General features: G+C 40.8%; 4 protein-coding genes across 10 annotated transcripts; 3 read left to right on the forward strand and 1 right to left on the reverse strand.

Moving 5' to 3' along the window:
• Nucleotides 1–486: 486 nt before the first annotated feature.
• On the forward strand, nt 487–110,117 carry ITSN1 (intersectin 1; the record flags this gene model as incomplete). 3 transcript variants are annotated; one of them, XM_080614392.1, is made up of 39 exons in its annotated part: nt 487–519; nt 4,278–4,370; nt 5,075–5,138; nt 19,568–19,728; nt 21,185–21,364; nt 21,998–22,091; nt 23,646–23,746; nt 24,390–24,453; nt 26,477–26,614; nt 27,567–27,682; nt 30,834–31,096; nt 31,910–32,059; nt 32,247–32,387; nt 39,331–39,418; nt 39,593–39,732; nt 50,133–50,257; nt 54,492–54,721; nt 55,984–56,105; nt 57,982–57,996; nt 62,922–63,166; nt 65,486–65,645; nt 66,510–66,715; nt 67,418–67,500; nt 69,614–69,780; nt 76,388–76,433; nt 81,111–81,232; nt 83,586–83,703; nt 87,819–88,010; nt 98,625–98,746; nt 99,635–99,741; nt 101,096–101,279; nt 101,736–101,834; nt 102,678–102,845; nt 104,502–104,714; nt 105,244–105,365; nt 108,212–108,294; nt 108,393–108,476; nt 108,835–109,008; nt 109,969–110,117. In XM_080614392.1, the coding sequence occupies exons 1-39, from the start codon at nt 492–494 to the stop codon at nt 110,115–110,117; spliced, it is 5,157 nt and encodes a 1,718-aa protein (XP_080470518.1). In that variant the 5' UTR covers nt 487–491. The 3 variants fall into 3 exon arrangements, with proteins under 3 accessions (XP_080470518.1, XP_080470516.1, XP_080470517.1); XM_080614390.1 differs by lacking the exon at nt 57,982–57,996 and having other exon boundaries at nt 104,442–104,714; XM_080614391.1 differs by lacking the exon at nt 57,982–57,996.
• Nucleotides 110,118–118,973: 8,856 nt separating this feature from the next.
• ATP5PO (ATP synthase peripheral stalk subunit OSCP) lies at nt 118,974–121,289 on the reverse strand. Of its 2 annotated transcripts, none has more exons than XM_080613107.1 (7): nt 121,212–121,289; nt 121,028–121,078; nt 120,804–120,914; nt 120,284–120,413; nt 120,055–120,167; nt 119,443–119,529; nt 118,974–119,153 (listed from the first exon to the last, which is right to left on the reverse strand). In XM_080613107.1, the coding sequence occupies exons 1-7, from the start codon at nt 121,245–121,247 to the stop codon at nt 119,040–119,042; spliced, it is 642 nt and encodes a 213-aa protein (XP_080469233.1). In that variant the 5' UTR covers nt 121,248–121,289; the 3' UTR covers nt 118,974–119,039. The 2 variants fall into 2 exon arrangements, with proteins under 2 accessions (XP_080469233.1, XP_080469234.1); XM_080613108.1 differs by having other exon boundaries at nt 121,218–121,262.
• Nucleotides 121,290–187,425: 66,136 nt separating this feature from the next.
• SLC5A3 (solute carrier family 5 member 3) lies at nt 187,426–208,637 on the forward strand. Of its 4 annotated transcripts, none has more exons than XM_080614019.1 (3): nt 187,429–187,566; nt 196,876–197,046; nt 200,851–208,637. In XM_080614019.1, the coding sequence occupies exon 3, from the start codon at nt 201,153–201,155 to the stop codon at nt 203,292–203,294; it is 2,142 nt and encodes a 713-aa protein (XP_080470145.1). In that variant the 5' UTR covers nt 187,429–187,566; nt 196,876–197,046; nt 200,851–201,152; the 3' UTR covers nt 203,295–208,637. The 4 variants fall into 4 exon arrangements, with proteins under 4 accessions (XP_080470148.1, XP_080470145.1, XP_080470147.1 ...); XM_080614021.1 differs by lacking the exon at nt 187,429–187,566 and adding an exon at nt 195,962–196,190; XM_080614022.1 differs by lacking the exon at nt 196,876–197,046 and having other exon boundaries at nt 187,426–187,566.
• Nucleotides 187,435–233,646, forward strand: MRPS6 (mitochondrial ribosomal protein S6). The gene is made up of 3 exons (XM_080614023.1): nt 187,435–187,566; nt 221,199–221,338; nt 233,017–233,646. Exons 1-3 carry the CDS (start codon nt 187,522–187,524, stop codon nt 233,192–233,194), a joined length of 363 nt encoding a protein of 120 aa, XP_080470149.1. The 5' UTR covers nt 187,435–187,521; the 3' UTR covers nt 233,195–233,646.
• Nucleotides 233,647–288,358: the final 54,712 nt, after the last annotated feature.

The following is a 288,358-nucleotide window of genomic DNA, read 5'->3' on the forward strand; positions in this document are numbered from 1 at the left end:
TTCTGTCAGGAATAAAAACCAGATCGCTGACAATGTTGTATGTTTTCAACAGTTGGAAATAGAGCCAATTTTGCTCTTAAGTACGAGCAGATCTCTAATATGCCGTAAAGTAACATAGCCTTGAGCAGTGTTGCTGAGGTCTTGTCTATTGTGGCTGACTTAACTCTGTTCTTTACTACACTACTGATAATTTGTAAGTGAAGATTGTTTTTGAGGGCATTCTTGGAACAGGACTGAAATGTAGCTGTTTGCTAGTATGAAAACTCACTCATGGATGCATAGCATGGTACAAAAAAAAAGACAGTTCTCTTGTAACAGCTCTTGCTGATAGTATTAAAATGCTCCTACTTCTTCATTGCCTTTATTTTTGCTGTATTAATTAATTATATGGTAGTACAGAAAATACATTGAAAATAGAGGATACTGTAATTGATTACCTGTTTTGGTTTTTCTCCTTAGGCATCTCTTAACAAGCTAAAACCTACAGAACCATGGCTCAGTTTCCAACACCTTTTGGGGGTAAGTTGTTTATAGTGTATTCTGAAATATTCTGATACACAAAAACTCTGCATAAATCTGCTGCTTTCTGAATATGTTCTCTATGGAAGTGTTCCTGTTTGTGGGGTACCTTTCTGAGATGATAGTTTATCTGATTTGTGTTGTTTATGCAGACCCATTAGAGAAAACATACAATTTTGTAGAGACATCTCAGAAGAGTCAAACAGAAAAGCTGTGCTGTATCCCTTTTTGTGCATTGATCCATTACAGTCCTACAGTTTGTAACTGTAGGGAAGATAGGTCCAGGCCACTCAGCCACTGGCAGTAGGACATAGCCTCATTATGCACTAGTTATGACTAAGAAGTGGAAATGCTTTTTCCTTTGAGGATTCCTGAACTTTCTAGTTACTAAAAGTACTGCAGATGTCTATGGATACTATCACTTCAAATTTCTTTTCCTTATTGTCCCTAAAAACCCATGTTTGGATTACAACAAAGGTGCTCTGGTTTTTTTTAGCTCTCCATTTATAACTGTGGAAGGTAGAGCATCTCAAACTTCAGTCTTCTGAAAAATTCAGGAAGGGCCTAGGTGTAGTGCATCAGACTGCTCTACAAAGAGGAAGCTGAAATAAGCAAGGGGCTAATGTAGTTTCTGGAGTAGCTTTAATTTGTAGTGCAGTGTGAGGGGAGTTTGTTATGATATTCATACTTGAACCAAGCCTACCAAGTAGCATCGTACCTCCTCTTAGAAGAATGACAGCAGAAGTCTAAGAATGTTGTGAGAGGAAACAAATGGTGTAAAGAAAATGCCGATTTTTATGGGGAAATTTATCATCCTTTAGAGAATGCAACATTTTCTGTTACCTGTAGTCACCAAACAAGATGGAGAGAAGATTTATGCAGTCTCCATCTTGGGAGAGCCCTCACTCCAAATGTGCAATATCTGGTATCCCTCTCCTTGTGAATACCAGTAATGATGTTTTTTGGTTTTAATTCACTTCTTTTCTTTTTAAAGAATCTTTCAAGTCAGCTTGTGTATGGAAAGAGCACAGCACCCAATTTTTGAATTGGGTGACTCATTTGTATTCCAGAACACGGCTACTTTTAAGGATGACTAATAAAATAAAAAGCGTGGTCGGATTTTTGTAATTGTTGGGAGAAATGTGCTATGCCTGACCTTCTTTTGATTTGTCCAGGAGAAGAAAGTGCTCATTTCATATGAGAGCCCACTGCTTCCCTTTTGCAGATGAGGGGATTGCTAAACCATGTAAAAGAAAAGATGGTTAGAGGCTTGCTGTTGCATGGAGAATAGCTTGCTTATGAGTCAATTTTGTGGTTTGGTGACTGCCTTCTTTGTATCCAAATGTATTGAGAAGCCAAACTTCCTCTGTATTGGCATCCAGGATCTGAAACCATGCACGATGGCTTAGTGTTGAGTAAGATCTTGCCACATGTCCTCCCATAACTCTTATTGTTTTCTCAAATAACAAAAGATAGAAATAAGGCAATGCTGGAGATGCCAGCCGTATTTTTTTGACTGAAGAGAAGCTACTAGTCTTGCTTGGTTTAAGATTGGCTCCTTTGATATTTGTTTCCCACCATAGATATCCGAAAGGAGATTTACTGTTTCAATACCAACTGAATTTCTATCTGGAAGAGTAAATATTGACAATTGTGCATGTGTTCCAGTTACAGGGACTCCAGAGAACAGATCAACAAAATTGGTTGATAAAATAGTTAATAGAATACATTTTTAGTTACCTCATGCCATAAGAGTTTTTAGTTTTGTGTTTTACTGCCTTCTTTGATAAAGGATAGGAATAGCTGAGTTTGGGGTATTTTGTTGTTTGGCAGTGGAGAGTTGGTTGGGTTTTTTGGTATTGGAGTCATGCATACCTCAAATTGAGAGAGAGCGAGCCAGTAAATCATTGCAAATTTCATGTTGGTTTCTTTGTTTGGGTTTTTTTGTCTTTCTGCTTTATATTCAAGAAATTCTCCCTCTTTGTGTAAGCTGCCACATCCGGTCTTAGGATCTTAGGCAGGAGCAGTCATTTCCAATACAAGGAGAGATGTTCATCTGCTTCTAGTTGGCTTAGTCTGCATATTGGTCATAAAGTCTTGATCAACACTATTCATTTCCTCCTGTCAAGAGTTCATGAGAAGATGGGGGAGATAATTGCTTATCTGAACTATCGTGCTTTAGGATGTTCATATCCAAAGAAGAATCCTGTTCCATCCCCACAGGGAGCACAGCCATGAAATCTGTTTACAGTGCTTCTGTGAGCTTAATCACTAACATTCTTGAAGTTTTGGACTAATCTTAATACATCCTTTCATTGAATTAGATATTATTAGCCTGTCTACTTCTAGGAATACATAGGTTACCTGAAACTGAGATGATAATTTTTTACCAAGAACATAGTTTTTTTTTTCTTTTGTTAATGAAATCTACTATTTAAAGGAAGGTTTTTCTTTCCCTTGTTGGCTTCCTTTTCTCTCCAAAGTACATTTTGCCACATGAAAGTAGATTTTAAATAGCAGTAATTCAGGAGACAGGGAATTTTCATGTTCTTCATGACTGCTGAGTCTTGTTCTGCAAGCAGTTATATTACTTATTATATTATCTTACTATATGCTTCAGGTAGTTTGAAATACTTGCTGTAAATTTTTTGTAGACCTTATTACCTGAAATTTAATCTCTGAGAATTTAATGCTGAGACAGAGTGAATGCTGGATCTCCTCTCAATTTTTCTGCAAGTCTACATTTTATCTTTTACTATTACTTCAATAAAACAGTGATTCCATTAACTGGATGCTTTCATATCACTACATTCCTATAGTGTAGGAGTTACAGGAAGATACACTGGTGCAATGTACTTGTAGAGATGTTAAAACCAGGATTTGTACTTGTTAGAAATTGTTGAGAGAAACCTGAAACACAGTGTTAGAGAGTTCATTGGAGGCCTGGAGGTCTCTAGTGGAAGTTGAAATATGTTTGCTCTGAGTACAAATAATCTGGAGGATAGAATTGAAAAGCCTGCAAGAGGAGAGAGAGGAGAGAAACTGCTGCAAAAATAGAGAAAGCATTGTGGAAGCATTGCACTGGGGAAGAGTAGTACATCTTAATGTAAACTAAATATTCACCTCTAATTTATGAGTGTGATATGAAGAATCTGGTCTGTGTAACATATTTTTACTCAGATTTCTTATTCTCAGAAGAATGAGGAGCACACTTTCCTGTGCTGTTGTTGCCCATGAGAAATGTTTACTATCTGGTTGAATCACACTTTTCCTAGACAAGTAAGGAGAATTCTTCTCTTAGAATAGTACAAAACCATGTAGTACACAACTGATTATTTGAGGCATCTTTTCAGTTAAAAGAACTTGCATTTCAGCTGTGTATGCTCTGAGAGGCAAATGATCTCCCACCCCCTAAATATCTAGTGTTAGGAACTATCTGCATTATATCCTCTGGTGTGCTGATGTTGTCTTTTAATAGCCCATCTGTAAGTTTGATTGCACTTTAAGTAGCCTGGTAGCTAAATGAGTCAGTGCTCAGCAGTCATCTTAATTTGGTAACACATAGTTCTGGAAAGTTCGTAAGTCCTAACTGGCTATTTAAGGATTCAGAGAGCTTCAACTATAGACTTTGGATGAATGGCTTCTGTGTGTATGTTATTTTCAGAGGTCCAGTATGATATAATTACACTGAGAAATACAAATAGTGTAGCTTTTAGATAATGTTTCTTGATTTTATTTCTCCATTTCTTTTGAACTAGGCAACCTGGATATCTGGGCTATTACTGTGGAGGAGAGAGCTAAACATGATCAGCAGTTCCACAGTCTGAAACCAACATCTGGATTTATCACTGGTAATGAAATAGTTTTCACTTCTAATTTCATTTAATAAAGTCTTAACTAATGAGCTTAAATATGGAGGGAGTTGCCTGGGAGACATTTGGGCATGCGAATTTATAAAATTGGGCAGATCTTGCTTTTAAAATGAATAATTGCATAAATGAAAATGTTGCCTAAATGAAAAATTAATATCCAATTTTCCCGATGCTTTGCCACATCAACCCCATCTTTTCTGATATTTTCTGGTGTTTTTCTGACACTTACCAGCTATATACCTGGTTTATGCCACTTGATTTTTCTGTAAGTAGGATTAAAATGATCTATAATTATTTATAACTCTATAACTGCTCTATAAAGCAGTTCTATTGTGTAGAGCCAGCTGATACTTACAAACTGTAGAGTTGGAATTTAGGATGTGGAATCACCCTGATGCCTGGTGATATTTATAGTGCTTTTGATGTGCTCTGTGAATTAGCTCACTGTGCTGAGTCTTCCTGAGATGGAGTTTAACTTCCCTCACAGCAGCCTGTATGGTGCTGTGTTTTGGATGTTTTGGCTATAGCTGAAGAGTGTTTGCAAAGCCTCAAGGCTTTCACAGTTCCTTACACTGCACTCAGCGAATAGGCTGGGGATGGTCAAGGAACTGACTCATTATTTCCTCTTTCTTCTTGCAAGTATTTTTAGCATATTCTAAAATGATGTCCTCTTTATTTTATAGGTGATCAAGCTAGAAACTTTTTTTTTCAATCTGGGTTACCTCAACCAGTATTAGCACAGATATGGTGAGTATATGGGAGGGGATGGGAGAATTGCAGTTGTGTCATAGAATGAAGTTTACTGGTACAGACCAGGACAGTAACTATATTTCACAGTCTGGTGTTTAAAATCACCAATTTAGTTCAGTGTGCATTTGAAAGGTCTACAAGGCAATGTTTTGTGGTATGTTTCAGCTGTGTTTTTTAGTTACTAGTTCAGTTATTGGAAGCAGGCATTCTTCTGCAAATGGCATTTTTAAAGTTGGCGATTTGCAACTGTGTTTTCAAATTACTAAATGCTTTCAACTTTATTAAAACCATACTAATACTGTCGCTACGCACAGTAATTAGTATTAAAAATCCTCTACTGGGAGACCTTGTACAAACCTTGCAAAGTTTGTTACAAAAATTAAGACTGGCATAGACTATTGCCATTGTAGTTGGAGGTACAGCTTGAAAGCTTGAAATTTCTACTGTTCTTTGGTGAGTTTAGACAGATCAGAATCTCCATTGCTATATATTACACATCACATACATTTCTACAATCTGCCAGTTTCTTTGTTCAGGATTGTAATTCTGCTCCAAATTATATGACCCTGCCAGACTTTGACATGTTAACTTGCATAGATTATTCATAATTTATATTAATTATATTACTACTAAGACTTTGGTGCTAGACAGAGTGAAATAATACTGGTCAAATTCTAGATTTGAAAAAAGCAGCAGAGGGATAGATAACTTTTTCAAAATTTGTTAACTTTTCCTCTGTTTTTAACTATTTGAAAGAGTAGTGTGTTGCAGTTATAAAAGTGTTTTAATGTAGTAAAGATTTCTAAAGGCAGAATGTTGCTCTGACTGGAGAGAGAAAAGAATTCTTTTCTTGCAAGAAAAACAATTGCTTTGGAAACATGGGGTTTACATTGCTGGATTTACATGGCTTTTAAATAAATAGCTTATTTTCTTTTAAAATTGTCTTTATCTTATAAATACCAAATCTGATCTGGTTATCTTATTTGCCTTAGATGCAGTGAAAGCTCAAATGTCCCTTTGGAACTTCTCTTGCCTTTTAATTAAACAAGGAAAAAAGTTTTGACTTAAACAAGGCATCCTTTCTTCAAAAAATGTTCCATAGGTGTTAGTGTTAAATAGGTGTTAACAAAACTGAACGATTGTAAATAGTCTGATTAAAAATCTCTTCCTCTCTGAATTATTCAGTTTTTCAGCCTCTTAAGAGGGAAGGAATCATTCCACTAGTTCCGTAGTTGTCATAGAGACAAGACCTGAACTTGCACATTTTTTAAATAAAGCTGAACTAAAATTTATTCATGCTGCCTTTATAAATCATAAAAAAGCATGTAGATGTGCCTTTCTCACTGTCTCTTTCCCTTTTTCAGTCACCTTTGAAGTAAGAAAAGTAAATATTTAAGTAAAAATCTAGATTGCTTGTATATATTCCCAGTTGGAATTAGAATAACCAAGTAGGAGAGCAATTGCATAGTGGTAGTAAGACCCCTTAAACATAAAATATAAAAAATAGAAAATAAAAAAAAGGAACCTCCCTCCTTTTATTCCCACAACTTAAATGATTTAACTCTTTTGATCTATCAGTAAATGTTTATTTGTAACCTATCACAGATTACTGCTGTACCACAGAAACATTAGAAGTCAGACTGTTTAGTGGCAAGAAGTCCTTTGCAGGCTGCAGAGGATGTCACAATATGCTCAAGACTTCATAGAAAAATGTGAATCATTGCTTGTCTTAGCTGCCAGGGGTAAGATCTCAAAGGGGCACACTTGCTTTGTGGATTAATAGCAATACTCTGATGCTGCCTATCTAAATCTCTGTTAACATGGACATAGATCCATGAGTATTTCAACGGCGGGGGAGTTCTGGAGTAAAGATCCCAAAATCTCTGAGACAGATGAGCTGCATAAAACTTCTTTCATGTCTGTGTTCTCTATTTCTTGACTAGATGAATATTTTTCTTTTTTTTTTTTTTTGAAGATAGAATATAGTTACTCGTGGGAGAGAACGGGAGGTACAACAGTCTTTAAGTAAGGAAACTTGTTTATCTGAGTTAGAGCAACTTGTGAAACTCTTCAAATTAATTTTCTGATCCTAGAAATATGTAGGTGTGTGTATGTTGTGTTTTTGAAGTGTTTTCCTATTCTTCATGAGTTATTGCGAATGCAGTTGCTAGTATTAATGGGCCTGCCACCTAAGAGCTTAGCATTTGTTTCATGAAGGATTACCTACAGCTATATGTAGACAGGCTTATGTTAATACAAAGTTTCATCTGTTTCATTGGCTATAAAAGCTCTTGTACAGAAAAACGCAACTGGAAAGGGATTGGCCCAATGAGTGATTTGCCATACTGCTTTCAGAGCTCTTCGCAGTAAAAGCAAACCTTCTAGCTCTCTGAGTTTCCAAATATATTATTTCATGAGTGACATTGTTTCATTGCATGAGCAATATAAGAATTTTCACTGTCTTTAATTTTAATTAAAATTTAATTGCCTTTTGGTATCATGAAAAAATTATTTTCACTGGAACTTCAGGAAATGCTAGCTAGGTAGCTGAAGTACCAGTTATATGTCTTCTGCCTCAAGAGCTGCTTCGAGAATATTCTGCAGTTGGTGTAATTGTTTTATAAGAGGACACACTAAGGAGTATATCTTGTAATTTCTTTCTGCTATTAATCAAAGCTTCCCCAGAATTCATGTTCCTTAAAAATCGCACCTCCATGATTTTTAGCATTGAGAATTCCTGTGTCCCTTCTACTCATCGTTCATTTAAAGAAAAAAGAAGTCTCCAGGACCTCAGTGGAGCAAATTACTGGAATTATTAAGGTCTGTCATGACAACATACTTACTGTTCTACCTTTTACAGGCTTTAGAGTCTGCCAAGATGGTAATCTATTAAGAAGGCTCTAAGTAGGCTTTGAATTGAGACTGCAGTGGCTTGGAAGATAACTGTTTTTAAGCAGGCAATAATCTGGCTTTCTTCTGAACCTGTTATGAATGGTGGCCTCAAAAAGCAACTTCTATGTAGCCTGTTTCTCTGGAATTAAATGAGAACTAAAATAATCAATGCCGTCTGGTTTTCGTGCATTTAGAGTTAACTTATTTTTTCAGGACAGACTAAAGCCATTGGTTAACTTACTCATTTCTGACGTATGCTTCTCAAACCTTCTTAAATTTGTGTCCAAGTGTGGGAGTAAAAGGTTGTACTTTCACACTTATATGAGGTGTAAGGTTATATGAGGTTATGAGTTGTAAGTCTTACTACACGTATTGATTAAATGACTGATGCTAAAGATGTAATTTCTCCTCACTAATTACATCTGCATTTTATAATGCAACATGTGATTGTATAATCTAATATGGGAATGTAAAGCTAAATAAATCCAGATTTTTTTGAACTGCAAGGAGATTTCCTTGTTTTAACACTCTGTGTTATTTTCGTGGAGGTAGGCATTTTATAGGCTGGCCATAATCATATCTGATGGAAAAAACCCCCCTGTATATGCTCAGTTTCTGTGCCTTGTAAATGCAGAATGCATTCTGCAGAAAAGAGGAGATAAAGGAAGGGGAAAAGATCTGCAGAGGAACAGTTTTGTCGACACCTGAAACCTAGTATTTTGATGAAGCCCACTGCAGCTATTCTCATTAGAAAACCCCTGTTATAATCACTAGCCTGTTGTATAAAATATGATAAATATTTAGTCAAGGTTTAATCCACTTACTGCTCTGCACTGGTTCCGGCCAGACCTTAAATGAAACAAATTTAAGAACATTACATTCTTCCAAATTTCATTAGAAGCAGAGCAGGTAGTGTGTACGGTCAGCCACTCACTGCATTTAAGGTGATGTTTATTCAAAAATAGCACTGCAATCTGACAGCATGATACTAGGCTCAGTAATTCGAAATTAAAATTTGTCTTATTCTTGCACTAAAGATTTTGTAAGACACGCTGATTTTTGTTAGCATCCTATAAGAATGTGTATAAATTCTGTAGTGTGTACATAATTTTTCTCACAAATTTGTGCTGTTAATTTAAATAACAAAGCCGTTGATGTAGAGTAAATGAGTTGAACAGGTGGTCAGACATAAAATTAAAAGCTACTGATGATTATGTGAATAGGATTTCAGTTAAAGCAAAGAAACTGGTGTACATCAAAGTTTCTTCTTACTGGACAATTAATATTTTCTTATGTAGAGTGCAAAGACTTACTGTATTCTGGCAGTACACTCTGTAAACAGTGCCTGCACAATCAAGGATGCCTACATTATGCTGTTTACTCTTACTGTATTTTCATGACCATTATTGAGGGACTCTGCCTGTGCTTTAGTAATGGAAAGGCTTAAATTTTATAAGTCAGAATATTTGCAGTTGTAGAAGTCTGTTAGGTTGAACAAATAAGACTATTATAAATACAACTTGTGTAATTACTTTGCTTAAAAGCAAAGATTTAGGGAACTTTGTGACTATTTATTTGAGCTGTTGGTGCCATTTGGTCATTATGGAGCTTACTGATTTCTCTGTATGTTGAAGAATAAGCTATCTTTGGGAAGACCACTGACTTCTTCGAGTGCAGTCCAAAATCTGCTAGAATAGCTTTATCAGGATCAATTTCTCTAGCTTTGTTCCTATGCACATCTTCAACTTGCTAGCCATACAAGCCCGTTTTTCACTCCCCATTTCCACTGGGCATTTGACAGAAGAATGGATAAGCCAATACTGAACTGAACTTTCATTGAAAACACCACACATTTTACTTGTTGAATATTTTCTATTTTTCTTTGGTTGCCTTCAAAAAGGTGCTGTCTGTTTGTAAGCATCAGTTAAATGAATCGAATTATCTACTCCTGGGTTCCAGTGTTCTTCAGTCTTAATTTTCTAATGAGGCTTTCTTACCCTCAGTATTCATTCAGTGTATGTCAGTTCAGTGTCTAGTGCAAACCCCACAAAAGACAGCACTTCAAAATATACATTTAGCCATTAAGTTTTTGACATTCTAACATTCCAAATACCTTTTGCTTCTTGAATGTTTTGGGTTTGTAAGACCTGCAGCATGTTTTTTTCCTAAGTTAGACTTCTGTCGTGGTTTAAGCCCCGGCTGTAAATTAGAACCACGCAGTCTACTTCCCCCCCCCACTCCCCAGAGGGATGGGGAGGAGAATCGAAAGAATGTAACTCCCACGGGTTGAGATAAGAACAGTCCAGTAACTCAGGTATAACACAAATCACTACTGCTGCCACCAATAATAATAATGATAAGAGAAATAACAAGGGAAGAAAATATGATACCGCTCGCCGGAAAAGAGCCCGACCGAAAAGAGGACGTGCCCTTCCGGGTAGCTCCCAGTTACATCCCCGGGCATGACGTGCTGTGGTATGGAATACCTCTTTGGCTAGTTTGGGTCAGGCGTCCTGTCCCTGCTTCCTCCCGGCCCCTCCTCCTCCCTGGCAGAGCATGAGACTCACAAAGTCTTTGGTCAGTCTAAACATCAGTTGTTATCAGCTTTGTTCCGAGGCTGAAAGTCAAAAACACAGTGCTGCAACAGCTACTAAAAAGGAGAAAAACTGACTGCTACTGCTGAACCCAGGACAGTATCCACCCCTTATTCCATACCATTCACGTCATGCTCAGATCCCACATTTTCCATATACCCTCACTCTCATTTCAGTGCACTGTTATCTTAGTGCACGGACCAATTCCTATAAAGCTACTGAGTCCGTTCGGTTCATGATGTTGGGCTCCATCTCTTGTAACAGTCTTTCAGGGCAGGAGAGGCTGTGTGCAGTGTTGGATCGTTGTCTGCTGATGCTGATCGTTCCTTCACTGTAGAACTCATCCGGTTCTATCAAAGTTCATTCTCTGTTGGGATGATGGTCGGAGGGAAGTCAGGGCCAGTCGCTGGTGCCCTGCAGACTTCTAGTTGATGGCTATAGCAGGCAACAGCGTACAATTGAGTTCATTGTCTGTTTTCCCCTAAAATCAAATCCCCTTGAGGTACGTATCGGACTTCCCCATCTTCCCGCATTACCCACCAAGTATATCCAGGTCCCTGAGCAAAAGCAATCCCACGAGTGGGTTTGCCTTTACCTGAAGCAGGAATAACCCAGACTGTCTTCCCCAGCAAATTCTTCATGTGCACCACAGGAACTTTGTCCCCCTCTACAATATGTAAAAGTTCCGACTGGGCTGGGCCAGCCCTGTTGGCAGATCCTCTGGTGTTGACCAACCAGGTGGCCTTTGGTAAGTGTGTATCCCAATGCTTGAAAGTTCCCCCACCCATTGCTCTCAGTGTAGTTTTTAACAGCCCATTGTACCGTTCGATTTTCCCAGAGGCTGGTGCATGGTAGGGGATGTGATATACCCACTCAATGCCATGCTCTTTGGCCCAAGTGTCTATAAGGTTATTCCGGAAATGAGTCCCATTGTCTGATTCAATTCTTTCTGGGGTGCCATGTCGCCACAAAATCTGGTTCTCAAGGCCCAGGATAGTGTTCCGGGCAGTGGCATGGGGCACAGCGTATGTTTCCAGCCATCCGGTGGTTGCTTCCACCATGGTAAGCACATGGCGCTTGCCGTGGCGGGTTGGTGGGAGTGTGATATAATCAATCTGCCAGGCCTCCCCATATTTGTACTTCAGCCATCGTCCTCCATACCAAAGAGGCTTTAACCGTTTGGCTTGTTTAATTGCAGCACATGTTTCACACTCATGAATAACCTGGGCAATAGTGTCCATTGTTAAGTCCACCCCTCGATCACGGGCCCATCTGTATGTTGCATCTCTGCCCTGATGGCCTGAAGTGTCATGGGCCCACCGAGCCAAAAATAATTCACCTTTATGTTGCCAATCTAAGTCCATCTGAGCCACTTCAATCTTAGCAGCTTTATCCACTTGTTGGTTGTTCTGGTGTTCCTCAGTGGCCCGACTCTTGGGTACATGGGCGTCTACATGGCGTACCTTCACCACCAGGTTCTGCACCCGGGCAGCGATATCTTGCCACAGTGCAGCAGCCCAGATGGGTTTACCTCTGCGTTGCCAGTTGCTCTGCTTCCATTGCTGCAACCACCCCCACAGGGCATTTGCCACCATCCATGAGTCAGTATAGAGATAAAGTACTGGCCACTTTTCTCGTTCAGCAATGTCCAAGGCCAGCTGGATGGCTTTCACCTCGGCAAACTGACTCGATTCACCCTCCCCTTCAGCAGTTTCTGCAACTTGTCTTTGAGGACTCCATACAGCTGCCTTCCATCTCCGATGCTTTCCCACAATACGGCAGGACCCATCAGTAAACAAGGCATACTGCTTTTCACTTTCTGACAGTTTATTATATGGTGGGGCCTCTTCAGCACGCATCACCTCCTCTTCTGGTGACATTCCAAAATCTTTGCCCTCTGGCCAGTCCATGATGACTTCTAGAATGCCTGGACGACTGGGATTTCCTATTCGAGCTCGTTGTGTAATTAGTGCAGCCCATTTACTCCATGTCGCATCGGTTGCATGATGTGTAGAGGAGACCCTGCCTTTGAACATCCAGCCCAGAACGGGCAACCGGGGTGCCAGGAGGAGCTGTGCTTCAGTGCCAATCACCTCCGAAGCAGCTCGAACCCCTTCATAGGCTGCCAGTATCTCTTTCTCAGTTGGGGTATAGCTGGCCTCAGATCCTTTGTATCCCCGACTCCAAAAGCCGAGGGGTCGACCTCGAGTCTCCCCTGGAGCTTTCTGCCAGAGGCTCCAGGTAGGACCATTCTCCCCGGCTGCGGTGTACAGTACATTTTTTACATCTGGCCCGTTCCGGACTGGTCCAAGAGCTACTGCATGAACTATCTCACGTTTAATTTGCTCAAAGGCTTGTTGTTGCTCAGGGCCCCATTTAAAATCGTTCTTCTTCCGGGTTACATGATAGAGAGGGCTTACAATCGAACTGTAATTTGGGATGTGCATTCTCCAGAACCCCACAGCACCCAAGAAAGCTTGTGTTTCTTTCTTATTAGTTGGTGGAGACATTGCTGTTATTTTGTTGATCACATCTGTAGGGATCTGGCGACGTCCATCTTGCCATTTTATTCCCAAAAACTGAATCTCCTGTGCAGGTCCCTTGACCTTACTCCGTTTTATGGCAAAACCAGCTTTCAGCAGGATTTGGATTATTTCCCTCCCTTTCTCAAAGACTTCTTCCGCTGTATCACCCCACACAATAATGTCATCAATGTATTGCAGGTGTTCTGGAGCTTGCCCCTGTTCCAGTGCATTCTGGATCAGTCCATGGCAAATGGTAGGGCTGTGTTTCCACCCCTGGGGCAGTCGGTTCCAAGTGTACTGGACGCCCCTCCAAGTAAAAGCAAACTGTGGCCTACACTCTGCTGCCAAAGGAATTGAGAAGAATGCATTGGCAATATCAATCGTGGCATACCACTTGGCTGCCTTTGACTCCAGTTCATACTGAAGGTCTAGCATGTCCGGTACGGCAGCACTCAATGGTGGTGTGACTTCATTCAGGCCACGATAGTCTACTGTTAGTCTCCACTCTCCGTTAGACTTTCGCACTGGCCATATGGGGCTATTAAAGGGTGAGCGGGTCCTGCTGATCACTCCCTGACTCTCCAGACTACGGATCAGCTTATGGATGGGAATCAGGGAGTCTCGATTGGTGCGATATTGCCGCCGGTGCACTGTTGCGGTCGCGATTGGCACTTGTTGTTCTTCGACCTTCAGCAACCCCACAACAGAAGGATCCTCTGAGAGACCAGGCAAGGTGGACAGCTGCTCATTTTCCTCAGTCTCCAAAGCAGCAATACCAAAAGCCCATCGGTACCCTTTTGGGTCTTTGAAGTACCCTCTCCTGAGGTAATCTATGCCGAGGATGCATGGAGCCTCTGGACCAGTCACAATGGGGTGCTTTTGCCATTTCCTTCCAGTCAGGCTGATCTCAGCCTCCAGTACAGTCAACTCTTGGGAACCTCCTGTCACTCCAGAGATATAGATGGGTTCCACCCCTTGACAGCTTGACGGCATCAGGGTACACTGTGCACCGGTATCTACGAGAGCTTTATACTTCTGTGGGACTGATGTGCCAGGCCATCTGACCCACACAGTCCAGTAAATCCGATTATCCCCTACCTCCACCTGGCTGGAGGCAGGGTCCCTCTAACAGTCATCACAACATTGGACACCTAAGTCGTATTGAAAGGGATTATTCTTCGTTATCATAGGAGCTGGAGTAAAATCAGCTCTTCCGCTCCATCTGGGAACCTGCTCACCAGAGACTGAAGCCGCAGCTCTCATGGGATGATTAGTCTTGACCCTTGTTCCTATTTTCAATTCATGCACCCGTTCCTCCAAAGCTGAAGTAGGTTTTCCATCCCACTTCGTCATGTCTTCTCCATGATCCCGCAGGTAAAACCATAGGGTGGCCCGTGGTGTTTGCCTTCTATATCTTCTGTCTCGAACAATAGGACGTCTTTTGTTAACAGCTGAGACGTATGTTGGTACACGTGAGGAGCTGGATAAATCAGATAGATCGTCCCTCAATTGTTTGACATCCTGGGACAGTTTTTCCACAGCTGAGATGATGGAAGGGGTGAGATTGTCTTCGAACTCTCGGAGTTTATGAATCATTTCATCCACTGTTGGTGTTACTATGTCACCCCAGGTTACTGTTGCCAATGAATGGGCATACGATGACGGTGCATTCCGTGTAAGTTTTCGCCACATGGGTCGTGTACATTCGACTTCATCTGGGTCTATGGGTATATCTCCGTTATTCGGTTTGATGTGATAAATCATCTCTACGATGGCTGATTCCCTCAGAGACTGGATGCCTTTGTCTAAAGTAGTCCACTTGGCCGAACGACTCGTAACATCGTCCTTGTATGGAAATCTTTCTTTCACAGCTGCCAAGAGCCGCCTCCAAAGACTGAGGGACTTTTTCTCTCTTGCAATTGCTTTGTCAATTCCCCCTTCTCTAGCAAGTGATCCCAGCTGCTTGGCTTCCGTACCTCCTAGTTCGTGACCATCGGCCCCATTGTCCCAGCATCGCAGCAACCAGGTGATGATGTGCTCCCCTGGTTGACGGGTAAAATCTTTTCGCATATTCCGTAGCTCGGTTGAGGTCCGAGGTCGAGAAGTCACCTCTTCTTCTTCTTCGTCATGTGATGATGACTCCTGACCAGATGCTGTCCTGAGTGGTGAATACATTGTTTCTTCATCTCGCTTCACCCTTCTTGCCTCTTTTTTGCTTTTTCTCTTGCGTAGAGGGGCAATCGATATTGGTACGAATTGGTCCTCTGGTTTAGCTGCAGTCATCACTGTGGTTTGAGTAGCAACAGTACTTGTTGCTGGGGGTGGTGTAGCTGCTGTGGTTGGAGCTGGGGTAGCTTCGCTGTCTGTTGCAGTCGAAGTTTGAGTAGTGGCTGTACTTGTCGCTGGGGGTGGTGTAGCTGCTGTGCTCGGAGCTGGAGAAGCTGCGCTGTCTGTTGCTTCGCTCTCAGATCCAGGGACATTTTTTCCCTTTTGAAGGTGCTGGATAGCGTTGAACAAGGCCCGGTAGGCATAGGCCAAGCCCCAGCACGTTGACATGATTTGTCCCTCTCTGGTATGACCAGGATGACAGCACACCTCATTTAAGTGTTTTACTAATTCTTCTGGATTTTGCAGTTGTTCGGTGGTGAAATTCCAAAACACTGGAGGGGCCCACTGACCTAGATACTTGCCCATACTATCCCACACACCTTGCCACTCATGGCTGTCCAGCCTTGGGGAAAATCTCTCGGTCCCCCTATTTTGTCGTCTAACCCCAGACAAGACCCAAACCCGACTCTGCTTAACTCTTGAGATCAGACGTAATGGTTGTGGACAAAACACACTCTGTATGCGTGCCAACATGGTGACCCCCATCACAATCAGCAAACAGGTCTCAACAATATTAAAAGGCCACTCAAAAATTTCAAAACTCTCAAACGATGCTGTAAACGGTCTGGGAGGGGCACTGGGAGGGTAAAAGAATGTCTCCTTCATAGGTTGACCACCCAGGAAGGAGAAAAAAGATGTATAGTTGCTAAGCATTTGTATTATATACCTCCCAAAGTATAAAGGTGGTGACCACACTGGGAACACAAGCCAGATCAGTTTCATGATCAATCCTTCTATTGTATTACAAGTCATTGCTACAAAATACAACGAGACAACAACCTTAGCCCAAGCCCCACACTTGAAAAACACCAACACAGCAAATACCGGCTCTAAGTAACCTACAGCATATTGAGACTGTGAGATCAAAAACAACAACTTTGAGAGCCAATAAATCAGCATTGTGACGAGTGACTATTAATCTAAAACACTGAATGCTTATCACAAATACGATTAGACACACTCCGGTCAGATCTGTCGTTATCTCAACCCTTCGCGCCCCACGTTGGGCGCCAAAAAGAACTGTCGTGGTTTAAGCCCCGGCTGTAAATTAGAACCACGCAGTCTACTTCCCCCCCCACTCCCCAGAGGGATGGGGAGGAGAATCGAAAGAATGTAACTCCCACGGGTTGAGATAAGAACAGTCCAGTAACTCAGGTATAACACAAATCACTACTGCTGCCACCAATAATAATAATGATAAGAGAAATAACAAGGGAAGAAAATATGATACCGCTCGCCGGAAAAGAGCCCGACCGAAAAGAGGACGTGCCCTTCCGGGTAGCTCCCAGTTACATCCCCGGGCATGACGTGCTGTGGTATGGAATACCTCTTTGGCTAGTTTGGGTCAGGCGTCCTGTCCCTGCTTCCTCCCGGCCCCTCCTCCTCCCTGGCAGAGCATGAGACTCACAAAGTCTTTGGTCAGTCTAAACATCAGTTGTTATCAGCTTTGTTCCGAGGCTGAAAGTCAAAAACACAGTGCTGCAACAGCTACTAAAAAGGAGAAAAAACTGACTGCTACTGCTGAACCCAGGACAACTTCTAATATTGCTGTTAGTAGGTGGTGACTAATAGATGTTACATGAACTGTTTTGATTGTAAAAAGTAAAAGGTGTATGAAGAAGAAAATTAAAATGTACTGAGTAATACTATTCCTTGTAAGCCTAAGAAGTGATTTTGGGCAGCAAAAATTCTACAGCATGTTGTGGGACACTTACTTACTGCAGTTGAAAAATAAACAGAGTGGATAGTCTTAATTGTCATAGTTAAGCTGTGAAATCCTTAAAAATTAATTTGGACTTTTTACAGGAATTTTGAGTTGATACAAACAAATTGATTGTAGAGAAAATTTTAGAGAGATAATAAACATTTTTTTGAGGTTTATACCCATTTCATTGTATAGGAAGAAAAGCACTACATACTACATACATGCAATCTTTTTGCAGGTTTATATATAGTGGCTTGTGGTACATACACCCCACTGGACAGAAGAATAAAATGGAAGCTAATAAACTCTTAGTATTTTTATGTCCAGGAAAAGCCATTGTACTTCAGAATTAATCAAATACGGACAACCTCAGTAACAAAACATGAGAATCCTGCTTTGTGTTCTTAACTATTTTCTAGAAGTAACTGTACTCTCATTTTATAACATACATTGATCATTAACAGCTATTACAGTCTATCCTTGTTGCTAACACTCAAAGGAGGAAGGCTTTTCTGCTTTCGGTAGGGTTCTCCCACTTCTCTCTGTAAGTTGTGTGAAGACAAAACCATTGCATCTTCCACTTTAACTTAGCCTGCCACTACATCAGGAAGCGCTAGTGTGTTGCTTGCTCTTCATGGAAGAGTAATCAAAAGCTGAGACTTTAAAGCAGTGGTGTCCTGCAAAGAAGAGGAGATGCCCATTCCAAATTGGTACTTCTCTTGGTCCAGGTGTGCCATGCTGGCCTTCCTTCTGCTGATTGGACTATCATATATCAAGTCTGACTGCTACAGAAGGATCATTTTTATTGATTATTTGTCAGATGAACTGCATACTAAGTGATCGTGACTGAAACTTGAATTTGAATCACATTGTGCTGTGTGAAAATTAAAATGCTCTGTGATAGGAAGCTTCAGGGAATAACACCTTGAAGTTCTCACATCCAAAACTTGTTCTGCAATGAAATATATGTAGTAATTAATCATCTTTCAGGAAGTGGTGCAATGTGTACTTTTCTTTCTAACTGTAAGCCTCAGAGTCTACAGTTTCCTTCACCAGACTTTCTCTTCTTTAGATACTGTTGCCAGGTTGTCAGTAGTACTATTTAGTCTTGTGACATTAAAATTAGTGGATTAAGACAGTTGACACTGCTGAAAATACAGTCTTTAAAGTACTGGGAAGGGTTGGAGTGTCTCTATTTTTGGGGAAATGCTACTGGTGATCTAAACCAGAGGAAACTCTTAAGATGTATGCTTGGCCTGTGGCAACGGCTGCTGGGATCTGCCACTTCATTGACTTTTCCTAGGGTTTTTTTGGCTGAGGTGGGAGGGATTTAATTTTTGTGAATGCTTTGCCATTGCATTTACCTGGCTGTCTACTTATTTATGTTTCAATTATAAATAACTGTCAATTTATTGCAGTACTTTTTTGATAACTTTTCACATACTTGCATGAAAGCTTTCCTTGACAGGGATTTGATCAGACATAAAGCTCTAGTTTAACTAGACTGCAAGGGTCCTTTATGTTGTCGTGTCCATAACATGTAATGTACTCACAAACTTTCAAATGCGTATTATTCCAATACTGCAATGGGCACTTAATTCTCCAAATGAATGCAAAGAAATAAGCATAATGTTTAAAACTAAGTTTATAACTAATCACATTACTAATGTGCGTTTACTCTGGTTTTTTTGGTTTGCAATTGCAGCAACTAACATTCTTCCTGCTTCTCTCCCGCCAACTGCCTAGCCCTGTTCCCTGCTGAGCATGGTTTTCTTAACCATCAAATGAAGAAACAAAAAGAAGACTGTATTAAGTCAGACTACTTTGCATGAAAGCCTATTCAAGGTCTAGGCTCAATGTTTTATCTTGAGTACTGTTGTTTAACTGAAAACATTTGTACACTTGCAGATGTAACAAGTGTTTAGTAAAGTGCACAGAATTAAAGAATGTTTTAAGTGCAGCTAAAGTGCAGATTTGCAGATTAAATAATTTGATTCTCTGTGGTGCTGTTTGCAGTACCATGTATTTTCATTTGTGTGATTTTGCAAGGTTTTTGTAGAACTACATTAATCCTTCTTCTTTACATGCTCCACTGTAATTCTTCTAAGAATTGAAAAGTGAATTAAACAATATTCATTAATCATGCCAAGAAGTTCTTGGTTTAAACAGTGTCCTGTTTTATGATCACTTTTAGCCTGGCATAAATATTTTTAAGGGAACTTAATTAGTCTTAAACGTACACACCTTTGTGTGCATGGTCTTAGGTCAGTTCCTGAAGTTTATAATTTAAGAATCTAAGCATGAAAATCATGTATTTTGTAGGGCTCTAGCTGACATGAACAATGATGGGAGGATGGATCAGTTGGAGTTTTCAATAGCTATGAAACTTATCAAATTAAAACTACAAGGTTATCAACTCCCATCTGCACTGCCTCCTGTCATGAAGCAGCCACCTGTTGCTCTGCCTAGTGCCCCAGGATTTGGTAAGGTCTTTGTTTTCCTTCTTGTCAGCTTGTATGGTAGCAACCTAAGTTGAATTTGATTGTTGTTTTGCAGTTTCTAAAAGAAACTTTTAGGAAAAAATACTTCTAAAAGTACGTGAATTCAAAGCCAAATGCTGCCACATGCCTGCTTGTGCTCAAGAAAACCCATCATCTTTTTATCACCCAACCATACTGAGTAGCATAAGCTGAGGTCTTGTTTGCTTCAGGTCTCCTTACACTGCTCCCTGTGTGTTCCAAACAAAAGTGTTTCTGGGCAAAAAAGATGGATCTGATATGAGGGCTAATACATTCCAAAGTGATGGAGTTTTTGTTTGAACTGCTATCACCAAGGAATCTCCATCTTTGGCAAGATTAGCTGGTTTTTTGACTTTTTACAAGTCATGGTAGTAATGCATCCCTCTGCTGTTATTTTAGAAACAGCGCTGCACTGTGATTAGCTAGAACAGCTGCTGATTCAGTTCTCATGGTTAAGCACTGCCAAAGTTGCCATCATTTCAAGGTAAAAATAGGAAAAATGGGATGATGAGAGGAAAGTAACTAAATGAAGCTGAATCTCATGTTTGACACCTTGATGTTTTGCTGTATTTTGTTCTTTACCTTTCTGTTTTAGCTGTCGCTGTGACTCAATTTGGTTGGGGCCTGAGAATCACTGCTGTCCTTAAGAAAAAAGAGCAGTGCATTTGATAAACTGTGTGCAACCATGTTGTTTGATCGGTTGTTGCTTCCGCAAGTTTTACAAACAGTTTTATTTCTGACTGTAAGAAATCAGTGAAATTGAAGAGATCAAATATTGGCTTAAGTGAGAAAAGGCATAATAAAATTGAACAAGAAAACCAGCAAAACCTGTGATTTTAATTCTCAGTCACTGTAGACTTGATCTCAGCTGTTTGCACACACCCTTATTCCTATTGGCATGACTGGAACTCTTTATCCTCCCTGTTATCCATGCAACTGTGCATACACCTAAAATACCTCATTACTGTGCTTTACCATATTAGCTTTGCACTGTTTCATCTTGACAATAGGCTGCAAGCAGTTATCTTGAATCTTGTTCTTTTCAGCTGTGGCTAAATGTAGGCTTTGGGTTCATTACTCACTGGAAGTTGGCAGTGCTGCTCTTCATTTAGTTCAACGCAAACAATTCTTTTCTTCAGCAAATGCTAATAGACTTTTTTGGTCAGTGTTGCATCCAATGTGATCTTATATGCATACATTAGAAAGTGCTATGTTGTTCCTTCTGCGTTGTTTTATGTTCCCCTGCCATGCTAATGGTGCAGTGAACTGTAAGAGTTCTTTCAAGGGTTGTGTGAAAGTTTCCATTTCAATTTGCTCTTTAATTCTGCTTTTACTGCTGGGTTGCAGGTTACAGTTCAATTGTTGTATCATATTAGGAGTCTCTAGATTAGAAAAAAATATCTCCTTCTCTTGCCCTTAGGTATTGGGGGCATTGCCAGCATGCCATCTCTTACATCAGTTGCCCCAGTGCCAATGGCATCTATTCCAGTAGTAGGAATGTCTCCACCATTAGTATCTTCTGTTCCTGCAGCAGCAGTACCTCCCTTGGCTAATGGAGCTCCTGCTGTTATACAGCCTCTGCCTGCTTTTGCTCATCCTGGTATGCTACACTGAGACTTTGTTTACTCTTTTCCTATTAACAAATTATTTTGCCATTTTCTTTGGGTCCAGAGAACAGTAGACATGGAATTAGCCATCCTAACTTACTTTAAAGAGTGACTTTGGGTAAAGACTGTACTTTGGTTTAGCCCAATGTAATTGGTTAGCAAACTTCTATAAAAGTTCAAAGAAGAAACATGGGCATACCATGCTGTAACAGTTGATCATGTTGAGCGAAATATTAACCCTGTTACAAGAGTGGTGTGATAAATCTAGATTGCCAGCAAAATGGAAAATGGGACTCTGCTATCTATTTATAACCATTGAAGTATTGCTGTTTGTTGGGATTACTTTAAAATACTGGACTATATATGACTTTTCTAACACAATCTAATTAGATTGATCCCAATCTAATTTGATATCAACAGTGTCTGCATAAACTGTGAAAGTAAAAGCATGAGGGAAGTGTGTTTTCACCTATTTTGTTAGACGTTGTTAGTGTATCTTAATATTTTAAAAGGGATACCATCAAAAGAATCATAATGCTTGTGTTTGATGTTAGAAACTAACTGAACAACACTGAAATTCTACATTTTAAAATGTTAATATAATATATGTATTCTGTTATTTACAGCCACATTGCCAAAGAGTACTTCCTTTACTAGATCTGGTCCAGGATCACAGCTAAATGCAAAACTGCAAAAGGCACAATCATTTGATGTGGCTAGGTAAGTTGGTAAGGAATGAGTGTATGTGTGTATCTGGTTTCTCAGAGTTAGAAATATGACTTCTCGTTTGCAAAGTTGTTTTCTGAAATAATATTTACTTGCAGAAATCAATTCCTGCTGAGATACTACTTCAGGATTTCATAGAATGCTGTGGTTTTACAAGGAATGCTCCATGAGTAATGAATCATTGAAATATAATAATTAACTATTACAGTATGTGTTGACACTATTTACAAACTCTTGGAAACAATTTTTAGAAAAGCGTTTGCTTCTGTAAGCATAATCTGCATTGTGTAAAACTGTTTTGTCCTCCAGCCTTTTTTCCTCTAAAACTACCATTTGAGTATCTATGAAGGAGAGTTTCATTACTTAATGTATAGTAACCTTACTTCACAGATCAAGGTACAAATATAGGTAAAGACTAAAGTAGCCTTCAAATCTGGCAAAACTTGAGAGGGAGGAATTGACATGGATAAAACTTAAGTAGTCAGGTTTTTCTTTTTTTTTTAAAGTTTCAATTCTTGTTTTCATTATCTAAGATGCAGCTTGGTTTTGCTTTGTTCCTATGATGGAGGATTATTTCAGCACAATAGTTTGGAAATAGAAAAGAGAAATAGAGGTATTAGCTGTTTCAGGTGTTGTCATGTAAAAATAGGATATGAGGTCAATTAGTAGAGTGAGAGTGTTCACATAATCCTTCTTAGCTCAACCTTGAAAGATCTTACCGTGCTATCTGCTCAGTGGAACAGGGAAAAGAGATTTGCTGGGCTTGGTTCTTTTTTTTTTTTTTTAACCTGTAATTTGGTGCTGTTACAAATGCTTATTGAATCTGGTTGCTTTTTTTTTTTTGTGTGTGTCTTTTTTCGGCCTTAACAAAAAATGACAAAGTTTAAATGTGCCTAAAGACAGAAAAACTGTGCTCATTGGTTTTCAGTATGAAGACTCGTCAGCCTTTAAACATAGGAAATCATAGCTACAAATAACAGCACTCAACAGAACCTATTATGTGAATTAATTAGAACTGAGAATATTATTTTTGTCATTTGAGCTCCATTACAAGAACATTGATTGCTTTAAAATTTAGGTTTTTTGCACTTTTAAAATGTTTTCAGTATATTTCACATTTGTTTTCCTTAATCAGTTTATAAATTATTTGGCTAACACAACCAGTTAAAGACTGGGTAAAATGAGGTATTACTTTCTGCTGACTGTTGTCAGGTGTTTCCTGTTGTATGTTTATGTAAAGGCTTTTCACTGTGAACTGTTTAGGTTATTTAATTTTCTGCTAGTAAAGAAAAAAGCAAAACTCTTAGGCCTCTCATTCAACTTTACAAAAAAACATCTTCTAAGATACTGAATTATGATAAATGTTTTCAAACAAGAAATCAAACCTTTTGTGGTTTCAGGAATAGAAGGGAATATTTGTGAAAAGAACCATATTGAGCATAAAACTTGATCTCTGTGCAGCATGTCATGTTGTTGTACTTGTTAGCTTCATGTGATTAAATTTAAAATCATCTTTCCCCCCCCTTCTTACCCTTTTTCTAATTCTAGTGTGCCTCCTGTGGCAGAGTGGGCTGTACCTCAGTCATCAAGACTGAAGTACAGACAGCTGTTCAATAGCCATGATAAAACAATGAGTGGACACTTAACAGGTATTGAAGCAGTTTCTGTCGTTTCCTTTTTTCAATCTGTAAAAAGCCAATTATAGTAGCATTTAAAATGCTGTTCCCATAGCAAAAAACTCATCTCTCTCTGTTGTTGCCATCAACATTTTTCTGTTTGACTCTCCCAACTGCTTAATGATCTTGTTTAGAAACAAATATTCATTCTAGCTGGGATAATTTTATCACCTTCTTTCCTTTATTTTCTGTAAAGTACGTTGGCGCTGGGAAATGATTCTTAGAAAGGGTACAGTGGGTTATGTGAAAACTTGTGCAGCCATTTCCAGTTTCAGCTCATCCACTGGTGAGGGTGCCTACCCAGTTTCAGAAACAAACTGAAGTGATACACTGCCTTAGTTCTACTTCCTTTGACTTTCATAGCTTTCTTTTTTTTTTTGGTGTTTTTTTTTTTTCTCCTTTTTTGCCTTTTTTTTTAATCTGTTGTTGAGAGGGGAGGGGTTATGGGGCTTTTTTTGTTTTTTTCCTTTGGTGGGGGGAGCCTAGTTAATGTTGATAACATCTTTTCAGTGTTACCTATTCAGAACTAAGCTCTGCTTGTGCATTAACTACCTGGTAATGCAAGAAAAGAGGAAAGTTGCTTATGTGTTTGTTATTCTTTGTTTCACTTTGTTAGGTCCACAAGCAAGAACTATTCTTATGCAGTCAAGTTTACCACAGGCTCAGTTGGCTACAATATGGTAAATCTATCAATTTCCAAACTGGAAACAGTACTTGAACCTCTATACTGAATACTGTGGGCTTTTTCCCCCTTTTCAGTCTCCCTCCACTGATAAATCATTACATGTTGCTTTTTTAATGTATAACTTTATGTGGTGCTTTTGGTTAAATGACACTTTATAGAACAAAACCTGCACTGATATGCTTATATTAATATTACTTAAAATTTAAAAATAGTATGTTTTACACTATGCACATAGATGTTTTGTAAGTTGGGTTTCAGTTATGAGTTTTTTAGGCAGACCAGATGTTGAGCCTCCTACGTCTTCCACATCGCTGGCAGTATGTGGTACAGCACCAGTGAAACTTACACATTTGCGCAGGTAGTACAAAAGGAAGCTTAATCCAGATCCCTGCTTTTTTTTTGGGACTTCTCTGCCTTTTAGATGAGTTTATAAGGGCTTATTTCCAAGGGGCTCAAGTTACATACACTTTAAATAATGGCTTTGAAAAAGATTTGTCTCAGCTTCTTGTTTTGCTTTCAACTTCTTGTTTGCTGAAGTTTAGTATGTTCTTATTGTTACATGGAATGTTACTTCTGATTAACTGCCGTACTTTTTACGCCATGGCTTGAAAACCATTGTCAACTCACTAACCTGTCTGACTTCTGCTTGAGGGTTTCAACTGTGTTTTCAGTTTAATGTGGCAATTAATTTGCACTTGCTTTCTTTGCTAAGCACAGATGTTTGTGTTACATCTTAAAATACACTCTTTCCTTCTGTTGCCTAACAAAGCTACTGTAAGGAAAAAGTATCAACTCAATCATCCAGCAGATGATTAACCAAAAAATACTGTGCTTGTTGCCAGTGTTCAAGCAGGCTATGTGGGCAAGGGAATGATGTCAGTGTAGTGGAGGAGTTCTAAACATAACTCTCTTTTGACATTTAAAACTGCCAAGTCTACTGAGATAAGGAATTGGTCCTACAGCTTTTGTTGCCTGGTGTATAGCTCTTTTTTCTGATACTTGCTCTCTGGTAGTGGAACCCCTGTCGCTGTTCTCTGGGGCAAGATTTGTCAGTCTGTATTGGGTTTGTATTCACTGATTCATAGACATGCAAAGTGAAGTACAGTATGCAGCCTGTCAGCTACTCTCGTAGCAGCTGTTCTTGTACTTCTGGTACAAAGATGTGGATCCAGACTGTTAAGACAGCTGATCATTTATATCTTTGCCTGCTAGATTTTCATTCTAGTGACTTGTCCTTGTGCTCCAGCCTGAGGAATTCATTAACACAAACATGGGTCAAATGAGCCTATAATTGTCTTCCAAATTTAAATCCTGTAAACAGTCCTGTACCTCAAGACATCAAAAGAATGTATTAGTTGCTTATCTGTGATTTTTCACAGTATCATCAGACATTTTCCTTTAGAGAAACAAAGCTGATGTTTAAGCTGTTAAATTTTGTCCAATGCCACCTTACCATGAGTAAAAGCATTTTGTGCATCTGATGGAGCACTGGTTTAAGGTCATCCAGAGATGTTACTCCATAATTTTTTAGTAAGTGTATAATGCTAAAACTCTTTTGTGCTTGTCAGGACTAGAACGTTAATGGCTTTGATTTTAATGCAGATGTGTGCTCTGGAATGTGAGATAGGAGCCTCCAGGGAAGAAGGATTCCAAACCAAAAAGTTCTACCAAACATCTGAGCTGATTGTTTTCTAAATGATACTGTGTAGTAGATGTTCGCAAAGTGTTCAAGAAAACTCCACTGATTAATGTTACTTACATGGTATCTACTACAGGCAGCACTCAAAAAGCAAGCAAAATAGAAGCCATGGCTATAAAGATAGTTTCAAGGCAGATGTGTGAGATATGTGGGAAATAGTGAAGCATTTGGGTTTTGCTTTTTATTTGTTTTGAAGAAACAAAGTAGTGTGGAAAAAAATAGTGAAAAATTGAATTAATTTGGAACTGAATACTATGCGTTTTAACAGTGCTTTTTAGTATTTAAGAGTTTACTTACTTTGTTCCTTCCCTTTAAAAAGGAATCTTTCCGATATTGATCAAGATGGAAAACTTACAGCTGAAGAGTTTATTCTGGCTATGCACTTAATTGATGTAGCTATGTCTGGTCAGCCGCTGCCACCTGTACTGCCTCCAGAGTATATTCCACCTTCTTTTAGGTAAAGGGTTATAATTCTGGAATCTCACTCCTAAGTTTTTATCTCATTTGGGAAAGCTGTCCTGTGACTATGAAGTAGAAGAGATTGAAAAGTGATCCCTCTCCTTTTTGTACTGCATCTATGGCACAAAGTGCTGCCTTGATGGGAAATGCTTGTCTAGCTTTTCGGTTTTGTACAGTCACTGGATGCTGGAAGTAGCAAGAATTCCTTGTAAGAATACAGTTTTGGTCAATGTTTTATGCTAGCATACCTTCCAAAACTTAGTCTAGCCATATAAAATTAAAGTGTTAAAATTCCAGCCTATATTTCTTTAGAGCAAATAGTATGTATTGGAATTCAAAACATTATATGAATTTGCACTATAGCAAATTAGACTTTTTTTGACACAGTTGTGTATGTGAATAGTAGTGACGAGTCATTACTTCTGTTTCTCTATTTCACTTTTTTGTGGAGAAATGGCTGGGAAGACAGTGACAGCAATGAAAAGAAATGTTTTCATACAATGGTAGCTTCATATTCTTTAAGTATCCTCCTGAAGATTACGATTTTGTTGTTTATTCCATGTGGGATCTTGTTTTTGGCTTGACTATCTTGAGCTCTTCCTCTGTCTTTGCAACTTTTGCTGTAGTTGAGATAGGCATTTCCCCAGCTTCAGACTGGTCACAAGCAAGAGATGTTGGGGACAGGGTTGAACACATCTGGAAGCTGCATGGTTCTGTGAACTTTGAACTGGGTTTTTCAGGTCACTGGTGTGTACTGTTGAGACTCTGGAGGGTACTGTTATCTTAATGGCAATGGCTGAGTAAAATCCTCTAGGCAACACTGAGGGAACATTAAATATCAGTAAACATTTCATCATGGCATTTAATTTGTAATTTCATCATTAAATCATAAATAAATTTGGCAGGCATAGGTTCTTTTAAACAACTTAGAATTATCACTTTATTGACAGAAGAGTACGCTCTGGTAGTGGCATATCTGCTGGAAGTTCAGTGTCTGCAGACCAAAGGTTACCAGAAGAACCAGCATTAGAAGACGAACAGCAGCAACTGGAAAAGAAATTACCCGGTGAGCAAGCAAAACCAGAGATACATTGTGTGCTCTTATCAGAGAGATGCTATCATCAGGTTATATGCCGTGGAGTTAAAAAGGCTTATTAGGAAATGTTTTCTTTTGAGATCAGTTTGTGACATGTCAGAGACGTAACCAAGACACTGCTTGGTCCAGCTAATTCCTTACTATTGCATGATCCTTTGTGTTAGTGACAATGGAGATATGAATAACATTTGGGTTGCTCATTTTATGCACTCTCAACAGAGGCAGCACTTTGCAGTCCTCCTACAGTTGTACAATGAAAACTTTTTACTAACTCCACATTCTGACTTAAGTGGAGTGTAGTTTACCTTATGTACTCTTAAAAGCACAGTATACATACAGAGGCCTGTTTCATTGCAGTCTGTGTAACAATATGTTTTTTGATACAAGCCTTAGCAGCTCTGCTTTTGGGGAAAATAAAAAAAAAAAAAAAAAGGAAAAAGAAGAGAAAGGCAGTAAAGGAGGAAAAAAAGGGACTTAGAATCATAGAATAGTTTGGGTTGGAAAGGACCTTAAGATCATCTAGTTCCAAACCCCTGCCATGGGCAGGGACACCTGGCACTAAACCATATCACCCAAGGCTCTGTACAACCCAGCCTTAAACACCGCCAAGGATGGAGCATTCACAGCTTTCTTGGGCAGCCCATTCCAGTGCCTCACCAGCCTCTCAGTAAAGAATTTCCTCCTTTTATCCAGTCTAAACTTCCCCTGTTTAAGTTTTAACCCACTACCCCTTGTCCTATCACTGCAGTCCCTAAAGAAGAGTCCCTCTCCAGCATCCTTGTAGGCCCCCTTCAGATACTGGAAGGCTGCTATGAGGTCTCCACGCAGCCTTCTCTTCTCCAGGCTGAACAGCCCCAACTTTCTCAGCCTGTCTTCATACGGGAGGTGCTCCAGGCCCCTGATCATCTCCTCATGGCCCTCCTCTGAACTTGTTCCAACAGTTCTATGTCCTTTTTATGTTGAGGACACCAGAACTGCACACAATACTCCAAGCGAGGTCTCACGAGAGCAGAGTAGAGGGGCAGGATCACCTCCTTGGACCTGCTGGTCACGCTTCTTTTGATGCAGCCCAGGATACGGTTGGCTTTGTGGGCTGCGAGCGCACACTGAAGCCGGCTCATATCCAGTTTCTCATCAACCAACACCCCCGAATCGTTCTCCCGAGGGCTGCTCTGAATACAACTGAGTCTATTAGATTTGAGAAGCAGCACTTTCCTGCATTCATTCTTCCATGGTATTGTGTTTAATCATGTATACTAACTCTCTGTCTATTGTAGCCTCTGCTACTTTGCCCAGGTACTTGTTTGTACCTTTCAGGATCATTATACTGTCATTTCTTAAAGACTGATTTTGCAATTGTCATCTTGTAGTCTTACAGCACAGACGTTGATTAAAGGATGGATTGCACAGCACAGCTCGTAGTTCATGAATTTTGTATTTGAACTATGGATTGGAATTGTCTGGGTTTGGCAACCTGTTATTCTTCATTTTTTGGTTTTATTTTTGGTTTAAAGCCATTTGTGGTTTCAGTTAAAGATGAGCTAGAGTGTATAAGCCTTTTACTGTATTTGATGTGCAGATTTTCCATTGTAAAGATAATAGCGTATGTTATCTTGCTTTTTCATTGGCTTTGCTAAATCTGGCTAGGTATTGTGGGGGTTTTTTTCTTATTTTGAGATATTTGAAAGAATTTTTATTGTTGGCTTTTATAACCTTTTAGAAGCTTTCTTTTAAGCATAATAATATAAGCCAATAGCTGTGTATTTAAGTTGCTAGAAGTTTTTCACTTCTATTTTTGTATTTTGGATATTCTTTGTTTTTGTTTTGTTTTGTAACTACCTTGATTTTCCTGAGTAGCTGTACTAGCTTGTTGGACGGTCATCTTAGAATCTGCTCTTTCTGAGCCTTGAACATGGTATCTTATTGTCAATGCTATTTGCAAGTGTTTTGTCTTTCTACCTATTTCTTTTAACTGATTTTCTTGAAATAAATTTTCTTTTTTTTTTTTCCTTTTCTTTTTTCTCCTTTCTACTTGGTTTCCTAAATCAGTGGGAGTTATAATCACATTTTCTATCAGTTTGTATCTTAATATTCTTTGAACCGAGAAACTAATTTTAAACAAACTTGACAGACATCAAAGTGATTAGATTTTTTTTAAGTTTTATGAAAACTGACAATAGGAAAGGGGGCCCAACTTAAATAAAGACAAGAGTTCAGCCGATTCAGCAGATGTTGAGTCAATGTGTCAAACAGTGCATGCACACTTTGAGGTAAATATGTGCTATCTCTTCCCTGCCAAAAATGTACATCTTGAGCATGCAGGAGGAGAAATACAGAATATGGGGTATGGGAATGGGACATACAGATTTTGAAAAGAGACAGAAGGTGAAGTGGAAAGAATAATTTGGAGGAACTGTAAGGGATGGACCTAGGAATGTGGAGCAAGGAAAGGACAATTCTTGATATTGCAGAATGTCAGGGAGCGCCTGCTGGAAATGAGGTCATTCCTTTAGGACTGTAAGTGACAAGCATGCGAATCTGCAGGAATCCAGTCTTACTGAGTTCAGCTGCTCAAGAACTTAAGCAAGCCATTTCTTTTCCTGACAGTAATGAGTAATCTTATGAGAATATCAAGTTTAAATACATTCTGGTCATTTGCATAATAGCTTTTTTGATAATATCATCAGCTGAATTCTTTCCCTTATAGTAATTGAAGTGTTGGTTCTTGTTGCTGCTACTATTCTCAAATGCAAATAGTAGCAAACCTGCTACTATTATCAAGTGTATACAGGAACTCCAGATCCTGTGTCCTCACAAAGGACTAGCTAGTGAATGGTTTATCTAAATTATACCCACTTGTAGGGTTTTGAGGAGAAACCTAGAAGCCTGAGGAATAGGGATTGAAATTCACACCTTGGTTTCCTAAGGGGATCTACAATGTAAATGCTAATGATAAAACCAAAAATCTCCTATATTGCTGTATTATCAGTAGTTTAGAGCTGAGTCTAGTACTGTTGGAAGGTTGTTTCACTTTGATTCAGCATATATAGATTTTGATTTTTTTTTTAAGTCAGTAGCAGAGTTTAATTCTCTTTTGCCCCATGTTTCCACACATTAAAAGTTACATTTGAAGATAAAAAACGGGAGAACTTTGAACGTGGCAATCTAGAACTTGAGAAACGAAGGCAGGCTCTCTTGGAGCAGCAACGCAAAGAACAAGAACGTCTAGCACAGCTGGAACGGGCAGAGCAGGAAAGGAAAGAACGTGAGCGGCAGGAGCAAGAACGCAAAAGACAACTGGAGCTAGAGAAACAGCTGGAAAAACAACGGGAATTGGAACGGCAGAGAGAAGAGGAAAGGAGGAAAGAAATAGAAAGAAGAGAGGTAACCAACTGGGTAAAAGGGAGGTGGTTATGTCACTGGCAGCTGTGCTTGATTTGAACAAAATGTAATGTGTACACTAAATATTTTGCTGTAATTTTTAGTCAGCAAACATTTAAAGAATGAACTTAAATTTCTGGGGGTTTGGAGGTAAAGAAAGAGTCAGCTATCTGCTTCTTTATTTTTCATGTGAAAGAACGAATGAGGTATTTAGGTATAAGACAATGTGCTCCTAACATCTGGCTTACTTAAAAATAGTAATTTTTTTCTTGATATAAAAAGATGCTTGAATGAATGAAGAAAAACTTATGGGCATTGGTGTCATTCATGATTCATGGTGTAGTTAATATGTGAAAGGAAACATGTACTGATTAACTTCCAAAGCTATTATTTTCTCATATTGCCAAAGGATGATCCAGTCAGTGCAGTCACATTTGACTATTTGCAAAGCTTCAGAATGTCTAATGTTGGAGGCTGGAAAAAGATTTGATGCTGTCCTGGAGAGTTCTTCCAGTCTTAATGTGAACCAACTTCTTAAATCAGAAAACTGGATCTTGAGAAAGAGATTAAAATAGAGCGATAATCTGTTTAGTCACCTATCTGCTCTACAGCAAAACCCCATTTCACCAGTGCTTTAAAGTGAACATTTAAACAATTGAGCAATTTCTGTGCTGAAAGAGGCACATATTTTAGTTCACAGCTTAGCAGTATGTTTATATTAATGTTTGGATTGCACATGAGAATCTGAATATGAGTGACTGGAATAGTTTCTTAGAATAGCTTTTCTTTTTTTTTTTCTTTCTCCAAATGGTACAGGCTGCAAAACGGGAACTTGAGAGGCAGCGGCAACTTGAGTGGGAGCGTAATCGTCGGCAAGAACTACTAAATCAAAGAAACAAAGAACAAGAGGATATAGTTGTTCTGAAGGCAAAGAAAAAGACCTTAGAATTTGAGCTGGAAGCTCTAGTAAGTGATCATGTTGCAGATAAAACACACAAGCACAATATTGGCTGTGATGTGGCTATGTTTATTTTCTATAATTTCAAGTTTTCAATGTGGAATAAAAATACTTTTTAGATTGTGACTCGCATGACAAACCATTCTGGTAGAAAAAGAGAGATATCTTTTTTTTTTTTTTTTTTTTTTTTTTAAGAATGATAAAAAAAATCAGTTGGAGGGAAAGCTTCAGGATATCAGATGTCGGCTGTCTACCCAAAGACAAGAAATCGAAAGTACAAATAAATCTAGAGAACTGAGAATTGCTGAAATCACCCATTTACAACAGCAGCTACAGGTGGGAAAACATTCTCTAGTTTTGTTTTTAGCCTTGCATTTTGACCTCCTCAACTGCATCAAGATCCTAAGCAAACTTGCCACAATATATGATGTGTTTTTCCTTTTACATAAGGAATTGTTGTAGATAATTTGTCATTTTTTTGTATGAATGTTCTTCAGATATGTCTAGGAATTGTTTCCTACACTTGAAGGTGTGTCTGTGATTATCACTTCAAACTCATGGAATCCTGTTGAGGGGAGCAGGAAATAAGCTGTTTGGCTGAAGAAGTTAAGGGTTTGGGGGGATGAGGAGGATGAAATTTTATGACTTGTATTTTTGTTGGCAGTGATTGCTCTCTGTATGTGCTGAAAGAAAGAATTGACTTCAGTGAAGTGTCTTGTTGATGATCCTTTCTTTTTTTTTTTTTTAATTATAAAATAATGAACTTTCAAAATTGAAGTTACCAGTTAAACCAGTTATTTCTTCATTTGATCCTGGCATTTGTCTTTCCTACTTCTGTATCTAAAATTCTCTGTCAAATTAAAGATGGAATTATGTAGAGGTCTGCTTTTAGTGACTGAATATTCTTTACAATTTGTAAAGGTTCCTAGAGTGGTAGTATTTGATTTGGAGATTTTTTTCTTTATTAAATATTTTATATTGCTTGAAATTAATTATTGGTCAGTAATAAGGGCTTTCAATGTTTTTTCTACTAGTCAAAACGAATCTCACACTTAGGAGTAAACCAGATCATAAAAGCTAATCCAGCTGTTCCATTCCAGCTTTCTAAGCATAATTAATATAGTACATTTATTTGAACAAGAGCAGACTTGAAAGTTCCAGGTTTTTTGTTTTATGTATCAGTATTTTTTGACTTATTTATTATTTTTTTTAAAACGTCTTACATTTCTGTTTTGTATACTCATATGCACCATTACACCTTTTAGAAGGCATCTTTCTTTTCAAACCAGATTGTTGCAAAGAGTGCGTTTGTGTCCACTTGATGCAAACAGTAGCAAACAATAAATGCTTTGACATAAACAGCTGTCATAGTTAGGCTTGAAACTACTCTTCTCTCTTTAATGAAATGCTCCTGTATTGGCAACTGAAAATGTGAAGGCAAACAGCATTGAATCAAGTGTTTAGGCAATAAGGTTATGCTTAGTGGTACTTGCTCCAAGAGACAAAAAACTTGATGCTTGATAAAATGTGTGGCAAATCCCTCATTTACCTGAATAAGACTGTTGGTCTTATGTGTACAGCCAATCTCTATGTAAAAGCAACAACCACCTGAATTTCTCTCTAACTGTTCTATTCCAAAAGCTTTCCATATAAATGGTCTGAGGTACCGTAACTCACTCCAGACGAAGCTAAGCAGCTACACAGACATTAATAGATAAATGCTATTTCAACAAATTGAATGGAATTCATATCCTGCTTTCATATGTTATTTCTGTTAACTTGGTAATTTTTGTTCAGTTAGCCTCTGTGGTCAGAAAAGGTAAAGTACCTCTTTGCTTTTGTCATAATGTAAGAAATTAAGAAGGAAAAAAATTGTATGTTACTGTAAAAAGCTGTAAGCTGTTTATGTTAAAGACCAATGTGCTACAGTTTAATTAGGGTCCCATTATAACAGACATCATTAAAAAAAAAAAAGTGAGAGAGTATCATTATTATGAAGAACTTGGAATGAGCCTCCACAGCTGGGTGTAATAAATGGAAGGTGCAGATGAAATGAAAAACCTGTAAAATCAACATTATTGGTAAACGATTAATAAGAAATCTGTTCTATCTACCATTAGGTGTGCTTAAATAGGTTATTAAAAAGTGCAAACAAAGGACAGTGTTCTCTGTAGATTTATTAACAATTTTTGAATTTTTAATCATATCCTTGGCTGATAGTAGACGTGCTTTTTCCTTACGTACAGCTTTTATGCATCAGTTTTAACTACATCACCATGAAAGAAAAAATTGAGGAGGGCAGAGGGATTCTTCACCTTCCTAACACATGATTTATGCTACCCAATCACAATGGCTGTGTCCTGGGTTCAGCAGTAGCAGTCAGTTTTTCTCCTTCTTAGTAGCTGTTGCAGCACTGTGTTTTTGACTTTTGGCCTGGGAACAAAAGCTGATAACACCGATGTTTAGACTGACCAAGGACTTTGTGAGTCTCATGCTCTGCCAGGGAGGAGGAGGGGCCGGGAGGAAGCAGGGACAGGACACCTGACCCAGACTGGCCAAGGAGGTATTCCATACCACAGCACGTCGTGCCAGGGGATGTAACTGGGAGCTACCCGGAAGGGCACGTCCCCTTTTTCTGTCGGGCTGTCTTTTCCGGTGGGCGGTATCGTATTCTCTTCCCTTGTTATTTCTCTTGTCGTTGTTATTATTGGTGGCAGCAGTAGTGATTTGTGTTATACCTTAGTTACTGGACTGTCTTTATCTCAACCCGTGGGAGCTGCATTCTTTTAATTCTCCTCCCCGTCCCTCCAGAAGCGGAGGGAAGAAAGGTGGGGGGGGGGGCAGTAGACTGCGTGGTTCTGATTTACAGCCTGGGCTTAAACCACGACAGGCTGAAAGGAGATTATTTTTTTTTTTTTTGGCTTTAGCATTTTGACAGCTCTCTGAAATTTTACTGAAACATCTGGCAAAGTACAACGAATTTTGCACAGTTGTCTACATTTTGCTCTTGTTTTGGAATCATTAATACGTTTGTAGTAATTTTTAATCATCTCTGGTCACTGTAATCGCTACTAGATGGTATGTACCCAGTAGCTTAATTAATGCCTCTTCACTGAATTACTTTGTTCATGACAACTGTAAGGGCACTTCTGTAATGAAAATCACACTTGCCTTTTTTTTTTGTTTTGCGTTTTGGTTTGGTGGTGTTTTATTGGTGGTGTTGATTTTTTGTTTGTTTGTTTTATCATAGAATCATAGAATAGTTAGGGTTGGAAAGGACCTTAAGATCATCTAGTTTGAACCCCCCTGCCGTGGGCAGGGACACCTCACACTAAACCATGCCACCCAAGGCCTCATCCAACCTGGCCTTGAACACCACCAAGGATGGAGCATTCACAACCCATTCCAGTGCCTCACCACCCTCTCAGTAAAGAATTTCCTCCTTTTATCCAGTCTAAACTTCCCCTGTTTAAGTTTTAACCCACTACCCCTTGTCCTATCACTGCAGTCCCTAAAGAAGAGTCCCTCTCCAGCATCCTTGTAGGCCCCCTTCAGATACTGGAAGGCTGCTATGAGGTCTCCACGCAGCCTTCTCTTCTCCAGGCTGAACTGTCCCAACTTTCTCAGCCTGTCTTCATACGGGAGGTGCTCCAGTCCCCTGATCATCTCCTCATGGCCCTCCTCTGAACTTGTTCCAACAGTTCTATGTCCTTTTTATGTTGAGGACACCAGAACTGCACACAATACTCCAAGCGAGGTCTCACGAGAGCAGAGTAGAGGGGCAGGATCACCTCCTTGGACCTGCTGGTCACGCTTCTTTTGATGCAGCCCAGGATACGGTTGGCTTTGTGGGCTGCGAGCGCACACTGAAGCCGGCTCATATCCAGTTTCTCATCAACCAACACCCTCAAGTCCTTCTCTGCAGGGCTGCTCTGAATCTCTTCTCTGCCCAACCTGTAGCTGTGCCTGGGATTGCTCCGACCCAGGTGTAGGACCTTGCACTTGGCATGGTTAAACTTCATAAGGTTGGCATCAACCCACCTCACAAGCGTGTCGAGGTCCCTCTGGATGGCATCCCTTCCATCCGGCATATCATCCAAACCACACGGCTTGGTGTCATCATCAAACTTGCTGACGGTGCACTCAATCCCACTGTCCATGTCACTGACAAAGATGTTGAACAAGACTGGTCCCAACACCTATCCCTGAGGGACACCACTCATTACCCATTTCCAGCCGGACATCGAGCCATTGATCACAACTCTTTGGGTTTTTTTGTTTTGTTTTTATTTTTCAAGTTGACAGCAATAGCTGTGGTTTTGTGGTTTTATCTTCTCTCAATTGATCACTGATGTCGACCACTATATTTTAGTTAGTGTTGCTTGAAGAGTTTATCACGACTGTGATAGCAGAAAGAAGTGTCACTACTTAGTAGAAAAGGCCAGATTTTACCTGGGGCGAACCTAAAAGAGCGGATAGTTTTTTCCTGAAAAAAAGATTAGTTTCTAGAATATCATATAATTTTTACTATCTGATTTGTGGAGGAAAGACTTAAAACAATAAGTGATTTTTTAAAAAGGAGATTTTGATCCTCTAAACAATAGATTAACAAGTCAATATTTTTAGTTACCTTTGTAGGATGATGCATCTGCACTTGGAAATATTTTAGTTTAATACATCTGATACTTGATATAGAAAGATGAGTTAATTCAAAGGAGTAATTATTCTTCAACCTATTAATTAGTTTCAGGATGGAGTTTGATTAAAACTGTGGAAGAAATTGTGTAACTACCTTGGGTGATGAAAATTTGTGCTAGTTAAATGAATCTGTGATGTCTGGTAGAGTGGTATCTCCAGGGATGTTTGGAAGGATTCTGCCTTTCAAACATCTCAACTGTATATGTTTCAATCACGTTTATACTGTCTACAGGGCTTCTGCTGGTTACCTGCAGGGATTATTTGCCTCCCTGATGAACACCTTGGCTCTCAAGTAATTTGGCTTTCCTCTGAAGCACTTGGAAGCAGTGTATGTGGCAGACACTTAAAATCTATAGGGATATCTCAGTTTTTCGTACGCCCTCTTGCTCAGGGTGTAGGATCAGAAGAAAACTTTCCCTCGTTAGATTTTCAGGAACTGTTTTTTGATTGCTTGGTTTGCCTTCTACTGCCGTGTGGGGCACTATTCAAGTCTTGGAAATTTCTTGTTGCGTGAAGCTTCACTGTTAGTGATGCCATTAATTTCTGTCATCTGTTTCTGCAGTACTACTAAAGGATGTGGAAAAGAAATGCTGTGGATGCTCTTAGAATAGATGCTTATTTGCATGGTTGTCTGTGATTTCAGGAAACGGAACTTGACCCTCATGATCCCTTGATATTCTCATCCTTAAATACTCTCCAAAGTATTCTGTCTATTAAGATTGAGTAGTCTGGAATTTAGACATATTCTGGCCTTTAAAAATAAACAACTAAGGTTAGGATTGCATTCCACCCTGAAATACTGTCCTATGTTACTTTTTGTGCTTGAAGAATGATAATTTTTCTTTAAATCCTCTTTTATTTTGATATCCATTCTGCTGTTTGGCTTATCTAAATGGTTCTTGAATAGTATTATTTTGATATCCTTGTGTTTTGAAAGGTGATTGCTTTTCCTCTTTCTCTTGAGGTTTATCCATTAATACTTTTAGTCTATTAAATGCCACATTTCTTGGATTATATAACTTGTAAACTTAATTTTCACAATGCCTGTGTGCTGTACTAATTTGATAATACTGTTTAAATATTTCATGCTGAACCATGGCATGGGGCATGAAGACATTTGAGTGAGAGGATGTAGTGGAAGGGGTAGTGTAAACACAAATGCCCATGTTTGGATTGTAGTTTAAGAACATTGTAACAGTGGTTGTTGGGAAGGAGCCAGGTCCCCTCAGGCAGATGATTTGGAAAATGCTGCATTATGTATTGCTGTTTCTCATTTGCTTCTAGATAGGTAGTAATAGTCTCATGATAGGAGTATCTGGCCTTCATGATACCCTTGAAGGGCTGAAAGAGATCTGCTGATACTATATGCAGTGCAGCTGAACAGCGAGGGACCCACATAACTCCTAATAGTCAAATGCATATTTTATCTTAATTTTGATACTTTGTGAAAGTCCTTGAATCTGCTGTGCTATCTAAGTATGTTTTCTGGAACACAAAGAGATTAGAGTGGTCTGCAGTCATTGCATAATCATAAGATTTGAGCTATACACTGCAGAAGCCCAGTCAAAGGTTGCCATGAGGGAACTGGGACAACTATGAAGTCATGTCAGCATGGCCATCCTTGTGTTCTTCTATGAAACCTAAAAACTTCTCATGGGACTTACTCTGGTATTAAGTGATTAGGTGACATTAATTCCTAGGATTGTATTATGTCATTTGCAGTCCTTCATGACAAATTGAAATTGTCAGATGAGAAATTGTTGATTCCTCAAAAGCCTGCAACTGCTGAAATATATCCCTTGGTTTGTCGGAAAGACGGCATGTTAACACTTAGGCAGTTTTTATAAAATAAGCTGTTTCACCTTCTGTGATATGTTTTGATAACTTAAAGTTGGAGGTCACGGCTTCTGAAAGGTGTAGGAAGTAGCACTTCATCCTGCAGAAGAGCAAGGATTATATATGATATATATATCCACCACAGGAGGAATTTGTCATCCAAAGGTGTACAGTATTAGGACCGTGTGTTGAAATCGAGAGAGATCATAATCCTCTTTCAAGAGTGCTAATCAAGAAATCTAGGACTCAAGTATTCTCATCTAACAGAATGTGTTTTGCATAGTTTTGGGCCATAATATATTCCTTTAAATTGAAAGCCTTTATTTTCTCTTATTTAAAGAAACTGTAAATATTTGTATTCCTATTCTTGGTAAAAGTTAATATTAATTTATCAAAATGAGAATTAAACAGTATGTGCTGGTGTTAATATTTCCTGGAATCTATCCATGTCTTTTTTCTCCAGAATTTCAAGTAAGTACAAGCCCAGTTACATATTCAATGAGAATCAGTTCTCAAATAATATGCTTATATTTTATATAGTCAATTTTTTGTATTGGCACAGAACTACTCCTGAGTGTTAGTAACACACAGGTAGTGTTTGGTAGCAATAACACATAATTTAGTGTGGGAAAAGTAGAATGATTTCAGAAAGAAATGCAAATGGGAGGTCATATGGCTAAAGTCATCCCTCACCTTTTGTTTCTATCTTTTCTTGTTTTCTCTCTCCTTGTTATCATCCATTCAGGAATCTCAGCAGATGCTTGGAAGGTTGATTCCAGAAAAGCAATTGCTTAATGATCAGCTGAAGCAAGTTCAACAGAACAGTTTGCACAGTACGTATATTTTTATACATGTCTAAGTCTATATAGGACATAATGCTGCATTGCAGTGTACTCTGTAATTTGGGGTTTTTCTGTGCTGCAAGATGCATGTTGAAAAATGTTGCTTTCTATGGTCTAAAATTCTCTGCCTAAGAAAATACTATTTGACGATATGTTTAAAACCAGGAGATTCTCTTCTTACTATCAAAAGAGCCTTAGAAGCCAAGGAGCTAGCACGTCAACAACTTCGAGATCAACTAGATGAAGTAGAAAAAGAAACCAGATCTAAACTTCAGGAAATTGATATTTTCAATAATCAGCTGAAGGTAATCCTGGACCTTTTTAACCATTTCTTCTAAATGTTCAGTTAATTATTTTCTAACTTGATTACGGAAAAAAATGCTGAACTAGAATGATTGATTTAGATGTCAGTTTTGTGAATGTTCTCAAATTATCTTTTTGGGAGTTTTTTTGGATATTAGGGTTTTTTTATTAATTTTAAGAAAATGCTACTTAGCAGCCATACTCAGAGTTTGAATCAATTTTATCTGCAGAATCTATGTAAGAATAAATTTGAGCTCTGATTCCAGATCCATGATTGCAAATATGAAATTGCTGGTTTCTGCCCTTTTGCATCACAGAAGTGCAAGACTGTAGTAGGTCAGCAAATCTGCTGGAATCAGTACTTCAAATTGAGATCTGTGTTCAAGAGACTTGTTTTTCTACTGGGACACAGAATTTTTATCTGCTGTTGTAAGCTCATACTTGTTCCTGAATGTAGTTGTCTGTTGTTTGTGGTTTCATGCTTTATTGATCAGTCTTCGTTAAAACTGTGTGATTTTTGTTTATTTCTGCACAAGAAAATGACAGAAATTGCAGGAGTCAGAGGAATTGTTCTTCAAAGACAAGTTATAAATCAGTCTTTAGTTACAAATTTGGACTAGCATTCTTTTTTCATTAAATATTCTAATGTTAAAGTAGTCTATCTGCTAATTCACCTGATGGTTTCTGCTGAAAACTGACTAGAAAAATACCCAATGTCCTGCAGGGAATTACTCTAAAGTATTTAGAAGGAAAAACACTATGATAGGTACACTAACCTTTCTGTAGGTATTTTGAAATTACATCAACCATGATTACATCATATGCCTTCAAATGGAAGGTGTGTTTGAAGTTAAGCAACAAATAGCTTGTTTTAACATTAAAGATGTTAGTAATTATAGGAAAAAAAACCCCTATAAACCATACCACTACTTGTTTCAATGCCAATTCAGAGATGACTTTCACAATCTTAAGCTAGGAGGTAGAAAGAAGAGAATCTCTGCGGAGTCATAAGAGACACAGACAAACAAAATGTGCACAAATTATTCTTAAAGAAAACAGAATGGCTCGCCTCCAATTTTTTTATGTATGTTTTTTTGGGCACATGTTAACATGTAATGCTTTTTGGGTGATTGTTATTTTAAATGGAATCATTTTGAAGTGTTTTGTGGATAAATATAAACAAAGGATGTTAATTCTAAGATCAGTGTCAGTATTTGGTTTGATCATAAAGGACCTAACCAGTTTATATATGGGCAGAGAGGTGAATAATTTTAGTGCTGTGACAGTAGCAAAACGCATGCCAAGACGAAACAAAATGCAGTATTTTAAGTAGTGAAGAACTTGACTTAACAAGTAACAAGCTAATGATAATTAAAAATTGAAGATGTAAATTAAAGACATTGACAGTGATTTATCAGAATGTCTGCCATCTATCCAAGAATACATTGAGTCATTGTAAACTATTTTAAAATTTAATGGGAAAATTGATTTCTGTGCTTAAATCTCAATATTTAGAGTTATTTTAAATGCTGAAAATAAGTGATGTAGACCGTTCTTTGGGAAGACTTCGGCAAGCTTTCTCTGGCTTGAGGATACTGTGTTCTTAATTTTGTAATGTGTAGAAGCAGTGTTTAATAGGAAGATCACTTTCTGATGCTGTATGTTGGTATTTTTGCCTTACTGCAGCTTTCTTTGCTTTCTTGGAAGAGATGAGTTTAAGAGAGGCAGTTGTACTATTGTCACCAAGCAGGTGGGAGCTCAATTCAGACAGTTTTATTTTCCCCCTTGATAGTTTCGCTAGATATACAAAATGTCTTTTGATTGGCCTGAAAGATTTTATTACTAGATTTAAATACCTACAAAGGCATATATACCTTTTCGCGGACCATGAGTGGTTGTAGTACTCCCAATGCCAGAGAAACTGTTTAAACAATGCTGTGTGTGCAGCAGTGATTTAGTGGCTGTTGTTCTAGAGAGAGTTCTCAGAATGCCTTGCATATGGGACTTTATGGACAAAGCTAGTGAAAGCATCTATGAGACTCATGGTTTTATTAGGGTTTTGAGAAGTGGAAAGTCTATTTGTAAACCTAGGTAGAACACACCTATCTCTTCAGTAATAATATTGCTCAAAACAAAGTAGTCTGGGAATTGCATAAATCTCAGATACTTCTACCTGTTTGTTTTTAAAATGTATTTTTATTAAATAAATTGAATCCTCATTTTTGAATCAAGGTTGCTTCTAAATTATTTTGTAGGTTTAAAACTGATAGAGCAGATCACCATAAAAAAGTACTACTTTGTGCTTCAGTATACTAACAGAGATGCACAATTGCTGGGATAGCTGTTAGGATGCAGCACCATAATTGACACTGTCGTGTGCAGCTTTTGTACTCTGACAGGTGATGGAGAGGTACTGGTGCTTGCCTTGTCTTTTATAATCCAGCTAGCTTCTGAGTGAGAAGCAGAATGGTGTGGTACTGTTTGTGAACTCCTCCTCAGAAAAGTGTATCTAAATAATCTTTAGGTATATACCACCTTACGGCATTTCACACTTATTTCCTACAGGAAGAGGGAGTAATACATGTTTTTACCTAGTCAAAATGTATAATTTAATAGAAAACAACCAAAATTGTAAATATGTAAGCTACTGCTCCCTGAGTACCAGTATATGCCAGACTAGTACGATGAAATGCTTAAGAGACAGGGTAGTTGACAGCAACGTTAAATTATAAACTTTTGTCATTGTTTTTGAGATTTATTCTTTACTGATTATGAATATTGGTTACATTTTCTCCTATGTGAATGTATCCTTAAAGTTTGCAAAACTGTTTCTGATTCATTCTCTTGAAATAGGCTATGCTTGATAGTGAATACAGAAATATGCAGTGATAGTACAAGAAAAAATGAAGTCTGTAACTAGCATCAAGTGTGCCTTTTCATTAATGAGACCATAAGGTTTACCTAATATTCCAATATATTTTAGGTTATGGGTCAAGTTTTAATACCATACTCCTATACATTGGATTGTACTGCATTTGCCTCCATATTGTAGCTTTTATATCCTGCAGTAAGTGAATTGAAATTGAAATTGAAACAAGCGTTGAATTACCTCATCTTTACTTCATGACTTAATAGCATATGTGAGTGACTAGGGAGACAAATGCAATATTTTTTTCCACTGGATCTTTGGTCATCCTTCAAAAGAACTGATTTAAAGTTCTTCTGATTAGCCCTTTGGAACTCAAGTGTTTCAGTTACTTTAGTTGCAAGTTAACATCCCAAGAGTTGGAAATGTTTATAGAATTTGGTTACTTTTTTAAAATTTTTTAGATGTTGTGGTTTAAACCCAGACGGCAACCCAGAACCATGCAGCCGCTTGCTTGCTCCCACTCTTTCCTTCCCCCCGCTCCTGTACAAAATGTTACTAATATTGTAAAACAGGTAGTTTCAAGAATCTTTGTTGACCAGGTAGAAAGAACCACATGGTTTTAGGAAACTGTTAATACTTGCTTGGCAGAGAAATAGGTACCTTAGCCTGCAGCTGGTCAACTATTCTTTTAAATCAGATTTGCTGTCTTTTATGAGCGTAGGAACTAGTCTTGTGATTGTGCTGTATGTGGTTATAGAGCAAGTGACTGAGTTTGTGGCAAGGTTGAAAGTTGGGCCATCTTTTTAATGTCCTGAATCATGGTTGAAGGAGTCTAATTTCCATTATTCTTTAAAAATCTTAGCCTAGAAACCTAAGAATTAAAATTGATACATATATTAGTAAAATGCAACTAGGCAATTGTTTATTTTCTCTGCTTTACAAAATAAACCTGTGGAATAGAAGGCTTTATACTAGGTTTCCTGTTTGTATATTTATAGCCCTACTATAAGTTACCTTTACAAATTCTTTCTACATTCAGTGAGAATTTACATTTAAATGTTACAAAGTTTGGCCATTGCACACTGTCAAATAAAGCAATAATAGTTCTTAACGTGGTCCTTGTCTCCAGAGACCAAATAATGATTTCATATAGTATAGAAGAATCAAGTATTTAAAGCTTATCGGTTTTACTGCACAGAAGAAGAAAACTAATAAATCAATATTTCTGAAATGCATTAGTCTTGCTGAGAAGCTTTTCTCAGCACCTGGAAAAAGTGAACAAGTATAATCAAGTTCTTAAAAATGTTTTACATTTTGTGTCATGTTCCAGTTGTTGTCAGTCCCTGTCTAGTCAGTGTGCACTGGACAAGTCTTGCATATGAATGCCTGTTTACATTTGAGCATTTCTTTCTTCCAGTCAGTGGCAATGGAAGATGCAATGCTGCAGTGCCTGGCAGTTCTCCTGGGCTGCGTCAACTACTTAGACTCCTTTCTAAAGGTCTCCATGCCATACTCAGGCAGTACACAGCTATCTCAATCTGAGTGATGAACTTCCTCCAGTTATGTGCTTCACTTTACCATAAACAGATGAGTGTGCAGTGTTTAACTAAGTTAGTATTTTAATAAGAGATGCTAGCACTAAAACATAACCAAAGAGAAGAGTTTGTAATTGTTATCTAATCCCTACAGCTTAGATTTGAATTGCAACTTGGGCAAGGTACTAGTTAGTTATTTTTGTCTTGCTTATCTGAAACTTCAAGATTTTAAGTTATTTGCCTATTTGGTCATGATGTTCAGAATTTTTAAAAAGAAAACACTTTTATATTAAGTATTCCTACACAGTACTGTAATTTGTGATTTCAGGTATGAGAGATGGCAATATATTCCCTTTATCGAGTCTCCCATAGCTATACTATGGGATGAAAGAAGGAACTGTTTCAGTCAAGGAGAAAGCAGGCTCTTTGGGAGCTGGGGAATGGGGTAAAAGAGTATTGCTGTGGAAAAGCCTCAGTGAGCACAGAACTGTAGGGTTCTTTCCTCTTGGATCAAATGCTCTGGTTTGTCTGAAGGGGAGAGGATTTGATAGAAACCTTGTATTGTAGTCCCTGAATTATCCTAAATTCTATTGTCTTTTGTCAAAAGGCAAAATTTGAGCTTAAACAACTATATTTCTAATGCTATGGTTTTCATAGCAATACGACTTGTCTTTATATAGTGAGTATTACTCAGCTGTATGAAACTCATATTTTAATTCATATTCAATATTATGTGGGTACTTAAATGTGGCTATCCCAAAAATTTTACTTGTTAGTCTGTTTGTGAATTAAATAGAAAGGTAACAATTTCTTTCTGTTTTTAAGGTAAGACATGCTTTGTCCTGCCCACCAGAAAAAGAGAAGCATCGTTATGTCTTTGGAGTTACAATATATGATTTGTAAATGTACAGCTTTGAAGTTGCTTGTGTCTGTAAAAGATGAGTGTAGGACTGTGCTGAATATTCAGCTGGCAAATGTTTCATTCCGTTAACTGTTGAAGTGTTATTATAATTTTGTTCAACTGGTGTCCTATAGCACTGTGGGAAATGCTGATTCTTTCTCCCCATCCTCCCACTGGTACTTGGCAAAACAACAGAACATCTATCTGTTGCATGAGATACCTATCAAATTTTTATTTCCTCCTTGCTAATGCAAAGAATCATATATATTGCATTTTTTTCTCTCCAAAAATATTCTACCCAGTGCTATTAGTATAACATAGGTTAGATTTTCTTAACTGTTACAGGTATATCACGGAAAATCTCTTTACAAAGTATTGAACCAGCATATTGGCTTAGCTGGGAGGGAATAATGTGTTAAAATATCTATGGAAAACTTAAGTAATTTATAAAAATGTCCCTTGAGATCCAAATTTAGCTGAGCATATAGGGGAAAATGATGGAATAAGCAAACAAAATAATTTCATTATTTGGACCAGAGTTGGCAGGAGCATGTAACTGCTGTCATGCAGCAGTTAATGATCCTACTACATGTACTCAGTTTGAGAAACTCCATGCTTCAGAAAGACATGGAGGCATGGCTCATAGGTACACCTTCCGCAGTTTTCTGTTCGGCAGTAAAAGTGGCATATATCGTAGGGTTAGTGGTGACATAAACATACATGTCTATACTACAATTAAAATATAAAGATTGGGCTAGCCTTGTATTTGGACATCTAGTGGAAATGAATAATGTTAGTTCATAGATGTCTTACAAATTGTAACTTGTTTTTATGTATTTGCAAATTCAGGGAGTTTTTCTGAAGGGTGGAAAATACCAGTATTCTGAATTAGCCATAGATTCCTCCTGATTCTGTGTATAAAGATGAACTGAATCATTCTTTCTAATTTAAAAATGTCTTGTTAAAAAGTAAACTAAGCTCAGATACATGCATATGGGTTGTCTCACTTAAAACTTTCGACGTTTATAGGGTTTTTTTGTTTAAACTGTGATAGCCTTCATATTCTTGAAGTGGTTATTTCTATTTAGCTGCTCAAACACCAGAGTTTGGGATAAAGATGCAAAAGGAAAGAAAAAATAAACCTGAAAACATTGTTGTCTAAATAGCTTAAAGCTTTTGCAAGTTGCAACAGATTATCTTCAGTGCTGCCTTATTAGAAATGTGTGTCTATCCCAGAACCCTCTGTTCAATAGCAAGAAGAGTTCTCATCAGCCAGGACTCTTGAGCTTGTTGGCATACAAAGTTAAGTGAAAGGAGGGAACATGATTGTGAAGGAAAGCTAGAACAAGTGAAACAACAAAGGATTTATAAATGGAAGCCTGTGTTAAGGCTGAACTAAATGTAGAAGTCAGAAACCTGTGCTTTGCACAGAAGTCTTTTTATCCAGAAAACACAAACAGCTTGTTAAAAATTGTGAGTACTGGTCAAGATACTTGATACTTCTCTGAAGTAGTATTTTGAGCTTCAAGAGCTTTGTAGAGACTTTAATGGATTTCTGCAGTCTACAAAAATTTGTAATACTGTTGGCCAGGCTTTCACCTGTGCCATTTTCTGATCTATGTCCTTTCACATGAGTGCATGTAAATCACTCTACTGCTGATGATCTTATGGTTGTATAATTTGTCCTTTGCGCTTGTACATATTTTTGATACAGATAAGGGCTCAGGTGGTCATGCAGAGAAGATGGGGACTGTCATTCTCCAGAGAATTTAATTTGAAACAAGGGCCAAATGTTTTGTACCTCGACATATTACAAGTGTAACACCATTAAAGAAGCTGAATTAGTAACATACAGTTATTGAAATGACTGTTTGCTCTAGTTAGCACTTTATAAATTTATAGTTAGCTCTGAGACCACCTCCAGCTCCAGGTGCAGTTGACCAGCGGTGTATTCACTGCAATCTCCTGATCCTTTTATTTTCTCATTGTTCATTATGGGCCAGCTACTAAAAACTCATTATGTTCAATATTGCTAATGTATTTCCTTTTTAGTAACCCTTTTCCTTAGTTCAAATGACACTATGCATGAATGTTTATAACCATGGGCATTCAGGGTTTAAAAATTTTCCCAAAAGGCAATATCCTACCTGAATAATCCTGATGAACTACTCTTATCCAAGAGTAGTTTATTTTACATTCTGTAATATCCATTCTAGACCCTAACTATCTTCTAAGCTTTAATGTGACTGTGGAAAATAATGATGCTCATAAATTATAGTATACACACAGGCATTGTGAAAATTAAGTTTACAAGTTATATAATCCAAGAAATGTGGCATTTAATAGACTAAAAGTATTGATGGATAAACCTCAAGAGAAAGAGGAAAAGCAATCACCTTTCAAAACACAAGGATATCAAAATAATACTATTCAAGAACCATTTAGATAAGCCAAACAGCAGAATGGATATCAAAATAAAAGAGGATTTAAAGAAAAATTATCATTCTTCAAGCACAAAAAGTAACATAGGACAGTATTTCAGGGTGGAATGCAATCCTAACCTTAGTTGTTTATTTTTAAAGGCCAGAATATGTCTAAATTCCAGACTACTCAATCTTAATAGACAGAATACTTTGGAGAGTATTTAAGGATGAGAATATCAAGGGATCATGAGGGTCAAGTTCCATTTCCTGAAATCACAGACAACCATGCAAATAAGCATCTATTCTAAGAGCATCCACAGCATTTCTTTTCCACATCCTTTAGTAGTACTGCAGAAACAGATGACAGAAATTAATGGCATCACTAACAGTGAAGCTTCACGCAACAAGAAATTTCCAAGACTTGAATAGTGCCCCACACGGCAGTAGAAGGCAAACCAAGCAATCAAAAAACAGTTCCTGAAAATCTAATGAGGGAAAGTTTTCTTCTGATCCTACACCCTGAGCAAGAGGGCGTACGAAAAACTGAGATATCCCTATAGATTTTAAGTGTCTGCCACATACACTGCTTCCAAGTGCTTCAGAGGAAAGCCAAATTACTTGAGAGCCAAGGTGTTCATCAGGGAGGCAAATAATCCCTGATGCTCGTAAAATATGGTATTGCCCAAGTTACCTCTGTGTTTCAGTGAGTTTCATGGCCTTTAGCAGGGTCTTAATTAAAACTTGCATTAGGACTGATTATCTTGTTAATGATTTTGAATTCAATTTGCATTGAATTTAAAGTTGAGGATCATAAATAAAATGAGACTAAGATCCAGGACATGAGGTTCAACTAAAGTTTTTTTTTTTTTTACCTTGTATCCTTACATCCGAAGTGTTTTTAATAACTTGCAAAGATCATGTGCTGCTGCTCTTCGTGACATAGTTCTTCTGATGTCTTAAGGTTTGATGCACACAACTGTGTGCAGTCGTTCAGCACTAATGCATGTATTATTTTCACTAACTAAAACTTTCAGACACAGTGCAAGTGCAGTTTGTAAACTAACAGATTAGCTTTCAACTTTTGTGAAACTATAGCTAGGAAGTTACAGTTAATGTTGTGAAATTAATTTACTGAAACTTTCCTAATTTTGGCCCTTTGAATCACTTTGATATTCAGGTTTGGGGTTTTTTTTTAATTATTATTTATTTTCTCTTACACAACTCTCTACATTGCTGTCAGTCCATGAGCATAGTCTTCATTTGGCTAATTTTTAGATTGTAAATTTCTGAAAAACTATACAAAGTTTGTTATCAAAAAAACCTGTCGAAGTTGGCCCTTTCAACCTTTTATGGATACAAGAATGAAACAAACCTGTATGATGTAAGTCATAACAATTTAAATAAAAGTGGACACTATTAAGGTAAAGATTTAGAAAGCATTTCTTCATGCAGAATTTTTCTGCCTGTTTTTGTCTGTACTGTATTTTCATTAAAACATAGCAATTTTTTAAAGTGAAATTTTATTTTCAATGGAAAAATTCAGTTGTCATAGGTAAAATTGTCCTTTTTTCCCCTGTTATTACTGAGGAGTTCAGACACAAAATTCCAGGTATGCAAAATGATTCCAGATAAAACTTGTGTTTGTGTTAATAGGTGTTAATGCAGAAAAGAAATCTTGAGGAAAACATGATGGTTTTATTATTGGTTATATTCTAAATGTTTCAGGCAACATCTTTCAAGTTAATTAGAGAGAAATTGTATATGGATGAATACTCTCTCTGCCATGATTCAGCCCAAAGATATTGCTTCAGGAATTGAGTCTCCTAGATGTAGAATCATAGAATCAGCTAGGTTGGAAAAGACTTAAAGATCACGAAGTCCAGCCGTAACCCCAGCACTGCCAGGTCCACCGTGAAATCATGTCACTAAGGGCCTTGTCTACATGGTTTTTGGATGCTTCCAGGGATAGTGGCTCTACCACTTCCCTGGGAAGCTTGTTCCAATACCTGAGCACCCTTCTGGTGGAGAAATTTTTCCTAATATCGTAATATCATAGAATGGTTAGGGTTAGAAAGGACCTTAAGATCATCTATTTCCAACCCCCTAGAGACACAGGGACATCTCATACTGTACCTTGTTGCCCAAGGCTCTATTCAACCTAAACCTCCCCTGGCAAATATATAAAGCAATATTGTGTATGTATTGTGTAAAACGATTGTGAAGTTTCTTCAGTAGATCATAATTAATTTCAAAATAAAACACTGAAAATCAAAATCAACTGAAACAGTTGCTATTGTGAGCAGCTCAGAAGTCAGTTTTTTGTATGGAATTTAATAGATAACTTGAACAAACCAGCAAACAAAATAAATCGTGACTTTTCAGATAAAGCTTCATCAAGCTTTCCTTAACCTTTTAGGATCCCATTTTAAAAAGTTTTTCTTGTTTATTAATCCTTTAACATCTCAGATTACATGGATAATATAGGAAAACAGTAAGTGGTTTATAGTCCTTTGAATCTGCTTTAAATGTCTGCTATTGCATTTGGCAATACTCATAAATTTGAACAGAGATACCCAACTATTTGCAAGTTTTGCTACTTCACAATTAAATATATGGGGCCATTAGTTATGATTCACATAGTATGTGTTTACATATGTTTTACTTTCTTTTCTAGGAGCTGAGAGAAATACATAACAAACAGCAACTACAAAAGCAAAAGACCTTGGAAGCTGAGAGGCTGAAACAGAAGGAACAAGAAAGGAAAACAGTAGAACTGGAAAAGCAAAAAGAAGCTCAAAGGTAACTGCTCTAATTTAAGCCCTGTGTTAAAGTGCAAAGCATTTTGCAAACAAATAAACTCTATTCCAAGGAGCATAATCTGATCTCAACTAATATATAACTAAAAGACAAGAGAACCCAAGGCCTGGGCCATGTTTCATTTCAGTGCAGATGATCCTTCTTTAAACTCAGAGAATCTCTTGATTAATCCTTGCATGAGAAGCGCGCTGTTGAATTGAGCTTCTGCGTCTCTCTGTGACTGTTGTTTATGCGTACAGGTTTCAGCAGTGTTACTTAAACATATAATGTACTTCTATACCTAGAAAGTTTCTTAAACAGTCTAACTTTACTGACATAAAACAAAGAGCTAATGTTTTTCTGCTACAAAGCTGGGAAATATATTTTCTATAATTTGATTCTGACATCATTTATCAGTAGCTGTTTAATTTAATTTTTAGCAATTGTGGGGTTTTTATAGTCTTAATGTAGACAGATGTTGGTCAGGAGATGAAACAAAGGCCTGGGAACAAAAAGTCTGAAATTACTGGTTATAGCATTACATGGAGTGTGACCTAAAAGTGAATTGATAGTCTATGTTACAGCATGGTGAGTCAAGTTAATTTTCACGTTTCAGGCAAAGCCAAAGCAAGTTCTCAGTGAAAACCATTTCTTCAAACAGAAATCTTACACACAGAAAGCAATTAACTTTAGGTAATTCTTAAATATTTCCATAAAACCGATGTCTTTAAAAATCTTAAAAATCTATTTCAGAAATAGCAAACTTTCTAAAAAAGCAGCTTTCCATCATGAAGAAATAACTACACAAAATATGGTAGTTATGATGGAACTTTCCTTGGAAAGAAGAAGGCTGCTGAGATACTGGAAGTATAGAAAAACAAGAAATATTCTGTTTCAGAATATTGAATAAAATACTCCGTTTCTTTCCAGAAAAACTGAAATTTAAAAAACCCCAAATATCAAAAAGGGAATAATTCTGTCATGGAAAACTTAATCTCTAACTTTTCATGCTAGCTGAGCATTATTAGACATTATTGGTAATGCAAAACTTCATGCTGCCCGAATATTCAAGCTTCTAAGTAATTGTAATTGGTGATAACGAGCAGTCTGCCAGTCTTACTGATTTCCACTGGGCACCAAGATGAATAAGGTAAATTAATACTCATAACCTGCAAATTGCCTCATAATGATTATGGCCTTTTAATAGCTCTAGTGAAAGCAAAGAAAGAAAGAATAATCTAAGATCATAATTATGCACACTTTGACCTGTGGCTTAATGATAACCACAATCACTTTATACTGAGAGCTGTCTTAACAATTTTTTGGTAATTATGCACTGCATTATGCACATAATTGAGCAAATAAAGATACAGACATACATATTTGGCTATGGTAGAGGTCTTTGTGAAGACCTCTTATAGCTAATTAGTCTTAATTGTTTTAAGGCTAATTCCATGCAGACTTGTATGATTGTGGGAGTAATATACGGTTCAGAACTGAGTGTTGGGATATGAACTGCCTGAGCGGTATAATGCAATTGTTGGGAGAAAAAAGGAAACTAATAGAGTGAAAGCAAGTATATGTAAATCCCAGATTAAAAGTTGTATTCCACAATAATTCACACATGAGGAGTCTTGAAATAAGGAAAAGAACAAAATTTCAGGTTTTCTATTCCTAATCCCAAGCTCTCACACCTAGGCTTGTGTTTCTTTAGCTTCTATGTCTCTTCCTTCCCTTACCTGTCATTAACTCATAATATTAGCTTCCATAACAATCAAAGAAAAAAATTCTGTAGATGCTATGGAAGGAAAAAAGAGATTACACATATCCACTGTCCTCCCAAGATACATTTTTTTGTCTGCTCTTCTCATTCCAGCAGTTAGAGCAAACTTAGGTTATAGGTATGGGAAGACTTAATTGCTCTACTAGAAACGTAATTAAAAACTCAATTTCCCATTTAAAGCCCATCTGAATAAACTCACTAGGTAAGATGCCACTCAAGTCAAAGTTGAGATCTGTATGCCTACGTGGTGCAGCTTCAGTGTTGCAACAAAGCCAGTGAGTAATTTGCTCTGAATACTTTGCAAATGAATGTATGAAGGACAAATTGAGCAATTAAAATAAGAGGTTGTCAGAACAGTGAATTTATTAACTTGTTAAATGACTTTACATTGAAGGCAGAAAAGCATGACAGTGTTTCATAGAGGAAGAAGTGATCTCCTTCATACTGGTGTCTTCAGTTCTACTTGTGGCATACTGATGTGGCATACTGAAATAGTATGGGCAATTTCGTTGAGAAACAAAGATTTTTTTTTTTGAAGTTGTAAGTTAGCTGTCATCCTAAGCAGTTACTTCAACAGGTATCTTGGTATCTTTCTGAAGTTATTCTTCTTAACTCAAACCTTACATTGATAGAGATGAGATTTTTGCCCTCTGGTGCCAGCCTACTATTTGGAAAGTGGATTTTTTCCCTTAAGGAATTATTTTTTTTTTTTCCACACAGTTTCTGGCCAGGAATTCAGGTTATTCTTGGTTCGTGATGTTCTATGTAGCAGGCCAAGTCTGTAATGACCAGCTCGTTGTCATGCCTTTGTCACTGATTCTATGAATAGGAAGGAGGTATGGAAGTGAAATAGGTCATCTGCTACAGCCTTTTAGAGTTATCTTTACTGGTGCAAATTGTTTCTAGCAGAGAATATTTATTCTTTTTGTCTGTTATTTTGTCCTCTGTTGGAGGGGAAGGACTTGTTAGCTTTCACAGCTGGGAATGTGTAATTGAATAGTTCTGCAAGATTGCTGTGTGATACTTGCAGATACTTTTACTCTTTGCCCCTCAACAGAAGGATCTGGATGGACGTATTTTCTGGTAACTGATCGGTTGTTTGGGTTTTATTTGGTTGGTTGTTTTTGTTTGTTGTTTTTTTGTTGTTTGGTTGGGTTTTTTTTTCTGATTTTGCTATTTTGAGTCTTACCTAGGGAACTTTGCAGCTCTGAGAAAATAAGCAGAACCAGCTTATTTTATATTTCTACTTCTTTTACGTTTTAGAGCTGAAGTCAGTGCTGAGCAGATTAAAATTGAAGTGTATAATTTGCTGCCGATTGGATTTGAGGGAAAACTTTATGGTAACAGTTAATTTTGAAAATGTCTGGTGATAGCTGTAGCTGATATCTACAAGCCTAAGTTAAATAAAAGGAATTGTGGGGCAATTGAAAATGGTAACTTGCAGTGCTGATATACTCAGATTGCTTGAATTAGACAGCTCGGGAAGAGGTTTTCAAAAGCAGCCTTAGAGCTACATGGAACTGAAGGGCATATGTCTGGGTTCTTGGATGCCAAGGAGTTTTGTTTCTTCAGCCAAGGGAAGTTTCTACTCCCCTCTTCCCCCGCTTCCTCTTTTCCCCATATGGTTCATCACTTAAAAAAACTTCATAGGGTTTATGAATCCCATGGAAAATGATGAAAAGAGAAGACACTAATATTGTTCAGTCCCCAAGCTGAAACGGGGACTATATGTGTAAAATACTAAATTGTTATCAAGCTTATAATTTTCAGAACATTGTGATCTAAGAGTGTTCTAAGATACCTGTATAAAGTTTCATACAATTAGAAAAACACAGGTAGATATATTTATTTTCATGTCACTATAGAGGAGAAGAGATCACAGCCTCAATAAAGAAAGTAAAGTTTAGCACTTACAGATCGCTAAAAACTCCAGCAAGAAAAAATAGCATTGAATGTTTTTTCCCTATCTTGCATTTAGCTCCAAAGTGTAACTAGTTTATCGTTTCTGTATGCTCAGGTTGCTCTGTACCTCTTTTAGAGTTCTGTGGAATTGTATTGTAAAGGTACAGAATTCATACACAAAAAATTGTCTTAAAGGTATTTTTTTTAATGCAAAGATGAAGCAACTCAAGGTAATAGAGGCCTGCACTTAGTAGCTGGTTACATGAAATTGTGTTCCCTTACTTGTCTGAGAGTCACAGCTTTTTCTCTATGAATACATATGGAGGCATGGCAAATCTTTCTGAATATTTCTCCTTTGCCCTCCAGGAGTCATTGTGTAAGAAGATGATGTGGAGTGGTTGATAACTCACCAAAATAAAATTAACAGCTCTTACAGGGTATGCAAAAGCCATAAAAAGTACACTTAACCCTATAGATCACACGAAAGGACAACTAACTTTTATGGTCTTTTGTTTGACTTGCTTAAAAAAACCCACCTTAATTGTCCAACAGACGAATCCAGGAACGGGATAAACAGCGGCTTGATCGAGTGCAACCAGAAGAAGAACTTCAGTGGCAAAAAAAAATTCAAGAAGATGAAAAGCAAAAAAGGGAAGAAATAACCAAGAAGAAGGAAAGTGACAATAAGGGGAAACAAGAAATGCAAGAGAAGCTGAGCAAGCTTTTCCAAACACATCAAGAGACAATCAAGCCAGCTGTCCAGGCTCCTTGGTCAAATGCAGGTAGAATAAAAAATTCAAGAAATTATGTTACACATGCCTCTTGAACAGTTATTTTCTGTTTTGTCTTCCCAATTCATACAGAAGAATGTTATGGTTCAGGACTGGATTGCTAGTGTTATTAAAGTATATCATGTATGGATTGAGTTCCAGACTCCAAAAAGTTGTTCTTTTAGGCTTCACTATTCTTCCTAAAGGGATAATTTTTAGCAGAGTGTGAAGCACAGTTGATGGCACTCACTCAGTGCCAGCTGAAGAGAGAATCTTAGCTAAAATTGTTGTAAGATTTTGATGCAGTATGTCACAAATTATTTCTGTATTTTTCTTTACAGTTCTTCTTTTTTTTTTTTTTTTTTTTTGCTATGCACACTCTCGCTGTCAGCTAAGAGCTTTTTTTCTTCATTCTAACCTAACTTTTGCCTGTATTGGGAATCAGGGCTCCCCCTTAAGTGGCTTAGATACATACACTAAAGGACTGACTGGAAATACGATCTTTGTTTAAATGTTTGATTAAATATTGCATAAAGGGAAAATAACCTTCTATCTTTTAGCCCAAATCTAGCATTGTCAATCTAATATGTCCTCTTGCTAGGTTTTATTTGTGCGGAGTAGCAGAGGGCACTTTTATGACCAAATAGGCAAAATAGGAAGTGCATTATACAAGAGCAATTTAGCTTATATCTATGAAGGGTTTCTGTATTCTTCTTTTTCTAATGATGCATCTTTAGCAGGTAATTTTTTTTAAAAACACCATCTATAAGTGACCTCTTTTCAGGCAATCTGTATGAGGACATTTTGAAATATTTTTCTTGGAAGCATAGTCAGGCTGCAAAGGAAGCTGCTACACAAGCAGGCTCTAAAAGTATTTGAGTTACCATTGATGAATGCAAAAACATCACTGTTTGAATTGAACCCGTGGCTGATCAGATTTAAGTACAACATCACAGAAGCATTTGAGAAGTTATATATTTTGCATCAGAAGTACACCACTCTTTCTCTGAAAATAGCTGTATATATCATAAAAGTTAAAATATAGCAATATTTTACCTAATCTTTAGAAGAGAAAATAGTAAAAGTTGTATTTTAAATAATTCATTTTCATATTTCCCCTTGTGTAAAAGAGGGATAATGTACTTCCTGCAGACAAAGTAAAGTTTGTTAATTTTTGTCTCCATTTACACCTAATTTTTCAAATATTTAAAAATATTATGTTTTGTTTTGTTTGTTTTTTTCTTTGTATCTGTGCATTTTTTTCCTTTGCTCAGAAAAAGCTCCTCTAACCATTTCTGCTCAGGAGGATGTAAAAATAGTGTATTATAGAGCACTGTATCCTTTTGAATCAAGAAGCCACGATGAAATCAGTATTCAGCCTGGCGACATAGTCATGGTAAGAAGGGATTGTGATATTACTTGATACAATTACTTAAGCTTTTGTGCTTTTGTGATTGAAATGACATCTATGGCAAGATTCTTTACAGAGTTTAGAAAAATATTTCAGTGAATACTGAAATCATGTGTTATGACAAGCATCCCTACTATAATAATGGGTAGCTTCTTACAGTTCATTGTAAGTGTAAAGTTTAAACAATCTATGAGTATATCGTATCAGTTTCAGCATGCTGAGCTGTGTGTGTCTGTCAATCGGTTTAAAAATGTTCCTGTACAGAAGTTATCTCAGTGAGAGGTTTCTTGTCTTCCAAGGTACCTAAGAAACAAAGTTGCTGTTATTTTCTATTGAAAAAGTGGCTATTATGTATGGAAATCAAAAATTGGCTTTGATAAAGTGTGTTTTTAATAAGAAATCTACCTTTTTGTAAGAATAGGACAAGGGCAGTATAAAATTTCTAATTTGGAAAATTGCCTTTATTAAGAGAATGTGATTTCCAGTGTAATAATGTGTGAAACAGTTACACAAACCCACAAGCTGGCTGCACTTCTTAATGGTCACATGAATGTTAACATAGTCTTTGTATGGTAGTGGTACTTCTTCAGCAATACTGGAAATTTTTGTACAACTCTTAGTGACAACATTTGATGTAATGATCTATTATAATTGTAGCTTGTAATTGTATGATAATTTACTCCTTTTTTTCATCTACTTAGCTCTTATGAGATGTCTTTAAATTTATTTTAAAGAGCATATACAACAAATAAAATTACATTTCTAAAAATAGAAATGTCAAAACTTAAAAATTTGGTTGCAGGTGTGTTGATATAGAATAATTTCCTTTCCTTTTTATAAGTAGCTGTTGAGATACAGAGATATAACCAGCAGTTCTGGTCTTAATGACTGCAGTTACTGAATGTATATATTAATATTAATAAATTACTAGTATGATCTTAGCATACATATATCTATGCATAATGAAAATTCCTAGTTCAACTATTAAATGATATCTTAGTCACTGTTAATATGATTATCAGTGGGAAGTTATTTTCATTGTAGTGTCTACCCAACAGAATAGATGTTAGGAGCTATTGTGTTCTGGCACAGAAAAAATGGACTTGGGAGAAAATACACTTTGTAGACTCTCATAAGTTTTCATGGTAACAATTTTTTGAAATGTGTGTATTCCGGGGAGATGAGCCTTCATCTCAGCCTTTTTATTTTATTGTTGGGTTTGTGATCTTAGAATCTGCTTTAGAAAATAAAAGGCAAATCCTGCGTTAGTAGCACTACTGAATGACTTGGGAAGAGACCTAATGCCATTTGTTCTAAATAGCAATGCAGTGTGTTGGTTGTTGTTCCGCATCAAGTAATAGTATTGGTCAGTCAGCTGTTAAATGAGAGAGGATGCAGGTACATGTGTCACATAAGGCTATTGAAAAATGTTCTGTTGTCTTGCTATCTTGGGAAACAGATTGTAGCCTAGGCATGTAAGTATTCTGTTTTTTTCCTTGAGGAAAAGCAATCACTGGCATTAAGTAGACTTGCAGGGAAATAACATATTTTGCCAAAAATATCTGATTTTTAAGGAGCATTTCACATGTTTTAGAGAACCTAAGGTAATCTGAATCTTTTTGTTTGTTATTTTTGGACTTTATTTTAGCTTACTCTACAGAACTAGGGTAACTGCTGTCAATTTTCTTTATATAATTTACTTTTGACAATAATTAATCCTGACGACTGATTCTTGTGGGATTTATCTCCTGCTCTGTAGTTATTGCTTAAATGGGCTACTCTTAGAAAAGTTAATATAAGACACTTTTGTGAAATGTGTTATAATTCTGCCTTGCTTTAAATCATTGCTTTCCTGATGGAGGTTAAAAGGGAATGGGTAAGTGTGCTAAATGACTGTTAGGAAGTCTATGCAATATATTCATTTTCGTAAACACAGATTTTTGTTGCCATGTAGTTTACTTGTTTTTGAATTCACCTAGGGTAAAATTAACAAACTAGCTCACATTGTCAAAAGTAATTTAAGTGCAATGGGCCAGAACTTACTTTTGATAATGCGCATTTGGACTCCTAGGTTATTCCCTGTCCTTAAGTGTTTGTCCTGTCCTGTGGTGCTGAAAGGTTTGAGTTGGTTACATTTTTTTGGAAAATAATCATTTACAAGCTTACATGTTAAAGTGTGTCTAATCTATGACATAAATGCAACTCTGTAGTTAAGCTGACATATACATTTAGGAGTTTACTGTGTGCAACAAAATAAGCATTGCTTAGGATAACTGTGTTCTAACATAAGCAAATTTAGCACTTCACCATTGTAATATTTATAAATGTCTTTGTATGTGCAAGCTTGTGCAATCATGTCCTGTAATCATATAGCTGTGCAAAAGATAATATTCAAACTGTAATTGCCATGAGCTGAGAGTCCAGCTGAAGCCCAAATCCATTGACCATGCACATGGGAACCAGGCCTAAATCCTGGATGTAACTAGGACTGCAGAATTCATTATGTCAGAATGACTCGTGACTTTAATAGATGTATAGCTTGTAAATAGTTTTTACAAGTGTAACACGCTTTTACACTATGTATGAATCTTGAGACCTGTCTTGGTGGAAATGAGGGAAATGAGGGAGATGAGGGCTTATTCTGAAAGAAAAAGTATTTGCAAATTTGACGAGGGCTTTCTTCTGCCTGACTTTCCAGTACACGGATTAATTATCTATAGTAGTGATGTGTCCTGTGTAACTGTTTAGGGAAGGCATGGGGTGTGGACGGTATTTTTTTTTCTTTTTATAAATATTATTCTTCTGCTTTTTAATTACAGGATTCTTGTATTTTCTCAACTTGGATTTCTGCTTTCTCTGCTTCTTGCCTTTCTATGTACTTTAAATTTCTTTCACTGTAAACTAGATTGATTTATAATCCTAATTATTATTTAACCTGGCTTTTGTCTGGGAACAAATATTCTGAGCCAAAAAAGCCATGCCTTTTTCAGGGCTCTGTCTATTCAAGAAATTAGGTTTCTAGTATGTGTATGAATATATATATACACACACACACAATGTGTGGAATTTCTTTTGGATAGCTCTTTTACAAAGTCCTGCTGGCATTTGATGCTGTTAGGCTCCAGTTTGAAGGAAATGAATGGATCCTTTTGTTGCTGATAATGTTTTATATAATATACCTTCTTTAAATAAATTAAGCATAATTCAATGAAATATAGGTGAATTATTGAATTACTGAACTGTAGTTCAGTACTCAAGTAGCAGAAGAATGTAAGTTAAACAAGAAATTCATAAAGAAGCTTCCATGGAAAGTCTAAACCAAATTCAAAATTATAGTTTCTCATCAGTTGTGTTAGTTACTGATTGTGAGAGTTAGAATGAAAGCTCTTTGGTTTAGACATCCGGACAGCTTTGTTGTGTTAGATCCAGCATATGGCCTCTGGCCTGTAGAGCTTATATTCAACATTTTAACAGTTGTTCTGCTGGTCTCAGAGTATCTAGATCAAAAGCCTGAAAGGGGAATACAATTAAATTGGACATTTAATGGATAGATAGTTGAACAAAACAGAAGACTGTAATCAGTTTAGGATTAAATACTTTTTGTGAGAGTATTTGAGTTTGGCTTTGTAGCTAGAGTGAATATCTACCATAAAACAGGGCTTCTCTTACAGTGTGCATGTACTGCTGGTGATGCATGAGATAGCTCAAAGTGAGTAGGCCCCAGCAAAGCCAGCCCTTCTGTTGACAGAGGACCTATTGCTTTTTCTGCTGAGAGTTGTTGTGTTGCTGTTATTCCTGTCACTTGTTTTCAGTTGCTGAAACTAAGTGGTCGTAAGCTCTGGCTCGAAGTATGATTGAATAAATAAAAAATAAAACCATACACTATAATTCACTATATTAGTTATGTTTTGGGGTTAAACCAGTATTTATAAAAATCATAGCATCGCAGTATGGTTTGGGTTGGAAAGGACCTTAAAGCTCATGTAGTTCCACCCCCCTGCCATAGGCAGGGACACCTTCCACTAGAACAAGTTGCTCAAAGCCCCATCCAAGCTGGCCTATCCCAAATAAATTGGGATAGTTTGTCACAGGGACTTGGGGATAGTGGGTGTAAACATATTAGGAAATTAGAACAAATGGATTCTAAAAAGGTGCAAAGGTATTTCTTCAATGTTCCTGTACTGTACTACAGAAACAGATGCAAATTATACTTTATATGAGTGACTGAGAAACCAGAGCTTTTATAGAGTTAAAATGATCCTTCATGACTGAGAAACCAGAGTTTTTATAGAGTTAAAATGATCCTTCAAAGTGCCTTTTTTATGAGTATACATAGAAAACTTAAATGGATCAAATAAGCATAAATTTGAGTATTCTAATAGGCTGTTTTATGAATTATTTTAACTTGAAACTGCCTTCTAAAGAGACATTACATTGGTTGTAGATTTTATTTTTCTCTGCTTGTACAAAGCATTTCTATCTGAAACAGCAGTTTCGAAGTTCAATTTCAAGCACCACAATAACAGATTTTTGGCTTTTCAGGCCTAATTTTATCATATGCTAGTGATTCTAGTTGCTACCTGCAAAAAGTTACCACCAATTAAATGACAGTAGAAACTATGTGACTATTATTACTGTTTACATTGTTCAATTTGTCATCAAGTGCTGTTAATCCATTTCTCCCTCTCACAAGGTTCACCCTCTGCTGTGACCTTTCATCACTCGTACTGCTGCTTTAACAATCCTATTCAGTGCTGCAGTGGAAATTTTGCTCTGCACTGCAGTAAAGCCACACTGAACCGGTCATGCATGTAGCCCGTTTATTTCTGGGTTTGCTGTGAGTTAAAAAGGACCGAGACAGAAGATGGACCCAACAAAAAGCAGAAATAATGGATTGTTTAGCACCAGAGAAGGGGTATGGGATGCAAATTACTATAGGAGGCAAAGAGACAACAACTGGCTGAAGGCAAAGCAATCTATCAGCAGCTCAAATGAGTAGTCCAGGGACAATCAGAGGCAAAAGAGTTTCTGCTTCAGTTTCAGTCATGTCTAGGCAAAAGAATGGTTCCACCTTTGGTCTAGAGTGACTAGTCTGCATCATTGCCACAAAATAATTTTTTTTGCCACTATTTTTTTTTTTCTCCAAATAAGCAGCTGATGAGGTTATATTTTGTTAAAATCAATAGAGTGAATTTGTAGGTGTGTTTCCAACTGTAGAAGCATCTGGCTTGAGCCACTACTAAATGCTATTTTCATATAATGTACTATACTGAAAACTGCTTTGACTGAAAAATATACTGTTTCTTATTCCTGAGTTCATGAAGCATTCTGTTATCAACAGATCCCTCACACTGATAATGGATTTTTAGGAAGTAGTGTCAGGTGACTGAGAAATACAAATTTAAGCATCTCTGACTGCTGTGTTATCTGCCACTGCCAACTCTTGAGTTACTCTGTAGTTTGAAACCCATGTATTTTGAAATACCAATTGCTAGTTGCCTAAACTGATGAGAGAAATTCTTGCCCAAAACCAGCCATTGTGTAGGGTTGGTCATCTGACTTCATTACTGGCCTGGTTTTACAGCTGATTTGATCACTGTTGGGGAATCTGCAGTACAGCAGGTTACTGTACAAAGTAGGTGTTATTTACATGTCAGAGGTGCAAACCCTATTCACATGTATGGGTTTGCTTGAAAACTGAGATTCTTTTGACCTATCAAAGAGGTTAGATAGCTAGAACACTTAATTTACCAAAATTATTACAGAATACAATTATTGTCTTTTTTCTTCTAAAAAGTTTCTGCAGCTGACCTGCCTTGAAGGTATTTAGCCACCCTATCAGTTCAGCAGGGATAGGATGGCAATGGTAAATTACTTTTCTTCTGCAATTCTTGCTGAATATGGTTAGCTGCAGCTCACAGTACTTAAACTGATAACTTCTGGTGAAATAGCAGACTAAGACAATAGAGCATGGAGAAAAAATATATTAAATGTTTAAGAAAACTTAACAGGAAAGTGTGACGTTTACAACATTGTAGCTTAATATGAATATAATAATAAGTTGGAATTAAAATATTAACTGCAAAACTAGCCCCACTTCATTGTGTCCTTTGTGGCTTGGCAAAGATATCAGAGTGAGGTGAAAGAACAAAGGCCTGCAAATTTACATATGAAAACTTAACCATGGAATTGTTTTGTATAAATACATTAGCAAATCTGTGGCTTTGTTTTGAATTGTTCAATGAATGTTGTTTTTAATATGCTGTGGTTTTCATTGCATTTTCTGCAAGAGAGAATCTAGGAAAACTTGTTAAAACTATGTTTTGTGTTGGTTAAACCAGAAATACCAGTATTTCAGGGATTTTTCTAGAACTCAGTTCTCCCAAGTCTGCTGTACTGTGACAGACTTTCAGGCAACTGTTTAAAAACCCATGCTTGGCTTATGCATCAGGACTGAAATAAAACTCATTTTTACCTAATCAGCGGGAAATCCTTTTGATTTTTGGCTTAGGGAAAAAAAAAAATTAAATAAATAAATAAATAAATTACAAAGCAGTATTGCATTGCAAAATGTTCCCTTATCTATTAAGATACCATAGAAGAAATAGCTGTCAACATAATTCTCCAAAGGTAAATTAAATAACAATAAAATTCTACCTAGCTGGAATTTATATTTGTAATGAAGGTGTCATGTCTCTGTAACTAGAGAAAGGTAATTGCTGTGGATGAAATGGATTGCTTAAAGGAAAAATTCCATTTGTATGTGATGTTTCTTAACTTTCTAACTTAATGCATCTACAGGTGGATGAAAGCCAGACTGGAGAACCAGGGTGGCTTGGTGGAGAACTGAAGGGGAAAACTGGATGGTTCCCTGCAAACTATGCAGAGAAAATACCTGAAAATGAAGTTCCAGCTTCTGTAAAGCCAGCAGTTGATGCGACTGCTGCACCTAAAGTATCTGTGCATGAAACCACTGCGTCAATAGGAACTCCTGCTTCTACAGAGTGTACTACAACTACCAATAACTGGGCAGACTTCAGTTCAACGTATGTTTGGGTAGTGATTGTCACCTTAAATGTGCTGGAGTCCTTTTTAATTGATTTGACTGTGGTGACATTTAACACCGAGTATCAAGACTGCAAAATAAAAATAGCTTGCTTGAAGGAAAATATTTTTTCCGTAGTAAATAGTTAAGATATCAGCCTTGTGGAACTTCAACCATGCTTCCATCATATTTGCCTGAGCAATGCAGAAGAGCACATCAGAAATGAGGATGGTGACATGGTGGAAATTCCAAGGTGCTCACCTTCCTTCTCTTAAATTTAGTTAAAATTATTTGACACTAATCCTCATTGAAGCTTTCCAACTTGGATTATGCAAAATAAGATAATGACAAAGTTAACATGAAAAGATGACTTATTAATTCCTTATCGCAACATTGGTAAGACTGATGCAAGTAGAACATGTGCTTTTCTCTAAATGTCTTGTTAACTTAATGCCGTGTACAGTATTATCAACACCTATGTAAATGAGGTAGAGTAAATGATTGTCTTATCCTTTGATCATGTGACACATATTTATAAATTAAATATCTAAATATATTTTTGCAATATTACAGTACATAGAATCATAGAATAGTTAAGGTTGGAAAGGACCTTAAGATCATCATGTTCCAACCCTCCTGCCATGGGTAGGGACACCTTACACTAAACCATGTCACCTAAGACTCTGTCCAGCCTGGCCTTGAACACCACTAGGGATGGAGCATTCACAACTTCTTTGGGCAACCCATTCCAGTGTCTCACCACCCTCACAGTAAAGAACTTCCTCCTTTTATCTACACTGAACTTCCCCTGTTTAAGTTTGAACCCGTTACCCCTTGTCCTATCACTACAGTCCCTAATGAAGAGTCCCTCCTCAGCATCCTTATAAGCCCCCTTCAGATACCGGAAGGCTGCTATGAGGTCTCCACGCAGCCTTCTCTTCTCCAGGCTGAACAGCCCCAACTTTCTCAGCCTGTCTTCATACGGGAGGTGCTCCAGTCCCCTGATCATCCTCGTGGCCCTCCTCTGGACTTGTTCCAACAGTTCCATGTACTTTTTATGTTGAGGACACCAGAACTGCACACAATACTCCAAGTGAGGTCTCACGAGAGCAGAGTAGAGGGGCAGGATCACCTCCTTTGACCTGCTGGTCACACTCCTTTTGATGCAGCCCAGGATACGGTTGGCTTTGTGGGCTGCAAGCGCACACTGCTGGCTCATGTTCAGTTTCTCATCAGCCAACACCATGAAGAACATGGTATGTTCTTTTTCAAAATTTTCAGCAACTAGGTCACAGTAGCTTTTCCAGTTATTTAAACTTCTGGTTTACTACAGTCATTTTTCTGAGGAGGGAGAATAAGACTTAATCTTGAGCTTCCTGGAGATATCTGGCACATACTGGATTTTTTTTGTTTCAATAAATCATACTTTTGACAAAGCTATTTCTGCCCTAGGTGGTTAATGCATACTTTCAGGCTTTTCATAAAAATTAATACTCAGTTTCAACACAAAGTGAATCCCAGAGCATTTATACTAATAATACTGTCCTTGACATAATATAAGAGTTAGGGATGGTTGTGGCCTGTGGACACTTACAGTCTAGGTGGACAACGACTGATTATTCCAACTAATAGCACAAGCAACGTGCAAGGGCAATTTGTGTGTTTAAGATACGTGCATTGTTTAAGACAGGTGCTTTGTTTACACTCCTACAGTTCAGGGGATTTTGTTCATTTAAGTGGGTATCTGGAGGTAGAGATGTGGATTATGAAATTGAGTAGGCATTTTAAAGGACAAGATATAACATAAAAAGGATTAAGAGGTTGCATAAAACTAAAGATTTGAAAGAAATCAGTAGGAAATAATTTTAAGCAAAATTAAAAAGGTAAGGATTTGAATGAGAAGCAGCAAAATGATATATAAGAGAAAAGGATGTAAGAGGTCAGTGGCATGCAGGTGTGAAGATTTCAAACCAGTTTTGAAGAGAATAATTATTTTTTTAAGTTAGCCCTTTCAAATGTGCATAATGTAGACTGCACTACTTCTGTTGTATTGTGACACAGCTAAGAAATGAAAGTAAATTACAGGAATAGCTGACCTCTAGTAGCAAGGACAAGAAACTCTATTTAGAGATTGCCTTTTTAAGATAAACTTAATTGTTAGCCTATGTTTGCACTAGTTCCACCTGAGAGTTATGATGCTTATGGAATATTCAGTTTAAATAAATTAACCTGGAATGTAGAAATTCTTTTCCTGCACAATCTTCCTGCATGAGTGTTTTTACTCAGCTGAAAATGATAAGAATTATGTCATTCTCTTCAGCTGGCCATCAAACACTAGTGAGAAACCAGAGACTGATAACTGGGATGCCTGGGCAGCTCAGCCATCTTTGACCGTTCCCAGTGCAGGGCAGATGCGGCAGCGATCAGCCTTCACTCCTGCCACTGTTACAGGATCATCTCCCTCTCCTGTCTTGGGTCAGGTGAGTGTCTATATTGACTGAAACCGTTCTGATCCAGCACAAACATTTGGAAAGCAAATTATGAACACTGACCATGCATTATAACAGTTCCATGAGACAGGTAAACTATTTCATTTTGGAGTGATGAACAGGTAGCGTAAATCCATTTGCAACATCCATGGAAAATTTAACATGAAGCAGTTTTTGTTATGCTATTTTGTGCTAACTTTTTTAGCTTCTGGTGATCTAGCCTTAATGTTTTGGCAGAATGCCAGTTTTGGGTCACTCCCTTGGGGCTTTCCTCAGTCACCTGACAATAACCTTCACTCCAAAGTGGATTATGTAGTTAAGTGGAATAGCAATGGCAAAGCTTCACATCAGATGAATTCCGTCCATCTGCTAAGGCATTTTCTTTTCCTCAATTTAAGAACATACTGTTCTTGTAAGCGAATGTGTTCTGAAAAATGCTAAATATCTTAGTATCTTAGAGCCAAAAGAGTTGGAATGTACAATGAATAACTTGCTGCAAAGCATAATTTTCCTTAAAGTTTACTTTGAGTCCTGCCAAAATAGCTTCATGAAGGTTTATTACATGTACACCTTAATTGTAAAACTTGATTTAACGTGTTAAGCAAAACCTCTGGTAATCTTGCATTGTATTGATTATGAGTTAACAGATAGAAATGTAGGAGGACTGTAAATGTTTCAGGTATTAATTTGTAAGTTTAATTGACTGACTTTGCTTTATACAGTTGATGAACAATGTGTGTATTTTGTTGCTATATAAGTAGCGTAAGAATATAATTCCTTAAGCAGCTTTCTTTGTGAAAGGTGGTGCATGCATGACTTCTCTCTCTTTATTTTTTTTTTTTTAAATTGCATTAGGGTGAAAAAGTGGAGGGGCTTCAAGCACAGGCTTTGTATCCTTGGAGAGCAAAAAAAGACAACCACCTTAATTTCAACAAAAATGATATCATCACAGTTTTGGAGCAGCAAGATATGTGGTGGTTCGGAGAGGTTCAAGGACAAAAGGGGTGGTTTCCTAAATCATATGTGAAGCTTATTTCAGGCCCTATTAGGAAGTCAACGAGGTATTTTACTTACTTTCACCATAGTTCTATACTGTAAAAGATAAATGTGAAGAGTTGCACGCTTGAATCTTAAAGTTTAGAACCTACTCTGTAAAAATGCCTTTTTTATGTGACTCTCTTTTGGGCAGTTTTGACTCCCAACCCTGGAAATTTTTGTGGGAGGAATAAGAAAATTGACCACAGTTCTTCTTGGGCCATGCATAACCAACAAAACATCTAAGGTCCTAATTCTATGTGACTTGCAACCAAAAAAATAGTGGATTGGATTTTATGAATTACAGCTATGTAAGTCATAGCTTATCTTTCCCCAAAAATAAAAAGTTATACTTCAAAACTTAACCACTTATCATTACTCTTGGAGGATGAAACAATCAAAATCTGGTTCTTTGTGAAGGCAACATTAACATTGGTAATACAAATGAGAATTATTTTAGATTTATTTTTTTTTTCTTGAGGGAGAAAAGGAGGTGTAGAAACTTGTGTATTTAAGGCAGTAACCTAAATGTAACCATGCCTGGCCATTGTACATTTCATTTGCACATTTACTGTCTCTTCTTTTAAATAGTAGGGAATTACTTATGGATGCATATGGTGGTTTTGGTTTTTGGGGGTGGTTTTTTTTTGGTTTATTTTTAGTTTTTAAATATAACAAATTTTCTGAAGAGATTTAATTTCTTAAATAACCATTATTTTCTTCTAAAGCATGGATTCTGGTTCCTCAGAAAGTCCTGCTAGTCTGAAAAGAGTAGCATCACCAGCAGCAAAAACAACCATGTCAGGTGAAGGTAAGCATTTCAAACTGAATGGGATTATTAGTATTTTACTATGTAGTTAAGTAGAGTAAGTCAGCTTATTACCAGAAACAAGCTTAGAGTCAAACCTTAGTGTTTTAAAATCAGGCCTGTAAAATTTAAGTGCAAATCAATTTGCATTTAGAATGATTTAAAATCATTATAGTAAGAATTTATGTAACTTGTGTATAGAGAAAAATAATTTCACACACTATTAAAATATCTTCCATAGTTTGTACTCTTTCTTGTACAAATATTTTGGTAACAATTCACAATCTGGAATGTTTTTTTTTCAGAGCACCAAATAAGCACATCTGTACATGTACTTCATGATGTCAGGAATTATTAATGTCTCATTTTCACCCAAAGCTCATTTCCAATGTTTCATTACAGCTCTTAATTGAAGAAATTACAATCAGTTATAGAATGTTGTGATGCTTACAGCCAAGGCTACGCCTCATTTTTAAAGATGGAGCCTGGGGCATAGACAGATAATTGTCAGGCCTCTGGAGGGTTTTAAAACTCACGTTCCTGGCTGTTACTACCCTTCAGCTGGAGGTTAGTGTCTCCACATGAGCTGTGTTAACAGACTGTGTGGGCACTCTTAATCCATTTTGGTGCGGAGTCAGCTAGATTAAATCACAGTCAAAGTCAGTGAATCTAAATATAGGTTACAAATGAACATTTGTATATAACCCTTTCAGCACACTTGATTTTTATTTTTTTTAATTACAATTCTACAGGCAATTTTAAGTGAGAGTCTCATTGGTTACCAGTGTATTTAATTTGCCACTGGCATGAACACTACAGAAATTAAAAGGAGGTAATTGTAAAGATCCATGTAACAAGAAAAATGAGATAATCAGTTATTGCAAAATACAACTAGTCTTGCTCGATATTATTATTGATTACTAACTATATAAAAAGGATCACAACTTTTTAATAAACCACTTCAAAAAAGCTATATTTTTAAGAAATGGTAAATCATGGATTTATCATCTCCTTGACAAGAATTTAAACACATTTAAAGGATTTTTTAAAATTTCCAGTGTATAGCATACATTATGTTTAATGTGTGTGTTGGTGTGTATGTGCATACAGATGTATGTGTTAAGCTCCAGTTGTTAGACAAACTGCTTCATTAAGGGTAGTAATTGTGGCTTGAATTCTCACTGAACTTCCCTGAGCTAAGCCTTTTGGTCAGATTTGGTGTTCCAACAAATAGAACAATTGCCAGCTTCAGTGGATACTTGCATGTTTTTGTTACATATGCATGAAAGTCTTACTGAAATACTGTGAAATGCTCTTAGGTCCAGAGCCAGTCCTAGAAGCAGAGGGATATAATCTTCAGAAATCTGTTTTGTGCCGATATAAAATGTGATAATGCTCAGTTAAATAAGAATGTATGAAGTTGTATAGAAAATGTTACTGAATTGTATGAAATTCTTCTTTGTAATCATTTATGTAAAAATTCTTTCATGTAGTTCTGTGATTGAATTATGCATTGCATTTCTCAACGTCAGTCTGCTTTAGTGTTTTTGCACTTGAATACTAAGTAGTTGACTGTGTTTTAACAAAACAGAACACATACAGGCTTTGTCTTAACATTTCCCAGCCATCTGTTGCGTAAGATGCAATCAGATGTGTACCTTTCATGCAAAGCTTCAAGTAATGAAAGACTTCATTGTATATGAGAGCCAAACAGCATATGTAAAATGAAGACTACAGATATTTGGATACTGAGACTTTCCATCCCCAAGACTGAACAGTCCAGCCATCAGCACAAAACAGAGACCATTGGGAAACATGTTTTCAGAATAGTTTCTGTACAATTTATAATTTATGTACATTTTAATTTACTAGTAAATTATTTTTTAAAAAAAACAAAACAAAACTGCAAACAAAGCAGAAGCAGTTTGATAGATTGCATTTAGTTCTGATGGATATCATTGTATACATTAAATGTTGAGGTTTTTATGAATAGTAATTAATAAGTTTGTCTTCTATCTAGCCTGTGGATAGACTACATTATATTAGTTAGGTTTTGCAAATGATAATTGAGAGTTTTGTCAAGTGTTTTCCCATGTTCTGTATTTCTCTCTTACAGAGTATATTGCTATGTATACTTACGAGAGTTCTGAACAAGGAGACCTAACTTTTCAACAAGGTGATATGATTCTTGTAACAAAGAAAGATGGCGACTGGTGGACAGGAACGCTGGGTGATAAATCAGGAGTTTTCCCATCTAACTATGTGAGACTCAAAGATTCTGAGGTAGAGACGTATTGAAATGTTATAAACTTGAGCTGGGGAGGTATGCTTTATTTGGTGTTAGGGTGATAGTTGCAAGTCAGTGGATCTTATATCCATTATTCTTCTATAAGGGAGATGTACAAATATTTTACAGTTTACTGAATGTGAGATTAAAAAGGGAAGGCAATAGAAGTTGTACTTTATAACATAATGTCATAAATAACTTTGGATCATATATTAAAATTAATCTTGCATATGTTAATAGTTAACTTGGTGGTTTTGTAGGGGCAAATCATAATACCTGTGACTACCTTGTTCCTGGGGCAAGTTTTTGAAGACTAAGTTGTATCTTACTGCCATTATCTTTTTAAAAAGATAAGAGTAATTTTTCAGTCTATTATATTTCCCTCCCCCTCCGTATTTTCTTGCGATCAAGGGAAACTAATTTTAAAACAAAACTTAGATAACTACTAAATTTATTTGAAAGTTCTTGGCTGGATAATAGAGGTTCCGTTTCATCTGATTTTTATGCTGGAATAATCTGACAGAACATGTCCCTATTACATTTTTTTTTTCCCCTCTCTCTTTAGGCATTCTAAAGAAAGATGTTTTCTCATTTATATTCCTCATCTGTTTGAGAGGATAACTCAACTACTAATACGCAGTAGCTTAGAGTCATGGTTGAATACAACGCTAATCTCTTGACAAGAAGGAGTTCTGGTTTATGTCTGTAAGAGTAATAGTGGTTTTAAAAGTAAATAAATAAGTAAAAATTACTGGATTTTTAGAAATCTAGTTGGTAAGGCTTTTTCCAGAAGTCTTGAATTCTCTGTGTGTGTGTGATGCAACTCAATGACTTGCAATATAAAGTCTGAGCAAAGTCACTCCTTGAAATTATTTCAGTTGGTGGAAAAGCCAAAGAATAAAACCTGCACTGAAGTATGTAGCTGTAGAAGGCCTTTATATAATAAATTTCTAGATAGTAGAGAAATTTCAATAACTCTGAGACAGGGTTAAAACCAATTTGCAGGTAATAGTATTTAATATTGCAGTCCTTGGGAAAAACAGTATTGTGATACTTCTTTCAGAAACATTTTAGAAACTTTTCTCATCTATATTTTACATCATGTAACAGCTTTCTTCAGTCTCTAGAGCTAATAATTTTAATACTGGAGAAGTTCTGTCCCAGTTTTGATTAGTTGTTCCCCTCTGTTTGAGGTACACTTTTCTGGGCACATTAAGACTGTAGTTTCATAGAATAGAATCATAGAATCATTTAGATTGGAAGAGACCTTTAAGATAATCCAGTCTAACTGCAGACCTACCATTGCCAAGTCTACCACTAAACCATGTCTCTAAGCACCTAATCTACACATCTTTTAAATACCTCAAGGTATGGTGACTCATTGATTTCCCTGCGAAGCCTGTTCCAGAGCTTGACAACTCTTTCAGTGGAGAAATTTTTCCTAATATCTAATCTAAACCTCCACTCATGTAACTGGAAGCTATTTCTTCTTGTCCTATTGTTTGTTACTTGGAAAAAGAGACTGACACCCACCTCACTACAACCTCCTTACAGGTAGCTGTAGAGAGCAACAAGGTCTCCCCTGAGCCTCCTTTTCTCCCGACTAAACAACCTCAGTTCCCACAGCCATTCCTCATCAGACTTGTTCTCCAGACCATTCACCAGCTTTGTCGCTCTTCTCTGGACCCACTCCAGCACCTCAATGTCTGTCTTGTAGTGAGGGGCCTAGAACTGAATACAGTATTCTAGGTGCAGCCTCGCCACTGCTGAGTACAGGGGGATGATCACTTCCCTAGTCCTGCTGGCCTCACTATTTCTGACACAAAATGATCGTATGCAACCCGTTCTAAGTGAGCACAGGTACAGTCCTACCTGCCACACTTTGGCTGCCACTGTCTTTTATCTGACCTGTTAATAAGCCAGTTCAGGACACTACACAGAGCAGAAAACTAGTCTAGTAGAAGTAATACATACTTCTAATATGTTACAAAAATATCAGTAGGAGAATTAATGTGGAAGGAGAGTAGTGAAGGAGGCAAGATTGCCACAGCATTGGCTTATATTAGCTTGACCTGATTTTGAGCTGCATTCTTAGCTGGCTTTTGTGTTAAATACTTCGTTTTAGAAGCAAAACATCGTATCTTACATTTAGTGTGTGGGTTTAGATATGCCTGTGCTCATTCCTACCTTTTGGTTGCATCAGATCTAGTGACTATGAATCAGGGGCTAAAGATAAATCAAGCCCCAGACTAGAAGAGGAGCACTTAATAGTTCATTTAGTTGAAGCATTGTAGCTGTATCACTATGGATTCCATCACAGAAAGCTAGCATGTCTTTTTGACAATTAGGGTAAATTCTGTACAGTTGTAAGTTGTGGAGTTTAGGCGGGATATAGGTTTTCCCTGACAGCATTGCTCAGTGAGAGTTCAGAGAAGAAATTCTGAACTCTATCCCCAACTCTAGCAGCTTGATTCTCCTCTGAGTGGTGTGACACCCCTTCATTTGTGGCAGCAGAGGCATCTGTGGGTCTATATCAAGGAATTTACCTGGTTAAGAAAAGCGCTCCTTTTGCAGTCAAGAATGTGGATTATAGTTCAGCCCTGACATACATCAAAAGGACAGTGGGTTGTCCCATAGCAGTTTAGGAGCAAGTGTACAGCTAATTGCCTAGCCTGTAGAATATCTTGTGATCATGAAACTGAGCTGTAAGTCTCTTTATATTACCTGTAAGTTTGTATTATACTTGATGAGTGAAAACTTGCACTGTTAGCCTCCTTAAACCCTTGTGAGTCCTGGTTTGTAGGTAGATAGTAATAGTTGCTAATTAGTTACTTAACCTCACCTACATTCTTGTTAGTTAAGTCTCCTTTGAACTTCTGTGAAGAAACTGCTTTTGTTTTCTCTTAAGATATTTCCAACAGAATTTAGTTTCAACACTTGGGAATTTATATTCTCATGTGCAGAGCTGCCTTTTGTGTGCCTTTAAGAACTGGTTGCTTGTCCTTTTTTGTGAGAGACAGGCACACACAGTTGCAAATCTTCCTTTTTCTGAGAGAACTCAGAAACAGATATTTAATACTGAAAACTGGTTTTATTAGAGAGGTCAATTTGATGTTTCTCTGATCTCAACTTGTCTGGGGTTGAAAAAGCTACGTGCAGTTCATCAAAAAATGCTCCAACTGCCCTTTTTGCTGGTGAAAATTACATCTTCAGATAAAATCTTGATGAGAGAGGGAGGAAAAAGCACAGAGCTCATGAGATCTTGATATCTGGGATGCTTATTTTCATAAAGTGATTCATATGCCCTGCAGGACATATTTCTTGTTCCAAATGGATAATTGCCATTACACGTACAGTGTTTTGCTATTCAGCTTGTTCACAGAGCCAGTTTTTACAAAGGATTTCACAATAGTGGCTGTCTGTTAACTTTCAGATGTGCCGCTGTGCTTGGACAGCTGGCTGATTGTGGAAAATGTTACTAAAAGAGTAAATTAATTTAATATGTTCTGCACTATTGACTTAGGCCCAAATAAAAAGTAAGGCAGTGCTGATCTTTAAACAGCAAGCACAGAGTTTGTAGAAATGGTTGTAAGCCTCAAAATATCAATGGTTTATACATCAGAAGAAAATTTTTTTTGATCTGTTCTTGTGTACCTAGTCCCAGGCTACCCATCTACCCCAAGTTGCTAAATGAAACTATTTCTTGTTCCTTAAAGTTTTATCTTACCAACAGAATGAAAGTCTTTGTTCGTCAAATAAACGACAACGCTGGTTCATGGTCTGTTCTTAGAGTTTTCATCAGATTGAAGTAGATGGCTAAAGATCTGTAACAAGTATTTATTATATCCTTCCTTTCTTGAGACTGGTGATAATTGCCATAAGATATGAAGCTTATATGGTGGACTTGGAAACATAAAAATTCAAATGCTTCTAGTTACAAAACTTTGTATAAATATCCTGAAAATAGTAGCAGTCTGAATGTATTTATTCTGGATTCTGAAGGTCTTCCTGTACAACACGATTGGCAAATGTACTTCTGTGTCTTATCAAATTAACAAAGCAAGTTCTGCTTTACTGTTTCAAGAGACTATCACTTGTCCCACAATATCCTCAAACACAGTCTCAGGTGTCCAAAAGAGAAATAGAATGGGTTATGTCTTCTTCACTGTTTTTCTCTCAAAAGAAAGAATAGAAAATACTTCTCCATCTACTGAGTGGGCCAGGAGTTGGGTCCATCTTAAACACATTATTTATGAATTATTTTATTGAAGTACTGCAGGACTGCTCTATGTATTTCTTCTACGTTTTTACCAAGGATTCAGACAATCCTCAAACAGAATTCAGACACAGTTGGTCAAGGTGATTTTTGAAGCTTCCCTCTTAAAATCATCTCTGTATGTTTACCAGTTAACTGTCACAGCCTGTTTCATCTGTCTGTATGCTCTTAATTTGGCAACATGGATGTTGACTAAGTGATATTTTGAAGGAGTGTGTTCTTTGAAGATCCAAACACTTGTTCTTTATTAAGGAGGCGGGAGGCTGTTTCTCTGCCAGAAACATTTTACAAAGCAGAATTAATTCCTCATACTACCATATCATTGCTAGTTGCCACCTTTGGTTCCATACAGTTGTTTTGTCTGGATCATCTTCTCTTTGTCCCCAGAGCTAAACTTAGTCTTTGTACCTGATCTCTCCATGATGCTTTCCTGTTTCATTTTTTTTTTTTGTTAATATAGGTTACAGGGGTTGTAGGGAAACGTGGACAACTGAAGAGAAAGAAACAAACATAGGGAAGAGAAAAAGATTTTCTGGCTTTGTAGAAAGTAACTAGAATGAGTCTTTTACCAATGACAAGAAAGCAGCACCAAGGCAGTGGTATCCAGATATCGTTGACCTTAAAACCATTGCATTTCCACAACCCTTCCCAAAATTTAAGATGTGAAATGTCAAAAAGTGTGATATGCTAGATGTATGTAAGGTGCTTGGGTGCCAAATTAAAAATAAATAAATAAATAAATAAATTCTTCCCATCCCCACTCTTACCTTTCATTATCAGTTATAGCTTGTGAGGTAGGCCATGCCAACTCTGCTAGGTTTTCTGCTCTTATTAGATGGGGTTGGCTTGACTAATGCAACATTGTGAGGTGATATGGTTCACTCTCAAAGATCAGACTTCTGCAGTAGTTTTGCTGCAGTAGGTTTCCTGCAAGATGTTAAAAATGTGGTTGTCTCTGAGTAGCTATGTAATCTTCAAGACAGATCAAAGATCTCTCTAATAATTTATTGTATGGAGGCATTAAAAAACCAATACCTGTTTTTAAAATGGCCCTATTTTCTCCATTATTTAACTAGTCTTTTAGTTACTCCTTACATTAGTTTCTGCCAGAATCCCCAAGTTTTCAAAGCATCAAGTTAATATGGAGAACATTGAGGATAAAACTGTTCCTTTCCAAATAGGATTTAGGATTCTGTGAACTTGCACATCATGTGATGTAGGCTCCCAGTTTGTAAGGGAGATCCTAAAGAAGTTCAGGGGAAGTGGAAGTGTTGTGAGCCTTGCTTGAAGGCAAGGGGGTATTTATGGTTATTCAGCATTCCTGGCCAAAGTACAGTTTGGATTTGTTATGTTGCTGTTTTCCATATCAAACCTTTTTATTGCAGCAGATAAGACTGGCAATGTCTGGGAAGAAACTGAAGTAATTTTTTCAGGGCAGGGGAAGCTGTCCTAGACAGGAGTGGTGACTGAGGGTTGATGATGACCGAGGAAGGGAAGCACGGAAGGGACAAAGTTGAGACCACGACCTGTTCTGGATACTCAAATTGCGTGTATATAAGTAGACCTGTGAATGCATTAAAATAAATAAATAGAACTCTTCCCAAATAACCAGTTGCCTCAAGGGAAGGCTGTTCAAAGGCTTTTCTTGCAAATCTCTTGGCCTTGATGATAATGATGTTCATCCCTTAAGTCACCCCATTTAGGTTCAGAGGAAATAGCTACAGATAAATAGCTATTTTTGCTCTCACTTGAGCACAGAAATGGTGGTGGGGATTTTACTACTGCAAGCACACACCACCTACAAAGTTCAGATTACTTGTCCAAAAGATGCAGTGGTGACACTGACAGTGCTAATGTGCCATAGGAGAATTTTTGTAATATGTAATATGGACAGTATTGAAATAATTATATCCAGTTAGCTTTTTAAGCATATTTACAATCTGACTATTTGTAGAGTTGAAAACTACTACTGTTATCTTAATAGAACTTGACAGAATTCATATTCTGTAGATATGCAGATTTATAATTCAGATGCTATGAAATGTGGAATTATATTGGTACTTGCAGTCCATGAGAGGAAGAAAAATTCAGGAAAGAAGTCTACACATTAATATAGTTGCTCGTCGACTTACATACACACTGCTTGGTATCTAGTCCTAGATATAAATTGCCATCTAAAATATTAAGGGTTTCTGTAAGAACAGAATCTTTCTGTGAGAATTTTTTCATGCTTATTTAGTGTGTTAAACTGAAGCATTGTAAATAATTTTCATATACTGGAGAAATAAATATGAGTGCTAAACTTACATTTTACTTTCTATTTCAAGGCTCCTGGAGCAGCTGGAAAGACAGGAAGTTTAGGGAAGAAACCTGGTGAGTCATATGTTGTGACAGCACCTTATATTTGTTCTTAAGTACTCAAGTTCAAAGGCAACAGAATCTTTTCCATGAAAATAAATTATGTCTGCTCTTGGTCATTTTGTATAAATCTGCACTGCTGAAAACTGTTGGATAGCCTGTCAATCAACTCTATCAATCACTAGATAGCATGTAGCTAGAGGATAAAAATCTGCTTGCTCAAAAATGAATGTAAACTTGATGGATACAGAACAGTGGAAGCTTAGAAAAAGCCCAAGTTTACCTCTGAAAATTGAAACATGCATTCTTATCCTGTGGTTTTATAGCATTTTGCCCAGAACACTACAAAATATGGTACACGTAGACTCTGTGGACTCTTGTGCCTGCTTCTCATTTTCAAGAGCACGTACTTTGTATCCATGCTATGTAGCTTACTGCCTGTCAAGCCTGGTCGTACTGCAGATGATCATGTTGCAGATTACTTTTTGGCTAGAAGGAAGTCCCCTGGCTCTTGGGGTGGTGAGGGCTGTCCTTCCAAACAACCATTGTATTTCCAAAGATTGTTAAAAAAGAGCATTCTGTGTCACTGGCAGGCATCTGTAAGCTTTCCAGAAGACACCTCTTTTTTTCCCCTCAGTGTATTTATTTGCTTTTGTACCACAATGATGACTTGTGCATTGATCTGAATCACACTAGAGAGGGAATGCTTCATGCTTCTTTGTCCTTTCCTCTGAACCTTGTTCAGTTGCAGTGAGGTGGTTCAAGGATGTGATCTACCAAGTCTTGCCTTATTTCCACACACACACATGCATTTTTTTGTTTTGTGGGGAGGAGGTTTTGCTTTGTCCCCCTGAACTGGTTGACTGTGTAAGAGGAGGAGGGGAAAGGCTGTTTTTACTTTGACATATGAGCAATGGGCCGCTCTTGTCAAATCTTACTGATCCATCTGTGGAAAGAAGGGCTTGGAAGTAAACAACGCCTGCCCTTTCTAACTTTCATTTACATGATAAAAAATAGTTATCTTAATAGATACAAAGCTCAGAAGAAGCAGACAAGAAGAGAGATCTGGGAACTCTGGAAGGGATATCTGGTAGGAATAGTGAGAAGATGGTGATAGGTATGGCTGGTTTTAATATGCAGGAGAATGGTGGATAGCACGACTTCAGCCCAGAGTACCAGCCTTATAATTGCCAGTCTTCTGGATCCAAATCAGTGGAGACTGGGGGGATGTTGACGAAAGCTGAGTTCAGAACAATCCTGCCTATTTTTCAGCAAGCAGATTCATGGATGTTTTTGCTATAAATGAGCTGCAAGTATGATGAAGTGCTGATGACCAAGTTGAAATATTGCTGTTTATTCTAGAAGCAGCAGGATGAGTGGGTGGGAGTTGGTAAGAGTGTATATTTGAAGGACAAGGGCAAAGAAACTGCTGTCTGTGAATTTGAGCAGCAGTATGGTGACAGTCACCTCTGTGAGAAGGCATTTATGTTTTTTTTCTAAATGTACCTGTTTTAGTAGAGGCCACATTTTTTGGCCCAGACTGTGATTGAATTTGATCTCTTCTCAGTAATTCAATACTTGAATAAATCAAAATTAAAAAGGTCTTCCTGGAAGGAGAGCTTTTTTTCTTGTGGTTGTGTTGTGGTTTTGTTTTTAAAAAACATAACCAACTTTTTTTGCTGAGTTGTTTTCTCTGACTTTCTGCTTCTCTGTGACATGTAAAATGAATGTTAAACTTGTAGGTCATATTGTAACTTTTTTAACACATAGTCCACAGTAAAAAGTCTTTATGCTGCTAGTTGGTGAAAGTGGATATCTGATACCTGGAGCCTTGTAAATCACCTTTTTGTGGATAAAAATGAGAAATTACTTGTTATAAGATGCACAATACAAGATTTTTGTTCTTTCAGTATGATATACTGAATATGGTAATTGCCATGGTAGTGAGAGAGGTTTTTGCCTGGTTTAAAAAAAATAAATATATATGTATATACATTTTGATGAATTCCCACAGTTTATTTGTTTGTTTGTGTTCATTTTGCCTCCTGAATGCCTCTAGGGTGGACAAATTCATATGATTCTGTGAAAAAAAATCTGTCAATACAGGGAGCTTGCAGACTTTCTAGCAGTATAGCCGTGTTTCCTGCCAAATAGCTTGCTTACTTTGCCTTGGTACAGGACAGACTGCCACTGCTGCTGGCTTTTCTCTATGTAAACCTTTCCATTCTCCTATCATCACCTCCTGTATTTTACTTAGAAATTCTTTCTTCTATCTCCTGCTTTCACACTTTGTGTGCTAAGTTCCAGATCCAGGTTTAAATTATTTTTCTAACTCTCAGTTACTGGCTTTTTATCACCTGTTCAATTCCACCTCTGTGTGCCTGCCTCTCCCCTCTTTGAGCTATCATGAGGGAAGTTCTGTCATGGTTAATTTTGCGTGTGTCATTTGCAGTGACCTCAGATTGTTTGTCATCTCTGCTTCCTCCTTATGTTGTTCATTTACATCTTGAATGCTTCTCTGAGCATTTTTAATTTTCTTAATCATCCTTGTCATCTAAATTTTAAGTAAACTATCTTACCGTTTTCCTGGCAGCCTTCAAATCACTTTGTTGTTTCTTCCCTGAAACAAAACCTCCCTCTGTTTCAAAGGAGTTGGCTTTGTGGTTTTCTCTGCCTACAACTGCATTTTCAATGATAGCTCCCTTTCTCTGCCTTACCAGCAGACTTCCCCCCTCCTCTCCCAGTCTGTGGGTGTTGTGTTGTTACTGAGCCTTTGGTGTTTCTCTTGGCCACAGGAAGTTTGGTCAAGTAGGACATTGCCCAGCACTGCATTACTTCCTCAGTACGGCTGCCCATGAGAAAGCTGGAAACCACTTCTGTGTACTTGCTCTCTTCAGCCTCAGTTCCCTTTGCTGCTGTTGCTGTGTTGACTGCTAGTCCACCTGACACTCTCTGTCACATTGCTTTCTGCTGCTTTATAAAGGGACAAACTGAAGGAAGGTTTGACCTTTTTCTGCTTAGTCTTCCAGTACAGTTCTTTAGGATAGACTAGGTTGAAAATATACAGTAATCATAAGTGAAAATAACTGATACCGATATTTATTATTTTACCAAGATTTTAAAATAAAATCTAAATTTTCAAGCAGTGTATTGATCTGTGATCAGATAATTGCTGAACTTTCAAGTTAAGCTGTCTGCTTTTGCACTCAAGCAGTTGAGACACATTTCTGTCATCTTGAGCTACTAGCTCTGCTGTGGGCTTTTCTAGGATAGTCTTAAGCCACAACCATAACTAATCAAACCCAGTGCCCACACTGGCTGTTTCATGGTCCCTAATTTTATGTGATGCATTGCCAAATAAAAACCTCCTTTGTCTTAAACACAGGGTCAGAATTTACTCTTCCAGGAAAGTTTTGGGGTTTTGGTTGGGTTTTTTTTCCCATGAAAACCCCCAGATTCTCTCCCTCCCTCCTCACCCTCCCCCCCTTAAAAAAAAGTAAAAAAAATGGAAAAAAAGGGCAAAAAGCCACCACCCAACCAACCAAAACCACCCCACTCCAGCCCATAGATCATTCTGTTAAGGAGAATTCTTACGTGATGAATGACTGTATACTGGATCCTAAAGTAGTTTTCAGCAGTAACAACACTACTTTTGTCTTGCCTTGGATGTCTGAGACCCTTTACAACTAAGTGAAGGCCAAAAACTTCCTCTCAGATTCCCCTTAATTCATTACTAGAGAGGGACCATGTAAATGTAGCAATCTAAAAGGTTTAGCTTCTCAAAAGCTAAAATGTTCCCAAATCTGCTGTCTTTTGTTTACGAAACATTCACAATTATCATAGTATTAAACATGTTGTCCATTGCCCTAACCATGTTCTGATAACATGCTAAACTTTGCTTAAAAGCTATCAGTAGGAATCAAAATGCCTACAGCCACTTACAAGATCTTGTCAGTTCAAATTGGTTCAAAAATGGATTAATCCTGACAGACTTTGTGGTGACTAAGTTATCATCTGTCTTTCCACAACCACTTTAAAATGGAGTAAGCTGCATTGTCTACTTTGTCTCATTTAATGGAGAGGTAATTGGGAGCTCATGGTTACTCTGCATCTGATTTGTTCTGGTAGGTGATCAAATAAGGCACCAGTATTGTATTAATGCTCACAGAATAAAGACTTCAAAATAAATCCGGTTTGTTACATCCTGAAAACTTTCATGTTTTTGTCTAATCTGGTGGTGAAAAATTTTCTGTAGTCCTTCATTAGTTTGCATCTCTATTACTGCAGCTTCACCATTATATTGTCATACACATGTATCTCCTCTTTCTCAAGAGCTTGGTCCAAACTGATGCTACAAAAATATATTTACTTGAGAACAGTATTATGATACTTGATTTTAAGAGTCATATAGTTATAAATGATGGTCGTTATTCTTCTTCTCTATTTAAAATATTTTGTGTATTATACCCATGGAGCTGCTGCACCTCCATTTTATTCCTGTAGTGCTATGAACTTCTGACCTGCTGTATAATTGCCAAATGTTTTCATTCAACTACATACATGCATAACAATTTCATTGAAAGAAATGCAGAATGGATATACTGTGCAAGTGATAATAGCAGAGTTAATGTTGTATAGTTGTGTTCATGTTTCTCCAAATTAACTTTTTTCTTTTTCCTGCTGCTTCAACAGAAATTGCCCAAGTTATTGCCTCTTACACAGCAACAGGTCCAGAACAGCTTACTCTTGCTCCTGGTCAGTTGATTCTTATCAGAAAGAAGAATCCAGGTGGCTGGTGGGAAGGAGAGCTCCAAGTTAGTTACTGTTTTTTTGAAATAAACTTCCATGTTAAAAAATTTGTAATTTTTTTAATACTTCAAAATGATGAACGCATCAATGATAAATAATTTTTAAAATGTTCTGCAAGTAAGCATTTGCAAATAAAATGCCTGTAAAAAATATGCATACATTCCAGTTCCTTGAACTGGAAATAACTTTGGGGGGCAGCAGGAGAAAGCCAGTGTGCCTCATTGTAAGTCAAGGGCATCCATCGCAGAATCAGACCCAGCCTGCAGTCTGCTCCCTTGTACATTTTCTTGAAGGGCCTTCAGACATTAGAAATAAGAGTATTTTAGGGCATATTTTTGGCTGCTTTTGAATCCTGCCAGTCTTGTGTCAGTAGCCCAGAGCAAAAAAGCAGCTGCCATGTCAGGTAGTGGGGAAAGCCAGCTAGGCAACAGGAGTGTATTGGACTATTGAGTTAAGTGTAAGGGTCTATTTGTATGTCCTCTTCCAGCAGTGCCCATGCATATCATGTGCATTTGGAACAGCAAATACCCATGTGCACTGTGATAACAAAGGAAATACTGGGTGCGCAGTCCTGAATGTCTTCCTAAGAAGCTTTCTGAATTGCTGCAGCCAAAAGTTCGGCTATCCCTTTTGTTGAGAGATTGAGAAGTATTTTACAGCAGTGGTTTTGTAAGATGGCCACCACTTTTTTAGGTTGCTTAATGAATGTGACAGCGTAGAATACCAGTCTAATGGCCCCGTCTCAGCAACAGCTCCATTTAATGTAGAAGAGTGAAAAGAATGGTGTCTGGTGCAAGCATCAGATAGGAGAGAGCTTTAGTGTTATATTAGAATGTAGTAAATAGTGAAATATTTTAAAGCGGCAGTTTTTTTAGAAGTATATGTACAGTTCAGTTTCAGCCTCAAGTAAATTTTGGTGATACTTGTCTTACATGTTAGAGCGAAGGTAAAATAAGGCAAATGGGTTAAGCATTACATTGCTAGGTTTAATGCAATCATCCAGAATATCTTGAAATGAATGATCTAGATAGGCTTCAGATCAAGTGCTTTCTTTTTCAGTAAAGACAAAGAGAGGGAAGGAAATTGTTAAAGAATAGGATATGTTAGATTACTTGTTTCACTAAAATTATTATGTATTTTGTTTTTAAAGGTGAAATTCTACATGACAAAAATGCCAACCTTATTCTAACAATACAAAAAAAGAGAATAAATAATTTGTAACACAGATTAATAGTTTTAAAAGCAGAGATTTGATTCAAAATTTTAGAATGACCTTGCTTACAATAAAGATTTTTCTTCTGATTTTATTTGAAATAAACAGTGCAGTTGGTGAAATAACAGGATGCAGTTTCTGTCAAATTCCTATCCTGCTTTGTTGACACAAGCTTTTTCATACTGGATCAAACCTGCAGTTCATCTGTCCCAACATCCTGTCTCTGACAGTGACAAATTGCAGCTGCCTTACACACTGTAGAGCGCTGCTGTAGGCCAGGTGTATGGTAACCTGCTGCGCCCTCAGTACACACATGGACCACACACACTAATACATGTGTGCACCACATGTTCATACTGATGTTCTCTGATTAGATAGGCATGAAAACATCTGGCGTCCTTTCCAAAGCCTTAACATCTGTTAATTAGGATCATTTGGACAGCGTCTATCCGTATGTATTTGTAGTTGCCAAAGCTTAATTTTTGTTTGGTTGGAATCTGGCTTTGGGATTTTGTATTTGAATCCAAGCTTTTCCCTTTTTTTCTTGCCATAATGTTCTGCTGTTCTTCTAGCACTTGATTAATGTGACATATGTTTATACTCTTGTCTGTTGTTTGGGCAGGAGAGACTGTTCAAAAGTTTAGATACTGTTTCTTTAAAAGGAAAGAGGTGATTTCATTTCTTAATCTCTACTTAAACTATCACAAACTAGGTATCAATTTAAATGCATTTAAGTGCTGCCACTGAAAGCAATAGCTAGCCTAATATTCTAGCGTTTTGGTTTAAACAGAATCAGGAAAAATCTTTCCAAAGAATCAGGGTTGTAGTATTCATTCTAAAATACACAAAGTAGGAATACTCTTAAGTGAAAAATCACTCAAATTATAGAAAATAACTTCTGTTTATATGTTATATTTTTTTGCTTATATATTATGAAAGCTTACTTAATGAACAGACGCATCATATAATTAAAACCATTGCCACAAAAATAGCTGACTTCTCCTTATAAAACACATTTTTCTTTTTCTAAAGTAGTCATTGTAACTGAAAGTAGTTAAAATACTGGCTTAATTGCCTTGTCTAGATCCTTGTCTAAGGATCTATTGGTATTCTTAATCCTCTTAAAAGAATTGTTTTTTTACTAGGCAAGAGGGAAAAAACGGCAGATAGGATGGTTCCCTGCTAATTATGTAAAACTTCTGAGCCCTGGTACCAGCAAAACTACACCAACCGAGCTACCTAAATCAACAGCATTACCTTCAGGTAAGCAGTACAGTTGCATTGACAAATTTGCTTTTGTAATGTGTGTCATTTACAATAGGACTTCTAAAAATAATTATGGGTATTTAGAAGGATATTTAGTATCTGTTATACTAGTCACTTTGGTTAAACCCTTTTTATTTTTCTTTTAAATGAGGAAACCACACACTTGGTCTGTGTATTTATAGTGATGGCTCCTCAGGTATGAGCTGTTGAGTGCTAAAAAGCCATCTGTGACATTACGTCTTAGAGCATTCAAATTATCAGTCCTATTTCTTGGCACTAATTGTAGTAAAGAAGTTTTTAAAATTCAGGATGATCTGTGGGCTTAGCAGGTGAGGCCTCTGTCTTTCAGAACCTTTCATTTTTCCTAAAGTGAAGTGGAAGAAAACCACTCAAATGAAGATGGTAGAATCTTGTCCTGTATAGCTACCTATTTTAAGGTTTATGAAAGGACTTAAGAGTGATAGATGATTATATTTTTAAAGCTGTTTGTTACAGCTTCACCACAGGTAATGTCAAACAGTCCTGTCAGTCTACTGCAAAGTATAAAGGCAGGCAGAAGACTGAGAACAAAAAGTTCATTCCTTGTCACTTTTTCAGTCTTGAACCATTTTGGGTTTGTGAGTAAACTAAGGAAAGAGGATTCTTGTCAGTCAACATGTAGTATAGACGTATTTTCTTCCATAAGCCACCCAAAAGACTTGACATAATTTTCTATCATTTGTTCGGATTTAGTTCGGGTTGCAGGAGGCAAAAGCTTGCTGCTTCCGAAGGCCGAGTTTTTACTGTCTATCGTTAAAATGAAACAAATGTTTCATAATGAAAAATGGTAGGGAGCATAATTTTTTCCTTTAAATATGTATGAAAAATTATCATGCAGTTATGAAACTAGAATCAAATACTGAGGTATTAGTTTAATGTGTCATTAGGATAAATGAAAGTGCCATATCAGAGAAGGCAGATGTTGTAAGTGGTTGCTAATTGGCTCCTTTGATGGTGGTCATGATGTAGCAGATCAGTCTTCTAGAAAGACTCGTGAGTTTGGGTCCTGCAGTTAAAATGGTAACTCAATGTTGAGACACATACTTTTACAAGGCAATATGATGGGATTTTTTAATTATTTCAGGTTTGACAGCCTGGAACTTTTCACACATGCTAATAAAACTTTTACAGAATAAACTTTTTAGCACTTTTCTAATTGCCTACAGAATATCAAAAATCTGGATGACATTTAATTTTATCAAACTTTGTTACAGACCTTTAATTTTGGAGGATAAGAAGCTTTTCTTTCCATTATGATAGATGGCCTCACCAACTGTGTGGTTAATGTAACAGGTTAAGAGGTTAATGCTTGACAAGCATCTTTATAGGAATTATGTTACTGGGGAGGCATACTATAGCAAAAGACATGGAAAGCCTGAAGAAAACGATCTACAAGGGTTGTATAATCCCCAGGGTGGTACATTATCAAGGGTCTGAGAGTGTGCCATTACAGTCTGGGTTTTAAAGGTAGCAGATCCATCAGAAACTAGTATCATCAAGACCTCTGTTTCTTTTGTCATTTTGCTTTGATGTATACGCTGTCCATCTGCCATACTGTAATGCAGACTGCATGACTTTAACAACTCCTTTTTTTTAATTGTTGCATGGATGCTTTTGCTTTATACTTCAAGGTTTCCTTAATTTCCTACTGCTTTGTACATATATTTGTGTCATGAATGTGTTTTCCCTGATGTTGATAAATTAACTGTTTTACCGATACTTGCAGTTAGTCAGGCACAGAGAAGCTCACAGTATCGAATAGTAGGAAAAGAGTATCACCCGTTATGCTTGTCTAAAGAAAGACAATATTATAGATTGTACTGGTTGTAAGTGTTATATGAGAACCTGGATTCCCTCTGCTGTTGCAGCACGAGTAGTGTTAATCAATAGGCAGTCTTTCTAAAGGGAAACTTTTAGGATGAACAGAAGTGCAGCTCAGAGAAGGTAGGCTACAGCTTGCTTCTGTAGTTAGCAATGGCTTTTGGAGTTCAAGTAAGTGAAGAACTTCCTTGCTGGGACTACTGTAAAAGCTTCCTATATAGGACTAAGGTGAATTCTAAGTTTTGTGACCAAGTGTAAATAAGATCAAGATGAGGTAGGTCACTGCTTCAGGTTCAACTGAGGAGTCCTATCTCTTCAAGAATTCTCTAAAATAGCCTCCCCAAGTTCTAAGGTTGAACTTTTTTAATATTCTGATGGTACTGCTGGACCATGCCAAATTTCCTAAAATTCTTTGAAGTAGAAGAGAATAATCTGAATGAAAAATCCTTAAAATATGAAGAATTTATTCTTTAAATAAATTAACTCTAGAACAGGTTACAAATGTGTTAATGTAAGTTTTGTATTCAGGTATGGTCCAGCTTAAATTTTTTATTGTTCTTAATATTAGTAATAACCTGTAACAAGAATGCTGTAAAAGAGCTTTACAGGTCTTTAAAGTACAATGTGAACATCAATGGTGTTTACAGTCAAACTTGTGTTAGCACAAACCAGGAGTATACCATAATATACATTTCTTTAGAAATGCTAGTTTATCTCCAGTATGCCAGGGAAATGGACACTTCGGTTGCTTGATGTGCCAGGTGTTACAAATGCCAGTGAGTGCCTCTTTCTTTTTTTAATTTTGTTTTTTTTCCCCATCCCTTTTGCAAGTAACAAAGCTAAACATTGAGGCATCTGCAGAGTCCTGTTAAAGGATTATGATCTTTGTGAACAGGCACAAAGTATTAACTAAAAGCAATTGAATAATATTAATTAAAAAAGTGAGAAGCTGTTTGACAGATTTAAGTTGCTGGCTGTGTACAAGAATGAAAATAGAAGAAAATTTTAGGTTTAATATAATGGAGAGAACCTGACAGCAAGGCTAATTAGAAGTTTTGTGTCTCAAGGCAAAATACCAGAAGCCGTGTGACTTGGCACAGAGAAAACATCAGCGATACAGAGGAAGTATTTAAACAGTCCTCCTGTTTTAGAGAATTACAAAACCTGCTCTATTATAATTGAATAGAAGCAGCTGTATTCTGAGAACTTGTCAGATTTGATGAGTTTCACAATAAGTAAACAGAAAGTAGGCTGCTGGAAGCAGTCCTGTGATGCCAGAAGGGCAGCCTAAATCACCCAGGATGCTTTTTATTTTTCTCATCTTTTCGAAGACCTTTGTGTTCCTAACACCTCAGTGGTACTGTAAGGATAGCACCATTGCCTTTCTCTTGAATTATAGAGCTGTTTTGAGCATGTGCAATGCTTAATTAGAAAAGAGGGTGCCTTTTTCAGGCTTCAGGTAGTGGAATTTAACATGTTTCCCAGACTTTTCTGTCCATTGACCAGCTCTGGTGGAAAGGATACTTTTCAGAACAAATTTAGTGCTTTTGTGGGGAAATATGTGTATGTATAAATATTAAAAAAAGCAAAAGAGAAGTGTCAATAGAAGGCTAACATCATTGAAGTGTTTGACTTCTTGCTAAAATTTTAAGTTTTTCCAGTCTTCTCCTACCGTTGAGCACTTCCAAGCAGAAGTATCTCAAGTATCATTTCAGGCAGGCTACACTGTCCTGTTTGCTCTGCCCTTCCTAGAGTGATCCTTTGCCTTTAAACTGAAAGAGGGTAGATTTAAATTAGGCATCAAGAAGTTCTTTACTGTGAGGATGGTGAGACAGTGGAACAGGTTGCCCAGAGAGATTGTAGATGCCCCATCGCTGGAAGTGTTCAAGGCCAGGTTGGATGGGGGTTTGAGCAACCTGATGGTTGGAAGATGTCCCTGGCTATGGCAGGGAGTTAGAACCAGATGATCTTTAAGGTCCTTTCCAGCCCAAACCTTTCTGTGATTCTGACCCCTCAGTAAGCTGATTGAGAGAGCAATGCTGTTAGGAAACTTTGTTTTTTATAAATCACTTGAGCCAATTTATGGAGGGCTCAGCTAAGGACCAGTACAGGGGCACAGAAGAGAGCAGCAGGACCGTGGCAGGACTGGTTTGGATCAGTGTGACACCTGTAGTGTTCATAGTTGGTTTATACATAGTTTGTGTTTTGCTGAAACATTACCAGTGCGATAGACCTCTTCCTTTATCTTACAGTGTGCCAAGTAATTGGCATGTATGACTACACCGCACAGAATGATGATGAGCTAGCATTCAATAAAGGCCAGATTATAAACGTCCTTAACAAGGAAGACCCAGACTGGTGGAAAGGGGAGGTGAATGGACAAGTGGGTCTCTTTCCATCCAACTATGTGAAGCTGACAACAGACATGGACCCAAGCCAGCAATGTAAGTGACCCTCTCTGCTGCCATGCTGTGATTATTTGTATAGTATTTTTAAGATGAAACATGCAGCATTGCTGTGATTCTGCTGTGGTTTGCAGAACTCAAAGCTTCACCACTGCTGCACTTGTCAAAGTCTCTTTGAAGACCTTCTGTAATGCAAACCTTATTTTATGTTTGTTTTATTTTTAGTTCCCATACCCTTTGTAGCATGTTACCCTTTATCATTTTTGCACCATGCTGTTTACATGCCTTACTCATTTTCCTAGCTTGAATTTGCTCATTGTTTTGTTTTGCTTATGTGTTGTTTTCCTCCTTTTTCTAGGAATCATATGTTGTCCATCCCCCACTCAGGCTTGAAAGTCCTCAAAGAGACCCACTATCCCATATCACTGCCCAGAGGGATGATGGGAGATGCAGCCTTGATCATGTGGCTTCCAGCATGATCATCTACTGCCTTCTGAGTAGAAGAACACACTGCAGAGCAGTTTACCTCATTTTACATTAGTTGCATGTAATCACAATGTTTGAGTTAATTACCTACAGATATAGACGCAAAATTAAAATGAAGAAAAAAAAACACAAAAAAATCAGAGGATAGTGGGTCCTTTTGTGGCTTTCACAGTTACCAAACTAATTTTTCCACCTTTGCACAGGTGCTTTCAGTAGTTTTAAAATTATTTTAAAATATATGTTTTAGCCTTTTAAAGGAAAAGTATAAATTAAATTTCTTCATTGCAATTTTGTTCGTGCAAAAAGACCCACTATCAAGGAATGCTGCATGTGCTGTTAAAATTGTTCCAAATGTCCATAAATTTGAGACTTTATGTACCTTTCTTTTATATTGTTCCCTTGTCCAGTGTTGTCAATATGTCTTTTTTTTTCTTTTCTTTTTTTTTTTTTTTAATTACAAAAGAACAGAAGGAGTTAAATCATTTTAAGGAACTTTAAATGTGCCCAATTACAGATAAGGTTTTTTTTGGTAGTTATTGTACTGTATGTATCAGGTGTTCCTTGTTGAGTGTGTAATACATTGTGGAGAGAAGAAATTAACTTCCTTCCAATGCAAGAGATATTAACCTTGCATAATGTTTTTATCCCAGTTATGTTAATTTTATTTTGCACATTACTTTTAGCTGCATACAACTAGAAAACACTCTGGTTTATGTTTGTCTCAGATGTTCCAATTTTTGCATTTTCTTATCAGAAATCAATAGAATGCTACATTCATGTGGGGTTTGAGAATTAACTTCTTTATTTTCATCTTGGTTACATGAAGTTTGATTTCTCATCTTTACTTTCTTATGAGTATGGAACAACACATTTTGAAAAAGTAATTTTCCTGACAAGAAAGAATGTATAGGAATATCTCCCTGCAATTAATTTCCAATGTTTACATTTTTTAAACTAGACTGTGGAATTTATACAAATTAATATTAAATGGAGCTTACAGTCAAGTTTATGTGGTAGATGTGCTGTAGCTAAGCCATGTTTGTCCTTCCAGCATTAGTTACAAACTCTTGATGAAATGCCTGGTGCTGTCAATGGAGAAACCCTCTCTTCCCAATGCCTCAAGCACAATGTAGCTGTTTTACTAATTACTTTACCATTTAGTTATGTTCTGGTTTGTGTATTTCATTATTTCTAAATTTCCTGCTGGCAGCGTTGTAGCGTTTCTAATCCTCCCCGTCTCCCTCCTTCTGATCCGTCATGCGGTGTGCAAAGAACAAGTGAAGCTCCTTATTCAATTGCACTTCAGTATTTCATCAATATGAATGTAAATTATATAAATATATAAAAACCTGCAGCTTTAACAACTGTAATACAGCCTTTAAAATTAGTTACATGTATAGATAATTAAATTCTTCATATAAAAGATAGACTAAAATGTGTTTGTTGTCTCGTTGCTGTGTGCACACAGAATTCACCAAGTGGCATTAGTGCATGTAATGACTTTACCGCCAGAACAGTCTGAAGCCAACCTGTTAAATTTCAGAATGACACTTGTTTCTTTGAATATTATTTCAATATAATTACTCAGATTCATCATGATTATCTGCAACCTTTTGCACCTTTTTTTCTCTGCTCATTGGTTTCTACATGTTACAAATCAGCTGATTTTTTTGACACTATACTAGTAGATGAATTAAGTATTCTTTGTTATTTTACCGTGGGTTTACATTGACTTAGGCTCTGTGTTTTATGCCAGAAGCTCTAGTCTTAAAACATGCACAATTGCACACTGTTTCTTTCTTTTTAGGATAATATTTAACATGAACAGATTTTTCCTTTACCACTCTGCCATTAAAAAAAAAAAAAATATTAAAAATTGTCTTTATCATAGCCACTTGCTGAAAAATAGGCTGCCTGGTGTGACAGCAACTGAACAGAATGTCAGTGCCTGAGGATGATGTACCCAGATTTTACTCCACTATTTCAGGATTTTGTGCATTAAAATGTTATTTTAATGAAAGGATCTCTCTATTTTCCCATAATGAGCTGTTGTGTTGAAAGATTTATAACTTGACTAAAAGTGTTTGTCCTAAAGGACATGTTGTTTTTTATGACTTTAGGCCAGAAGCATACTTTCTCTTGCTATTGAAATATTGGCAAAACTTTGGATATAGGGATTCAGATGCTGCTTTTTTTCCACCATTGCTTCAAGTGAGAAGAAAAATAAAGCTATTATGAAGATCTGCAGGCTACATGTTTTCTAACATGCTTCTTCAAAGTGTTGAGTGATGTCTCCTAAAAGATTTTCAAAATCACAGTGCCCTAAAACTTCCTGCGGTCAGCTTTCCACTGAAGTGAAAAGAACAGCCTTAAGTCTACAGCTCTCTGTAGAAGACACTCACACAAACACAAAAGAGGTGTATGTTGTGCCAGGACTCCATAGACAGAAAAGTGCTGTGTACTGCTCCACAGAGCAATATCTTTATCAGTCGATTGTTGAGAACAGTTAACTCACAGAAACTTCAAAGCACATTTAAAATGTCCTAGACAAAGAGCTTCAAACCATTGTGGCTTATATTGACATACATTGTTGAAATACCTATAATGTTTATTTACTCAATTATTAAAGTTCTTAAGTGTACTATTATAGCTTGGCATGGTAGTGTTTAATCTTCCTCATAATCAGTGATTTCCCTTGAGTAGCCGGGAACAAGGTACTGCACTTACTGTTTCTTACCTGTTTGGATTTTTGTTTATATATGAGAAAGGGAGTATGAAAGCAATTAATAAAGAAAATTGATTATTTTCATCAGAAAGAAGAGTTTTCCGGGATTGTGTCTCAATCCAGTTTTGACCCTCTCCCCTTCTTCCTGGTTCATCTGAAAAGATCTTTAACCTCTTAAGGCACAAGTCCCTTCTCAAAGCCGCAGATCTGGACTGCAGCAAGCAAACCTCTTTCCAAAAGAACACTTGCCTTCTGTGTGGGAAATGTGCTCACACTCTTGTTTCTTCGGTCCTTGCATTTGTGGCTGTAAAGTCAGCACAGATCCCAGTCAAGGTTGAAAAAAGATTCACATAGACAAAAATAAGAAAGCATTCAGATGATTTTTTATCTCATTTGTATTTTAAGCTAACAGTAAGAAAAGGAGCAGCCTCACTGCTGTCTAGTCAACTGAACTCATTCTTTACATTAACTCTCATGTGCCGAGTACGTTTTTCCCTTGCACAGGAGCTGTCACTTGAAGGATGTAAAGGTGACTGGACTTAGAGACCACTCCAAGCAGTGGTGGGTTTTTTGTTCACGGTGTTTCTGTTTACCTTGAAAAGAATTTCCTCTGTATTCAGTTGCTGAGGAAGAATTCCCATAAATATTCTTTCAGGGAATTTGTTAGTATCAATTCCAATACTTGAAATCTGTCCGAGGCAACTGAGTCTGGACAGAGTGGGTTTATCAAGAACACTTGGCTTTATACTCAGAACCAGTTTTATTTAAATCTCAATTCTTTAGGAGCTTCAGTGGTATCTCTTCCAGTCCCTGTGAGCTCACTGAACACATTTGAAAATGGCCTATTGCCATAACCTTCCTGTAAGGCAGCAAAATAACTGCATGTTCTGGTTTTGTTCTCTGGTTTTAGAGCAATTCTTTTTAGTTCTTTGTGATTATTGACTCCAACTATTTAACTTCTTGTTCAATAGCTCCTTATATGCAGTCCTCTTCTGATCAGACAAGAAATGGCTTATTTTAACATCTTTTTTTAGACAACTTCAGTAAATCCAGGGACAACACATCTCAAACATTATTTAATCAGCTGAATTGCAAGCTATGTGCATGCACACAGACAACTGGACAACAAGCTGCTGCTGAGCTAAACAGAGAGCACTAAGGTGAACTTTTGATTCCAAACCCTGAAAGAATGTTTTCAGAAGGTTGTCCTGGATGCAGTTAAAAACGTGAATTATTTTCACAATGACTTCATTTCCTGCATGTAGACTTTATGGGCTTTTGTGCTTGTTGATTGATAGCTTGCAAAGGAGTACTTAACCATGAATAAGGATTCATCTTGAGTTATTGCCTATGTGAGGAGAAATTGTGAGTTAACTATCTGGTGTAACCTGGTAACGTTAATAGTATGTGTAAACATAATTCTGATATACACAAGTTTCTATAGCTTGTTACAGCAAGTTTCATAGCTGGTTTGCTCCATTTGGTAACTTCTTTAAAAAAATAGACCACAGCCCAAGAAAATCCCCTGTAGTGCTCCTCCTCAGCACAAACATTCACACTGCAATGTCTGCATTGAGCCAGAAGCTAATTTGAATCAAACCTGTTGCTCTACTTCTGCAACTGTTATGAATCCTGTGGAGCAACATAGAAAAAGAAGTCAGATTTTAGCACAAGCTCTATCTTGTGGAATAGTTTTAATTAAGCATTTTGTGGAAAGGATAGTCGTTAGTGGCTGAAGGGAGAAAGATGTTTATACCTAAGGTAGCTGTTTTACTGCAAGTGGGCACAGAGCTTTTAGAAGGTGTTGGATTCCTTGTGGTGGTCCTTGATCACAGGATTTTGCTGTATTTTCTAGCACAAGCTTTTCATTCATTTCTTTGTGCCATGCCTACTTTTTTGAGTCTGACCCCTCAGTGGCAGCTGGCCCTAGCAGAGAGAAGGAAGCTCTGTGCCTATGTGCCATTCAGTTCCCAACTTCTGTTTGGTGTGTCCATGTACCAGCTTTCATTCCCAGAGTGCTGATCCAATGCTGCCGGCTCAGCTGAACACCTACGAGTGGAGAGCTGTGAACTGGTGACAGTGTGAGCAGAGTGCTAGTGTGAACTGGACTCAGATCGGTGTCACAGATGAAGGTTTTCTGTGCCCTGGCCGAGATGACTGCAAGTGGATTCAGGGGGTTTCCCATCACATTCAACTCTGCCAAGTGCAGTTTTTTCTGCTGTTTCATTTGTTGGAGTAATTCTGGATCCAGATGAGCGTTACAATGAATCTCATTTGATTTCTTCAGTTTCTTTTCTGGTGGGGTGAGGGGAAGACTTGAAGCCAGGAAAGATGATGACCGGAGGTCTGCCCAAGAACGTGAAAAAACTATAAAGTGTTGTTTGGTAAAAGGTTTTAACTTCTAGAATACTATGTTTAGTTACCACATTTCTAATTCCAAGTGAAGTGCCTGTACAGCATCTATTTTTGTGGAAGACAATGTAAAATTGGACTGTGCAGTTCCTTCTGCTTGGATCTGTGGCTGATGCTCTTGACTGATTTGCTGTTACTGCACAGTAAGTGGTCAGGGGCTCAAGACAAGTGTGGGTCATAATCCCAAGGTGAGACTGAAAGTTACCTGATGTGATATAAACCAGTCCAGAAGTCTGTTAACTCTGCCAATTTGTATTTTTAAATGCATCCATGTCCTCACACGTAGGATTTTATTCTCCCCAAGCAGATTCTGAAAAGGGAGTGGTAGGCATGTTCTGTTTGTTTCTGAAAGGATGTAGTAGGGTTTTTCCCAACTGTTTCACCTGTTGCCTTCCCTTCCTTCCCTTGACTGAATACTAAAATACTATTTTTATTCATAGAAAATAAGGTATTAACCTAAAACACTGCAGAAAGCTTTTGCTATTGCAAAATGAAGATGGTGTTAGTGTGTCACAGGTGTGTGTTATTGAGGACTACACTTATGCATGTTCCAGAATTAAAAAAAAAGGAAAATGGAAATTGTTATTAAAGATTCTTGAGTCTCTTGCTTGTGTGTGGATTGGCAGTGGCAATCCCTCCACCTGGTAATAGCTGACTGGTATGAACAGGAGGAGGCATACGTGCTGGTGTGACTGGTGTTGGCAAAAACAAAGTAATGCTTAATATTTTGCAAGTTTCCAGACTTGGTTCTTGTTTCTAGATCCTGCGTCCATCCAGAGGGTAACCTTCTGCTCTAACAATAAATGGACTTACTGGACATACTCACTTGAGAAATTCTAAACTTGCTGAAATTGTTGAAATTAGCTGTGAAATGGGATTTTGCAATACAGAAGCTTCAGATGGAGAGCTCTGATCACCAGACTCTGCTGTCCTCAGCAGAAGCTTGAGACGGTCTCTCAGTTGAGGGTCCATCCCACAAGATATTTATGGGAAATTGGTGGTTGTACCTGAGGCTAGTTGATAAGAAGACTGAATAATGAAATGCTGTAATTTGACAGTGAGGGAATGCTATCATGGTGTGCTATTCCACTCTGCTTTAGGATTTGAAGGATAACTGTGACACAATATTTTACTGCTTCTGGTTCCCTACAATAGAATAAATTCCTGTCTACTGTGATCTTGTCATTATGGGCTGGGCCAGCACGAGGTTTACGAAGAAATTTGGCTGTTAAATTGTTTTAAAAAAATCTCCCCAAATTAGTTTAAATTAGAAGTTGTGCCCATATCATAAATCAGCAAGTGCCACAGCAGCAGCATCTCTTGCACGTGGCTTTCAAGCTTAGTGCTTAGCTTATAAGACCCATATTTTCAGGCTGACTTCATAAGGAAAAGGAACAACATGTTTCCTTTTAGAATGATTATTTTTTCATTTCTAGAATCCCTTAATCCTACAGGTCCTATGGTGGTAGGAGGTTAAAGCACAGATTTCTAGCTACATCATTTGTATGTTGGTTCCATAAATCCAGAGTAGCCAGTCTGGTGAGTGTGCAAATGCCTCTGCTCAAGGTCGTAGTGGTTACTCAATCAAAGGGCAGAAAATTGGGTATTCACAGTACTGTGAATATTCCAAGTTAGCTATTGTAATTTCTCCATTTCTTTTCCGAGTTTACCAGCTTGTAGCTAAGGATTCATTTGGCACTTTCCTGGTGGTTCAGTGCTCTGCTTTCTCAGAGCAGGAGAGAAATGAAAGAATGGGGCACTCAGTAACTGAAAAGACAAATGCCAGCGCATGATTTTAAGTACCTGAATGGCTGTATGCATGAGGGTCTATCTGTGTGCTTTAAATTAGAAACATTAACCAATTCTACACTGAGGTAAGGTCCCATACCTAACCATAGCAGAGCTTTCCCATCTGTTGCTGGAAATGTCTGATATCAAGGGTGATTTCTAGACCCTAGCAGGGGTCTCTTTTAGTGATTTGTATTCATGAATGATATTATTACAGCTGCAAGCGGAATCTAGATGTTCATAAAAGTACTCTGCATGGTACTTTGGCATCCATGAAAAACTAGCTAGAGGCCTGACATCTGCTCTTGGAAAGGAACACAGTTCTTCTTTGGTGTTTTTAATACAAAGACAAGGAAAAGTCTTTGTTCTTGTGCACCTCATGAAGAAAATCCCTAATATGAAAAGTGTTTCCTGCATGTTCTGCTCCGATAGAAACAGGCTATTTTCCCAAATATTTTGTGTTCTAATGTAGACCATTTGTTGAAGTTCAGAGTAGCCCATTTACATCCCAGCTGGCTGGCTGTCAAGCTAGCTGCTAAGTTATATTATGATTCAAAATGTTAAATGCGTCCTCTAAAAGGCTGATGGTTGGAAACCACACTTCAAACCAAGGTCATCAGCATCTTTGAATAGAAACTTCCCCGGTCTCTGGAGAAAAATAATTAAACACTTTGTTCAGTTTAATGAAGCTGACAGTGCATGGGGAGAAATAGTTCTGCTTATTAGACTTCTGATTTACATGATAACTAAGAAAACGCTCTGAAAACAGCCATTTATTAAACAGAAATGAAACTTTTGGCTTTGGAAATATGCCCAGTGCTTTGATTGTTTTGGCATAAAGTTGATAATTCTGAAAACCTACTTTTTATTTCACGTTTCAGTTGCATCTTCTAAAGTACTGTACCACCACGGAGCATTATCAATATGCTTAGGCTTCCAACCTGACCTGTTCTCAGCCTCTTAGTCATAGAGGGACTACCTTGACTACCTGTATTGACTTTTTTTCCTTTTAAATTCTTCAGTCAAATTTCTCATTACCTTTTCAGGAGCACAGTTTGGTTGAATCAGCAGTTAAAGGCATTCCATGAAAAGCTTACTGGTAATGCAGGTGGATCTGCTAGTGGCATTGTGGTGGTCCACTTCCTAAGTTACATTCAGGAAACTAAAAATGGAGTAAATACTATCTAAATATTAACTTTGTAGACAAAGAACTGAAAGAGTTCTCCGGGGTGTGATATGATTAAGAGCAGTAGTAGTTCACTTTGTGAAAGCGTATGCAAGCATCTGATCTAAAAACATTCCTATCAGATGGTGTCATTGTTGATGCTGCTGAACAATGTAAAAAGAAGCCTTGGCCATTTTAAACCCCCTGAAGTGAAAGTCCCCTTGAATATTTTTCAGTCAGAACTTCTTCCATAAGGAAAGTTTGTTTAAATGGGGAATATACTGAATTTACAGAATCTTAGAATCACAGAATGGTCAGGGTTGGAAAGAACATTAGAACATCTACTTCCAGCCTCCCTGCCCAAGGGAGACCTTCCATTAGACCAAAGCCCCATTCAGCCTGGCCTTGACCACTTCCATAGATGAAGCATTCACAGCTTCCCTGGGCAACCTGTGCCAGTGCGTCACCACCCTCACAGTAAAGAACTTCTTCCTTATAACCAATCTAAACTTCCCCTGTTTAAGTTTTAACCCATTACCCCTTGTCCTGTCGCTACAGTCCCTAATGAAGAGTCCCTCCCCAGCATCCTTGTAGGTCTCCTTCAGATACTGGAAGGCTGCTATGAGGTCTCCACGCAGCCTTCTCTTCTCCAGGCTGAACAGCCCCAACTTTCTCAGCCTGTCTTCATACAGGAGGTGCTTGAGCCCCCTGATCATCCTCGTGGCCCTCTTCTGGACTTGTTCCAACAGTTCCATGTCCTTTTTCTGTTGAGGACACCAGAACTGCACACAATACTCCAAGTGAGGTCTCATAAGAGCAGAGTAGAGGGGCAGGATCGCCTCCTTCAACCTGCTGGTCATGCTTCTTTTGATGCAGCCCAATATATAGTTGGCTTTCACTTGCCCATGCTTTACTGAGGGGTGGGGGAAAGAACTGAACTGAAGAATTTTGATTGCATAGAAATACTTGTAAACAGTGCATTTTAAAGCAAAATATTTTCAACCTGTTTCAAATCACTGTTGCTTTTTGAAATGCATTTTACTGCAGAAAAATAATAAAAATACTCTAAAAAATAAAACTGAAAGAAAACGTTCTGCTTGCCAGTTTCAGAGGAATTTAATTAAGGTCAGCTGAAAAATACTGTCTTAGAGAAAAAAGTTAATTAAATATTCTGTCTAATTCAGAACAGAAGATAAAATCTGTGATTCTAGAATTTATACAGAAACTCGAGCATCTACACAGGATAAACACCAGGCAGGTGGTTTGCAAAAAATAAAGGGTAACTCTGATGGAAGATGAGTTCTTAGTTACAAACTCTTGCCATGTTTTTAAAGATAGAGAACAACAGTCAACCCCTTTGGCTTGGCCTATAAATGGGTGAAATTCTTGGAGTGATGTCATTGAACTTCATGTGTTTCTGCTAAAGTCCTTCAAATATTTAGAAGCAATTTTTAATTGAAGCATGAAGAAGTGGATGAGCTCTGCAGTACCTTCTTGATTAGGATGCTTACTTTGACTGGAAGGGTAAAGGTGAACCTTGAAATTAGAGTATCAATAAGCCAAGGGCTTATATATAATTCCAAAGGGCCTGTTTGGGTCACTATAGCACTGTTTCCTAATTCTGTTCCCTTTTAGGAGATCTCTAAATTTTCTTTGGCAGTAAAACCAGATGAAGGCTTTGCCCCCTTCTTTATTAACTGCCATCCATTTGGGGATTTGTTTTACAGTGTGGCTCCAGTTGAACAACACAACTAAAGGGTACAGTGAACTTCAGAGTCAGGTTGGAAATGGGCAGGTAGTGGTAAGGGGAATTTTAAGCTTCGTCACCAGAGAAAAGTTAGCACTTACAAATGGCTTTGATTTAATAACAATAATAATAATAATAATGCGTTAAGTACTATGTTTTGAGTCACTTAAGAGTTGAAGCATTGTTAGCATTGTGCTGTTACTTATGAATGATTAAGTGAACAAGACAGGCAGTAGTTACTTTTCATTAAGTGTTACTTGAACCACTACAGATCTGAATCAATTTGCAAGCAACTGTGAGTAAGATCTAGGATATTTTTGTGTTTTCCAGGGTGTGCAGACTTGCATCTTCTGGATATGTTGACACCTACTGAAAGAAAAAGGCAGGGGTACATCCATGAGCTCATTGTCACGGAAGAGAACTATGTAAATGATCTACAGTTGGTCACAGAGGTAAGATAGCACAGCAGCTTTAGGAGCAGGTTTTAATCACTCGTCTTTTAAAGTAAATGAATAATTTCACTGTGCAAACTTGTTTCATATCACTGCTGCGTTTGACTTCCCAGGGATGATATGTATTATATTTTCATATCTCTCTATATATCTCTATATATCTCTCTCTATATATAGATGTATACGCATGTGTATGGGTGTGGGCACAACTAATGTTAAGCTTTTGTGTTACCATCACCAAAACACTGATGTTCAAAGTATCACTCTAGTAAACCCTTTTTGCTCCTGATTTTGAATGTATATTTCTCAAGTATAAGTTCTTAGACCACATTCACAGTGGCCCTCAATAAGTTACCACTTACTGTGATTTTCTTTAAATGTTACAAGGAGCATCTCATGTGGAAAAAAGGGAATCAGTATAGCAGCTGACTTAGACAATTCTTTTGACAGAGAGGGAAAGCCCTTTTTTGAAAAAGAGGTCAAGATATGGAAATCTGAGATATTATGAGATAAATCAGAACTGCCATAAAGGAGTGCCAAGTAAAATGTGTTTTCAGTTGTAATTCTGCCTGAGATATTTTGCAGAGACCTCTGACTAAAATTCCCAATTTTATACAGATTATCCAGGTCATAATTAACACCATCAACATAAATTCAGGGTATTCTCTTTTAAAGCCATACTTTGCTCACAGACACACCTAGTATCAGGGAATATTATGGATCACCAGGACACACTGTATGTTGGAAGTCTGTTCCACTGAGTGTCAAGTGCTACTCTGATGTGAAGTTTTTTCACCTCCAGACTAATGAAATGAGTCATCAGTCATAGTCACTTTGATAATACTTACCATATACTCTCTAAATTGCTTTCATTTTCTGAATCTATAGATCTTCCAGAAACCACTAATGGAATCCGAGCTGCTAACAGAAAAAGAAGTTGCTATGATTTTTGTTAATTGGAAGGAGCTGATTATGTGCAATATAAAACTACTGAAGTAAGTATTTTTCCTCCATACTTAGCAATAACAAAATCATGGGCCTCTCCCCCCGCTTCTCCTTTAGCTACATGAAAATATTTGCCACTTAAGCAAGTAGCAACCAAAAAGGGCCATGTGTTATTTCTTCTTGGAAAAAGCAAAATATTAGCAACATTTCTATGATGCTTACTGTTGTTGTTGAGAAAAATCCAGCAGTTCTTTGCTGAGTAAATATTTGCACTTACTTTGCTTTTGATGTACATGTGCTCCAGAAAGCAAGATCAACCTCTCCTCAAGAGTAGTGCCTCAAAGGCTACCTACAGTCCTGTCATAGACTTTTACTTCCTCTGTCAGATCCATACCCATTTCCAGTTCTGTCATCCATGAATGCAGAATAAGGCACAACAATCTTTGCGTCCCTTATTCTGAGTTATCTGGTGTGTTCCTTTAGTTATTGTAGCACCTGAATGAGCTGTTTTGTGAGGAGAGGTGCCAACAAAGCCTGGTTTCATAAGGATTTATGTCCAATGTACCCTGCACCCTTCCTTCCAAATTCTCCCAACTACTGCAACCCCAGCTTTCTACCATGAAACTCCAGGCAGTGCAAGTGCCCTTACTTCTCCCTTCATTCTCTGTGGCCTCTGATGGATTCAATTCCTTCCTACTCACTCACATACTTCTTACCAATCCCTACTGCTTCATCAAGACACACTAAATGCTGTGCCTTCTTTAAAGGCACATGCATGCAGGTTGCTCATCGAGTCATTGACAGAGAAACTGGGTGAGGATTGGGTTAAACCTGTGTTTTCATAAGCAAGAGGATTAATAAAGTTCCTTTTTTCCTACTGAGAAGCTAATTTTCATTAAACTTATAGGGATTTTACAGCTGTAAGTTTCTACTTTTTTGCAAAATGTATCTGAAGATGGCCCACAAGTTGAAAAATTATGGCAGTGGTAGGATAAATGCAGGTAGCTCAATGACAATTAATCTTTCCTTAGGAAACCAGGCTGAAAACTATAAGTAGTTTTGAGCTTAAAGTGATGGTAAAGTTTTTCATTCATGAGCATATCTGTTACTCTCTTTCTAAACTACTACAAAAGGAAATTACATTTCTTTTAATATCATATCTGATCTGGCATTGCTTTAACTTAAATAACAGCTTGGTTACCACAAGTGGGAAAAATGTGGGCTGAAGGTGCAATCTTGATTATTGTATTCTTAAAATGTGTAATAAATCTTGAGGCTGATCTATTTTATTATTTAGGGGTTTCTATGTATCAGTAATGAATAAGAATCAAACCATTTATTTCATAGATGAGGAATCATTCTTTAGAGGTCTACTTATAAAACACACCACATTTTAATGTTTAGGGCTTTGCGTGTGCGTAAGAAGATGTCTGGAGAGAAGATGCCAGTGAAAATGATCGGTGACATACTGACAGCTCAGCTGCCACACATGCAGCCATACATTCGGTTCTGTAGCTGCCAGCTCAATGGGGCAGCACTCATCCAGCAGAAGACAGATGAAGTCCCTGAGTTCAAGGAGTTTGTTAAAGTAAGAGACAAAGCAATCACCATTAATTTTGTACACTGTAAATTTAGCTCATCATTTTATTAATTTGCAAAGCATAGTCTCAGATGGTGCTCCATGTTGGGATAGAATGAAGAGTCTTCAGCCTTAAGCACTTATTGAAGAAATACATTTTTGTTGTTGAAGGAATACATTTTTTTAAACAACTATAGAGCCATAAAATACTTCACTTAATAATGGTTTTGCTGTAAAGTGCTGGGACAGGAAGAAGAAGATCTTTTCTTTTACAGACAAGGCAGTTGAAAAATAATGTTGTAAAAAACACAAGAAATTCCACTTCACTGCCACTGTGATCTAAGAACAGATTTAGCTGAGGCGTGGTGTTCATTTGTTGCCTTAGCTTTTCCTTTCTTGGAGGAGCTCATTTTGCAGGGTTTTAAACAAACTGACTAACAACATTTTACCTCTCTAATGTTTCAGAGGTTAGCAATGGATCCTCGCTGTAAAGGAATGCCACTATCAAGTTTTCTACTAAAGCCTATGCAACGGGTAACAAGATACCCACTAATAATTAAAAATGTACGTTCTTTTGCGAAGATGATGTTTTTGATGCTGCTTTGCTCATAGCTGAATTACAGGGTAGTTTCTCTACTTATGTCAGTATTTGTCGCTGTTAGACATCTAATGTGTTAGGGAATGTGAGCTATACTTTTATATTTGATCATACTAGCAGAAATGAGGTAACTCATTTGGCTTCAGTGAAATTACTTGATACTTCCATTAGAAAGAGGTGAAACTTGCACACAAATAACCAGAAGGCAGTAAATGCTGAATGAAAACTTAAAAATTTAAATAACAGAAGTAATGGATCGATCTTATGTTCATCTTTGCCTTTTTCCACAGTGTTATTCCCTCCCCATAGTCTGGTAAATGGCATTCAGTGTGCAAGCCTGAGTGCCAAATTATTGCAAGTTACCTTCCTGCACAGCTTATATTGCTGGATAACTTACAACCCTTTCCTAACTTTAATTTGTTGCCTAACACCATCCCAAATAATGCTACTGCACCTGGCCCAAGACTTTTGCAGAGAAGAGATATAAATTGGATATTGGCATTTAAGCATTTCCTTAAACAGTCATGGATATAATCCTGTATATGGCTGGAATTTGTATACTTATGTCAGAAGAATGATCAGTGTTCTGGTGCAAAGGCTCCGCAGGCAGGCAGTCATTTAAGCTGTTCACAAACAGACTGTGAGTTTGTCTCCTATTTTTCATATTTGCCAAGGAGGAAATGAAATTTGGAACATACTGGCTGGCTCTGAGGAAAATAATGAAATAAACCAGAAGTACAGGGCTGGCAATATGAATACATTTTAACTGCAGATACCAGAAAAGGCTAATGCATTTTATTTATCTCTAGATAATAGAAAACACTCCGGAAAACCATCCTGACCACAGTCACTTGAAGCATGCTCTTGAGAAAGCAGAAGAGTTATGTTCTCAAGTAAATGAAGGCGTGCGGGAGAAGGAAAATTCAGACAGGCTGGAGTGGATCCAGGCTCATGTTCAGTGTGAAGGCCTGTCAGAGGTAAACAAAGTGCTGTCTAGAGTAATGCACATGTGGGTGCACTTCTCCACCAGTCGGGAAGAAACCATGGCTCACTTACGGCACTGCATCAGGGGACAAACAGTGTAATTAATCAAGTCAAATAATTTTCAGTCCTTTGTTTTCATCTTTCGTTTGCTCCTGCACGTGATCATTTTTGCTGCTTGTGTTATTGCCTTCTACGTGATAAATGCTGCTTTTGTTGCCCGGCTCTGGACTAGTACCAGGTTTAACGCTGCAACGTTCCACCACAACTTTCTGGCTTCATAGCTCTTAGTAATACAGTGGTTATTGTACTGCTGTATCTTATCCTGACCATTCTGGAGGGCTTTAAAACTCATCACAGGAAATATTTTTTGTGATAAAACTTTGTATACATTTTGAAAACTCAAGAATGCTGAACAAGTCTCTCTCAAGACTTCACAGAGAGAATCACTGCCTCCCATTACGTATTATTTTTTAAGGTAACAAGCTAAGTTTCTATAATGAAACTACAATAAAACATTGTGTCCGTATGTCCTGCGAAAGGGTGGGAGGGTATTTTGATGGTCTCCCTGTTATTGGTGAAGGTAATAGAGGCAGACTGGTCACAGCTTGATTTTCAAAGTATGCATTGAGTTGTTTGCAGTTCTAGAAGATAATAAAAAAAAAAAAGGTCTGGTAAACTTATTGTCTTGAAAAAATTACATTTCAGCTTATGAAATCTGTTCAAGGGGAAAAATACTTATCACAATGTCAAAAGGGTCAAAGCACATTCAGCTGTCTTACTACTACTGCCTGGAGGAAAATGGCTGCTTTTATCTCCTGTACATCATGTCTGGCCCTAGAACACTAAAAATACTACCTGAAACACCAGCTGACTGCTTGCTGACACATTATGTCAGTAGCAGCAGCCTTGAGTCTGTGGCAAGGAGCAATCCAGCCTTCCCCTGGTTTTCTGTCTGAGATGATTCTAATCTGTAAATCCACATCTAGCTGCCCGGCCGGCTAGGATGGAAAGGAAAGGAACTGGTACAGGAAAGAACTGTGCCATCACCTAGTGAAAATAAACCTCAAAATGACACTTTAGGAAAGGGCAAACCTTGGCTCGTCTGGTGAAAACCTCCAGATAAGTCTCAAATACTGCCAGTTACCGCCAGTGGTTAGCAGCTGTCCTGTAACTCCGGGTATCACGGTTACACAGAGACAGGCTATCTGGAACTCCTTTGGTATGTTTTAATGGGTGAAAATAAAACACAATTCAGAAATCCAGGCCTTTATAAGGAAGCTCGGCATCTGGAGAGACCATTTGCATAACTACTGCTAATCCAGGACAGGTCATCATCAGCTTGGTTCCACTCACAGAGATGCATGCGTGTGGCAGAGAAACTTGAAAGGAGGCACAAATGCTTTTGGCTTCTCTCTGACTGTCCAGGCCATGCCCTGTGCAACTGGTGGGCTGCCTTAAAGTTAATTTTCATGTAGCCTTTCTATGACTTGCACCGCTTATCATGCGCAAGGCAGAGACATTGCTCATCATCCCTGTGACACAAACTGAAACCAATGTCAGGACTCAAAATTATATTTGATCTCTTTCAGGGGAACCTCGATTGTTTTACTTTATACAGTGCGTTGTTGTTCTTCTTCTACTTTTCGCAGCAACTCGTATTTAATTCTGTTACAAACTGCTTGGGACCACGCAAGTTTCTGCACAGTGGGAAACTCTATAAAGCCAAGAGTAACAAGGAACTGTATGGCTTTCTGTTCAACGATTTCCTCCTCCTGACTCAGATCATAAAACCTCTTGGCTCTTCTGGCACAGACAAGGTCTTCAGCCCCAAGTCCAATCTGCAGTACAAAATGTACAAAACTGTAAGTACCACTCTTTAATGGTGACAAAGATGGTCACACGCTAACAGTGTGGATAGCAGGCAGCAGCTCCCATACTGGGTGTGTGGGCAATAACTTTTATATAGAGAGGCATGAAAGCTTTGGCATTTGCTGGGGATTCCAGGGACAAAAAAAGAAAGCTGGTTGTTTGCTTTCGTGAGACAAGAGTAAATGCTTGTGAAGTTTTGCTAAAACAACCTTTTCTGCAAAAGGTCATGTGTCCCAGAGGGTAATGGGGAGAGTAGTGTTTGCTGCTCTCTGTGGGAGAGATTGCTATGCTTCATGAGGCTGCTTGCTTATTTCGGGAGAAGTGTTCCCAGACTCTGGAGGCACCTATATCTTCAGTAATAAGAAAACTTTTAAAAGTGACATATCTGAATAAAGATAGGAGGCAGGAAGAAGGGGAAAGATACTGCAGTCACAAGATAAATCTGTTGTAAATTGCTCTATGTTTAATGCATCTGTTCAGATATTATGCAGTAGAACTCTAGCTTTGCCTAATGTTTTACAGCCCATTTTTCTAAATGAGGTACTAGTGAAATTACCCACAGACCCTTCTGGAGATGAACCCATCTTCCATATCTCCCACATTGATAGAGTCTATACCCTCCGGGCTGAAAGCATTAATGAAAGGTAAGTACTTGGATAGGCCATATTAGTACTGAATTTGAAAAGTCTGGTGCAAATGTATGTGGTGTACACATGCATAGCAGTCTCCAAGCAGTTTATCTTACAAGGCTGGAGAATTCCTTTTGCTTGAGAATACAGTGGTATTCAATATATGAAAAGGAGGGAGAAAAAATGATGCTTCCTGAATTCCAATGAGACCAATGGTGAAATGGCTGGGGGGGCTGATATATAGGCCATATTTCACAACATTTTATGTTAGCATAAGGAAGCCAAAAGATGCAATCCTATCTTCTTCTGTTAACATTTGTTTGTGCCTGAGCAAGCGTTTGTATGGCTGTATGTTCAGTGGGATAGAGAATTAGAACTTGAAGCAAAACCCTACTGAACTAATCTCAATTCAGTTCAGACTGAAACAATCAAAGGAATGGCAACCTCAAAACCTCAGCTGGTGATTTTTATCTATGGGAAGCTTATGGAGAGTGACTACACTGGTTTATACTGAAAAGGTTTCTCTACACAAATGTAAGGTCTTGAAAGATAACTTTTGTTAAAAAATGAAAGCTGGAAGAGCAGCATAACCTTTTCCCATGGTATAGACATTGTGTTATGCCAGTTTGCAGAGGTATGGCCCCTAAAAATTCTGATGCCTAAAAATGTATAAAACATCTTTGCTCCTCGCCTGCCTGACAGTGTTATTCATCATTATTTATATACATGGTTTTTCTTGCCAAGGGTGGTACTTTTATGGGTAACATTTGTCCTGTGGTATATTGTCTGTCCCTCTATGGCACAGAATGAACAAGCATCATTGTTGGACCCTTGGTGATGAAAATTGACACAGCCTTTTCAACTTAGGCTCTGTTCCACAAATCAGACTATAGCAATAACCATCTGTTTTGCATCAGAACACTTGTAGCAGTAGTCAGAAACATCTAAACTCTGCACTGCATTCATCCTGCCTAGCAGGAGGAACTTGAGGGAGATGCTTAGGCACCCTACACTAAACCATCAGTGGAAGGAGCCAGATCTTCACATATTGAACGCCCTCTGGAGGTGTCTGCCTCTCTGTTCACTACAGAGAGAGCCCACGGGAACTGCTACCTGAATTTGAGCGATCTTGTTAGATGCTTTTACTTAGAAGGGATGCAGCCTTTGACTTTCTTTTATGCGCTTTTGACTTTCTTTTATACCAGAATTTCTAATAAATGCAGCATTTTAGGTGAAATACCTCCAGGTTTTCATTATTCACTTGCTTTTAACTAAGAGCAATGGGAAAAGAACATTAGCATCAATGAGTGATTGATTTGCCCATTTATCTTAAAAGACCTTTGTGATCAAAAGCTTGGTATACTTCTGAAGCTGCCATTTACCATTTAGAGCTGAGCTGGAAGACAGAATTGTCCTTAAGTATTTTGTTTTCTTGAACAGCTCTCTGGGCAGAATACAGGTAAGTGATCAGACTCAAATTCAGATCAGTGTAAGTAGCTACAATACCCTGCAGAGCAGCAGCTCTTCATTTTGGGATCAGAAATGGATCCACAGCTTCCTAGATTCTCTCGTTTTTCCTTGACTCAAATTTGAGGCTCCCTTGTATGTCACAGCAATTCTTCTAAACCCTTAGGTCCCTTCTTCCATGCTTTTTCTCTGACAGTCTTTCTACTCAGTTTCTTAAGTATGAAATTATTTCTCAGAAAGGCCTGTAGGGAAGCATGATCATTCATCATCTGTGTACTCATGATGTATCCCATGGCTCAGAAGGATTTTGCTATGAAACCTCAGGGATTAAGAAATGTGGCCACCTCTGCAACATAGCTTGTATCAGTTCTGTGTCAGAGCACTCACAGCAGCATTTGGAAACATCTAAACTCTGCACGGTATTCATCCTACCTTAGCTGGAGGAACTTCAGCAAGATGCACAGGCTTGCTACCCTCGATACTTCCTGTATCTTGCTCTTATGAGACCTCACTTGGAGTATTGTGTGCAGTTCTGGTGTCCTCAACAGAAAAAGGACATGGAACTGTTGGAACAAGTCCAGAGGAGGGCCACGAGGATGATCAGGGGACTGGAGCACCTCCTGTATGAAGACAGGCTGAGAAAGTTGGGGCTGTTCAGCCTGGAGAAGAGAAGGCTGCGTGGAGACCTCATAGCAGCCTTCCAGGATCTGAAGGGGGGCTATAGGGATGCTGGGGAGGAGCTATTCATTAGGGACTGTAGTGATAGGACAAGGGGTAACGGGTTCAAACTTAAACAGGGGAAGTTCAGTGTAGATAAAACGAGGCAGTTCTTTACTGTAAGCGTGGTGAGGCACTGGAATGGGCTGCCCTGGGAAGCTGTGAATGCTCCATCCCTGGCAGTGTTCAAAGCCAGGTTGGACAGAGCCTTGGGTGACATGGTCTAGTGTGAGGTGTCCCTGCCCATGGCAGGGGGGTTGGAACTGGGTGATCTTAAAGTCCTTTCCAACCCTAAGTGTTCTATGATTCTATGACCTACTGGCTTCAAGACATTAGTTTATTGCAATAAAGAAAAAGGGTTGGTGAAACCAAACCTATTATCTATACCTTTTGTTTCTCACCAAGTCCCTCCTGTTTGTGATTCTCTTGAGGTTTCTTTGTATGGTGGGATCTGCTAGTTTGGGATGGTTAAATTTCTGCAGGAGCTATAAATTCCAATAAGATCTCTATCAGGCAGACAGCTTCAATGTGATAGAACCTGTGATGGTTCTATGCCTTGGTCAGGAAGGTCAAAGCCTTGGTCAGGAAGGAGAGACACCTTTAATTTTGTCTGCTGTGCTCCAGGGATGAAAAACGGAAATGGTATTTTACAGCTTTTTTTCCCTTTCCTTCTGCAGGACTGCCTGGGTTCAGAAGATCAAAGCTGCTTCAGAACTTTACATAGAGACTGAAAAGAAGAAGAGGGAAAAGGCCTACTTAGGTACAGCATGGGATGAGGGGGTCACATCTTTTGTGGAAAAGTCCACAGGCAGGAAAATACACTAAATAATTTCTCTCACCTCTTCTGTTTCACCACAGTTCGCTCACAAAGAGCAACAGGCATTGGGAGGTTGATGGTGAATATCGTTGAAGGCATTGAACTAAAACCTTGTCGGTCCCATGGTAAGTGCTTTGGGTTTTTCATAATATGCTCTATGAAGAAGACATTCCTATACGTCAGACTAACTTTGAAGGAAGTTCTGTCCAAAACATGGTTTTGTTTAATGAAGCAATTTTAATGAGCTTAAAATATGCACAAGTGATTTTGTGCAGTTCAGTAATAGTCATGCAGTTTTCCTGAATTAAGCATTTGTTTCAGATAAACTTAGTTTCCACCACATAAGAGACCATAAGCCACAAGGTCCCGTGAGGCCACAATCTTTCCCTTGCTTGTTGGCTATAGGTGTAAAAGAGTATTTAGGAAGAAGATCACAAACCTAGAAACCTGATTATTCTCTTCTGTTTCTTTCCATCTCCCCAGGTAAGAGTAACCCATACTGTGAGGTGACGATGGGCTCTCAGTGCCACATTACCAAGACGATACAGGACACCCTCAACCCCAAGTGGAACTCCAACTGCCAGTTCTTTATCAAAGACCTTGAGCAGGATGTGCTCTGCATTACGGTGTTCGAGAGGGACCAGTTCTCCCCAGATGGTACGTAAGGAGCTGCTGTCCTTCTAAGGGCATTTTTCAGTTCTCCCATTCTAAAAAGACACATGCCTGGTGAGGTAAATCACAGAATCAGAGAATGGTTTGGGTTGGAAGGGACCTTTAAAGGTCATCTAGTTCCAGCCCCAGTATTGAACGCCTCTGCATACTGAAAGCCTACTACCCTTGCTCCCTCCTGAGTGGAGTCATGCTAGTATCAACACAGAAAGAATCAAGCTTTCTCTGGTGTTCTTTTTTGGGGAGGATTCCTTTCTTGTGCAACTTGACAACAACTAAAGTATGGTTTGCAGTTCTGCTAAGTCTTCAAAAAGCTCCGGATGCTGTTTGCAAAAGGATGGGTTTATGCAGGAGGAAGAGAAATGTCTTCAAGTAACCGTAATATGCAATAACAGTGGCAGAAATGAATCCAGGATTCCTAACCCATTCGTATTTCATAACCTGGGATACATATATGGAGCATTGAAGAGTGCATTTGGATTCATAATCTCTCCAGAGGTATTTGGATAGGACTGTCATTCACGTGGCCAGAGCCAGTTGGCCCATTGACCTTGTTGCTAGTGTGATGCACCTCTTGGCTCTATCACCTCCAGAGGGCTTCACACTCCGTTTGAATGTGCAGCAACCTTTGGCCTTCTCTCTAACATACCATAAAGCAAATAAGCTACTGAATTGAGGCAGCTGTCAGTTACATAGTGGATTTTTCTGATTATGAGGCCATTTACTTCTAATGCTGCTGCTGTCTAATACAGTCTAGATAAAATCCATTTTGCTGCCAGTTGGCAGCCTTTGGCTGCCTTCAACTGCAAGAGATATAGTTGGACTGAATACTTGTTTTCTCCTCTTGTTGTGTGTAGATGGAAGCTTAGCTCCTTCTACAAATTAGCATTTTATTGCAGCATAAACCAGTCGTGTCACTTCTGAGCATGCTGTCTTTTTGCATTTCAGACTTTTTGGGCAGAACAGAGATCCGTGTGGCAGACATTAAGAAGGATCAGGGTTCAAAGGGACCAGTTACAAAGTGTCTCCTTCTACATGAAGTTCCAACAGGAGAAATAGTCGTCCGACTAGACCTGCAATTGTTCGATGAGCCTTAGAAGGAAAAGGACCAATGTTTTCTTTCAGCCTGAGTTCACTGCAATAGGTGTCTGCAGAAGCTGTCACAAAACCCTTACTGGTGTGGTATGAAACTACTGCTTGCCCTTCACGCGTAAGAGGGTTATCAAAGCAAACAGGAGCATCTTTGTGCCTTGATAATTCTCACTGAGAAATGAATCCCAGTTTAGTGAGGAGACCTCCCTCAATTTCTCTATGAGGAACTTGATGTTAGGGTTTATGAAATAACTTAGATGTTTGTTGTGCTCCAGTCTGAAAGGCTGGCAAACCACATAGGTTGCTGTGCTTGCTCCGGTTACCCTACTCTTTAATTTATATGAAGAAGGCAATGTTGGTATGTTTTAGAGGCTTTCTGCAGGGTTTTCCCCCTTAAGGAATTCTGTGTCTATTGCTCAGCAAAGTGGCGTGTAAATGTAATGCGAGTGGAAGGAGCAGTTACGCAGTAAAAAGATCTTTGGAGATCTTCATGATGGTACTGAAAAGACTTAGAAAATAAATAGTCTATATCTATAAACAGAGACGATTCTATTAACATACCACTTCATGATGCACAATGCCCCTGAAAATAAATTATGTACAGGCCTTCTGCACAGAGGTGAATTGCAGTCCAGAAAAGTCCACCCACTTGGTACCTTTGGAAGTTGCTGTTTTCTATAGGACTGTAAATGAACAGTAAGTGAAGCATTAAATGTAGAGTTGTATGTTGTGCTATACCACTTCAATGCTCCTTTCCTGCTGCTGCTGGACTGCGTGACTGCAGATGGATGATCTGTCACCTGCAGTGGGGGAATTCAAAAAATCACAGCTCTAGCTCTGGAACCTAATTTCTACCCCACAGAGTCTAGTTTGCAAAGCAATTAGTGGTGACCAGTTGTTAAATTGGACCATGCTTGTGTTTGACATAGTGTCACTAGATTCAGGGCAGCAGCATTCTGTAGCTCACAAAGGTGTTTGTGGGAAGCCAGTGTGATCATAGAGTTGGTGGAAGCGATACTGGATGCAACCAGAAACAGAGTGCTTGCGATGGTGCAGAGTGGATGACCCCAAGTGAAAGCCTTGTCATATGGGGGAATGCCAGGGCTTAGATATCCATTTAACTCTACAAATACACACACATAGGCCCACATCCAGCAAACTCTCCCTGTTTGGCAAAGCACCCAGCTTTAAGCTTGCACTTACGTCTTGTTTCCCTGAAGCACATGCGTAAGTGCTTTGCTGAGTCTGGACTCGAGAGAGAATAGACTCCTAAGAGTAAAATTTGTCTATTCCTCTTTGTTCTCCTTGGATTCATTTTGTTCATGACCTATCATGCATACACTGGTATTTTTGTAAGGACTTTCTTTCCCAATGGGAGGTGTCAGCCTGTTTCATTAGCATGTGAATGTTCTCGTGGAGCCTGTTGTTAGGTTTTGGTGTTCCTTGCATGTCCTTTCAGTACTGGTTTCACCTTTCCTGTATAGGCAGTGTTCTCTAGCACTACAAGTCTTACTGATTTCCATTAGGAAATCAGGATATATTCATAACGGATAGGTAGATGCAGTATGATAGTAAGTGTAAACTGTGCTGGGAAGTGTCTGTGTATTATAATTTCCTAAAAGACCACTGTAATGTTTCAAGCAATGGGAAAAAAACCCTGAGTATGTTGGAGGGACAACAAAGTTTACATTTCATACTTATCAGAATCGCTTTATTATTTATTTATTGAAGATAGTGTAGAATTTTGTATCAGAAATGACAGACATACTTATGTATTTTTTGAAACAAAACAGAGATACACACTTTAGTTGGAAACTTTCAACTGACCACATTTTAGAGGGAGTGTAACTTCCTAGGCATGTGTTTGTTTACCACTAACTGGCTGAAAACACAATTAAGAGAACTTTAAGTTTCTATTTTTCAATGTTGTTAAGAAAATGGTTTCAATTAAAATATGTAAATAGTACTAAACCCATGCTTTCCTAATTCCATATCAATACATTTTATTAAATATAATGTATATGAAAATACACATTGTTGTGGTAGGATAAAAAAGAGTGATAAAAATCTATTAATGGAGTAACATTAAATGTCATTGTCTAACCTTTTATCGCTGTCCTAATTTTACTCAGTAGCTGTAAATACGGTGAACGTTCATTTCAGTGTTATAAAAAGTAGCATCATGTTTTTATGGTCTCATTTCACCAGCATGAATTACAGTAACAACTAAATAGACTTAGCAGGAGAAAAAAAGACAGTGTGTGCAACACAGAAATCCTGGCCATGTTTTCAAAGGGAGCCTCAAGGAGCTGCACCGGCCCCTGAGACACAACTGGTGCTGGAAGTGGGGAACCCTTAGCTGCAAGGGCTCCTCTGATTGCAACTGTTGTCATGGGCACGTACAATTGCATCATTTTGGGGAACTGTAACGGAAGTGAGCACCTTCCCAAGCACCATCACTTGTGATTTCCCTCTGACCCTCAATGGACAGGAATGTTTAACTCCCGTTAATGTCAGAAGGAGTTACGCAGATAGGATGACGATGAAAGGCTGGAGTTTGGCTCACCAATATTTAATGAATCCCTCATAATGGGTCTAATCCTAGAGAAAACTTGTCCTAATCCCTCTGCATCGAGGACAGAATGTATATATGCCCTTAGGGCCAGCCAACTGTACATCAGGATGTCTCTGTTTTCTTGTTGCTCGCCCTCAGAGCTCTGTAGCATATTGGCACTGCTGGCTTCCCAGATGGAACAACTTTTCATTAGTGTTAGCCAAAAGTTCTTAGAAACCCATTGACTCCAGCCTGGTTTTCCCTGTTCAGGTATGCTATAGTCTTGCACATTGCTTTGCATTAACTTCATGGCCGTGTGGGCTACAGCTTTCTGCTTTTCTATCCACCATAGCTGCATAGACCTACTGCTCATCCAGGACTTACTGCTTTAAAGGACTTCATGCTCTTTACTGAAAGAGAAAAGAGACTCACTGTATTCCTCCTAGTGTTTTCATAGAGCAAACTGCAGTTTCTCACAGGCTTGTTTAAATGCCACCTCTATTGAGGAAGGGAGAGGCACACAGCAGTACCTAGGAAGTCAGGTATCTCTTCCTGTCTTTAGAAAGCCAGCTGGCATTACCACAACGTATGAAGGCTGAGCCATCCTCTTATGAATGCCACATGCTGGCAGCCAGGCTGAACTCTGCTAGTCAGTGCTAACAGTATTTAATACCTATGTGTAGACGCTGTTTTTCAGATGCTGGCTATCGATATCTCTGAATATCTTCCTAAAATAGCACACCTCAGCTCACAGGTCCCTTCTCCAGCCCCATCAAGATGTGTGGAAACTTTTCCTAATATAATGCAGAATAACTGTAGCAACAAAATCGAAGCGCAGCAAATGCTTGGGTCGCATTTTGGGTTAAAAGAGCAGATTCATGTAGAAAAGCATCCTCCCTACAACACAGAGCTTGTAAACCTGGTTTATTCCCTTAGGTTCATTAATTTTAACAAGGAGAATAGTGTTTCTCCTTAGTGCTTCCCTGGTTTTAAGTCATGTAATAGGACTGAGTCAATGGGTCAGAAACTGGAAGGGAACAACACCGCTTTTAGAAATTATTCAAATGACTTGTGAAAAATGCTGGTGGCTGGGAACAGGCAGGATGTCAATGCTGCGGCTGTGGACAGGACAGGATACTGCAGAAAGAGGAAAGAGTCGCGTTTTCTTCCTGGTTGTTTTTTCTTTTTTGGGGGTGGGGTGGGGTAGGTGGTTTAGGATGAGATCCACAGTCTGACAGCAGAACTTCAATTATCCAGGATCCCAAACATCCATAATGTAACAACAGTGTTTAATAACAAACTCTGCATTTGTCCTCAGCTTGGGAGAGCCACACTGGATTTAGTGGAGCTCTGTATTTATGCAGGAGTTTGGATGCACTTTCTTGTACAAGTAGAGCTTTTTGGTGTTTGTAGCACCCTTGTACACCTCTTTCCAGGAATTCCTTTTTGAGGTATAGGTCTGAAGTGCTTTGGCACTCTGTTGTTTCGAGATGCTTTTACAAGGACTTCATACACTTGTTAACATTGCTGTCTGGCTCTTTCCTTTCCTGGTGCCACCTAGGCAGCTCTCAGGAACCATCCAGAGGCGCATGGGTCCATGCCCTTTCCATACAGGGCAGCCAGCTGCACCACCATCAATGTGCCAGTTTTCTGTCTCTCAAAGGACTTGCAGCATACAGTCGTATGAGGTAGTTGCCAGCAATACCATTATACATCAGCAGGGCAGATGTCTGTCCTTTCACTTGTATCATCACCATCACTGCTGTGATTGCTCTAAGAATCAACCAGATCTTGTTGATCCCCCTTGACAGCTTTTTTTTCACCCTGTGGCCAGGAGGCAGCCCTTTAAGAGATGCCTCTCACGAAAACCACCTGAGTTCATCTTCCACAGGTGCAGCTGGAAGTCATTTTGTTCATGGCAGCTTCAGCTGCCCCCTTTCCCATGGTCCAGCCTGCCGCCTGAGCACACACCCCTGCTGTCCTTCCCTGCTGTGCCAGGCTGTGAGCTGAGCCCATAGCCTCTGGTTCATTGCCATTAAGGTTGAGGCTCATGTTTGAGATCACCCAGGTCCCCTCCAGACATGATTTTCTCCACCTGCTGTCACCTATCTCCAGGCCAAACACCAGCTGTGTTGCATGAGTGAGCACAGTGGGTGACTGGAAAACACATCTCACCTCATCTCACTGCCCTGCTCTGCTGCATTCCCTCTGGGTTTGTCTTCTGTGTATGTCTTGTGAGTAAACTGGTGCTTCTGTCCTGTAATTAATTAAGTCCTTTGCAAAGCATCACTCTTTCCTTCTCTTAAACCTCAACTCAGAGCTCAGCTGTGTGGAACAGTGCTGTTTTAGGGACTCCTTTCCAGGCTTCTCCCTCACAGCTCATCTGGTAGCTGCCATCTCTGGTGCAGCCCCTGGTTCAACAAGCACTTCAGCAGACGCTTAACTTTAATTCATGCCCCAGTTTAGTGCAAAGGCAACATAAAGACAGCCGAGTGCCGACATGCTTTGGTGGGGATGCATGGAGGAATTCAGAAGGCTTGGATAAAGTAGAATCTACATTATGAACTTGATTCAAGCACTGTAAGGGTTGGAAAACTGCAATAGAGCATAAAGAAAATGTCAAGGTCAAGGTAAAATGCATAAGTAGTTCGTAGTCTTCACAGCTGTTTTCTTCCTTATTTTTCTGAAAGTGTTTTTAGCCACTAAACTCACCTGAACTGTATTTACTGGGCAAATCAGAATTCTTATACTTACAGATCGTGACACATTGGGAAGCGCTGTAAAATAAAAAGCCACTAAGGCTGACCTCGGCCTCGGAAATACTGAGTACCTTGACAAGTATGGTGCTGGTAGAAAGCCAGACTACAAAGCCCTGAGAGGTTGCATGCCGCCGGTGAGTTGCCTTGGGCACCTTGAAAGGCAGAGCACGTCACTGAGCTGACACTAAGCCAAATAGCTGATAAATTACTGAACTCTTTTCTAGATGCACTTGATTGTTGTGTATTTTCTCAACATGAGTTTTTATGAGGGGACTTTTTAAATGTTCATTTTATGATTTTTTTACCCTTTGAAAAGAAATAAATCCCTTTTTGTTACATGTGAGTAGGGCTGGGGGGGACATTGTGGATAATGCAGTTTTTGTAATATTATTAAATACATTTTCAAAACTAAGATGTGACAAGTCCGAACTTCTACTACAACAGCAGTATCATGTTTCATGCTGCTCTGCTTGCCACTGTGATACTTCAGTGTATTCAAGTCCAGCATTTGGAACGCTTGAAACACAGAAAAAGCTGGGAATCAGGTTATATCACCTTAGCTTTGAGGGGCGTGCTTTATATGTACATACCACGTGTATCCTGGTGTTTGTTTGGCCCCAGCACTCTTACCCTACATGCATATTGATGTATCTATAGTTAAGTACATGCTTATATATATATATGTGATTATTTGTATATATACTATAAAAACACAGCTATGTTGTCGTTGTCAAATATTGAGTAAATCTAACAGAAAAGAGTTTATAGGAACCCAGTTTTGTTTGTTCATTTAAATATTTTAAAATAGGGGCTGTCCTCGGGAAATTATTTTTCTGTACATAGTAGGATATATTTAGGACCTAATTTAAGAGGATGAAGAACTGCAGTAAGAATATGTTAAACTAGCCTAGTTGCTTGATATAGTTGTCAAAGGCTCTGCTGCAACCGTAGATGAATTCCTTGTGCTGCTTATAAACCTGCAAAGTGTCACTAACCCTGGATTTAGCAGCTGGTTCTGGGATGTTCAAGTGTTGTGCAAGTGAAGGGAGCTGGTGCTTTCTCCAAGCCCCATGTCAGACCTGCAGGCAGCAGCTCCTGACCACTCCAGGGAGCACGTGTGGAAGGAGAGGGCTGGCAGGCAGGGGAGTAGGGGACAAAGGGGAGAAATAGGGGCAGAGCTAAAAAGTAAGAGCTTGGTGAGCAGTGGGATCTCTGCCCCGTGGGTGGGTGTCCATTGGGTGGTGGATTGGAAGGTAAATCCCTCCCAGCTGTGGTGGCTGCTCCATGGCAGTGGCCCCATGGTGTAACCTGCTTGTGCCAGGAGGAAGAGGGAAGGTTGTGTGTGGGACCATAGTGCTGGTCCTGGTGCTTGGCCAACTCACTGCTCCTGCTCTCAGTCCTTCCTTTCTATCTCACCACATCTTTCAGGCTATCCTAGGTTTGCACCACCATGCTCACCCTGGGGATGATGGGTTGCTTTTGGAGTAACCAGGCCTGGGGTCTGTAGCATTCATGTGATCCTAAAAATCACACAGACATTATAAGATAAGATCTGGCCAAACAGGAGAAAAAGGTACTTCTTTGTTTTTTTTCCCTCAGAGAAAATGGAATTAATTTGTATTGTTCATTTCTGTCACGTTTTACTACAGTAAAACATTCATACTGTGAAGTTGTCTTCTTTTGGTTTTCAAAGCATTTGTAATAGGTGTAATGAATAATTATGAATCAGACAGCACTGTTTCTAGCAAGACAGTTCCAACTGCACTTTGATTGCTGTGAATGTCACGTTTCCTCAGCCACACTTAGTTAAATAATTCTATTATCAGACACGGTCCTCTTAAGCAAAAGCTCTTAAAATGTGCTCACCTGCTTAAGGAATTGTGCTGCTTCCGAGACTGCAGACACCAAGGTGAAAACTGCCAATGAGGTTTTAGGCTGTGCAATTTTGTTTGGCTCGGATGAGACTGTAGTTGTGTGAGTGAAATTATGCAAGAATAAATCCCTTTTTCTTTTCAAGTTTAACTGTGTGCTGTTACGTTCTTAAGAGGCACTGAAGAACAGTGATACGGGGTCAGACACGTGAAGGAGATCTTCAGGTGAGTATTTTTGACAAAGGGACTACACAGGTATAAGCAAAGTAATAGTTATTATTTCAGGGAAACTACAGCACTTAATGTCATCCCACACGTGCCACTTTTCATCTCTGTAATGCATTGTTTGCATTTTCTTTCAGATTTGGAAGGTGAGAATTGACCAAATCTGTAGTGAGACAGCAAAAATAAATTACTAAAAAATAGCAATTGAAAAGCTAGCCACCCCAAACCCCCCAAAACAATTACAGGCCAGGTGCCATTACTTTGTGGTATCAGCACTTTACAGAGGCCCTGCTCTGTGGCCAGGCATGCCAGCAGCAATTCTTATGCTTGTGGCTCTGCTGCTGAGAACATAGGAAGTCCCACACTATCTCCCCCCTAACTTTTGTTAATAATTGCTGGATTTAGCCAGATGCCCTGAGGGCAATACCCTCAGTATCCTGTTAAGCAGTGGGTGCCTGTGTCTAGCTCAGCACCTGCCACACCTGCACCTTGAAAATGTCCTTTTTTTCACAGCAGTTTTGGGGCTGGGTTGGCACAACAGGACAGTGCTGTAGCCAAAGCCCAGTTGGCACATCACAGGTGCAGCAGCAGTAGGTGAGGCGGGACAGGTCAGGAAGCTCATCAGCTGTTTGGGGCTGCTTTATCCAGGCCAGAGCCAGACTCTTTGCTGCATGGTACTGAGCTCTGGAAAACTGCATTGCAAGTACAGCTCGAAGCATACCACTGCTGCTACAGAACAGCACCAGGAATGGAAAACAGGGTGCTAGAGACAACTTTGGGCCTTCCACTGCCCTGTGGCCCACTTCACCTGCCCCTCTGCCCTGCCTCTCATCCTCCACCTTTGTCACTGACCTGTGGAGCTTCAGCATTCCCTCACCTTTCCCAGCACAAGCCTGCCTTGCCATTCCCCCCACCTCCAGAACCAGCACTCCATTCTGCCTTGGACCTTCCCATTCCCAGCCCAGAAGCCACGGGTGGCCTTTACCCCTCCAAGCAGGATGTATGGCCAGCAACCCCAGGCTGGCCTTCTGGGGAATGCATTTCCAGCGAAAGCCCAGGGCTAAACAGTCCCTTCCCTACAGGGATACTTGTTTTGATCAAAAATTCTCTAACAACAACAACAACAACAAAATTAAATGTGGCTGGTGAACAGGCTCCAATGCCACTGAAATGATCACGTACAGCAGGACTGCTGCTCCACTGCCCTGACAATATCCTGAGCAAAAGTTTTCTCTGGTGACCGGCAGAACCTCACAGCAGCAGTGACCCCATTTATCAGCTCCTACACTGGTACTCTCCATTTCCTTCTGAGCAATGACCATCTGCATTCACGGCAAGTGGCATTTTCAAGCTGTGTTATGAAATGCTCAGCAAGAACTAAGCAAAACTCACTGCACCTGCACCTCTCTCCCTTAGTGCTGGTTCCTGAATCAAAACACTTCACCCCACCTATTCAAGAAGAAATAAGTTTATTGTTTCCATCTGACAAGTTTCACTGTGAGTGATAAGGACAGTGTGCTAGGCCGTCTCTCTCATTATTTTGGTGAGTTTCTGGATCTTTGTCCTTGTTGACATGTCCACATACTTCTCCCCAACGTTGACAATCATGCCACCAAGGATGGCTGGGTCAGTCTAAAGGAGAAACATTGAACAGAAATTCTATTAGCAAAACTCTGTGAGCTCAGCACACAATTCTTACACTGGTAAAACAAAAAAAAAAAAGCTTTTAAAAGAGCCTTAAAATAACTTTGCAGTCACTGTATTCCAAAGTTCAGATTTTGGTAACTAAAGCATCATCAGGAAAGTACAGATTATGTACTACAGCACTGGATTCAGTGGAATTACTATTTTAAGATCAGGGAGATGAACCCCAGCTTAACATGAACCTGCTGAGATTTATTTACAAATCAAAAATTCAGACCTTGGTCTCCAGCTTCAAGACCTCTCCCTTAGCCAAGAATCCATTCAGAGCACTTTTCAGCTCAGTAAGGCTGGCATCATCCAAGGGCTGAAAAATAGGAACAGAAGACAAGGAAAATGAAGGACTTGAAAATATCCAAGAGACATAACGAGAGCCCAGATTTTCTCTTCCGATTCTTCTAAAGAGAAACACGTGCACCAGGCAGGGAAATTAAGCAGCCTTCTTGAACAGGCAAAAAACTGAAGGACAGCACAGAAACACCGCAGTCACTTTGTGTCCCCTTAACTTCATAAACATTGTGTTTGTGCAAACTTTTGATGCTGACATCTTCAGATGGCATCAGGAACCCGTACCTGCCAAAGTACAGACTTGATGTAAAATCCTGATCTGTCTCACAACAGCATATAGGTTGTACAAGAAAAGATTAATTTTGCTGCTTCTAGCAACTGAGACCATGGGCTTGAGAAGAAACATGATTTCATGTAAAGCACTGGAGAGTGCCTGAGGACTTGATAGTGAGCTCCAGCCTGGCTGCAGGCTTGCAGAGTGCTCCTGGCTAAGTACACCTCTCTCCATCACCACAGGAGCTTGATCTGGAGGTTCCTAACTAACCTGTGCAGTGGTGACTGTGCACACCACTTCTCCTCGGTATGCACTCATGATCTTCCCAAATGCAGAGACAATGTCTGGTGTGTAACGCAAGCGACCGTTTTCAGCCAGCAAATCTGGAAGAGGCAGATGCATTGGAAGGGTTTAAAGCAGCCACTAGAAACAGTTTTGGTTAGCTAACAGTAATAACAACTAGCCTTACATGTTTTTCTGAAGTCAAATGGTTACTCACTCATCAGGTTGACAGTAATAGGGGACATCTTCTCTTTTGCTAAGGCATCACTCACAGCTTTCTGTTTAACTGCGCTTTTGGTGTGAGGGTTCATAACAACACTGGATAGCTTGGGGTCCTTCAAAAGGGTCTAATAAGATACACAAAGACACACAAACAATGTAATGAAGGCCAGGAGTTTCCAGGCATTACAAGGCCCAACTGGACTATCCAAAGCAAGCAACATGGTCATTCCTTGAGAAAGAATGAAGAGGTCTGAAGCTGATGGGAAGTGAAACAACAGCTCCAGGTGTAGCTCATTTACAGCAGGTTTCTTTCTTAGAGTTGATGCTCCTCCTGCATCTCTTCCAAGCACCTTAACAGTGGGTGTGCACTGCAGGCAGCACCCACGCCTGGCCAGCTCCGAGTGGGAGTCTCAAGACGCAAGAACCGCGTCCACCTCCTTCCTAGCAAGCAGCAGCCTCGCTGCCTCCCACCCCACGTGAGAGCTTCAGCGAACACAAGCTGTAGAATCCCTTACCCACACTCGGATCAGCTCCTTCTCCACTTGCTCCAGCTTCTTCTGCTTGGAGGCGGCGGAGTACAACGCGGTGGCATAGCGCCCTTCCAGCCCGTACACCTGGATGGGGGGCTGCGGGCGAGAGACCGGGCGGGGGCTAAGACCGGCGCCGAGCCGGGGACCCGGCTGCTGCCCGCCACTCGCCACACCGGCGGCCCCGCTGGTGACCCTCCTGCTCCCCTCACCTTGACCAGCTTGGAGACCGGCCTCGCCGCCGAAGTGCTCAACTGCCGCACCTGAGGGGCACAAAACGGAGAGACGGGGCTGGGAAATGAGTATGAGAACACGCGCGACATGCCGTGCCTCGCCGTGCCGTCCCTTCCCTCCCCTGTCCTCCCATACCACGGGAGGGCCACCCCCGCTCCCCACCTTCACCTTCAGAGAGAACCCCGCTACCGCCGCCATCTTCCCCGGCCTCCGCTCAGGGTCACCGCTGCACCCGGCCCCTGCGGCGGGGCACTGAGCATGCGCAGCGGCAGCCACCGCCCCAGCCGCTCTCTACCCGCCGTCCTCTTCCACAGTGCCTGTCGGGAGCTGTAGTTCCTGAGGGCGGGCAGGCCGCCCCATCGCCTCAGGCCCGCCCCGCTCCGGCACTGTTAGCTGTCCCTCTCCTCAGCACCCATCGAGCTCCAGTTGAAACGTTCCTTTCGCTGCCCGTTCTCACACCCTGGTGCTGAAGGTCGCTGTCCTCCGGCAGGGTCTGTGGTGCGGGATGTGGCGAAGGGGGAACCAGAGTGACCAGGGTAGTGGGTCCCCTAGAGTGCCTCAGTCGGGCCTGTGGCTGACCTGCACGCAGTTACACCCAGCCCCTCAGCTGCCCATGCCTGTGACTATGGCTTTGCAGGTGGAGGGTCTATGGGATGGAAAGAGAGGTCCAGGCAGTTTTAAGGGCCTTGCAGGCTGCAGTGGCTCATCTCCTTGGCTCATTACTGTAAGGGTCTTGTAACTCTCACACCCATACGTATCTACCTGTTCAGATGCGCCAGGAGAGAGTGTCCCATGAGTTCTTCATAGAATCACAGAATCAGCTAGGTTGGAAAAGATCTTTAAGATCATCAAGTCCAACCATTACCCCAGGACTGCCAAGTCCACCACAAAACCATGTCTGAGGGCCTCACCTATGTGGTTTGTGAACACTTCCAGGGATGGTGATTCCACCACTTCCCTGGGCAGCCTGTTCCAGTGCCTGAGCACCCTCTCTGTGAAGAAATTGTTCCTGATGTCCAATCTAAACATACCCTGGTGCAGCTTGAGGCCATTACTTTTTGTCTTATCACTTGTTACTTGGGAGAAGAGACCGATACCCACCTCACTCCATCCTCCTTTTGGGTAGTTATAGAAAGCGATAAGGTCCCCTTGAACCTTCTCCAGACTAAACACCCCCAGTTCCCTCCAGTGTTCCTCATCAGACTTGTTCTCCAGACCCTTCACCAGCTTCGATGCTCTTCTCTGGACCTGCTCCAAAACCTCAATGTCTCTCTTGTAGTGAGGGGCCCAGAACTGAACACAGGATTTGAGGTGCACCCTCACCAGTGCCCAGTACAGGGGTACGATCACTGCCCTGGCCCTGCGGGCCACACTATTGCTGATACAGGCCAGGATGCTGCTGGCAACCTTGGCTGCCTGAGCACAAGCTGGCTCATGTTCAGCTCCATCAATCCCCACCCCCAGGTCCTTTTCCACCAGCAGTTTTCCAGCCACTCTTCCCCAAGCCTGGAGCATTGCATGGGGTTGTTGTGGCCCAAGTGCAGGACCTGGCATTTTGCCCTGTTGAACCTCACACCATTGGGCACAGCCCATTGACGCAGCCTGTCCAGATCCCTCTGCAGAGCCTTTGTGTCCTCCAGCAGATCAACATTCCTGCCCAACTTGGTGTTGTCTGCAAACTTACTGAGAGTGCACTCGACCCCCTCACCCAGATTATCAATGAAGATGTTAAACAACACTGGCCTTAACACTGAGCCACTAGTGACACTTTTAATGGAAAGAGTGTCAGCTGTGCTATTTCCTCACAGACATTTCTGCTGCCCTCTAGCACAGTGAAACTACCTCTGAAATGCAATGAGCTATTTCCTCCCCTCAGATAAACTAGATCCAAACATCTCCTGGGGCAAAGACACAATCTTCCAGGTAAAGCATAGGGTAGGCAGCTTGACTTTGGCAGTCTCTGTGTGACCTTGAGCAACTAAGATCCTTCCCACTAATGAACTATCTTGACCGGTTAAACTCTTTCTTTCCCTAATTCTTCTATCTTTTTTGTAAGAGAAGATAAAACGCCTGCCTGCTTTGAGGAGCTGTTACCAAGTAATTATTTTTCCGTGGTGTGAGTAGCTCAGTTGGGTGCAGCTATTGAAATACAAAGCATGGCATTAGTGAAAAGCAGGGACGACTTTAAACACTAGATGTTGCTGTTGCTACAAATTGAAAGCGAAGTGATCGGTTCAGCTATGTCAAAACCCAGAGAATTAGAGTAAAGCTCTTTAGGAAATACAGTTTACCGTTCCACCAGAAATAAGACACTATCACCAACAGACTTTATTCTGGATATCAGAATTTAATTCCCTCTTCTATCTCTGGCTGTATGTACTGTGGTGTCATTCAAAGGCACAAGTATAGGCCATGATCAGTTCAAGCCTGGTGGAACACCATTCTTCCCAATAACTTTTATAACTACAGTGCTAAGAACAGCGTATTTAAAATGTAGAAGAATGTTCTTCTTTAGCAAAACATCAAACTTATCTATTTTTTATTTGTGATAATGTGCATCCACTGAAGTTTTGGAATGATGCAGAGAATGGATTTATCTGAAGTAGGGTTCCATATCCAAAATTTTATTAGTGTAATTCTGAAGCACTCTGTGATCTTGTAGCATTTTAATGCACAGGGAATCATGGCTTATTGAGGCCAGTCAAACCACTGAATGCCGAGGGTACTTTAATGAACTAGGGATTGGGTCAAATCCTGGTAGCACTTTCAGGAATTAAAATCAGAGTATCTCTCACAGGTTAATTTTAGGCAAGTAAAATCCCACAGGTATTAAACAGTTTGTACCTTTATGCCTTATACTGGAGGGAAAGTTTAAATCCTAATAAAGCCTGTTCTTGTATTTGGATTCCTGTTATAATAATGGATTCCTCCATCATCATTGTATGGGTGTTTTTAGGAGTTACTTTTCTTCTAGAAAGCAATTAAACTCCCCATACTGCCAGTCACTAATTATTTGACATTTACCCCTGTCTCTGGTTTCAATTTGGTCACCTAGTGAGCACTTGAATATTTACAAGCTCTTCCATGAGAAGCGCCTGAAAGAATATTTTACTTGTGGGTCTGCCGCTTCAGTGCTTGAAGGATTGAAACATTAAAGCACTCTTTCTTAATAAATGTGGTGATATTATAAATGTCATATTTTTCTCCTGTTGAGACAGACTACAACTGAAATCACACAAAACATTTAATTCTCCTTTTATTGAGAAATTTTGAAAATAACTGGTTTGAGTTTAGGTACTCTCAGATGCATTCGTGTGCTTATATTGAAGATACATGGACTTCACTCAAGCGTAACAGCTGCAGAGTTCACTGTAATCAGCACTTTCATGTCTCTAGAAAGAATGTGATAATCCTTCAACTGTGATAGTGGTGGGACGTGTTCTGATGAGGGCCCAGCTGCATGAGATGCCATAGAACTTGTAGCAAGACTTAGACCATTCCACAGATAATTTGCAGCATGTAGAGGTAAAAAGGAGATGAGATTTGTTACAAGACATCTGAGGTCCTAACAGTGATGAGAGCATATCAAGTCAGTGCCACAAAACATGCCAAACTAACCCTCTATCAGACTATGGTCAACTCCTTTAAAAAAAACAAACCAAAAACCACTGCTCATAAAAACCTCTAGTAATTGTACTAGTGACACAAAAATTTTAAGCAATGCTGAAAACACTGAATACTTTTCTCCCTTACCTTGCAACTCACCTGAAACATGAGCTTTTGGCCTGTTTTGAATGCCGTTGTGCACCTGCTCATCAGTAATTGCACCCGGCTGTTTCCCTTTGGCTGAGCCTGAGATTCGGCATGGGAGAGTCCCAGAGGAGCCAGGGTGTAGCTGCAAACAAGTTCCTGACAAGTTCCTCTGTAGAAAGTTTATGTTATTTACAAGAAGTGGAGGAGTTTTCCTCTCCTGGTCTTGAGCTGAGCTCAGAGAATGTCACACAGAAAAGTTATGACCAAACTCACCTCCCCATTGCTACTGTGTTTTTGTTCTTGCATTTTTGTGAGGGAAGGTTCTTGTTGTGGGTTTTTTTTTTTTTCCAGTCTCCCAGGGCCTGCCCTTTATCTTCCACAGGAACAGCTGGTACTCTTGCTGAATCTAATTCACCTGGATGTTTTCCATACCTCTGCTCCATAAGCAGTTCCGCTCTGGCAGGTAAGTTCAAGTGCTCTGTCATGCTGACTCCCTGGGGACTAAGCCTTTTCACACAGTGACCCACCCACTAAAATCTTGCTGCCTGGGGAGGATCTGGCTCTTTTTGCCATGAAGAAAAGGGTTTTCCATTCAATGTTCAATGTCAAGGGACAGTAAACATTTCTTCTCCGCCCCCCCTCCCCCCCAAAGGGGAAGAATGATTGTAAAACCACAAAAATGGTTAGGCTTGTTCAAAATAGGAGCAGGAGCAGTACTAACTGAGTTAAGCAACTGAACTCACTGACCTTGGCATCAGAATACTCTCCTATTTGCAAAATCAAGCACCTATGCCTGTGTTTTCTTGTCCTCCAAGGAGGTTTAAATCTAGCATTCTCACATGATAAAATGATTAATTCTTATGATATTATTGTGATATTTTTTGGATTCTCATGGTGTTCCAGTTTATTTTCCATGCTACCATAGTAATCTGTTTTAAAAGGAGAAGAAAAACATAAGTAAGTATTTGTAGTTTTCTTGGCAAAATATCTACACTTTTTAAGTGTAGACTTACAAAAAAAATCTACACTCTAGATAACCTAGAAAGCTTGAAAAAAAATTTAAGACTAAGCTATGACATGATTTTTATAGGTTGGTGAAATAAGCACTGATTTGCAAGGCTTTATGCTAGAAAAATTGATGTGGGCACACTTGGACATTTGGCTGTTTTAGAGGTTGTCCATAAAATATCAAGGGTAAAAAGAACTGGTTTGGGAAAATATGCCAATAATAGACATACTTTGGTGTAGGTAGTACTAATAGCTGAGCTTTATCATTTCACACAATGGCAGAGGAGCAGTTAGAACACTGCACTGAGACTAGGGAGATTTGGGTTCTATTTTCAGCTCTGCTTTGGGCCTGCTGATTGGCTTCTAATTATTCTGCGCCTCAGTTCCCCCATCTGTAAAAAAGCAAGAATGAGACCAACATCCTTTTGTAAACAGTTTTAAATTGTGTTGATGCAGCACACTTTGTTAATAGCAATGATACCTTCTCACACATGCTGTCATTAAAAAAAAGACTGTAAATTCACAAATGTCAGTCAGACTGTGGTAATGTGCGAGCGGCTATGGAGAAAATAACGAAGAGGAGATTCATCATGCCTGCTCCAACACTGCTGTGGAAAATGAGATGTTAACATAGACTCACCTCTGGAGTCAGAATGTTAATGTACGTAGTGAATTAGAGGTGCTGGTCCATGTTCTTGAGGTCTGTCACAGAAATGTCCACTGACGTGGCAGAATCAGCAGAGATCATTGACTGAGCAGATTTGGAACATGAACCACCTTTTCATTTAAGACTGAAAGTGCCCTTTCAAGTGGAAGACCTCTCTTCCTTCAGTTTAAACTTGGGCCAGTACCTGCCCAGTTTGTAGCACAGTAAATCTCCAAAATACTCAGAGGTCAGATGTATTTCTGCAGAACTGAGACCCCAGCCTGCCATCCACTCACCACATGTAGATCTTCGTGTCTGCCTCAAACTGAAATTAACCTGTCTTTTGCATTGATGCAAGCATCTTGCCCAGTGAGCATATTGCAGCATTTTGTGTTAGACAGATGCCTCAGCAGATTCCGGTTACATATTAGGGCTACAGCTTACTCATTACCACAAGGGGGAAGCCAATACTAATATTATAACTTTCTGCATGTATTACCTATGGTTATTGTGGCAAGGTTTTTATCCATTTCAAGGCTGTTACACGTCTCCTCTTTCCTTGTAGCAAACTTGCATTTGATCATATGTCAGAAACTGAAGAACATTATTCCACATTCCCTTTGCTCAATGTTCTGTGAAATGAATTTCATGGATTTGCCTATCTTGTTTGAATGGCAAATACATAAAGCCGAAACAGAAAGTTGGGACAGAACTAAGCCAGTTGCTTTTTTAGTGAATTTGAACAGTCCACATGCAAGTAAGAGGAAGTTTGGTGGGCATGGCGCTTGAAAAAATAAAGATGTTTTCCCTCATTTGGATGAGCATGAGAAATTGAAGACTATTCTAGAAGTCATAGACATTGCTATTTCTAGTAGTTCTTACCCCATAGTAATGACAAATGAATTCAGCAAGTCTTCTAACACTTGTTAGCTTGTTTCACAGTCTACGTGAGCATCTTCTTTATGGATTCATTTATTATGGCAAACCTGGTCTCATTTACTCTGCTGCAAACCAGAGTAACTTCTCTCATTTCAGGAGCTTCATTGAATCACTTATCATGTGGTATGATATCTGTGAGAGTCACCCTTGTTCAAATCACATGCTGAAGGCTTCAACCTGATAGGACGAGATTTGGCGTTACATTTAATTTTGCAGCTGGACGTTGAAAAAAGGTTTTTGTAAAGTTGTGAAAGCAGTGCTATTGCAAACAGGGATTTTTAAAATAGTCTGGGTGTAACACTGAATTCATCAAATTTCTTTGGTTGATGTTTTCCTGGGTTCTACATTGCTGCAAGATATAAATATAGAAGAGTTGCTGTTCAGAAGATTTCTGTAGAGCACTGCTGACATAAGACACTGGTTAGAGATCATAATTCTTAGTGTTTGGAAGTCATGGTTTTTGAGGAACAGCAGAAATGTGAAGTCAGAAGCAGTGCAGAAAATCATGTATGTTGAGGCTTCTTATAAAGACCCCTAGGGTGTTCCCTGCAAGTGCAGGAGAGAAAATTAGGACAAGGTTATGAAAGTCACAGACATAGATTGCAGTCCCAAAGGACATTTGCATAACTGGCTTCTTTGGGTTGTGGTTTTTGTTTTTGTTTTTGTTTTGGTTTTTTGTTTAATATTTAGAAGCGTTTGGGGTATTTTGTTCTCCTCACCACCCCCACCCTCTCCCTTTGCAGCAGTCATACCTTAAAATGCTTTCCTAAAGATCCTGCTGATTTCAGAGAAACTGTCAAGCTTAAATGGGGAAACATAGCCAGAAATATTACTGCTACCCAAGTGGAGAGGCACTCTTCACGAACCTTCATGGTACACTGTTGTTCAGGTATTCCTGAACCTATTCCAACCCAAACCATTCTATGATTCTATTCCTACTACTACTTTTACTTTTTCCTACACTGCTTTTCTTTCGTCTTTCCCTCCAGTGCTGTTTTAGGCCCCAGTCCTGTGTGTATATATGCATGCATTTGACTCTAAGTACATGAGCAGTCACACTGCCTCCAGTGAGAATATTCACATGACTAAAATCATGCACTTGCATATGGGTTTCCTGAATGAAGGGCACAAAAGGAAATGGCCAGGTTAAAAATAATGGGTTGGTTTTGTCCCTGATGTAATGCCTTTGACACTAGTGGAATTATACAGAGCTGAAATGGATCCAGTATGTCCAAAGAACTCTCTCCAGCTCCCTCACCTGCCAGTTTCCATATCTATGTTTATAGAGTAATAAAATTCAGTCCTCCTTTCCCTGTGCTTGGGTGGTTGAGGCTGGGGGGGTGTGGTGTGTGGGGGGGGTGAGAATTCAGATCACTTTGCACCTTCAGGAGCAAAGACAGTATCTCCCAGTTCCCATGTGTCTTTGCCCTGTAGAGATGTTACGCCCATGGAGCTTCACCAGAGCCTGTAATTCCCTGTTGCCTGGTCATTGTCAATGCCACAGAGGGAGGTCGGGGTGGCTAACAACAGAGCAGGTCGTATCTGTTCTGCCGCTTACCTGCTCCTGTTCAATGCTGAGCCGTTCTGTGGCCTTAGCAGGAGCTGCTGATCTTGGAGAGAGAATCCCTCTTGTCTTGGTTGGTGCTTCTAGGGTGCTTCTTTTTGTCTCCTGCACCAGCACTGCTTTATTCTGTGTGGAATGTGCTCCAGAGGAATGCTCACACTGGGAAACACCTGGTATATGAACATTAAAAAAAAAATAATAAAAAAAAGATTTTTAGGCTTAGAAGAAACCCCTCTTAAAAATATTTCTACATCCTTCCTGTGGCTGTCCTGCCCCATGCCCACATGGTGTTTGGGAGTCCCCAGACTGTGCTACTGTGAAGCTCTGACCTGGGACCTGTGTGAGACAGAACTCACACCCACGGCTCAACTGCTGTGCAGTCTAATGTTTCCTCCAGATCACCAAAAGCGTGTGCCCATACCTGCCTGCTCACCCAAATACTCACTAACATGGGATAGATAGACCCCAGAATGTGAAAAGTTAGGGTGTCAGGAGAGGGAGAAAAAAGAACCCACCCCAAAACGTGACGCTGAATAAACAATCTGTAGCATCCAGGGCTCATGACTGCTTTTGACAAGATCTATCTTTAGTTATAATAGTGAGTCACATCATTGTGATCTGACTTTACGGTTAGTTTGAGGTATGAGCCAGGCCATGGAATTGAGAGCAAGAGCATCATGGGATGTAGCTGTAAAATTCCACTACTCGCTACTCTCTAAATCAGGTTTGAAGAGCATTAAGAAACAGGAAGCGTGGGGGTTGGGGGGGAGGTATTTTTTCAGCAGAAAATTATTGCGGCGCACGGTGCATTGTGATGCAGTTCATCAGAGCAGGGAGAATAATAGGGGAGACGTATCAGTGATCGGAGACGCCCATAATAGTCTTAAGCAAAGCACACCTCTCTCTACATCGCTCTGTGTGCAAAGTGTCACGTCTAACCCACCCCACCAGCCACTACAAGCTAATGCAGGATTTTCTTGGATGGTGCTGCGTTGCTTAGCAACATTGCTAGGCAGCATGCTATACATCACGCACCGTGCTGGCTACTATGGTGTGGCAGGGTGGCTGCCAGTTATTTTTCTCTGCTATAAAATATGCATTTTCTGCTCGCCAGCAGACGCGGCACCAAGGAGGTTGAGGGATGCTGCCTCCCAGATGGACATGTGCAGCTCCTGGCAACTGTAATAGGAATCACAAGCAACCCCAGGCTGAGCTGAGCTCCAGGTATATGAAATGTGGGCGTGATTCCCAAGATATAAACACCTGCCATGCCTGAGATGGAATACAGGTTGGCTTTAGCATAAATAAATAAATAATGAGGCAACGAAGGTGATGTGACAGACAGAATAATGCATGTAACCCACACCCCTCCTACACACTTTTTTTCTTTGACTGGCATAAGCACTGGTGTGAGAACTGTGTGTTTGTGTACACAAAAAGAGGGACATTTACTCAACATTCTGCGATAATTCTGAGGCTCATCCATACCACAGCACTGTTGGACGAGACATATCCAACAAACACCAGTAGTGGTTTTTTAGACTGATAAGTGTGATTTCAGTGGAGTCTGCCTGCCAAGCCCCCTCCCCGAAATGATTGCATAACCAGCTGTTGCATGCGCACACACACAAAAAAGAGAAAACCAATCCTATTCTATAAGAAGCTGAGGTGTTATTACAGAAGGCAAACAGCAGAGATCCTGGTCCCCAGAGCTATGGAGAAGATGGCATCTGCAGCTCACTTCAGGTGTGTGGACCCAGAACTAAGAGCTGTCTTGTCTGAGGGCAAAATAGATCCCTGCAAAGGTTCTACACAGGGCAATAGTTCTGAATAGTTCTGAAATCTCTGCACCTAAAATGTTTTGTTTTGTTTTGTTTTGTTTTTTTTTAAATATCATTACTGATACTGTCAGCAGGTGGCTAGAAGGGAGGGGTGCAAAAGAGCTGATAAAAGGCAGCAGATAGTTTCTGGCATCTGAACAATGTGCTTTAATTCTGCACATCAGTGGACAGACTTGTTGTTCGAGCCAAGCAAAGAGGGAAGCAAGAGGGGAAAACCACACTGTCAAAATACACAACGGTCTTGAGATGAACAGCTGCATTACGCTTCATTTACACTTGCAGATATGGCAGCACTGATGAAGTCAGTAAGACTGTGGTTTGTACGACAATTATTATTGAAGGGATCAGGAATTCAGTTTTAGCTTAACCCGTCCTATTGTAGACACATCTTAGGATGTATGGTGGAACCAGAAGAATCAGACTTTTCTACAACAGAGAGGTATGTCTTCACATTACGAATCCTGGAGGAGTATAGTGACTGCAGTTTGATACAGAGACTGTTCTCATGGTGTTCAATGGCATTTGTCCAACAGCAGAACAAAGACAACGACGGAACTTCCATTTCATGTTTGTCACCAAATCGTGGCAGACTGAAGTGAAGTTCAGTGCCCAAGGCTCAGCTTCTCCATCAGGCTCCTCAATCTCTGCACATAAGGCCAATTTAATCCTAGAAGATGTTCAGAATTTGCACTGAGAGTAGTACACGTCCAAAGTATGTATAGACTTTGGAATGAAAACTACTGCTACAGACAAGTAAAATATCATCCCTTTTCTACCTGTGCTTCAGGCACAAGTGTAATCTACCAGCCTGTCCTGCTTCTGCGGCCATTTTTGTTGCATGAAAAAAAAGAAAAATATGATTTGTCTTCTTTTTTTTTGTTGGCTTTTTTTTTTACCCTGAAGGACTTTAATTGGAATGATTGCCCAGTTTCATTGCTAGGTGTTCAGCAAGCTCTTCCTCCCATAAAAAGCTTCAACAAGTACTGACAGCAGTGAAAGTAAAATTTCAGGTGTATGAAAAATCTGCAGAATTTCACCATACATTTGCAAATCTTTTTGCCACTTCATAAAGCCTCTCAGAACTGATCACTTGAACGTGAACAGGGCTGCTCTACTTTTGGTGAATGAAGACCAAACCAAAAAATACACAAGGCCTGTAACTGTGCACATTCACCAATGTCTCAAGGAATTACTTCCCCTTGTTATTCGAGAAGAGGCATGGATTACTCCAGGAGGACAGAAGAATGTCTGTGAGTGGAAGAATGAAGAGGAATGCCAAACGCAGTGCACATCTAAGACAGCCAGGGTACCATGCCTTGTTCCTGTCAACGCAAGGACTTCAAACGAAAAAGGTACTTCTCTATGAGTGCAAATATCATTTATACCTGCTGCAAGACCTCTGCAGAGTCTTAACGATGATCTGTCTCAGCCCTTCCTGAGGGCTGAGAGTCATCACAGCAAAATTTGAAGGATAAATTACACCTTACCACAAACCGGTGCCAAATACACATGCAAGCATCTAAGTCTGTGCAGAAAGCAGAATAGTGTTATGTTGGGCAGGAGTAAAAAAAGAAACAAGCTAATCTCTAATGAAATTGGAAAAGAAAATAGCCAAAGGACTTTTTCTATCCATGAGTTTCATGGTAAATACCACTAAGTTTTTGGTATCATTAATATCTTCTTCTTATTAAGGTGTAGTCCACCTACTTTTCTCTGTGTTTTATGGGCATGCCTCAGCATTTTACAAGTTGGAGGTTGTGCTAGGAGCTGGAAATATTGTATCATCATTTCATTACCACCTGGCTTGAAGAAAGGATCCATTAATCTGGTTTTGTAGGCATCTGCTGTGAGAAAGCATGGGAGGAGGCTGCTACAAACTACTATAGTTACTGGGAAACAGCAACTATTTTTTAAAAGAAAATGCAATATTTCTCTTCTACTTCCTTAAATTTGTCTTCACAGCTTCATATCCCCTCCCCTCCTTTTTCTAGTTATTTGCAAGTAATAATGTTTGTTTGTTTCATGCTACAAGAGGTGCCAGTCTTCTTTTTCTCCAAATGACTCAGGGTCAATGTAATCTGAGAAACAACTCTAACAGGACAAACTTTTCACAGATAAACCCAGAAAAACTAAATCCAGTGCTGGTCTCCTCCAAAAATTATTTGCATGTTTCCCTTTCCTTTTTCTAGTATGTGTGGATAAGTGACAATATGTAGTTATGTTCAGAAGCAAAAAAGCTCTTCTATAAGATGCGGACAAACACAGTGTGTCAGAAACATGTCACATACTTCACCTGGAAGAAGTCTTAAAATGAATACAGTTGTGAAAAACAGTGAAAACCAGCACTTAGTAAGAATTCAGTGCAATCACATAGGATGTGGGATGTGTTTGTGGGGGTATGAGTTTCCCTGACTTTCTCTGACACTTTAAACAACAGTATTAAAGTTTGAGACAAACCCTGAGAATGGATAAATGAAAGAAGGGGACTAGCCAGATCATTTGCCTCTGCATGTCTGCTTTAGGACAAGCTTTTAGTTAAACAGTCAGCTACTATTTGTGTATAGAATACCTACCTCATTGACTCAAAGCAGATGGCGAAGACTGAACAATGTTTTCAGACCCCTTTCTATCAGAGTGAAAGTGTGATAGAAATGCCTTCAAGAAATCTCCCAGTGAAGGACTGGAAGCATGCATGCAGAATATAATGCAGAAGTCACAAGCCAACTAGTGAAGATGAAAAAGTCAAGTTATTCTTCAACTCAGTACTCTCAGTTCTGAGCTAAAGAATGTAGTAGGTGTTTTTAGATCTGATCTTGTAATAAAAGGATATAATAATTCAAATGCACTCAAAGGCTTGTTAAACCTATTTGGACCATCATAATCATCTCATCATAATTCCTGCAAAATTCAGACTGTTGATCCTTAAACTACAGTTCCTCTGACTACTGTTTGAGCTATAATATTTGTAACAGTGCTGTGATCATATTCTTTAGATGCTTATTTTAAATACTTTACTTGCATTTTGCCTTGCACTTTTGATTTGATGTTGCAGAGTAGCCAGCCCAGGTTTGCTTAAAGTGCAAAGGCTTTGTATGCAAAGTTGTATTTCTAGAGGCAGTCTCACATTTATGATTTTAAAATGTTTAGGGTTTTTTATATTTACTTTTTATTTAAACATTCATTTATGTTTATATTTCAAATTCCAGTGAATTGAAAAATGAACAAAAAATTATGGGTTCTTTGGTTTGTTGGTTTTATTTTTTGCTTGAAGAAACACTTCTCCTAAGCAGAGAAGAAAAATAAGGATTTTTGTAGATGTAGACATTTCAAGATGTTTTTCCTTTTTTTAAATGAGGGGAAAATTAAAATAAAAATAGTTCCAACTCCTTCCTTTATTCAGTCATTTTTAATAGAAGACTCCTAAAAGCTGGTTTGGAAGATGAACATTCATTACAGAAATATCTAAGCATGCATTTTTTTGCCCTTGTCCTGGATCAGTGTCGGTAACACCCTCCTAGATATCTTTCCAATACACAGGAGGCTGCTGATTACTGGTTTATAGATGTTGGGGCCATTTTGTTTCTTCTTTAAAATCATGTTAATGTTGCTGGCATCTCACAGTATAGAACTATGCTGTTGCTACAAACTAAGAATTCACTGAAAGAACTCAGTTGTTGAATACAGTTACAGAAATCTTTCTGATTCATGAACGTAACTGTACTGATTAGGGGTAATAGCGGCACTACCACAGCCAGCTTACTCTCTGTCAATAAATCTGTTGTTTCAGTCTGTGTGAGTAATGTGATCTAGCTTTTGATATTACACTGTTGTTCTGCACAGTAACATTTGTGCTCAGGTGTAACGTGAACCCGTTGTTGACAGCGTGTCAAGGAAAGTGATGCCAACCTATACTTTAGCCAGCATGTCATTGTGCTCCTTACTCCAGAGAATTGTACATTCTTGTCATATATTTTAATGCCAATGGGGTTTTTTTTTTTTTGCTTTTTTAGTTCGGAAGAAGGTAGAGTTTGATTCTGATCTCAGGGGCACGTGAGGCTCGTGGTGCTGAGATGATCCATGAAGATCACTGGTAATTTAGTTAGAACCATTGGAACTGGATTGCTCTAAAATTGGCGAAGGGCTTGAAGAATTAACCCATGGTTTAATTTACACAGCAGTCCTTCTCTTGTAACTCTGTTCACTTTGTCAGTGTTAGGAGGACAGACAGGAGGACAGAAGTTTCCAACTCCTTGCCCAGGCTCCCTGTTGCGACACAGCCTAATATCTGTTTCTGGCTTCTTGTCACACTGCCTTCTCCTTGCTGACCTTTGTGATGCAGTTTGCAGCCCTGACAGTCTATTAAAATTCATGTTAAATTCTACCTGCAGGTCAGAGGGACTTCTGTTCTTTTTCCAGAGCTATTGATGTCATTTGTCACATAGCCATTCAGTTCTTTCTCCCAGGTGTTTTCATCTTCTTCCATAGCTTCAGGTTGTATTTGGTGAAGTGACCTCTTCAGAGGAATCTCATTTACCTTTATACTGCCTTTCAAACTACCGTGATAGTATAAACATAAAATAAAAGTTAATATCAGTGAGTTACATAGCGTAATGCACTAAACAGTTCTGATGAGCAAGTCACAGGAAACAGAGTTGGGAAAATCTATTTGCTCATAAGCCCCTGTCAGTGCTTTGCTGCTTCTCCACAGGATATTGTCAAGTGCTCTTTCCAGCTGATGTTTAACTGGCCTGTTGTTACTGGCCAGATTAAACATTCCCTTGTGGGATCCCGTTGAGGGGGGGTGTCTATTGCAATAAATGCTGCAAATACCCTTGAGCTCAGCTATCCTTCTCTGGGCTTTTCTGACTTGTTGAAAGGTGCCAGCAAAAGAAAATTGATACAGAACATGTAAAATTGCTGGCTAGTGGTTTGGAATAACTTCTGATGCAAAGAAGGGAGATAAAGATGGCATTTCTAGGAGATTTTTTTCCAATATTTAAATTTAAATGGGGTTAATTTGGGAACAGAAAGTTCTAGATTGAACATATCTGTTTCCAGGGGAAAAAAAAAAAAAAGAAAAAAGCATGTATTTCTCAATCAGCTAAAATGTCCCTGGCCATATGTACTGGCATTCTGAGACCTCTTTCCACACAGAACTAACCCTGGATTTAAGAATGCAAGTAATTATTTGCTGAAAGTTAAGTCTAGAAATAAATCTTTTCAGAATCCAAATCTTGTTAAATATTTTGTGGTGCTGGTGTTTGCTGGACTGGGCAGAAGAAAGCTTGCAAATTTCAGATTTGTAGTTATAATTAACTCTTTGGAGGGAGAAAATATTCTCTGAGTTTCCCTATCCTTTTTCTTTCATCCTTCAAAGACTTTGTATGGACAAATTCTACAGTTGCAGAATTGTAGAAAGTATTGAAACGGTGATGGTGGTTAGCAACTGGAATGGTTCAAGTGCTAACTAGATGTAAAATGATACAGAGAAAAAGGACTAAAGAATATCTGCTAACATAATGGTCAAAACAAGGAAATATAGGGCAGATTTTTTAAGATTTAAACAAGATTTTAGGAGAATCTGTTTATTTTCAACAGGAACATTACAGTTAAAATCTGCCACTGTTTCTGCACGTGAAACATCTCTTCTGAGAGCATGACTGTCACACATCCAGAGGTACCTTCTTCCACCCAGAAGCTTTGCACTGTCACAAAAGGAAGAAGGTAAGCATCCACCTTGAACTTCCAGCTGCTGGGGAGATGTCCCAGATCTCATAGAGATGGCCACTGGGCCTGTGTAGAGTAACAGTGCAAAGTACGTGTGACAGGTCCAGAATATTGGGGCTGGGCTAAGCACCCTGCTCTTAGTCTGTAGGATTGATCCGTGTGCCCACACCATGTTGAGAGCAGTTACAGCACTGCATCATCTTGTTGTAGTGAGATTTCCCAGATGGAAGAATGGCAGCCTGAAGTGGATGGAAAAAAAAGAATGGAAAAAAAGGCTGTATGGGTCTTCTCAGAAGTCTGGGTGACACACAGTTTTAAAAATTACCACTGAATAGCCATATATGCACAAAGCAGCTGTCAGCCTGCAGTTTGTGATCTTCTTGTTGGTCTGTGGCTGTTCCTATGCAGTCATTGAAAGGTGTTTAAAGAAAGAGAGCCCACTGGCATGGGAAACTAATCAGTATAAAGAGATCTGCAGCTCCACTGGAAATTTTCTAGGGGTGAAAACTGGGAAACCTTGAAAATATAGGTTGGGTAGGACTGAGTTTTAAGTATAAAATGCTGGCATGAACCTATGTGGCAGACTTTGCAGTGCCTGTTTGTAGAATTTGAATTTTGGCATAATTTGATGTTGTTTGATGCCGTTTTCTGTTTACTCAGAAGAGACTGGTGTAGATAAGTATGTATGCCATTGATAACTTCAGATACCTACATATATGCATATATACTTAGAAGTATGTGTATGCACACATATATAGGTATATATACAAACATATATACACATACCTATACTTACATATGTATATTTATTTATTTATCTATATGTACACATATCTCAAAATTCACCTCTGTTACTTTCCTGCGTTATGTATTTTTTGTGTGAAACACAGAGAGACCAGTGAGAAATCATTCAAAGGATGCAGAGAGGTGGTTCAGTAAACACCAACTGAAGTGTCATCACCTCAAAACTCACCCCCTATCTTTCTTATTTATTTCTTTGTTCTCCTCACTTTCAATAGCAATAGCAACCTCTGTGTAGGGAATTTTCTGTAAGTAATAGCTAACTAGGGCTAATGGGTTTCCACTGTTTCTCAGGTCATCAGCTCCTCCCAGCTGGTCCCTAATCCCTGCAAATGCCTTACACCTCAGGTGTTCCCATGTTTCCTGAAAGACAATGCAACAGACCTTTGGTTTTTCAAAATGGGTGAGCCACTTTGAATCACATTGAAATAAAATATCCAATTTTAGCCTAGTCAATCTTAAATCATGACATGAGTGCTTCACTTTCTTTCATTCCCTCCCCTTCTTATATATGGCAGCATGTCTTTCATAAATGCCAACAGATAGAACCTTTTAGATCCTCTTCCAAGGTCAGCAAATCACAGCTGACTCAAGTGTATCTGGTTCTTGTCCTCCCCGAAAGCAGCTATGACTGTTTGAGAATGTAGCTGTTTAAATTGTTCAGATTAATACTTTCCTGAGGCAGTTCTTCTTATATCAAAGCTTTCTTTCATAGTTCTCAAAGCACTTTTTAGGGCGTGTTTTACAGAAGATGAGAATTAAGATAAAGGTCTTGCTCAAAGTCCATAGGAGAGCTGGGAGTTTGATCTCAGGAGTGGTCTGCAATGTCCCAGTCATTGCTCCACTCTTCCTCACACAAGGTGGGATGGCAGAGAAGCAGAAAAGTGGTTCTGAGGAGGCTGGCAGCATAGCTGCCATACACACTGATGTATGCTTGTACTAGCTTTTACACATCCACTGTTGAATGAGTGTCAGCGTGTATCTTTACAGGTAGGGATTTACTGCTGTCTGACATTTCTGCCAGTGTAAATGCAGGATAATTTCACTGTTAACCATGGTAAAATTGGTAAGAGGCAGTACAATCTAGCCCACACTGCTTTTCAAATGAAAATAAGGGAATGTTTTGTTGACCAAAGATAAAAGTGGCCATTTGTATCATCAAACTACAAAAATGAGGAAACAATTGGTTGGTTTAATTAGCAGTCATATTCCTATTATTCATGCTGGCTGTTCCAAGCAAATGGCAGGTCTTTGCTTTCACTGGGAGCTGGAAAGAGGCCAGTTTCACTCTCTTCTTTTTTGTTATTATTTTTATTATCTTAGTAGTACATTGATCAGAGTTAGTTGGCACGTATTTAGCACAGATCACAGGCATTCCTGGTGTTGTTTTATTGAAATGAGTAAAATGACATCAGGAGGAAAGTTGACCCAACATGTTTTGTTTTGGTTTTAATCACAAAATCTTACTGGGAACTGATCAATTCATTTTTAAACAAGATTGCTCCAGATTAAACAAGAAAAGTACAAACCAGACCATGCAGGGTTTGCTTGTTTTGGACACTGTTATTGAAGAGGTGTAGCTTATAAGCATCCTGCCAGTCTGATCAGTTTAACTGCACAGGAGAAATCATATGGCGAATTGACTATTTATTATGCCAACTGCCCATGCAATTATTTGAAGCTCCTTAGTTCATCTGACCTTTAAAACTTACTTTACAATACAATTGCTTTTGACCAAGTAGAGCAAATTAAAGCCCTCCACTGTTGTGCAAGCAAAACTGGACCTTTTAAAGGATATACTTGTTTTACAACTGCAAGAGAAGATTACTTAAAAAAATAAAGACTAAAGCTGATGTAGTTTTTAACTATGTTTTAGACCCAAACAAGCAGTGCCAAAATCGGTCCAAATATAAAATGCTGACATTCGCCCAGATCATCATATGTCTCTTAAACTCGATTGTGGTTGTTTTGGGATACTCCTGAGTATAATAAACATGTATGAAAACGTGCAGAATTTGGCAGAATCTTCTGCATTCACAGAAATGGACTGCTGTTAAGAAGAGTACATCTCAGCTTTACGGATCATCTGAAGTACTTTTTAGCCATATAATAAGATTGAAATAAGAGCTATATGGCCAGGAGGTAAATGTTTCCCTTGTTCCACTCCCCATTCCCCCTTTCAGATTAAACTCCCACTGACTTCATTGACAGTTTGTCTTAATGGAGTGATAATTGAGTAAATCTCAAGGTCTGACTCATGCAGTAGCTGTGTGATCCACCCCGATGCAGTGTCTTCTTACTCTATTTTAAAAAAAGCAGGCCTGTTTTGGGTGATGTTATCTTCAAGGAGGAAGACTTTGTCCTTTGACAGCTGTTGCTGTGAGAACGTTCACCTCCTGTCAATATTGTGATATCAGACTGGAGCCTCGTGTTGCCCTTCATTTGGAGATGTGGAAGCTCAAAGTTTAGCAGAGTGGTATGGCATGTGCCTTTATCTTGGCTTTCACTTGTCTGATGACAGCAGAGATGTGCCTTGGCCCTGTTGGTTTTGACAAGAGAAGAAGCCTACAATCTAAGCTGTGTTTCTTGCTAGGTCCTCAGTGGGTTTTGAAGATTAGACCAATTTTAAATCTCATAAATCATCCTCATTCAATTGACAAATTGTCAAGGGAGTAAGATACTTTCCCCTTGTTTCCGCTCCATGTTCCATGATAACATTAACAGCTTGGCTTAAGTCCTCTTGCCCATTTTCAGCACAGAGGCTCCCTCTTTTTCACCCATTTATAGAGTTTGTGTCACTGCCTCCCACACCTGGTACCACACGTACATGTTCCTCCAGAGCAGAAATATACCTGTGCTATGGTTACAGTGTAGTTTCTTAGGGTCATGTGTTAGGTGCAGTAGGTATTAGACATACCTGACTTTAGTCAGACTCTATAAAGGCCTAATTGTCACTTTGATAGCACAGGAAATACACTGACTTACTAACCCTCCGTCTCCCCTGCCAAATAAAGCATAAAATGATATTTATTTTTCCTGTCTCAGTATTCTGAGGGAGTTTTTCACTTGTGGGTCCCTACGATTTTTCTGCTGCATCTTTGTGCTTCTTCTCATCTCTGTCCAGCTCATATTGGTCAGCTTTTTTCTAACTTTGGACAGTCTGAAGTATACTGAACACCACCCAACTGTGAGAGTGCTGACTGTTTCTGTCTTCTTCCAGTGAATATGGGAGTCTCCCCACTTACCTTCCCTTGGAGGTCTGAAGGCTAGTGTCAGTATCTTGCCATGTCTTAGCGCATTTGCCAGCCTAAAATAGGGGAAAACTTACTTCACATAGCCCTCATCTGAGCAGACAAAGACAGAGGTGGATTGAAAACTGGCTGAATTGTAGGGCCCAGAGGGTGGTGATCAGTGGTACATAGTCTAGTTGGAGGTCAATGGCTGGTGGTGTACATCAGGAGGCAATATCGGGTCCAATCTTGTTCAGTGTCTTGGTGGACACCAAGTTGAACTTAAGCCAGTTAAGTGCCCTTGTAGCAAAGAGGATGAATGGTACCCTGGGCTGCATTGCCAGCAGGTGAAGGGAGGTGATCCTTCTCTTCTACTCTGCATTGGTGAGTCCACACCTGGAGTGCTGTGTCGAGTTCTGGGCTCCACAGGATAAGAGAGACATGGAAGTGTTGGAGAGATCCCATTGAAGGGCCACAGAAATGATGAAGGGACTGGAGCATCTCTCCTATGAGGAAGGGGCTGGGAGAGGTGGAACTGTCCACCTGGAGAAGAGAAAGCTCAAGGGGATCTCATCAATGTCTATAAAAACCTGAAGGGAGGGTGCAAAGAGGACACAGCCATGCAATGGGAGCAAAGTAAAACACAGAAGGTGCCATCTGAACATTAGGATTGTGATGTGTGAGGGTGACCAAGCACGGGCACAGGTTGACCAGAGAGGTTGTGGAATCTCCATCCTTGGAGACATTTGAAAGAAGTCTGGACACGGTCCTAGGCAACCTGCTGTAGGTGGCCCTGCTTGAGCAGGTATGTTGGACTAGGTGTACTCCAGAGCTGCCTTCCAACATCAACCCTTCTGTGATACTGTGAGAAACCATTAGGATTTATTTACCAGCCTCGCTCCTGTGTCTTGCAGTAAGTGATACAATCCTTGTCAGCAAATGGTGAATTCCAGAGCCAAGCAACAGTATCTCACAACAGCTTGATATTTCACAAGTTGTATGTAGATGAATGCCACAGGTTCTCTCACATATATAAATATTAATGCATGTGTGAAGTAGGAGATGGGTATAGATAAAATGAAACACTGTATGTGAGTGAATTTATATCTCATGATGAGTGGGGAGGGGTTACTCAATGAATTAATCTGTAATGAGTCATAAGGTAAATTTAAGTAATTGCTCACTGTTTTGTGTAATAAAAGTGGTAACCAAAGATTTTTGGATAGCTGAAGATTTACCGTTTGATAGCAGGGAACAATTTAATGCCATTAGGTGATATAGTTTGTATATGCGGAGCGAGAGAAACTCTTGCCAAACAAGTCAGCCCGTAAAGATACATGTCAATGTCATGTGCCAAGGGAGAAAAAGGACTGTTCTAGGAAAACAAAAGGTGAGGGTAAAGGCCCCTTACTCCCCCCTCTCACCCTCCCAACCCCTGTTAAGCCAAAACCTGTATGAGCCAGAAGTGACACTGGTCCTCAGTAGCTGCAACTTAGTTTCTGGAAGAGCTGAGGTTTATGTAATTATGGTCAATCTCTTCTTCCTTCCCAACTGCTTCAGACCCTCTTGGCTGATTTCAGCTATGTGAGATAGAGGGGCTGGGTTTTCAAACATACTAAATTCCTATCAGTTTTGTGAAAGTCGGAATCTGGAGAGGGAGAGAGGGTCAACTCAACATCACCACTGAGGGGTGGGCAGGCAGAATTCAGGCGCTAGTTTGATAGTGAGCATTTTGCAGACTTAACAGCCCATACATAGCCCTGCACTAGCTGCATTGTATGCTGTTTCTTCCATAGGAATCTCATGGAGAAAGGTGCAGGGAGATGGTTTGGGTAGGGGATAAAGAGCAACAAATGGCAGACAACCTGGCATTATTCATACCACTAGCTGTACAATAACATGTGGAATTTTCCCTCGTGATGTTTTCCTTCTCTGTGTTTAATTTTTATAATACAGTGATTTAATTAAGGGCTTCAAGAAGCTCAGCTTAAGGTAGTTTCCTGAATCTGTATTCAGTCTTTCTTGATATTTAAGGGAGTACAGTAGAGGGACTTGTAATGAGAATTTGGAGCCTTTTGAGAAGTGTTTCAAATGAGTGTTTTAGAGATAGGTCTTATTTTTCTCAAAATCTGAGTGTTTTCAGATCCAGAATTTTGGTTCTGACCTCTCTTGGGTGGTAATTTTTTCCTATTGTACCAATAGGGAATTTTTTCCTCACAGGCTGGGTGTTGGGGCTTGATGGACAAGCTACCTCATCTGTTGTGGCAGAGTCTATGTTTCTCCAAGCATCTTCTCACATAAATATTCCATGCATCAAATATGTACGACATGCAACATAATTGCGTAAAAAAGATGACGTATGAAGAAAAATACACAGTGCCTGTGGCTAAGAATGTCTTAATCAGATGTTCAAAATGCACATCTACGTACCAAGGAAATATTTTGAGGTATATTATCTAAGCCTGCTATGAATAAACATTTTTTTTCATGTTAAACATTATAGCTGTCATTGGAGGACAAATTGTTGGGATGTGTTTGCAGTCCTCTTTTTCTGGGGCAGTGGAAATTTTCTTTCTTTTTTCCTTGCACTAATTCAAACAAATCTGCTCTTGGGTCTTTCCAGCCAGATTACTTCAGTAGTTGCCCTCAGGACAGCTTGTTTAAGCATAAACTTATGTAGGGCTCATGCTTTTGTGTGAATTCCAAGGTTTTTTATACTGGGTTTCCTATTAAAACTGAAGAAAGAGAGAATTACTTTGTTGTTGTGACTATTCCCAGTGAAGACGAGATACTGTTTCATTCCAGACTGTGGAATTCCCTCGCTTTAAGATCTAATTTGTTAAGATTGGTAACTTGTAGTGTGCTTGAATTTAAGAAGTGTGGGATACTGTAAGAATAAGCTGGAGACAGAGAGCTTTAGGTGCAGAAGTACCACATAGACTTGCAGGACTGAGGACTGAAAATCTTGAGTAGGGAAGCTGGGAAAAAGAGAGGAGAATGATGTTATATTGTCATGTATCCTTACTGAAGTACAGTGCTGAATTTATGACTCTCACTGAGGACAAGTTGCTTTTGCCATAGTCTGTTGATTTCTAACAGGAATGAATGAATAGCTGAGTGGGTGAAAGCGGCAAAGAATAACAAATAAATAATACAACTTAAAGCTATATTAAATAAATGAAATGTACAGTATGTGACTATGCAAGAAAATCTGGGGGAAGTGCAAAAAAAGAAGGATTGAAAGGGAATGGGAGTTTGTAATACAGTAAATACAAATTAATGCTAAGCTACAGTGAAATTCCCAAGGAAATATATTTTGCACTCATATGAATACTAGGGTAATTCATCATGATTAATGATGTTACAATGAATCCTGGCATGTGTTGAAATGCTTTCCTCTTCTGCAAGTAAGAGAAAAATGTTTACTATGAACAGCTAAATATGGACATTAATCATTATGTCTGTAATGCCAGGTCAAAACTATTTTCCTGCTGCAAATATTCTGCTCATTATTATAATAGTTACAGTTAACAGACTGATTGAGACAAGTGTAAAGTTCCTAAAGAGATTGTGTAGTTGAAGCTAGAGTTGCATAGAAAATCTCAGACTTCTCAAAATGTTTGGGTAGTCTCCATTGCTACTTACTTTTCACAAGGCATGGGTGCAAAATAGCTGGAGGAGCAACAAACAACATGAGGTATGTTGACACTGATTTCACAATATCTTTTGTAGTCAAGGTGTGGAATTAAATTCTCAGAGTCATACTTTCTCTGTCAAGGACAATGTGGACCCTGGATGAATGGGTGCAATCCTGATGACTGCAGTGACATGTCCTTTGGTAAGCTATTCTGACTAGGAGCCCCAGTGTCTGGCTTCTCTGCTTGGAGCTCCTATGTCCTGTGCATGTCCTTGGAAAATCCTCTCTGAAGCCCATCCTGCTGCTCTTGCAGTCAGTGCCACAATTGCTAGTCTCACCAGGAGCAGGATTAAACTCCTAATTTACCTCTGCCTCTCTTCCCTATCTGGAGGACATGCTTTGAGTCCAGTTATGGAAACCTTTACCCAGTCTCAGTCTCCTGATTTCTGCTCTCCTTGCATCTGAAAGCATAATGCCACCACCCTTAGACATATCTTCTGCTCTCCTGGCCAGCTTGTGCTTCCTTCCCCCATGCTGGCACCAGTATTTTGCATGGTCAGGAGTTGTCTCAGGTGTTTCACAGGGCTAATACTCAGCAGTTTCAGTTCCCTGATTTGCCTCCTGCTTGGCCTTATGAAAACTAGAACTAGCTCAAAGAAAGCAGCAGGACACATTGTGATGCACTCCAGCAGCAGCCTGTACTTTGGAACTGCTCTTATGGCTTGGAGGGAACTGTGAACTTCAGCCTGATCATGGTATTCCACTTCCACTGACTCTTTCCTTGTCTGTGGCCCATCTACATTGGCCTCCTCTGATCGAACAGATTATGAGTCCTTTTTGGGTACCTTATGATAACTTGGAGCCAAGACAGCCCACCTACTGGGCTTCTCCTCTGCTTGGCTCAAGGCTGTGCTGATGTTCAGTGGAAGAACTGCTCAGCAGCAGCAGCCAGGAGGAAGACTGTGCAGGAGCTAAGACTAATGGCCACATCCAAGGTGGTACATGCCTTCTGGAGAGCCAGACCCTTCTGGGGAGTATGTGACAGCTCTGGCAGCATATGGGAGCACAGGCCACAGCATCCTTGAGTGCCAATCACAGTATCACAGTATGCTAGAGATTGGAAGGGACCTCAAAAGATCATCTAGTCCAATCCCCCTGCCGGAGCAGGAACACCTAGATAAGGTTACACAGGAATGTGTCCAGGCGGGTTTTGAATGTCTCCAGAGAAGGAGACTCCACAACCTCCCTGGGCAGCCTGTTCCAGTGTTCCGTCACCCTCACTGAGAAGAAGTTTCTTCTCAAGTTTAAGTGGCACCTCTTGTGTTCCAGTTTGTACCCATTACCCCTTGTCCTATCATTGTTTGCCACGGAGAAGAGCCTGGCTCCATTCTTGTTCAGAGTGAGGTGGCCCAGGCTCTCTGGCAATCCTTTGTTAACGACACGTGACAGCAGGCTGGCGTGCTCTTCTTCCACAAGCTTGCCTCCCGCAAACATGTGTTTGAGAGGCTCTTCTCATGCTGGAGTGGTTTTATTTAGGGGAAATTACACAGGCACATACCCATATCTGTCTGTTTACATTTTGAAGCTTCTGGGGCTGTGTCCAAAGTCCACTGAAATCAGTGGGAGTCTTTCCATTTATTCCAATGAACTCTGATCAGGCTGTGTACCAACACTGAAAGGAGATTTACACTCACTTTACTACCTCCCCGCTCCCTTCCTCCCCACTTCTCTTGCCCCGGCTCCTCATCTTCCTCCTCTTCTCCCCACTGACACCATCACCACATAAACCAGAAAGGCTTAACCAAGATTTGTGGTATCAATGACATGTAAAGCTCCCAGAAATTAGAAGTCTTTCTAATCATGGTTGCAGGCTTTGTAATCCTCCTGTGCCAGTACTGATTATACAGGTAATGGGGTGCTGTAGCAAATGTTATCACTGCCTATTCAGAGTGCTAATCCAGCGACTAGAAAATTAATGATCGCATTACATTTACATGTATTTCTATCTGTCTAAGGTATTGGAATATCTTGGTTTCTTCATTGGATTTACTTTCTTGGTTTGTGTTCTCTTTTCCCCTGAGGAAACGTAACTAGCTCCCTTCTGTTGCCACACACAGTGAAAACGATGTGGACAAGGCAAAGCAGGCAGTCTGCGGCAGAACAGGGAACTGAATGTGTGTCTCCAAGCACCACACTAGAGCAGGAGAGTAGATCCCATGACTTCAAACAAAACAATGATTTATTTTTTGTAAAGGCCAAATTGGTGACTTTTTGCAACACAAATGGCTGAAGTAATCATTATCAAGTAAACAAATAGAGGTAGGAAAAGGGCAGGGAGAAGAAACTGTATTTCAACATTTTTTGATGTTTCAAATTTTTGGAGAGAACAAGTCTTCTATCTTAATCCAAGCTATACTTGGAGGTGATGCTGGAGCAACCAAGTGGCTTACATATGGGGGCCAGTGAAACTAACAGTGCTGCTCTTATCTCACTCCGATGATTCTTTCAATTTATTAGGCCTGGAAATAATTTTACAATGCTGTGTGTCCTGTTAAGGGATGTTAATGTTTTATGTCATGGAAACAGGATTTTAAGCTGCCTCAGGTGAGTATTTAGAGGAAAAGTTCTCTGGAAAATAAGGCTTGCTAACCTTGCTCCATCCCTTCTGCTTCCCAGACACACAGCACCCTCAGCCTTTGCTAGTGGCTGGTCCCTCTGCCTTGTGTCGGTGAGTGAAGAGGCAGGAAGCCTGGCTCTTCTCAGCATTCAGGGTGGGGGCACCAGCAGGGAAGGCTCTCTGGCTGGTGGAGGGATTTGCTGCAACCCCTTCCTGCAGCCCCTGGCATGGGAGCTCAGCCAAGGGGAGTTGGCGGGGAAGAACCCGAATGTGTTGCAACCGGTTACTCTGGGCTGACATCAGAGGCCCCGTGGGGCTGCCTGCAAGCCAGTGCAGTGTACGCAGGCCTGCTGGCATGGGTTATGAGACATGAAAGTGGCTTGGAGCCACCTTTGTTCCTCCCCTTGTAGCCCCTGTGCTGGGCCCAGGAGTGGAGTTTCTCAGGGAATTGAGATGGAAGCAGTGACTGGCCAAGAACCCATGGGGAAGAGAGAGACATTTAGACAGTGATAATTTTGATCAGCTCTGCGTTCTTTTAATCGCATAGTCTTTACAAGGAGTTGCAAAGACTAATGGCCTATGTGGAAAGATAGAAGAGGATTTTGCTTAATGTAGTGGGGAGTGTATAAAGTAGCAGACAAGAGCTTTGGAAAGATTGGATTAAATTCAACAGATCTGGCAGAACTCTGTGTATGTGTGTGCATAAACCCTTGGGTCCTTAGCTTTGTCTTGGGCTGAGCACAGGCTGACTTGGGCCTGCAAAGTCTACATAAACTGTAGATTATCCTGACCTTAGACTGTCAGTTTTTATCCTATTTCTTATTTTACTTATTTCTGAGTAATTTCTGAAAGTTAGCTAAACATCTAGTACACCTATATTCAAATGGGTTTACTATGCAGTAATCTTCACACTGGGGTTTCAGTCCTGGAAACAGCTGGAGCTTTCTGGAGTTGGTAACCTGAGTCGTGTGAATGCTTCTGTGTCATCTTTGGAGTTTATTTGCTCACATTAAGATAAGCAGGTATGCAGGAATGGGCCTACTGGAGATCATTTAAAGGGCTAATTAGATCTTCCCTATCATCAGGATATAAAACTGTAAGAAATAGGCTTTAGAATGAAATAGAAAACAGGTTTTGCTATTTTCATAATTTAAAGTAAGAGGTAGTGCCTTACCTCATTGCTTGAGAAAGGCTTGGTAAATTAACTCAGTCAATAAAATGATGACGTTTCTCAACAGTGTATGGCATTGCCTCAAACAAGCATTTATGTTTTTCATAAGCAACTATGTTAAATTTTTAATCAATGTTTGGCAGAGGCTTTTATGTTTCTAAGCATTTCATTAATGTTTCAGCAAATGTGTCATATCTCCAAAAGCAGAGCTTTTGCTACGTGTGAGTGCCCCAGAATCCTTTACCACAGACAGGAGTAATAGGAGAAGCCCATGGTCTTGTGTGGGCTTGAATGGCCCTGTAGGAAAGCATGGATGTACTGGTGATTTTCATGAAGAGCATTCAGGCAAAAAGAGCATGGAGAAGATAACAGTGGGGAATTGAGGAGGAGGTCCTAGATGTGACGGGTAGTGGTGGAGCAGCAGCGTTGAACAGCAAATATATAACATCCCAAGAACCAGAGGGTACTGGAAGACTTAACTGTGGTCTAAGATAGAGCAGTTCTTGCATGGCCATGAGTGACTGAGATAATGAGGTGGGAGTGAGTGATGAAGGATTATATTCAGCAGGAGGGAAGCAGTTTGATTCCTTCATTGCTCATTCCCAAGCACTCTAATGTTTGGGTGGTATTTCAGTGGCAGGGTTTTTATAAGGGAAGTGTGATGTTGTTTTATGGGGTGCTAGCCAGATCCCACTGAGCCATACTCTCAATTTTCAGTCTTCTTAGTCACAGTTTTTTCAACAGAGCATTCATCTGTTCATAAAGTTGCCAGTGTTTCAACATTATCATTGCTAAGGACTGGCCTACATTTACATTTTTTTGCTAATATAACTGTCTCAGTTAGAAGTGGGGGGTTTTATGGTTTGTTACTGTTGTAATAAAGGTATAGTCATTAATAGGAATGACCACAACAAAAATCACTTGTGGTGACAGTATCCCACTTAGTGCCTGGGAATTACTTGCATTACCAGCTACCATTAGCACACTGTGCTAGCGAGGTCCTTTGATCTGCTGTCTTGATGGAAGGGATGGAGATCTACGTGGCAGCAAAGACGCAAGGGTTATTGGTGTGTTAAAACCATGGAATTGCCTCAGAATGGTCACATAGGAATTAGGGATTCTCCCTTCAAAAAGGTGTTGGGATCAATAGCCCAGTTGAAGTGCATCAACATCAATGCATGCAGCATGGGCAACAAACAGGAAGAGCTAGAAGCCATTGCACAGCAGAAAAATTATGCTGTAGCTGCCAAACATGGTGGGATGATTTGCACAACTGGAGTGCTGCAATGGATGTTTATAAACTCTTCAGAGGTGAGAGGGAAGGAGGGAGATGTGATGGGGTAGCCCTGTATGTTAGGGAATGTTTTGATTGTCTAGAGCTTAATGATGGTGACGATAGGGTTGAGTGTTTATGGGTAAGAATCAGGAGGAAGGCCAACAAGGAAGATACAAGGCAGATACCATGATAGCAGTCTGTTATAGACCACCCAACCAAGATGAAAAGCAGACAAAATATTTTAAAGCAGCTGGGAGAATTCTCACAATTGCTAGCACTTGTTCTCATGGGGGACTCTAAATTTACAGTAGAGAGGAAACAGTCTAGGAGGTTCCTGGAAAGTGTGGAAGATAACTTCCTGACACAGCTGGTGAGTGAGTCAACTATGGAAGGCACTCTGATGGACCTGTAATTTGTGAACAAAGAAGGACTTGTGGGTGATGTGATGATTGGAGGCCATCTTGGGCATAGTGATCATGAAATGATAGGGGTTTTGATTTTCAGAGAGATAAGGAGGGGAGTCAGCAGAACTGCTACCTTAGACTTCCAGAGAGCAGACTTCAGCCTAGTTAGCAGACTGGTTGACGAGTCCCTTGGGAGGCAGTTCAGAAGGGTAAAGGAGCCCAGGAAAGTTGGACATTCTTCAAGAAGAAAATCTTAAAGATAAAGGAACAGGTAGTCCTCATGTGCTGAAAGATGAGCCAGTGGGGAGTAAGACTGTCCTGGCTGAACAGAGAGCTTTGGCTAAAAATCAGGAAAAAACAGAGAGTTTATGAGTTTTGGAAGAAGGGGCAGGTAGTGAGGTGGGTATTGGTCTCTTCTCCCAAGTAACAAGTGATAGGAAAAAAGGAAACAGCCTCCAGTTGCACCAGGGAAGGTTTAGATTGGATGTTAGATAAAATTTCTCCAATGAAAGGGTTGTCAAGCCTTGGGACAGCCTGGCCAGGGAAGTGGCTGAGGCACCATCCCTGGAGGTATTTAAAAGACATGTAGATGTGGCACTTAGGGACATGGTTTAGTGGTTGACTTGGCAGTGCTAGGTTAATGGCTGGACACAATGATCTTAAAGGTCTTTTGCAAGCTAAATGATTCTGATATTCTATAAACAACTCTTCCTAGGGTTGTGTGAAAGATGTATTACCATGAAGGTTAATATGGGAATGATAATGCACTACAGAGTTGTAATATGGAAAAAAAACCTTGAAAACAATGTTGGAAAGTTGCTGCTGAGCCTTCATAGTGTTTCTTCTTGGTTTTGAGTTTGAAGGAGCTTTCTGATGCTCTAGAGCTTCTGCCTTTTTCAAGAAGACAAAATTTTCTAAGTAGTCCATGTCTCTAATCTAGTACATTCCTGAGTGCTTTCCTGAGAATTTAGCTTCAGTTATTTTCATGACATGCCAACAAGGCATTTAGAAAAGTTCTTGTCTTCTTTTCTTTAGCTGTGCTGAAACAATGGTGCAATGAGTGGAATTTGAAACAAACACATTGTTTTCCCCTTTCCTGTGATACCCCTTCACCAGCTGAAGATAGCATTATATTGTTGTTGCATGTCAGGAAGGTCTTCTTGTTATTTCTTTGCCTTGAGAAAAAAGAAAAAAAGAGTTCTGAATCCTCAGAAACAGCTTTTCCTTAGTGGGCTAGCTTTTAATCTGTGATTTTGGGGTCCACTAGTCAACATAAGCCATCATAAAAAAACACTTGGAACAACATTGTCAAGTTGGAGGCAACTGAAATTGAACCTATATGATTTAAAGCCAAAGTATCTGTTCAGGGCAGAGGGCTTTAGAGCAGTAATAGTGCACATGTGAGCAGGAAAAGAGCTTAAGGCAAAGGACACGTCAACCTCTGCAGCAGCATTTTGGCTGACATACAGTGACAAAGGATGCTGAAAGGCTTCTAAGCACATACCACAATAGTTTTACAGATGCCCACTGTGGCACAGTCATCCTTAACCAGGAAGATGCAGTGACAGTGATCTTTTCAGGATCAGCTAGAGGCTCATCACCACCGTTCCATAGATAGGGTTGCTTGTTGCAAAACGTGCTCATTCCATCATGCTGGAACTGAGCTACAGGTCTTAGTGGAGCACTGCTCACTTGCTCTGGTTGAAGGTCTTGCAAATAGGTTGTGTATGCAGTTTCATTTTTCTCATTTTGAATGTTTCACTCTCTGCTCAGAGGGTTTTGTGTTATACTTTGCATTGTGATCTTAGTTGTAGTGATCAGTCAGCAACAGTCTTATCTCTTAGGACAATTGATATCCAAGGAGTTAATTTACATGCGTTGCTGTTCCTGACTGCAGAACAGAAGTAGGTTGGATTTTATACCTGGAGACACTGCTTCTGTTAGGGGTAAGCATTACGGTTGCTAGAGTAATCGGACACATGCAACTTAACTTACCTATACCGACACACTAGCCCTCCCCAGATTTCCTTCAGTGGCTACAGTCTGATTCTGCGTTGTCAAGGTCCAAATACATTTCAGATTTTGAACACTTCGTAGTCATTAATTTGTAAAAGGGTACAGTATATTGTACACTTGTACCAGTCAAGTTGTAAAGCAGACTCGTCTGGGGATAGATTTGGAAAGTTTGGAAAGGGCTTTGCCAGCATTCTGGAGGCTCAGTCCATAAAAATTCCTCTGATTTGCTCTGTAGCTCAATTTTAAGCCAAAGAGTTCAACAGCTTCTATTACTTTGAGACTGAATTGCAGTGATCAAGTTAATGGGGTTGTTGCTTGTCAGGATCAAAGTGTCTTTGTGTTCCCTCTAACTGCAGTCATTGCTTGAAGAACGATCATGTAATCCCATTAATAAAAGGATGACTAGATACCAACCTGGGTTTGGGGGTGAGAAGTAAGGCTTGGAGGGGGAAGAGGCTGAGGTTGGATAGCAATGCAAGTCATCCAGTGAGTCAGTGTCAGGAGAGAGGGGACCAGGATCCCTGAAATATATTGCCAACTATAAATGTAGAAGAGAATTGTAACAACAATATAAACCCTTTAGCTGCCTAGAGAGACCTAGTCAGATGGAAACCTGGTCCCCGTAGCAGGCCCTGTAATATTCTGGACCCATGTTAAATACTGAAATTAAAGTGACTCAGTGCCAGCTTTTATTTTAGAAATGCTATTAAAATGTTTTTTAAAAGCAAAATAAAACCAAGAGACACATGATCAGTATGAAGCAATTATTAGGAAAACTACACTGATCCAGGATTAAAATACTTTATTAAATAAAAAGCAAATCAATCTTAATACTGAGTAAGAATTAAGTCACCAAATGAATACCAGCTCTAAGCAATCCTGAGCTCAACTCTATAAAGTGGAATACACAGTTTAGCTATAAATCTCACCTACATGATTGTATTGAACACTTAAATTAATGATCTGAAACTGTTGGTTGTTCCATATTTAGCTCAAAGGATTATTTTGGATGCCCCTTTTTTTTGAAGAAGACTCTATTTTTAAAATCTGTGTTATATTTGTACACAGGACAAGCACAGTGCTACATTTTTATTTTTGTACCTTTAAAATTAAGAAAGAGATTATGTCACACATACAACTGATTAAAACAAAAGATGAGAGGAATTTGTTCCACAAGGAAGAACCTTTGCTTCCTGTGAGTTTGTGCCTTCTGTCTCTCAACTATCAGTTTCCTAAGTTTTCTTCCTGTTTGGCTGAGCAACCAGCTGGCCATAGGTGTTCTGACTGCCCCAGCTCAAAGGGGCACTGGTCCCACACGTCTTCCTTGCCAGGTTAAAAGGAAGGCATAGAAACTTCACATCTCAGTTCTTTAATACCTCCCCTTGTCAGTCAGTTTTAGCAGAAATAGACCACTGGTTTGCAATATTATTGTGGAAACTAATAGTTGGGCGAACAACATAATCACTTAGCTTTGTGCCCTTGGGAAACCAGAGTAAGGAGCAGAAAAAGTAAGAAAGAAGATGCTAAAAATACAAGGGCAGTGCAAGCTCTTCGGTTCTTAGAGTCTTCTTCACGCTTGTGTATTAGGCACTGGAAGTGCACAGCAGATGTGGCACTGTTTTGCTGGCATACTGCTTTCCACCAGGAGAGTTTTTTTTCAGTCTGGAGAAAGAAGATGATTGATTAGTCAGCTACTGAAGGAGCTTTAAAAATGTTGATGCAACGGCTTGCTTTTCCCAAAATGATAGCTGTTGATATTCTGAAGCCCCAAAATTCCTTCAGGTGCTTGCTGACCCATAAGACAAGGCTTTTCTGTCTCACCCTTGAATTTTGTGGGTTGCCTTGCACTGTTTCCCTTAGGGCCAGGCATCTTTGTCCAATCAAGCTTGAATTAGGTCACTGTTAACGGGTGTCAACTTGGAGGAGTCTTGCTGAAGCTGGCAGTCTAAAAAAAATTAAATATTTTCCATGCCACAGAGACTATTGGTCTGTGACCCACCAAAATATCAAAAATCCAGATGCATAAGACCAGTTCTGATGAAGTTGGCATAGTCTTATCTGGGTCAATTGTCTTAACAAGACATTATGTCACCAGTTAGGGGAAAATACAATCTAAAACCCCTAAAAATAACTAATGGGAAAAACCTTGCACAACAAAGCCAGTTGCACAGCATTTGATCATCAGAAAAATAAAAATAAATTCAGACTCATGATATATTTAATCATCGGTATTTATTCCTCTGCTAATCTAAAAACAGGCAAATGTTCTTTTTCTTCTTGGAAACAAGGCAATTCCGGAAAACTTCATATTTTAGGCAGCTCTTCAAACAGCTTTTCTCCTAAAACTCAGATTTCTTTATTTGTAAGGAGGAAAACCATTGGAATGAAAAAAAAACCCTGAATTGTATATAAGTTCCTTCACCATACCAGCCATGTTGAGAAGAACTGTTCTCCAGGCTCTCAGAATAGGCACTGGAGGAATATACTTTCTGTGGTTTGTCACAGAAAGAGAACTTGGATGTCATGACAATCACTCTGACCTGGCCTGAAGAAGACAGAACTGAAGACACCTGGAGGAAGCTAGACCAAGGATGAAAAAGTGTCGTATGGGAACACATACTTAAGCCACATTAGCTGCCATTTTGTGCCAGAAGAGGAGTGGCAGCTAACAGCAGTAGCAAAAAGAGCTCAAGGAAGAAAGGGAAAGGCAGAGGAATCTCCAGATTTGTAATGTGTATGCAGGGAGCACCCTGCATGTGAAAATATTTCGCAGTGCTGATTACTGAAGTCTTCAAAAACACCGCTCTGTTAGGACAGAAGTTATCTAGATATTCTCAGCCACCAACTTCCAGGTCTTTTGTATGATAAAGCCATGCAGGGAGAAAAATTGAGGCAGTATTGAATCACTTAGGGAGTTTTCAAGACCAGGCTAGATTTGAGAAGGAAATTAAAAAGCAATGCAGTAAGAGGCCAGCAAAGCAGGTCTCAAAGTCTGTGGTACTGCAAACCACAAAAAGGTCCTGTGGGCCTTCATCACAGCAATATCCAGAAAACCCAGTAAGTTCTAATTGAGGGGATACCTTTAAGCAAAGAGATGAAGTAAAGCATTTCAGATGCCTTGGAGATTCTTGAAGACTCTTGGAATCTTGAAAATGGTTGTTTGAAGCTTTTTTCTTTTGCTAAGTGGATTAGAGATTTGGTTGGATTAGGGCCTTAATAAATACCCACAATGTTTGTCTTTCATCTGTAAAATGTTTGCCTGCTCTTAAATAGACTATTCTTGTTTGCTCCAGTGTTGTCCTGTTGATGTGAAACTCTGGAAACAGGAATTCTGCCCTTAATTCAATAAAAGGATTTGGAAACCTGAGGCTAAAACTCGCTTCAAATATAACTGATATAAATCCAGAGTAGCAGGACATTATTTCAGTGCTGGAGAAGCAGCAGACTAGCTCCTTGACAATTTTTGATGTCTGGATGACTTGTTTATTTGCCTCATGGTAGTTTGTGGTAGTGTAGCTATTATTTTTAAAGCTCAGCCCTGGCCAGAGGGCAGCTGTTCTGTTCCACACAATGGGGAAACCCAGCAGTGCTTCCCTGGGCAGGAGACGGTTCCTTCATCTGGGGAGCAGAGGACCGCTGGATATGGCAGTGGTGAATGGAAAGGCGAGGCCTGGCCATCCTCATGGTTCAGCAGCTATGCAATCATTAAATGAGAGGAGGTCTCGTGAAACAAGAGAGGATCCCATGAAATCTGTAGGTGGCACCAAGTCAATGGGGTGCAAGAAAAGGTGCAGTCCAGCTATGCTGTTTCCCTCTGCTGTGCAGCACTGCTGCTGCTCCTCCCTCTTAGCTGTCCTTTGTGGAGTGGCTTGAGTGGCCCTGTGTTTGGATAAGCCTGTGTGTGTGGTGGAGGAGATGCTGCCTGCTCTGTAGCCATAAACAGAGGAGTCATAAAACCTGCTTCCCATCAATCTGGCTATCCTCTGGATGCTGCTAGCTGATGAACAATTCAAAGGTGATAACTCGATGATGACAATTTATTGCAGCAATTTATAACTTCAGTCATGTACAATTAACAACCTACAGGCAATAGGAGGGCAATGATGAAAATTTACTGCAGCAATTTGTCATTTATATTGGTGGCCAGAACAAAGTACGTCAAGGCACAAAGACAGGCCACAGACCAGGCAGTGGGAGCCAGCTGTCAGCATTGCAGATGAGGAAGCCCCCAGCTCCAAGTACTGACCCATGGCACATCAACGGCTTTTCACACCCTCTTCCATGAGAACACAGCCACATGGGTTTTTGAGCCTGGTTGTGTACCAGCACAATGGGGAGGGTTTCTTACTGGAAGCCACCAGTCAGGGTATTGCGAAGTGGAGTGCAAGGTGGAGCAAGAGGCTGGGGAGGTGTGAGAGGTGCAGTTGTATGAAGGGATTATATGGCATGCCTGTTCCACAGTCTGAGGGTGTTGTTCATCAAGACGGGCTGAGTTGGCTGACTCCCAGCAGGCTGGCACAGCAGTTGTGCTGACCTCTTCCCTCTCCTGTGCTCCCACCACCCAGTCTGCAAGTCAGGGCTGCTAACCCATCCTCACCAAGAGGTGGTAGTGAGTCACAAACCCAGCAAAGATTTTTCTGATGGTGTAGTGAGACACACTGGTTTGTCAAGGGTTCGGGTGAACATTAAGGCATGGTTTGGAGCCAAGAAGAAGGCAATGGAGAAGAGGGAGCAAAACCCCTGCCCCTTTTGGTGGCAGTGAGATGGGGGACTGTCTGCAGTGATTGGAGGTGAGACAGTCCCAAGTCTGCTTCCCAGCAACCTGGAGAAGGGACAGGGTTGTGCCTGTTCCACAGGCAGAGGTCTGTTTCCAAGGGCATTATTGACAGTCTCTTTGTAGAGTGGAGATTAGCTCAATAATGAATGCCTCAAAATAAATCAATGGTGGGACAGCTTCTGGACCTGGTGATTTTCCACCCTCTGCAGCTTCTAGGTAGCAGATTAGCACAGGCTGCAGCCTATCAGGGACAGCAGGGCATACTTCAGCTTCACCTTGAAAAGTTCTTAAGAAGCCCACCTGCTTTTGCTTCAGTTCAGGAGTGTGGCCCTTTTTTCTTCAAGGTACGTATCCTCCAGGCTGGTGTTTTTGCTTCAAGGAGCTTTAAAGGTCACTGACAGGGCCGTTCAGTTGCCATTACTCTCTCTTCTAGTAGTGTTCTACTCCTTTGCCGTCTGATCTTTCAGTATTTGTGATGATGGGACTGGTTTTCATCCTGCCTGATGAAGACAGCTGGTACCTTGCAGTGTTTATTTCTACTGTCATAAAATCTTTTAAGAGAACTCTATTGATCTTTATAAAACAGAATTACAAGGTCATAAGACAATTATAGTCTCCTGAATTGTGCGGTGTACATCAGTACTGGAGAGGTCAAGTGCTATGAGTGAAGGTAAATTTTAGATCTGGAGTATAATTATAGTTGACCTGCATGTAACATCTCACAGGGTGATATAAATTAGTACATGTTACTGCTTACATTTTAAGAATCCTGTTTCTCTGGCCACCACAGCCACAAATAACAGAAGGACTCCCCTTTGAAAAGACCTTATGGTGGCCATCTACTTATAGGACAAGAACAGCAGGTAGGAAAGATCTGATCACAAATGTCAACATACTGTCTACCTGCGCCTTGTTAGATGATTTCTAGACATAAGCAGTTGTTTAACCACCTGGTTTTTTTACAGAAATTCTTTTGATACAGCTTTTAGTTGTCTGCTTTTCCTTCATTTTTTTCCCCACTAGAGCAGGACAGCAGTAGACAAGACATTCACGGAAAGAAAGAAGCAAAAAAGGAACCAGAAGGTCCATGCCTGAGTGGAGAGTAAACAGGAAAACTGTTCTGTGATAGTGAGAGAAAGATGTCAAATGACAGGCTGAACAGTTTGAGCAAATGGGGGTGTTATTCTCCATGTCATTTCAATAGCTGATGGTTAAATAATATGAAAGAAAGGGCAGGCAAGAGTGCTTTGCTATTAAAAGAGACAAGAAGGAAAAACTGTGTGATCTCTTAGGACAGGTCACACACCCAGTGCTAAACTTGTCACAACAGAATCAGGTTGATTCATGAGTCTGTGTGCTGTGTGCAATTATACCTTATTTTAAAAAAAAAAAGAAGAAAAAATTAAAAAGAAGAATGGTCTTATGGTTCAGACATGCTGCTCTTGCAGAGCTAAATCCTGCCCAAATGGGGAGGAGGAAATGGTGCTGAAAGGCCCTGAGTCGCAGGGCTCCTCCTGGCCAAACCAAGATTCCTTAGGATGGTTGAGGCAGTTATGTTCTAGAAACAAAAACACACCCGGGCCTTCCTCCAAAGGCATCTGTCGTGCTAGTAAGCCTAATAAACTAGCCACCCCCCCAAAACCACAAGCCGTGGTAAGCTCTTGCGTGAGCTTGCCCACATGGTGAGCTGGTCCTCTGTGCTAGTGCTTTCTTGAGTGTGGAGAACCTGATCAGCTACACGGGCCGGAAAAAGAGGCCTTCTACATCTGCTGAACAGCACATGATAGGATTTAGCCAAGAGATGACTTAATTTCTGTGGAAATAGCCTGTTTTTTTCCAAAGTGGCTGAGCACCACGCACAGCCTACTGAGATGAGGGGAGGGGGAAGATGCAGGCGCTCAGCCTCGCTAAAGACCACTGTGAAGGTCTGTGCTCCTTGGTATGATGAAGAGCTGGGAAAGGCTGTCAGGTCCTGCACATCTTGCAGATGTAGTTTTTGTTCTTGCAAAATTCAGCTGTGGCTGAAAGGATCCAATGAAATCTTTTCTGACGCAGAGACAAAGCGGAGAAACTTCAGCTTGAGCAAAGAATTGCTCAAAAATGTAGGAATGGGTGATAATGGGATTCAAAAAAACAGCATTGCCGCTTGAAGTGAAACCATTGCTATCCTTGTGTATTCTGATCAAGAGTGGGAGGCAAATTAGTCTGGCAATACCTCTGTCTAGTCACCCCACCTGCAGAGTTTCCAAGCATATATTTCTGAGCTTTTTCTATTGAACAGCTGAAGTTCAGCCCCTTTCACAATGCTAAAACCATTTCTCTCTCTCACTCTCATGTCCTTGATTAAGTGATGGCTACTGATAATGTTATTTCTTCTCTGCCAGCTCCTCTTCATCTAAACTGCCTCTCTTAGTGAGGACTTCCAGTCCAGCTGGCTGACTTACTGCTTCAAAGCTTCTGTTTTTCCCTACTCCCTCTGTCCGGGAATGTAGCAGGGAAAGGAAGGCAGCACTGCACAGAGGGCATCGACCAGGAAGGGACACAGACAGCCCAGACAGGCTGCCAGAAGTGGCTGGGAAACACCCCGGTCCTTCTCCATGCTCACAGATGCTGGCATTGGACAGCCTTTCCGCACCCCACCAATGGCACTGTCAACAGTCTGGAGTTAGGTCAGTTAAAAATATACAAGTTAGAGCTACCTTCTGCACCTACACAGTTAATTGCACCATTATATGTCAAACAGCTTTTCTTCCCATTTTCTGCAGATCAAGTGCCCAGTCTGAAAGTGTGTTTTGCCCACCTACTCCATAAATTCTCACCATTTTCATATTCCATTATGATTTATTGTTATCTCTTGCCTGACTTGTTTGCCTTTGCTGGTGTCATAGTTGCAGCCCTGGATGCTTCTCAGTCTGGGACACATGTATTTCTGAGGTGTGATTGGTTTTGTGCAGACATTGCTCTCCCGCACCCTGTTGACTTAGTGGAGGTGGCACCTCTACACTGAATAGCAGAGCATTGCTCTGAATGTGAAACACACTAATAAATAATAACCTTGTTGACTAAATGCCAGCCTATTTTGTAAGCCTAGAACTGATAACCCAGCAATAGCTTGGTATTTGTTTGCCTGGTATGAGTTTCTCCATTTTGCAAGCCCAGTGTGGTATAGGCGTGGGGAAGAAGTGAACATTGGGCTCCATCTTTTTGGCTGGTCAGGTGAGCCGAAGCAGTCATGAGACTACCTGGTGCAGAGTTTCATGATGATTTCAGTTCATGAAAACACCTTCCTCTCCATGCATATTCCCTGTTGATTGTCCCCTCTGCCTTGATATCCTCGTGGTCGTGCTAGTGACTGTATGATCACATGAGCACTAGCATGACTATGAGTGTATCAAGGTGGAAGTGAAGATCAACAGAGAATATAGATGTGGGGAAAGAGGAGAAGGCAGGAATATGCACCAAAGGGAAAAGGTTGATTCATTGGTGATCGCAGAGCCACTTGGACATATAGCTGAAGGCGTACGAATCCACATGTCTTCTTAGAAGTCACAAAGGTCAAGGGGCCCTGGCCCAGCCACTTCTTCCTCTTACCATAGTTCTGGATGTGGAATAAAGATGTCCTGGAGGTTTACTACTGGAAACAAGATGTTTGTGAACATGACAGAGCTTTTTTGCCAGGTAGCTAAGACAGCTTTTCAGTCACTTTGCATCACGTGAATGGGGGGTCTGGATTGAGCAGAGTTGTATGTGCATGCTCAGGCTGCCTGGCACTTGATGTTTAGACACCAAAAGAAATGTTGAATTGAATCCTGCTTTCTCCTTAGCACTGTATTGATCTTTAAATAGGAAAAGACCAAACTGTAACCCGGAAACTCTATATCCATGGAAACATGGAGCTTAGCTCATATGACTCAACAAGCACAGCAGTAATTATTTTGCTGTCATTTCTACAACTTCATAGCTTAATGGTATTATGAGACCTTCAGCTCCTCCAGTTGATTATTATCTGTCATTTGTGGTTAAATAATGCTGTCAGAAGAATATTACTGAATTTTATGCACCCATTACAAAAATGACACCTACCATATACTACTGTGTTAACTAGTACTTGAGGTTTAAAAATTAGATAGATAGATAGATAGATAGATAGATAGATGGATAGATAGATAGATAGATGGATAAATAGACAGACATATTTTGTCTCTTTTCTCCCCTCTCATTCATTTTCAAATGTAGATACAAACACATTCTATAGTTTTATTATAACCCTACTAGAGCCTGTTAGCTAAATTTCTTTTTTCCATGATTGTCAGGTTGGTCTTTCACTCAGCAGTGAAGAAAGCTCTTCGTAAATTGGATACAAAACCACTGTTTCAAAACTGAAAAGGCAACAAGAATACCTCTGGCAGGACCAATTTATGCATAAAGGATGAAACTGGTTTTATCAGAAAGCAGAACTGCTCTTGTTAATGATAGCTTTTTTGGTTTATCTCAGAGCTTTGGGGAAGAAATGGGGCACCATACAAACAGGACGGGGCTAAGTAAGTGGTTCTCAACTGAACGTGATTGAGCTTTGGGTGACAGGAAGTTTTGTATTTTAAATAAGATTTTTTACTTTATTGAATACCATGGTATTGTTTACTTCATAAATATGCACTTATTCATATTGAAGACTGTCTCATGCCATGTCTGGAACAAACTAGTTTCAGATAGAGTATTATTCACTAGCTTTGTCATAAGTTAATGGCAGGCTAAAGACTGCATTGGAAAACCTGTACTGAACCCTGCGGAGAAGGAATGAGGTGGTCTGATTCACTTACCAGAGCCTGCAGGATGCTCCCTAAGTGTAACAAGTGGTACTGCAACTTGCAACACAAAGCTCATAAACAAGGGAACCTTTATTGCAGAAAAGTTTCCACTGCAGCAAGTTCTCAAATGGTCCATAAAAGGGCATAAATTGGCTCTTTCATTTCAGAAAAATAAAATGCCTTCTCACTTGATAGCACAAATAGTAGAACCCGAAGCCAGCTCTTGTTTAAGGTGTTTATGGGATTAGGCACACACCAGAGGATGGGAGTGGAGTAGGGCAAGGGAGGAGCCCAGGCCACCCTGGATCGCTGCGTCACGTACCTGGACCCAGAAGATCCATTCAGGTTTTATGTTAAAACGAACAACCAAACAAACAACACCTTAGTGGTTTAAAAAGCACTGACAAAAGAGAGGCACCAGGAAATGTGCTGGGTTTTGTTGCAGCCTGACAAAAAGAGAGAAGGCCTTTAATTTTAAGAGTTCCAGGGCTTGCTGGTTTTTTTTTTTATTTCAGTTATTCGCATGAGAAAATAACTAGGCATTCCAACGACATCATTTGGCAGAAATGAAATCTAAGTGCTCCAATCTGAGTTTCAATAAATCAGCACTAGAATTGGCTCTGTCACTCTATAAACTCTTGGGCATTAGCTTTTATACCCTTTTGGAACTGGCTGGCTGCACTCTGAGGCACGCTGATCATGACGCAGCGATGGTTTCATCATGACACGCTTTAATGAAAAAAAAAAGGAAAAAGCAGGAGAATATTTGTATTGTGTGTGTTGCTGTGTCCCCCCTCCCCCCCAATGAGTAGGTTTCTAATGATTTTATTACAGCCTAATGAAAGTAGAATAGTTTGTTTAACATTTATAGGATTTCCTTTCTTTTTTTTTTTTTTTTTTTTTAATTATTTGGAAAAATAAAAAGGCAACACGATACCACGCAGCAGCCACTGCTGTTAACATGATCTTTCTCTAATGGTGTGTGGAAAGAATGCACAACAAAGGAACTAGAAAACCTTTGTAAATATACATTGCCCATTTTGGCAGAGAATAAACCTGTCTGGTTATCTTTCTGCTACAGCTGTGAACAATATTGCCCTTTCATGGAACAGATGCAAGCCCTTCCGAGTCCAATTAAAGGTTTCTCAGGTTTGCCCATATAAGCAAATGTTGGATGCTGAGGTGCCTGTGCATTGGTGCAGCGGGTATTCTGTCATAAAAGCTATGAAGGCCTGGGTATAAGTGTGTGTGCACTGTTTGTCCAGTGTAGATGCTGTCAGAGGCTCTTGATATATGAAAAGCATTGTTGTTTCCCTAAATGTTATGGCAAAAGCATGAATGGAATGACAGCATTTCTAAATATTTTGCCTAATTAGTCTGTTGGGAAGAATTTGAACTCCACTTGTTTTGGATGTAAATGCAAAGTATTGACTAAACCCAAAACATGCTTGCTGACCATCAGGAAGGCCCAAGGTCAGTATCACCACACAGCTGTAAATCCCAAAGGATGCTTTTCACGAAACCCTCCTTCCTAGCCTTTGCCTCTGGAGTTTTTTTCGCTCTGAACCAGAAGTGTCTCAGATTACAAGCCCAGGTCTTCCTCCCATGTCTTAGAAGCATGTAATACAAATAAAACTGAAGGCATAAGCAATTTCAATAGAAAGTAACCCATGAAATTATTATATCCCTATAAAACAGCTATGCCCTGTTAGTCATAGCCCCAACAGCTGTGTTCCCCTCTGCTATGTCTATCGGAGAGACACCCTCTGATACATTATTCTCCAGCTTATTCAAAAGCAAAGCTAACTTTCTGTGGTAGAAAAACTAGCTGCTTTCCCATGGGAGAGAAGTGCTGGAGCAAGGGAGCCTGCCGTCTGTTCCGCAGCCATTAATGGAAGGGCTGGAAATGGTGGAACAACAAGAGAGCAAAAGGTTTTATCACTGTAACACAGATTTAAAAAGAAAAGAAAAGGTCCTTAAACGCTCTATCTGCCTTTGGTCCACTGCTACAGCTACCAACACTTCCACTATAACAGTGAGTGGTGGTGGTTAGGTTTGCCAACAGAGACATGGCACTCTTCATATGGAGGTCTCCCTGGGATCTTCCAGTTCTTGGGAAGGTGTTTCCACCACTAGACAGCTTTGCAGAATACCATTATGCTTGGGTATGTCTGAGCAGGTTCCTGTACCTTTTCAGTGTAAAACTCATTTAAACAAACCCTGTGTCCAATTGGTAGGGCAAATCCTTCCCATACGCTTCATCACATCATGTCTGCCAGAACTGGGAGCCAGCAAAGGAGAGAAGCAGAATGACGGGGGAGCTCAGAGGTAGGCACAGGACAGAGCAACATTAAAGACACTGTTGAAGCAGAGGAAGATCAGTTTGGCCTCATTCTTCTTATGTGGGTGGATGACAGGCTCCTGTTGTCACCTGCTCTTCGATTAGTAGGAGAAATACCCTTTCCAGAATTGTTCTGGTCAGTTCTTCTGCTATGTGTGACACACAAGAGCCTTGGGTGCCAGAAACTTTTCCAGGTATACCTCTTTGTGGGTGACACTTTGGCTGTTGCTTAGGTGTCTGCCTGTTGCAGAACACCTGAATTGTGGTCACCTGGAGATGAATGTCACTCAGCTTGGACAGACAATATAAGCACTGATCCCTTTCAGAGCAGGGAAGGCCCAGAACTCAGAAAAAAAGGGTTTCACTACTTGTTCATGGGCTAAGGCTATCTGTGCAAGTGAAAAATACACGTGCTGTTGTGTGTGGTGTGCAAGTCTGCATGCACTTAACTTCAGTGAACATGGGCTAACCTGCCATCATCTGGTGAATGAATTATCAATCTCCTAATAAATTATCTTCCCATTAGGTTCACTTCTGCCTCCCACTACTGTTCCCCTCCTCCTCTTGCTCCCAGCCACCCTGAATCCCACATCACCTCTTTCAACCAACCCTTTACCCAGCTGGGGAACAGAAAGGCCCTCCTTCTTTTACACTTTCACCTCACACTTTGCCCTGCTTCTGTGAAGACCACTCCCTCTCTCCTGCAGTGTGGTCCTGAGCTTGTTTCCTGCCAGCCTTTCTCCTGGGGCAGGGGCTGTGCTCCTGCATCTCCAGGATGAGGATCCGAGTAACTGGCGCCAGAGGCAGGCAGTGTAAGCAGGACCTGCTGCTGGCTAATTGCCTGGGATAAGGCAGCACTATCTCACTGATAGCATACAGCAAGATTACCTTGAAATTGCAGATTCAACATGCAGTGGAAGGAAAATGGTCTCACAGAGTTCACGGGAAGTTTTACTGCTTATTGTGGAGAAGCTGGTTTATTTTCTGCTCACATTTTCATACCATAACATGAATGGGCTTGCAGAGCAGTGACAATTCTTCCATGTTGCCTTTTTATTATTATCTGAAAACACATTGGGATGCAGTCTTGGCTCTATAGAATGTACAGCAGGCACTGAGGTGGCACCTAGAGTCTCTTTAAGTAGTAGCCAGTGACTTTCCAGGTATATGCTACAGTCCTCTAGTTGCTGTGCATTCAAAGTTAGTGAGGAACTAAAACTAGCAAAAATGCCTACTGAAGGGGAAACAGCCAAGAAACCCTGCATTAGTGATGCTTGTTAAATTAGCAACCTGTTGTGTCTGATATTGTAAGGCTATTAGCAGGCTTCCCACTTCACTTTTGCACATTGGGTTTGTTAATGTATGCTTCAGTCCTGTGATTACTTTTCCAAGCTATTTTAATGTGTGAATTTCTTCTTTATTTTACTGTGAGTAGAGTTTGTTGTATGAAAAGAGAGAGAGGGAACTGCCAGGTAAGGTGCTCAGTATTTAAAAAGCATCTTCTGGCCACAGCCATCATGTAATGTTATCAGTAAAATGTCAGTGGTTTCTTATGCTTAGTATAGGAAACAATAATGAGATTTTTAGATGCCTCAGTGAGGTTGCACTTACCAAATGCAGTCACTTCAGCAAACTTTTTACCTTCAGAACCTGATTTTCTTGAGTCAAATAAACAACTGATCTGTCTCATTTCTATATGCAGACGATGTTTGTGGTAAATTATTCTTTGGTTATATTTTCCTGTGCCTGAAGGCTTCTACCTACAGCTGTTCTTTTATTTCAGGAAGTTGTCTAGAAACGGTCACAGGAAATGGCCCGTGGCAATCCTTAATGCTAGTCTTTCACACACTTCAGGACATTAAGTTAAAGAGAGGACAAGTACCATACTTGCTCAGGTAATTGATATGTTCCTCCTTTCACTTCCCAAGATTTTATCCATAAAAGCAAGGATATGCCATTTTGCACATCTTTTCTACAACTGCTGGTAACCTTGCTCCTGATTAGGCAGCACAAGCATATGTTATGCTATCAGGTCTGCATGCAAGTCTTGTCCTTCAGGACAGAACTCAGAGGTGAACTTTCCCTTCCTAGTGTTTCTGAGGTTTCCCAAGTACACACTGACTTTGGGTCATGTTTTCAAGGGTGTACTGTGGTTTAGGATGCCTCCTTTCTGGGTTATAAAGTTGAGATACTTGGGATTTAATTTCTGGACCAAAGGAGGCCTCACTGTTCCACCTGCAATTGGTGGCTGCCTAGCAGAAATTCAGGCTTAAATGAATCCTGCTTGAAGACATGCAGGATGGGTACTACTTTTGAAAACACTGGCTCCTATCTCACTTTTCTTCCTAGAAATTATTGCAAATATTAATATCCCTCATCAGGAGATAATCTGATAATTTATCTTTCTAGTCTCTGGTGATTTCTGTTTGATGTGCAAGGTGACTGAAATAGTCAAACTTCAGCAAATTTAAATTAAGCACAAACTGCATTTTCTTACGTGATAACACAGCCTATTTGCTAAGTTCAAAGGGGCTCTTCTGACTCCTTAGATGTGTGCCTGAGTTATTAAGTGAGTACATGTCTAGAAATAGGGAATAAGAAACACAAATAGATAGCATGGGGAAGCATTGATTCATCTTCATTTGTAAAATTGACTGCTTAACAAGTCTTTTATAGCAGTGACTTCTGGGATCGAGTCCATCTGGGATGAATACCTTTTATATAACATTTGGGGTCTAAATTAAGAGCTGGATTCTGCCTTTGGCTCTCCCCCTAAGTAAGAGAGCAGAGAAGCACAGATGGTAGGAAAAGCTCAGTGTAAAGTAGTGACCTTACATGCGGTACGACTGCCCAGCCAACAAATCTGCTCTCTACCATAGAAGATACTGCTCATGTAACAGACTGCGCGCTGAGGTAGCTCTTAGTAACTACAAAATAGCTAGTGGGCTATTTCTTGTGTTACCGTATGCATGCATTGTCCTCAGCAGTGAAAGCAGCTGCTGATACAGTGTACAATCAGTTAGGGCTGGAAAGAAGAGCAAGGAGCATCCCACAGCACCAGGCTGCTTGGTTCAAACTGGCCTTCAGTGATTGTGCTCTTTATGAACTGGGGTCCCCAGTGTCTCTGTTCTTTGACGACTGGGGCAGGACGCATGGGCAGAATGGTTCCTAACACTTCAATGACAACAATTAATTGTTTTAGAATCATAGAACACTTTGGGTTGGAAGGGACCTGCAATGAGCAGGGACATCTTCAACTAGACCAGGTTGCCCAGAAACACATCCAGTCTGGCCTTGAATGTCTCCGGGGGTAGTGCACCCACCACCTCTCTGGACAACCTCTTCCAGTATTTTACCACCCTCATTGTAAAAAATTTCTTCCTCACATCCAGCCTGAATCTTCTCTCTTCTACATTAAAACTGTTACCCCTCATCCCACAGCAACAAGCCCTGCTAAACAGTCAGTCCCATTCTTTCTTATAGGCCCCTTAAAAAGAGCTAAAAGGCTGCAATAGGTTCTTCCCACACTTTTCTCTTCCCCAGGCTGAACAATCCCAACTCTGTCAGCCTTTCCTCATAGGAGGGGTGCTCCATCCCTTTTTTTTACGCTTTAATGCTTTTAATGTTTTAAATGCTTCTGTGCAGGATTGGGGTCATCTTCTTTTTCCTGGATGGTTTTCATTTTGAAGACCAGGGACTGAGTGTACCTCCTGCTGGAAAAAGACCTTCCAGTCCAAACAGTGCAGGCAACTGAGTGTCTTTGCATGGGATGTCTTCACCAAATGGGGAATAAAAACAAACGGAAGGCATATCTGACCTCCCAACCTTAAGCTCTGCATGCCATGTGGCTGGTGGGAGGCATTAGCAAGGCTCCACTGTTCATTGTTGTGGGTGTATTTATGAACATTAGTGACAGAGAGCCAGCAGGCTAGCCATAAATACAGCCAAGCACCAAAATCCATATTAACACTTCTCCACTCTGCTGACAACAAAAATTTGAAGTGACTGTTTTTCAGAAGTTATGTGTTGAATTTGGTCTGCAAAGCAGAGGCATTTAGGACCATGGTGACATAATATATCCCATTAAGAAAGGAGTATTTGCAAGGGACTGTGTACAAGCCAGCTATATATGTGCTCTAGCCCTACTTAAAATAAACCAACACATACTATAATTTTCTTATTCTGGGAACCAGCTAAACAGAGCAAGGACTGCAGCAGCTACATATCAGTATATACTGCACATACGCTGATTACTCCCACTCTTGTCACGGTCATTTCTACTCAGCTATTGCCAGTGTTGTGAAGACGCATAACTCCTGATATTTTGGAGCATGCAGGAACAGGGAGTCAATGTTTGCTTTGCACCCTTGCTGTTGTCAACCCAGGCGATGGGGTTGCCAGCAGCATGTGTGCATGTAGAAAGCAATACATATGCACACAGGCAACTGGGTTAAAATTCCTTGTTGCTGCAGAAGAGAAGGGTGTATTTATTGCCTGAGGGCTGCCCAAGCCTTGATCCAGGCATCGCTGAAATCAATGGGAATCTCTCTGATGGTGTTACAGTTGTAGTGTTGCAACCCTTGCCATGGCAAAACAGCAGTGGAAAATATGCATGGTGCTCACTCAGCAAAGGCTACAAACCCAATGCCTACCTCTCTTCTCCCACTCCCCCCATTCTCTTCCACGTAAGTGTGCCGGACAAGCTGGTAGAGATGAAAAACTAAATATTTTGGGATAATGATGCTGAGTCATTAATCATGTGATTGAAACAATTCATCCAGTTATCACCAGCCAGCTCCACCTCCAGCCTCCCAGTAGCTGGGGGCTGATAAAGTGCTGTCCCTCCTCCTCGGAGCCTTTTGTATTACAATTCCCTCTGTCCACACACAGGAGCAGGCACTCTGGTATATGACTCATACCCTGGGCACAGTATTAGCTACGATAGTACTTTCTTCTCAGACCCTTTCATATTTAACACAGTTGGTAAAGTCTGAAATAAGCAGAGTAGGGAGCAGAGAAAGATTAGCTCTCATGTTTAAATTAGTATCTGAAAACTACCTTTAAAAGGGACCTCAGCTTGGCCTCTACAATTGTAATTCTCAAATTTCACATCTATTTCTGCGTACGTACCACCCTGGAAATTGGTGCGTATATGCTGCAGATGCTAGTTTGCATACAGAAAAGCTGTTTGTGCAGCTTTTCTGAGGTGCAGGAAAATCTTTCCTATATGCAAACCAACATCTAGATTTTGAAAATGTGTCATTCAGTGGTAGGTTATCACATATTTTTGCCTTCCTTCCTTCGAAAACACTGTATACGTATGACTGAAATACTGTGCGAGCTGCTAGTTGGAACAGGATTTTCTGATTCTTCAGTAATTTATATTTACTTCCATCTAACAATGGAAATTGCTTACAGTGCACAACTTTCAGCCTACTACGGATTAAAATGCATTTTGGAAATCTCCCCAGATTCCTGGCACATTTATTACAACAACTCAAAAATATAGAGCATTTGGGACCTTCAGTCTTCACATTCCTGTAATAAGAAAAGTTGTATAATCCACCTCTGAAGGACAAATCCTTATAAAAATATTGCGACTAAATACTGACAGTAGGCTTTCTTTGTATTAAATCTCTCATCCATATTCAGTGAGGAAAAGCCTCTCATTTTCTTGTATTATGACATTTGGGTTTTTTTGTTGAAAAGCACCCATGAAAACTCAGCAGCCTATTTCTGGAGGTCCACTTTCCCCTTCCATCCCGCTTTTCCTCCACACAGCTGGCTTCTTGCACTGGAGCAGCTTGAGGGTGGGCAATGATGGAATCACGGCAGTGCCCACTGGAATGGCTGTGGCTCCCACCTGGGAGAGGAGTGAGCCCAGGGGATAGGCAAGCAGGTGGAAAGGCTGGGTTAAGGTATGTTGCATGTGCTTTCTACCCTTCCCTATTTGGTGTTCTTAACACAGTGCTGGAAGAAGCAATCTTTCTCTGGCAGAGGCCTTATAGGTCGTTTCCACCCCTAACTTCTAAAGTGCTAAAGTTAATGGCGTTTTATTGCTCCTTTTCCAGTTCACCTCTAATAACTTGGCCTCCATGCACTGCAGCTGCAAACAAAATATATACATGAACGAAAATTCCACTGACCATATTGTTTTTCACTTTCTCCTTGTTTCCAAACACCACTCTCAGAGCATGCAATGCCAAGTTACATATTATATATTAGTCCTCCTTCTTCTATTCCTGGGTCCTGTACAGAAACTTGTTTGTCATCTGTAAGGGCAGCTGAAAAGCAAGAAACAAATGGATCATTCTTTCCTGTGCAGTCCAGAGAGCAAAACAACTGAGCTGGTCTGTTGACAAAGACCTAGTATTAGAAAGCATACAATTTTCTGGAAAGGTGCGTTGTTCAGTGATCATCTATCTAAGGAGTAATCTTTGGATGTGACACAACATGAAAAAGTCTAGCTGTTACTTGGATTCTTTCAGGGTACAGACATTGTGTATTGCCTGCTGAATTTGAGAAACCAAAGAAACTGGAGTACCCTACTATGGATAATAAACCGTTGTTGCTGGTTATCCATTATGAAAAAAAATGGGATTGAACCTATCAGAACTTCAGCAGGCTCAGTTCAAAACTTTGACAGCCATTCGCTGTGTGATATCTATATTTTTATCTATAGATATAGCTAGACCTGTTGCTATCCTTGCCAAATTAAAGGATAGATATAAATCACCTACATAAAACTGAGATATGGGACCATTGTTTATATGATATGTAACAATTTTGTGATTGTTAACTATTTGTTTTGGTAGAAGTACAAAGCAGTAAAAGGCTTTTTTAAAAAATTTATTTTAGAAAGACAGGAAAGAAAGCAAACTTAAAGCATTCCACAGATTTTCATACTGCTAATGGGCTTGTTCAGCTTCAAGACTTAGAAACGCATAGTGCCCAGGAAGTTAAGGTTAAGAAAGCTAAATTTTGCCTTACCAATCTGCTAAAGGGCATTTGTCACTTCCTATATATTTCTAAGTGCAATTTTAATGCCCTTTCCAGTGTGATTTCCTAAAACCACCACAAATGCTACACAGGGCAGAGCTGCTGTTTGTTACAGGGAATTGAAATTCTGTTTCTTTTTTTTTTTTTTTTTGTTCTTTCCTTTGTTGTTTTATTGTGTCTTCATCCTCCGGCTCTGCAGCCCACACTCACCTTAGTAATGCCTGCATGAGTGTCCTGCTTACAGCTCTGCAGCAGGTGTAACACATTTCCACAGCAGTTCAAGCCACCAAAAGGACAAGATTGTAGTGATTGCAGTTCCACAGTTGATGCTATTGCTGCCACCAAAACCATGGTCACACCTTGCATCTGCTGCTCTTTCTTCTTGTTTTCCTCCCATCTCTGCTTGCCAATGCTAGCTATTATTTAGCTGATTGTTGGGCTGAACCATGGATTTGGTCTGGCTGAAAATTAAGCAAGCCCCACAACTCCTCCATGAACATGTATGCGTCTGTACACACACGTGTGCCTTTGGAATTGCTGTAGAAGTCCTACCATAGGCTGCAGGCACAGGTTATCAAACTGTAAATAGTTTGGGCTTTTTCTTGTTTCCTTTTCACAGAATGCCTGGCACACACAAAGCACTAGACAAATAACAGCATTGCCATGGAAATGATCATAGCCAGTAAAGATGATTGCTTGTATTTGGATCTTCTGCAGCTGAAGCATTCACTGAGATATCATTGTATTGGTACCCCAGTAAGTAAAAATGTCACGCCATTTAATCACTGGCTACAGCTAAGACTTCAGCCTCTATTGCCCATATTCTATGAGCAGAGAAGCCACAGGGGTGTTGTAGGGGCTTTCTGTTGTCAAAAAAATCCTCTAGTGAACGCTGCCTGGAGTACCACCAGTGTTTGCAGTGGTCTGTGACCACTATGGAGAAGTTTTTCTCTCCACTGGTATCAATCTGTGTTATTATAAGGTGCCATGGCAGCGCTGGATAGCACGGCTCCTTTGTGCACAGTTCCCTCTGTGTGCATAGGAGTGGATGGTTCAGGCTCAGTTGAAACCGCTGCCTAAATAGGTGAGCAAACAAAGGAAGGCAGGATGTGGCCTTACTGTTCTAATTTTACATCAGGGGATGTTGGCACAGTGCTGAGCATGAGTAGTTGGCAGTGCCAATGGAAAAATGCCAATATTGTCAGCTGCTGCATTGCCAATATTGGAGGGGAAGAGGGTGTAAAGCACTGGGTATAATTATGTGCATTACTGCGCTATTAACATGAGGTAGGTGTTTGGTACCTTCTATCTTATAATCTAAGTTTTCCATGAGAATTTTGGAATGTGACACTTTAAAGAAGCACCAGTTGAAAGAAGTGATCTTGAGAATTACTGATTGTATCATATCCTCCGCGCAATTTTGTTCAGGGAGGGAACTATGCAGACTCCACTGCTAAAAAGCAAGAAAAGGAGTTGCTGTTTTGCCCTGAGTTATTCTGCTGAGAATAGCACAAGTTGTTCTGCCTGGCAGACTTGTAACATCTTATAACACGATACAGACAATTCCACATCCCATAGAGCAATGATACATTGTTTCACAGTGTCTAATTTTTTTTTTTTTGTATCTAATTTCACCAGCGGAAATAGGTATTGCTACAATTTTGTGTGTGTGTGTGTGTGTGTGTGTGTGTGTGTGTGTGTGTGTGTATCAGCATTCACAACACCTCTGCAAGGGGCTATTTAACTTCCTACTTTCCTGCAACTGTCATCTGTTTTGCTGTATCTTCTGCATATTGTTTTTCACACACATTCGCTGTAGGACTTGTTCTGTGATTTACTTAATCCTAACTTCTGTACATAGATTCTCACATTTTGCTGATACAACATACAGTTCTGAAAGCAAAGTTCTGTTCTGATTTACCTCATTTTTGGTACCACTGACAGTGTTGTAATTGCCCTCCACGCATTGCAAGTCCCAGTAAATGTGACAGATAAATCTTCCACTAAAATAGATGTGACTCTTTCCCAGACACTTGTAGCTGATGAAGCAAGTCTGCAAATCCTTATTTTAATTGGATGCACTATTGAGGATCATTGTGGTACCTCATAGAGGTAGCCCCATTTCATTCTCACTTGCTGAACAATAATGTTTACACACACTTGGGAGGGCTGTGTGCATTGCTGCCAGACTACGTGCTTGCCTTAACTTGCTGTGCTTAGTAACTCAGGTTCAACGTACTCTTGCTCCTACCAAGCTTGCTGTGTTGTTAAATTGTGTGTTAAATTGCAGAACAGACGTAGCAGGGCTATAAGTAGAAAGCAAATCCTACTGATTTTCTTGAAAGCAACATGTTAGAGATTGTGGATGCAGATTGGTATCTCCATGAAATGATGCTGCAAATGGGTTTTGCCTGTTGGCTGTATCATTTTTGTCTCTTTTTTTGAGGTTGTGGTCCTGAGACAGGTTTTTGAGTTTTTATTCAAAGCATGGAGGGAATAGCTGATCCTCCATTTTTACACAGTCAGACATTCTCACTTGCACTGTTTTCCTCTGAGGCTTTTGCTTTGTTAATTCACTGTGAATGAAAAAAAAGACTGAACAACCTGGAGCTTTTTCTCTCTTACAGGTAAGACAAAGCTGCTTACTACATTAAGTTAACTCTCTGCAAATTCACTAGAGGCAATGGAGTAGCTAAGATGCCATTAAGGGCATAAAATGGCCAACAAGGTCATGACTGGAAATTATGCATATGCTATTAAATACCTCTGGGCCGATCCTCAGAACCCATGCTTTTTTTCAGGTTAGGAGGTCAGAGTATACTTTAATTTCTAGGTGGATCACCTTTGCAGCCTAAATCATTGAGACAAAACTATGGAAGCCCAAATTCCTATATCAGGCCTTTTTTCATGGTAGCATCCCATTTAGGAGTTCAGACTAATTGAAAATTTCATGCTCATGAATGCAGAACTGGCCTGTAATTGTCACTAAGATAGACTGTTCCATTACTTCATTCACTGAGGAACTTGCAGTATATTATGCTTAAGATTCACCACAAGCTTCATTAACTTTTTGAAAGCCGCTAAGTTCTTAATGTAGATTGGTTTGAGTATACTGATGATTTAAATACACTAGATCCACACACTGATTTCGTTTGCTGTGTACTAGAGAGAGCTAAATATATTTACCATTGGATATGTTGTATTGGTTGCTATAAATCATTTCACAGAATCCCATATTTTAGTTAAATTTTAGAAATATAATAAAAAGCAAGACAGCAGATTACCTAATATATGTGTTCATTATATTACATTCCATGAAAAAAATAGTAAACTTGTATCAGTTCTTTTTATAAGGGAACTTAAATTATACTTGTAGCTGAATTGGATAGGTAAAAACAAAGCGATACCAAACCCAGAGGTATTATCATTGTGTTATATCCTCGTTGTTTAGCTGTAAAGTTTCACTGGGACAATTTAGTATGAAATTAAGTGTTTTTGAAGAAAGAAATAGATCTGGGTGAGCATGACAGATCATTCCAAATCAATTGCTGCTAGTGGCAGAAAGAACATTGGCTTACTCTCCCTTTTTGTTTCAGTACTTCCATATTGTTAAGACCTGATGTACTGTCATTTTCCTCCTGTGTGGTTTTCCCCAATATCCACTGAGATGACTTATCATTTTTAATACTTTAATTTCTGGTGATAATTTTTCACACCTGCACAGTTTTTCATAGCTTATTTACAGTGTCTTCCCTTCTTGATTAATATGACAGGTGAAAACAAACAAAAACCTAAACAATTTTGGTTTTGTACGATCTGGATGAGTTTTCTTGGCAGAGCTGAATTCACAAGGAGAAGAAGGGAAGAGCGAATGATTTAGAAATCTGTCGAGAGTCTTGGTTCTTAAAGCATGGATGATCCTGGTCTATCATCAGATAGCACCCCTGTGGTCCACCTGTAGGCAACTGCAAGGCCTTAGGACTAAATACCATTTTTGTACCCAGAAATACCTTCACATTAGAGATGATCTTTAACTCAGTGTTTTCGCCAAGGTTATGCTTTTTCTTGTGTGACTTGAGAAGCACAGAATGATCAAAGTTAGACAAGGATGCATTCCTACTCTCTGCTCTTGATTGTGCTATGCATGCACAAGTATGTGGGTCAGCCAAAATGTTTGCATGTTCATCAGGAGGAAGTGAAATGGTTTCTGAACTGAAGCATGGAAAAAGCATTTCTTGCAACTTGCAGAATCAGGAGTGATTCTTTCATACTTCCTTGCTAAATGAAGGGGCAGTGCTTTAAACAGTGGCAGAAGCTGGTGTGCTTGCCAGCCTCTTACAACATCTTGCCTGCCCCACCGTGACTGTGTCGGTCCTTCCTGATTTCAGACTGAGCTGTTCAATGCTTCCTTAGCCAGCTGCTAGCTTTCTACAAGCTATCTATCATTTTTCTGTGACATAATTGACTGTGTTTGCTGAGAAGGGAAGAGCCAAGTGATTCTCAAAGTCATTCCAGTGCAGTGTATATCAGTCTGTCTCATAACTTTTCCAAGGCTTGCATTTTTCTCTTGCAAAAAATGAAGGGAAACTCAGACATGAATCTAAAATTGTATTCCAAACCCCCAAAATCTTCAAGATCTTGGGGGAGTTCAGACAAATGTTCTGGATTTTACTTTCAGTTCTGAAGTCTTGTTGTGTGGGGTTTTGAAGAGCTATCAAAAGGACATTTTGCTACGGAATTCCCATCCATCTGGATGGGAACGGGAAATATTCCCTTTCCCATCCAGACAGAAATGCAGATGACCAGAAATTTCATAATAGTTTTAGAAAAGTGTTACTATTAAATTCTTAAACCTACATAATTCCCAGGTAGATGATATCAGTAACATTAAAGTCCTGTAAGCAGCCTGCCCTCTGTAAAGGATACTACACTTGCACAGACGTTAATTGTAGAAATTGAGTAACAACTGCATTAGTCATCTGTAAAAACTGAACTTGAAGCTTTCGGCTGTAGCCGTATAGGCATCTAGTGCAGGTTGCACGTGCATTCATAAATATATGACCCGAAATATTTTAAATTCTGTAACTGAAATTATTTACATTGCACTGAACAGCTTTCTTAGCATAATATTGCTAGAACTAAATTCCTTTGTAGTATAGAATCATAGAATAGTTAGGGTTGGAAAGGACCTTAAGATCATCTAGTCCCAACCGCCCTGCCATGGGCAAGGACACCTCACACTAAACCATGTCACCCAAGGCTCTGTCCAACCCAGCCTTGAACAACGCCAGGGATGGAGCATTCACAACATCCTTGGGCAACCCATTCTAGTGCCTCACCACCCTTACAGTAAAGAATGTCTTCCTTATATCCAACCTAAAGTTCCCCTGTTTAAGTTTTAACCCATTACCCCTTGTCCTGCCACTACAGTCCCTCCCCAGCATCCTTGTAGGCCCCCTTCAGATCCTGGAAGGCTGCTATAAGGTCTCCACGCAGCCTTCTCTTCTCCAGGCTGAACAGCCCCAACTTTCTCAGCTTGTCTTCATACGGGAGGTGCTCCAGTCCCCTGATCATCCTCGTGGCCCTCCTCTGGACTTGTTTCAACAGTTCCATGTCCTTTTTATGTTGAGGACACCAGAACTGCGCACAATACTCCAAGTGAGGTCTCATGAGAGCAGAGCAGAGGGGCAGGATCGCCTCCTTCAACTTGCTGATCACACTCCTCTTGATGCAGCCCATGATACAGTTGGCTTTCTGGGCTGCGAGCGCACACTGAAACCGGCTCATGTTCATTTTCTCATCAACCAACACCCCAAGTCCTTCTCCACAGGGCTGTTCTGAATCTCTTCTCTGCCCAACCTGTAGCTGTGCCTGGGATTGCTCCAGCCCAGGTGTAGGACCTTGCACTTGGCATGGTTAAACTTCACAAGGTTGGCATCAGCCCACCTCACAAGCGTGTCGAGGTCCCTCTGGATGGCATTCCTTCCCTCCAGCGTATCAACCGAACCACACAGCTTGGTGTCATCGGCAAACTTGCTGAGGGCGCACTCAACCCCACTGTCCATGTCACCGACAAAGCTGTTGAACAAGACCAGTCCCAACACTGATCCCTGAGGTTCACCACTCGTTACTGGTCTTCATCCAGACATTGAGTCATTGACTACAACTCTTTTTATAGTATGACTCAAGTGAGCTCTGTTCCCTGAAGTTAATACTGGGGAAAATATGGGATCCTGTTGGTATGGATAATTATAAAATGTAGCTCCATAATAAAGAAACCAAGACCAATAGCAAGGCCATTTTTCCCCATGACAGTCTTTCTCTGGCTAGCAGCATGAAAGGGAAACAGAGAAGGTGCCTCTTTATGACATGCCAAGAGAGAATTCCTTAATCTTGGGGAATGAATGATGTGGGATATATAACACTTCTCGAAGTGGGAGTATAGCATGTCACAGCTAGCTTACTTGCCAGGCAAGCAGCCTGGGGAGGGGTAGATCTGCCTCCTCACCTGCTAAACACACTTGGCATAAACTGACCGTTTCTCACAAATATTCCTCTACCTTCTCAACAAATTCTCACCTGTTCTCTCCTCTGCACCTTTGAAATAGCATAACGTAAGTTAGGTCTTCAGGTACCTCGTACGGATTTCTCAGAAAAAAGCAGTTGTGCATGTTCTGGATAGCACATCGTACACCAAATCTGAGGCTTTTTAGATCTTTAGACTTGCTCTGCAAGGTGGTATAATTGGTCTGTCAATGTATAGTAAATCAAAAATGCTCCTGTTGCATCGAAAGTCCTGCACAGGTGATAATCTACAATATACGCAACAATAGGTCTCACGCTTCTTGGAAGCATCAGCCTTACTGCGTGTGAAGCATAAGAGATGATCTGCAGGTGTGCAATAGGTGAGTCAATGATAGTAGGACATCAGCCATGCTCAAAGCCACAATTCTAGTCAGACTGTTTGATATCTGAAAATTCTGAAGAAATGTACAAAATCTGTGTTTCCTTCCCAGACACATTCTTTGAATGGAAAAAGAATAAATGTTGAAGGAAACCTGGGTATATGGTAACCTGGCACAGAAGTTATTGTCTCTGTAAGAGAGGCAGAGACAAAGGCTGGCTGAACAGTCTTTGCTTTCAGAAACTAGAGTTTGGGAAGAGAATAATCTGAAGCCATAATGCAGAGCTTCTCCTGGGAAGCAGAAGACAGGTGGGCTCCACTGAAACAAGGGAGAATTGCATTTGCTTGCTTATTTTTGCTTTTCTCATATACTTACAAGATTGTGAGCATACCTAAACATGTCAGCATTATTAATAGCAACATAATAGCATGGGTTTCGCATGTGTGATTTATAAGGGTGACGCGATCAAATATCTTCGCTTCTCTAAATTAATCTGTGTTAGGGATTCCTCTGAGAAAATGTAGGTTTAAACTAGATTAAACAATTGGATCACCTTAGATTTCCTTGTTCATGTTATTTCCACAACACAATTTATCATCGGCAAACGTCCTCACAGAGAACACGGCAAACAGCTGTAAAACTAGGGAGAAGCATTATACATGTAGGAAGCATCACTTTAATTACATAGAATTACATTATCCCTTTGATAGCACTAGAAAGGTGCCTTACCAATATATGCATTTTATGTTGGTCATTGGTGCATTACCAATATATGCATTTTATGTTGGTCATTGCCAACATAAAATGCAACCCTCACATGACTTCTTTGTAAAGAAAACCTAACTGTTGAATCCAATACTGTTACAGTATGACAGCAGTGCAAGAAGATGGATGGTTCTGATGTGAACACCAGAAAGACCTGGCTTTTATTCCCAGCCATGTCATACACGTTTTGTGCAGCTTGGTGCATGTCCTTTCCCCCTCTTTGTACCTCTGCTTCTTCTCACACCATTTTCTTGGCTTGCCTATTCAGAACAGCAGGACCCCAGGACAAGAACAAGGACTGGTGCCTTCCAAATGTTTGCAAAGCAATCCAACAAAAACAGTCTTTCAGGTTCATGACAAAACCTTTCAGTCCTCTCATAAAGAAGAAATGCTAGTACTTGGTTGTCTCCCAGGTGATGGGATTTGAAGTGCTTTTGCCAGAAATGCACATGATGTAGCTAGATTTTTTTTTTAAGTTACCAATGAATGCTTAATATCTGGTTTTCTCCTGTAACAGAAAACCACTGCAGCAGTAATTTGGCCATTCTGTCACAGCCTGTGTCTATTTACAATTGTAGATGGTAGGAAGAGACCACAAGAAAATATCTAGGGGTCAGAAACCTGTCAAAGTTTGCATATTAGATCTGATTTCTTTTTCCCTACTTTGAGGTTACATGCTTAATGCAAGCTGAGAGACACTTCATCCAGTGATGACACTCTCATGATGCCATGGCTCCCAGCTCCAGATGCTACATATGCCTTTCAAATAAGTGTCTGCAAGTCATTATATAGACTTGCCTCACAAGCTGTTGCCCTTTAGTCTAGAAACCCCCTTCCCAAACACACTCAACAGTACTGAAATGATGCCTTTTTCAGTTGTGTTTAAAACAATCAGTGCTAAAGACTCAGTGGCCTCCACTGACACCAAGGCTTTCTTAGCCTCCTAGCTAGGAAGTATTTTCTTACATATAGCAGAAACTGTAACCCTAGATACTATTTAAGCTCCCTGCTCCTCTTGAAGCTTTGAGACTTAGTTACTGCCTTCCAATAAGCAGCTACTTTTCACCTATTTGAAGGCTGTTGTCATGTTTCTTCCCAGTCCTCTTTTCTCTAGATTAAACAAATCCAGTTCTTTGAGATTTCCCTCCAGGGTCAGTTTTTTAACTTTCAGTACTTTCTGTTGCTCTCAGGACTTTCCCTATTTGCCCATTCCTCTGTTGCGTTCAGTGACCAAAGTGAATCAGTCCATTTTCCAGTTTTAGACCTCACCAGTGCTGAGTAGGAGTGCAGAAATTATTTCACATATCCCACCTAGCCGATTTACACATTTCAGCACAACACTTGCTTTCCCACACCGGTGTGGCATTGTTAATTCTTCATCAGCTTGAGTTCTTCCAAAATCCCCATGTCATTTTTGTGCAGGTCTTTTGCCTTGCTGGCTGCTTTCCATTTGGGGATTTATTCTTCCCTAAGTGTAATAGTTTACACCTGTTCTTGCTGCACCAAATCCTATTGTTTTCAGACGATTTCTTCAATTGATCAAGATGTTAAGCCTGCCAAGGTGCTTGCAGAACTTTCTCCACAAATTTGGCAGCCACACTTGATATGCCCTTTCCAAAGCACAATAAAAATAGCGAGTGTTAAGAGTCCCAGAAAAGGCGTCTGTGGAACTGCTTTCCATAAGCCTTCCACTTCAACACTGAGCCGATGATAATACTCTTTTAGTACTTTTTTCTTTTCCTGAAGCAGCTATGAGTCCACCTTGCAACAATTTTGTTTTAGTTTGCTTCCAAAAAATCACAACAGACTGCGTTGAAAGCCTTGTTCAAATCAAGATATGTTAATATCTATTGTCCATAAGACCTGCTACTTGTCAGAGAAGGAAATTAGCCTTTGGTTCGGCATGATTTGTTCCTGGCAAATCTTTTTTGGCCTCTACTTCTCATTTCATTATTTCCCATACACAAAAGAAAACTTTAATTAGTTGTTTCTATGTATTTCTAGCAATTCAAGTCAGGCTGTTTTCTCCACCTGTATTCCTCAAGCTGCTTTTCTTCTTTCTAAAAAATGGGTACTGCCATTACCTGTCACAGCTCTTCCATCCCCCAGGTGCTGTGGGAAAGGATCCCTTGTGGCTTTAGGATTGCTTCAGCCAGTTTCCCACGTGCTCTCAGTTGGTTTCTCTTCAGGTCTCACTGGCTGGAAAATACCTGACTTAGTGAAGTAGCCTATCCTGTTATTTCTGTTATTTAGCTTTAGACATTACTGGTTAGTCAACTGATCATAGTTAATTCTTTTTGCTGAGGAGTGAGAGGAAAAAGACATTAATCACTTTGGCTTTTTCTCTGTCACCTCTTACTAGCTTTGCATCCTTGTCAAAGGGCAGATAATTTTTTTTTTGCCATTGTGCTCCAACTTCTAATGCATAGAAGTGCTTTCTTGTTACCCTCTTTCCTTTGCTAATAATATTGACATTTTTGCATTTTCCTTTATGATTTTATTCTTACAGGCTCATTCTATGTTTTATTCTTGTTTTTAGCTTACTGTAGTGCATGGTAACATTGGAGGGCTAATGAGCCACTTACTGAGATTTCGACAAGTTACTGACTGTAAGCTGGGGCACAGAAACTGACTGTGCCTGCTGTGGCTCTGCAGCTTTCTTTCCAGGATCTTCCTCTACCTGCTCATGAACTTAGTGATGTTTCCTCATCATCTTGTATTCCCCATAAACCACCATTTGTTACAGTTACTTTTGGAATTGTGTCACTGACCTGCCTACCTCCTAGTTTAAAGTCTTACTTACACAGTTGAGCCCTCTCTTCCCACTTTTTTCCCTAGGCCCCACTGGCACTCAACAATTCTTGAAAACTCACCTGAGCCCTCCTGGTGATCTCACCTTCCCAACTATGTATTAATTTCCAGTGTGTCAGTGCCAGTGCCTTTACCTGGAAAAAACTGGACCCTGTCAGAACCCCTGACTCCTCTCGTGTAACTTCCAGCACCATGCAGCTGTATTTGACTTGCCCATGGTTGTACCTGTCAGAACCATTAACATACCTGCAAAGCAGCAGCAGTGAGAGGGCCAGGTGAGTCACACCAACCTTACTGTACCATCCACTTGGATGCGCACCAAATCCACTTGGATTTGGGTTTGTGGTGGGCAGGCACCTTCTGGGATATCAGGCTGAGCAGCAAATAAGATGCCTTTTCCTCCTCTTTCCATAGAAAAGAAGCCACAAGATACATTTTGTTACCCTCTGGGTACAATCGCTTTGGGACGGGCTTGGGTGGGAATTATCTCTAGTTTAAGGTTTTGTAGAATCTGTTTACTCAGTCAAAGACAGTTAATATTTCAAGTGAATATTTGAAGAAGTTGATATGTTCTTCATTCAGAACACTTTATATGTCTAGCACCCCACTGAATTCAGTTTCATCTGGGATCATTCAGCACTTCTTCAAATTAGACCACAAAATGTCAATCCAGATACACAGAAACTAGGAGCATGAAATTCGTAGCCACCTGCAAGAAGTGTGGTTTAACTGACTTATCCGGCATCATACAAGAACTATGTGGCAAAGGATGGACTGAATCCATTCCTCAGGCAGAGCTCAGCTATTTTAACCAACATCTTGTCCTTTTCCGCATGATCCTGTACTGTCATTTACCGCACATCTTCCAATTGCCGAAACAAATGTGGAAAAACTCCTGTAGACAGTGGCCTCCTCCACTATGTAGTCCTGACACAGCTCCAGAGCAGCTCCACCCTGACAAATAAATGTGGCAGAGATCCCATGGAAAGAAAAGTATGCAATTATACACTTTGCATATGCATATGCAAAGGAGAGGAAGGAGAAAATAACACTCCTCATTATGTAGTATTGATTTTGCAACCTAGTCCTCATTTAAAGCAGATTTTGTCTGTGCAATTAGCTAGCTTTTTAAAAAGCAAACAGTAAAAAAAAATAGAACAAACCCCCTTCCATCATGCAGCATCATACTGTTGTAAATGTCATTAGAGCTGAACCCTTTACCACAGAGCTCTCTGCCACTCTGAGCTAGCAGAGAAACTGATAAGAGCAGTGGACTGTCATCCATGGGTGGCCAGTAGGAATATTAGACAAATGGACTTTGCTGGGGGATTCACGGGTATTTGCTGACAGAGGAGGGCTCGTGGTGGGGGGTGAGTGGGGGTGGGGAATCTAGAGATCTGTGGTTTTATTAGAAGGTATGAAAACCATGATTCTTCCTGTCCTCTTCTAGCACAGCCCATTCAGCTTCCTACTACCTCATCTTTCCCTGTCCCAGTCTTCTTTGAGACTGCTGAGTCTCTCTCCATCCAAGTCTTCTTCCATCCAATCTTACTTCCCCCTTTCTCCTTACCCTCTCTTCTATATCCTCTCATTAAATCCTAGGCCCACATCACAGACTCCTCCGCAGTCCTTCTCTCTTGTCCCTGCTGTGGTACCTCTGACCCACACTTTACCCTGACAATCCCACTTTTCCTTAATTTCTCAGCTGTTTCCTTTCAGTCCTGCCTCCAGGGGCAACCCTGCTCACATGTCTAAGAGCCACGTTCCCAACCAGAAACTTCAGGAGCCCTGTGTACAAGCTTACAACAGTCCCACCTATTAATACTACCTCCTTCACTGCAGCTTTGCTCACTCATCTGCTCCCTTGGGACCAGATGACTCCAGATATTTCACTGTTCTGACTCAGCTCCACCTGTCACCTCTCTGGAGTATGTCAGGACCACAATCACTGCCGTGACTGCAGAGCCATGCAGCTATTCCCATGCAGGCTTTATACTCCTTAGTTCATTTGCTGTTATCTCAAATGTATAGTGCTCATCTTCAAACCTTACTGAGGAGGTGAGTAAATACTAGGGAGAATAGGCATGTATCTGTATTTGTATCCCTGTCTACAGTCCATAGACAAACACCAGTACAAGCAAAGAAAGCCACACTTGGCACTGTAATTTCACTTCCCACAGGCAATTCCTGGTTTTTACTAACTCTTCTGAAAATCTGTCCCAATCTGAAATTCAAGACAGTAAACACGACAGTCCTAAACCTGTGATAAATTCTGATTTTACTTTGATATTGTGCAACATATCACAGCTAGAAATTAAAGCTTTTAAGAGGAGAGAATTGGCTTTTCCATGGTGCACAAAGTATACATTGCAAAACTAGGTATATTCCACCATAAAAAAGATCACTGAAGCACAACATAGTTGTGCTTAGAGAGGCTATTGATGGTAATGTTGAGGTTTTAGAAGTGCAGTGTTTTTTCTTTCATTTCCCCTCTTAATCTTGCCATGCTGGGCTAGCTTCTTTGTCAGACATCTATGAGATATCCCATGCCATTTTTTAATTGCCTAAAACATTTCCAATAGCTTTTTCACAGAACAGCTTCTGTATTTACATATGCACATGGATTGCATGAGGACATATTTTTATCTTATGCTTTATTAGAAAGAGTGAGGTTATTCATTAGTGCCCGCTGTGCTGCAAAGGGATGCATGCGAAAGATACCAAGATGCAGAGAAGATGGTTTGCCTTTGTAGAACACCCAATCTCAAGCATAAAAAATTCATGACTCAAGCCTCTCAAAAGTTTTGAGAGCCAACCCCCCTGTATTAGGGGAGTTTATATTTCCTTACTGAGTATTTAGGGCATGGCCGCTATGTGTTTTTCAGACCTTCCTCCATAACTGTGAAATTTTAAATATTAAATGTGAGTTTCTTATGGTCTTTGGATACTTGTGGTTAGCACTTAGAAAAAAAAACAAACTTGTGAGATTAGTGGTAGCTCAAACCTGGTGGACCAGTAGTAAGAAAATCAGAAAGCATTAGGCATTCCCATAAAGATACGGGGCATCAGAGACATATGTGGTAGTCAGTCCACAGGTGTTCATAGCTATACAGAGGCATGATGCATGAGAACAGATGCCCGTACATCTGATGTGGCGTTCAGACAGTCACTGTATTTCATATCATCACAGAATGGTTTGGGTTGGAAGGGACCTTGAAGATCATATAGTTCCAGCCCCCCTGCCAGGAATGGTGGATTAGGCAGTCCTGGTGTGGAGGTCTGACTTGATCTTGAAGGTCTTTTCCAACCTACTTGATTCTATGATTCTGTGGGCAGGGGCACCTTCCTAGAATCATAGAATGTTAGGGTTGGAAAGGACTTTAAGATCATCTAGTCCCAACTCCCCTGCCATGGGCACGGACGCCTCCCACTAAACCGTGTCACCCAAGGCTCTGTCCAGCCTGGCCTTGAATACCGCGAGGGATGGAGCATTCACAGCTTCCTTGGGCAACCCATTCCAGTGCCTCACCACCCTTACACTAAAGAACTTCTTCTTTATATCCAATCTAAACTTCCACTAGACCAAGTTGCTAAAGGCCTCATCCAGCCTGGCCTTGAACACTTCCAGGGATAGGGCAGCCACACTTTCTCTGGGTAACCTGTTCCAGTGTCCCATCACCCTCACAGTAAAGAATTTCTTCCTTGTACCTAATCTAAATCTACCCTCTTTCAGCTTAAGTCCATTCTCCCTTATCCTGTCACTACACACCCTTGTTAAAAGTCCCTCTCCAGATTTCCTGTAGGCCCTTTTTAGGTACTGGAAGACTGTTGTAAGGTGTTCCCAGAGTCTTCTCGTCTCCAGACTGAACAAGCCCAACTCTCTCAGCCTGTATTCATAGGAGAAGAGACCCTCAGGCACACAGATCTCACTCAGTGCGTATATATAGGAATGCCTGTCTGGGGGCATGTTTATTAGATTTGATGCACAAGTGTTTCTGCATGCGTGAGCAAATCCCAGGCACAGATGTGTATTTGTGGGGCTTGCATGTGGAACGTAGAAGAGAGCTTGAATGGTGAATATAAATGTATAACCAACTGAGAATCAAATATTGGCATTTGAAAGTGTCACTAGATATTTCAGTATATAGACTTGGGGATTTGCATAAAGTTCTGTGTGTGAGAAAGACTTCAGCAACAGGGATTGAATCCTTTTCCTTTTTTCTGGCAAAGGAGTGTTTTAAGAAGGTAGACCATTGGTAGCACTGCAGGGTGTAAGGCTTTCATGTGGGAAGAGAACAGCCTGCCTCGCGTGACTGTGCCATCACTGGCAGGGTGCACTGAGGATGTGGGAATGGCTGTCTAGCCATTTGTGTATGGCAGGGTACCTGGCCATTCTCACCTTCATTGGGGGCCATCACTTACAAAGTATCTGGATTACCTCTGGAACTCACCAGGCATCTATTCAGACCAAGGATGAAACTCACGCCAGACAAGACTGTGCTGGGGAAAAAAAGGCAAGCAAAGTAACTCAAGGATAGCTTGTATGTGGTCAGCACCAACAGGCAGCAAATTATACCTGTCAGCTGACTGGCAATTACTGCCTGAGCCCTGCCTGAGGTGTGGGAGTTTGGGAATATATGTAAATACTTCTGCACAGGGAATGCATTCTGAACTGCTAGCAGGACACAAAACAACTCCCAGCACCCAAGCAGGTTTTGTCGTGCCTGTAGGGCAGGGTACCTGTAGGGAACTCCCTACAACTCGCATCTCCTTAAGATGAGGAAGGCCCACAGCAGTACCAGTGCTGGTTGTGCTGCAAACCACAATGGAAAGTGCTGGGAAACGTTTTCAGTTAGCAATCCCTTGGATTCATTTCACCAACTACGGTATCACTCATTGGCAAGCAAAGCAAAACCAAGCCATGCTGCTTGTTGGTGCAGAAGGGCATAGCTGGGGTTCCCGGGTCAGGTGCTGATGCCTCTCTCAACGGGGCAGGGCTGGGATTTCATAGATAGACATTTCACTTAAGTTTTTTAAAATCGAGTTCTGACTTCTCTGCTTCCCTTTCCTCTTCAGCCATGGCATGGTGGCTTTGCTTGCTCATCCCCTGCCTCCCTCTTTTTCTGAGAGCAGACGTGATGTGGACTTCAAAATCTCGGGCAGAAACTTGGCATGAGCTTGCCCTCCTCAAAGCCACCCAGCGTGTCGGGCATGCTGAGGTGTGAGAGAAGGGGCTACCCCAGAGGAATGCATCACTTTTGTAGAAGAAAGAAATACTGTTGGAACAAGCCTGATGCACCACCAGGCTCTCCAAGCACCCCTCTTTGATGGATGCAGGCTTCTGCCACAGCCACAGCAGGACGCTGGTGTCGGATGTGCTGCTGATACAGGGCATCTGCATGGCTGACCTTGATGGCTGCATGGGAGTACAATGCTGAGGGTGCGCACTGACCACTGCCAGCTGGGAAGCATTTGCCCAGAAGGTCCCTCACTCCCTCCGGGAGCACACAGGCACTAAGGTCAGCTATGCAGTTCCACCTCCACCCCACCAGCCCTCCTTCGAGTCCCAACACTCGGCCCACTTCGGCTGGACCACCTCCACCTGCACTTGTCAGGGACAACCGAGGCACTGAGCCGTAGAAGGTTCTGGAAGAGCTGAGGGTGCCCCACACATGCAGCCCCAGCCTTCCACGGCACCCTCACCTCGCCTTCCACCACAGGGGAGCTTCTGCCTCGCCATGCAGCTCGCGGCCGCCGCCAGCCCACCCAGGTGCCGGCCGACGATGGCCGCAGGCGCCGGCGGCTAGGAGCCAGGCGCACGGCCCCCTGCACTGTCCTCCCCCCAGCATGTGCGGTCTCGGATGTGTGTGTGTGCGGAGAGGGGGGAGCGAGGGGGCGGACACAGTGGAAATTTCCACTCCCTGCAGCAGCCACAGCCACCGCCGCGGCGGCGGGAAGGCGGGCGCAGGCCTTGAGCCGCCGCGTGGGGGGGGGAGGGAGGGGGGAGAGGCGGTTCCCGCAGCGCGGCCCGCCCGGCTCGGGCCCGCTCCCCGGCTGCTGGTGTCCCCTTCCTTCCTTCCCTCCCTCCCTGCCGGCCTCCCGCCTCCCCGGACGCGGGCGGCAGGGCAGCCTGCGGGCGTTGGCAGCCCCCCGACAGGCGGGCATGTGCGCGGCGAAGGCGGTGCTTGGCGCGGAGAGGGGGCGGTGCGGCGGAGCCTGCGCAGCTGCCGGCGCCCTTTAAGCCGCGCCGCCTGCTCGTCCGCCTGGGTGTCTGTGCAGCTTGGGAGCCGCGCGGGCGGGAGCCGTTGCCAGCACCGCCTGCTGCCGGGGACGCGCCTTCCTCCTCCGGTTCCCCTCCTCTCCGGCATCGCTGCCCCCTCCTCCCCACTCTCTGACCTGCCGCATCCCCGTTTCTCCCGCCACAGCCAGCTCTAAGATGCCCCGCTATGAACTGGCTTTGATCGTGAAAGTCATGCAGAGGGTGAGTGAGGGAGGGGAGACGGGAGGGAGGGAGCCAGGTGGGATCCGACAGACACTCTCTCCCTGCTCCCCGGCGTCCCCTCGATGCCTTTTCTCGCCACCGCGTGCTGCCCAGTGGAGCACGGGACTGCCCGGCCGGTCCTTTCCTAGGGGCGAGCACTGCCCTCTCTGGCCTCTCCCTCCGCGCCATACAGCGGGGCCGCGCAGCGCGCTTCGGACTCCTCATGTGTCTTTCTCTGCCCTCTCTCTCCTTCCTCTTTTTCTCTTTCCTCCCTGATCCCTTGGAGAGTTTGCTTAGTTGCTGCCCTAGAACCGCAGTCACCTTCTTCCCCCCCCCCCCCGGTTTGGTCCGCAGGTAAGCAGAATCCCCGCTGGGCGAAATCGATGCGTTTCTCCCTCTTTTATCCCGCCCTCCCCTCCCTGCCCCTTGCCTGGTGCAGGTGAACTTAGCCCTTTCCTTGACCCTATGCGTTGGTGCAGGCAAGTCCACCCCTTCCTCTGCAGCACCAGCGCTTCCCATTGCCGTGTGCCTCAGTGCCTCATTTCCCCCCCTCCCCCAGCACCTGTGATGGCTTTGCTGGACACCTCGCTAGGTAGCAGCAGCCGCACGCTAGGTCCCCTGTCCTCTGCGAGGCCTTGCAGGGAGTCTCGGTGGGGCAGAGCGAGGGCTTGCTCTGGCAAGCTTCCCCTCGAGGGATGCCAGCTCCAGCCTCTCCGGCCCCCTCCGTACCAGGGGAGTCTGAAGAATTAATTATTTCTTATTTTTACTTCCCTGCCGTTGCTAACACCAGTTGAGCTCCGCTGATACGGCTCCCCGTATCATCCACAGCAAGGGTTGCTAGCCGTTGCTGCTGTCTGTGGTGGCGTGATGATAAGCCGTGGTGTGAGCAAGTGAGGTTATGTGATGCTCTGTTTTATGAGAGCTGACTCTGTGTAGGGGGTGTGTGCACTTGTGTGTAGAAATAATAAAATAGAAGCACCTCCGTGTAGATGGGACCCTTTATTTGGAGAATAATAGCTGATACCAGCCCTTCTCTGCCACCTTCTCTACCCTTTGTTTATCTGCTGCTTTCCAGCTTAATATGCAGTGCTGGTGTTGGAATGTAGCAGCGTTTCTGCTAGGCTATAGCCTTCTGATCTGACCCAGCATGGACATGCTTGCTCTCGCATTTAATCTTCATTTAAATAAACATGTGTATCTGTCATAAAATAGCAGGAAGCTAAATAGCTTTGCCGTATTTCTTGTGTAGTTATAGGATCGTGTCTTCATGTATTATGTGTTATATCTACTAGTACATTTCCATTCATTTTACATGTACCATCCACATGTCGGGGTTGGTTTTTTTTAACTTGGCTTAACTGCAGAAGCTTGTAGTAGACTTCTCAGGTGAGTCCTCTAGTGGAGAAATACAGCAACAGGGAGAAAAAGTCTGGTGACATTGCTGCACCGCCTTGCAGAGCAGCATTTGCTCTGACAAAACACGATGCATTTGAACTTGAGTTGTCAACCTGCAATTATTTTTTCTTTCTCTCCATACCCCTCCCCATCAGTGTATGAGCCATAGGTAAGGCGTTGAGATGCTTTTTGTGAACATGCTGTTAGTGCGGGAGATGCATTATGCCGTGCAGACACTATAAATGCGGAGCAGGACAGAAAGTGTAGCAAATATGACATAATGCCGAGATACAAATGAACTGACTACTTGGAAGAGATGTCAGGGAGTGCCTTCTGGATCATTGGTTCCTAATATCTGAGCACAGAGATTCAGGGATAAGCTTTTAGCTGCAAGATGCTTCTAATGAGCATGGATGCACTCAGGTTTTAACATCTGCAACGTTCTCCTCTGAAGTTTAACTCTAGTATCTTCTTTCCTGATAGATGTATTTTAAAGTGTTCTTTTAGCTCTATGGTTATGTTTAACTGCTTAGGTTTTGGTTCAGGTGTACTGCTGGTTTTAACCTGCACCTGTTGTATTCTAGATGCCTTTTTTTTTTCGTGTTGCTGTTGACAGTACACCAGATCTAGGTGCTTTCTTTTGTGTGTTACAGTATCTTGCTACTGCTGCTGCTCTTGTGTAATGAGAACAGTTGGAAAAAAAAATTCCTGTAGTGGTTACATGCTTCATGGTGCTGCCGAATCCTGGGAATGGGGTTGCTTTAATGATCCCCTTAGCAGTGTGTAATCTCAAGTGGAATGCTAACTTCAGTTAGCCAAAACATGGAGACCTGAATGTGTGGCTGATAAACCAGTCTGAAATTATGGAGTGACTAAACTCCTTCCTTTACAAGCTGGGGAGATCACTTACAGGCCTGAATAAATTGTATTGCTTCTTGACACCATCATTTCTTGATGAAGCTACCACGGGCAAGGTGTTCACTGTCCGGCTGTGTCAGTCCCTCTGTGCAGTGGCTGTGTGCTGCAGTGCCTGCTTTAGTCTGAGGCTTGAGCAAGTGCTGACTCCTCTGTTGGTGTCTGTGACATCCTTCCTCATCTCTGATAGCTCCCCTGCCTTGCAGGGAAAAGAAAAAAGTAAGCTGCTGCTGCTCAGCTTCCTTGCCCTTCAGGGCTGTCACTAATTCCTGTGAGCTCCCTGGCAGCTTGAGCGCAAGCCTTCTCATAGTTACAGTCTGGTAGACTTTCATGGCTCTCTTCAGAGACTGTGGGGTTTCCCTTACCCACAATTGTTTTTAATAGTTACCTTGGTATTTTCATAGGTCTAGGCAGAATAAATCCCTCAAATTAATTTTTTTTTTTTTTTTTTTTTTTTGTAAACTCTGTTCCCTAGCACTGCTTGTGTTCAAGTTGGGAATTCCTCCTCATTCTGCTCCTGCATGTGGTTTCTGTTGTGAGCTGTGGAGCCTGCTGTGCAGCTGATCTCCCTATACAGCCAGCCTCAGCATGGGCACAGGGCAAGCATGACCCCTTGGTTCTGCCTGATGCTCCTGTCTTCAGCTTTCATTTTGTGTCTTAAAAATGCAAGACCCGAAGGCTTGGGGGTAGGAAAAAGCTGCAAGGGGAGGAAACTTTTACTTTCCAACTTTGTCATCTGTTGTCTGCATATACTTGTCACAAGAGCTTGTGACTTTGTTCTGAAGTCAGAACTGCAGTCTCTGTCCTGTTGTGTAGGTAGTGTATGAGCAGGTAACAGACTTGTACTAGAAATACTGTATTTGTAAATTGCCTGTGGACAGAGTCCTTGATCAGCAGAGACCTCAGTCAGAGACTCTTAGGAAAACAATAAGAAAAAATGTAAAAATAAAAAAGCACCCCAGAATAAATAAAACCCCATACTTCTCTGTGGTATCACTGTGTTCAAAGAGTAGCTGCAATGAGGGCTTGGATTGTGTTCCTCCATGTGTGAGTATATGGAGGGAACGCTTTGGGAAAAGAAAGGTATGAGGCCAGTGAAGTGACTGGAACTTAGAGTGGAAAGAATGAATTTTGCCCATGTGTGTGGCTTTCTACACTCCAACATGCAAATGACAAATAGTATGGTGAGATTGGGGAGTTTAATGGCAGACTTGCTATCAGTTTCGTGCAGACATACATAAACAACACGTTGCCTACCCTCTAGAGCCTGAGTTGAAGACCACAGCTGTGGTGAAAGTAGAGGTGCAAGATGAAGACACAGCTGTTCATGTTCTAAACTTCACTATTCATAGCAAAAGATGAACTTCTAATTATTTCTGTCTTTCTCCCAGGAGAGTCATCTTTGGCTTTCAGCTGGGGGACTATGGCAGGGCATGACCTTCAGCAGGAAAGGGTAGTGACCCGCTAGTGCATTAGCAGGAGTTGTAGCTGGCTGGAGAGCGCTTTTCAGAGAGGCTTCCTCTTCCTACCCTTCTCGTCCTGCCAAAACGCTCTCGAGAGCCCAGGGGAAGGAAGTGTGTGGAGGGGGGGGAGGGAAGGGAAGGAAGAGCTGGAAATGGCTTCCTATTGCTCTGATGCTGTTTTACAGACTGACCACAGGGCGGCAGTGCGAGATACCCTCCAAGAAAATTTGGCATCCGGGGGAACCTAGGACAAACAGAGAAGGTGGCAGTATTTCCATGCTGCTCTTGGTGCTGCTCGACTCTTGCGAGCGGGGACACCTGTCTTCAACAGAACAACTTTGTAACTGGAACTGAAGTGAATGGACAGTTTGAAAGCACGTTATATTTGAGTAATTCACTAAAAATGAAGCGTATCAGTATTTTATTAGTGCCATACTCTTCTCCCCCACTTCACCTGTAACAGATGACAAATACATAGTATTGTGTCATAGTCTAAAACCTGATTACCTTGTGTCAGTAAATACTAGACTAGTGAACCCATCCACCCACCTCAGTGCATCTGGGCTCTCAGTTTGACTGGCATGTTCACACAACATAACTTGTCTTCAGCATCTGTTTGTTGCCTTTGGAGTGGATTGCCATGTTTCAAAAATTCCCTACCTGCTGTGGAGATCATTAGCTATTTTAGGAAAGCCAAAGTAATGGGCAGTAGTGTTGCTTGACATCTTGAATATTGCACTTAATTGCTGTGTAGGCAGCTGCAGCAATTGGGCTTTTGATATTGTAGTTGCTAGGAAGAAGTGGGGCAGAATGAAAAGGGCATCGAGCAGGCAGATACTGGTTTTATTTTCTTTCCTGTTTGGTGAGCCTACCTGTTCCTGCTGTTGAATTGTACATATTCCCTGCCTCTCTTTACTAAGCAGGTTAAAATTACACAGTTTTCCTCTGTTTCCTTTGACTTTTTTAGTTGGCTAAAACAGGCTGCTCTTCACAGTAGTATGCCTAGCAGAGAGGCGCCCTTGTGTTTGGGCTGGTGCTGAAAAGAAGACCAAGGAGTTGGAACTAGAAAACAAGACTGGAAGACAGCAAGATCTAGCATTGACTCTGCTTGTAGGATTCAGCTTTTTGTTTTCTGCCTTAAGCATTTCTGTAAGAACAACTGGATTTTTAAGTGTGTTATTCAGACAGCATTTCAGAATGATACCCTCTTGGTTGATGTCTGCCTTTTTTCAATCTTAAGACTTGAGAGTCATCCTTTTCTAAGTTTCTGCTAACTGTGGGATATGTGCCTGGCTTTGGTTTTGGGGGAGGTAGAGGTTTATTCTCTTCTGAAAGATAGCTTAAGCCCTTTTATAGCAGGTAGTTGACAGAGAGGTGAATTTGGGAAATATGTCCCAAGTGAGTACTAAACTGATGGTAAGAGTAACGGACTGGAAAGCCTCTTGGTTTACACTGGCTTCTGCAGTGTATTGCCTGATGTGCTTCAGTAAGCGTAGGTAGTGGGATGCCCTGGTTAACTTTGCCACTCTTGTTACTTAAGTTATAGAGCTGCAAGCCTGAGTGCTGAGGCAGGACTATGGGCAGGCCCTTGTGTCCATGCTGGGGCTGACAGACTTGGGTGGGATTTGGCTAGCCCCTCTTCCATGAGAGGAAATGGCAGCTTAACCTTTCAGATAAGACTTCTTGCTCCTGTTGCCTGATTAACAACATGCTCTTATCTCTTGGCTGCGTATCTCTCATCATTTGTTCACTGTGCATATGTATACGTGTGGATGCACCATGTATATGAACAGGGAGATGTTTTATAAACTTTGGCATGCAAGCAGATTCTCTCCTTCAGCTGTTGCAGGGCTAAAAAAAGGTGAACTTGTTGTGATAGAATAGCATTATTGCTCTCCATTATTGTAAAAAACCTCAAAAGTGACTAATTTTTAAAGATATCCATCATATTGCTTAGAATCAGCTGTTAAATTCAAATAGGAATGTGTGTGTATGTTTCTTTTCCTCCAATACATCATGCATATTTGGTAATCATGAAGGTTCTTGCTTTCTTTATGTATTCTTTCAGGAGCTGATTTCTCCAATTCTCTTGTTCCAGAGCCATAATGCTGGCAGTTTCCACCCCAGAATTACTTTATTTGTTGGTGATTATTGATCGAGTAACTTAGCAGCCAGCTCTGATAAAAAGCAAGATTATTCTTTGATACACAGCTGCCCAGGCATCTTCTGTTACAAGTGCCTGGCAGTTGTTGCTTATGTGGAAGTATCTGGTTGATAGAGCTGCATATACTAGCCTCTGTGCTGCTTAGCTGAGGGCAGCAGGAGCCACTGGGCTGCCCAGTGGATCAAGAGGAATATCACTGGTAGAGCATTCTGGTACAGCATTCTGTATAAGAGCTGATAAGAAGGTGAAAGGGGGAAAAGTACAAGAGAGGACAAATCTGCAAAACATAACTAGTTATACAAGAGTGGAACAGGAAAGATGGGAAGTAAAAATATGTGAAGTAAGACAAGATCTGTACAAGAGAAGGACCTGTAACGTGGGAGCATCAGTGCAAATACTGGTGCTGGAAATGAAAGAAAATGCATCATCCCTTGTGAGAGAGGGTAAGGAAAGAAGCAGATAGTGTAAAGTAAGGTAATAAATCCTAGAAATATGATTGTGGGGAACTACGTAGAAACTATGCTGCTATTTCTTACTTTTTTTTTTTTTTTTTTTGCTTAATCCTGGTTTGCCCACTTGCAAGCCAGCCCTTGTGCTTCAGTTATACAAATACCTATGGAATAATAATTAAAAACAAAGGTACATGCAGAGCATGGATACAGGAAGGGAATGTGTTCAGTGGAGTTGATGTGTTTGAGACTATTAGAATCAATGTTTGCTAGCTTTTAATATAGGTAATTACAAAGCTTGATGTAGAATAGCACCACTTGTTTTATAGCCAAGATCTTGTTTTGATATCTTAAAATCATCAGGCACGTGCAAGAGCACCCAGCAGACTAGGAAGCTTGGAGGGTCTCACCAACTGGATCGCATCTTTGGACCTTGCAGCTAAAGAAAACCTTCATCTTCAGTAGTGTTAGAGTTTTTGCAACACTTCTGATGGTGTGCTTCTAACAGGGTAGTAATGTTGGTCCTTGATGTCCGGAACACTTGATTATATGGTCCCAAATTCTCTACAGAAATGAAGTGCTTTCATGTTTATGCTTGTTTTACCCCTTCTCTTGCTGTTGCTTACTGTACTTGCCAGTAGCAGTGAAATGATTGTGCTTCTGAACTTTAGGTTGCCACGAGAAGGAGTTTGAGTCTTTCGTCTCATTGTCTCTCTGCAGAATCCAACTTAGTATGTAAGCTGATGTCTTGGCACACTTACCTGGCAGGGAATTTCTGCCTGATTGCCATCTCCTGGAGGAGACACCTCTTCCCACCTCTGTTAAATGGCTTGCTTTCCAAACTGTTTGCTCTGTTGTGCTCTTTACTTGGTTACTGTTGACCATGTGCCTTCTCAGTACCCTCTGTCCTGTTCTGCTTCCAGTTCCTGTGTCGAAGGAAGAATCTCATCTGCGGTTGCCAAGAAAAGCATGGTTTCTGTGCTGAGGGATGGAACTGCTTGCAGCGGCAACCCGTCTTTGAGCATCTGAGCCTCTGGTGGTGATCTACTTGAGTTATGGCAGAGGCATGAATGATTCTGTTTACTTGCCCGGGAAGAGCAGCCCAGTTCCTCAGCAATGCTGAGTGGTGGCTGTACTTTCTGCTGTCTTCAGAGAACTTAGATAACATCTGGCACCCATGTGAACAAGCTGATTCTTTCGGCTGACGAGGGGAAGAGAAAGTTCTTACCTACATATTTTCTTTAAACTAATAGTTTATCTTAACCTGATGGACTAGTCTTTCTTAAGACCCTAGTAAAGTAACTACGGTGTGTCTGGGTAGGCATGGAGAAGATAGTCTTTCTGGTGTCTGTTTATTTAAACAAGTAAGAAGGAACTTTCTATCTCCTTTCTTCTGTCTCCAGCTTAACAACCCCTTTTCCCTTTAGTTGTTTGGAGTTTTTTAGAAGAACAGTGGAAGCAAATAAATCCATTATTCCTGACAGTGCTGGGGACTGACTCACGGCAAAAGAAACCATTCAAATGTGCATGCCACAGGCAGTGGCAAGAAGTGGCTTGCTGAGACACTGCTAGTGATGTTTGTTTCAGAAAATAAGCAATCTTCCTCTTGCTTTGCAGTTCAACAGTACTGTAGTTTCTGTTGTGTTTACAGAGTGCTGAATGAGCACTGCTATAAAGCTGCATCCTCTTTCTGCCTTTTTTTTTCCCCTCTCTTTAGTTTATGACTCAGTGGGAGACCTAAATGGGTGTGTACACTTGGGATGGGGGGGAAGAATGGTTAAAAACAAAACCAACTACATTGATCTGCTGCTCTAAAACTGACAGTTGCAGTGCTCTTCAGCTTCAGTTGGCCGTACAGAACTCCAGTAACTGCTTCTGTAATAGCAGCATTACATTTCTGACCGGCAAATGCAGTGTTGTTCTATTTCTTCTGCTGAACTGCATGCTATGAGGTTACTTATTTGTCTCATGTCTCCTTCAGCAGTCCTTTAGAAAAGGATCGAGAAGAATTCTTTTTCTGATGCTGCAGTTAAATGAAGACCAGGACTGGAGCGATTCCTGATACCCCAGACAAAAAAGTGCACTGTGTGTTCATAACTCCTTTGAGTGACTGACTTGAACCTTGCACCTCAGATTGAACTTTTATGCTAGTGATGATCTATAGAGTTGCCTCTGGGACACCTGTGTTCTTGAAGGCCAGCAGAAGTGTTGATGCAGCAGAGCACATGTGGCAAACAGGTTAGTCAGGTCATTGCTGGTTCAGGTAACTTGTAAATGTGGTACTTTTCTACTTCAGCCTGTTGAGCTCCTGGGCATGTCAGTCCACATCCTTAACTGAAGTTATTTATTAGATGCTACAGGTCGACTTGTGCGTCCGAGCTTTCCTGCTTCCTGTGGCATACGCTGTTTGTCTCAGGTGGGATTCCTGCCCAGCTTTATTCCTTAGCTCCTGGTTTACAAGGGAAAGTCCTGAAACTGTGGTCCTGGATCTTTAGTGCCCTATTCAGCAGCTGCAAGGATGGCCTCTGCTTTCTCAAGGGCATGTATTACATAAGGACAAGTATCAGTTATTCAGTTGTTGTTATCAGTTCAGTTATTTGTATCAGTTATTCCATGAAGAACATTTGTGCTCCCTTTTTTGTATTCTAGAGTGCTGCAGTAAAATGGAATGAAGCTTTTTCCTCTCTTTTTTTTTTTTTCTTTCTTTTTTTCTTTTCTTTTTTTTTTTTTTTTTTTTTGTCTCTCTGAGATAGGCTACCTCAGAATGCCTTGTGTTTGCTGTGGAGCAGGTAGGAACTCACCTGTGTGTCTGTAGCAGGTAGCCTGCAGTGTTGCAGCCCGGCCAGCGCACTCAGGGGGTTGGATTTGTACAGGCCTGCTCAAGGCATGAGAGATTGTTGGATTGTTGTTGTTTTCTGTGTAGGTGTTGAGCCTGGTGATGTGGGTATATTTCTTCCATGCAAGTGAGTTGTCCAGTAGGTAAAGTGCTACCAGCAAGAGTTAATGTAACTACTGCTTGAAGAAGGTGGAGAAGAAATCTGTTGCTTCTAAGAAAGAACCTCAAAACTACTTTGAAGTCTAGGAACACAGTTAAGTATGTACTTCATTTGTTAATAAATAATAGCAGTGGACACTCGTGTGTGATATGTGGGCATTTGCATCCTCAAAGTAACCCTTAAAGCGTTTGCCATTGGGACTGATTTTTTTTTTCTTTTTTTTAACTGTAAAAGAAGAGGAAAGTCAACTGAGAAACTTCCCATCTGCTGAGAAGAGAAATACACTAAGCAGAAAAAAAATACTTGCTTTAGGGCTGGAGCAGTTTGATTCTGGCATGCTTAAAGACCTGTTTTATTAGAAAAGCACTGTGGAGAAAGTTTTCCTTTAAAACAATCATAAAAATTTCTCCTAAAAATCCCACCCTAAATCTGCTTCACATTATCTGATATCTCTTCAGGGAATTGCGTGAGACTTTTTTTATTATAGGCCAGGCTGCCCATTGGAGAAACATATGCATTGTTTCACCAGAGCTCTAGCCCTCTATCTTCAGACAAGAGGGAAGCGCATTGTTTTGTGTCTTTGATATGATCCAGCCAGAAAACAGCCTTAGGGTGAAAAAAAAAATCAGTCCTTGGCAGCAGTGCAGTCTTTCTGTCTTGTTTTCTGTCAGTGCCACAATGTAACGCTGTTCTAATAACTTGAGATTAAACTCGCATGGGGCGTCTCAACAGTCCTTCTTAAGACTTGAGGTCATAACTTGCTGAAAGTTCAGAGGGACGAGTCTCATTTTTGTAATGAAAAAAGTTCCAGGGTTATTTTAGAATTAGGTCTAAAAAGAAACTGGTACAAGAAGCTACTTTAGTACAGTAATTTAGTGACAGTGCAGCAGATTTGTAGAAGCTACTGAAAACTTTCCACCTTCCTGCTCAAGCAAGCTGAACCCTGCAAAGTTCAGATGTTGATTACAAAGGTGATATTTCGGGTCCCTTTAAGCTGATTGTTTCAAATGTGTGGTCTGGCTGTGCCTTGAGGTGGAAATGCTCAAGAAGCTTCACATACTGTTTATTTGGGTTAGAATGAGCCCATTGTAGTTTGGCAAAATATCCTAATTGAGAAATGTCACAATTTATTCAAGGGCAGCTGCATCTGATACTTGCACACTTTTAGGTGGGATTAAACATGCTTGTAGTAGTTCTACTATGGGCTTGGTACCTCTTGTATCAAATAGATGTAGTTTTTACAAATTTTTTTATGTATGTTACGGTATAATATAGTTTTGCAAGGTCATTGATTAACATACAGGGGAGATGGTGGAAAGTGAACTAAAGTTCAAGTGTAACATTTTCCAATAATGGAACAGGACAACAGAAGAGGGAAAATATCAATTATTACTATTTCCTTAGTTTGCCCATTATTCTTATTTTTCTATGTTGTACTTTTCCTTCTTTCCACTCTGAGGAAAGTATCTTCTTCCCCTTTCTTTAAAATACTTACAGTTTTGGTATAAACAATGTAGTTGCATTTGAAAACTTAGCTGAATATAGTGAAAGATGCAAAACTATTGAAGTGTTATTCAAAAGTGCTGAAAACCAAGAATAGTACGTTATACTTGTGTCTGATTGTGTCATATGATCTGAAGTGTTTTAACTTTGTATTGAATTAAACTAATAGACCATTTGACTACCGCTTCATTTGCGGATGAGGGTAAATGTGAATCCTTCTATGTAAGGATTTAAAATACATCTGTGGTTTGAGGCTTATGAGCATGATAAATTTAGCACACTACTGTAATCAGTCCATTTTGTGCCATGTCTCCGTAGTTTCTCTTTATTGGCTGTAACTTCTGCAGAATGAATATCTGTGTTCTCATGTGGATTTGTGGTGGTGGTGGGGAACCATTGTTATCTTTTTTGATTCTGAACTACTCCTGAAAACAGTCAGCTTATATGAATACCATGAGTGTGAATCTCTCAAGGCTGAAGTTGTGGTTTGCTGTAAGCTGTTTTAAAAATACATTTTTCTTAGTGAGAAGTGCACATTCTTGCATCAGCACCATTGCTGCCTTTAGTAATGCACAAAGTAAGGTAGAGGGGGGAATGTCTGCATTTTCAGCCTTGACTGTAGTTTTTATTGTGGTCTCTCTGAGAATTTGTAATGTTTTTATTTACTCACTTTTTTTTTTAATTTTTTTTTTAACATAATGAGTATGCTGCAGGGATGCTGAACAAGAGCCCACCCAAATACTAGAATGTTACATGATTGCTTTAGTTAATCATAGATGAATTAATAAGGAAATGTGAGCTTCCACATAGTGCTAAAGCACTTCTACAACTGAAGTGGGATGCGGAATGCCTGAAGCTGTTGCTTGTAAGGCTTCTAAGGTTGGCAGACCTTATGGTCAGAAAAAAGATCCAGTGCAGTGATTTTATTTTATTTATTTATTTTTTGTGCCTGTATTACTTTTACCAGTGGGTGGGAAAGAGGAATGGAGTCAGACCCTGTTCCTGTAATAATCTTGAATACTAAAGGTTTGAGTTCTGATTTTTAGACTAAACAAGTTCTTTGCTTTGGTCTTCCCGTTGCTGTGCACATTTAGTGTAGGAAGCAGAAAAATCTTACATCCAGCACTCTCTAAACCCATAAAGGTTTAGGTGTATACACCCAGGACAGGTGTATATAGGTAGAGGATACTTCCCAACGTATAGAAGGAGATAGGATTATCCTATCTTCTTAGCAGAAGTAGGAGCTACTGTGCAGCTCATCAGTGCCTCTTCCTCTCCAACCTATTTGGTTGTCTGCTAGCAAGTCATATTATCCCCTTCCGTCTTTTGAGCACTTCAGACCTGCTTGCTGAAATGAGTGCCTGTTTCCTGACATGCTTTGGTAGAATTGGGTGTGATTGAGGGTTCAGGAATAGAGTGGCAGGGTATGCTTTGCCTTGAAACTCTCTGCCTCTGATGTTAGTGATCCTCTTAGTGCTTGGATTCACACAGTTAATGCTGGAAACTGTTTCCTGGCATCCTAGCAACTGTGACTGCTACAAAATCCATCCGGTTCTCTCCCATGTGCGTAGGGTGCTCCCAAAAAATGCGGAAACCATGCGGATGTGAGGATCAAAATGCACATAGCAGACAGAAATACCCTTAAGCCAGATGTCAGGCATTGTTTTGGTTTTGCCTTTTGTTTGAATGGGATTTTTTCTTCACTTAGATTACATGGGTTATTGTATGAAGAGCTTTCAGAGTAAAATGTAAGTCTGTAATCATCTGTACTCCAGACAGGTTCAAGCTCATCTGAATAACCTTGATTTTTTTTTTCAGCTGATCTTAAACTTGCGTTGTGTTTTTGACAGTATTGCAACTTCACTTTGATTTTTAGCTCTAGCAGCCAGCTGGTGTCTCAAATGTGCATGCATGTGATGCCAGGATCTATGAAGATTTGTGGGATACAGTGCTAGAGCAATACAGAAAATGACTAGCCAGGTTAATGCTCCTTAGTGGCGGTTTTTTGTTTGGTTTTGTTTTATTTCCCTAAGATTTGCTTGAAAGAGGAAGGCCTATTTAATGGCTTGAGAAATAGACTTGTGAGACTCTAAAGAAAAATGAAATGTGTTTCTGTTCCTTGCCTTGTGGGGAATTTGGGTCATTTTATACTCCAGAATTGCTGCGTCCCTTAAAGTACTTGTAAACATTAAAGTTGACTAGTAAAAGGCATTGCTGCTTAGTTCTACAACTATTTAATTATGTCTGTTATGGATTGCATAAATACAGTGGAAAATATAAGGGGGAAAAAAAAACTGTGGTGTTCAGTCATTGTTTTACTAGACTTCAAATTTTTTCTCATTACTTCATGAAATTCTTCTCTAATTCAATCTTTGTCTTTTGTCTTTGCTGCCTTGCAGGGTTGGTACAGTAGGCCTCACTAAACTTAGCTGCAACTAAGAATTTCTCCTACATCAACTGAGTTAAGGCTGATGCTCTTGTGGAATGTGGATTAAAAGTGCGTGCTAAGTTCCAAATTTCCATTTGAGAAGCGGAGAAAGTAAATGTACCACAACCACCAGCATCAGGACAGCAAACCAAGGGACAAAGAATTTGATCCACAGTGTTGATATATGTTAACTGGTTCACGTGTTGCTTAAAAGACATTTGCTGGGGGGCGAGAAGTGGACGTCAGCTGTGCGAAGGCATTTTGTTTACAAAAATGAGGGCTTCTTTGGAAACAGCAGACATTGCCATTGTGGTGCTGTACTTCGTGCTTGTAATGTGCATAGGTTTTTTTGCCATGTGGAAATACAATCGGAGCACCGTAAGTGGCTACTTTTTGGCAGGGCGTTCTATGACCTGGGTAGCTATTGGTGCATCTTTATTTGTGAGCAATATTGGAAGCGAACATTTCATTGGGCTCGCAGGATCTGGAGCGGCGAGTGGATTTGCAGTAGGTGCATGGGAATTCAACGCCTTAATGCTTTTGCAGCTTTTAGGATGGGTCTTCGTCCCAGTCTACATCCGGTCGGGAGTATACACCATGCCTGAATACTTGTCCAAGCGTTTTGGAGGGCATAGAATTCAAATATATTTTGCAGCATTGTCTCTAATTCTTTATATCTTCACCAAACTCTCAGTTGACTTGTATTCAGGGGCACTTTTTATTCAAGAATCGCTGGGGTGGAACCTCTATTTGTCAGTTATCCTCCTTATTGGAATGACTGCACTGTTGACTGTGACTGGAGGTCTTGTGGCTGTCATCTACACAGACACGCTTCAAGCTCTGCTTATGATTATTGGTGCCCTCACACTTATGATCATAAGCATTATGGAGGTTGGTGGGTTTGAAGAAGTTAAAAGAAGGTACATGTTATCATCGCCAAATATTACATCTATCTTGTTAACCTACAACATTTCCAATACCAATTCCTGCAATGTTGACCCAAAGCCTGACGCTCTTAAAATGTTGCGTGAGCCAACAGATGAAGATATTCCCTGGCCTGGATTTCTGTTGGGACAGACTCCGGCTTCTGTCTGGTACTGGTGTGCCGATCAAGTCATAGTTCAGAGAGTTTTAGCTGCAAAAAACATTGCTCATGCCAAAGGATCCACTCTGATGGCAGGCTTCTTAAAGTTGCTGCCAATGTTTATTATAGTTGTCCCAGGAATGATTTCACGAATACTGTTTGCAGATGATATCGCCTGCATTAACCCGGAACACTGTTTTCAAGTCTGCGGGAGCAGAGCGGGATGCTCTAACATTGCCTACCCACGTTTGGTGATGAAACTTGTGCCGGTTGGTCTGCGGGGACTGATGATGGCTGTGATGATTGCTGCACTGATGAGTGACTTGGACTCTATATTCAACAGTGCCAGCACCATATTCACACTTGATGTCTACAAGCTCATTCGGAAGAGTGCAACATCTAGAGAACTGATGATTGTAGGAAGAGTCTTTGTCGCGTTCATGGTAGTTATAAGCATTGCCTGGGTTCCGATAATTGTAGAAATGCAAGGTGGTCAGATGTACCTTTATATCCAAGAGGTAGCAGACTATTTGACCCCACCAGTGGCTGCTCTGTTTCTTATGGGTATCTTTTGGAAGCGCTGCAATGAGCAGGGGGCTTTCTATGGCGGAATGGCCGGGTTTGTTCTTGGAGCGATCCGGTTGATACTGGCATTTATCTATCGTGCTCCTGAGTGTAACCAGCCGGATACTAGGCCAGGCTTTATCAAAAACATCCATTACATGTATGTTGCAACAACTCTGTTCTGGATCACTGGGATTGTGACCTTTGTAGTAAGCCTCCTCACACCTCCACCTACGAAAGAGCAGGTTCGGACAACCACTTTCTGGGCTGTGAAAAACAGGAATGTGAAAGAGAGCGCTGCAAAGGGGGAGCTGTACAAAGTGCAAGAAAAGAGCATTCTCAAGTGCAATGAAAACGCTAACCATATAATTCCAAACGGCAAATCGGAAGAAAATATTAAAAATATTAAGCCGGAGGATATCAATCTTCTGGTTACTTGCAGAGATGACAGCAACCCGGTCATTTCTATGAGTCACTCTGAAGTTGAGACACCAGTTGATTGTTATTCGAACGGACAAGCGGCTTTGATGGGGGAGAAAAAGCATGAGGAAGAGACTGATGAGAGAGAGAGACATTTGAAATTCATAGATTGGTTCTGTGGCTTTAAAAGTAAAAACATGAACAAGAGAGCTGTTCGGGAGATGGAGGAAGAGACTGTTTGTTTACAAATGCTGGAAGAGACTCCAAAAGTTAAACTATTACTAAACACTGGACTGGTCTGTGTCTGTTCGCTTGGAATATTCATGTTTGTCTATTTCTCTTTGTGAGTGAATAGTAAACTTTTAAGGGTATGGCTAAACATACAGAAGGTCTCTAGAGATTTTTTTATTTTGTTTTAATTTTTTTTTTCAAACAACATAACTGCAAGCCAGGCATTGTTTACGCTATAATTGTAAGATCAACTCAACTTTAGCCTATTTAGAGACCATTTGAGACATGTTGTCCTATCTCTGCTGAAAGCAGAACCCTGTTGTGTCATGTCTTTTCCACCGTTTGTCTTTTTTTTTTTTCCTATTTGCAGTACTAACCTTTTATTTTTTCCATGTACATGTGTATAAATATACCAAAGGCAGGCAGGTGGCTGTGTTTGAAGTCAGGCAGTTACATAGCTCAGTCAGATGAAGATAACTTATCGTTTGCTGATGTGTAAAATCTAAATGATTAAAGCTGTGTTGAAAGGTTTTTAAATGTAGGGCTGCGATGCACATCACTGTGTAGTCATTCTTTGTAACATAGCTATATTACCTTGGCCAACTTGGCAATCTTTAATTCTGTTCACTGCTTTTAGGTTTTGTTAGTTGTTGTGTTTTGCTTTTTATGTTTTTAGTTTCTCATTTCTCCCATAGTAACAACAGAAAGTATTTTGTCTCATCTTGTAGCACTTAAACCATGATAGCTGTTAGTAGCTTTTTTCTCTGTAAGAAAATCCACTGTAAATTCCATTACTGAATTTAAATTCCATTGCTGTATTTAAAAAAAAAAAAAAAAAAAAAAAAAAAAAAGACAAAAAAATTAAAAACAAACCAAAAATCTTGGAGATGACAAACTGGCAATGGAGGAGAAGCGGGAAAGGAAAAAAAGAAATACTGTTTGGTTAGGTTTTGTAGTATGTTGAAATAGAAGAGTGTTTATTCAGCCTCCTCAATGTCCAAACCTTTAGTACATAATTAGGGTTAGCCTCTTTCTAGAGGAAAAAATCTCTGCATAGGTTCTACCACATGAGGAAGTGTGAGACTTGGCAGTTTGGTAAGCACACTGTAAAATAACTTCTCTGCTGTGTATGTGTAGAAGGGCAATACTCTGCCCTTCAACAGGACAATACTCTGCATCCGTACCATTTCAGAAGGGCAATACTGTGCATCCCTACCATTGCTGCACACTGAGTCTAAGGGAAGAAAACCAAGTGGGAAGACAAGAGGCAGGGGAAGTGAGGGAAGGTGGTGGAAGTGGTCCTTATTTTCCAGAATCCTTTTGCCTCATGTCTTTTCCCACTTCTTCTTTCTCCCTATCAGACATTATTTTTTTTTTTTTATTATTATATATTTTTTTTAAGGGATAACTCCTGAGGGATTCTGTGTCAGGAGATAAGGAGCATGTGCAACTGTAATCTGTGTCAGCAATTGAGGTCTGCCCTTACGGTTCTTCAGATAAAAGTGAAACTTTTCCCAGGTGATCAGTAGGTCTAGAGATGCTGAGGTTCTTTTCTTCTGAAGGATGGATGCCCAAGGCAGGGATGAATGGTTTCCAGGTGTGGAGGATGTGTGTGCAGTAGGTTGGTGGAACTCAGCAGACCACAAGGTCCATTTCTCCTTGGTAAAGCAGGAGAATGTGTTGCTGTCGTGGGTGCTCTTGCCCTTACACTAAACCAAGTCAGGACCTGTTTTTGGGCACAGAGGCCAGTTGACAGTGTGTGGCTGCACTTGTGGTAGTAAACTCCCTTATCCTCCATGACAGAATAGTCATATCCAGGCTTCCTGTGAAAATAATTCCTCTAGTTGTCTTTGCTCCAGAGCTTGTCTGGGGATTTGCGAGAGCATGAACTGGCTAGGCCAGAAATGGTGTGAGGGACCATGCTGATAGTTCAACAGCATTGATTCAAGGGTCCAGCAGTGTTTCCTTGACACATAAAAAAGAACCAATCCCTATGGGTGAAGTAGTTATGTTGTGATGAAATTTGGGTGCATTCTGCCTTTGACTGCTGGAGAAAATTTGCTTTCCAGTACAGTGGTGCTGTAAGCTGCAGGCTGTCCAAATAGCTTTTAGTAGTATCATGTATAATACATATTTTCAGATAAAATTACTAACTTCCATTTTTGGGGGGTTTTCTTTTTTTTTTTTTTTTTTTTTTTTGTGTGGTGTTTTTTGTTTGTTTGTTTTGGTGTGTATTTTTAAATCAGCTGAATCCCATTCATTCCAAGACTTTAAACAGAGGCTGAGGTGCTCTGCCTTTCTCTGCTTTTAGTTGTTGCTGCTGGAAAGCAGACTGTTCTTAACTGGAAATACTGGAATAAGTGTAGGAGCGCAGTTGCAATATACGTAGAAGAGGAGAGTTGCCATACCTGAGTCTTGCTGTTAACAGCAGTGTGACGAGACACATTTTCTTACGGTTTGTGTGGCTGGCTTCATTCAGAAAAAGTATTTTAAATTGTTTCTAATAGGAAAGTATGTGAAATAGGTAATGGCATCTCAAGTTGCTTCATTAGTAGGCTGAGTCAGGAAGGACAGTACTGTTAGAAAGCTGTAAACCACAGTTGATTATTATTTTTTTTTTCCTATGCTGGATAAAGTAAACTAGGGCAAAATTTGATTTTAGTGGGATGAAAACTTGTGGAGGGTAAAGATAAGTCTCAGTCCAACAATATCTTCTTGAAAAGGCTGGGATCTGGCTAATATGCCTAATTTGGCACAGAAAAAGAGACTCATGTACCAGGCACTGTCCCTTAGTAACTTGGCATGTCTTTCTATTAGCGGCTGGTACTTGGATTTTCTAGACCAGTCCTTTCTGCTCTCAGTACTAACAAATGCATTGCCACCTAACCTGTGAAGCCAGGTTAGCTCAGGGACCCTTATGCTTGGCTGCTGGTGCTTCATCTGTGCTTGCTTTTTTCCCAGGGTGCCTTACATGGTTATGAAGCTGAAGGCATGGCTTTTATAGCCATCTGAAGAGTGGTTTGCTTATAATGGCTTTTCCCAGCTTGTTTTTCCGCCTTTCTTCTCCCCAAATCACTACTTTTTTAAAAGAGAATGCTGTTAAAAAGTTAACATACAGGATGCCAGTATCCTGTTCCGTGTAACTGCAGTCAGATCCATGGTGAAGTTACGCTTTGACAGCGGTAGGGAGTGAACATTCCTTCACAAATGTTACAGTGCAACCTTTGACTGTTGAATCTGAGATACTCAATCTTCCAGTTAATGTATTCTTACTTTTGCTAAAGTAACAAATTGCTGCATTAATAACAGTGGCAATTGGCAGTCAGTCAGGATCTTAATAACGTAATACTTTGCATCCCCCCCATCTTTAGACCTGTTATTGTGAAGAAGCTTTTAAGCAAATTATTTCTCCAGTGCTTTTTCAGTCATTTAAAAATGTTTCTATGCTACTCTCTGCCTAATGCCAGCCTCTTCAGTCTTGCTCTTTTTATGTCTTAGAGGTTGTAGAACTTGCTAATGTGTTTTGCTGAGTATAACCACTTAATAAAATGCCTTTATTAGAAAAAAACCCCATATATATATGAATATATATATATATATATAAGGTTTCAAGCAAACTGTCTGTTGGTGAGCAAGTACCTTGCCCTGTGTTATGGACCTTAGTATAAGAAGTTGCTTGAGGATTTTTTTTTTATAGCGTAAACATGCCTTTGCTAATCTTCTGATCATGATCTACATGGAAGAGATGTTAATCCAGGTTGATGTTTCAGTATAAGCACCAACTTTTTGGTCCAGTAAAACTACAAAGTGTCTCCCATAATGGACAATCAATTTCATGAATTCTAATGCCTGGCTGCCTCCCTGGTGGGACTGGCTAGTCATGCAGGGTTAGATCCAGGAGGACACATGCTTCTGTCTTGTAGCAGCTGGTTTATTTATTGCCTTGAGCTTAGAATGGTGTCTTGAAAAACTTACTTTGGAATGACACCTTTTTTTGCTACTTCCCTTAACTTATTTTTCTGTTCAGATGTTTGAATTTTCTCTCAGAAATTTGTTAGAAGCCTTTTATTTGAAAAAGAGGCTTCTTGGGAGCTTTGGGAGACTGTTCTTATTTAACTTTTTTTTAAATGACTGATTTGATGCTATTCTCTGCCAAAGTTTAGGTTGGGATTTTTTTACGATTTTTTTTTTTTTCCTTGTTAGGTTTTGCTAGTACCTGAAAGGAAACAGTGAGAGATTTTAAGAAATTAAAATGGCCTTCAGTATACCACTTGTGTATTTTCTACTTCTCCACTTCTGTGTTCCCCTTTCCATCCTAATACCAGAAGGTCCAGCATGAGACTTCTGATGCAAGTCATGAGAGTACTGTAACTGAGTAGTGGAAAGGATTTCCCACAAGGTTACAGTGTAGTAGGGAGAGCCATCAAAGGATCTCTGTGCAAGCACTTAAAGCAGAAGATGCTTACAACTTTAAAACTTACAGCTTTATTTTTTTTATATATATATTTTTTTAAATCCTAAGATAAAGGAGGTGTTGGGAGATGCTCCCTTTCAGAGAACAGGATACATGGAAGAAGTTGGAGTTGCTAAGCTCTAGCTTTCTTGAGGAAATCTTTGGATTTAGCATGTATAGTGAAGCAAAATACTCATCTGTTAATTTGGTATTCTGTATGTTCTGTGCCCTTAAATGTAATTGTTTTGAAAATAAAACCTTGTTATGTGATGTTAAAAAGCAGATGTGTGTGCAATGGTTTAAATTTTTTTTTTTTTTGAGAAAATGTTTGTATATAATTAAATGGTTTAATGTGCTTTAATTGGCCTAAGGTAAAGAGTAGTCCTAGAATGTAAACATATATAATTAGGATTTCTGATTTCACTGTGAGATCTCTGAACTCTCTTGTTTTGCAAAGTGGTTTGTTTTGTTTACAAAACACTTTCTATTGTTTCTTTTATGGTGTTGGTTTAAAGGCATTTGCTTCTCTTCTAATATTCATGATATAGTGACATCTGGTGACACTTAGCATTATCAGTTTCACTGTGTAAAGTCAGACACTTTGAGCAAAAATGGTAATGATATGACAATTCTCTGTGTCTATGAATACACGTTTTTAAATGAGGTGGTTATAAAAATAGTTGCTGTGCAAAATGTTAGTAGTCTTCTTCTTCAAGAAGAAAGCAAATTTTCTAATATCACTAGAGCAGTCTCTTCATTCATCTTCTTATTTTTAAAGCACAGTGTCAAAGTGATGCTGCTTTACCTTTATCTCTGATATAATGTTTTTTTGGATATCTGTGAAGTACTTTTGGTTTTTGTTGCTGTTGTATTTTTCTGCAGATTTTATATATAAAATACCAGTTAATGAACTGCCTTTCTGGTTTTTTTGTTTGTGTGGTTTTGGGGGTTTTTTGTGTGGTTTTTTTTTTTTTTTTGTTTTTTTTTTTTTTTTTTTTTTCTTTTTTTAACTGTTCAACTAAAATACATTTCAGACCAAAACCAAATGATATCATAGAGCATTTGAAACCTGCGTTTTTCCTTGTCTCTTGTGTTTTGGTTGGTTTGTTTTTGTTTTAATAAGCCAAATGGGCATGTAGATAAGATCGCTATAATGGATCCAGGTCTCTTTTGGTAAAGTGTTATTTAAAGGTCTGTTAAGATCTTATAAGACAATATACTGAAAAAAATTACTGTAGTAGGAATATAGATTTAGAAGTGTTAATGAGATTAATACAGCTTAAGTATATTGTAAGTTGCTACTGTCCTTAATGACAAGCTTTTTGTCATAGAAACGATGTATGATAAATTAATTTTGGTCTAGTGTATAGAATTATCATATTGCTATAAATCTTTGAAGTAAATCTGATGCAAAAATTTCATAGTTAGCATTGCTGGCCCTGTGTATACTGTTCTTTGTATACTGTATGCATATTATTTTGCCTACTGCATTAGTCTTCAAACTAAAACTCTTATTAGAGAGTATTTGGATACTTCAGACTGTGTTTCTTGCAGTTTACATTCCTTTACCATGGCATTTTGTCCTGTCTAAAAGTATTGTATGGAAATGTTTAAAACTTCTGTACAAAGTTTCAATAAAAATAGAGGAAAAAAAAAACCAAACAACAACAGAATAGATATTTGTGAAGCTATTTTGGAGAGCCTGTCCATAACGGTGATAACTGTTCTTACTTGTAGTAAGCCTCACATCCCTATGTATAAAGATACTTCCCATTTCCCCCCCCCCATTGTTAAAAGGCATACCTCTTGAAGCAGGGTGTGGGCATCTGGGTAGGCAAAACCCCCAAACAAACTAGATTCTTTAAAGCTGCAAGAGAACTTAGGGAATCCAAAATATGGGTGCAGAGTTTGACTGCAAAAGCCTGAGGCCAGCTCATGTTGTGTGGAAGTGGAACTGGGGTTGGCTGGACTAATCTTTCTACACACTGAAGCTGGCAGGGCAAGGTTAGCTGCCTGAAGCACCCTGGAGAGCAGCAGCTTGCATGCAAAACAAAATAGGAGTTAACCCTCATTTAGCAGGGCAGCTTTGCTGGATATTGTGCAAAATTATGATTTAGTTTTTTCTCCCTTCACCCCTACCCCCTTCCTTCTTTAAATGCCCTGTTCAGCTGCTACCTGAGCAACCTTGAGTGGGACAGGCACCTTCTTACTTGTGGAGTGTCTTTATATACCTCCAGTTGTACTTTGCTGTCCCTCTGGGGCTGCCCCAGCTTGAATGCCTCAGTGTCTGTCTTGTGTCTTATTTCTCACTGTGATCTAGAAATTGGTCCTGGTGCCTAAGTCCTCAGAGAAGCCTGTGCCAGCAGTCATGCTCTGAGAATGTGTGTGATGCTATCTTTTCCCTTGTAGGAAGCAGTTACAACTTACAATAGTCAGTTCTTAGCCTTTGGGGAGGGAAGAATACCTTTTCACTATTTGAAAAAGATTAAAACATTGACACATGTAAGCAAAGAACATGAGTCTTCCACTTCCTTTGCCCACTTGTACCTGTTTCCTCATAAGAACATCTTTGAACCAACAGCCATGGAAAGCATGGTGTGAATCATACCTTATTCATTGTCCAGTGGCAGGCCTGGTGTTAAATCACCTGTGCATTGGGAATTAAGATGTTCTTTTAGATATGGGATGCTGGCAAAAAGTCTGAGAAGGACCTTAAACCCAGATTTTCGGCTATAGAGGAAATGTTGCATTCATCAGAGTTATTCTTGGTATTATCTTTGTTTGCTGCTGTGTTGTAAAATGAAAGTGGAACCTTTGCTGTTTGTTTGAAGGAATGGATAAAAAAAATGGCTTCGGAGAGGAAACTTTGGATTTGGGATGGAAAAATAAGCAGTTTTCTGCCTGCAGACTTGGTTTGGATTTGTGATTTCCAGGAGGAAATGGGACTCCTGTGTTTTCATTAGTTAGATGTTAATTAATTGGCTAATTAGTCTATTAGGTGATTAGTTAGTGAGCAGCTTTCAATTTCATTGATTTTAAAAGAGGTCCAAGAAGCCTCTTTGTCACCAGCTGCTTCCATTTGTATTAGTAAAGACTCTGCCAGTCCCCAGTTCACTGCTGTTTGAGACATTCATGTTTTCTTTGGGTGTGGAGTCCTGGCCCAGGTAAGCTGTGGGTGGGTTCAATGAACACTGCAGCAATACCTCAGCCTTGGCCATATTGATTACCACCAGTGGTCCACCTTGGCCTCCAATCGGGAGACTTGGAGACCCACCATACATAACGCCATTGTCTCCTTTGAGAGCACACCCAGAATTAGTCTCGAGGAGAAAACACAAGGTAGAAAGAATTGCGCCCTGCCTAGACCACCCAAGGAGACCTTTCACTGTGCTTTTTGCAACCAGATTTGCCTATGCCACATTGGCCTTTTTAGCCATCAGCGCGCTTGTAGTAAGCGTGGGTAAAGCCCTTCCCAAATCTTCGTTTGCGAAGTCAAGCCATGATGATGATGTTTGAGACATTCATGTTTTCTTTGGGTGTGGAGTCCTGGCCCAGGCAAGCTGTGGGTGGGTTCAATGAATGCTGCTGCAGCAGCGTTTATTTTGAGGGTTCACTGAAAAAACCCAAGGAGGTGGTGGTAATGAGTACTCTTTGCCTGCTGGCTCCAAAATGAATTCTCCCTCCTTGGATGTGGCTGTCCCAGTTTGCCCTATGCATGTTCTTGTGCCAGGAAAGCGAACAAGCCAGGAGGTTTCAGCTCTCTGCTTTCTTCCTCCCTGTCTAGCAAACACATTTAACTAGGTTCTATTTAGGAATTTGCTTTTTTTATTTTATTTTTTTTATGTGTTTGTAGACTTACAGGAATAAGGTGATGATTTGGCTTCATGGTTGTGATGTAACTTGAATTTGTTAGCAACTCTTTTTAATACTTAACCTTGAAACTAGTTTTGTAAGTTAGCTTTGAGTATCCCTGTATACGCGCAGTAGTATACAGGAGAATTTGAGCAAGAAATTGCCAAGGTTCGCTTTCGCTTGTGCACACCAGTTGGTAAAAACAGTGTGACTTCCGTCTTAAACACTGTTCATTTGGTTTGAAGCCAAAGGTAGTTACTTTTCTGCAAAAGCGTGAGGATTTAAAAATTACGGCTGTGGTTCTCACCACACTCTTTGGAAAGTTTGGGGTTTTTTTGTGTTGGTTTTGCTTTGGGTTTTGGGGTGGTTTTTTTATGGATTTATTTTTTAATTTTTTCTTGCTAACCATAGTCAGCTTTTTCTTAGTCCTGACTTTGTTATTCTACAGAAGTAAGTGTAATGTGTGTAACAGTTACTTCCTCTGGAAGCCAAGCGGTGCCCGTTTCCTTTGCTGCTACTAAGATTTCCCCGAGCTACAGAGGTGTGTACAAGCTGATTTGAAAAATGCTGAACGTGTCCAAAACGATTTACACTGGAAGAACCTCTGTTGGTTTCGAGCTGCATACACGTGTGCCAGGTTGAACAGGGAGTTATTCCCTGTGGGAAAAGTACCAGGCTCAGTATCATGTGTCAAGGAGGTGGCTTGGGTTGTGAGCTCCAGTCATGCATACCCTTCGCAACACACCAAAGCCCTTCTCCTTGATAATACCACTGACTTTGTCCCTGCAGCATCCAGGGAACCAAATAGTAACAGCAGCGTGACAGTGATTTAATTCATGTTCCTTCCCTGACTTGCGGAGAAGCTAGTGAGTGGAGGTGCCAGGCAGCTGAAGGGGTGAGGAGCGCTGTGTTCAGGCAACCTTTTCGTATCAAACGCTTGGGGCAAGGGGTTGATGGGCTTCAGTTTACCTTGGAAATAGCAGCCATCACTCTTGGGCCCTTTCTGACAGTGTTTGTAAGTCTTCCAAGCTGGTGTTGAATACGTGGGTGAATAGAAAAGCTTAAAATAAGCTGATGAGAGAAAATATTAGGGAAGCCATGCACACAGAATGTGGAGATGGAAATAAGGCTGAGTTAGAGGGGAGAGATTGAAAGAAAGAACATATTTGAGATATTACTGAGAATTAAAATTCTTACTTAAAATTAGTCTTGATAAATTCGATAGTACAGGTGACATTCTTGAGAAGTAAGCTTCCAAATTTAAGTTGCATCTTAATTTTTGTATGCCACTTGAACTTGTTGTATGTATTATTTTTCATCCAGGTTTTTTTCATAGGAATTACATCATATTGAACATTTTACTATGTAAAATTGCACCACAAAACCTCTTACCCAGAGGATGCATAACCAGCTTTCTCAAGAAAGCAGTAAACTATAACAGTCAGCTGTAATACTGGAATATGGGGAGGAAGAAAGAGTAAAACTTCTGACCACTGTGGTGGTAAAAATCCTCAATATGTCTAAAAACACTGTTATGCGCTGGATTTCTCTTTTAAACTTGTCTAAGGATGATAGTGCAAATCTTGATTAGTCTTGACTGTGCAGTTAAGTCTAGACTTTACATTTTCCTTTCCTTATGTCAGAGTCTTCTGAAGGTGGATCTGTGAGGCCGACCACTCGCAGTTCAAATGAAGGGAAATTTGGAGAAGTCAGAAGAAGTTCCAGGGTATCTTAAACCTATCAGCTCATTGCTTTGGGGAGAGGAACTGATGACCTGAATTAGCAAACTGCAGCCATGTATCCCTCACAATGTGCTCAGGAAGAGGTTAGGAGTGAGAAGTACTGAGTTGGTGAAAGAAGCTCTGGCTTCTGGACTGTGTTTCCAGCTTCTGTATCACAAGATTGGAGAAGGCTTCTTTTCCTCTCACCTTACCCTTTTCCTGCGCCTATTGCCATCTTTTTGTTCTTTTCGGCGGCGTATCTTCTGTGTTTCAGCTGAAACAGACGAAGTGTGGAAACAATAGGAATTGTGTATGAGTGTGTATGTGTGTGTGTTTCAAAGGCCAGGGAGAAAAGGTGTTTGAAAATAACTCCCCCACGTGTGTTTTGCTAAGGCTTTTTTTTTTTTTTCTTCTTTCCACTCTTGATTATTTAGGCTTAATGAATGTATAAAGTAAACCTGATAAAATGAATTCACGTCTACAAGGCGTGAGAGGGATACAACTTACTTGTAGGGTCTGGTAAGCCTGGTCTTAGCAAGTTCCTGATAAGTAGACTTTAGCTGAAGTCGATATTATGATTTATTGTGGTTGAGATGAAGAGGGTACATTTCTCAATGGAGTTTTAAGAAAGGTGTTTAATTGATTCTGAAGTTGTGGCCAATTGCTACAGTAACTTTTTCTAGTAATAAAACGTTGAAATTGCCCTGAATCAAGGAGGTTTTGGTTGCTGTTTACTTCAGACTTACAAAACACCTTCTAGAGTTCTTTTGAGAAATTAAGAGTATCAACTCTCTAAATTAAATTCAGCTAAGTTCAGTATTGAGACTGAGTTAACTGTAACTTGATATTTATATGGTACATGTATTACTTGATTTTTCAGTTCAGTTTCTATAACATTTAAGATCAAAGAAATTGAGTTTAAAGTTTTCTCTTAAAAAATTATATTGTGGAATTTAGATTCTTTGAAGAAAGGTTTATTTTGGAACAGAAGAGATACTAGCATCACTTTGACTTTAAAAGTTGCTGCTGCTTCTGCATCCAAGTCCCTGGACTTCATATTCACATCAGGTGAAGTTGCTAGTTCCTTGGCTTATACCCAGTTAAAAAGCTAATTAAAGATGTGTTTTCAGTATGGGATGTTATTTTTAACTCAGACTGAGTCAATTTTGATCTCTCCCCCAAATTTATTTTTGGTGACTTGCCTGTTACAACTTTCTCGGTGTTTGCCAAATCTGTTTCTATAATAGTATCATGCCTTTTTGTTCAATCAGCCTTTGATGGAAAAGCAAAACTGTTATCACACTGAGCAGCACCTGGCTTTCTCCCACTTCTTCCGTATTCTATATTGGGAAAATCATACTGTTGTAGTTACAGAAACCTCTGTTCCTGCCTAGCGCTGTGCCATGTCCCGCTTTCCCTAGACCAATCCCTCCCCACCCTTGTCTGGGTCTGAGCTTCCAGGCAGGTGTCCAGAGTCCTCACACTTCTGGTGCTCAGTTTCCGGACATCCTGACTGCCCTCATCTGTCACATGCTGGCTGTTTTTTGCGGGGGTGCAGCATGGCTTGCACACCTTTTCCTTGCTTGATCTACCGCTTTAATCTTTGTTTTGATCTTTTCTGAATAGGACGTATCCTCACTTAGGACTGCTGTTCTGTGTTTATGCTTTTAGAGTAATTGCAGGTTTGCATCTTGCACCAGGAGTTCAAGTTTGTTCTCTAGGCAGATAAAGAACGGCCTTGCCACTAGCTGTGTTGTATGCCTGGCTGTGCTTTTCACTAATGTTAGCTCTAATTTTTAGTTTGCTGTCCGCTCATGCTGATTATTTTTTCATCTGTTTTGCTGTGTACTTTTGTGTACTAAACCAGGGTGTGACAATTACATGACTCTTTCCACCTTCCCCTTGTTTCTCATTGCAAAGCTCTTCTTTCTTATGCCAGTGTTGATCTTGGCTAGTTCACAAATGTATGTGTGGGGTTTTTAAAATAATTTTCACTAATAAGCTTCTAGTGTTTTATTATGTAGTAAATGTGACAGTGAGAAGTTGGTTTTCCCCTCTCCTCCTCCCCCCAGTTTTGCTGCTTTTGAATTGCAGCTTTCTTCTAAGCATAGATTGCATTTTTTGATTTCCACCTCAGTAAATAATCTCAGAATAATCTTTTGTAACTGTTTAACAACCAAAAAAAGGCATAATTTTATCCTACTATTACTACATTGAAGGGGTAATCAAGCTAATTATGATGGATTTCTCTCTAATTTAAGGAGATTTGCCCTTTGACCTTAAATGTTTCCTGTTGAACTGAGTAAGTGGCCACAAGAACCTGAGTACAGTCCTAGCTCTAAAACTAAGTATTTGGTGTCTGCTTCCTTTTCTCTTTCTCTCTAAAGACTCTTTTTGGGGGAGCTTTGGTGGCTTGAGAAGACTTTGGGTTTTTTTTTTAGCCAGTTCTGTTTTTTCTAACCGTTTGCCTGATTTTCTGTCCTCTTGAGATCCCTCTGGCCAGCAAATGAAATAGAAAATAGAGCAGTGGCACACAGTCCTTTCACATGGCTCTAGTTCCAGCCACAGCATTGTCCTTCCCTTTAGGATTGGATAGATGGCTCCTTGTTTTTTAGGAGACATAAACATTACAAAAGCTTTATTTCAAGCCGTTGCCGTGTTTCTGGTCTGTCTCTAAGCTGGCTGATGAGCTGTTGTCTGTTTGGCCTCTGGTAGAACAGAAAATACTTTGCCATCAGAGTAGTCCACATACTCTTTCTGTTCACCCATTTTTAGTATGCTTGCTGCTGTGTGGGTTCTGTATGATTTAAAAACCGTGCTATAGTTTTTACTCATGCTAGTGGTATATAACTTCCCCTCAAAAAAAAGGTGGTTGTGCTGTGTTGCAGCACTTCCTGGTTATTACCATGAGTTCATGGCTTTGATCATAGGTGGTAATTGATGGTGCACCCCATCCATTTCCATTTACAGAGTCTGAGATGCTGAACAAGGCTGTGCATTAAACAGCTTTCTGTTCACTTGGGTGATGATTATGCTAAGCTGAAAGACTGGTGAGGAGAGGGGGAGAGCCAGAGGTATGGAGGAAGTGCTTAGGGCATGGTGTTCAACTCTGGTTTGTGTGATACTTGGAGATACGTAAAACTTCATGGGGATAGTGGAGTTTTAAACTGAACTGGACTTCTGCTGGAAAGGTGCCTGATGATCTATCTCAATGTGCGCAGTTCCTGTGGCATCGCCAGCAGCCGTGTGGAGTCTCCCTGGCAGAGCAGCCACCCTGGTAAGTGTGACTGCTGTGATCCTCATCCATGGAGAAAGCCAGTGATACACAGAAAGTCTGTGTTGTGGCACACCTCTATTGTGATTTGCTCAGCAGATACAGGGCTGACATGCTAGTTAACATATTCCTTCTGGGCAGCTGTAAGTTTAAAAAACTTGGGGCTAGAAGAGTGGGGAATTTTGATGTATAGACAGCACTCCTTCAGTTCTTCCAGGGAAGAGTCCTTGGACAGAGTGCAGTGACATCCTTCCGCTTCCACAACTCCATCAGGTCCATAGGGCTGTACCTTTTTAAGACAAGGTAACTGTGGCTGAGTGATAGTGAACCAAGTTCAGTAGCAAAGTTCAGCAAGTTCACTAAGGGTGAAGCCAGTTTAAAGGGTTCCTGCTTGACTATGCACGCAAGAGGGGGAACCAGCACTAGAATTACATACCAGGTCTTACACGCTCTTGCTAGTGCTTCCTGCTCTCTGGCATGCAGATCCTGGCACTGGCTTCCATTTTCTCCTTTTCTCTCCCACATCTGTGGTACTGGAATTAGTGCTGGCTGTTCAGGAAAAAATGTTGTGGCTCCTGGGTTGGGAGCCAGGCAATACCATTTCCTATGTCCTCAACTGGTCTGGCTCTGAGGCAAACCAAGGAACCTGTGTTTGTGGATATTATGGTTAGCAATGGCTAGCCTATATATAGTTTGGTGGATGGCTTTAGGAAGGCTATGATAAACCATGATCTTTTTTGGAGAGGAAGAATGAGAGGGATTACAGTGACAAGCTTTCAAAACCAACAATTAGTTTATGTTTTCAAAGTATGGCCACAAGTGGTGAGGTTGCAAAAACACATAATATTTTACAATCCTTAATGTAGAAATCTGTGGCTTTCTTTTCTTGTTCTTTTTGTTTTGTTTTGTTTTTAAATACATGGGACTTGATCTTCGGCTTCATTGTGTTTAGAAACTGCACATCATGTTGGACATGCAGCCACTCAGGGAATGTGCTGATCTGTTGGCATGTAGAAAAGAGACAAAAAGCTTATGTGTAATTTGAGGCTATGGGGGATGTAGAGGAGTTAAGTTTACCCTATAACCTTTAAGTTAAATCTGAACGGTTGTTAAGAAGCATGAGTCAGGCAACTCCACCACTGGACATACAGCTGATTGTCTTAAGGTCTCAATCAATTAAGACCTCTTTTAGACAGAGCTCTGTTTATGAATCATCATTTTTTTTATGCAAGTGGGAGACAAGTAACAACAGTCAATGGTATTTTTATTCATTGACCTGACAAATTTCTCCTGTGATAATTGTGAGCACCATGGAGTCTTCTGTAACCTAACTGCACACAACAGGCACAGTGGGAGAGGAATGGCAGATCCTACTGCTTTCCAGGAGTGTATTTTCAAGTCTGGGATTGGACGCAGTACAAGTGTGCTGCAGTGCACAAAATATCAAAACTGTTAGGTTAGCTGCCCTTTCTCTCTAAAATTGCTTTTTTCCCTTACTAATGTGGGTAAGTAAAATCCTAATGATTGGTGTCAGATTCTGGTTTTAAAGGGAAAACCTAGTTAGTAATGTGTACCTTGGTGTCTGCTTCACAAACTCAGTTGTTCTTTTCCTTTTCTTTCTTGAAACCAGATTTCTGTAATGGTTTTTACAGGATTAAACAATGGATATCATCAGCAGCTCTGTTACCCTAGTATTTGCCTTGTCTGTCTGAAGCTGCTGCTTTAAAAAATCATGACAGCGTCTTACCAGTAGCTCCTGATTTATACAGGTTTGAGATCCTGCACTGATGGAACCAGCATAAAACCTCTCTAGAGTTTGGGCCAGCATCTCTTGCCCGTGTGCCATGCAAGTCAAGCTAAAACAGCCATAAGGAGCATGGGTAGAAATGGGGAGAGTCTTGAGAAAAGAGACTCTGCTTCCTTCTCTCCCCTTGTGTTTTGGCATTTCCGAAGTGTTGAGAACGTGGTCAAGTAAAGTGGAGCTGCTCCCTTTCTCTGGCTGTTACTGATGTTTCTCCAATATCAAAAGTTTGAAAGAACATTTTCCAATATAGCAAAACAACATGCGGGTGTGATGCAAAGTAAGAGATTCTGTTCTATGCTCTCTCCTAGTTGCTGGCATTATTATCAAGACACTACTTGATCTCCTGAGTTGGCTTTTCTTGATTCTTTTCCTCATCTTCAGTCTTGTTGGCTCAGCCAACAGATTTCACTGCTCAGCCAACTTCTCACCCTTGAGTACTGCTCAAAGTAGTGAGGGACTAACATACCATAGCTGCTGCTTCCCAGTTCTTCTCTCACAGTATTTGCTTGTCTTTCTACTTTGGTTTGTAGAGACACTGGGGACTGTATGTGACTGCCTGGTGGTAGTTGTCAGACATATTAAAGGATGAAAAGTAATGCAAAGTATGAGGGTATGGAGAAGATTAAGAATTCAGTCTTTGAAGAAATCCTTTTTTTAATTGCATACTCTCTATTATTTGCATCTAGTATGCATAACTATTAGAGAGGAGAGATTTAAAAGGAGGAAAGAAAGTATTTACTTGGTCAGCATCGTCATCTGGAGCATTGGCATGTGAGTGCCCGCGTGATTTTACAGAATTGGTTTTACACTGTTTTTCTAGCAAAAGGCTGTATGGTTGCAATCTGACTGTCCATCTGTATCAGTCTCCTGTGTAAGTTTTGCACACACTGGTTTTGTTCCAGCTAAGCTCGAATGAGTTTTGGAAATCTCAGAAATTGAGACTCCTGTAACATTTGTGGGAATGTCTTTGTGGCAAGAGGCCAAAAAGAGTTGTAAGAATACCTGATTAGTTCTGCAAATGTTTTGGGAAAGGACATGCTAAGCATGAAAGGTATTTGAAAATCTAATAAGTGATAATGGAGGCGGCAATCCTAGGTCAATTGAAAAATAGCGTTATTCCCGAGTTTGAACAAAAATATGATTTGTGTAATCCTTTCATCCTAGCTTTTCACACTGTGACAAGAGATACCTTTAGTATTTGTCTGTAGTGAGAAACAATAGTTTTAACGCATTAAAGAATGTTGGCAGGGTAGCAACATTTCTTGATGTGTAAACATACTTGTCTGGCCTCTGTAATTGTTCTACAACACAATCTAAACATACGTTGGAAAAAAGGCCCCGGCATTTTTGCTGACCTTATAACTGCTTAGGCTCTTTTTGGGAAACTTATTTTCCACACAGTTTATGCAGCTAGAGGGGAATAAAATTTCTGATTGATAGTGAGGAGCAGTAGGTGTGATCCCACGATTGACTCTTGAGTGCTGCAGGGCAGTTAGCCCATGGAAACAAGAAAAGGTTTCAGTCTCTCTGTACTTCAGGTCTTTCAAAGAGCAGTCAGCGTTTGCAGAGACTCATATGTTGAACATCTCTATTCTGCATTTAAAAGCTCTTTCATATCCTATTGTATCCTCAAAAAAATGAAAGAGGACTTTCCCGTGCAGGAGCATTGGCTGTGCTGCATGTTTCAAGATTCTGATATCATCTTTTTCCAGAGATTTCCATTATGAGATCTGGACATTAAATAACTCTTTCTTAGTCAAGTTGTAGAACTCTACCTGAGAATTAGGAAACTTAACTTTCAGTCACCCTACGTATAAGGTGATCGAAGGCTCACACAAGTTTTCTTGTGGCTGAGAAGGGAAGTTATTATGGTGATACGATTTAACAAAATAAAATCTGAGCAAAGCTGAAAAATCAGCTCTTAAATTACTTTTCCCTTTACAGCCTTGCCATCTTGCTGGGCAAGTAGACTTGGGAATGTATCTTGATAGGAAATGTTGCAAGGAACACAGAAGAAGGCTGTGCAGTTTGGTTTGTGTTCAGCTGGACATCCGTTTAGCATCCTTTCTCTGTAGGAGATCTGTTTCTTAAAATACTTCTTGTTGCTGAGAGTGTGTAAGTTTGCTGTTGTCTTCAAAACATTCTAATTTGTACTTTATTAACATTTTTATAGATATTGTTGAGTGTCATTACGAAAATGATTCAGCGCTCTAAAGAGCCCTGACACGCAGTGAGCAAAAAAACATTGCATCTGTTTTACCTACTGTTTTTTGGCTGCCTGTCCCTCAAACTTGTTTTTCTAAGGAGTGAAATCTCTCTGTGTTAGACTAATTACTGCACGTCAGCTCCTTAAGTCTTAAAAAGGCTTGGATGTCAGCTAGACAAAAGTAATGAGATGTGCAATGATTTAGCCATGGGTCCAAATATCTATTACACACGTGCAGTTGAAAGGACAATATGAAATGAATATGGTACTAACTGTTGTCTCTCTAGCAAGCCACGGGTTATTATTCCCTCCACACTGTTCACTGCAGTTGTGGTGAACGGTGTTAATGAGCATAGTTGGTCCAGGGACCTTAAAACTGTTGCCAATGCATAATTGGTCTTTGCCACAGTGGCAGTCAAAGTGATACCGGGTAAGTTAAATCCATTAACTATTTCATTTTTCCTGTTGTTGTTGGGAAACTTTGAATTGTTGGAAACTTTCCCGTTGCCGTAATTCACTGAAGAATGGTCTGTTTGTTCTTAAAGGCTTTCTTCCTAAGGAGGATGTCATCTTCTGCTTCCACTTTGCCCTCCCAGGTTACAGAATGATCTTTTCCAGCGCTGTGCCATGCAAGTACAGGTGTCCTTTTGATCACATAATAAGAATAATCAGATTTATGTACATTTCCCACTTTCTTTTTTCTTTTAAAGCCTGAGACTGCAGCTGTGCTGAAGCGCACTGTTGAGGCTCTTATGGAGAGAGGAGCCATTGTGAGGAACCTAGAAAACCTGGGAGAAAGGTCTCTGCCTTACAAAATCTCCAAGCACAAGGAGCGCCACAGAAGAGGAGGGTATGCACAATGCCTTATTCCTAAAAGCCCTTTAAGTGCTCTTTTAAAACGTACATAAGATAACTCTCATTGTTTGGTCTTCCTTGTGCTTTTTGGGAGTATGCCTGTAATGCCTGTGATCTCGGTGCAGTGGTGTGTGGCGGTTTCTGCGTGTGTGTGTTCTGCTTCAAGTATTTTGTGTCTTTTATTCTGTGTGGTGTCGGCTTTATTGTTAGTGTTTAGTCGTCATGTTACAAGTAGCCCGAGTCCGGGCCTTCAGAGCTACTTTCCCCAAGTACACAATGTTGGTTTATGTCATTTATACGTAACTATTTTCCAAGCTAGTCAGGCTTGTTTACTGATACAAGTAGTACTTAATCTGCCAGTTGGTAATTGGCAGGATTGATTCTTTTTCTCTAATGCTTCTGAACTAAATGTTAATTACCATGTGCACCCTGTAAGACTTGCTTGTGTTTCTGATACAGTTTTAGTTGAGGATGTTAAAGGTGATTATGTGGTTTACTGGAAGCACAATAAATGTAAATGAAACAGAGATTTGGCATCTCGGATGCCAGGCTTCCCCTGCAGTGCGAGAGGAAGGTGCTGTGGACCACATTCCCTGCTTGCTTATGCCAGTGTGTTGCTCCTTGAGGCTACCTCCGAAATGGATGCTGGCTCTGGGATGCTGGCTCTCGCAAGGACTGAGAAATGTTGCTAAGCAACCCGCACTGCGCTGGGGCTGCCTGCAGTAATCAAAATAACAATTAGTGATGCGCCCCTCCTAATCCCTGTAACACAGCTGTGCTTAATCTTGGGTGCTTGGCCAACCTGCCTACCTACCATCTTCCTCGAGGAGCATTTGGCATTGGGGAAGGTGAGGTGACTCCAGACGTGCACTTTTTTGTGAAGCCCTTCATTGATCCTCTCCCTGGGGGTGACTCACGGTTTCACTCCCTCTTCTGAGGACCTCTTCATTTCCCTGTGGAGTGGGAGTGGTGACAGCTGCCAGTTAAAGCAGATTGACAGAAAGGGCAGGGGAGGAAATTTCCACCATGTGCCTATTGCTTAAGTGAATGCAATGGCATTGTGGTCGTGACTGTTTTGTACTCCTGCGCCATGGTGTCCCTCAAAACATGGCTTCATCCTGCCCGTTTTGCATTTTAGGATGAAGTCTTGTTGCCTACACACAGGAGCTAATCAAAACCTCGTTTCAAGGCAGAATTACTAATTACCTCATCCTTCTGTTGGAGCAGAAGCCTTTTATAACCATTAGTCTTTTCTGATGGCTTCCGCAGAACAAGGAGCTGGTGTTACTCTCCTTCTATAGGTGGGGAGCTAAGGCAGAAGACTAAGTTCCACTGAGTTTGGATGCTGAAGTTGCAGGTTTTAGCTTCTAGATTATTTTTTTTCCCTAGAGTATTTGGAATTCTAACATTTCACCACGCTGGATGTCCACTTGGCTTGGGTGGCAGTGCTTATGCAGGTCAGGTCTTGGGTCCTTCAACAGGGAAACCACTTCAGGAGAAGACAGTAACCAGCATCACAGGAATTATGTAGCAGAGATGAGTCGAAGCCATTTCTCCAGGGCATTTTCAGACATGTAAACTAGCTTAACTCACTTACTGTAGCAGATTACCTACTTAATAAGCAGGACAATCTGTAGACTATGTCCCTCATCTTTGCAGAGTCTGCAGAGCAGACATATTCTATATTCTGAATGAGGCAAGGGTTTACCAGCAAATAATTGCTATCATGTCCTGAAATACGGGCAGGAAGCCATCAGATTAATGTTGCCATTGCTCTTCCTCCTCCTCCTCCCAGTTTAAGTCTCTCTAAATATTTAGCAGTCATTCTGCTTGCTCTGGATTTGAATGTGACAGTTCCTTCCCCTAAACTGCTTGGCTTCTTGAACAAGAGAAGTGATTGAGAGAAGTTGTTACTATAGGAAAAAGTTGCTTTGTGTCAGAACTCGAATTCAGGGGGATGTGGGATATTACCAGCAGGCAGTTTCAGTACCTGGCAGTGTAGGAGAATTGTATGCTGTAGCTATTTCTGGGGAGGTGGCAGTTCAGTGTGCAGGTATGGTGGATTCCTGGTATAGCATCCAATATTTTATATGGTCTGTAGATTAAATTAGTTGGGGTATTAAACATAATCTGGAAATAGGAAGAGAAAAGTCAGTTCTTGATCCACCTTATAAAATCAGCCAGTTAAACTTTACAGCATCTGTAAAAAGTAATAATTTTTTTTAACAGGACAAAGTTGTTTGGTTTTTGTTTCTAAAAAAAGAGGCTTTTCAGGAAGCCTCACTGAGCTGAATGGCACCCGTATGCACGGGGAAATCCTCAGGTATTTTCTCCTTCGCAGACAACTTTTAATTGTGTGTTCCCTTTCTTAGCAAGGCAGTGTGGAGGGGTGTAAGTGAGTGGTACAGAGTGTGTCACCTTTTCCTTAGCCTGAGCTTTTTCTGAAGTAACTTAAAGGACTTCTGTGGGAGTGCCAATGGTGCTGTGTGTCTGGGGTGGAGAGTGCTGAATCTTTCAAAGCTTTTAATATTTCTGTTTGCCTTTTTGAAGTTGCGTGATTCTTGGCAGAGTTTATTTTCCAATAGTATGTAGATGTTTGGACACTTAGGATGTATGCTGAATCTGTTGCTTCCTTTGACCTCTTGTCTAGTGAATTATGTGGAAATCAGTGAAACTCAATATTCATAGCAACAAGTTGTATGAAAATTAGTGCCATACAATATTCATGGGCCACAGCTGAATAGCATGCCTCTTAGAGAGAGCTCCTGTCCTACTGACTGCTGCAGAGTCGTCTTATTTCTCAGAATGGCACAGAATCCCCCCACCTGGGTGAGGTGTTTGAATGAAAAAGAAAACAAAGAGCAAAGCAACCTTCCTCACCAGCATAGCTTTGCTCCCTTGCAAAACTCCCAGTGCTACCCAAGCTGTCTCTTAACCTCAGATTAGAGGCCTTCAGTAGGGCAGCACCAGCTATTCACAGGTCAGCTGTGCCAAGTAGTCACTCCTTCTCTCAGGAGAAGGACATTTCTTCATTTAGTTCATTCAGTTTTTAACTGCAATTCAAGTCTTTATATACAGCATATCATAAAACTGAGTGGCAGTGAAAGGACACACAAGTGCAATGTGCACAGCAAAGCTGCTGCTGGACTTCATCTGGTTCTGGTGGTGGTTTTGGTGAACAGTGAAGAATTAAACTGGAAAATACACACTCATAAGTCAATAGGGAGGATTGCTGTCTCCTTAATAAAGTGCTGCTTCCCCTATGAGTCTGTAGTGCTTCAGCATCATCTGTCTCAGATATACTTCATTACAGGCATGTTACAAATTAAAGAATATCCAGGAGGCTTTACAAAGAATGAGAATCTTACTGCCAATTGATCTGTTAAGCTGAGAGTTTTCCAAGCTTGCCATAGGGGACTGCGGCCCACACCTGTCACTGGAATGAGCAGTGTTACTCTCCCAGGCAGCTTTGAAGACTCAGATCATATGTATAATTGACTTGTTTCTTCTTGGGAAATTATATTCACTGAACAGGTGGTGCATGTGCATTTGAGGGTATATTAAAGCAAATTTAGGTCTTTCTTTTCAATGCATCTCTTTTGGCAGAAAACACTTTTTTTTTTGACAACTTTTGCATCTAAGTAGTTATGAAAGTTGTGTTTCAGGAGCTGTGTGGATGTGTATTCACACTTATGGTATTGCAGAACATTCATATTTCATTTTTATAGATGTAAGAGCGATTCCAATAACATCTCACAAACTTGTAACAAATACTTGTCACATTTTATTAACCTATAAGGTGACAAGGACACATTGGTTCCAGTGGGGGCTAGGTATGTAATGTTAGTTGAGGCATTGAGTAACTTGTGCATGGGCACTGTCTTTCTGAAAAAAGAGTGTGAGAACGTAAATCAGGATTACCAACCTTATTTCCTAATGGGCTTTTAGATTTGTGCCAACTATTTCTTTCACTTGCCACTACTTGTTTATCATTTTTAATGAGTTGTTTTTAAATTGCTTTTAACACCATGCATTTCTTTTTTTGAAATATTGTATTACCTGCATTGGGAGGTGCTTGTTTCTGGAACAAACAAAATTCAACTGATTTAAATAAGGTGTGTAGTAGTGTCTGAATTCAAGGAATGTTAAACTCTGGGTTTGTTTGCTGTTTAAGACAATACAGAAGCACTGAATCCCTCAAAGCAGCTTTCAAGTAAAGGATCCAGATCAGGGCTGGGTCTTGCAGAGCCACTGCGCATATTTGGTCAGTGCCAAAGTGGAGAACATTGCAACTGTTGTAAAATGATAGATCTCAGTAGTACAGTCTGTGGGTTTGCACTTTGTGGCATACCTGTTTTCTTTGGCCTTGCCAGGCTGTGCCTTAATCATACGTTTGTGACGCTTCATGCTTCAGGGCATCAGATACAGAGGGTGGTTTGGGGGACGTGGTTGGTATGTAGGATATTTTTACTTTAGGGGAGATGATACAAGGGTGGCTACAAAACAGCTCTTTAAAAAAGTAAGGTTCAGACAGGAAAGGTCTCAAACTTTTTGCAGACCAGGAGTCTATTAAACTCGAAGGAGCTTTGACAAACTTTGGGGAGAAGAAAGGGGCCAGGGGTAACTGGGTTTTGAACACTGAGAATCTTGCTATGCCCTGCAGATTTGTTGTGATTTTGTTCAACCCCTCCCCCAAATGTTGCTTCCATTGTATTTTTGTTATCTCTCTCATAGAAAGGCTGATACCCATCAGCCTGGGCAGTGCTGAGATTAAGTACGGTTTTGTAAATCAATAGAGCACTGTGGCCTTTCCCTTCTACTTTGTTTTTTGTATGTGTGTGCTTTCCCCTATTACATCTACCTGTAATACGGTGATGTTTTTAGACCTTTCTCTCCACATTTTTATTATTTCACTTACTTTATTTGCGAGTTCTCCAGCTAAACTGTGTGTAATTCTGATTATTCATAACAATTTCTGTGTTCTATTTGCCAGTTTTTCGTTGCCTTTTTTTTTTTTCTCCTTTCAAATTTGATTTTGAAAAGATGGCAATTTTCTTCTGTTATTTGCTTGCTTGTCTCTTAATCTTTTTGTTTTGTTGTTCACTCCCAGTTATCTCATCAGCCCACTTGTTCTCTGAAATAGCAAACTTGGGTCTTTTGTTCTTGACAAATTGTATTTTGGGAGCTTGTGCATGGGGAATTTTCTGTAGGAGGTGTGCAGGGACCCTGGTGATTGCCAGTGTCCACTGAGGAGCACTGGATATACAGTGATAGCATCTAATGGGATCAGGAGTCAGAAAATCCAGGTTGCAACTTTAGTTGTGCTGTGGACTTGTTTGTGTCATAGGGGAAAATGTAAAGGCAAAGAGGTCCTTTCCCAAGAATGCAGCGTGGTCTTAACTTGGCTTCCAGGTCTTGCAGTGCTACAGTTGCTCCCCAGGAGCTAGGAGCACTGAACTTCAGTACCAGCTTCTCCTCTGCTATGATGAGGAAGGCTTGGAGACTGTCCTAGCCTTCCCTACCTCTTCTGGGTGGTTTAGGGTCTAAAGCAGTTGGTCCTCCTGTAACAGCATCCTGTGTTTTGCCTTCATTATGTAGTATGTGACATAACGTTGCTTTGCCAAAGCACGGTCTCAGGAGAGGGGGCACAGCTAATTTCTTGGTGCCTCGGTGGTCTAATACACAAGGAATAGCTAATTACAATAGGCGTATTTTAGCAATTGAGCATTGTGTTAAGACATTTGAATACTGTGGAAACATATCTATGTAAATAATGTTACAAGTTCAAACTTCTCTTTCCATAAAGTAGCTGAGCCTACTGTATTCACTCAACTTATTTTTAAACAAGCAGCTTGTGGCCAAATAGCATGGGGACAAAAGATGCTGAAGTGTCTTCCAATAACCCACGTGGTCTGGATGTGATTTTATTTACTTTGTAAGAGTAAAATAGTAGTTACCTGTCAGAACTGTTCCTTGGAGTGTTTACGAGTTTCAACAACTCTCCTCGTCTTCCCACCCCCTAGTAAAATACAAACTATTGCATAAGGGACTTCTTCCCGCAGATAAATGTACAGACATGTTTAGCTCCACTCAGGTTAGACTCTCGTGATGATTTCCATGGCTGCTGAAGACCGAAGAGGAGGAAAGACAAACAGATTAAAGGGGTTGCAAGCTTTCCTTTCTTAATAACGCCAAACTAAATTTATAGCTAATGCACAACCTGTGCTGTTTCTATTCAGATTTTAGAACATCATGATCTGTTTCAATAAAAAGGAGTTCTGGGTCTGTAATGCACTTGGATGGGAGCAAAAATAGTTTGAATACTTGAGTATTATGCACATTTGTAGTACTTTCTGCTAAATTGATTGTCTTCTTCCACTAGATGGGGCTTTCTTCATTGATGAGTTGAATCATTACTTTTCCTTCAAGTGCTGTTGTCCACATGCACATACATGTAAGTGTGGATGTGTCTCAAGTATCAGAGCCCTGAAGTGTCTTTTTTTTTCCCCTTCACCTTACATGTGGGAATGTAACTTGCAGGTTTGGTGCTTTTCAGAAGGAATGGCACTGCGCAATAATTTGTGCTATAGGGGTGCCAGTATCATTTTCCAATGCACTGAATTCTGTTAGCATCCTTGTGTAAGCACATTGATCAAATGTGATGATCGGTCTCAAATAGTGGGTTTGGTGGAATGGGAATCAGTCACCATTTGGGTTTTTTTTTTTTTTAAGCCATAAATTATACAGAAGGCAGAGAAGTGACATGAGCAGAATTAATACTTGCTGTGTAACTTCAGTCCTGCTCATAACAGCTTTTCAAATGCAGCCCAGTGCGCATGGCTTTTCAGGTACACAGAATAGGTCAGGCTGGTTTCTCTTTTGCAGTGTAACAGTATTTTTTTTTCCTTGCAATGCTGCAAAATGCCTTTCCATTATTTAATTAGCTTAATAACAGCCATCTATGCGTAGAATTTGGCAAATGAAATTTCTGAAGGCTGTGGATTGTAAAATGTATTTTTTCCTGAAGTACTTGCTCATTACGGGTTGCGTAATTGCTGTGGCACAGTCTAGTTTCTAAGGCACCAGCTTTTGGTGTTGATCCGGTACTTCCCCTTTGCTGTCCTTGTGATTTTCAAGGGACTTCCAGCTAGTCTGTATGCATTTTCTAAAAGCTAAAAGTAACACATGTACTAGTCCTTCCAGCTGCAAAATGATAATCTTTCTGAGCATGAACTTGCCTTCCTGCCCTGCTGAGGAAGGGTAGCTACCACAAGAGTTGAGTGGAAAAGCAAACTACCTCTCTTCAGAGCAACGCAGTGGTCCCAAGGATGAAGTGATCTTCCAGGTAGCAAAAAACCCATTCATTTATATAGGATTACCTTCTGAGAATGAATGTCCAGCAGCTCTCACAAGAGTGCTGCAGCTTGCTTTCCTCCAGGCAGTTTCCTGTTTTACTGTTCAATGCTTCACCTCTACCTGTTCATCAGAACATTTTTTCCTTTGTATCTTCTACCTCCCCACTGGGGAAGCTTACCTACACTTACTGCCACTGTGTAAAGGAGAAATTGAAGCATACAGATGTGTTTTGGGCACAACCATGGGACCACACACGCTCCTCGAAGTCCACCGTATGTGTGCTTTTCCCCCTGCTTCCCAGGTCGACAGAGATACATTCTAGGAGGATTTCAAAGTGAGTCGTAATCCAGGTGCTTTTCAGAGTTCTTTGAAGTCCTAAGACTGTCCATTTGAAAGCAAAATATCTGAGTATCCTTATGGCTCAGGGTTCAATTTCTGGCTTGAATATGCTAAAAAGGATAAATGAAACCTGGCATCTTTTCCTCAATTCTCCTTCTCTCTCCTATACAAAGACGTGTCCTCCTTTATTTGAGATCATATATCATGTTAATCATTTTTTTCATTTAATGCATTGTTTTAATGTTTCACTGAGCTCTCCTGTATTTAAATCATCCTTCTATTTACAGTTGAGCAGGATGACAAAAATAACTGTGGTCTCATAGTCAATCAATGGAATTTTCCTGCATTTCTCTGCTGATGACTTGGCTGACTCTTAGAGAATCTAAATGCTTTTGCATTTTTGCTTGCAGGAATGAGGTGGTTTCCCTCCCGCATTCCTGTATTTTTCCCTATCTGTAAGTCTTACTGGGATTTGGTTTTGTTTATTACACAAACAGTAGCTACAGCATTGTGTATTGGGTCATAGATCACTGCCTGAAATGAAAGTTGCTGCAAGCCTCATTGAGGGTGGGTTAAAAAAACCCCATGGCCTTGTGACAGCCAATTTAAATGTGTATATTTGGGGGGGGAAGAGGTTCCAGATCCCCTCAGGGCTTGCATTGTCAATTGTGTTTGGTTATTGCTTTTGCAGCCATTAGTTTCTTCTCTTTCTTTAATGAAGAAATAACATTTGCTACGCTGGCCCTCTTTTCCTTCTCTCTTTTTTGGCACAGGAAGGCAATCATTGCTTGTTAACATTGAAGAGTGGTGGTTGTTTTTAAAAACTCACATTGTCCCCAATTACTGCAGTTCTGTACCCTCAGATAAAATACCTATTCTACGAGGAGTCATAAAGATATGCTGTAACAGCTCATCCTCCCATCCCCCCCTTCTCCTTCAGTTATCAACAGTGCGTCAGTGGAAATTTCCACCATTTGCTAATGTGAGAGAAAGCACAAAGTTGCAGAGCAGCCTTTGGAGGAAAAAAAAACTATTGCTGTTTTAGGAACACAATGAAAAGCAGCGTACGACTCACAAGCAGAAATGAAATGAAATTCTTGAGGAACGGAGCGATAAAATGGTGCGGCAGAGGGCAAAGATTGCAATCCGAATGAATGCTTCTGCTAAGGGAAGTGGGCATGAAAGTGGTGGAGGATCACTAGCTAGATTTTTCTCCCCTCATCCTCCTTCCTGTTAGTTGTAACTGTGAGAGGATCTGGAAGGCTTCTTCCCAAGGGGAAGAGTAAAGTGTCATCTGTTAAATTTACCAGTGGCTTTTAATGGCTTTAACAGAAAATGACTTTCCCTTTTTAAGGGGTGTGCATCCTTCAGATGTTGCTGTGCACCATTTCTAATGAATTGTCCAAGCTTAAAAATTGTTTTTTCTCCCTAAACTTTTAACCAGGTGGCATCTCTTAATTCTGGAGACGAGAAAACAGTAGGCTGTTTGATAAACCAAACAGTAGGTTTGGTTTACCAAATATATTAAGCCAAATCCTGTTCCCCATAGAAGCCTGTGAGGATTTGTGTGGAGGACTGAGCCCACCAGAGTTCCTCCAAATTCATCCTGAGGCAAATTATTCCTGTAGCTTTCAGTAGCCTTTCTGCAGTCGGAGGAGCAGCACCTTTGCTGACGTGACCTGGCACTGGTCCCTTGGCTTCAGAGATGCTAGGCTGCAGCCCACACTGGCTGGGCGTCTGTTCTGGAGCATTCGTTGCCTCAATGTGGGCTGCAGGGAGATTTTTTTGCTATCAGATCCCTTGAGTACAAGAATTCAGTGCTTTAGCCTGGCCTTTCTGAAAAAGGCTTCAGAAATGAATTGTGGCTGTTAATGCAGATGCCTGTGTAAGAGGTTCAGGACTAGATGTAGATTTAGATTAGATATTAGGAAGAAATTCTTCACTGTGAGAGTGGTGAGACACTGGAACAGGTTGCCCAGGGAAGCTGTGGCTGCCCCATCCCTGGTGGTGTCCAAGGCCAGGCTGAATGGGGCTTTGAGCAACCTGGGCTAGTGGAAAGTGTCCCTGCTCTTGGCAGGGAGTTGAAACTGGATGATCTTTAAGGTCCCTTCTAACCCAAACCATTCTGTGATTCTGTGTCTGGCTAAGGAGAAAAGCGTCTTCATCATGTTTTCCATAGGTGATTCCACCCCTGTGCAGTCATCCAGCATGTGTTGCTTGAGTCATTTCTGGCCCGGTGGGTCTGCTGTGTGTAATGTTTTTGATGTAGCACTATTAGTTGGATGAAAATGAACTCCATGGAGCATAAAGAACATGAGCAGATTCATTGTTCATGACCCCATCTCCTGTATTTCCTGTTCAGAGTCCCAGTTCAGCTTCTGGTCTTGGAAACTTGCCCTTCAACATTACCTTTATGGAGGTGGACTGTCGTTGGCTTAGTAAGAATCCATACCTCTTGCAGAACAAAGTCCTCTCTGTTAGGTACAATTGTTAAATCAAAGTGGGATGCTTGATCTTGCTTGGGTAATACAACTTCAATTAAGGGATATTGCTTTCAGGTTATACTGATGCTTCATGGGGAGGTGTGCTTGCGTGGACTAGGAGGAAACAGGAGCTTTCATAAGATGTGTAAAGATGAAAATGAAATAGCTAGGTGGCAAGTTCTGTGCTGTACATTTAACCTTTAAATTACTGATAGTCTTGGAAACGAGGGGTTAGTTCTCTTCACCTGGATTTCTGAGGCAGATGTAGTGTCTTTACGGTAGTTAGTGCCATGCCAACGCAGTCAAATGTGTTACAGCTCTGTTGACAGTGCTACTAGCTCATACACAGCATTTCAAGGAAGGATGGATGGCCAGTGACATGGCTCACTCCTTTTTTCACATTAGTATGATGGCTGTCACTAGGTCGCTCGTAACTTGCAGGAATAGTAGACCTTATGTTGCTAATGAATTTAAGGTATATCTCGTATTAAAAGATGGGATCTGAATTTGCATATCTGAGATTAAGTTAGTGTGCAGCTTTCAGTTGTGTCCGTTGTCTGAAATGGGACTCCTGAATTGCAGTAGACTGCTTTGCTTGTTTGGGTGTACTGGAGCTTTGAAAGCCTCTGCCAAAATTATAGTTTTGCTCAGAAAGAAAGTGCAGCTCTTCAGCAAAGGAGCTTCATTGCAGTGGTAACCTCAGTGACCTAAGATATTAATGGGGAGCAGTGTTCTTTCCTGTAGGTAGGTGGTTGGCTTTTTCTTTATAGATGTCAAAGACATCTTTGGGGTGGGCAGGAAGCACTTACCTGAAACACTGCGTTTTATACGTGCTGTGCATGTGAGGAAGTAAGACCTTCTCAGTCCCACAAGTGCAGCAGGGCAAGTCCCAGCTGTGAAAGCAGAGTACACAGCTTCAGCTCCTACCCTCAGATTAAAACTTTAAGCCATGTTCCCATCAAAGATGTGCCTGATTTGGGGTAAATCCATCTCCTTGTGTTTCCTTTGCCCCTTTTTTTTAATTTTTTAATTTCCATTCATCTCCAAAGCAGAACTTTTAAGGAAGAAATGTGCCTGTATATATGTAAGCTTGAGAGGGTTCACACTGGCATCTGTTCCCCAAAGAAACAGTGTCATGAATTCGAAGAAGGAGGATGCATGCTGTAACTGAAATGAATGTGTCACCTCACCTTTTTGAAAGACTGTTCAAATCAAGAGGTGGAAATGAATGTAATAGGTACAAGAAGAGTAAATTCTCTTTAATCTCCTTGGGTAGGCAGTGCTGTACAACAAAGAAGAGCTCAGGCTGAGCCTGCTTCAACTGAATTTTTCTTATTTGAAATTAAGGTAATACCGAGGTTTTATTATAACAATTCTGGTACCAAAATGTAAGCAAAAAAATTTTATTCAAGAAATCCCACAGAACAGTTACATGACTTAAAGTTGTTGCAGTACAGGTATTTTTTTTACATTGTGTGTATGTTTCTCATTGCAGGTATTTTTTGATAGACTTAGAGGCCCCACCTACGATTGTAACGACCATGATGGATCATTTAGGACGTGATATTGATGTAATTAGACGTGCTTTTATAAAGCATCCTCTATCAAAGACAGAAGAATGCAGTGGCATAATCCCAGTCAACTATAATGATAAACTAGTTGGAAAGAAGTGAAATACTCACAATAGTGTGTTTGAAACCTTTAAAAAATTTTTTACTCCTGTTTTTGAAAACAATTGTGATAACTGATGTCCATTATAAATAATCATTTTTGGCCATGTTATAAGTGTGTGGCATAGTACACTAAAGCTATTGTAATAGTTGAGGTTTCTTTTTGTTTAGAATACTTTGAATAGACTTAATCTGTATGCTTATCTTGATATTTGACAACTCTGAAAATTGATTTTCTTTTCTTAGAGCATTACATTGATAATGAAGATTTGTCCATCACCAGAATGCTAAAAATAGCATTCTTTTTCCAAAGACAGATTACTGCAGAATATGTATATTTACATAAGAGATTAAGAAATCTACAGTGTAAATATAGCAGCATAGGATGATTTGTTGGAGGGGGGTTTTGTGCTTTTTTTTTGGAAAAAGTTAATAAAAGTGTGATTAAAAATAAACTGACTCATTTTTCTTTAAAGCAGAAAAGGTACAAGAGAAAAATAAGTTATGCTGCCAAAAGACATGTATCATACTGCTTTCTTTAAGGTAATAACTCTGTTCAAAGTACAGGTAAAAATAATATAGAAAAGGCCAGAAGCTTCCAAGTGACAGGTTAAAGAATGGCTGTACTTGTATATGAACAGAAGAATGACAGATGCTTTGTTTTACCATCAGCTAGATCCAGGTGGACACTTCAAACTGAGGAAAACATCAAGACGAAGGTCTTAATGCATATTTTGTCTTTCTTCCGCTCTTGTGAACACAGAGAAAAAAGCAATGCACATGGAAGATGACGTAGGACAAGCTTCTGCAGGTCTCACAAAAATTCAGTAGTTTCCAGAGGATGTCCGTATTTCCCTCATGCTACTGGAGGAATGCACTGGCAATTTCTCCTTCCAAAGGAGTGTGTGTATAGTTATTTCTGTAAAAGAAACCTTGGAAGCGAAGGTCAGATTCCAAGAGACCTGTGATGGGTCTTGTTTGTGTGACTACTCTTTAGTGTGATATTTCATCAGGAGTTTGTCTCTCTTTCATGGAGGTAGCTGGGTCATTTTTTTGGGGAAAAGGGGTGTTTGTGTGCTGCTTTTTTTCTTGGATGCAGAACTTTGGGGGGGGGGGGGGGAATGAGGGGAGGGAGGAGAGAGAAACCAGTGGGGTTTTTTATAAGTATCTTCTTTTTTAAAGGAAAAAATGCATTAGAAAAATAAGGAGGAAGCTTTCTTTCTGTATGTCTTTATTTAGGAGAAATGAATGCATGTGGTTTTGTGGGGTTTGGTTTTCTGGTGTGTTTTTCTGTTTTTGCAATCTGCTTTTCTTCTAAGAGCAGACTGTCACATTTTGCCTCTCCTGGAAAAAATGCTGGAAGAATGGAGGGAATGCACTACATGCTTACTGAAGGTGGTTCTATATTAGATGTGCTTTTATTTTTGTAGTTACTGCCACTTTTGATCATGTGGTTGCTGTCTGCTCCGATGCCTGCTCCAGGCAGAGCTTTTCTTATCAATGATATTTCTTTGTAGAACAGGCCCTCTTTCCATACAGGTATGATCTTATGTTTGTAAGTCTGTGCTGCAGGTTTGGCTCCCTGAGCTGCCCTTTCTGTTGCGCTGCTGAAAATTCAGATTGGCAGCCCAACAGAAAGCACAAGCTACAAGTAGGGAAACACAGAATGCTTTAAGTAATGTGTCTTACTCAAGAGTTTCTCAGAAGCTTTTATTAAATAGAATGTGAAAAGAAAGCCTTTTTAAAGTCACTAGTTTAAAGTCACTTTGCCTCTGGTTTGGACTTTGGGCCCTAGATTTCATTCGAATAGAAAAGGGAATATATAAGCTTCTAACTTCACAAAACAAAGATAATGGTCAACAGAGGCTGTACGCATATGAATGTTGTACGTTTGCCTTTATTCAGTTTCCTTCAGCATAGTAATAAATTTTGCATTTAATTTGCTTCTAATTTCTAGGTTGAAGCCTGCATTCATTAGGAAAATCCTAGCTGCTCATTGGAGATGAGCCTAACAGCTCATGTCAGCTTGTGAAACTGACCTTTGGTCAGTCAGACGTTCATGCCCCTCCTTTCTGTGGGACCCATTTCTGACCTTAACAGAAGATTGATGAATGTCAAGAGCAGAAGCCTTGGGCTGCTGAGTCCAGCTTGTCCCAAGAGTGGATCAGCAGTAGTGCACCTTTTGGTGCTCTCAGCTGGATGTGCTATTTTCCTCATAATTGAGAGTTTCTAATATGAACATTTTTTATTTTGCTGTTTTAATAGCAGGTGGGGTGGGGGAGGCTGAGGAAGGAGTCTTGGCTTGCAGTTTGTTTAGCCCAGTCAGCCACCCAGACTGGTAGGTAGCTATTTTGGGTGTGCCTTCTCTCTCAATAGCTGTAAACACAGGAATGGGCATGAGCAGATCAGAAGATTTGAGTAGTACTGGGTTTGAGCAAACATTCTGAGTTAAGCCATGGAAGAAAGCTAGTAACTGTACCATTAATGATCATAAATTGTCTTCACGGAGGAAAGGAAACCTTAGCACGTCTTTCAGATGGGTTTACCTTTTTGATTGTCTGTAGCTGGTTTCTCCCACTAGGCTGTGAGCGACTCTTGATCTCCAAGACTAGAATTTCAGGACACTGCGGTGTCACTGGAGAGCCAGAAGAGCCTGTGCAGCCAAACTGTGGCCAAATACCTAAAATGTCAAACTCCGTTGGCATTCCCAAAGGCCTAAATGGTTTGAATACCAGTACTTTAAATTTTGTTTACCAAAGAATCCAGTAGTGAAGCTCTTCATCCCATCCTTAGATTATGTTTCTGAGTGTATAAAATAAGTAGCTTTATGCTCCTAGATACTCTGGTTTTCTTGTTTGTGGGTTGTGGAGATACACAGAGTTGGGTAAGTATTAAAATAACAACTGGCAGTTCTCCTGGCTCAGAAGTGTTTTATTTTCTCCGTCTTAACCTTCAGCAAACAAACAGGCACAAGTGGTTTTATGGTGAAGATCTGAGGTATGTCTTTAATCACTCCTTTTTTCCTGATCTTGTCTCTCTCAGCTCAGTCTCGAGCTCTGGAGGTTTCTTCAGTAGACAGAGGATGCTGCACCAGTAAGGCACTCTGCAGAGCACTCTGTGTTGCCACTGGCTGGACCCCAGAAAGTTTGTGCATGCAGTGATTTGCTCCCATGGACCAAGAGTGCATCTTCTGTATAGCTGACTAGTCTGTCAAGAGCCCTTTTGTTGATAGTATGAGCTTAAAGAATTCCAGGATCCTCAGTGTCAGCAGAATACTTCTATCACTAAATGTTTTAATGGCACTCTGAAAACCATTTGTCTGCTGGGCTTCTACTTCAGAGCTGCAGGCTGAGCTGGGTGGAGCAAGCACACAGGGATGTATTGTTTTGGAAATCATCTGAGGAATAATTAGAATGGCAACAGTTGACATGACTCATGGACTCCTACTGTCGAATCTAGGCTTTGATCACTGAAACACATCACCTGTCACTTAATGAGATCAGTTTCTGTTTAGTAAGTTGCTATGCTCTGTTATGAGGAAGACTTGGAAATTTAAAGCAGTGCTGTTGGAGTCATAGAATTTTCTATTAAGACATGACCAGTCTGCCACACATTATTTCTGCTCAAAGCAGCTCCTAGGGTCTGTCCAGCACGCCATTGTCTCCGGCATAAATGTTCAAGAATCTTAAGGCAAAACTTTCAGATACTTTGAACTTGTAGCATGTAATCCCAGGCTTAAAACTCATGAGTACTGTTTAAAAAGTGAGTTCTTTTTATTGGCCTTTTTGATCTCATGATTCACTTTTTTCAAACATTGTTGCTGGCACGATTTTCACATCACATCTGACTGAAGAGCTCTTGGAAAAACACAAGCTATAGCAAATGAGATGCCTAATAAATTCATGGAGACTGGTGCTATGTCCCTCCACCCACTGAAGCAGAACAAGAGAAATTAAAAGGAAATCATTACTGTGTCCTTTCCTAGAATGCTGAGGTTTAGATAGGATAAGTGTGAATTGATGCGGTGCCAAAACATGCATTTTCCCAACTGCTGCACAGAAGAAAGCTTAAAAATGTGTTAGTCTCTGTGACCTATGTGATCTGTTGCTTTCTTAGTGCTGCTTCAACAGACCTTTAAAAACATGTAGGCTGCAGCTGCACCTTAGGCTAATGCTGCTCCCCTTTGCACAGCTATTTGTGCAGTGCTGCAGAGGAGTGGGAGTCACCACTTATTGAATGCTGGTTAAGATGAGGAGTAATGTATTGACAGATTCCAGTTTGGAGCACTTAAGGTTGCCTTCTAAAAGCATTTTTAATGGAAGGTAATGCTCACTGTAAACCTAGGGAGCTTTCATTCCTATTATTTTTTGCATTGTGCTCGGGCTGCCAAGTCAACCTTGTTTAGAGAGGGGCACACAGAAAATCTGGCTTATTAAGATCTTTGACACATTTACATTGAGGATAGTTTTGGGAGTTTGGATAGTTTTGGCTCCACTGAATTCAGTAAGAGGTGTCTGGCTGAATTCTTGGAGCAGATGTATCCTGACAGTACTTTCTTGATGCACTTTTCTCCCTTTAGCCACCTTAGCAGGGTTTGCAGACTTCTGTTGATGAAGAGTCACATGATCCCCTTCCATGCAGGGACTTGTTGGTGCACCTTGGAGAACACCTAACACATGCAGGGCTCCCATGGAGCTTCTGACTGTGGTAGTGAGGTAAGTTCAGCTGTTTTCTGTTGAGGGATGATGTGAAGGTTACATGCAGGGAGAAAAAGGCTTTTTGTTTCCCTTCACAATTCACCTTGGTAGCAGCATTGGGGTGAGGCAGGGTGGAGGAGGCTTGTTGCATATTCACTGTTCTTGCAGGCTGTCTGCTCCCCTGTTTTTTGTATGTGATGAGCAGAATGAAAATGTCATAGAATCTGTTCTGTCTGTATGCACTGATAACTGGGAGATACATGACTGAGGCAACTGTAGAGAGCAGGATGTTTATTATCTTATTAATGCACGGGCATCATTCCCATTCTTTTGCTGAATGGGAATGTGGTGGAAGAAATACACTCTTTAAATGTCAAGGAGGTAAGCACCTTAGAAGTTGCAAGGCTCCGTAACACTGGGGTGGCAGAGTGGATGGGGCCAGGCTGTTTGGCAGTACGTGGCTGCAGCCATGGTCATAACAGATCACAGTGGGTGAAAAGTGTGATGGAGAAGGGTGTCAAAGGAGTAGAGGGTCTGTGTGGAGAAGCTGATGGGACCCACACTAAGTACATGCCACAGAGGTGTGTAGGAATGTTGGGGGTGGGAAACCAAAGCGCATCCCTCCCTCCTGCCCTGAAGCAGTCTGTGTGTTTGCACAGAGGAGTACTGGAAGCAGCTGGTGGGTATGGGTCTGTGCCCAGCACGCTCAAAGTGTAGACATAAGACTTGTGCTGCATCAGCATGCTGGAGGAGAATCAAACCAAAATTGTTTGATCCTCCAACTTGCTAACTATGAGGCAGGGTAGGATATCGCAAGTTGTACCAGCCACTGGAAAGTGCAAATGGTTTGCTTTGGTAATCCCTGTAATCCCCTATAAATAATGCCCTCCCCTATATTGATGAAAAAATTATGTAACAGCAATACCCAGCCAAAAGGGAAAAAAATAAGCGAAACAGAAAATGAGCTAGTGCACTCATGATGCTGGTCAGATTCATCTGAGCCGCATTAGGAGAGCTTAGGATTGCTGCCAGGGAAGGAGGACTATCATCAGGAAGGAAAACCTGCGTAATCTTGGGCTGGAAAAGTAGTTTTCAAGAAACTTCAGACCCCAAGGCCTTGTTATGAAAGTTTCAGGCTGGTCTGGAAGGTGGGGAATTGGTCTTTGGTCATGCTCAGCTTGTTTATGGAGACTTTCACAATGGGATTCCTACAGTAACTGGCCTCCAGGTCAGTTGTGGCCACCCCTGCTTTGATGTGGTGGCTCTTCCCTGTTCCACATGCATGGAGAATCACTACTGGTTTGCTCTGGTACCCTTGTGAAGCTTCGCTGAAAAGGAATTTAGTCAATCAGGAGATAGAGCTAGGAAGGGTTTCTCTCCCAGGGCTGGAGATTCTGGCAGACCTGCTGGGAGATATTTGCACTGTGGCTGAAGGAAACTTTATTCTCTGTTTAGAGAATTGTGAAAGGACTGTTGACTGCTGTTTGATGGGCAAGGTTTGGCTTTAAAAGATGTGTGCCTATCTGTTGAATGTGCACTTACATGCTTGAGGTTGTCCTAAGATCTTACCATGTCTCGGGCTGTGCTTTGGGCTGCAGTCTGCAGGAGTTGCATCTGATTGATAGAGCTGACAGCAAGGCCCATTTGATGGCCCTTGGATATGCCATAGGGGTTGTGGTGTGCACAGGGAGACAGAGCCTACTGAGTGTTGGTGCCGCACCTGCCACCTTCTTTCCTCCCTCCTCCCCTGCCTTACCTGCCTCCTGAGAAGCACCTCCACATCATTTGCTATCTCTGCCCAGAGACTGCCAGCTCAGCCACTTGAACTTCTCATAAGACCTGGGCTTACATGTTGGTGGCACACTCAAACTATCCTGGTTTTGGCTGGGATAAAGGTGATTTTCTTCCTAGTAGCTGGTTTTGGATTTAGGATGGGAATAATGATAACACACTGATGTTTTGCTTGTGGCTGATCAGTGCTTACATGAAGCCAAGGACTTTTCTGTCTCTCACACTGAGCACCAGCAAGGAGGCTGGGGTACACAAGAAGCTGGAAGGGGACACAACCAGGACGGCTAATCCCAATTGGCCAAAGGGCTATCTCATACGATATGACATCATGCCAAGTATATAGACTAGAAGGAAAGCTGGCCAGGGGCGGCTGCTCAGGAGCTGGCTGGGCATTGGTCAGCAGGTGGTGAGCAATTGCATTGTGCATCACTTGTTTTCTGTATTCTTCTATCATTATTGCTATTTCCCCTTCCTTTTCTGTCCTATGAGAGTGTCTTTATCTCAACCCACAAATTTTGCTTTTTTTTTTTTTTTGTCCCAGTTCTCTCCTCCATCCCACTGGGGGCAGTGAGCGAGTGGCTGTGTGGTGCTGAGCTGCCAGCCCGGAGTCCTTTATGGTGCCCTCAAAGGGTTGAGATAAGGACAGATCTGACCAGAGCACTGTGTTAGTTTAACAGTCTCTGGTCACAACGTTGCTTTATTTGCTTTGAGTTGTGCGTTTTCTCAGGGTTGCATTATGTCACACCTTGCTTGCTGTGTATGTTCCCTGTGGTGCTGTTTATCACCTCTGGGGGCTGGGTTAAAGTTATCATTTTGCTGTGTTGGGTAACACTGGTTTATGATATGGTAAAATTGTGGGGTTTGTGATTAATCTGGTGTTTGTACCCAGCATTGCTATCACCTCTGTACTTCGGGTACCATCTGTCAGAGCTATTAATAATTACACTCTTTACATTTGCTCCTGGGACACTTCCCCCTACTCCTTCACCCTCCCCTTCTCCTCCAGGCTAGTTGCAATAGCTCTTGAGAATTTTGACTATCCTTGGGCTGGTTAAACCATGTTCCTGCTGCTGTGTCTCCTGAATGTATTTCAGGTCTTGTGTGAGCTTAAACAACTATTTAAGAACATCACCCAGAGATCTGCCCGGAGGCTGGATAGTTATAGTGGCAGGGTGTGTGGGATAGAGTGGATACCTAGGACAGTGTTGGAACTCCACCCCTGAACAAGTGCAGAATCCTGGAACACTAGTAAAATATTTGGAAAAAGTATGCTTGTCACCCTGGCGATTCCAGAGAGGCACAAGTCACTGCAATGTGCTGGGGCCTGGCCTATGCCTGCCAAGCCCTGCTCAACGCTATTCAGTACCCTAAAGGGGAAAATAAGGTCTCTGCATCTGATGACAAAATGACAGGCACTGCAGCCACTCTAACCTCCATGACAGGCACTGCAGCTGAACCAGAGAACCAGCCTGTGCCAATATATCTATACACAAGAAGAAATACTGGATGTGAAAGTCAGCTCATTTGCTAAGGTAAGAAACTCATCCTAAGAAGGGGGAAGAACTGGATGAGGCAGGCTACTCTGAAGCAGGGCCATCATAAAACAGGAGGGGGAGGAGGTAGAACTCATAAATAAGGCAGTAACCACCTGATCCCTGAGTGAGCTGTGAGATACGCAAAAAAGATGTCAGCTGTTGTCCAGGTGAGCACACTCTCACATTGCTGCTCCAGTGCTAGGATACCAGGGCCCATAGCCTGGAATTAGAGTGTAGGGAAGGGGGTGTCGGCAAAATGATTAGAAAAGTGGCATAAGTTGCAAGGAAAAACAATCGTAGAAGGGGTTTCTTGTGGGAAGATTGCTGCTCCAGTTTCCAGTGGGCAGTTCTCCAGACAGAGTAGAAGGGCTAATCTTACTTCCAGTCTTAATAAAGGGACTTACGGTTCGTATTTACAAGAAATGAGTAACAAATACTATGACCAGGACTAGAGGAGTCCTGACTCCAGCCAGGTGGAGGAGAGGGACAACTGGACTGTGTGGATTTGATGGCCTGGCACATCAGACCTACAAGAGCATAAAGTTCTAGTGGACAGTGGTGCACAGTGCACATCAAGCTATAAAGAGTCAGAACCCGTCTGTATTTCTGGAGAGACAGGGGGATACAAACAGCAACCTTTGGAGGCAGAAGTGAGCCTGACTGGCAGTGAGTGGCAAAACCATCCCATTGTGACTTGTTCAGATGCTCCATGCGTCCTCGACACAGACTGTCTGAGGAGAAGGTACTGATGGGATTTTGGTATAGCTGCCTTGGAGATGGAGAAAATTAAGGAGCTGTCTGCTTGCCTGGTCTCTCAGAGGACCCTTCTGTTTGAGGTTGCTGAGGACTGAAGAGCAAGCGCCAATTGCAACCACACAGTGCTACTACACGTGCTACCACAACAGGGCACTGGTGGCAATATCACACCAACCAAGACTCCCTGATTTCCATCCATAAGCTGATCTGTAGACTGGAAAGCCAAGGGGCGATCAGCAGGACCTACTTACCCTTTAACAGCCCCATATGGCCAGTGAGAAAGTCTAATGGAAAACGGAGACTATGTGGCCTGAATGAGGTCACACTGCCACTGAGTGCTGCCATGCCAGACATGCTAGAACTTCAATATGAACTGGAGTCAAAGGCAGCCAAGTGGTATGCCACAATTTATAGTGCTAATGCATTTTATCAATCCCTTTGGCAGCAGAGTGCAGGCCACAGTTCGCTTTCTTTTGGAAGGGCGTCCAGTACACTTGGAATCGACTGCCCCAGGGGTGGAAACACAGCCCTGCCATCTGCCATGAACTGATCCAGAATGCACTGGAACAGGGGGAAGCTCCAGAACACCTGCCATATATTGATAATATTATTGTGTGGGGCAATACAGCAGAAGTTTTTGAGAAAGGGAAGAGAATAGTCGAAATCCTTCTGAAAGCTGGTGTTGCTGTAAACCAAAGTAAGGTCAAGGGACCTGCACAGGAGATCCAGTTTTTAGGAATAAAATGGCAAAATAGACGTTGTACATAGTGTAGAAGGGGATAAAGCCCATGTACTGTGTGTAAAATACATGCTGTGAAAGACAGTCTGGGTGATAACCCAGCCTCGGGCAAAGGCAAACCCCTCTGTGGAATTGCTTTTGCTCTGGGACCTAGGTGCACTTGCTGTGTAATGGGAGAGGATGGGGCAGTCTGGTGTGTACCTCAAGGGGTTTGATTTTGGGTGAGAATAGCCAATGATTTGAATTGCATGATGTTAATTGTTTTGTAATACTGTATGTCAACACTCCTATGCTATATGCCTTTTCAATGGTATTACAGTAAGAATTGCCCAGATTAATGAAGGATGAATTCTGATGAAACTGAGGAAAGTACAACAATGATAGTACTGGACAAGCACAGCAGTGATGGAACCAAAACTGGCTTCAGCATGCAATGATCCCATGACACGCACTGAAGGTCTTACACTGAAGGTCAGTTATAACAGATGAAGCCCAAACTCGTGGACTAAATGGGCGCAACAGACTTTTTAGAGAGATGGCCTATAGATTAAGGGAATGATATCTGCATGAATGCATCAAAAAAATAAGAAAGGTGATAGTGATTAATTGGGATGTATTGGGAAGTCTGGGACCTGGACATGACATACATGGTATGGGATAAGGGGAGGATATTGTCTGGTTTTGGCTTGGATAACATTAATTTTCTTCCTAGTAGCTGGTACACTGCTGTGTTTTGGATTTAGGATGAGAATAATGTTGGTAACACACTGATGTTTCAGTTGCTGCTGAGCAGTGCTTAGACTAAGTCAAAGACTTTTCACTTGTCATACTGCCCTGCCAGCAAGTAGGCTGGGGGTGCACAAACAGGCCAAAGGGATATTCCATAGCATATGGTGTGATAGGGTCACCCTGCGCTGGTGTGCAAGGTGGCATGCGACCTCAGAGGAGACATGCTGCCTTTGGCAGGGCAGGGAACAGCTTGGTGTGCAGTGATTTCACTAGCACTTGTTATCCTATAGTGTGTAAGGAATTTGGGCAGCTCTGAGAAAGCTACTGATTAGTTTTCCAGACTGCCATACCAAGCGAGAGGCTTTTGTGGCGTCTCTGCAGACAGTCTGAGGCCAGGGCAGCACAGAGGGTAAGGGAAGTGATGATGGGAAGCATGCTGACAAAGCAGCACAGACGCAGCTCATCTGCCCAGTTGAAGAAGGTTGCAGGAGGTTTCTCCAAAGACTCTCTGTGCTCGGTAGGTGAATCACTACTGAGAAGTGCAGCTATTCTTCTTGTGTAGGTCTGTACTGCCAGCTTCTCCACAGCCTCTGCTGACAGTGACTAATCACTTGGAGACAAGTGGGGCCAATGATGGTGAAGAGGATTGTAAATCACTGCATTATAATTGCTTATGCACGTGACATTCCTCTTGACCTCTGGAAACTCTAAAAACAGCTGTGGTCTAAAACCCCCAGTTAATTGCACTGTGAAGAGCAAGAGCCCCCTCTGAGTGTTATTATGATTTGAATTACATGGTCCTTAAATGCTGGCATTTAAGAAAGTACAATAGTGGTCTTCCTCATGTGAGAATCCACAGAAACGTCATGGGTTCTTTTAATGGTAAATGTGGCCAACCTACGGAAGCCAGCTGGAGTCCATGGTCGATGTTTTTACCAGAAGTATTTGCTAAGGTATTTTTGTGAGGATGAAAATTAAGAGCTCCAGATGGTCATCAAGGTATCTTATCCTTGCAATCACAGGCACATGCTTTGTTTTATTCCTGTGTCACTGATTTGTCCTTGTATCTGGGGGCAAATGTGTTTGCTTGCCCTGTTGATTTCAATCTAATTGCCTACTTGCACAAAGCTAACTGCATATCTGAAAGTTCCAAAACTCAGACTTTCCTACAGAGTTCTCCTAAAAGATGTCTAAATAGCATTCCTTGAAAAATAATAGATTTGTTTTGGTTTGTTTTTTGTTGGGTTTTTTTTGCTTTGTTTTTAAATCCTGAAATTAAAGTCTAGCAGGCGACTCATACCTGTTGGTTCCTCATTCAGATGTCAGTTTTTCCTCTGACCTGGGTGAAAGTAAAAATTTTGGATGATTTTACTAAAATTCACTGTTTGGACTTTGGTCAGTGCTAACAACAGAGTTCTTGGAGCTGGGCAGGAGGGGAAGGAGAAAAGAGTAACTCTTGGCAGAGAGAAGACTCTCTAGGTAGACCAGTTAACTTGAATGAGTTTTCTTCTTTTTGCTGTGTGTGTCCATTACTCGAAAATACCTCGTAGCATTCGGTTGAGATCCTTCTGGAGTTTATGGAAAGGCTTCTGGCATCTCCAGGCTGGTGTGTTGTATGCACGCTTGGAGAAAAATGAAGACTTTTTCTGACTGCAGATAAACAGATGCTGTTTGTTTCTGACATCTTTCAAAGTTCTGTCCCTTGGAGGTTTGACAGAATTTCAGTGGAAATGCCTGAATCCTCTTTTTTCCCTTGTCCAGTTCTTTGTACGTTTTCTACAGTACTTTATACCATAAAGAAGTTCAATTATATTTTTTAATTTGAGCCTCATTGTCAGGAAACAAACCATTTAAAACAGGATATGTCAATCCTCTTTCCTTTGCAGGAAACTGCAGTTTGGAGGTACTTACTTGACTTTCAAGCTGCTTCAGGTGTCTTTCTATAATTAGATTAATTTTCACATATTCTTCTACACTTCTCTCATCTCTTCTTCAATGCATTCCTGAATCAGTTTTTTGTCTTCTGAGTTCTATCTTCTGTCATTGTCCCTGGCCAGTGAGCTGTTTGAGGAACTTTGTATCATGTCCTCTGCAGAGATTATGGAGGAGAACAGTGAGGTGTACAGCAAATCTTGGAGTATTGCTTTAGAACTGCACTCTCCTGCCTTCATAGTCATACAAACTTTACAGGCCAAGAGGTGCCTTAAACCACGTAGTTTAATCTACTTGCTATCACAAAGTCTACTTACTGCCATACTCCAACCTGTTTTGGGTTGGCCCAACAAGTTTGTTTTGGCATAGATTTTTCTCTCTGAAATGTAGCCAAACTCCAAATAAAGACTTCAACGGAAAGCTAATCTACGCCCTCACCTGAAAAGCCTCTTCCACTGGCTAATCACTCTCACTGTAAAAGAAGTTTTGTTTCTGCCTGGCTTACTACAACTTGCCATCTGTTTGGGAGAGGCAGTTTCAGGTTTGAGAAATTCATGGATTTAGTTTCTAAAGTGCATCTTCTTATGGACCTTAAAAAAAAAAAAAAAGGAAGATGGGATCTCCTGTTGTCCACTCTGCCAATGACATGATAAAACCAACCAATCTCTTTAATATCAAATTTTGTTAAAGCAGTGATTTTTAGATGCAGGAAAAGTCATCTATATTTATGTAGTTATTCTGTTTACTTATACCTTTGTATATATTACGAGCAAGTAAGTATATTCTTTCCAAGAGCCTTTCTCTGTAGGATCAGTAGAAGGCATGATATCTCATTTAACAAGAGAAAAAGGGAGATAATCTAGGGTAATAAAAGGTAGAGTAAGGGATGGCAAAACTTGATATTTTTCAGCAAAAAAAGGGAGAGACTTGAAGCAAAGGAAAATAATGAAATAGTTTGAGAAAACACTTGACTAGAAAATGCAAGTGGTCTAATCAGCAAGAAGAAAATTCAAGAGAGAGTGAAGAAATAGATGAATTTTAGAAATAAATCACTGAAATTATAGCCTTCAGCACTCTTATACTTGATTTCCTAAGTTGTCCATAAATTGTTTGAGATAAAAAGGTATAAACACAGAAAATGTATGTGTAGTGTGTAGTTATTTCAGGTTGTGTGTTCACACTTTAGCCTGAATTCCTTGTTCCCACTCCCTGTGTGTTGTCTTTGTCTGGCCATTGCCTGGGGTGCAGAATTTGCTCTCTGGGCAGGAAAGAGGAGATGTAGAAGGGGATAATCTTACACTCAAGCTATGCTCCTGTGGGTATTTTCAGTGCTACCAGCTCATACTACTTGAACCTCCAAGCTCAGGCCTGGGCTCCAGGCCAGCCACCTTGACAGTGTGGACAAAGTCAGGGTGAACAAAGATGATTTACTACTACAGCTGAGAGATCTGCCTGATGGAGGTGGCCCTTGTGTGGCCCACTGCTTCCAGTTTGCTGTCAAATAACTTCGTCAGCCTTCAGGACTGACCACTGTGTATTCGGAATGGCGTGGCCAAGAAAATCCCTGTCCTCTGCGGATGGGGCTGCAGCAGGTTGGACTAAAGAAGGTAAGAACACAGAGCAAGGCCTGATGACAAGAACCTGAATGGTCATAAAAGGCTAGGGTCTTGGTTTTATATCTAATAACCTGGTAAGTGAATCTAGAAGGAACTTTCCTGACTCGGATCACTTCCCCTTACACAGGAGACTCCTTACACTGAATGCTTGGCACTTTTATGAAAGCTTAGGCTTGTTTACTTGGCTGGGAACAGGTACTAGGGCTTTAGTTTCACTGTAAAACAAGGATTTTCCAACTGTTTATCCAGCAGTAAGAAGTTAACCAAAATCTGGGCACAAAAGCCCTTAAGCTAGGTTCTGATAGTCTTCTAATGCCTTCCCACATCAGTCTGGGTCTGTGTTTTCTGGCTTGTGTACTGACTGCTCATTCACTGTCTGTGTGCCTAAAGCTGCCTCCTGGCATACACACACCTGACTAACATTTCAGTTGTTGTATCATGAGACTCCATTTCTGCACTGCTCTGCTCAGGGCAGTCAGCTGCAGAAGTCCCAGTCTGCTGGCAGTGGACCAGAGGATCACAATCTGGGTTGTAGCTAACTACAGCAGGGAACATTCTGCTGGAAGGGTCATTCAGCCTCCATACTTGTGTGGAAAATTGCCTGGGAAGGAACTGGCATCAGGATGGCATGAGTAGGTTATAAGGCTGGAGAATGCCTACTGCAAGGCAAGCAATGGTAAGTGTGGGTACTGTAATTCTCTGCCTACTTGCTTTACTGTAGGGAGTTTGTCCCACCCTGAGTCTGTAAGCTGTTCACCCTAGGATATCTGGAATATAGAGCCTCGTAGGCATGCAGGCACTTGGCTTTCACTGGAACTCCCACACACGTCTTACAGGGACAGGACCTGAACACCTTCTTAGGCCCTGCATGAAATGTGCATCAGTGCAGTCCCAGTATGGCCATGGATGTCTAGATAAAAGGTGTATGGAGCTCTGCAGATGAATACTCCAGAGCAAGGGCAATGAAGATGTTTGAGGACATACTGTTACATTGCTTAAATTGTCTCCTGCTTTGCACTGCTCCTTTAAAGAAAGGTTTTATTTCCTCTTCTGGACAGCTGCACCTCAGGAACATGCACAGGAACAGTGCATGAGTGCTTATACAGTTTTGCAGAGCTTGCAAAAGTCTTTGAGAAACATTTGGCAATGACAGCCTGCATCTGAGTATGTGTCACTGTAACCTGTATGAGCTTTATAGACACACAGAAAGTAAATTAACTGCCTACCTTAAAAGCATGTGCCAGAGTTTCCTTCATACAATGCTCTGTCATTCTCAGGCTGTGAGAAAAAGTCCCTCTCGTTTCTCCTCATCTCTGCTCAAGGTAAGATTTGTAGGGTGATGTTATGACATGAACAAGCCTGTTGCCCCCCCTTACCACCACCACGTTTTAATGAAATGGTTTCATGTTAAATCAGGAACAATATTAAGACAAAGATCATGCATCCTCCAGCTTCAAATGTTTATTTCCTCCGAGAAGATGTGGGATTTTGTTGTCACTGTCAGATGCTATCTCCCATCTCAGCCTACTGCAGTCTGTCTGGAGCAGGTTCTCAAAATCCCATCTCAAGAACAGGGAGGGGACTGCTTCTGATGATGAAGCTGTTTCCTCTTCTCCACTTTTCATGAGGAGAATTTCTTTCATTTATGTAAATGGGCATCCTTACATTTCAGGCTTTGTGAGGAGGGGAAAAGGAGAAACCAAGCACCCAATTGTTTCTGATGTGCTTCCTGCACGCACATTATGCTCTTCCCAGCAATAAGCATGGAGATATTAATTCTTCATGTTAAAAGCAAAGGGTAGCAATGGCCGTGCCTAAAAAGCCTCATGTCCACCTTGCTGCAGGGCTCGGCAGCCAGCAGCATGAGGGGATCCTGGGCATGTGGCAGTTTGGGGTGTGCAGGGAGGGCAGCCATGATGGCTTCTGACAGTAGGGTCTTTTGGAACTGATGTCCTCTTGTTTAGACCCTGAATCTAAAATAACCCTTTATTTTTATTTTAATTTATTTTTTAGTTGCTTAGGACAGCAATTAGGTAAAGCCTGGCAGGGCCTGAGGGGCAGGTGGGGACCTGGTGGCTCGTGGGGAAGTAATGGCCACCACTCACTACTCCACATGTTGCAAATGGCATATGGAGGGCCCAGGGATTTTTTGGTTTTCTTTTTTTATTATTATTATTATTTTTGAAACCGAGTTAAATAAAACCTGCCTTGCAGTTCAGGCAACAGAAATGCTTGAGTGCTCTCTGAAAAATGATCGTACTTCAGCATGTTACTTCGCCATGGGCCTGCTGCTGACTCTGAGGAGCTGCCCGCCTTACCTTCCAGGAGGAATGTTCTTCTGGGTGACAGCGACTTGTGGGTGTTTTGCAGCTTTTCTGTGCTTCACAGCTGCAAATTCCAGTTTTACCTCCGCTCGGTGGCTTGGTGGGTCCCTGCTGGGTCATTGGAACAGAAGGACAGCATTTCGGGCTTCTCCCTTCCTTTGCAGAGGCATCGGCAGAGCTGAAGATGTTGCGTAAGTATGTCTCCCTACAAATGAGAGAAGTCATGAAGGGGTTGTGTGTTGAGTTTGGTGGTCTCAGCATTTTAAATGTGCTGGGGCAAATTACTTAGATATTACCCTGTGTATTTCAGGTCACCTGAAGGTTATCAGGGAAAATATAGAGATAAGGCAGGATTATTAATTAGTAGTAACACAGAAGTGTTTAAAAGAACCAGAAGAATTTGGCGTGAGTGTATATATATATATATATATATTTATCACTTCCTCCTTTTTGAGAAAGACATTTTCTGAGCCAATTTTTTTTTTGCTATTTCAAAGAAAAATGCTTTCATCAGTAAGATGGAGCCAGATTTGGGCTCAGAAATTGCAGCAGAGTGAAATGGATTGCTACTCTCCTCCTCCTGATGCACATTGTTTTTAAATAACCTAATTTTACGTAATTGAAGTATTCTTCCCCCCCCAATATTTTTTGTTTTATTTGTAATTTTCATTGTTTGAACTATTTCTATTTATTGTATACACTGTTAGCACTGATGTAGTACGTACACTGACATGTGATTCAAACATTCTATTACTTAATTTTATTCTAAATGTATTTTAGAGTGGCTTCTGCTCAGTACTGACCGAAATATTTCATCTTCCTTCCTTTTCTGTGTCAAAGCATCAAACTACCCTATGAGAGAAAAAAAACTGTTTTGATCGCTACCAGGCAGCAGCTGCCCTTAATGGTTTTAAAAGTAACTATTTTTGGTAGAATAGAAGGGTATTTAAATTGTGATATGTCACATTATGACATGTCAGTGTGAGGCAGTGAATAATTCTATTGATTAATCATGAAATAACAGGAAAATATGAAGTAAAAGAACTTTCATAAAATAGAATATATTTTAAAATGAAAATCCAAAATCTTAAAATTGACTCTGGAAACCAGATTTCATTTAACCCGTTTTAACCAGCTCCTAATTCTTGTTTTCCTCCAGATTTCCATTTATTGGGAAATTGCTGAAATACTTGGTTTTATTCTTGGATCAACTCCAGATTTCAAGACATTAAACTTTGATGAGAAAAGAAGTTCAGAGCTTTAATCAGCTATAAAATGAATATGTGCTGCTGGACTACAGTTGCAAGATGATCTTGAGTAACTCTCTTTTTCTTATCTATATCTCATGACTTCATGCTGCTATACAAATATAGTATAATATCAATGATCATTATACATTGAGAATATTACTTTTGTGAAACTTGATTGTAGAGATTTTATGCATAGAATAGAGTTTTATTTATGGTAGAACTTAAAATGGCTAAAAAGTTCTATACAGCATCTGATATACAAGATCAGTTTTAAGTATGTGCCTAAGTTCCTTGTGACAGCAAGAGAACTTAAGTATGAGCCTACAAATAAGCAGATGAGTATCCTGGAAAGGCCACCACATTCCCTTGACCTCTCCTTTCCACTGAAATGCTTGTGGTATTAATGCCACTGCAGTTGCATTGCTGTACAAGGTGGATCATCTCAGAACCAACCTAACAGGTCAAAAAAGAGCTCTGTTTGCAGATGAATTGGTTCCCTGATCTGGATCACTGTTTGGCTACTTGATTGTTTCCTGCACGAAAGCCTTCAGAATGGAACAGGAGCATGCTAGTGTGCTTTAGGGTAAAGGGAAGAAAGAGGCAAGCAGCCTCAGCCATTGGCAGCATAGATTTGTATTGGCTTAAATTAACCATTTAAGCACAGCCTAAGTAACTTCAAGCTTTGTTTACTTGTGTGCATAAGACTGTTTGGGTATACTAGTTCCTGGCTAACAGAACAAGTACATACAACGACATGTGACAGCAATGGCTACAGATAAACATAAGACCCATTTACTCCACCCCAATCAAACAATTCCAATGTATGTATCCTTTTGTGGCCAAAATATGTGAGCATTGAGAATGCAAAAATGGGAGTACCATGTGATAGCCAATGCCTGTCTACTTTTAACTCTTTTCTAATCCCTCTCCTGTGACAGCATCTGGTGAATTCAAATTACTTCCTGTGTGTCTAGTAGATAGTGCCCTGTGCAGTTTAAGTGAATGGAGAGCGCTGACAATCCCAAGCCGTCTGTATACATGGGAAATGTGCTGCTGATCTGAGCAGATAAGAGTTGCAGCTTTCAGGATGACCATGAAATTTACTTAGCTTCATCTCTGAGTGCTGGGGCCACTACCTGTCCCTGCTTGCATAGCAGTGAGAAGACAGGAGTGTTACCTCTGCACCCTTGGGTGCATTTTGGAGTTTCTACTGACTGCGAGCATTTTTACCCTTAGGTGCTAACAGCTGGGACATGTCACAAATGCCCTTCAGAATGTCTGAGGAGAGATTTCAATGAGAACATGCTCTCAGTTTACTCTTCTGGATCCTCTTGGCTTAACATTTACCACACTAGGCCTGGAAAGATTGATTCATAAGAACATTTTATCTACCATCACATTAAAATGCATTAAATGCACTTACAGTTAACGGTGTTAGATAACTGAACAGCCTCTTTGGAACTGCCCTCCAGTTTTTGGGTACAGTCAATCCATCCTGCTTCTGGTGCTGCAGTTAAATGCTGTCACATTCTTTACCCCTTCACACTCCTCCAAGCTTGTCCCAGCTATTTCTCACACCCCACTGCATAAAGAACTTGTTTTGTCTCTGATTTGGTGGCATAATTGCCTGTGTTAGTACTCCATTACCTGTTTCAATCAAAGTGAGGCTACTGTGGCAGCAAAACCCTACTGTATAAACTGTTTAAATTAACTTAGCTTATTTTGACTGAGTTGGCAGATGGAAGAGGACAACAGGAGGTCAGTGATCAGTAGTGACTTCTGTGATGCTGACTTTGAAATGAGGTGACCAGTGCTTTTTCCCAGCTGCTCCTCTGCTTATGTAGGAAGCTGGAATGATAATCTCTCTGCATTGTTCTGTAGGCCATTTCTCCTACAGCCAAAGTATCTTTGCCACACTCATCCCAAGTCAGGACTCATCTGAAGTGGCATACATAGTCCTTTGCTGAGCTGATGCAGTTCTGGCAGAGATCTGCAACAATGAAAGACAGTTTTCCCCTGCACTGTGCGTTATTTATGAGCATTAGATTTTGCTTGGCATGGTATAGCTACTGTCCATCCCTCTGGAAAATCTTATTGCCTGACTAACCTAAATAACTGCACCATTTGGCAGTGTGGCTGTCTCCCTGCCTAAATTCTCTTTCCAGGTTATCAGTGCCTGTATTTAAAGAAAGCAGACCTAGCGTGGCACTGGAAGGGTCTCATTGCCACCTTTGGCCATGAGGAAAATTGACTTCTGATTTTCATATTGTTGCTTCCTGATTTTTAAATCATTTTTGCTGCATGATATCACCTGGACTCACAGCCTAAGATAGTTTTGAGGATGCAAGGTCCACACACTCTAAAATTTTCAAGGGGCTTTTATTTTAAATTTGATCTGGCCTGGTCCCATAACGTGACCACCAACTAGCAACTGGAGTACCTTCAGTGCATTCCCAGACTGCATCTTCTGGTTTCTTCTGAGAAAAATCTAGATTGTCTTCTCTGAGGCATGAACACAGCATATTAAGTGAAGATGAAGAGATTTGCTTTAAAACCATGCTCCTGATCTGAACTGAAGCGCTAACATAGACAAATCCTGAAAGGACCTCTAGTTGATTTGTTTTAATGCTTCGGGCTATTTATTTTTCAAACTCAATTTTGGCTCTTCTGATTTCCCTCTTGTTTTTTTTGTTCACAGTCATTTATCATTGTCTTCATTATGACTAGTTTTCCAAACATGCAACTGCATGCTCGTCCAGCCTGAATAGCCTCTTGAATTTTCCCATTTAGCCATATGCTATTTCCTTAGGGCTTTTCATTAATGAACTACCATTGCAAATGATGACTCTGTGTTGGCCCCAGGTGGTTTGTGTCTTTTCCATTTCTAATTTCAATGATTTGTGAGTCTGAACACAGTACCTTTCCAGCTTCCTCCTGCCCTCCCTCCCTTTCATGTAACAATTATACATTTATGAATGCATTTGTCATAGTTGATTATCTAGGACTTACAACATGCTTGTTTCACAAGTGTCATTTCTACTCTATTGTTCCTTAGGTCCTTGTTCTCATTTGCTTGGAAGCAAGACAGAATAAGCAATTACTGTCAGCTGCTTTACAATTGAAATGAGGGGACCGGCCTTCTGAACTGTTCCAGGAGATGGAGCAGAGCAGTGCACTTTACCTTGATGAAGAACCTTCCTGAAGTTTATATATGGTCTCACAGTAGTGTGAAGGATGACTGTAGGGAAGGTAGTTCAGTAGCTAGGAAAAGTCACCTCAAAGTCAAATGGTCAGAAGCGGATTGAGAAGTTAACTGAGTGCCATTTATTTTCATGATAAGGTTGTAGAAGACTTTGCTAGCTGCCTGTCACCATAGACTTTTTAAAGTTCACTTTTCAGAATGCACAGATTCATTTTGCAGGTGGATTTGCATATTCCAGCCTGGCAGTTGCACGTGCAATTAGATGGCTGATTATATGTGAACAATTCACTGAGTTATTATCTCATTTATGCTCAGCAACTGGGAGACTGCAAGCAGGTATCATTATAAGAACTGGATTCTTTACTGAAAAATTGTCAGTTCTGGCATTTTCCTGGCCACCCTTTGCAGTCTGTAAAATCAAGAAGTGTGTCAGCTGTCTAAAAGAAGCCTACATTTTGACTCCCAAGTTCAGCCATGTTCAACGTCAAATCAAAATTGCCTAATTATAGGCCTGCCTACTATAGTGGCTTAAGTCCTACTTGTATGCATGAGAACATTTTCGTGAGCACATGTGGTCTGGTTTTCATGGGTGCAGGGCATCAAAAAGACAGTTCATGAAATTCTGGGTTTGGCCTGACTCATCAAATTTTTACCGCAGTGAAAACATTCTTAGGCTGGGAACAAATGTGCTCTGGCAATTCTTCATCCTGGCGAGTTTGCCTGAGGTGAGGTGTCATTCAGGAGTCAATTCCTCAGATGCTTTCCCACCTCTGCATGTTTCCACTGACTCCAGGGTAAAGGCTTTTTGCAGCTTTGTGGCAGAGATGAGCCTCGCTGCTGTAGGATTATTTGTGCATCAAACAGCAGGGGCTGCAGGGCAAGGTGGGTAATTTTAGCTCCTGCCGTTCCTCCTTGGCCTTCTCTAAGTGCCAATGTGTTGTTTGATCTAATTCCTGGGAATGCTGTCAGAGATAATCAATCCCAATTTTGTTGAATATGCTCAGCTTCCAATTAAGGCTCTGCATGCAGAGACATCTAGTGCAGATAAGGTATGCCTTGTTTACTCCTTAACCAGATGGGTGTACCAAAGGGAAGCAGCACTGACTCAGGTACTGCAAGCTGCTCCTCAGACCCAAGGGATTGAGAAGCATCCATCTTGTCTGAATTTTTCATGTTGTTCAGTAGGAAAACTATAATAAGCTCAGGTCTCCCTTACAGCTGAGAGTTTACTAAGGCAAAATTGAATTAGCCTGCTCATTGCTTCTTTTATGGCCTGATAAATAGCTGTCACAGCAAATGGATTAGTGCTTTCTGATTATTTTTTTTTTTTGGTGTGAGAAATCTCAGGCCTTACATCCCCTCTCTTAGCTGGGGGTTTCTCTAAATGAATGAGGTATCACTTGAGGTTGAAACCTAAACTGCTGCTCCCCTCCCTTACCCCCAAGGAAGGGGGACTTGTTGGATTAAGCTAACTCTCTTGACTCGAAACCTCATTGACTTGGATATTAAATGACATTCCAGATGGGACCACACTGTGCTCTGTTCTGGGCATCGCAATACCAGAATGGGCCTCTTCTCACTCCAATTTCATTTGTAATGTGGGCTGTGTGGTGGCTGTAGGGCAATGTTTGACCTAAAAATGAAGGAATTATTTTCATATGTCCCCAAGAGTGGCACTTTCAGCCATGGTGAAGTTAGTGTCATCTTAAAACAATTGATTAGAAGAAGTAGTGGCATCTTTCCCAGAAACTGTACTCCCTGGCATGAAAATGTAGACTGTTTCCTTGATGTAGTAGACTGCATGTGGGAACTGTGAGGGTACAGTGGGCAACTTGAGTTTGGGTTTCTTTCAACTAGCTGAACCTAGGAAATGAGCTGGGAACTGACTGCATCTGACTCAGTCAATGCAGACAGTGAGTAGAAATGAATGGAGAAGGACTACAAACTTGCTGAGGCTTTCTTTTATTTATTTTTTTTTTTTTTGAGTGCTTTTCTGGCCACATGCTCTGGACATCCAACCAGCCAGGTAACCTCCTTATCAGCTGTGGGCTAACAGAAAGGGTAATGAGGGTTTTGGTTCAGTAGCTAGTGTTTGTCTGTGTGACCTGGGTCAAACAGCACAGGGCTATGTGGCAGGCTGAAGCTGTAAACTGTAAGGTGCTTAGGGCAGGGATGTGGACTGAAACAAGGTTTACTGAACAGCAGTTTTGTGGTGGAAATCAGCAGGGCTCCACTGCCTTGTCGTGATGGGTATTTCCTGAAACAGAGAAGCAGACCTTCCCTTGTTTCACAATGTGCCATCCACATTTACGATGGCAGGCAAATAATGCAGAGCAGCCCCTTGAAGTGTTTTCATGGGACTTGGAGTGGCAGAGTAGCTGCAGGCAGACAACACAAACAGTTATTCTGCTCATTGCACCCACCAGCAAGTCGGTGTGAACTCATGCCAGTGCATATGGGCTGCCGCTAAGTAGGGGCAGGTTTTTGGCTGGGACAACATGGTACATGTAATCTTATTTTAAGATTTGCTCTGCTAAACATGTAGATTCCCTTATTGGGACTGTTGAGAAAACAGAAGCTTGATCTTCAGGGAAGTGCAACATTTCCATGGGGCTGAACCACCTTCCTTCATTCCCTCATTCCTTCTTTATTCCCCCCTCCCTTGTCTGCTTCACAGCATGCTGTCAAGTGAGTTCAAAAACACACACTGCACAGAGAAAGTAAAACTGTCAGTGCATTAAAATGGGTAGCCCAGTGTAGTAAAACGTGGCAAAGCTTAGCTGCAGGCAGCAAGGCAGGGAATTAGCCTCGTGCTGTTAAGAAATAGATGTGTTTTCCTACAAAAAGAAAACTGTAAATCTGTCTCTCTATGATATGACAGAAATCCTCACTGGGATGGAAATACAGTTACTAGAGCAGCACAGAATCTGTATCCTTCCTTGCCACTTGCTCTTGGGCACATCACGATGACTGAACCAGGTTGTGAAAACCAGGTGTGGAGGGAAGGATCTCTAGGCTTCAAAAAGTGCTGGCTGGTTTGCAGGGGATGTGACTGCCCTTTTTGGGGAGCTTTGGCACTGTGCCCACATGTGGAAAACATCCATGCTGAGCATTCTATTTGCTTTTATTCCAAGTGGTGGGGTGGCTGCGGGAGAGTTCAGGGAGCTGTGTTCAGGGAGTGAGGCTAACTCTCATATTCTGCCTGGGTGAGGTCTTTAGCTCAGGGATGACAAATCTGTATCCTGGAAAGCCCCGTATCCTGGACTGCATCAAAAGAAGCGTGACCAGCAGGTCGAAGGAGGTGATCCTGCCCCTCTACTCTGCTGAAACCCCACCTGCAGTATTTTGTATACTTCTGGTGTCCTCAACATAAGAAGGACATGGAGCTGATGGAGCAAGTCCAGAGGAGGGCCATGAGGATGATCAGGGGACTGGAGCACCTCCCGTATGAAGATAGGCTGAGAAAGTTGGGGCTGTTCAGCCTGGAGAAGAGAAGGCTGCGTGGAGACCTCATAGCAGCCTTCCAGAATCTGAAGGGGGCCTACAAGGATGCTGGGGATGGACTCTTCATCAGGCACTGCAGTGACAGGACAAGGGGTAACGGGTTAAAACTTCAACAGGGGAAGTTTAAATTGGTTATAAGGAGGAAGTTCTTTACTGTTAGGGTGGTGAGGCACTGGAATGGGTTGCCCAGGTAAGTTGTGAATGCTCCATCCCTGGCAGTGTTCAAGGGCAGGTTGGACAGAGCCTTGGGTGGCATGGTTTAGTGTGAGGTGTCCCTGCCCATGGTAGTGGGGTTGGAACTGGACAATCTTAAGGTCCTTTCCAACCCTAACTATTCTATGATTCTATTCTATGATTCTGTCCCTGGTGGTCTATACACAGGGCATGTTGCTGCAATTCTTTTGTAGATGCTGAGGTGAATGTGTGCAAATTTTGCACTTCCAAGATTCCCTTGCTCTTCCTCCTTTTTTCTGGCCAAAGAAGCGAACTGGCATTCTCTGGTAGCACAGCCCCTCTGGTCTGAATGCTGTTTGCTATCAATTCAATGCCACTTGCTATCGGTGCAATGTAAGTGTTATTGCTAATCAGCTGTTTGCAGCAGTTTTGAGCTGGATAACAGTTCTTAGCACCAGACTTGGCTTTCTGGGTTTTGGATTGCACTGTATTAAAACATTTTCTTTTAATGCTGTTTTCAAATGCCATTACAACCACAGACGGCTTAATGCCAGGTTGGAAGGGACTTTGGGCAACCTGGCCTAGTGAAAGGTGTCCCTTCTCATGGTATAAGGTTTGAACCAGATGATCTTTAAGGTCCCTTCCAATCCGAACCATTCTATGATTCTATTGCACCAAGCTTGTAAGACAGACAATCCCATAAGACATAACATTTACATGAACTCTCGTCTGACTGCTTATGGAAAAACAACGAGGTGGTTGGTGACAGCCAACATGGCTGCACTAAGGGCAAATCCTGCCTGACCCAATTTGGTGGCCTTCTACAGACTGACGGATGGGGTAGAGCAGTTGACATCATCTACCTAGACTTGTGCAAAGTGTCTGACACTGTCCCACATGATACAGAATCATATCATAGAATTGTTAGGGTTGGAAAGGACCTTAAGATCATCCAGTTCCAACCCCGCTGACATGGGCAGGGACACCACACACTAAGCCATGTCACCCAATACTCTGTCCAACATGGCCTTGAACACTGCCAGGGATGGAGCATTCACAGCTTCCTTGGGCAACCTGTGCCAGTGCCTCACCACCCTTACAGTAAAGAATTTCCCCTGTTTAAGTTTTAACCCGTTACCCCTTGTTCTATCACTACAGTCCCTAATGAAAAGTCCCTTTCTGGCATCCTTGTAGGCCCCCTTCAGATTCTGGAAGGCTATGAGGTCTCTATGCAGCCTTCTCTTCTCCAGGCTGAACAGCCCCAACTTTCTCAGCCTATCTTCATATGGAAGTGCTCAAGCCCTTATCATCCTCATGACCCTACTCTGGACTTGCTCCATCAGCTCCATGTCCTTCTTATGTTGAAGACTCCAGAAGTATACAAAATACTGCAGGTGAGGTCTCATAAGAGCAGAGCAGAGGGGCAGGATCACCTCCTTCGACCTGCTGGTCATGCTTCTTTTGATGCAGCCCAGTATATGGTTGGTTTCTGGGCTGTGAGCACACACTGCAGGCAGCTCATGTTTACTTTCTCATCAATCAACACCCCAAGTCCTTCTCCGCAGGGCTGCTCTGAGTCTCTTCTCGCCCAACCTGTAGGTGTGCCTGGGACTGCCCAGATCCAGGTGTAGGACCTTGCACTTGGCGTGGCTGAACCTCATGAGGTTGGCATCGGCCCACCTCTCAAGCATTCAAGGTCCCTCTGGATGGCATCCCTTCCCTCCAGTGTGTCAACCAAACCACATAACTTAGTTTCGTCAGCAAACTTGCTGAGGGTGCACTCAATCCTGCTGTCCATGTCGTTGACAAAGATGTTGAACAAGACTGGTCTCAACACTGACCCCTGAAGAACATCACTCATGACCGGTCTCCAACTAGACATTGAGCCGTTGACCACAACTCTTTGCATGCGGCCATCCAGCCAGTTCTTTATCCACCAAGTGGTCCATCCATCAAATTGATGTCTCTCCAGTTTAGAGACAAGGATGTCATGGGGGACAGTGTCGAATGCTTTGCACAAGTCCAGGCAGGTGATGTCAACTGCTTTGCCCCTATCCATCAGTTCTGTAGCCCCATCATAGAAGGCCACCAAATTGGCCAGACATGATTTCCCCTTAGTGAAGCCATGTTGGCTGTCACCAACCACCTTGTTTTTCATGTGCCTTAGCATGCCTTCCAGGATAATCTGCTCCAAGATTTTGCCAGGCACAGAGGTGAGACTGACTGGTCTGTAGTTCCCTTGGTTATCCATTTTCCCCTTCTTGAAAATGGGGGTTATATTACCTTTTTTCCAGTCATCAGGAACTTCACTTGACTGCCATGATTTTTCAAATATGATGGACAGTGGCTTAGCAACTTCATTCGCCAGCTCCTTCAGGACCTGTGGGTGGATTTCATCAGGTCCCATGGACTTGTGCACATTCAGGTTCTTAAGATGATCTTGAACCAGATCCTTTCCTACAGTGGGCCCAAGGTCTTCACCCTTGAAGTTCTTGCATCTGCCTCCCAAGTCTTGGGTGGTGTGGTCAGAGCATTTGCCAGTGAAGACTGAGGCAAAGGAGTCATTGAGAAGCCTCAGCTTTCTCCAAATCCAGGGTAGGCAGTTCTCCTGATAGCTTCCAGAGAGGGCCCACATTATCCCTAGTCTGTCTTTTGTTTGCCACATACCTATAGAAGCCCTTTTTGCCATCTTTTGCATCTCTTGCCAGATTTAATTCTAACTGGGCCTTAGCTTTCCTGACCTGGTTCCCAGCTTCCCAGACAACATCCCTATATTCTTTCCAGGCCGCCTGTTCTCACTTCCACCTTTTATAAGCTTCTTTTTTCCCAAGTTTCCTCAGCAGCTCCTTATCCATCCATGGAGGTCTCCTGACCCTCCTGACGCACTTCCTTCTAGTCTAGCAACACTCCTGAGCTTGGAGCAGGTGATCCTTGAATATCAACCAGCAGTCTTGGGCCCCCTGCCCTCTAGGGCTATATCCCATGGAACCTTACTAAGCAGGTTCCTGAAGAGGCCAAAGTCTGCTCTCTTGAAGCCCAGGGCAGTGAGCTTGCTGTGTGCCCTTCTCACTGTCCTGAGGATCTTGAACTGAACCATCTCATGATCACTACAGCCAAGGCTGCCCTGGAGCAGCCCAGCATTCCCAACCAGCCCTTCCCTGTTGGTGAGCACGAAGCCAAGCATGGCACCTCTCCTTGTTGGCTCTTCTATTACTTGCAGGAGAAAGTTGTCTTCCACACAATCGAGGAACCTCCTGGATTGCTTGTGCCGGGCCATACCGTTCCTCCAACAGATATCAGGATGGTTGAAATCCCCCATGAGGACAAGGGCCTGCGAGCATGAGGCTGCTCCTATCTTTCTATAGACAGCTTCATCCACAGAGTCCTCCTGATCAGGCAGCCTGTAACAGATGCCCACAGTAATGTCCCCCATTGCTGTTCTCTGTTTGACCCTGACCCACAAGCTTTCTGTTGACTAATCACCTGTCTCCAGACAGAGTTCCATTCTCTCCAGCCTATCACTGACATAAATAGTTAGTCCCCATCTCCATCTGCCTGGTCTGTCTTTCCTAAAGAGCCTATAACCTTCCATTCCAACACTCCAGTCATAAGACCCATCCCACCATGTTTCTGTGTTGCCAATGACATCATATCCCTGTAGACATACATGCATCTCTAATTCCTCTTGTTTATTCCCCATACTATGAGCATTTGTATAGAGGCATCAGAGCCGAGCTCCAAATGAAGCCAACTCATTGGCTGGAGCAGCTGGAATAGCTGTGCATTGCTCCAAGCATTTATTACAGGTTCTGGCAGCTGACTGGGAGTGTTGGTATGGATCGATGCCCCCTCCCCCAAACACATCTAGTTTAAAGCTGCCTTGACCAGCCTGGCAAGCCTCCTACCAAAGCAGCTCTTTCCCTTCTTTGTCAGACCAGCTCCACCAGCCTCCGCAGACCTAGCCTCCTAAATTGCATCCTGTGTTCTAAATACCCAAACCCCTGACTATGGCACCACTGTTCTAACCATTTATTAACCTGCCAACTCCACCTGGCCTTTCAAAGTCCTCTCTTTGACCTGGAGGATTGATGGAAAAGCTATTTGAGCCCCAGGGCTCTGTAGTCCTTGTTCTCCAGGCTACTGCTGTCTATGTTACTAGCACCCACGTGAACCAGAAGAAATGAGTAATAAGTCAGTGGGACTTAATAGACCAGGCAGCCACTCAGCAACAGGGTCCAGTGGAGGCACTTCCTGCACCTCGAGCTCCACGTTGCAGCCTCCTCTCTCATCGGCTCTGCTTGGTGCCGACGCTGCCACCGCCGGGGCAGCCAGAGCAGAGCTCCCAGAGCGGGCCCTGGCCCTGAGGCGAGCGCTCCCCATTCCGCCCGCTGCCCACTCGCGCTGCCGACGCCAACTGCCGCGCCACGCGCTGGCCCCGCGCTCCCCGGGGCGGGTTTTCCCCGCTCAGGGCGGGGCCGTCCCTCCTGGCACCGCCCCCTGGGAGTCCGTGCTCGCCTCAGCGGAGCTGCGGCTCCTGGGCAAGGCCTGGCGAGGGCTCGAGGCTCCGTCGCTGGCTCTCGCCGCTCAGAGCTGAGGCTGCGGGACTCGGGGTTTCCCCTCGCTCCGGTGCTGAAGGCTCCTCTCTGGAACTGCTCATCTCAGGAAATGACCATTAGTGGCCGATGATGACCGGTTTGAACCTGGTCAATGAGAGCCTTAACATGAGCTGACTTCATTGTGTGCTCGCAGCCCAGGAAGCCAACTGTATCCAGGGCTGCATCAAAAGGAGTGTGACCAGCAGGTCAAAGGAGGTGATCCTGCCCCTCTGCTCTGCTCTCGTGAGACCTCGCTTGGAGTACTGGGTGCAGTTCTGGTGTCCTCAACATAAAAAGGACATGGAACTGTTGGAACAAGTCCAGAGGAGGGCCACGAGGATGATCAGGGGACTGGAGCACCTCCCGTATGAAGACAGGCTGAGAAAGTTGGGGCTGTTCAACCTGGAGAAGAGAAGGCTGCGTGGAGACCTCATAGCAGCCTTCCAGTATCTGAAAGGGGGCTATAAGGATGCTGGGGACCCTTCATTAGGGACTGTAGCGATAGGACAAGGAGTAATGGGGTCAAAAGCAGGGGAAGTTCAGATTGGTTATAAGGAGGAAGTTCTTTACTGTTAGGGTGGTGAGGCACTGGAATGGGTTGCCCAGGTGAGTTGTGGATGCTCCATCCCTGGCAGTGTTCAAGGGCAGGTTGGACAGAGCCTTGGGTGGCAAGAAGGTTGTAACTGGATGATCTTAAGGTCTTTTCCAACCCAAACCATTCTATGATTCTATGGGGATTGCAGTCCCTGAACTCCTTAAACATTTTACTTCCGTGCATACTTGACCTAAAGCTTGTCTATCTTCACCAGTAAGGCTGCTTAATGTCCAGAAAATGATTCTGTTCTTTTAAGAAAGATAGTTGTGCTGCTTATCAAATGACTTTTTGTTATAGAAAATTCCCCAGACTGGCTCTGGACCTCTTTGAGAAGTATTTCCTTTTGCTAGTTCCAAATGTATGGAACTGTAATCTCATCAAGTGTGTGCTTGCTGCTCTTGTATGGCATTATGGTTCTTGGCAACATGGGTATTAATGTGGGTATTATTATCTTCTGATCAGCGGCAAAGCTCAAATCTGTTGAGTAGCGAATTGTTTCCTTCAATTTTATGGAGTTTTTAAATCTTTCTGTAATCCTGGTTTTAAATCCCATCAACCAGAATTATTTTTGAATATCATTTGTGTTTAGAAAATTGAAATCTAGAAAATAACAGTTTTTCTCAAGGAGAGTATCAAGTTAGAAAAAATGTCAGTATCATTAGTTTGCTACCTAAAATGTGGCCATACTTACTTGTGCATACTCCTGCTGCGGTTTTCAAGCTATCAGAACAGAAGACTTTTATTAAATTACTCCTGATGGTTAAACTTGCAGCTAAATCTGCTTCTGTCCAATCTTTAACAATAGGGCACAATGCAAGCTCTGTGAGGACACTTTGCACTTCAAAAGGTGATCAACAGCAAATCTCAATTTTTGATGCAATTGGCTACAAGGTTCAAGTGCAGTCAAGCATCATTCCAGTGTCAGTTTAATAGCATGGCAATCAAACAAAAAAAAAGGTTCTGAACTCAAAGGCTTACACTAGTTTTCTATTCACTCAGAGCTCGCTCTTCTCCCTTTGTGCACCAGACTTGTTTTCTTAGATGTGTTGCATAAAAGAGCTGTGAAAAAGCTATGTTGACATCTAGATCAGTTATGCAGACAGCTTCTCTGTGACTGTGAACAAGTCATGGGGAATTTCAATGGTGGAGTAGATTTCAGGTTAGTAGGGGGCTAGTAGCAAAACTGGCATAGTGAGCATGATCCACTGATTTTTCTTGCAGTGTTTTATGTCCTTCCGTCACTTGTTGCTGATCTAACTCAATCCTTTCATCTTTATAATGTGGTAGTTACACTCATTTTTGTATTAAAGCATAAACTCAAATGTGTCTGTGTACTCAGCCATGGAATCATAATGATGAGCTGCCTGAAGACCTGTATATAGGATTTACCAGAGCAGTGTTTTGTTTAGCCTGTTGTGTCAAGTCCAGCAGCTGAGCAGCCATTTAAAACACATGTATGCATGGATTGCACATCAAACCTGCTATGTGCAATGACACCAATAATGCCTAACTCTCCAATGGTGACTTTCATCAATAGTTCTCAAAATGCTTTAGAAGTTAGGTCAATATTGACATCCCTATTTTACAAAAGAAGAAGGGGAGACCTGAGGAAGTAGGTGACTTAGCTGTGGTTGCTCTGCAGGCTGGTGGTATAGCTGGCAATGTAACCAGCTGTCCAGCATCTTCATCCTATGTCTGGTCTCTATGGTGCATGACTATGAAACAAACACTTAAAGCTGTATAAAGTGCACAGGCCCCTGTTCTCTCAGAAGTTAGGCAAGGCTAACTTGACATGCCCATCTTCTCAAATATACATTGGGATTACAACAGGGTTTTAACAGGATGCAGTCTGTGGAGTAGGATTATTCCTCCAGAGATGAATCATGGTGTAGTGATTACACACTGCTGTCGGGAGTCTCGTCACTTGTTGCTGAAGTAGGAATATGCATAAGGTACAAAACCCGGGCTTGCAGGTGGTGGCAGGACACCTGCCTGATAAATGCCTCATGCTGGCCTATTCTGATGCAGGCTGTCGTCCACTTTCTCTGCTACACAGCCCCTGTGTGATCCTGGGACAGTTACTGATGCAGCCACAGGTGGTCATGAATGGTGTGTTCCTTATTTCCTGAATTACTTGCAAGCCTAGGGACTCATTTGAGGCGCATGCAGAACTGCTGCCAATAGTATGCTACAGAAAGAAATTCCTGCCTATTTCAAATTGGGCACCCATTCTGACCAGACACTTTCATTGCTTCAATTTCCTAACGAGGGAATAATATTGTCTGCCTTGCCCTCCGGGAAGTGTTGTGAAAATAAATGAATTGATGTTGTGCAAGCACAGAAAGCCAGATTTTCAAAGGTGTTTATTCAAATACAGACAAATATGTAGGGCAATATACCAAACACTCCCAGCAATGCTGGTCCTAATTATTTAAAACTCTAAACGTCTGTCTGCATTCTTGGGCTCCTGAAGAAACTATTGAGTCTTTAAGCCTTGGAAATGCTAATACTGTGAATGCCACAGAAGAGTAAATTGTTAGGAAGAGAAAAGGATATATCTCAGGATAGAAGCTGAAGGAAATAATGAGATAATGTGACTTACATAATGTCTTTCTTCAGAGACAATTTAAATTGTATGCTGTAAATAATGTTTGCGAACACTGAACAGTTATGGGAAAACAAACTAGTGAATAAGTTTTCGTCAAGAGAGCGTGGCACATTCAATGAGTGGATTGAGGCATGGGGCTGAAAGAAAAATGACGTGATTGTGTTGTTAAAAGCTGTTATCTGAGCATATAGATATGAGAGAGGTAAATGAGAGTTCTACAGCAACACTGAGAGTTTTAAACGCAGAACTTTTGTGTGCAAATTCCTTGGTTGCTTGGGAGGGAAAAAAAAAAAAAGGAAAACAATCCTGTGTCCAGCCCTCTGAATGCTAAGGATGGGACATTTAGTTATGGAGGATATCTTCACAGCATGTGCAGGCACTTACACTAACAAGCAGTGGTAGCAGCTGCTGTTCCTAGTCTGGACCAGCAGCAATGTGTCTCACAGGTGCACTGGAAAGGTGGCTGCGAGCACCCTCAGTTCTGCTCAGTGCTCAGCTACATGACAGCCCTTTAGTGTTGCTTCATGTTCCCCACCTTTCCATTGTCCTTCCTTGGGTCCTGTCCTTGTCGACCCATCCTCCTGCCCCCTCGCAGTCTCTCCTTCTCAAAGATCCTGACTTGATTCTGTGGCCCTACTTGTTCTCCTTACTTGGCAAATTTGTAATTCTCCTCTCTTCCCTCAGGAATTGCTTTTGAACCCATGCATACTTCAGTTCTCTGTTTGATACCTCTCCCACCCTCTATGATTTTTATTTGTGCCCTGCCTCCATGCTGCAGCCATGTCTTACATCCCCTGGGTTTTATACACTTTTGTCTCCTTCAATCTAGACTTATGTTCCCAGACCTGTCCTCCCTGACTTACCTCAGTGTCTTTGCTTGAAAAGGCTCAGGTTTCTCAATGTTTTGTATGCTCAGACAGCAGTAAGATCTGACTCCCCTTTCTTCCTCTTCTTTCTTTGACTTCTTCTCCCCCCTTAGATGCTCCCTCTCCTAGTGCCTCTCTTCAGTCATGTGCCTCTCTTCAGCCAGTGTCTGTTTCCTCATCTTTAAGGTCCACATCTATTTCTGTGCCTCCGCTTTACCTGTTTCTGTTTCCTTCCATGGCTCCAACTCCTGCCCCTAGCAGAGCCAGGTGCCCTGTCCCCTCCATCCGTGTGGCTGTCAGTGATACATCCTTTGCCTTGTGGTCCCAGCTCCCCCTTCCCATGCTGTTTCCAGCTCCTAATTCAAGGAGCTCCTTTCCTGATGTGCTCTAGTCCTTTCCTCCAACTCTCTTGTCACAATTTCTTGCATATTGTCTCTGAATCTCAATATTCTCTTTTTAATTCTCCTGAATCCTGTTTCTCTTTTCAGCATCTGAGTCACACTACTATTGGATGGCAGCAGAGACAGCATCAGAATGTGGCAAAGGAGTTTCCCACTCTCAGGTCCAGTTCTTGGTGTCATGCTAGTCTGGAAAAGCCAAATACAGCTTTTGCAGGTTTTCCCTGGTTTTAGCTACAGCCTGAACAACCCTAAGAGCTGTGGAATGAATGGGCTCAGAGAAGAAGGAAGGTTCAGAAGGAATTGCCAGAATCATTAGCTGCTGAAGTTGAGGAAGTCACTGCTAAGGATGCATGAAGTGTGGTTTCTCTAAGATTTATAATAAAATTCACTCTAACTTTTATGGCAGAAGGTAAAGCCATAACACAGATCGGCTAAGTTTTAGGCTTCTGCTAAATTTTAACATCCTTTCCCATGCTATATGAGTAGTGAAGCTCTTCAGAGGAAATTTCATTAGAGTTTTCCTTTAAGGGGTGAGAGAAGTTATCAATCAGCTGCAAATCTTATTCTGGGAAACATCGCAATGATTTTGGCTGAACATTTCAAAGCAAAAAACAGACAGAATGTCACCTGAGCTTAGTGCTTGTCATACACACTTTCATCGCAAATTGTTGAAGTTTAATTAGGTAATGGTTGCACAAAAGCAAGGTGTTACCACAGACACATTGTGCTGTGTCACTAGTTGGCAGTTCTTGCTAACCGCCATTGGATTTCGGTAATATTGTTTCGTTATCTAACATTCCCCTTCGCAAAACTATTGGAATTAGAAATGCATTTTAGAATTTGGCCTTCAAAAATCATGGCACTGAGTGGTACTGGCTGCCTACCAGGCTATGTGTGTGAGAATTCTTTTTTTTTATCCTGTGTGGAATTTGGTAATTTTATAAGATCTCCCCACACCCTTTCTCTGCAGGAGTCACTTAATTTCTTTGTGAGCTTTGCTGCTAAACTGTGCATAATTTGGGGTTTTCATTGTTCTTACCCTGCTTTTGAAGTTGCTTTGTGATTTTTGAAAAGATGTTAATTTTCCTTTTGTTGTTTTCTGTTGGCCACTTAATCCTTTCCCATTCTAATTGTTATTCTTATTGGTCTCCTCAAACTTTTCTGTTGTTTGAAATGTCTGTCATCTAAAACTTGCCTTTGTTCTTCCAACAATGATTTTGGGAGCCTCCCTGCTGAGCTGCATTCCAAATGTGTGTGTGGCTGTGGATGGGGGGGATTTTGGCCTTCCTTGCTCTTCGATGCCTCTCTTTCCTATATCTGGGCTATCAGCAAATACAAGCAGCTGAGAGAAAACACTCCAGTTCTGCTTCCTTTGACAGTGATTGCCAGACAGCACAGAATCACCGGAAGATGAATGTCACTTTCAAATCCCATTGCCATTGTGTTAGACTCCACCAGCATTTATCAGTTCTACTGCAGGAGTTGTGGACTGATGAGTCTGACTGCACCTTAGTTCAGACAATCCTGTTTGAAAATGTATTTCTTTTTGAGTCTTTTGAGTCTTCTAGCTCCTGCTCAGCAGCTCTGCAAACATTTAAGAGCTACGTACTTAACAGTGGAAGCAAACCAAAATGACAAATAATTCCTTCAGAAATAGTTTAGAATAAGATGGAATACCTGAAGGTATCCCTGCAGGTATATGCCAATCAGAGGAGAGGTCCAGATATTTATAACGGACTAAATATTTTCATTTCAGCTCAAAGAATTTCACCTCAAAAGACCTTGGACCTTTACAACCATCATCAAAGAGGATGTAAGAATCATAGTTGTGTTGACTTCTGAGAAACTTGGGATCTTAAGGTCCAGATTTTAAAGCTGTTTGGGTACCAGGGGTTAGATACAGGTGTATAGCAGCAATATTAGCTACCTAAGCCTAAAGTGGAGATTCTTGACTCAGTTTCAAAGTGGGTACCAACTCCATGGCCTGGAGGAGTGTTATTGGATGAAAATGGGATGTGGAACCTTCATTTCTTGGCAGTTTTTTTGTTTTTTGTTTCTTTTTTTGTCTCCAGATGGGTAGGTATAAGTACCAAATATGAGCAGAAGATTTAGGGCTGTGACTTCTGCAGGGAGAGAGATGCCTCATTGCCATCCTCCGTAAAATGCCAGGTTTCTAGGGTGGGCGGGGTTTAAGGAACCTGCTGGTCCTTGGAACTCCACTGTTGGCTGGCTTAGACAGCTCCTTGCTTGTTGTTAGTTTCTGTGTGTATTGAAGCAGCTCTTTGCTGAAGGCCTCAATGCTCACACCAACATCAAGGCTTTCATTCAGTGAATTAGCAGCTCAACACTCAGTATCATGGTGTGGAAGTCTCCTCTGGAGATATGACTCTGAAATATGTGTGCCCTGTTACATTTACACATCTTTTGTCCTGGGTGGAAATTGCTTAGGAACATGAGTCACCGAGGTGCTAGGAAAAATGTGTTCCTTTAGGAGAATTTGCCCCTTGCTGAACTTCAGGTGACTGGACATGTTGGAACTGTGACAGTCTGGTCTTCTCATGAGTGACTGTTGTGTGCTGGCACAAACTGGTTTGGTTTGAAGTATATATGCCTGCAGAGCTCATTTAAAATTATCAGCTATTATTAAGGAGAGAGCAAAAAATTAAGGAAATGCTCTTTCTGTACCACAAAAGCTGGTATTCTTGATCAGTGCTAAATATTTTCTCTTTCACTAACATAATAAAGACTTACTTCTGAAAGCTTTATTCATCAGTTTTTCAAGTTATTACAGCACAAAGTTGTAGCATGAATATACCTATAAATTATGCTCTGTTTTGCTAACTACAGTCATACAAAGGCTACTCAATGGCCTCTGCAGGTCTCTTGGAAGCCTTGAAAATTGAAACACCCTCTTTTCCACTTCCACTCTGTTACTGTAAAACCTCACCTCTTGGCTTCCTTGTGGTCTCAAGCCAGTGCTGTGAACTGGCTTTGAGTTTGTTGAAATGGCTAGTGTCTTGAACTGATCAGTTTCCTGGCTGACTGCTGGCCTAGGGCAACAGTTTCTGGGCTCAGAGAGGTTTGCAGAACAGAAAATACTGTCATGATGGTGCACACATTTGCAATTTGCACCCAAAATGTTTTAGTTCCTGAGAAAGCAAGCTTGGGATTGACATGAGGCTTTGTAAATGCATGCCTTTTGATCGTCTTGGACAAGAAAAATCCCAGCCCTAAAGGAATGCTGCAGAACATCAAACATTTCTTTCAGAGTCTGTCTAAATATGGCTGGTTGTAACTGTGCTAGGTTTTACAGAGGCAAGCTTCTCTCCCTCGCCAAGGGAAACTAGCAATCTGAGGGGAAGTCCAGTTTTGCCAGGGTAATTAGGTCAACAGTTGGGCATGCAGCAACTGAAGTTGTATAGTTGGAGGTCACATCTTCTCACCATCCTGACCATCTCAACTGGCCCAATGCAAGCCTACAATGTCAACTTAGCCTTACCCCAGCATCCCTCCCTCTCCACAGCTTGCGACAAATGGCAGATAAACCAAATCCACTCTATCCTACCTGCCAGAAAAAGGTCGTCTTCTCTAAAACTGTGCCAATTTCCTAATAAATCTCCCACCCCTGATTTGAGCAACAGTTCAGTTTCAGGTGAGGAGAAATTAACTTCCCTATATGAAACTTTTTTAACTTAACAGTGTCTTTTGAGCTAGTGACAAACTGTGTTTTTATGAAAAGTAGACAGTAATTTTTCAGTGATGGTGGTTTGACTGGAGGTGATTTGCCCAGAGCACATTGCTGGGAATCAGTACACTGCTGTAGTTCAGTAGTTGGTCTTTGTTAGATATGATCTTTACTTCGGTTAATTCATTAACCTTACAGTGCTGCACTAGCAGAAAGACTCCCTTTTGACAATTAAGACCACAAGGGAGAGTTTGGGAAGATGACTGCTCCCTCCTGGGAAGAGATGAAAGACTACAGTGGTAAACAGAAGAGATTTTTCATTATAGATCTTAAGATTAAACCCGAGGGACTGCTTGTGCTGGAAGACTGCCTTATGTTTTGTATCAATAAGTGATTTCAAATACTTGGCTCTTGGTCATGTTTTTCGGGTAATGGTTCTCTAGTTTAGTTCACTGATTTCTTGGAGGTGGATTAGCAGATAATTAAATATGTGGAACAGTATAACGAAAACCATGATTCTATCAAAGGATATTAATTGCCAGGTCTGGTTTTAAAATTAGTAGAATCACTGCAAACAATGAATTTGCTACATCTTCCTTAAGTACTTTCCTACTGCTCTATTTACATTTACCCTTCTCATTTACTGCGAGCAACCATAAAAGTAATAATTTTCTCATGCAAATAAAAAAAAAAAAATAGAGGGAGAGACTTACTTTTTGTGTTTATTAATCCTTCTGTGTCATCTGGTGGAAACTAGTTGGTGTAAACTATACTTAAACCCCTATTAGACTACTCGAGATTTGTAAATGAGCCTTCTGGAAATGAAAATCAGGTCATTTATCTTCTCTTGCATCTGTAAACAGTTTTTCTTAAACAGCAAAGAAACCATTAGTGCCTGTCCACTAGTGCATCACCAGATATTCGCTTTTGTGCTATGAAGTTCACGTGGAAATAAAATTTTAGAAGAAATCTGAGCCAGAGGTGGTTTTGGTCTATGGCTTCATGGGCAACTCAAGCTTCTAGAATGCTTAACCTGGCACTTTCCATGACTGCTAAATGGAAAGGCAGCACTGCTGCTTTGTAGGACAGGGCAGGGAAAAGGTTCTGCTGAAGAAAAACTTTAAAATGTGAGAAAAGCTGAAAGTTCAAGCAATGCTGTGAATTGTCTTTATGATAAGAGGCTGCTTCGAAGGTGGATGAGTCTCCATCTGTCCCATACACCCTTTCCCTGTACTCAGCCTCAGCCTGTCCTTTTTAGATTGCTACATCTTCTGAGGAGAATGAAGAAGTAAATGGAATGGAAGAGAAAAGAAGGTCTGGCTACCCAAAAGCTACTTCTCCTCTGTTCCTGTGGTTGCTGGAATTATGTGTGTACTTACATATGCTTTTTAAGTGTGAGGTGCTTATGTTACATTCATGCAGTTCTTTGGATTTGTTTTAATTTCCTTTTTGATTGTTTCAGTTATTTTAAATGAGAGGAAAAAGTTTGCTTACAACAACACGACCCCTATAACTTAAACAAGGGAAGTTTAGATTGGATATAAGGAAGAAATTCTTTACTGAGAGGGTGGTGAGGCACTCGAATGGATTGCCCAGGGAGGTTGTGAATGCTCCATCCTTGGCGGTGTTCAAGGCCAGGTTGGATGAGGCCTTGGGTGACATGGTTTAGTGTGGGGTGTCCCTGCCCATGGCAGGGGGGTTGGAACTAGATGATCTCAAGGTCCTTTCCAACCCTAACTATTCTATGATTCTATGATTCTATAACAGACCTGTTTAATCCTCAGCACCTTGTCTATCACTACTGTGAACAAGAAGAAGCAGAAAGCCATCCACCTTGGTTGCTGCTGCTGTTGGTTTGGCAGTTCTTGACATGACTGGCTTTCCCAGAGGAGCAGCAGCCCAACTATTTATACTGTGGTTGTGTCTACAGTAGCATTCTTGAGGAAATCTCCCATTGTTAGACTGCTGGCAGAGACAGTAACAGTGGGAGAACTCGTGCTGTCAGGGCACTGGAGCTTTTAACTATCAAACTGGCTAACCCTCTGGGTATTCCTTGTGCTTCTCTAAGTAAAAATGAAGGCAAGCAATCCAATCCAAGCTGAATGCAGCTTTATTTTTCTCACCTTGTTTGGTGGGTCCGCTTCACTGGTTCAGTGCACACTAGTATATAAGCCTTACTGAATTCTCGAGGTTTGCTCTCACTTCATCCAAACAGGTAGAGATTTGCTACTGAATTCTATGAGAGAAGAATCAGGCTTTAATACTGAATTATCAGCCTTTCATAAGGACAGAAACTAATTCTATTGATTATTTTCCCTTTGGCATAGCCTTGCTTTATGCTAAAAGTGCACACAGTTGTTAACCTAGTTTCCAGAGCTGTGATGTGTCCTCCAGCATGGAAAGAACCACTGCTGCAGTGGTAGGTTTTTCTGTCTGCAGTCAGAAGTTTTTGTTTTTCTGCTGTCTGAAATGCAGGCTTAGGGACTGAAGAGCTAGGAGTATGGCATCGTAAGAAAGAGATTCGGATATCAAGTCACTCTTACTCAAGATGTTAAGTCACAGCTTTTCTGTGTATCTAATGTTTCTGAGTTGATGGCATGTCAATCAATGATGGTTATGTCAATCTGAGTGGTATCTAGCATTGTTTATTCTGTGAGATGTTTCTTTGTATCAGTCCAGCCAGCCTTACAATTTAGCTGTATCTAGGCTCTTCATCCTCATTCTCCCCAGATACTGCACTTATCTAGACACCCACTTTCTGAGGGCTCCATCTGTGCTGTTCCTGCCTGTCTCTCTTCAGAAGGCACCTTCCTGGACAGAAGTTTTCTGATCCTGTTGGTCTGATTTACCTTCCATGGAGTGTCTGCAGAAAAGCCACACAGATGAAAAAAGAACCCGCCTAAGCACAGATTTCATCAGGTGGTCTGCCTCTTGGAAGTGTGATGTCTGAGGTCAAAGTCTTGTGTTCAGATTTTATTTTCAATTTCTGTCTTACAGGATAACTTTATGGTGGTATTCTGCCTTTCAGAAGACTTTCAGATTCTGTAAGTCACCCTAAAAACATTTCAAGAAGTTTCTTTTGTTTTATGCCAGCCTGCTGGCCGTGGCGGAGTATCTCTCCTGTTTTCCAGTCTTCAGGTTGCTTAATTCATAATTTAATTATTATGAGTGAAACTCTTTAGGCTGTCTCAGATGTGATTGATGACCTTGGTCACCTGAGGTGGCTTCAAGAGTGTTTTTTAATAGTCACTGAGCAACCTGAATGATTTTCTTTCCTGGTATTGTCTCCGCTATTCAAACCTCTACCTTTGATTGACAGAGTTGCAGGGTTGGCTTCATTCTTCACTATGCAAGCCCCATACCACATCCTTTGGAGATCTGAGAGCAAGGGAAGCCCTGTTCTGCCTCACAGGTGGGAAGGAGAGGGCTCTACACGAGACCCCGTGCTCTGCTCTGGGACTAGCCTGTAGCTGAACCAATTCTTTAATTTATCTATCCCAAGAGGCCAACCCATGTGGCAGGGAAACTAGCCTGGCAGCTAGTATGCTCATGTGGGAGAGAGAGATGTAAATCTTGCTAGAAAAGGGAACTGGCTCTGGCCCCCTTGAATGTTTCATCAGTTCCTTTTATCGGCTGGAATGGCAGTAGAACCCATGGAAGACAGGGATGGCTTAGCCCTGCTCTTTATGAAAGAAAATGCTGAAGTGCTTTAAGACAGGGAAGAGTTCAGAGTGGAGTGGCATGCAAGGCAAGTACTTCATACAGCCCAGAATAAGGCAGATGGGCCTTCGGGTAGATATAGGATTTGACTGGGTGTCCTTGGCACATCCTCTGAGCCATATCTGAAGCATCTGTTGTCCATGGAACGAACTCTTGTGAATCCCTTTTTGTGGGCAGATCACTAACCCCCGATAATCAGCCTGGCTGCCTAGCTTAGTTCTGGGAGTCTTGCTATGGAGCCCAGCACCCAGACGTGAAGAGCTGCAGTGTTGAGTGCTGTTTGTTCAGGTACTTCTGTAGGTAGGCACCATGTCCGTAACTTCATTTTGAGAAGCACAAGGCTCTCATTGCCTTCAGACTGATTTGTGGATCTTCAGGATACCTTAGCATGTTGTAATGCATCTACAGCCCTGAGTCCATCATAATTAGATGGACATGTGATAATATGCAATATAAATAGATGAGAATGCACCTGTTAGAGAGAGAAATACAATGTGCTTTTTCTGCAACACCCCCGAGCCTGTGTACTGACATTAACAATAGCGAAGACCAGCTCTGAAGTATGTTCTTCTCTTTTGTATTAAAGATTAATCCAGATCTAGACTGGCTATTCTGCCTTCAGTAGTCATAGTCCATGTGAAATACAGCAGAACACAATGATGGCATTAACTTCCGTGTAAACAGTATCTTTAACGAAGTAGCTATTTAGTTTTTGTTATTACAGAACTAAAGTTAGAATTGCTGAAACTTTGCTTCTTTACATGCACACAGGGTTCTTACTAGCTGCAAAAACATCTTTATTCAAACTGAAACATCTTTACTGATGAAAATGTTGTGAATTAACCTAATTTGATTGCTCTTCTTGACAATAAAATTATATTTTCACCAATAAATTGGTTACTAATTCCCATTGCAATGTAATTAACCTACCTTCTTAATACCCTCAAAACATTAGCTGGGTTTGTCTATCCAATAAAATAAAAATGCATTTTTTACAGAAAATTCATTCAGCATATAGGTCTGTCTTGAGAAAGTGTGTTACTAAGTGACAGCATAAATCTATGATTGTCCTTTTCTCAGGTCTTAGAGAAGGCTCAGCATCTTAGATGAGTAACTGGCCACCAGATGAGATAGCCTGCAACTGGAAGCCAAACGAGCATTTTAAACATGAGAACTGGCAGTTTCAAAGTACAGCAAATGCAAAGGCATTTAAGCCTATGTTTTGATTATCTAGTGTAACAACTACAATGTTCTGCAGTGTGTGTTCTCAGCAGAACTGTTTATATGGTCAGAGTTTGCTCATGTTTAGGTACATAGCCAAATCAAAGGACCTACTTCTTTCCCTCCTGTCCAGTCTAGATATTTATATTGCACCTTTGCCTGCAGTATAAATCTCTTCAGAATGCCTTTTCAGTGGAATTTTTAACTTGAAATGGCTTTTTAAATGAGGACTGTAATGTTAGCCAAAATGGAAATATCCTGGGTAAAAATATCTGGGTTTAATTACATTTTCGTGTCTTCCATTAGGAAAATAAAGAGCTAAAAGATCTTCCTGTGTCTGGCAACCTGAACTTAAACAAACTGGCTTGTTGTCATCTGACTGGCTGGATTTTTTTAATTATATTTTTTGATTGTAGAAAACTGGAAAATAGTTTGTGGAGGGGTTTCAGTTTTGCAGTGAAATTTTGAAAAATTCTGTGGAAGACTGTAAGTTAATTAAAATATTTCTATTTAGCATGTATGTTTTTTACATAAAAACAACCTGAACTTCCAAGTGTGTTCTGAAAGGAATCAGTTACTTTGTTCTATTGAAACACTTTAGCTCATACTTACGCTAATTGTAGGTATCTAATTCAGAAGGCTGGCTTCTAGGCTGTCTGTGTAATCCAGAGAGAAAACCTGCTACTCAGCATGAATCTGGACATGTAAATCAGGCTCTTGCTCTCCATTTCCTCTTGGAGGAACCTCTCTCTGTCCCTTAACCATATGGTATGCCCAGGGAGACCAGCTTCAAAGTTCGATGCTTTAAGATGTATATTTAAGATATCTACTGACCAAAACTGGATTAGATAAAGAATATAACTACAGCATTTTTTAGGACCATTGTCATATGTGTGATTAGCTGCATTTATCTGTTAACATAAGTAGGTTGGGTAAAACTGTTCTATGTGTGCACCATGTGAGTGTTTTTCTGTGTGTCAGAGAAAGTGAAGAAAAGATTGTGTGAATTGCTAAATAAGGTTTCCAAAAATATTCCCTCCCCAGGAATTTGTGTCTGCTGGCTGTCTTTCCCTATCCATCCTCTTAAATCCTCTATCATTTCTGGCATTTTTGTGTCTTGCAAGGCACCCTCCTCCCACAGAATCATCATTTCTTCCTTTCATCTTAGAGCTCCATGCTTCTCTTGGCATAGTCAGAATCTCTCCTTCATGCTTTCATAATGTCTTTCTCCACTACCCTTCAAGCTTTCAAAACTTTCTAAGGACCTCAAAGATTGCCTTTCTTCTAACTCAACTGATTGCCTGACTAGGGTCTATTGCTGAGAGTAGCCTGAGCCAAAGCAAAGTTAAGAGGGACACTGACACTACTCAGCTGGCATGGATGATAAAGAAGGTACTTTACTATAGGAAGTCAAATGGTTCCATAACACTGAAGAAAAAAAATATAAATCATGGAGGTGATGGTAGTGAGCTGAACAGCATCATAAGAGATCTTTTAGTCTCCTCCCTGTCCTGCAACAAGGAACATAAAAGTCATTGTTCTAATTAGCTTTACTACCCTTTTTGTTCTTCACTAAGTAGAATAATTGTTCAACCTTAGTCTGCTGGGTGGCGGTTGGGTCTAGGGCCAGAAATCTCAGTTGCTGTAGTGTGCAGGGCCAGCACTTGGCTCCTGAGGAGCTGTCCTTTAATATTACCTTTGCTGTGTTTTCAGTTATTAACTGAGTGTTTCCATGAGATCAGAGCAGGAGAACGGTGGACTTCAAACAGTACCTTTCAGCAAGTTTGACTTCAGCATCATCTCGTGGAGCAGACAGTCCCCTCACGCCCATGTCATGGTGCAAAAGGCCTGGTGCTTCATTCTCTCCTGTTTGAGAAGCCCCATCAGACAGACCCAGAGACCATCTTTGTTGAAGAGAATGGAAATCAGCTTCCAGTGGCCAAACAACACCTTGTACCATAATATCCCCAAATTCACTAGGTCTGTTGTCTTTTCTAAGGAAGGATTTGTATTAATTTGGCACAATTTGTTCTTGTCAAGCCCAGTGTAACTGTTATCATCTGCCAGGTACTTGAAAAATGGTAGTTTTATTTAATAGGAGTTTCTGTTTTTCAGGGATTCCTGTTTTGCTGACATGTCTGTTTTTAAAGATAAGTACTGTCTTCTCTATTTACCAGCCATTCAAAGCAATCACTCCAGGCTCTCAAGATTACTGTAGCTAGCTCCTCATGCAAGGGAGGATTTCCTCAGACCCTGGTGATTTGAACATCCTTAATATATTGCAATATTTTTCACCTGTGTTTTGTATACTGTGACCTACCTTGCTGTTTCCATGTTAATGCTAAGTCACAGTTAACTTTTTTCTCCTTGGTGAATACGGAAAGAAGTATGTTACCATAGGATTTACATCTCTGTGGGCTTTTCTCCATTGCTGCTTGGAAAAGCACCAGTTTCACTCTTCTAATTTATTTCTTATTGCCTTTATAACTCTTATAACTTGACATTCATTTTTATTCCTATCTGCTTTATCTGTTCCACTTCACTCATCCTCAGTTACATGCTTTTACTTTCATCATTTGCACAAGCTGGTTTTGATATCCTGGTCACTGAGAGACTCAGCATTGAAGACTCAGAGGCTGCATCCAAGACCTTTCTTTTGAATCTTGTGGTTTGCCACTGCACATGCAATGTAGTATATTTTACTAACTCACAACTATCCACTATTATCCTCCTAGAAGATTCTACCAGTCACTTGCTTAGCTGGTGAAGTCTGATCTCCTGAGTATTTTTCTGTTGCTCTCATGTTTCCTTTTCCCTTAGAATACTGAACTCCTGTTACTTCATTCAAATTGTCTCTAAATTTGTCACTTGCCAATCAGCTGGATTTGGACAAAAGGCATAGTTAAGTCTTAGCATCTTCCTCCACCTAAAAAACAACCTGAACTCAGCATGTTGCAGGCGCTTGCCCCACCAAACTGTTTGTCCAAGAGATGCACATGTGCCACCAGATGTTCTCTTTGGGTACTTCTGATATTAATTCAAGAAAAAAAAAAAATTTGTTCCCTTCTCCCTTTTTAAGTGGTCTTCAGTAACTTTCTAACTTTATATTCGTGCCATTTTTTTCATCCCTATTTTTAATCTGATCTTCAACAAAGCCATTTTTTCCCTTATTTGAGACTCATAGATCTACCTGCCAGAGGGCAGATGAACCTGCTTGTTTATTCCTCCTCTCCTTCATGTAGTGATGCTCCAGTCCAGAAATTTGTCCTATCAGTGAGGTTTGTACATTAGGCCTTTAAGAGATGAAAGGCTGAACCCAGGACACCACTACACTGGGTAGTTCTAAATCCTGCTCTATATCACGTCCCTGAGCTATCCATTGGCTTCACAGGAGCTGCACAAGCATGGCTGAAACTGATGTTTGGGCAAATTAATCTCCAAAACTTTTCTCTCATTCTGTTGTTTGTTTTGTAAAAATAATACAAGGATAACAGTGGATTATTCACCAAATTTTCTGCAGTAAAGGCTATCTTCTACCAGCCCTATGCTATTATTTCTTAAGTAAGCAGATTCCTAAGTTTGGGGAAGATAGTTTCTTTTGCTTCTAGTTAAATAAGATCTTGGATGCTTAAAAATGAAATCTGATTCCTTATTGAAATGGTTTACTTCCATTGTGAATTTGCCAATTTGTTATTGCAGAGTTGTGCATGATTGCCAGGCTCTGGCACTGCTGTGGATAGTCAGGGTGGGGGGAAAATCACTGAAGTGTTTAATTTAGGATAATAGTCCTGCAAATTAATTTCATAGGTCTTGAAAAAGGCAAAGGGAGCTCAGCCCACTCCATTAAATTATCTTCACTGGGAACTACCTCCTTCTCAGGTTTATAGATTTGAGCCAAGTAGTCCTTCTAATACCTAATTAAGAAATCAGGTGATTTTCACATATTACTTTCTGGTAAACAATTAAGGCAAGAGCAAAGCCATGCCTGAAGACCATGTCTGGGTAGGCATTTTGTCACATCTCTGTTTCCGTGGGATGATTTTTGACCTCTTTTCCATTCATACGCTGCTTGTAAACAATGTTGTTTTTTAATATACTTTTATTGTGTCAATTTTTGGACAGATTTATGGACTCTCAGGGACTCTTTCACTCCTTTTTCATCCTCTCTATTTGTTCCGAAGTCTTCATATTCTTGGAGTCAGGGTGAGAGGATATGCCACCTTCTGTTCTGCGTTGAGGCTGTATTTAAGTCCTGCCCTTCAGAGTCACCTTGGGAATATTTCAAGCAAAGTATTCCTCATCTTGGGATTACACTTTCTGCTTTATGCTTTTTCTATTAGCTACCACTACTGTGTAATACTGGGGCATAAGAATTAAGCAGGTTCATATCTCTTCTTTCCCGAACAGGTCACTGGTGCTTTTCTTCTGCACTGCACCACCAGGCCAAATTATCTGTGTTCTGCTGACCCTCTTCCTTCTTTGAATCAAGGCTAAGGAACAGGGATCTAAGGAAGGAGTTTGCTAGCAACACTTTTGCAGCCTAAGGAAAAGACCAGTTTGGGCATAGAGATGCTCACAGAGAGGAAACACAGGAAACTTTAGACCCTTCACAACTTTCTTGTTGTGGGAGATGTGAAGAGCAACCTTGCCAGGTGTGTGAAATCTGAGGATTGTGGATCCATCAGGGAAAAAGAGAGGAATGTGGACAAATAGCAGCATCCTCTATTGCAACATACAGATATCCGCTATCTATCTGAAGGCAGAGTTTGGTGACTGCAGATGTGAAAAAAGAACCTTGTGGCAACAGATGAACCCTGCTTTATGTGAGAACTAAGATGAAAGAAACATTTGGAATAAGAAGGCCAGTGCTCAGAAGTGGTGAGCTCAGAGTGAGGGTGAAGGTTCAGTCTTAGCTCTGTGTCCTACTTAGGAGCTTCCAAGTGTACTTGGTACTTCTTGTTCTCCCCCCAACCCCTAGATAGTGCCTAATGTGCTTTGAATGGAAATTTCAAGTCATAACAGTTAAACAGGGAGACATTACACAACTGTGCCTCCTGGATGCAGCCCTAGCAGCTGTCCTGGCAGGTTTTAGGCACGATGATGATTCTTATCGATTTCCATGTTGTGAGAGTGTCTAGAGATCCCAGTGTGCCAAGCGTTGTACAAACACCTCTGAGAAAAAAAGTCCCTGGCTGAATGAGCATAGAGCCCAAATAGTCAAGGCTGGCAAAGTGTTGCTTGGGATGTGGAGGTGTGGGGAGATGTAATGATTTTCCCAACTCTGCAGTTTGATAGCAATGGTGGGGACCATGTCCTGTTCTCTGTGTTTCAGGAGAGCCTGCCGTCTGTGCTGATGGGTTTGAGTGTTCCTGTTCTACCAGCCTTTAGAGCAGCACAGCTGAGAAAGAATCCTGCAACAGGAGAATTCCTTCCCCCCATCCTCCTGCACACTCACCTTTAAGCTAGTTCAGTGTAACCTGTTTAATACTTGCGGAACTCAGCTTCCTGAAAAAATGGGAGCAGGAGTCATGTATAATTCTGTAAATATATTTCCTTGCTTGGCTATGGAGACCTGATAATGCAGTGTCCTGTGGCTGTTCGATGTACTCAGACTGACATTGTAAACTGTGTGAGTATTTCTACAATCAACAAGAGTTCTACTGTATGTTAAGAGTGTTATTTTTATACATAGTTTGCTGTGTATGAAAAGGAGCAGACAGCTTCTTTCTTTATACTATAGTATTGTTTGTATCTCACAAACAATTCTGCTTTGGGCTACAGGACGTGAAAGTTAATCTTTTCCCTACTTCTGTCCCAGAAACCATGATCTATGGAGTAGACTGTCTTGAAATAGAGTTGCCTTCAGGGCAGTATGCATTCATTATAATGAATGCAGAAACATGAAAGAACAAAATAAATATTATTTGATTGTAAAATATGTTTATTTTTCTAGCCTAATTTTTAAATGGAACAAAGTAATGGTCAAATCCAAATGTTCTAAGAACAGCTTGTTTCAAAGCACATAACCTCCAGCTTGGTCTGTCCCCTTTAAATCACTTTGTATCTGTTCTAGAGAAAAGACTTCAAATTCATAAATTTTCCTTTGGTTTCCATGGACTTTGGGCTGGGATATAGGGAGCAGACCCTCTGGAAGCCAGACCAAGTGGCAAAACACCAGCACTGTCGCAGGGGTCACAGAGTACCTTAATGAACAGTTAACCTTAACTCTTCTGGTACTTCTAAGTCTCCAAATTCATGGTGACAATTCATACCATGCTATGAGAATGACCTCTGCAGCATGGTATGCATTAGCTGACAGGCTAACAGAAAAGATTAAACTGCTGTCTGATAGATGTTTCTGGAGAATGAAGGGAATATTATTGGGACTGACTTAAGCAATCTTGATCTGCTCTGCCATTCTTAAATGCAGCCTTGATTCATATCCAAGTGTGTCCTGACAATGCTGTACTTGGTGTGGATTTGAGACTTGTGTGCAGGCATAGCATGACAATTGGGTGAGTTTTTTGGGGATGCTGCAACACCATGTGGCTTGCACCCCAGCAGCATATTTTAAGTTTTTCTGAGTTTATTGGTATTCTTAAATCACACTATTGGAAATAAAATTCACATTAAAATATCACAGAAACATCTGGAAGGAGACTGCTAGATGAGAAAATAGCCATATGCCTAATTACAATGGATTTTACTGCTGCCCAGCTCATAACTTCAGTCTGTGTTATTAGCCATAAGTATTTTCCAAAATGGCTAAATTTACTTGTAATTCTCACTGGGGTTTGCCTTGCTAGGCATTTGCAACAGCTGTGTGTATGACTGTTGGCCACCTGCTGTATTGCCACCATGTTGTTGAGCTTCTGTTGCCAATGCAATGTCAGAGCCTCTATGCTGCTTCTTCTGAGGGTCTCCTGAAGGATCTGTGATTGCAACAGATGGTGCCTTCAGGAGAAGCAGATTTTGGTCTCTAAATTGCACCTTTTTATATGTATAGTATCCAGGGCTATTTTTCCTGGCAAACATTCAGAGTAAGTGTGGTTCTATGTGGCTCCTCCCTCTATGTTGCAGGACAGAGCTCTTCGTGTGCAGAAGAGTATCTCCCAGATGTTGTGTGTTGGGCAAATTTAGCATTTGAGATGGGATGTGGCATCATAGCACGTAGACAGGGTTTTCCTAGAGTGAATGGAGAAGCTTGTAATATTCTTGAAAGAGTGGGTTGCTATGCAATCTACTTCACTTGGTTTTGTGCTGTGAGAACTATTCCTTTTTGTGTGACCTCCAGAGTGGTCATGACAGCCAGGCAGGAGTATACAACATCTAAATTTGGCAGAGTCCTTGAAAATGTATCTCATTTCATTTGCCAGATGTCCACTGAGACAGAAAAGAACTTTCTCCTGCCCCTTAGGTTGGCCAGAGACTTCAGCAAACCTCCTCCATGGGAATCCTGGTATCATTCTCCAGCGCTGAAGCCAGGTAGTTCTCTGTTAAGAATCTGAGCAATTTCTTCAGGGTCCTAAGAAATACGTTCATATCTTCATAATTTGCTGTTATGTTTTTAATATGTGTATCCTTGAGATCTAATTTGGAGATCCTACATAATAACCTACCTGAGCTGTTGCTTTGAATTTGCACCTGGTATTTCTGAGTCATCAAAGTAGTCAGGGCTCAAGTTGGGAAAGAGCTGGAATATACAACTCATTAGCTTAATGCAGGTATTTTTGTATGGTGTGAAGGTGGACAGGGAGGAGAGAGCAGAGGGAAATGCCTTTGAATGCATGGAGGTAACCAACAGTGGAATCTGGATCCTTGCTGTTGTTAGGGTTTTGCTTTTTCATCTCAGTAGCATAATCTGCAAACTAGGATCCGCTTCATCCTTGGCCGCTTCATTTCCACAGTTGGCTTTGCATGGAGGCAAGCTTTGCCTAGTAAAACCTGCAAGGAATTTCAGCCACTAGTTATTTCTGTATTAATAAAATGAAGACTACAAGAGCCTGAGCCCAGGCACTGCAACTTGATTTTCCCCATTGTTTAATTATTAAATTTATAATTCAGTAGTTCCTGGGGTGATGGTGGCAGGGGGCAGCCAGCTCCCTAGTGCAAGGCAGTTTAAATGCATCTACCCGGGTTTGTAGGCTAAGAGTATTTAATAGCACAGATCTCTTTCTGCTCCAGAAAAGCAGGAGTGTGCAAATTCTACTAGCATATGAATTGTCAGTTCAAAAGCACCTGTTTCCCAAAATATATGGAGCTTTCTGCAGGCTAGCTGGCTACCTGCAGGGTTGCAGTGGTGCTTCCCTACCTTGGGGTTATACTTCTGCTCTCACTGAAATCAGCAGTGACTTCAGCTGTTCAGGACTGGACCACAAACTACAGCATTTCTGGGATCCTTCAAGATGAAAGGTACTTCACGTGGGTAAGTTATCATTATTTGTTATTATCCTCTCACTGATCCACTTTGGAAGACAGATGTGCATTCTTTCCCTCTCCCCCTGAGAACTGATGAAACATGAAAATCACTTCTTAGATAAAAAAAAAAGCCTACAATGACAACACAATACATTGTGAGTTACTTGGTTTCTAATCTCTGAAAATGAGCCAGGTCAAACAGATATGGCTCCTCTGATAAACTGTTATTCTTAGAGATTTTATTCTTCCATGGAAAAGTACTGAGCTGGCTCTGTGATCTCCTCTTACACTGTCATCAGCATACAGCAGCAGGCCAGTGGAAAACTGGAGAAAACCAGCTGCATGTAGAGTGTTAAGGGCATTATTTTTAGATGCTTCGTTTCTTTCTAACTGCATACCCTTCCCTGTGGAAAACAAGGCTGTCTATCCTAGTGACTTACTGGCAGCTGCTGCGTTATGCACGGTGAAGCTGCTCCTTAGAAATGAGATGCTGAACAAAATAAATAGGAGGAAAACAGGCCTATAAATTTGTGTAGTGCACAACAGGAGAGATGAAGGAGATTTGGGAGTGAATGAATGCATGGGAGTCTTTGGAATGAGTGCAACTACTCCCTTGAGTAGAGGTATGAGTTTGAGGGGTGTAACTCCATCTGAATCTTGCTCTTCCTCTGACCTGGGTATTTACTTACTTATTTCCGCTACCCATTGTGACATTTAACAAGTATCAAAGCTGAATGCCAGCTTTCCTTGCAAATATCAATCTGCTGTCACAACAGGTCTGCTAAAGAGAGGAATTCCCAGTCCAGATCTGTTGAGAACTACAATAGCAACTGAATACACAATGGCTGTGGTGCAGGTGCAGTGGTGGTTTGAAACACATGGAAACGTGGATTGCTCCACTGTCTCCTGCTGACAGCCTGCGCATTATCTCATAAGGGTGATTTGCTAGTTAAATGGGATGCAGTTAGATACGCGATCTGTTGGTATGCTGAAAAGGCTCAGTTTTCTCCATTCTTTTGACCCTGCAAGGTTTCACCTGAGTAGGAGAAGGAGGCATCTCCAGGAGTGCTGCAAAACTTGCACCTCTAAGTGTTAGGTCATCTTGCGTACAGTGAGAACAACGCTTTTTATGAAGAAAAGACAAATGTGAAATCCATAGGAGAAGAACAGCGTGGAGAGTCTCTTCCCTACCCAAAGTCTCTGTTTTAACCACTTGCAGTAGTCATTCCATTATAAACCTTTCCTTATCCAGATGCCTTAAAGGAAATGGGAGAGTGTAGTGAGGATGGCACGGGCTGTGATGGCTGCATGTCTGGGTCTGTGGTCCGTCATGTAGATTCTGGATGTGCGTAAAGAGGCTTTAGTTTAATTTTCACTTGTGCCAGTGTTTCACATTTGGGATGCAAATGGATACAGCTAAGATAGCTTGTGAGAGGCCTATTGTTCATTATAGTGCCTGGGAAATGTTTGGTATAAGGCAATGTGTTTCCCCTCCCCCAGAAACTGTTACTGTTCTACAGGAAATATGATACATTTTGCCTGAGTTTAAAGAAAGCTAACAGTGTGCTAAACCTATCTGTATCTCCAAACAGGCCTCCCTACTGGATTTTGAGGAACTTCAGTTACTTTTAACTTGTTGGCATTGGCAGCATATCTTACCTCCGAGCACACATCTTTGTGAGCATCCTGACAGCCAGTGGGGGTGAAACCTGGGTATGCTACAACCTCTCTTGCTCCCAGGAGACCATTTTGATGCCAGACAAACGAGTGAAGAACTCAAATGGTGGCAGAGCAGGATGATGCCTATTTCTGAAAAATTATTATTCTGTCTCATGACATGCACAAGTATATGTATGCACACATATAATATAGATTGGTCCTCTGCACTGTCCAAAGTTTAGACCTACACATTTTTCACTTGTTTTTGCCAATCTTGAATCATTTTATTAGGTATTTCCTGGGTCAAGTAGCCACTTCAGATTTATGTTTTTGAGGAAGACTGCCTAGATTAGTTCAATCATTTCCAAGAATAAGGATATTGAAAATTGTTGTTTTGTCCACATTGCATTAAAAAAATTAAAATTCTGTCAGAGGTTTTGCTGAGAAGCTTTGGTGTTTCCATGCTTGTGATTTCGCAATGGGATGCCACAGTGTCAGAGGCATGCCTTTTGCTATTTTTCCAAGATAAATTGCCTCTGTTTGGCCTGCTTAGCAACTCTTGGTATTTGAAAGGCACATGTAGTCAGTAGAGAGATTTAGGAAACTTGACATTGAGTCATGCTTCAGACCACGACTCCAGAAGCTAAGCAGAAGTTTATAGGTAGCTGCTTATAAATGCTAGGCACAGAGGCTGACAGCAGAAAGACTGTTCTGTGTGCTTTTAGTGCTCCAGAAAACGTGCCAGAAAGCAAGATGGAGGAGTTTTTCTAGATTACTACAAAGGGAGTATAAGTGGCTGAAAAGGAAGGGACAAAGATTTGATCAGTAGAGCCCAGTAAGTAATGGAGATCTGTTTTCACAAAGTATGTACAGACTACAACAGGCTATGGCTGTCAGACTCAGCATAGGAGATGGTGAGAGTTAAAGATAAGGAGGCGACTTCAGTTTAATTGCTGTTGCTTTATGTAAGCATTGCTGCTACCACCTGTATTTACATGGGCTGTTTAAGCATCCAGGAGGACTCAGTCTCCTGGATGAACTGGAGTCGTGCGCAGGCTGATACTGGTGTTGGCTAAGCTTTGCTTGGAGAGTTGTTGGAATGGGGAGGTGCTTTATCAGTGATGCAGAAGGTACAAAGCAAAGTAAAAAAGGGGCCCGAGCAGACGAACATTGGCTTGGCAAAATGGATTCTCTCCCTGCCTCCTGGAGGAAGTGGCCATGATTGTCAAAGTGGCAGTTTTGGCTGGAGAAAAGTAATACCAGAGGACTTCTATGCTACCTGGGGTCACAGCCTCCTGGTGCTTACGCTGTTAGTGACACAAGCCAGCCCCTCATTCCTGCTTCACAGTGTCATACTGGAGACTCATGCTATGCTCAGCTCTCTTCTCCAGACAAATAGCCAGAGTGTCTTGGGAGAGAAGTCTTGGCATATTGGGCAGACTTTACCAAAACACTCTCAGAGCAGTCTGTGGCTTAATCATTCTATAGTTCATCATCTGACACTCTAGGCCATGCTAGGCAAACTGGGTCTTATGGAAGCAGCAAGCAATAGGAACACCAGATCCTATGTATGGATGAGTAAGCACAAATGTTTCCAGTGCTTGTTTCCTGTCTGTTTCCCTCTCGTATAAATGTCCATTCACTCCTGTTCACTTTCTAATGTGAACATGGGTCTGGACTTTGTGAGTACATGGGAGGTCACCCACTATTCATCCCTCAGTGAGTGAATAGTGACCTGGAACCTATTGCCAAATCAATCAAAAGCCTTCTTCCTCGATAGTGTTGACCAAATAAACCCTGTGGTCATCATCTTGAGTTTGGAGAAGACAAAAACTCATATGAATCTCTAGGGAAAGAGTAAAAAGCATCTTATTTGCTTAGACATTGTATCCATATCCTAGTGTCTCAGCAATGTTTTGACTGCGAAGGTTCTGGAGCTCTCCACCTCAGAAGAGGACGCAAAAAATGCCAATGCAGAGCAAATCAGTTGACTTAGAGAAGTTGACGAGATTGGTTTTGTTTTCAATTTTGTAGTGGCCAAGAAGATTAAGCTTGAACAATGTTTTTGCTGTTATATCTCCGTGATAAACACTGGAAACTGTTCTTGCTGATAGAATACCTGGAAACTGCTTTGTTGTTGAAGTGCTTCAGAGCCTTCTTTTCATTATTTACAGCTTTGCAAGTGGTACGTGGGCAGCTGAGAAGCTGAGAAAGATCAGGGAGGCCTGCATGCCTCAAGGTTATTATGATTTGTTTAGTCCCCTCTTTTATACACACTGGGACTGATAGCATTTTCCTTCCCCTTTTGGTTATTTTCTATTCCTTCATCAAATCTCAGGAGCCTCTAGCATTGTGTCCTAAGGGCAGCCTCCTGCCAAGAGCCTTTTTATTGTGCTTATGTCATTATTTACAGGCCTAGTGTCTACTTAATGTGTCTAAGGCCTGATTTATACTTCCAACTAATGTAAATTTACACGCCAATCTTGTTTAATCTCCTCCTGTCAGGCTTACACACTTGACTGCATAGTCACAGAACAGATTTCTTGCTATTTGACCACATTAGGCTCTCTGAATTCAGAGCTCTGCCCTATTTAACACCTCCTAATTGCAGACCCAGAGAGATGGCTGGATAGGTGGGTTCAAAACTACTCAATACCATGATTTAGAAACTAATTTTGTTTATAATTCTGGGTTTGTGCAACAGCATGTTGTGTATAAGCTTTTATATGAAGTCTCTGCTAATCTGCAGAGGCAGCAATGTGATTTAGCATACTTTTAGGAGCAATAGAGGGCATTATACGTGTGAAAAAGCAATGGGCTGTGTCTTCATGGTAGATAATATAACTTGGAGGCTGCATCTAAATACTACTTTCCTTACTGTGCTGTTCTGAGGCTGGCTGCTTTGCCCAAACAATGCAGGCAAAGCTGCCATTACAGTATTTACATCTCATTTCTCAAGGTGAATGGGGAAGAACAGGCAATGATAATGCTTCTTTACTGTGAATTGCCTCTGCAGATCCTCACTCTTGGGAGCATGCCTCAGCACAGTCTATAGAACATCTCTGGCACATCACTAGGGATTGCTTCATGCATATTTATAAAGTACTTAGATATCTTTCAAGTTAAGGCACAAGGCATGTGTTGTGTTAT

This window comes from Psittacula echo (assembly GCF_963264785.1).
Source record: "Psittacula echo genome assembly, chromosome: 3".
Classification (NCBI taxonomy): Eukaryota; Metazoa; Chordata; class Aves; order Psittaciformes; family Psittacidae; genus Psittacula; species Psittacula echo.

Excerpts from the sequence above, each read along its gene's own strand:
- ATP5PO (XM_080613107.1), bottom strand. The coding sequence starts at position 121,247 with ATGGCGGCGGTAGCGGGGTTCTCTCTGAAGGTGAAG. Across the intron at positions 121,079-121,211 it reads GGTTCTCTCTGAAGGTGAAG|GTGCGGCAGTTGAGCACTTC; the intron begins GTGGGGAGCGGG and ends TGTGCCCCTCAG. Across the intron at positions 119,530-120,054 it reads GCACAGTCACCACTGCACAG|CCCTTGGATGATGCCAGCCT; the intron begins GTTAGTTAGGAA and ends CCTATTTTTCAG.
- SLC5A3 (XM_080614022.1), top strand. The coding sequence starts at position 201,153 with ATGAGGGCTTCTTTGGAAACAGCAGACATTGCCATTGTGGTGCTGTAC.
- MRPS6 (XM_080614023.1), top strand. The coding sequence starts at position 187,522 with ATGCCCCGCTATGAACTGGCTTTGATCGTGAAAGTCATGCAGAGG. Across the intron at positions 187,567-221,198 it reads TCGTGAAAGTCATGCAGAGG|CCTGAGACTGCAGCTGTGCT; the intron begins GTGAGTGAGGGA and ends TTTCTTTTAAAG. Across the intron at positions 221,339-233,016 it reads GAGCGCCACAGAAGAGGAGG|GTATTTTTTGATAGACTTAG; the intron begins GTATGCACAATG and ends TTCTCATTGCAG.